The sequence below is a fragment of the Salvia hispanica genome, chromosome 4 (assembly GCF_029641045.1).
Source record: "Salvia hispanica isolate PSC_SH4W2 chromosome 4, Shi_PSC_v1, whole genome shotgun sequence".
Taxonomy (NCBI): Eukaryota; Viridiplantae; Streptophyta; class Magnoliopsida; order Lamiales; family Lamiaceae; genus Salvia; species Salvia hispanica.
Window position 1 is genome coordinate 44,275,627 of NC_142695.1, and position 288,358 is coordinate 44,563,984.

The window sequence follows — 288,358 nt, forward strand, 5'->3', positions numbered from 1 at the left end:
GGACATACGAGTGCAATCATCTATAAAGGGAAGAAAGTATTTGAACCCTTGTTCTCCCACAGTTGGAGAGGGACCCCACACATCAGAATGAACCAGTGAAAAAAGTGAATCAACACGGGTATTTTTTTGTTTTATAGGAATGTCTATGGCTCTTGGCCAACACACAGGTTTCACAATACATATCTTGACTAAATTTAGGAAAGAGAATTTTTAGGTAACCCGTGGAAGGATGTCCCAAACATCAATGCCAGAGCCAGGCCTCTCTATCAGTAGTTCCATGAGACAGTAATGCGGTTCCTTCTTGTGCTATTTCGTCCACATAATACAACCCGTCCCGCTCAGTGCCACGTCCAATAATTTCCCCTGTCCTGATATCCTGTAATAGACAGAAATTTGGTTGCATCAACGGAGTACAATTTAATTCTTTTGTCACATGACTGATCGACAACAGTTTATGCGACATAGAAGGAACATATAAACAATTAGATGATGTCAGAGCGGATGAAATTCTGACAGTTCCTGCTCCTTCAACAGATGTAAATTCTCCACTGGCAGTTTGGATATGACTTTTTGGTGCTCTATGCATATTGGATATATCAGACATATCATAAGTAATAGTGTCGGTGGCTTCGTAGTAAAAAATCCATTTATCATTTTTCTTTTCAGAGGACACGGACAAGGCATATGACGCTGGCAAATTTTCAGGTATCTTAAATTGGTTTTCACAAAGTAATGGGGCTGTTTCTGAATTTGCACTAACTTTAGGGGCATTTTTAGTGAATATCTGTTGTTTGAGGCTCTTTTTGGAATTTTTGGAAGTGAAGGGTTTAGTTAGCAATTTTTGGGGGCGGATTTGCAATATTTTCAGGGTCTGGGGGTTCTTTATCAGGGAGTGAGAAAGTGTGAGGGTTTGAGAATAAATTCTCAAACCCTAAATTACCTCCTAAATTCGGCGCCTCCAATCTACCTCCTTCGTCATTCACGACGATGTCTTTTCCTTTGGCGACCGTTGCTACGCCGGTTGCCGTAGCCTCTCCTCCCGGGCTGTCGCCTTGGTTGTTAGCGGCTCCAAGGTTGCTCCCGATGGCGGCGACCGGTGTATGATCCCCTCCGCCTACCGCCGCGTCTGCTCGGCCACTGCCTTTAGATGATGCCGACGGTGGTTTGGCCTTTCTCTCTTGCCACCACTTCGGGTAGCCGTGTATTTCGAAGCAGGTTTCACGGGTGTGCTTTTTCTTTCCGCAATGGGAGCAGACGAGTCTCGATTTGTCCTCTTCGATCCGTCTATTCCACCCACCTCCATTTCCGCCGCCGTTCCGTTGAGGATGGATTCGATGCACCGCCTGGTTCTGCCATTGGTGAGTCATGACCAGACCTGCCCCAATTCCCAGTGCGCCGGACTCCTCCGTCTGGAGGATGCTTGATCTAACATCTTCTCGCCGGAGAATGGCGTATGCAGCTTCAGCCGAGGGAAGTGGTTCTGTCCTTAGAATCTCCTTCTTGATGTTTTCATACCTGCTACTTAGGGCTACCAGTAATTGAAATAGCCTATGTTCTTGCTTCTCGGTATTGTATATCTCGATATCCTCTGTGTACTTCATTGGGTTCGGGTGTCTTCGATCTATGGATATCCACACATCGTTCAATTTGGTCCATAGTTCCTCCAGTGGCTCCTCCTTCTGTTTTAATGTGATTGCCTTTGCATACAGGTCGTATACTTGGATCTTGTCACTCCCGCTGGCATAAGTGACTTCGAGACTGACCCATATGTCTCTGGCCATTGGATATTGAGTCAATCGACTCACTAGTCTTTGTTCTACATTCTGGGTCAGCCATGTGAATACACAATGGTCAGCCTGTTTCCATTTTCCAAAAGCTTGGTCGGTGTTTGCCGGGGGAGATGGAACTCCAGTGATGTGAGAGATCACCCCCCTTCCACTGATTGCCGCTTTCATGAGGATAAACCATTGGGGGTAATTGTCGCCATTTAGTTTCTCTGCAATAACTAATGGTGAAGAATCGACTCTGTAGGTTTCTGGTGTTGGATCTAGAGGTTTGGTGCGTATTATTTGGCTCTGATTTTGTGCAATACTTGCACGCATAAATTCGACAAACATTCAAGCAAATTGGTCTGTTTCCGTTGGTTTTGTTGGTTCATCGTTATCTGACATTTATTATTTTTTTTTGAGATTGGTCCGAGACAGTGATGAGACTTCTTTGAGTCTCACCCCTGCTCTGATACCATCTTGAATGGTGTATCAGGCATGATTTAGGAGTAGGGAAGAAATGAGAGGAATAGATAGATCGATAATTTGATGATGTATTATTTCTGTAGAGAATGGCCCTCTATATAGGGTTGATACTTGTCTAAATATGGTACAATATCAATCAAATATCAATCATCCTATTCTATTCTTGGAGTATAATTGTGGAGCATAATTGAGATTATTCTCTAGTATCTTTTCTTTTCTTAACACTAGCCAATCATTTGTACACGTGGACGAATAATCAGCTGCCATGTGGAAATCATAAAAAATGCTCAAGAGTAAATTTTCTCGGCCAGCAATATCCAATACACTGTACAACAATTTTTTCGGCCAGCAATATCCAATACGCTAGACAACAATCTATAGATTGATGTCTAGCGTTTATACCATTGCTGTGTAGCGTTTATAATATTGCTGGATACGTGGTGTCACAGTGTCAAGAGGTGTCATTTTAATACAAACTGGATATACAAATATCTTTATGGCGTTGTGCTACCAGATGAAGTTTTTGTTGTTATATTTGTTGATTTCAATATTTATGTTTCTGTAGGTTTAGCATGACTGAGTGATAAATTTATTGTAACTTAGAGATTTATGGTAGTAATTATTTATGTCCATGTTTTGTGTGGCATTTCCATGTTAAGAGTTGGAATGCTCAATATTATGTCCTTTGATAGCTACTTGATCATTAGCTATTGCCTTCTATTATGATTTCATGTCTAGAGAAGATAATCCAAGGGATGATCATGATCATATTCAAGGGGAGCGAGTCACAAATGGTAAAGCTGTCCATATTTTTTTTTCTTGAGATCTTATAGCTTTTCCAGTATTTGAATATGTTTTCAAATGTAAAACAAAGTCAGCCACATCCGAACCCAATGTTTAATTTCATCCGAAATTTGATGTTGAATGTAGTCGCTTGCACTAAATGTCACACAAAAAAATATTTGAAACATTTTATTAGTATGTTTTATAATGTCAATTATCAATATGCACATTAAATCTAATCTTTGAACATTACTGCAAATTTGAATCAAACTTTTAAATTACCTCAGTTAAATTTGAAACTCTATTTGCAAAACAGTTGCACTAATTTGTTTAGAAAATTGTAGTGTATATAGAAAATGAGGATAGTGTGCATCTCGAAATCCTCTTTCAACCCCGCTCGTCCAGTAGAAGAATGTTGATTAAGCCTCTAGGAGAGTCCAAAATATGCACTTCTAGCAAGAAAATCGACATAAGTACCAGTGTCTCTTTATGACATGCTTCACACTCACCTCTCATTGTCGATCCATGAATGCACATGTGTCTCACTAAGATGTAGTTACTGTCCTCCAATCTGTCATCGTACCTGAGTTATCACTTTCAACTTCTAATGCACTGAGACGGATCTAGTGCAGACCAAGTCGCCGCTCCAACAGGGTCTTATCGTGCCAGACCAGAGATCGCGTGGGGGCTTGGTCGATGGTGTCGGACTTGAAATCACACGAGCGTTGCGCTGCCTTCTCATACAGAGGTTGGAGCCATTTTAATTTCAGAAAAATATGGTGAGAGGTTAATGATGACAAAGTATCTGCACTTTATTTTAATAGTGGAGTACTAGTTATTTGGGCTTTTTGTTATTAGTTGAACCCTTATAACATTTATATGATTTGGCTATTTTAAGTTTTCAACTAACTCTTCATGAAATATGTGAGAGTAGCTCAATTCACTAGTTCCATTCTTTTAAGACAAATGACTCAATTTTTTTTTGTTATGATGTTGTTAGTATCTAAAATAAAAGACAATGACCAAAACAAAAAGATACATTGACCCTAATGGGATATTGTCCTTGTTGGTGGGTTAACCTATGCATAAAGCTCGAACTTGTAACATATTGCATTACATGTAAAATAAGTGACTTTAGAGTACTAAAGTGATATGTCAAAGGACTTAGGAGTTATTTTCAAGTTAGTATGATTATTTTTGAATGAGTCTTAAGTTGTTAATGATGTGAGACTCTCACGAGACAATTCTAGCCTAGCCTATATAAGGCTTGTAAGCATATTATTTTTAAAACATATTTGACGATAATCGAAAATTGACATTGTCATCGTGAATTAAGTTCTCTTTAAAGATTTTTTTACTTGTTTATTAATTTACCAATATACTTTGAGTAAGGTCTTATGGCGTTCAATTATACAGACGCTGATCATATAGTAGGTCGAGGTTTTCATGCTCTTGGAGTAATGAAACTAGATATTCGATTTTAGGGAAGCCACTGCAAATTCTTGTGCGTTGGTCTTGGATCAATATATCCAACGAGTCTTTTGTCATATTGAATCCATATCAATTGGTAACAGAGTTATCTAGTGTTGATCTTGATACGATCATGGAAGCCGTTCGTCAAGGATTTCAACTACAACTGGATTCAACCAGAAACTGTCCTATCGAGATGATATCTGAAAGCTATGAAACTACGACCATAGTCTTCGTCTTGGAAACAGCTTCGCGTGGGTATCTTGCACATCTCAATCTGAGTCCGAATGAGGGAGTTATGACGATTTTACAGAAGTCGCGCAGAACTGGCGAGCTAGTCTAGAGAGAACACCCGGGCGGGTGTTTTGCACCTTGCAATTCACCCGACCGGGTGAATCACCCGAAACTTAGATTTTGTGGGCCTTTTTCCACATTTTGTACCCTTAGTATAAATATCTTTTGATGTCATTTTTCATTCTAGATTAAGATTGTGATTAAGATATCTCCTTTGTGAGTTTTTCCTCTTTGAGGAATGTATCCAATTCATTCCTTGAAAGTTGCTTGTTTTAATTTCATAGATTGGTCCTTGTATTTTATGATCCATTTCCCAAGGATTACCCATTTATGATGCTTGATCTAACTATTTTTGTGATGCTATTTTCAATTTATCAACACAAGACAAAAGATAATAGATGATCCAACCAATAAAAATTGAATATAAACGAGAAAGGATGGTAGATTAGAATTGAAAAGCACGTGTATAAAGATGAGATAAGAGAGCTACAACCATAGGACCTTAACCAAAAAGATGGAGACAACCCTATGCAACTTTCATTAGCTCTATCACCCCTTGGTTCCACTACTCAATGGATACACTCCATTGATGCATACCTCTACTTGAATCAATCAAAGATGGAAACAAGCAACCTTTAAGGAAGGAATTGGATACAATCCTCAAAGAGAAAACTCTCTAGGGTAGAAACTTTAATTCAGCAAAATCTAGGAAAAGAAATGACATCAAAAGGTATTTATACTAAGGGTCCAAAAATAACAAATTTGGCCCACAAAATCTTAAGTATCGGACAATTCACCCGGTCGGGTGAATTTCGGGCTGCAAAAAACCCGCCCGGGTGTTCTTTCTGGACTCCTCCTTGCCATTCGCTATTTCACCCGGTCGGGTGATTTTCAGGGTGCAAAAAACCTGCCCGGGTGTTCCTTCTGGAGCTCCCCGCCTTTCTCTGCGAGGATTTAGTAAATCGTCCATAACTCTCTCCACCGGACTCCGATCGAGGCGTGCAAGGTACCCACGTGAAACTCTTTCGTGGGGGAAGACATTGGTGCCACTTTCGGAGCATTTGGACGCTAGACAGAATACTTAATGAATCCAGCTGCATGTGCAAATTTTGACTTACGACTTCCTCCTTCCCTGGTTGGCCTTCATTTTTCAGCACGATCTTCACCGGCGGCTCCTCCATCTTCATAGGCCCTCCCTCGTGGCTTTTTGAATGAACGTGGCAAGTCCTTCTCGAAGCCGCCTCATCATGGCCCTCGTTGTGGGTCCGCCACGTGAGTTCGTATCATTCTCCCCTTCTTGGAAATGATTTGTCCTCAAATCCGGGTTTCCTACAAAATCAAACGGACTCAAATCAGTTACATTGAACGTGCAACTCACATTATACTCACCGGGCAAGTCGATCACATAGGCATTGTTATTGACGCGCTCCAACACGAGAAAAGACCCATCTCCTCTCAGGGCAAGCTTGCCCTTAGTCTTGTCGGGAAATCGAATCTTCCTCAAATGTTCCCACACCCAATCTCCAGGTGGGAAGACCATCTTCTTGCGGCCCTTGTTCACTTGCCGGGCCACTTCTTCACCCTTCCGGCGGATCCGCTCTTGTACTTGCAAGTGCAAGTCCTTCACAAACTTAGCCTTTTCCTCGCCACCTACATCCAACAGATAAGGCAAAGGCAAATCCACCGTTGACAAGTCCAATGGGGTGAGAGGATTGAAACCATATACAACTTCAAAAGGCGATAAAGAAGTAGTAGAATGCATGGTCCTATTATACGCAAACTCGGCAATGGGTAAGAACTCTTCCCAAGATTTTTTATTCTCAAAAATAAGAGCACCAAGGAGAACACCTAAGGACCGGTTAACCACTTCCGTTTGTCCATCCGTTTGGGGGTGGGCGGTAGTCAAAAAGAGAAGTTTAGTACCCAACCTTCCCCAAAGAGTCTTCCAAAAGAAGCTCAAAAACTTGATATCTTGATCACTCACAATGGTTTTTGGGATACCATGAAGCTTGACTACTTCCCTAAAGAACAAATTGGCAATGAATTTAGCATCATTTGTCTTCCTACATGGAATAAAATGAGACATCTTGGAAATCCTATTCACCACTACAAAAACACTATCATTCTTCCTAGGAGACAAGGGTAGGCCTAGCACAAAGTCCATGGAGATATCTACCCAAGGGTGAGTAGGTAGAGGCAAAGGCGTGTAAAGCCCAAAGTTACTAGACTTAGACTTAGCTTGCTCTCACTCTATGCAATGTCCACAAAATCTTTCAACATTTTTTTTCATGCAAGGCCAAAAGAAATGTTCACTCAAAATGTCAAAAGTTTTCAACACTCCAAAATGCCCCATCAAACCACCCAAATGAGATTCATTAATCAATAAGTCACGAAGAGAGCAAATAAGGATGCAAAACTTGTTTTCCCTATACAAATAACCATCCATCCTATAATATTTATCAAAAGAACTCTTTTCACATGCTTCAAAAATAGTGGCAAAATAATGATCATGTTCATACAAGTCTTTAATGAACTCAAAACCAACATACTTTGAAGCACACACAACAAGCACTTGTTTTCTCACATGCATCACATGATTATCAATCAAAACATCATCATCTAAAGGCACTTGAGGTTTTCTAGAAAATGCCACTTATCAAGATTATGTTGACCCCCTAGGAACTTAATGGACTCATGATCGGTGTGAATCACAAACTCCCTATGCATGAGGTAATGTTGCCAATTCTCCAAGCACCTCACTATGGCATACTACTCTTTGTCATATGTAGGGTAGTTTAGTTGGGCTTGGCCAAGCTTTTCGGAGAAGTAGGCTATGGGCTTTGACTCTTGCATGAGCACTCCACCTATTCCTACACCACTAGCATCACACTCTAGCTCAAAGGTCTTGTCAAAATTAGGAAGGGCTAACAAAGGAGCATGGGTAAGGTCATTTTTCAAAGTGTTAAAGGCCCTTTCTTGTTCCTCTCCCGACTTAAACTCTACATTCTTCTTCACAAGGTGATTTAGGGGGGAGGCCTTAGTAGAAAAGTCCCTCACAAACCTCCTATAGAAGCTTGCTAGACCGTGGAAAGATCGAATCTCACTCACATTCTTGGGTGTAGGCCACTCCCTAATCAACTTCACTTTCTCCTCATCTACTTTCACACCATCCCTCCCCACAACAAATCCAAGAAACACCACCTCATCAACACAAAAAGTGCATTTAGATAACTTGGCATACAAAGCATGCATTCTCAACACTTCAAGAACATTTTTAAGATGACTAGCATGCTCTTCCACACTTTTACTATAAATCAAGATATCGTCAAAGTATACCACCACAAATTTTCCAATGAAAGGGCGAAGCACATGATTCATCAAACTCATGAAGGTGGAAGGAGCATTAGTCAACCCAAAAGGCATAACAAGCCATTCATACAAGCCAAATTTGGTTTTAAAGGCGGTTTTCCATTCATCCCCTTCTTTCATGCGAATTTGGTGATATCCACTTGCTAAATCAATTTTAGAGAAACAATTAGAGCCACATAGATCCTCTAGCATGTCATCAATCCTAGGTATAGGATGCCTATACTTAATGGTGATCTTATTGATAGCCCTACAATCCACACACGTTCTCCAAGTTCCATCCTTCTTAGGCACCAAAATAATGGGTACGGCACAAGGTGAAAGAGATTCTCGAATCAAACCTTTGGCAAGGAGTCCCTCGACTTGCCTTTGAAGCTCTTGAGTCTCCGTTGGGTTGGCCTTGTACGCCGCCCGATTGGGAAGAGATAAACCCGACACAAAGTCAATTTGGTGCTCAATGCCCCTCAATGGTGGAAGCTCATCGGGTAGCTCATCCGAGAAGACATCCTTAAAACCTTGCAAAACACCTTCAATCACCAAAGGACGAGGGTTAGTGTTAGCATTTAAAAATAAATCGTTCCGGACCATGAGGAGAATGGTTGAACGGCTTTTTAGTGCCCACCCAAGGTCGGAAGTCCTAGCTAACAAGCAACCTTTTCCCTCCCTTGCTTGTGGCTTTTCTTGTTTAGGTACTTTATTTTTACTCTCACCACCCCCACTCTCACTTGACTTTTTTACCTCACCCTCACTCACAAGCCTTTTCTCTATGTCCCTTTCCCTTTCCCTTTGTAGATATTGGTATGCCTCAAACACATCCTTAGGTAAGAGGGGCTTCAATCTAACCTTCAAACCATTCACCATGTAGAAATATTCATTGGTGAAACCATTCTTATACACCCTCCTATCAAACTCCCAAGGCCTTCCCAACAACACATGACAAGCCGTCATTGGAATGATATCACACATCACCTCATCCTCAAAGACACCATTCTTCAAGAGAACTAAGCATTGAGTCTTCACCTTTAGCTCTCTGGACTCCCCTAGCCATTGAAGCTTGTGAGGATTGGGATGTTTGTCAACTTTCAACCCCAACTTGGCCACCAATTGTTCACTTACCACATTAGCACAACTACCTCCATCAATAATCACCAAACAAGTTTTAGTTCGTACCTTGCAATTCATATGGAAGATGTTGCACCTTTGCTCCTTATGCTCTTCAAGGTCGGGTTGTACATTGAGCATCCTTAGCATCACTAGTGTCTTCAACCCCTCATCCTCTTCTTCCCCACTAGAATATGACATACGCGGCTCCACACTTGCCTCCTTGCCTTCTACCACTCCATCCTCCTCATCCTCACTATGCACGCTACTATCTTGCCAAATAACCATCACCCTTTGGTTAGGGCACTCACGTGCATAGTGACCATAACCCTTACACTTGAAACATTGCAACTTGCTACTTTCCGTTGAAGAAGGATTTTTGGTAGCTTGTGGGCTCGGGTTTGGCGATGCCTTGTATGGTGCCTTGCCTTGAGTAATAAGTGAACTCTCCATCTTCTTGGAAGGGGTACTCCACTTGTTTCCTCCCATCCCGGTTTGGTTAGAGGCCACCCTCGCCTTGCTAAGAGTCACTTCTTTTCCTTGCCTCTCAAAGGTTTCGGCAAAACTTAGTACTTCCCCCAATGTGATTCACCTTAAAGCCTCAATTTGGACTTTATGCTTCAACGAAGTGTTGAGACCATGGATGAATCGGTCTTGAGAGGATTCCTCCGATTCATTCACTCCAATCTTGTTCATCAAGGCAAGAAGTTCATAGTAGTAATCCATCACACTCATGGATCCTTTCCTTAGGTCTTGAAGTTCCCCACAAAGCTTGTGATAATATGACCTAGGCACAAAGGACTCCTTCATGATTCGGCACAACTCATCCCATGAACGCACATCCCCCACCCTAGCTATCCTCCTTTTCCTCAACACATCATTCCACCAAGTAATAGCATTACCCCTAAATTCGGCCAATTCAATCTTTACCTTGTCACCCTCGGAATAGTTGTGGAGGGAGAAAATTTTCTCCACTTGAGATTCCCACTTCAAGTAGGCCTCGGGGTCAAACTTGCCATGGAATTCGGGTAGGTTGTGTTTCAAGGTCTTGGACGGATCATCAAACCTCGGTCGGGGCTCCTCCTCATAGTACCTATCCTTGCTAAATCTATCCCCATAAGGCTCCATCCCTCCATGTTAGTTTCCTACCCCAAAACGACCATACCCCCCATTTCCTGCTCCAAACCGCCTATTGACTCCATTACCCCCCATTTCCTGCTCCAAACGACCATACCCCCCATTTCCTGCTCCAACTATTGACTCCATTATCCCCCCCCCCCAAACCTTCCATTCTCCAAATTGTTAATCCTATCCCGTACGTTCCCTCCTTTCCACCCCTCATAATCCTCCTCTTCCACATTTTCCTCCGGAACCTCATTGGGCACAACGTTTCCTATAGGAGTGGGAGGCCTCGTCCCCCGTTCTTCCTTCCAAGTGTTGAACTCTTCAAATAGAGTGTTTTGTGCGGCAAGAATGCGAGCTTCAGATTCTTTTGACCGAGCAATGGATTCTCTTGCCCGAACATCCATTTGGGTCATCACCTCTAGCTTGAATTCCTACATCATTTGTGCCATCATGCTCACAAGATCACCTTCGGGTTTGGAACTACTTGAGCCCGCCCCCTTCCTTACTTCCTCCTCATGGACGTCCCCCATCTTGTTAGATCGAGTAATAGGAGGCATCCAAGTTACCTACAAACAAAAAGACAAAGACTAGAAACTAGCCTTAGAGATTCGCAAAATAAGAAAGAGAGATTTAAGAAGCTAACTCACCCTAATGTAGTATCCCCTCAACCCCCCCCCCCCCAAGTCACTCACCAATGTCACTCGGTAGGTTTAGAATATAGTGGGGCTAGTATCACACACTCTCGATCCAATTCCCACTCGTTGGCGCCCGGACAACTCAATCAAGGTATACACCTCAAGAACATATGGACACCAAGTAGTAAATACCAAAGTAATAATGATTAAACATATGAAAGCAAGGAAAACTAGGCCTAGAGCAAACACACACACTAACGAACACAAGACATGGGATGAAACTTTTAGCTGAAATCTAGCTGATCTTTATAAATTTTTTTGGTATTGATCCCCGCACCCAATTTGGATGAATTTTGGTGGATAGATTCCCAAACAAGTCTAGATCAAGGGAAAAATAGTCATATATAGTCAGATTTGATAATTTGACAGGTTTTGTATGGTTTTCCCCAACTATGCCAAAACAGGGCAATGATGTTAATCTCCACAGTTAACTAGGCAAACAAAGGAATTTTTTGATGAACTTTTGCAGGTAGCTATGTCACATAACATAGATCATACACACCGAATTTCAGCTTAATCTAAGCACAATTGATCAATCCGATCATCCCAACAAAAACAGAGCCAAAACAAAGAACAAAAGAAAAAAAAAAACCCAACCCAAAACAACAATAGATCAAACACCTAGTGGGTACTAGGCTTTGATACCAAATGATAAGGATCCATGTATTTTATGATCCATTTCTCAAGGATTACCCATTTATGACGCTTGATCTAACTATTTTTGTGATGCTATTTTCAATTTATCAACACAAGACAAAAGATAATAGATGATCCAACCAACAAAAATTGAATCTAAACAAGAAAGGATGGTAGATTAGGAATGAAAAGCATGTGCATAAAGATAAGATAAAAGAGTTATGACCATAGGACCTTAACCAAAAGGATGGAAACAACCCTAGGCAACTTTCAATAGCTCTATCACCCCTTGGCTCCACTACTCAATGGATACACCCCATTGATGCATACCTCTACTTGAATCAATCAAAGATGGAAACAAGCAACTTTCAAGGAAGGAATTGGATACAATCCTCAAAGAGAAAAATCTCTAGGGTAGAAACTTTAATTCAGCAAAATCTAGGAAAAGAAATGACACTAAAAGGTATTTATACTAAGGGTCCAAAAATAGCAAATTTGACCCACAAAATCTTAAGTATCGGATAATTCACCCGGTCGGGTAAATTTCGGGCTGCAAAAAACCCGCCCGGGTGTTCTTTCTGGATTCCTCCTTGCCATTCGCCATTTCATCCGGTCGGGTGATTTTCAGGGTGCAAAAAACCCGCCCGGGTGTTCCTTCTGGAGCTCCCCGCCTTTCTCTGCGCGGCTTTAGTAAATCGTCCATAACTCTCTCCACCAGACTCCGATCGAGGCGTGCAAGGTACCCACGCGAATCTCTTTCGTGGGGGAAGACATTGGTGCCACTTTCGGAGCATTTGGACGCTATCTCAATAGGCAGAATACTTAATGAATCCAGCTGCATGTGCAAATTTTGACATACCGTTTCCTCCTTCCCCGGTTGGCCTCCTTCATTTTTCAGCACGATCTTCACCGGCGGCTCCTCCGTCTTCATAGGCCCCTCCCGCGTGGCTTTTTGAATGAACGTGGCAAGTCCTTCTCGAAGCCGCCTCGTCATGGCCCTCGTTGTGGGTCCGCCACGTGAGTTCGTAAAATTTCTTGGGAGATGGATCATAAAATACATGGATCCTTATCATTTGGTATCTAGATCCTAGTACCCATTAGGTGTTTGATCTATTGCTTCCTTGAGTTTTATTTTTTCCTTGTTTTGCTCTGTTTTTGATGGGATGATCGGATTGATCAAATGTGATTGGATTAAGCTGAAAATTGGTGTTTATGATCTATGTTAAGTGTACTAGTTACTTGCAAAATTTCATCACAAAATGCCTTCGTTTTCCTAGTTAACTGTGGAGATTAACATCATTGCCTTGTTTTGGCATAGTTGGGGAAAACCATACAAAACCTATCCAATTATCAAATCTGACTATATATGACTATTTTTCCCTTGATCTATACTTGATTGTGAATCTATCCACCAAAATCCATCCATATTGGGCATGGGGGACAATACCAAAAAAATCCATAAAGATCAGCCAAATTTCAGCAAAAAGCTTCATCCCATGTCTTGTGTTCTTTAGTGTGTGTGTTTGCTCTAGGCCTAGTTTTCCTTGCTTTCATATGTTTAATCATTATTAATTTGGTATTTACTACTTGGTGTCCATATGTTCTTGAGGTGTATACCTTGATTGAGTTGTCCAGGTGCCAACGAGTGGGAATTGGATCGAGAGTGTGTGATACTAGCCACACTATATTCTAAACCTACCGAGTGACATTGGTGAGTGACTTGGGGGGGGAGGGGGGATTGGGATACTACATTGGGGTGAGTTAGGTTCTTAAATATCTCTTTCTTAATTTTACTAATCTCTAAGACTAGTCCTTAGTCTTTGTTTTTGTGTTTGTAGGAAACTTTGATGCCTCCTATGACTCGATCCAACAAAATGGGGGACATCCACGAGGAGGAAGTCGAGAAGGGCGCGAGCTCAGGTAGTTCCAAACCCGAAGGGGATCTAGTGAGCATGATGTCCCAAATGATGGAAGATTTTAGTCGTGATCTCAAATAAGAGATGAGAGAATGGGATGCCCGGAGGAAGGAGTTCGAGACCCGATGGAAATCCAATCAAAACACATTGCTTGGAGCCTTAAAGGAGGTTCGTGCATCAAGATCCGTCACTCCTAAAAGTGACCATGTACATCTCAAAGCTTCCGACATAGAACATGTGGTGTCGAGGGGTAATGGAGCCAATAGGCGGTTTGGAGGAGGAAATGAGGAGTATGGTCGTTTTGGGGTAGGAAACCAACATGGAGGGGTGGAGTCTTGTGGGGAAATTGAAGGAGGGAATATGGTAAATCGGGATGAGAATGGAGGCTATGGTAGATTAGGGATGGGCAATCAACAAGGGAGAGCTGCGCTCTATGGTGATGATAGAGGTGACTATGAATCAAGGTACCATGAAGATGGACTTGATAGGGGAAGTCGTGGGGAACGAGTTCCAAAGTCTCATGGAGAGTGGCATTCTAGGAGGGTGAGAGATCATGTTAGCCATAAGGGGTTTGAGAGGCCAATTGAAGAAGAAGTCTCATATAGAGCTCGATTGAGGCCTACCTACTATATGGTGGTGTTGATACGAACCAAAGAGGTAACTCATCAAGTCGTTTGACTACATCTTCTTCTTTCCATATAAATAAAGAGGCTTATGTGAGAATATGGAAATGTCTCCTCTTCGATGAGCTTAAATCAATTTAGTAGGGAAAAAGAACGAGAGAGAGAAAAGGCTTGAGAGTGAAAGTGAGTCTAAAAAGCCAAGAAAGCGTGATAAAAGACAAGAGTGTGAGGTGCAAAAGTCAAGAGAGAGTGGTGGGGGTAAGAGAAAAGAAAAATATCAAATGAGAGAAAAACCACAAGCACAATTGAGTAAAGGGTGCTTGTTAGATTCTAAGGCCTACCTTGGGTGGGCACCAAATGATCCTTTGCCTCTTGCCCTTGGTGAGGAAAATAAGCCCTTACTCACTAACATTTCTTCTATGTCTTTTTGTGTTGATGAATGTGTAGGAAATTTAATTGAAGACATGGAAGTGAAGCACCAAATTGCACATGGCTTGGAGACTATGCCCCCGGAGAAGGACCAAGAGGAACAAGAGCAAGTGGATGAACTCCTTGCCCAAGGTTCAAGTGCACTATCCTTGTCTCCTTGTGATGCTCCCTTGCATATGATTACACTAGAGAAGTCCCTTTGTATTGATAGATTTGTTATTGATGACTTGTGTAAAACGTGGTCTCATGAGCTTGAATCTTTGAATGCTAAATCTATCTTGGCATCATATGTTGATCCTTTCTTGATAAATCCAAGCATTGATAGATATGAATTTTCTCTTGTGAATTCTACCTTAAATGTTGGAATGACTTCTTCCCATGCTAAGATGCCTAATCTTTCTTTTGCTAGTAATTTTGAGCTTCATGAGTATGTGGATGAGAATAGTAGGACCAAGAGGAGTAAAATGGACAATGACTTTAGAACTTGGTGTTTGCTATGTTTTCATTTCAAGGTGGTTAAACCCTTCAATGGGATAGGAGTGTTCTACGGCTGATTTGTGAAGGATTTTTCCACTCATATGTCTCTTGAGGATGATGTTGTGAATATGGGCATAAAATTGCATTGTTCCCATAATTGTGGTCTTGTTTTTATATTGTTGGAGGAATTGTGTAAGGCCTATTTTGATAAAAATCTTATGATGCGTACTATGACTTTACACAAGTTACATATGCATGATGTTGTGCTTATTATACATTTGGAGCATAAAGATTTATGGATACATTGTGCATTTGCTTTTGACCACTTTTTGAAATTGTTGAAGCAAGTGAGTGCAATCCACTATGATGAACTTTGTTTATTGAATGATAATCCTTCTTGCAAACTTGATGTGTGTTGTGATGAACCTCCTCTATATTTTGACCAAGAGTTTGTCAATTTGTGGAAGAGTGGTGTGTTAATGATTGAAAATGATTGTTCGTTGCATGAGCGTGAGAATAAAATTTTTGTGCTTAGACCTCTCTTGATAACTTTCCATTTTGCACCATATAAGGACCCTTTCTTGTATATGCCTAGTCTTGATGAGAATGCCAAATCTTATGTCAAGATGTTCAATAATTTGGGCATCATTTGCAGGGGAATGATCGAGCCAAACAGAAACAAGGTGCTTGGGGCATGTGTGTTTTGGCATGTTGATTGCTTTTATTGCATGTCCATCAAACCATTCAATGGAGTTGGGATGTTTTATGGTCTATTTGTGAAGAACTTTATATCTAATGGCTTTGTTTGAGACTACATTGTGAAGGAATGCCTATGTTTATTTGCACTCACATCTTGTACCTATATTGTGAGATTGTTTGAGTTTTGGTATGAAGGGTATCTTGACGAGTTTGTCTTGATTCCTTATGGGTGTCCTTCGGACATGAAAGGATTCATTAATTTTTGTTCTCATATTTATTGTGACTTGGCCTTGAGCTTGAGGGAACATGAATTTGGAGGTCCATACAATGTTTTTGGTGTAGTATTGTCTCTAAGAGCCGTTAGTGGTCTTAATCCTTTTCATCATATTTTGATATTTGATTTGCTCTTTTTCCATTTCATAGGTGTGCGGAATCCGGATTTGAGGGCAAATCCTTTCCAAGAAGGGGAGAATGATATGACCATGAGTGCTAGACATCAAGTGTCGTCACCTCGACGTGAGCCATGGACTGATTGGGGTCCAAGGAAGAGAGTGAAGACGTGCCAAGGATTCAATAAATCTAGAGGGTCTCCCGAGGACGTGAGGGATAGAGAAGGCTTGGATTTGAGGACAAAAATCCTTTCCAAGAAGGGGAGGATGATATTATCATGGAAGCCGTGCGTCAAGGATTTCAACTACAGCTGGATTCAACCAGAAACTGTCCTATCGAGATGATATCCGAAAGCTATGAAACTACCACCATAGTCTTCGTCTTGGAAACAGCTTCACGTGGGTATCTTGCACATTGATAAGGCTCGTTTCATGCATCGGTTTAGGGTTAAAATTCTGTGCATTTGGGGCGCTAATGTGCGTTATTAAGTTCAGGTGCGTAGTAAATCTGTCGGACCCAGGAGTTGTTGTTACCTGACCTGGCAGATGCAAAAGAGATGAAATTGAAGCAAAAGTCAGAAGTCGTCGTTCAGACCTGGGAGAATCAAAAGTTGGCGACAGGAGCAGAATGGAGCGAGAGCAAATTATCTTAAAGAGTCTTACTCAAGGGCAAGGGCGTAAAATCACCGCAGGGATACCCTAGGGATCAGAGCCTCACATATATAAAGAGCTCAACCTTGAAGAACGAAAAGAGTCCGTCAACAGCCACTTCTGCACTTTCTTAGCTCTAGCTTTCGTTCCATGCTTTAGTTCCACACTTCAAGTTTCTCATTTCGACTGCTGCGCACTTGGACATGGAGGATTCTGGCCACCGTGGTTCTCATCATCATCGTTGCTATTTTGCTGTGTAACACCGCCTCGTGGAGGCGAAGAAACAATTTTATTTGCTTTCGTTTAGTACCTTGTTGGTTTTAAGTTTCGCAACTCTAGTTTCTTGCTTTGATCTACTGGATTCAGACCTATTTCAAGTTATTATGGCAGTTTATGTTTGCTTTTGGTTGAATATCTCTGAGTTTATGTTCATCTCTAGTTTTTAGCTCTCGTTTTTGTTTGTTGTTGGATGTTTGGAGCTGAGATCTGTGTTTGTTGTTGGAGGTTGGGAATTTGCATATGAAGGTGTTTGGATTTGTTGAATCTTGGTGTTTCGGAGTTGGAGTTTCGCATATTTGATGCTTGATGTTTACGTTATGCATGATTATGGCTATTTACTTTCTGTTTCTGCATCCTTTAGGTCCAGTAGCGTAGATCTGTTAGTTTAGGCTTTAATTTCTCGTTTTAAGTCTCGTTTTAAGTTTAGATTTAAGGTTGCTCTGTTTTCATGGTGTTTAATACCCTGTTTTCTCTGCTATTCTCGTTTGGTTCCCGAAGAAGATGAAGTTGGTGGTAGTTAGAACCAGATCTGCTTTATGTCAGTACTTTTCTGCATGTACTTTACTTTTTCTGCAAATCTGCTAGACCTGTCAGTACGATCTACTTTGTCTCTTTTACTTTTCTACATGCTTTTCCAGACCCTGTTAGTTTAAGGAACTTGTCTTGCTTTTTCACTTTATGCTTGCCTGTCCAAATTAGGAAAGTCTGTCTAGTTAAGTTCACCCCAGCTGTCTTAGAACTTTAAAATATCTCACTTTCTCTGAGTCATGTATGTTCCGTACGCTTTCGTTTCTTAGGTCCAGTAGGTAGAGTAAAGTTCTCCTGATCTATTAGACCCAATAGGTAGAGTAAAGTTTCGCTTATCTCTCAGCCCCAGTAGTTTAAGTTCTCGACCCACAAAAATTGCGTGGCAGCAGCCAACCCTTTCCCAAAACATCCTCAATTACAGTTCCGTGACACCTGCTTCCTCGTGGGATCGATCCTTTACTTCCCTGTGCTAGTTGTAGTATAGTGGGTTGAGGTTTTTGAAGGGACAGAGTGCACCCAACGACCCATTTCTGATAAGTCTCATGGTTTTCTAGCTTCTGAAGTCTAGTCGAATCCTCTGGACCTATTAGATCGAGTGATATCACACACAGCACAAACCTGCACTGCACTCTTTGGACCTGTCACACATCTCAATCAGAGTCCGAATGAGTGAGTTAAAGCGGTTTTACAGAAGTCGCGCAGAACTGGCGAGCGAGTCCAGAGAGAACACCCGGGCGGGTGTTTTGCACCCTGCAATTCACCCGACCGGGTGAATCACCCGAAACTTAGATTTTGTGGGCCTTTTCCACATTTTGGACCCTTAGTATAAATATCTTTTGATGTCATTTTTCATTCTAGATTAAGATTGTGATTAAGATATCTCCTTTGTGAGTTTTTCTTCTTTGAGGAATGTATCCAAGTCCTTCCTTGAAGGTTGCTTGTTTCAATTTCATAGATTGATTCAAGTAGAGGTATGCATCAATGGGGTGTATCCATTGAGTAGTGGATCCAAGGGGTGATAGAGCTATTGAAAGTTGCCTAGGGTTGTTTTCATCCGTTTGGTCAAGGTCCTATGGTCATAACTCTTTTATCTCATCTTTATACACATGCTTTTCATTCCTAATCTACCATCATTTTTTGTTTAGATTCAATTTTTGTTGGTCGGATCATCTATTATCTTTTGTCTTGTGTTGATAAATTGAAAATAGCATCACAAAAATAGTTAGATCAAGCATCATAAATGGGTAATCCTTGGAAAATGGATCATAAAATACATGGATCTTTATCAGATCTATTACTAATTTTATATTTAATTTTTTATTAAACTTTATTATCCGTTGTATCTGGAAAAATAATTAGAGAAAAGTATTAAATAGAAAGAGGAAAAAGACCCGGATGAATGGAGAAAAAAAGTGTGTCCACATTGTTGTCAAAACGTTGAAACCTATTCGAATATAAGATTAAAATCCCGATTTACTGGGGAAATGATCTCTCTTCATGGATTATCGCCAATACGAAATAAACTCACCTTTTTTCCCTTTTGTAATTTTGATTGAGTTGTTGCTTTCATCAAGATTTAACTTTACTCTTCATTGTCTTGCATGTTTGTTTAACATAATCGATATCAATTAAAGGAAAACGAAAATGTTGAATATCACATTATTACTCGAGTACCAAAATCAGCCCAGAGAGTTTGGTATTATCCATTTTATTAATTCATTCTTTTGTATATAACAATTTGTATTTTAGCTTATGTTTTCTGCTTTTTGTGTTGTGTTGTTATTTAGTTTGGTTGCAATTAGTTCAGTTATGTTTAATTCATTATTGCTATTTCATTGTTTGTTTTTTTTGAAGATTCTTGTAAAATATGTTCCAGAAAATGTATTGGGTGGTAAAAGCATAAATGGCTGATTATTTAATTCTTGATTTTCTGCTGACCTTTTATGTTAATATCCAACTCCTTGAATTCATATGCAACCTTAGATATGATCCAACTTCCATATGTGTATTCATTTAGGTAACAGTGAGGACACAAAGAGGTCTTCGTTGTGTGTGGATGTAAGAGCTACATGTGTAAATATAGTTTACTGGAGAAATGGTGATTATGGGGTTATGTGTACAGGTTCACATCATCACATACATGATGCATCAACCTTGGGATATAGATAGATAGATGTCAAGGATATTAGGAAAGTCCAATTCTAATCAGATTGCACAAGTATGCTTGGGCAAAAAAACCATAGGTTGAATGAGGTTGATACTACATATCATGTACTACAAGGTTGCTAATTTCAAAATTAAAGAGAAAGTCACAATAAATTCTATGAAAAAATGTGACTCTAGTTGCACAGAATATAAGGGGAATGGTGTTAGCCCAGTGTCGTTGGAAGAGATTGTCTTACAAAATGCCGTTGAAAATGTCTCCACCAACTTCTAGAGGAACCTAGAAAGACAAGATGTTAGGCAACATAATTATTAGAGGAATAGATATTTTGCAATGCTCCATTAAAATAATTAGAGCTCGAATATGTATAACTAGAAGTATCTAGCTCAACCGACTAAGCATAGATAAATCTAGAATAGGTTGAAATCTAGTTACCAAAATATTTCGGTTGTTTTGTGTGCTCACTGATGTTGAAACCCTATAAATAGGCCTTATGCTTCTTTATAGCAATGCAAGAGAGAGTGAAGAATTGAAGATAAGTGAGAGTGTCTGAATGTTCTATTGGGAAGTGTGTCCTCGGGTATTTAGTGAGGTGTGTCCTCCAAGAGTGTGTTTTGGGATGTGTCCTCCAAATTATTGTAGTGTGGTTTTGTGTTGGTGTTGTACACCGTCGTCGTCATGTCGTGTATTTGGTGATATGTACACCATTGTTGAGAGTATAAAAAAATTCCTTTTGTGTAATCAGTTTTGGAGTACCATTGATACCCAACAAATGCATGTTATCTTTGGTAGTTATTGTGTATTCTAAGTGGAAATCTAACTATTACGGAGAATAGTCACATTTTTTATGTTGAATTTCATGGTAGAAGATGCAATCTCTTTTAGAAGTCTTCCTTTTTTATCCCATATCGTGTTTTTAGTTGATAGTCATTATCTCAAATCGAACGCTTACCCGAGATACTTATTTTTTCTCACCTATAGTCTTTATCCCACATCGAACTCTGATCCGAAATACATCTCTTTTCTCACCTATAAAAGGGTTATAAGTTTCCTTTGTTTTCCATCTTCCAACTAAAATAGTCCTTATTTAAGGCTGTTTTTGGCTTTGCTATAATTTGGTGAAGTGGTCCGTCGGAGATGGCGACACGTAGGGCTACACACATCATTCAGAGATGTTCAGTACCAAATGTAATGTTCTCATTCCTTCTGTTTTACCTTTTGTTTTATTCAATATTACTGAATTGCATAATTTTTTTGTTAGTTTGCATTGTTAGATTTTTTTTCTATCAAATGATCTTGATTTTGTAAATTGGATGGTTGTGTGTGAACCAATTGTTGTTAGATTTTACTTCAGTACTATACTTGAGATGGTGTAATCCATTTTATTGGGGACCTAGATATTTGGTTTAGAGGAAGGGGGGAATTTACTATAATGTAACACTATATATATTGCGTATTCCAACAATTACTATAATGTTAAGACCACGAAATGGCTGGTCGTAAAAGTGGAAGTAAAGACAGGGGATGTTGAGGCTGGTGATGACATTGATGAGAAGCCTCCTAAACAACGGGACGTGGAGAAGGTGGTGGATGGTGAGTTCTACTTTGTATTTCCTTACAGTTTCCTACAATGATGAGATTTAGTTATGTGACTCGTTGTGCATATGTTGTTTGTGATTGCACTATTAGGGGAGGCCGGTACTAGCAAGTGTGGAAAGAGGAGGAAGAAGCACGATTTCTACGCTGAGGAGATTTTCAAACCTGGGGGTATGCAACCGCCCTTGAACCCTTACTTCTTGGTGGATGTGGGGGAAAGGAAAGTGAATGAGATGGTAAGTAGATCTAATCAATGCGATACGACAATTTATATATCGCCTTATACATTTTTTCTTTATTTTTATGTTTTTGGCTGTTGTGACAGTACTTCTTGACATATGTGATCAACCCACAAGATCAAACTTCTCGAGACGAAGCGCACATCGTGGAAGGATGGTAGAGTGAACTATTGTGGATGGTGGAAAGCCAACTACCGAGCGGATATTCTGAAAATAGGTGACAAACTCATCTTATTAATTTTAAATTATTTGAATTTTGGTGGCATAAATTAAAATCGGTGTTTAAAAAGCTTTGGGAATAGGAATAAAAGATAAAGAACTAATTTGGGAAAATAGCATTTAATATAATTTGCCAAGTTGAATTTAGTGGAAAACTCACATAAATTTTGGAAAATAGCATTTAATGTAATTTGCCACTATTTCAACGGCAATGCAACATAGTAACACTATAAAACTAGCTGGGATTTCAGTTGTGAGTACAAGCAATAGCTTATTTCTTCTTAGTTCTGTTGATTTCAACTGATTTCTTCTCGTTTCTCTTGATTTTAGCAGTTTTTAGTTTTTAATTTTATCAAATTTGACTGTACTCGTCTTTGTGGAGCACTAAAGTTCAATTTCTCGGTGCGAAAAATGATGAATCGGCCAGCATTCTTCAAGTTTTACGTGCCTTGGCTTGGTGAAGAAAATCAGGTACTTTTTTTTCTATTAATTTAGTTCTCTAGTCTCGATTTACCTTTTTCACTTTAAAAAATTAATGTATATATACGTATAGAGTATATGTTTACTGCGTTTTGCTATTAGATGGTGTTTTTGTTGTTATATTTGTTGTTTTCATTTTGTCTGTTTCTGTATTGTGTGGCCTTTCCGTGTTGAGAGTTTATTAAAACTCATAGAGGTTTAGCATGGCGTTTTTGGTTGACACAATGGAAATAGTTTACTTTGTATGTATTTTCCTTTCTGTACGGATTTTGATGTATCAAGTGTTTGTATGGAATAATATTAATCAACTTGTCTGGTGATTTTTATGCATACAGAAAATCCCTCCAAGGTTTATTCAATCTCTTCCAGGAAACTGGCCAAAGAATTGGTGACTTCGAGACCGTTACAACAATTTGTGGGAAGTGAAAGTGGAAATGAATGGCGGTGATTGGTACTTTAAAGATGGTTGGGCAAAACTTGCTGAAGATAATAAGATAAAAGGAGGGGATATGTTTATCTATGAGTATTTCTCTCATGGTTTACTTGACTTCAAAATTCATGGAGGCAATGGTTGCATGACAGAAGGTGCTGGGGTCAGATTAATATGAATATTGAAGAGCAGCCGAGTGTAAAGATAGAACCAAATGATGGCGTTGTAAATCATACTGATAAATCTGATTATGTTCCTATCGGTGAAGGACACACAAATGAGAATTATGGTAAAGTTTCTTAGTTGATTTATTTTCTTCAGATTTTCTGTCTTTCCATATCAATCTAAACCTTCTATTCGAATCAGACGATAATGGCGATCATGGATCCCCGCCTATGCCGCTGCCTGTGCCACCTGTGCAGGTACAGGTACCCCCTGTACCCCCGCCCGAAGAAGAGAATGCAAAGGATGATCAGATTCAAGGGGAGCGAGTCACGGATGGTAAAGCTGTCCATATTTTTTATTTTCTTGAGATCTTATAGTATTTCCAATATTTTTTACGCAAAAGTATATACCGTGCCAACTGCCATAAATGTGTTCAAATGTGAAACAAAGTCAGCCATATCTGAACCCGTGTTTAATTTCATTCAAAATGTGATGTTAAGTTTGTGAAGTTTAAAAACTGTGTCAAATTTTCACTTTGGAATACATATTTGTAATCCCTCTGCCCAATCAGGTGCGGCCAGTTCTTGCAAATGTAAAACCAAAACAACTCGTCGCCGCGACTGGTACGGTGCAGAGCTCATGAAAACAGGGTTCATTCCACCATCCCCAAATGCTTATTTCGTGACCAAAAAACGAAGAGGAAGAGTTTATGAACTAGTAAGCATACACGACACATTTGTATAGTATTTTGATAGAATCTGCCGTTTATTGACCAATATGTTGCTACTTCAATGATAGTATATACCTGTGGAAGTGATCAAAAGCTTCAACCTGAAACTCCCTGAGAATGTGACGCTCATCGACCCAAAAGGAAGGCAGTTTCCTGCCAAACGCAAGATGTGGGCGGACCAGAGGATGTTCTACATCGGAGGCTGGAAAAGCCTTTGTGTAGTGAACAAGGTGGAAGACGAAGACTTGTGCATTTGCGAGTTCTTGTATAACGCTGATGATCTATGCATCAGTGTAAGCTTCTTTCCCCCAAAATAGCAGCAATGCTTGAATGGAGTGGATTAGATTTGTATTGAGGAGTTCACATTTGTATATGATTTTAGGGATATGATTTGTTGTTTCAATCAATAGTTTTCCCAAACAATAAAATGGTAGTACGATTTTAGCACCAAGTCTAATGGTTTGGTTTCCAGTCGCTTGCACTAAATGAGACACAAAAAAATATTTGAAATATTTTATTTTGTTTTATAATTTCAATTATCAATATTGGATAGACTAATTACTGAATTGGTGATTTTATCATTATATAGTAAATGCATCTTAATAGATAATAACCATTAGTATTAATAAGAGATAACTGCACATTAAATCCCGATTTTTGAACATTACTGCAAATTCAAATCAAACTTTTAAATTGCCTCAGTTGAATTTGAAATTCTATTTGTGCAACAGTTAAACTAATTTGAAAATTGTGGTGTATATTGAAAATGAGGGTAGTGTGCATCTTGAAATCCTCTTTCAATCCCGCTCTTCTAGTAGAAGAACGTTCATTAAGTCTCTAAGTCTCTAGGATAGTCCAACATATGCACTTCTAGCGGCATCCCAATCGACCAATTTGCTAGAAAATCGACATAAGTACCAATGTCTCTTTATGATATGCTTCACACTCACCTTTCATTGTCTATCACCAACTTCCTCGGTTTCGTGTTGGTGCCGGTTCCTTCGTTTACTGGCTCGTTGGACGTCGGGTGGATGTGTTGCTCGTCGTGTTGGCCTTGTTGGTTGAGCTCCTATCATATCATGAGTATTTTTAATGAGTTTTACATTGTGTTAATGAAGTAAGACTCTCAATAGATCATTCTAGCCTATAAATAGGCTTGTAAGCATGTCATTTTGAAAACATACTCCCTCCGTCCCAAGGAAGATGACCTCTTCCTTGGACGGCACGAGAATTTATGCAACTTTATTTTGTGTGTGGAGTATAAAGAGTAAAGTAAAAGAGAAGGAATAAAGTAGAGAGAAATGTGTTTTCATTTTTAGTAATGAGTCATCTTGGTTGGGACAAACCAAAAAAGAAAGTGGGTCATCTTCAATGGGACGGAGGGAGTATTTGATTATAATCAAAATTGAAATTGACTTTGTGGATTGAATTCTCTTTGTGCCCGTTCGGTTGGCCGGATAAACCCTAAACTCAAGTTTTATCAGCCGTTAGGTTTCCAAGATGTAAATCAGATTTAGCCCGAGTTCAAGCCTGCCTGCCCTTGTACTATATTTTTACCTTTTAATCCGAGACAATGAATCGCATCCATACCCCAATGACTATTTTAGTCTCACTGATCGAGGTGACCACGGTTCTGGAATCGGTGGTTATGGTTTCAACCGCCGGTTCTGGTTTAGGAAAATGTTGAACCGGAACCGAAACGCGAGGGTGTTCAGGGTTTAGGGTTTAGGAATGGTTTCAGTTCAAAATTCTTGAACCTGAACCTAACCAAATCGACGGTTTCAGTTCGGATAAAATCTCACAATTACGGTTTCGCGTTAACTGTTCGAACCATAAACCTTGGGCACCTCTAGTCTCACAGGGCCTGCTCTCTCTGCACCCCTCTCTCCATCTTCTATATTTCTCTTGTCGTTGGAAAAATGATCAAGATTTAATTTTTTCTATTTTTTTTTGGGGAAGAAATGATGATAATGATGAGGAGGAGGTAATTTTGGGGTCTTGATTTATTATTTATAGATTGTAGAATTAATAGTTTCCAAGTGTTGATTGCCTATTTATTTTGAGAATTTGAGAATTGTTTATGTTTATTAATAGATGATGGTTGCAAAAGATTTAATAATATACTAGTATGATTTATGATTTATCTAGATAATTAATTTTTCCGTTTTATTTCTTTAATTAGTTAATTAATTAGCACTGATTCATAATTTATAAAAGTTTTATTACGATTTGATTTGATTTGATTATATAATTAACCATTATATATTTAATTATTCAATTAGTTAATTATTGATTTAAATCAATTCATAATTTATTATATCAAATTAATCTAAATTAATATTCCTAATGTCCATTATTCTATTGTTGCCTAAAAAAATCCAAATTGATTCAATATTCGAATTGTTGATTTAAAAAATAATGAAATTAATCATTGTACCGTCTTCCTAATGTCCATTATTCTATTGTTGCCTAAAAACATTATATCCAGTGTCTTCCGAATTTCACAACAATACGTCGAAACCTCTTTGAATCTAAGATGAAAATAAATTCCCCTTTTTCCCTTTTGTAATTTTGATTGAGCTTTTCTTTTATCTGTTTCATCAAGATTTAACTTTTCTCTTCACTATCTTGCGAGTTTGTTTGACATAATCAACTTTGAAAACGAAAATGTGGAATATCACATTATTATCCATTTTATTGATTCAATCTTTTGATTATAACAATTTGTATTTTATCTTCTGTTGACGTTTGTGTTGTGTTGCCATTAGTTTGTTGCAATTAGTTTCAGTCATGTATAATTCATTATTGCTATTTGATTCTTTGTTTTTTTTTGGAGATTCTAGTGAAATTTGTTCTGGAAAATGCCAGTAAATGGTTGGTAAAAGCATAAATGGAAGATTATTTTATTCTTGATTTTCTATGATCGTTTTATGTTAATATCCAAATCTTGAATCCATATGCAACCTTAGATATGTTCCCACTGCCTCGTGGTTTAATTATTTGATGTAGGTTATGAAAATTAAATGGATAATGCCATTTATGCGAATAGGTATGAGCTTCGAGGGAGTGAGCATCAACTCATGTAGCATCTGCCCCAAAGTGAAACAATGATGAAGCATAGAAGTTGTTGAAAAGCATACAACTCTCATTCATTTTCACAAAATATAACTACGTAATAAATAGTAGTATTACATTTTAACTATGTGTCCATATGCTTATTCACTCAGGTAACAGCTACATGTCTAAATGTAGTTAAGTGGAGATATGGTGATTATGGGGTTATGTGTAGAGGTTCACATACATGATGCATCAACATTGGGACATAGATAGATGGATGTCAAGGATATTAGGAAATTCCCACTCTAATCAGATTGCACGAGTATGCTACATAAACCATAGGTCGAATGAGGTTGATACTACATAACATGTACAAGCTCTCTAATTTTAAAAGTAAAGAGAGTCATAGTAGATTCTATGAAAAAGGAGATTCTAGTTGCACAGAATACAAGTGGAACGGTCAGTGTCATCGGAGGAGATCGTCTTACAAAATGCTTATCAAAGATGTCTCCACTGACTCTAGAGGAGCCGGGAAAGACAAGATATTAGGCAACATAATTGTTAGAGAAATAAATATTTTGCAATATTAAAATAATTAGAATGGGCTAGAATATGTATAACTCGAACTATCTAGCTCATGTTAACCGACTTAGCATAGATTAATCTAGAATAGGTAATTGGGTACCAATACTACCAAACGTCCGTTTTTTTGTGTGCTCGCTAACATTGAATTCCTATAAATAAGCATTAGGCCTCTTTGTAACAATGCAAGAGAGAGTGATGAACTGAAAATAAGTGAGTGCGAGAGTGTTCTATTTTGAGGTGTGTCCTCGTCGAGCTATTGGTGTGTCCTCGGGTATCTAGTTAGGTGTGTCATCTAAGAGTGTGTTTTGGGTTGTTTCCTCAAAAGTTTTGTAATGTGGTCTTTTGTAAACCGTTGTATTTGGTGTTTCGTACACCATTGTGGAGTATAATAAATTTCCTTTTGCGTAATCGATTTTGTAGTACCATCGATACCCAACAAATGCATGTTATCTTTGGTAGTTATTGCGTATTCTAAGTGGAAATCTAACTATTATCAAAAATAGTCACATCTTTAATGTCGAATTTCATAGTGGAAAATACAATATTTTTTAAAAGTCTTCCTTTATTTTTTCCCACGCCGAGTATTTAGTTGATAGTCTTTATCCCACATCAAACTCTTACCCGAAATACTTCTTTTTTTTCACCTATAAAAGGGTTTTAAGTTTCCTTTTATTTTTTCCATCGTACAACTAAAATAGTCCTTATTTTAAGGGTGTTTTTGACTTTGCTATAATTTGGTGAACTGGTCAATCATTGAGGGCGACGCGTGGGGCTACACACATCGTTCATTACCAAAGGTATGTGCTAATTCCTTCTGTTTTTCTTTTGCTTTATGTCATTTATATTAATTTCGGTGTTTTGTGCGCTCTTTTTTTGTTGCTTCATTTTTTCGTAATTTACACTAATCTATTCGTTTCGTTTGTTTTATTCAATATTGATGAATTGTATAATTTTTTTGAACTCCAATGTATTGCATTGTGTCGCATATTTCTTTTAGTTGTGAGTTCGGTCAACACCTAATTTCATATCAGTTCTGTTCATTTGACTGATTTCTTCTCATTTCTATTGATTTCAACAGTTTTCATTTCTAATTTCATCAAATTTGACTGTATTCGTCTTTGTGGAGCACTAAAGTTCAATTTCTCGGTGCGAAAAATGGTGAATCGTCCAGCATTCTTCAAGTTTTACGTGCCCGGAAAATTATATCAATAGTTAGATATAATTTGGAATAATATTAATCAACTTGGTTGCTGATTTTTATGCATACAGAAAATCCCTCCAAGGTTTATTCAATCTCTTCCAGGAAACTGGCCAAAGAATTGGTCACTTCAAGACCGTTACAACAATTTGTGGGAAGTGAAAGTGGAAATCAATGGCGGTGATTGGTACTTTAAAGATGGTTGGGAAAAATTAGCTGCTGATAATAAGATAAAAGGAGGGGATATGTTTATCTATGAGTGTTTCTCTCATGGTTTACTTGACTTCAAAATCCATGGAGGCAATGGTTGCATGACAGAAGGCGTTGGGGGTCGGATTACCAAGAATATTGAAGAGCAGCCGAGTATAAAGATAGAATCAGATGATGGCGTTGTAAATCATACTGATAATGCTCCTATCGGTGAAGGACACACACATGATAATTATGGTAAAGTTTCTTAATTGGTTTCTTTTCTTCAGATTCTCTGTCTGTCCATCAATCTGAACCTTCTAGTCGAACAAGACGATAATGACGATCGTTGCACATGAATCTGTTCAAATGTCATGAATGTGTTCAAATGTAAAACAAAGTCAGCCACATCCGAAACCTGTGTTTAACTTCGTCCGAAATGTGATTTTAAATTTGTGAAGTTTAAAACCGTGTCAAATTAGCAATTTGGAGTACATATTTGTGATATTTGGTGCATTTAACTCTGTTATCTGCAGATTTTGTAGTATTATTGCTCTTGGTTTATTGACCCTTCTTTAGTCAGCCTTCCAGTCTGAACCTGCTACCAATGAGTTTTAGATGCACTGATGATGACAATTGTCTCTCTACAGTTAAAGAAGCGAATCACCGAGATGCTCACACCGTAGATGAGGATACAAGAGACGATGCTCCATTGGAGCTAGCGAGGGATGGTAAGTTCAATAAATTGTTTTGTTCAGTTTACGTGGCTAGTTGCTTTATTGATCCTTCTGCCCAACTCAGGTACGGCCAGTTCTAGCAAACGTATCAGAAGAACCTACGATTGGTACGGTTTAGAGCTCGTCAATGCCGGGTTCATTACACCATCCCCGAATCCTTATTTCGTGACCGAAAAAGGAAGAAACAGAGGATTTACTCAATTAGTAAGCATACACAACACATTTGTTTAGTATTTTGATAGAATCTACAATTTTTGACCAACATATTGCTACTACAATGATAGTATATACCAAAGGATGTGATCAAAAGCTTCAATCTGAAACTCCCTGAGAATGTGACGCTCCTCGACCCAAAAGGAAGGCAGTTTTCTGCCAAGCGCATGATGTGGAAGGACGGGAGGACGTTCTACACCAAAGGCTGGAAAAGCCTTTGTGAAGTGAACGAGGTGGAAGAGAAAGACTCGTGCATTTGTGAATTCTTGTATAACGCTGATGATTTATGCATCAGAGTAAGCTTCTTTCCCCCAAAATAGGAGCAATGCTTGAATGGGGTGGATTAGATTAGTATTGGGGAGTTCACATTCCTATAGTTTCAGAGGTTTTTTTTATGTATTTGAGATTATTGTTGGGATATGGTTTTAGGATGTATGATTTGTTGATTTGTTGTTTCAGTCGATAGTTATTCCAATTAATAAATTTCAAACTAAAATATAATGGTTCCTTCTTTCAACGTTCTATTCTTTGTTCTATTCTTTCTTTCAGCTACACCATTTTGTTGTGGTGTATATGGAGCAGTCGTCTGATGTATTATATCAGTAGATTCAAAATATGCTGGATCATAATACTCACCTCCCCTATCAGTGCGAAGAACTTTAATCTTCACGCCATGATGAAGCTCTACACTTTCTTTAAAGATTTTAAATTTATCAAGAGCTTCATCTTTTGAATGGCATAAATAGACACAACAAAATCTAGTAGCATCATCAATAGAAGTAACTACATACTTTTTATTACCAAGTGATGAAGTTGAATGAAAATCACATAAATCACTATGTATAAGTTCTAATACCTTAGTAACTTTATTGACATTGTTATTGAAAGATTGTCTAGTTATTTTAGTTAACATGAAAGTTTTACACTTTTCATTGTTAAACTCAAATGCTGGTATTAAACTTATTTTCAACATCTCTTTCAATCTCTTGTAATGTACATATCCAAGTCTAGCATGCCATAATTCTGATTTACTAGCATGATTACTAAAAAAATGAGAAGTCATGCAAACAGAATTATTAATAAAAGAAACATCTAGATTCAACCTAAACATACCACATAGATAACCAAATCCAATAAAAGTACCATGCCTTGAAAGAATGTATTTGTCACTTTCTAACACTTGTTTATAACCACAATTATTTAACACAATGCCAGAAACTAAATTCTTATGAATACCAGGTACATATACAACATTTTCTAATACTAAGGAATTTCCAGAAGTAAATACTAGGCTAACAGATCCTATTTCTTTGATTGGTTCAGTTGCAACATTGCCCATCTTCAAAGAAGATCCATCTTCAATTTGTTTAAAATCCTTGAACCATTGACGATCCTTGCATACATGACATGTTGCACCCGAATCAATCCACCATGAAAGATCATCATCCTGCATATAAAATGCTTCAGAGATTATTGATGCATAATAATTCTCAACAGAATGATCATTAGGTACAGAAAACGAACTTGATTGCTTTTCAGGATCCTTGGATCCACTTGAACCAGCCTCGTATTTCCCTTTTCCTCCACCCTTTCCAGATTTACAATCCTTCTTGAAGTGCCCGAATTTGCCACACTTCCAGCAAGTCAGTTTAGGCTTCTTATTCCCATCCTTACTGTTATTGCCTTTAAACTTCCGTTTCCCTTGAAACTTACGTTTCTCTTTACCAGCCTTTGAGGATTCACCCTCTTCCACCATGTTCACAGAAGAACCAACCATGTTTCTAGCATTACCAACATAACCATTTTTCGTATCACGTATGGACTGTTCAATTTGGAAATCACTTCCAAGTTCGACCAAGTTCAACTCCTCCTTATTGTGTTTCAGATTATTTTTAAAATCCTTCCAAGAAGGTGACAGTTTATCAATAATACTAGAGACAGAAATGGATTCATCCATTTTCATATCATATTGGGAAAACTGTCCCAATATCCTCAACAATTCGTTGTATTGTTCCATGACAGGCCTCGTATCAACTATGTCATAGTTAATAAAGTTACCAACAAGAAATTTCTTGCTAGATGCATCTTCTGCCATATATTTGGCTTCAAGGGAATCCCACAATTCCTTACAGACTCAAAATTTTGATACACATCAAATAGAGAATCAGACATACCGTTTAAGATGTGACCACGACATATGTAGTCATCGTTCTCCCACTTCATCCGCCTCCTCGTCTATTCCAGAGTTTCATTTTCAACAGCCTCGGGCATGAGAGTACTCAGAACGTACACGACCTTGAGATTCATCAGCATGAAATGCATCTTCTTTTGACAGCGTCTGAAATCCTGTCCAGCAAATTTATCCAACTACGCGAAACCTTTCGTTCCTTCATTCACCATTTCCTTGTTCGACATTTTCAGATTGATTTGATCTTTGTTAAGGAGATTTAGAATATTGAACGAAAAACGGATAATCTGAAAGTTGTGATAAATCACTTTCAGATCAAATCAATTTCGGTGGTTCTACCAAAATATTTGATCGGATACAATTCAGCGAATTTAGAACTTCTATATGTTGATGTTCAAGAAGTATATAGAACCAAAAGAATCGATCATATTTTGAAGAAGATGAACCAGTGCATCTGTTGGAGAGAAAAAACCGAAAATAACTAATTTTCAAAAGGTTTTCGAAATTGCAAATTAGTCCTTTGACTTTCAGAAATTACATTTTCGGATGAATTTCTTACACTGCAACTTCGTTGGAAATAAAAAATTTCCAAGCTGACCTGGGCTCTGCCCCTTGGACCCCGCAGCAACTTCGTCAGAAATTACATTTTTCGACCCCAGCCAGGGGCTGCCGCCCCTTGGACCCTGCTACCCAGGGGCGCTGCTCCCGGACCCCGTCCATCATAATGAATTCAAATAAGCGTGCACTCCGCACTTCCATACTTATATGATGTATCATTACGATAATACAGATCAACCAAGTTAACCCAATTACACCAAAAATATCCAACACTAATGATGGATATCAATATGATGCTCACATGCAATCCATCTTAGATTTCCTAATGCTCAGCTTGAATAACCGTAGTGATATATGCGGCCCATTATACACATGGTGTCAAACCTTATTCAAGGAACACCACAAAACGTGCTGCCTTTCCTATTAATTGTTGTCAACAATGTAAAATTATGTTCATTTTTAAATTTTCCCACAATATATAAGCCAATAAAGTTGTTTCATTTTATACTTTTCCTATAATATTTAAGCATGATAGCCTTCTTATGAATAATCAAATTACGTACACTTGGACCACTCCCATTCAGCATAACACAGTCAAGTTCACTAGATGTTGGGCTATCCACAAATCAACAAGGAATATTATATAAATTTCCATTTATAACGGTCATAGGCTTTCTAAAGTTCAACTTTTATCGTCATCGAGCCAGACTTGGTGTCACGACCACAACCCCCTAGTGCTAGTGAGCGTAGCTATTTCGCGACTAATATAAACTCATCACTCATGAATTAAGCATAAAAGAAACAATTCAACTCGAGGAAATAGTTTCGAAGGCAAATGGGTACATAGTCAAACGAAAGTCAGTGTCAAGACTGAATTCATACATTCCTAGAACATAGTTCTACTGCAGCGGAAGAGTCCAAGACAAAATAGTATGTATGAAGACATACTACTTTGGGCTACCTAACTAGTTATTAATGATCATTTCCCAACAACACCTTCGCCTCCTCGTACACGTTCAACCTGCACATTAGAAATGAAACATGCAGGGCTGGGTATTTGATATACTCAGTGGGCACATTGCCGAAACATAATTTTCGTAAAAAGTTTTGTCAGCCAGTTGAGTGAACACGGAGTTTTAACTTAAAGGGCCCGAGTCACTAAAATTTCTTTTGTTCGTAAAGTTGATTTCGCAATCACATAACATATATACCATATCTGAAACGTATGTGAATCGGGAATGTGGCCACATTCCATGACTGTCACTGGACCGGCCAACTTAAAAGCTAGCTCACGATCCCCATATGTGTACACTAGTCCGAGTAGGCTTTACTTCCCCACTGGGACCCGAATTCGATTAAACATAATTGGCATAGCCAAGCAGATAGGTAATCCATAAAACATAGAATGGCATGACAAAACATAAATAGCACAATTTTCACATAATCATGCTAAAAGGCAAGTTCACATTTTGAAAGAAATGCCCACCTCGATAGCTTAAGTCTTTTCGGGAAAATCTTTGACTTGGTCTTAAACGACGTGCGAAGACGCCCCTTTAGAAAATAGAGTAATACTTTAATTAGACTTTAAGAAGTCAATTAAGCTTAAACGTGAATGCATTCTAAGTGCGTGATCATTTTACTATTTTTCTAGGAAAATCCTAGGATCCTTTGAAACATTAATTAGATCGGGAGATATAATTTATTGTGGAGGCTTAAGACATTATTCGTTTAACCTTGAGAGTATAACTTCTATGTAATTTATCCAAGCGCTAAACTGAGGTTTATATTCATCACGCAAAAGTAATTATCGTACCATTACTTAACATCAAATTATTCAATCGAACAACATAGGAGAGCCTATGATTTAATTAGGCTAAGGCCCAACTCCTACTTTATTTTAATTATTAGCCCAACTTCTTAGATCATTAAAAGAATCAGCCCATTTCTCTATTTAAAACCTTACCCACTTTTATTTTTTTAAGAGGCCCAAAACAATTTAATAGTTGGCCCAAGTATTAAATTAAGAGAATGGCCCAAACATCTTCTTCCCCTCTCCATCGGTCTCTACTCTCTCCCTCATTTCTCAAAATCCCCAAATTTCTAAATCCCTAAATTGAGGATGGAACGGCGGCTTTATCTCTCACATTTCTCTCGGCGGCAACAAAGTGCAGCTGCCACCGTCGCACAGTCAACCGCCGGCTCCAGCTCCTCGGCGTCACGGGGTCGCCGGTACCCTCCGTCTCCGTCCATCTCTGCGACAGCACAGCGCCATCACAGTCATTTCGCCGGCGCTAGGCCAGCTACGGCGTCGCCGACGCCCACGCTGCCATTTGTCCCTGCTGCCGGAGCAGCATCTGCTTCGAGGACGGTTCACGACATCTGATCGATGCCATACGCTCCTCCGTCGTTTCGTTCTTCGCCAGCGAAGTCGCCGACAGGGGAAAGGAGTCGCCTTTCTATCTTCCTCCGGCGTCCTCTGGTGATTCGCGCCCGTCGGAGCTCCAGCCCTCTCCCGGCTCCTTCCGACGTGTTCTCCATCGCCGTCATCTGCAGCTCGCCGCTGCCTCCGCCTTCGCGAGGCAGTCACACCGACGCCGGCGAACCGCGTCGGCTGCCTCCGTCGTTGCTCGACCATCGCTGCCTTTCCTCTCCGGAGGAAAGGCATCGCCTTTCTCCCTCCATCTCTCGCGCCTACGCCGTCAGCCTCGGCGAGTGAAGCCGCTGACCGCCCCGCCTCTGCTTCGTCAGCCGCCCTTGAACCCTTACTTTGTGGTGGATGTGAGGGAAAACAGAGCAAATGAGATGGTAAGTTGATCTAATCGATGCGATATGTCAATTTATATGTCTCCTTATACATGTTTTCTTTATGTTGTCGTGACAGCACTTCCCAATAGATGTGATCAGAGACCACAAGATCCAACTCCCGGAGACTTTGTTGCTCGTGGATCCGAAAGGGAGGACGTTTGAGACAAAGCGCAGATCCTGGATGGATGGTAGAGTGAACTATAATGGAGGTTGGAAAGCCGTCTATCGAACGAATATGTTGAAAACAGGTGACAAGCTCATTTGCGAGTTCATCGGCAATGGCAGCGGCGTAGGGGATATGCACATCAAGATAAGTGTATTTTCATTGCAACATAGGTAAGGATGGTGAAAGAAAGGACAAAATTTTGTACAAATTTTTAGTGTTTTTTTTTATGGAAATATTAGGACATTGCAGTAAGATTGTGTGTTGACAGACATGGCCAAACCAAACCGGCCCACCGGTTAACCGCCGGTTTTGAACTAGCGGTTCGGAACCGGAACCAGAACCGGACGACGGTTCCGGTTTGAAATCCGGTTACGGTTCGACATACGGTTCGGTTACGGTTCAACAAAATTCGAAACCGTAACCGGCGGTTAACCGCCGGTTCGCCGGTTAACCGGAAATAAATGGTCATCGCTGGTAGGTTCGTAGGGTTGCAGGGGTAGGGTCGGAAAAGGACGGTTAACCGCCAGTTTTCGGTCAGAAACCGGCGGTTCGTGCCGGAAAACCGGCGGTTTCTGACACAAAACCGCCGGTTTCCGACGGTTCGGGGGTAGGATTGCAGGCGTAGGTCGTAGGGTTGCAGCGTAGACCTGAAAAGGTGTCGGAAACCGCCGGTTTTCGGTCAGAAACCGGCGGTTCCGTCAGAAAACCGCCGGTTTCTGACAAAAAATCGGCGGTTCCGACCATTTTCAAAATTTGAATTTCAAAATTTAAATTTAAGTTGAGCTCAAGTCCTTTTCCTTTTTTTTCTTTTTTTTTCTACTTGTTTCAACTTTACTTTTAATATATTTTTTTCAAATTGTAATTTTGTATCTATATTTTAAATTCAAGTGTATAGTTGTATACTTGTATTGTTGTATTTTGTAAGTTGTAACTTGTAACTTGTAATTGTATTGTTGTATTTTGTAACTTGTAAGTTGTAACTTGTAATTGTATTGTAGAAATTTACATTCAAAGTTTCAAATCAATAAAATTGCAATTCTTTATCAATTTCTCTTTGGATTGTACTATAGAATTTAGAAGTAATAACTATAAGATTTAAAAAAAAAAAAAAAAAAAGCAAACCGGACCCGAACCGGAACCAGCCCGGATGAACCGGAACCGGCGAAAAACCCGCGGTTATTAACCGGAACCGGAACCGCCGTGACCGCCGGTTAAACCGGAACCGGAACCGTCATAGCCGGGCCGGTTACGGTTCAAGCATGTCATGAACCGGAACCGGCGGTTCTGAACCGGAACCGGCGGTTTTACGAACCGTGGTCACGTCTATGTGTTGTAATAGAATTTAGGCTCAATAGTAATTTGTTGTGATACAGAAACTCCAATGCTTTATCAAATGCTGCACCGAAATGTTGTGCCAAGTGCACATATTGTGTGTGTATAGTGTGTGTTTGTGCATGTGCATAGTGTGTGAATAGTGTGTGTGTGTGTGTGCGCATGTGCATATTGTGTGTGTATATAATGGTCTAATAATTGTAGAATGAGAAATGGAGAAAACATGATCCGTTTGCGTCGCCCTTCACATGCATTATCCTTCTAAATTGCTTTCCATGCACAATAAGCTTAATATCATTGTTATACGAAAAAAAACTGTGTATAGTTGTTAATTATATTACTCCCTCTGTCCGCGAATAGGAGTCTCATTTCTATCCGGCATGGGTGTTAAGTAATGTTAAGAAAAATGGGTGGAAAAAGTTAGTGTCCTTTTTACCATTTATGGTAATTATGTACTAGGACTCCTATTCGAGGACGAACCAAAATGGAAAAACGAGACTCCTATTCACGGATAGAGGGAGTATATGTTATCATACAAATTTATGTTTTGATGTAAGCGTGTAAAGAAATAGAAAATTCTAGTTATTTACACATTTCTATCTATGAATACATAATTTTCTTTTATTATATGGAAAATATTAGAATGGCCAAATAACTCTAATGTGTATATTGACAGCTTGAGATTTGACTTCCGACGCCATTATTGTATTATTCCATTGGTAAATTTACAATTCATTTCATAGCACTTTCAATTTTATTCTTTGTTGACTTATGGTATCTTAGTTTAAGTTTGCCGACAGCGAAAGAAAAGGAAGAGGTCGGCGTCATACTATTTCTTTTTTGAAATTTATGAAACTATATATATACACACACAAGGCCCAAGCGAAATAAATCAAGATTACAGCCTTCAAATTGTGAGTGATTAGTGGTGGCTATTTATTCTCTTCTCAGCAAACAAGAACTTCACCAATATGACGGTAATCCATCTCTCTTCATACACTTTTATGTATGTCAAAATAAAACGTTATGTATATAGTGAAACTATACACTTTCGAGGGTGAATTTAATTTATGGACAATTGAAGTATTCCTTCGATTATTATTTGGTGTATAATTAAATTTAATCTTAATTTTTAGACAACCGAAATGCGTGTGCACATGTGTTGCGCCGGATGTGAGAGCAAGATCAAGAAAGCCCTCCATAAGGTCAAAGGTACTTCCATTCTTTTCTTCCTTTTTTTTTCTAATTTCCTTTTATCTTCAAACCTCTAAAATATCCAAATTTGAAAAAAAAAAGTAAACCATTGGTGATTAAAATATGGATAAAAAATCAGGAGTTGAGGAAGTAGACATAGACATGAGCCTACAGAAGGTGACAGCAAGCGGATGGGCTGATCAAAAGAAAGTCCTAAAAAGCGTTAGGAAGACCGGAAGAAGGGCCGAGTTGTGGCAATTTCCATACAATCCGGAGATGCGTAACCACAATTTCACGGGTCACCACGACCACAACGGAAGCAACTACGGTGGCCCTTCGAGCTTCTACGCGTCTCAAACATCAGGGTCTTCCTACAACTACTACAAGCACGGCTACAACAATCACGATCATACTCGGATGCACCATAGTGCAAGCTCCACTATATTTGGAGGTCGAACGGGTGATACATTTAGCGATGAAAATCCTCGTGGATGTTCTATAATGTAGTAACAACACAAATTTTTTATCAATTGCTGCTTTTTTTTTTTTTTTGAAATTCCTGCACGGGTTTCTTGGTTTTTATGTAGTAGTAATATTTTTGATGTACTTTGTTAGTTTTAGAACGAAGAAAATGTCCTTTATTCCTATCTCTAGTATCAAAAAATGGATACTAGAATATGTAGTAATTGAGAGCAATAATATATTTTTTTTTATCAAATTTACAAATTTCACATGGACTCTTAAATACGCATGTAAACTAGGGCTGACAATTTTTGGCACGACACGATAACACGACACGAACCCGCACGAAATTAATGGATATGTGTCAAAGCTTATTGGGTTCGTGTCGTGTTCGTGTCGTGTCGTGTCGTGTTTGTGTTACACGTTAAGAAATAATATTAATATCTTATAATATTATTATTATTTTATTTATTTTAAAATTTTAAAATTTCAAAATTAAAAATTAAAATTTAATATTAGAAATAATATTTATATATTATAATATTATTATTCTAGTGTCGTGTCGTGTCATATATGTTGTTATCGTGTCGTGTCATATATGTGTTGTTATCGTGTCGTGTTGACCCGAAGTGATTCGTGTCGTTAATGGGTTCGTGTCGTGTTCGTGTCTGAGGGTAGCGGGTCGTGTTCGTTTTCGTGTTTGTGTTTGGAGTTTTCTTAATGGGTCGTGTTCGTATTTGTTGTTATCGTGTCGTGTCGTTATCGTGTCGACACGATAACGACACAACACGCACGATTTGCCACCCCTAATGTAAACCAATTTCTCACACTGAAGAACAGACAACTCAATTGTTTCATGAATTAAATGCTTAAGCGATAATTAATTGAGTCACATATCTAATTTTTGAGGTAATTACTGTTAGAGTTTGTATACTAGAAATCACGTTTCGAGTGATTGAATACTGTAAAACTCTTATTTTATTTTCCAAGGAATAAAACAGATTATATTTGTCATAATGTTATTATGTTTTACATTTAATGGATGTTAATGCAGGGGTGCATTAGGGTGCCACCATGTTTAGAGTGACAACATACCACTAATCCTAGCCCTTAGATCAATAAGATGGACGCCTAGGATTGAATATATGAAATAGAGTTCGGATTGCAGTCTTATGTATTAGATATTGCAGTCGTGGGTATTTTAGTCATTTCATAATATTTTGAAATCAAAATTGGGGATATCCCCTCAAAAATAGCGGCACTCTCTCTCTCTCTCTCTCATCTCTCTCACTCTCCCTCCGCCGATTCACACATGAGAGAACCCCAAAATCACAAAATCCCACCGCCTCCGCCTCTACACCGTGAATTGGCGATTTTCGGCCACCACTACACTGTGAATCGGCGATTCGGCGATTTTCGGCCACCGCTACACCGTGAATCAGCGATTTCCTGCTAATTGCAGGAATTGCGAACTGCGCATTCAAAATCATCAAACCTACAACCACTAAACGGAAAATCAATCCATAACTACAAGATTTTAGGGATTTTTCGTCGACAAGGTATGTTGAATTGAACAGGTTTTAGGTTTCCGTTTCATGTTGATTAGAATAGGTTTCAAGATGTTACTGTGTTTGTGTATACAGATTAATGTAGGTGTTTATTGATTTTTGTTCATATTTTCTTGATGTTTCTACGAGATTTAAGTATTATTCATTCAATTCTTACCTTGTTTAATGTTGATTGGTGTTTGTTCGCTAGATTTATTGTTTGGATCTGAGACTTTTGTGAGATTTTGGTTAATGTTTTGGAAAAACTAAACGAATGAGCTGCGCTCGGTTAGGAAACCTAGATCAGCGAGCTACTGTAACCAAGCGATGTGCCATCGATTTTTAATCAATTAATCGCATTTAGTGGATGATTTGGTTGTCGACTAGTTGTTGTATTGTATACAACTGCACATAGTCTGTACAACACAGTATGAGAGAGAGTGAAGCTAGATGTTTAGTGTATTGGAACTTAATTTCATATGTAATTTTGCATTATATTGTGCTACATCTTGTTGTATTGTGTTCTATGAATTGCTTCTGTGCATCTTGGATTTTACGATTCATATATTTCACCTTTTACAGTATTGCAGTGCATTACAATATTGCTTGTTATGTATTGTTTATCACCAAACATTGCAGTTCATAATATACAGTATTGCAGTGCATCATTTGCAGTATTGCAAAGCATTTTTTGTAAAGTGCAGAGCACTTGTAGTATAATTGGTTTTATATTGCAATGCATCATTTACAATATTGCAGTATTGTTTATCAATTTTTTATTTTTAGAGTTGCAGGTTTTTATAATGGAAATACTCTTTTATTTTGTAGTGTTGGAGAACAAGAAAGGACCGATAGATGTTGAGAAGATGGTCGTGGACTACCATAAACCATGACCAATGAATGAAATCTTGGTGTTTTTGAACATGAATTCTGATTTGGTTGATGTTTTTTCTTAGTAACTTCTCGTATTAAAACACAGAGGTTATATTTTGGTTTAGACAATGTTGGTGACATAAGTTAAATTGACATTTTTTTTTGTAGTTGTTTTATTTTCTATTGCTTATAAAATGTTTACATGCTTAAGATTAAATCTAGTTAAGGAATGCGTCACTAAATTATACAACAATGTGTTATTGGGTGCACTGCAATTCATAAAGCTGTGTGTACTGCAATCTCGACACAAAATAAATTGTTCTCGTCAATAAACACTAATTACTGAAATAGAATGCAACTTGAGAAATTAGTAAAGTAGTAGATTGAAGCAAAATGTGTGGTGTGCAATCGTTTCATTAAACTACATCAGGAACAAAATTATGCAATATTGGCATAATAAGACTGCAATATTGTCGTAATAACACTGCAATATTTCAATGAATAACCCTACAATCATGTAATGTAAAAATTTGTACTTAAAAAGGTTTGAACTACAACAAAATGAACACCAATTCCTTCGGTCATGGTGACCCAATTCTCCACATTTTTTACACGATGTAATAATTTGTTATTTAACTTTACACCGACGTAATAGGTTGAACAAATAATGTGGTGTGCCATCATTTCATTAAACTACATCAGGAACAAAAATTATTAAAATAATATGTAAACTGCAATATTGTCGTAGTAACACTGCGATATTTCATGAATAACACTGTGATCTGGTAGTGTAAAAATTTGTGCTATAAAGGGATTGAAGTAAAACAAAATGAACTAGTTGTTCTGTTTTCCCTTTCGTTTGCTACAATTCCTAGATTCATGGTGAACCAATTCTCCACATTTTTTATACCGATGTAATGGTTTGTTGTTCAACTTTATAGCTTTCCTTGATGGACACGAAACGGCAAGCAAAATCACTCGTCGAACCTCTGGTCTTCACAATTGCTGGTGTCTGTACATCAACAACAACCGACTTTTCGATAAAATAGAAATCTCAGGGATTGTTGTCAAAACACTCTTCCCAAGCATGAGGATACATGAGCCGAACTGCAATATATAATTAGGTGAACAACAATATGTGATACATAAAACAACAGTTAATACATACAAAATGCATAATACAAAAACAGAGTATTTCCATAAAATCATAGATTAATGCTCTGTATTACGCCTCATGAAATCGAACATTATTCTTCTACCAATAATGAACAGAACTAGAAACATATTCTACTAAACAAGTACTCATCGAAAAAATCAAATCTAACAAAATCAAAAACTATTCTTCAACCAAAATCAAACAACACTCATCAGTATTGAATAAAAAACTAGCTACAATATGACAAATCAGCAAACATCAATCGAGAATTGATAATCTAAGCTCACCTTCTGTAAAAACATCCAGGTCAAAGTTGATAATCGATTCACCCATATTTGAACGATTTTGTGAATGAATTGCAGATAACACAAAACCGATTGCACAGAAAAATCGATGGCAATTCTGGAGAATCAAAGCGATGTGATTGCAGAGAAATTGCTGGACGAATCGAACTGAGATGAATCGAATCGGTCGCGTGATTGAATAGCTTGAACTAGGATGAATTCAAACAGAATTGAAGCAGTATTGCAGAAACGAGATTGGTTGTGTGATTTGAGCGTGAAATTGGGCTGAAATTGAGCGTGAATTGAATGTTTCCATCGCTGATTGAATTAGGAAAGGAGATTTCCTAATTTACCCTTCAACATTTTAATTTAATTAAACCCTAATAAAATTAGCTGCCACATGGCAGCTTAGCAACCATTCGATTTCAAGATCCTAGGGCTGATATTGGTGGTATGGTGTCATATTAGAAGGGGTTGTCATGTTAACACATCCCTGTTAATGCATGTTTAAATATATAAGTTAACTTAACAAAGTCTAAGTCTTTGTTTTAGTAGACCGGTTGTGGGCGGCGTCCACTTTAAAGTAATACGGTCAGTCCTAAACAAAGAAAGAAGAATTTCACAACCTAGATGGAATTAGACTATCCATCGTGAAAGGTTGCAATGTCAGTCCGCATATTTCTAAGCTTTACTGAAATAAGATGACATTGGTGTGGTAAAACACTGAACGGATCTAACAACAAGACTTGTCCTTGGGCTATCTACTGAAAGGTGAGGTCTTGATAAATATTTGTTTCTTAATCAATGTAGGTTAGCATTGAGCATACGGTATTGATTATGCATTACTTTTACTTATCAAATGGTGCGGAAGGTTTTATTATTCGGAACCTAGCTAGTTGGAGTTTGATCACTCTATGAATAATAAATAAGCGTTTCATTCTAAGTCCACTCTTGGAATTAATAAGAAATTAATTAATTAAGTCCATAGCAGACATTAATTAATTAATGGACATTTTTATCTTAAGTGCGGGAAATGAAAGTTAAAACGGAAACCCGGATTACTTATAATTTCGGATTTGGATGTGGAGAGTTCAATATTACTTCTGTAGTGGTTGCTCGTAATATTCCAATTAAAGCTTATATTAAATTGTGGGTTCAATTTAATTAGTAAAAAGTAAATTGGATGAGCCTAGGGACGGATCCAGAAAATTATAGTAGGAGGGTCAAAAATATTAATATATAAATAAACAAATATAAAAATATAACAAAATATAATATATTAATATATAAATAAACAAATATAAAGACAAATTAGGTCTTTCTCTATTTTATAAGACTTTGTGTATTTTAATTTGGGGAAAGGGAAAAGAAATATTTTATTATAGTGAAAAAGTGGCGTGAATATTTAGAAGAAGGGGCAAATAACTTTCTTTTTCTTATAATGAAGGGGGGCAAATTAGTGTTAGAATATACATTATAATAAATTATATCTATATGTATACATGTCAATGGAAAGTTGAGCTGGGCCAATTGCCCCTTCTCACTATACATTACATCCGTCCCTGGATGAACCCATATCCAAAACCTTCCATAGATCCATGATAAGGCTAATTTCATGCATTGGTTATGGGATAAATTCTGTGATTTCCTGGGTCTAACAAAGTTTTATAAACCAGGTGTGCAGTGAAAATGCCAGCCCCAGGAAGAAAGAAAGGATTACCTAGAGGAAGACGCTGGCGGGAAAAGTGAGCAGAAAAAGGGAAGAGTTTACTAGACGAAGGAGCATCCACGAGGAGAGCAAAATGGGAAATACTAGGAAGAGTCTAGAAGCTCCGCCCCTTATAAATAAGAGCACGCATTCAACATGAAGGGAGTCCTCCTTTTGCATCATCAACCCTTAGCTCAGTTTTTCTCATTCTCTACACACACTTTTAGGGGAATCATCTTAGGGGTTCACGCTTTAAAATCAGTCGTTGTGTAACACCGTCTCCAAGGGAGGCAAAGATACAATCCTTTTATTTGCTTTTGTTTATGTTTTGGATTTCCCGAGTCTTCGCAGTTCGAAGCTCGGTCGTGTTTTGTTACATTCTCGTTGGATATTGCGTTATTTTGCTATGGAATTTGCTACTTTGGTTTTGGTTATGTTATTGTTGCATTATCTGTTTGTTTTCCGTGGATATTGTTGATTGATCTGAGGTGGAGTTTAAATTGCATGGAGATTTGTAGTTGATCGGTTGAATCTGGTTGAATCTGTGAAGATCGGTGATGGAAATTGTGTTGGATTGTTGTGGATGGCTTGGATCCGGAGTGGATGAAGCATCCAGCGTTTAGATCTGTTCATGCTTGCATGGTTGTGATATTTAAATTCATTTTACTTGTTTACCTCATCAAGTAATCGTAGATCTGCTTTAGTTTCGGTAGTTAATTACGTTAATCGGTTCAATTTCATTTTCCCTGTTTCGATCCTTGCTTTGCTTTGTTTCTCTTCTGAAATTTCGTGATAAAAGTTAGAGAAGATAATGTCGCTGTTAGTTAGTCCTTTAGTTGGTTAATCTGCAGCTTTTCCGTCGTACTATGCCGCTTAGGGAAATGGTCCCCACATGCTGTTCGTTCCTGTGTCTAGGGTAATTTAGGAAGCCGTTTACCAGGTCTAGTAGTAATTTCAAGCGCATTCGGTCATCATTATGCATGTTCTGTTATCTCTGCCTAGATCTAGCTGTTAGGGTAGAACATTTCATTTCATTTCCCGAGTCTAAGAATTAAATCTCAACCCCGAGAAAATTGCGTGGCAGCAGCCAAAAAATAGTTTCCAAATCTTTAGCATGTTTACTTACGCATCTGTCTCTATGGATTCGATCCCTGCTTCCCTGTACTAATCTTTTTAGCATAGCGGGTTGAGGGTTTTGAAAGGAGAAGGAAGTGATTGTGTGCCCAACGACAGGTAACCCGAGGATGCTCTGAGTTCCTAGACCCACTGTCTAGTGGATTCTCTGGATCAGGGAAGTTCCATTTTACTCAGCAATACACACAAAGCTCCCCCTCTCTCTCTTCAATCCCTGTCTGGGCCCAAAATGAACTAAATACAAATAGGAGAATAATGGAGACAGAAAAATAACACTACCTTTTAGACATGGCATCCATCTATCTCAAGAGATGTGTCCAAAGACAGCATCTGAGATAGCAGAGATGTGAAGGATACCATATGGCTCGGCTGTTGGTAGTCTCATGTATGCTATGCTTTGTACTAGACCTGATATCTGCTTTGCTGTTGGCATGGTAGCTAGATATCAATCAAATCCAGGCCAAGGACATTGGACTACCGTAATGAACATACACAAGTACCTTAATCGGACTAAGGACTATGTTCTAGTTTACAATGCAGCCGAGCTCTGTCCTTTAGGATATACAGATTCAGACTTTCAAGCTGATGTAGATTCGAGAAAATCAACTTTCGGATATGTGTTTACCTTAGGAGGTGGAGCTGTAATTTGGAAGAGTTTAAAGCAGAAAAGCATTGCAGACTCTACCATGGAAGCCAATTATGTGGCCGCTTCGGAGGCTGCAAAAGAGGTTGTATGGCTTAAGAACTTCCTTCTGGACTTAGGTTTGGTTACGAACTTGCCCAAGAGCATCACCATTTATTGTGACAATTCTAGTGCTGTGGCAAATTCGAGGGAGCCACGGGCTCTAAAGCGAGCAAGCACATAGAGGGGAAGTATCATATTATTCGAGATATAGTGCAGAAAGGAGACATACAAGTGGTCAAGATTGAGTCAGAAAACAACCCGGCAGATCCTTTCACGAAGGCATTAGCGGTCAAGCCGTTTGAGAGCCATGTTGAAGGAATGAGAGTTCGACTAATACAAGACCTCAATCCACTTTCAGTATAAGTGGGAGAATTAGACGTTAGCACATTTTTTGTATACTCGAAAGTGTTTTGAGTATAAGTGGGAGATTGTTAGAATTTGTATACTAGAAATCACGTTTCGAGTGATTGAATACTGTAAAACTCTTATTTTATTTTCCAAGGAATAAAACATATTATTTTTGTCATTAATGCATGTATAAATGTATAAGTTAACTTAACAAAGTCTAAGTCTTTGTTTTAGTTGACCGGTTGTGGGCGGCGTCCACTTTAAGGTAACACGGTCACTCCTAAACAAAGAAAAAGAAGAATTTCACAACCTAGATGGAATTAGACTATCCATCGTGAAAGGTTGCAATGTCAGTCCGGATATTTCTAAGCCTTACTGAAATACGATGACATTGGTGTGGTAAAACACTGAACGGATCTAACAGCAAGACTTGTCCTTGGGCTATCTACTGAAAGGCGAGGTCTTGATAAATATTTGTTTCTTAATCAATGTAGGTTAGCATTGAGCATACAGTATTAATATATTTTTAAAATATTAATTTTTAATTTTAAATTAATTAAATAAAATTAGAATCAATATTAACAATGAACAATATGAGTATCAATTTTAGTTATATGAGAATAAAAAATCTATACAAATCAACATTGAAGCATAATTGTCACACCTCAACCTTTATGGCTTATGCGCTTACTATAAATAAATTCACAATTTAAAATAAATAATTCACGCATCAAGTAAATAAAACACACATATTATATAATTTCAAAAACCAACATTTATCAAGTACCTATTTCAAAATATTCTAAACCGTAGTGAGACCCTCTCATCACTCTATATACTACACATATATCGACATACAAAAATGACGAGGAGGAGAAGGTTTCCAAAACGCGTCAGCCGCCGACCCTGATAACATGTGGAGTTCCTATGACCCACGTCAATCAAAAACTTCCCTGATATCTTATTCCTGAAAAATATTAGTGGTTTATATGAGTCACAACTCAGTGTATATAAACCTTACCTTTAATTCCACAGCCCAATAATCAAACATATTCTTTAACCAATATATAAAATAATAATCAACAAATATTAAAATAATTCCATATACATATGCATATGTCACTCTGTTCAGTTTATTATTCTGTGACAAATCAAGCCTGGCGGATTCCATTGTATATGACCCGAAGGTCCCATTGCCTTTGTACATATATATATGACCCCAAGGTCCATTGTCATTGTATAATATGATCCGGAGGTCCCATTGCCATTGTATACATGACCCGTAGGTCCATTGCCATTGTATATATATGACCCGTAGGTCCATTGCCATTGTATATATATGACCCGTAGGTCCATTGCCATTGATATCAGACCCAGAGCAAGACTGTCACAGATCCTCTTTAATCCAATGATTCAAATAATTCCAAAACCATGTGCAAACATATCAATTGCACTAATCACATATTTTATCATATAATTCATTTCACATATCCATACCATATTCCACCATCTATATCAAATAACACATAATTATATCAGAGTTACATCATATAATCAAATTATTAACTTTATTTAACACCTAACAAAGAAACACATAAAACATGTAAAATTAAACGTGTGATTTATACACACCTGATTAAGATAGATAATTTGATTGAGTACTCGTTCGGGTGTCTCACTCATAACCTTGATCTCTAAGACTCACTAAATAATTGTACAAGAGCTCTCTTCATCTTTCTCGACTATTTTCTCTACGCTCTTCCTTCTCTTTCTTTTCTTTTCTTTCTCTCTCTAACTCTCCATTTTATTTCCTCCGCCCCTTTTTCCTATTAAAAACTAGGAGTATATATATCTCATCAAGTGGGATTGCCCTTTTATAAAATATAAGACCGACTTAGTAGGAATAGTTTAATATATTTTGTTTTATTTCTTTTCTTTAAGATTATCTATTAAATTATTAGTTTGTATTTGCACACTAATTAATAAATATGCATACGCAAACATCTACCAAATGTCATCAAATTTACAAAAGAAGTGTATTCAGCATACACGTGTATACACATATTTTCATGCACAAATCTTTTAACTAACCACTCATATATATATATATAATATTATAACTAATAACTTGGGTAATTAATTATACATATTTAAATTATGTTAACATCTTATAATGAAGTAATATTAAATTTAAAATTATTCAATTAATATATCTATATATAATACGAATGATAAGTGAAACAAATAATTATGCAAATGATAGAATTCTGAGTTAGGGATGTCACACTAATAAATTTGAAACAAATCACATAATATAATGTTTAAACATTAAATATAGAGTAGGAAGATAAAAATCTATCACAATAAAGAATTAAATACAATGGACATTTTTAAAACTTCTTTATACACTACATTAACTCTAAAATTAAAAAACAATCACATCATTATAAACTAAAACCTTCAAATTTTTACAATCGTCACTCTTCAACAGAACTTATAGGTAAATAACTCGTTTGTCATTTTTAAAGTCGTCCGCCTCACCTAAAACTACAATAAAATAAGGAACAAAATCAATTTGCAATGCACAAAATCAATAATCAATATTTATTAAAACGATCATCCGTAGAGCAAAGTATAAGATGAGACCCATGAAAGTACATAATCGAACAATTCACACCACATGCATTCGATGAAAGGATAAAAATTACCTAACACATGGCAAAATATGCGTGAAACTTATGAAGCAATTCTCCTTGAAGATCATGCTTTTTTCTGAACAACATGATATAGAATATGCTCTATGGCAAATGCATTATAGGAGAATTGAGGAGCTAAGGGCCCTCTTTGCTACAGCGGCTTCAGCAGGATCACCTGCACCCCAAAATAGTAAAGGCGCACTCCGTGTTATACCTGATCGACTTACAAAGATCCGAACTCAGTTTACGACCTTCATCTCTGAGGCTACTGGATTTTATCATGATTTGATGTTGAAGATAAGATCTAAGTATGGCCTCCCATTGGGATATTCTTCTGATGATCCAGAAAATCAGATCCCAATGTCATCAGAGGAACATTTCTCCTGCCTCAAGGAGGATCGGATCTTAAGGCTGGGATTGCAGCACAAGTTTCAAGAGCTGCAGATCAGCAATTTCATGTAAAAGCATAAAGAGCATCGCCGTCTGCAGTGTGCATGTAACTAAATTCCAATAAAGACCTAAACCTAAGCTATCTATACAGAATTAATTGGATTAAAGACACATACATCATTCAACTCATACATCATTCAACTCATACATCATAACCATTTTGTTCAACAGCCCAAACGAAATGCAAGAACAATCCACTGCTACAATCTTGCCATTCCAGCGTTATATATACTTCATTGCAGAGGTGAAAACTATTACACGATGAAAGAATGATTCCATGCTATGTTTTCCACTTTGTCCATAATCATGAGCTTCACTGAGCAGTTATAGGTGAGTAAAACCTCCCACACACTCCACTTAATCACATATAAAACCTCCCACTCACTCCATTTAATCATATATTTAATGGCCTTTAAATTATATATATTTAATTTAATATAATTTTCTAAATTATATTGTATAGATGGCCAAATACAAAATTAAATATGGCAAATGGCGAAAAGAATCATGAAATGCTGTAAATTCTAGTATAAATAGCTAATTACTATATCCAAACTATGATATTTTTCTCAATTATCCCATAACAAAAAATGTCATCATATACGTTCCTGAATTTATCAACTTAATGCGTACACATGTGAAAGTTAAAGGCATAATTGACTAAATGTATTAAATGGCGCTGTTTAAATAGTCGAATATTTCGTTCGTATGATATTTTTCATTTGCTAAAAGCATACATAATTTCCCTCAAATTGAGAAAAATTTCAGATATAATTACATATTTTTTAAAGTTGAGGGATAGACCAAAATTTGACCAAACTTCATTATTTTTTTTCTATTCACCCAATTAAATAACCAAACAAGTTGAAATCTTATTAATTCTTCAAAATAAAGATTGATAGTGTCCATCCATCCATTAAACATATTGAGTGGACATAAGCTATTAAGCTACCAAAATTTCGAACGTAGATTGAAATTGTGTGAATTGATCTACCACCCTCCTATTTTTGGCTTTTGATTTCCATACATGTAATTCTACCAGTTCCCGATTCCCATTATATAGTTTGAAGTGGATATTTAAAGACATGTTTGAAACATGATGCATTTGTAATTTCCTTCCCGAGTTAATTAAGGCACACATTTTTCACAATGAAATGATCCAACTTCCTGATGGTTTACAAAGATGTAATAGTAGTTGTTTGTGGATGTAAGAGCTATATGTCTAAAAGTAGTTTTGTGGAGAAATGGTGATTACGAGGTTGTATGAAGAGGTTCACATGTGTGATGCATCAACTTCGGGCTATAGGATAATAGGAAAGTCCAACTCTAGCTAGATAATCGGATTGCACGATTATGTTAATTAGGTAAAAAAATCATAGGTCTAATCAGATAGATTGTAACACCCCACTTTTTCGAACCCTAATTTTAGAGCCAAAAATTTAATTCCCTAATTTATGACTTAGGGGACGTGAATTAATTGAGGAACGAAATTAAGACCGAGTCGAGTTTAGGGTTGCATTGGAAGTTTGAAAAGTCAAACTTGTTGATTATATGACTTGGCATGTGAATATTTGAATTTAAGGAATTATGTGATGAATTATGTGTTTATGGGTGAGTGAGATTATTAGGATATTTTTTTCCATAACCTTATTTTCTTGAATTTTCGAAAACCCCTAGCCTTGTTGGAGAAAATCCTATTTTTCCGGGTTTAATTTAATTCTTGGGATATTTATCCAAATTAAATCCAAAACCCAATTATTCTCTATTTTTAATGAGAAAAATCGCCCCCCATAATTGTTTTAAGGTGATTTTCGAAAATCACCTATATTTGGGAATGAAGAATTATTTTATTTTTAATTGATCCCTTATTGATTTCCTTCCATACCAAAAATTAAATATTCTAGCAAATCTTACCATACCTCAAGGAGATCTTGTCATATCTTATTTTAGTTAATATTAAAAATCCATTCCTTATTTAAAAGGCCAAATACACGCCTATTCCTTATACCAATGGGGAGGATTTTTATTTTTTTATTTTGCTCCGTGATATTTTATTCTACTCCATAAAATATGCAAAACAAAATCTTGGCTAATTAAAAGCCATATATTTCGAAAATCTCCATGTTTGAACCCTATCTTTTTCTTCTTCTCTACTCCACAATATTCTATTTAATTACCTAAAGATTTTATCGAACCCTATAAATAAGAGCAAAACCTAACCCTAACCCTCCAAATTTTCGTCCCCCATCCCATTATACACGCCCCCTCCCATTTTCCTTCTCTCTCAATTTTCTTCTACTATTCTCCAATATTTCGTTATCTTTTGGAGAAGAATTGAAGTTTTATTCAAGAATCTTGAAGAACCAAGGCTAATACTTTGTTTCAACCGTTCGTCTTTCTCAAAAAGGTATTCTCATATTAATTCTTCCTCACCTAACTGATTAATCGGTATTCTTGAACCCTCATCCATCTTGATTGAGTGAAAGTGGGACAAAGGGGATATGGAATATATGTGTGCATGTGTGAAACCGTGCGTGCGTGTGTGGGTGTGTGTGCGTCGCGTGTGTGTGTCGTGTGTGTGTGTGCATGTTGGCAAAATACTCTTGTGTGACATATGTTGATGATAGATCTAGAGTTAAGATGCGAATGAAATTTATATGATGGACTTGATTTTGATTGGTGATATTAAGATGAATCGATGCGAAAAGGGAAACGTGAGGCATGCATGATTTAGGAATTTATGTTAGAACTAATACATGGTATGTACATATGTGGTAAAAAGGTGAAACCTCGGTTGCGAAGCAGGATAACAAAGGGAAAGAACATACTTGAAATCTAAGCAGTCGAGGTGGGCTTTATTCTTAAACTCTCTTATTTCTTGCAAAAATATTGATTGGTGTTATAAGGGTGGTTTGAAACGCTATGCCATGCCTGTGATTGTGATTGTTTTTTATGATATTGTGTGCCTGATGCCTAGTTTGTGAGTACGCTCCATTAGGCTACAGTGTCTATGGATATGTATAAACGAATTAGGGTCGCAAACCCTACCAGGCTGTGTACACGGTGGGATCGGGAGCCGTCCTTGCTAGTCGGCCGGTCTCGTGGGCCAAAAGTGTGGCCACACTTTCGTCGCACCATGGAAAGATTGTGATTGTGATTGTGATAATTGATGAGAAAAGTGGGGGAGTTGTTTGACTGGCCAGTCTAAGAAATAATTTTTGTGATACTCGTGATATTCTTTTATAACTGCTTAAAACTCAAGTTCACTATGGTAAGGGTGGCATAACTTATTAAATAAAATGTTTTGGCAACGAGTTCACTGGGTATTTCAAAATACTCAGCCCTGCATGTGTTTTCCTTATGTGCAGGTTGAATGGCGACGAGCGTTGGCGGGTGTTGAGCAAATTTAATTAATAAGATGGATATTTTGAACTTCGAGTGTAGTCGTGTCTCCATACGTGGCTTCACTTTCTCTTTGATGCTTCCGCTAAATTTTGAAACTCATTTTTATTACTTAGTCATTTCAAACTTATTTCTCTTAGGATTAGAAGATTGAGACATATCTTGTTTTGTTGAATTCGTGTCAACCCTTGACTTTGATCGTCATTTATGTTATCTACTCTTCATTGATTTTCTTGATTAAACTGTTGTCTTATTGCTTCAATAGCCCGTTAAATACCCAGGTCAAATCTCTTTAAATGAAACCCTAGCCTTGCTCTCGTTGTATTTATGTTGTCTAGGTAGCGACCACCGAATTTATTATACCCTAGGAGGGCGGGTCGTTACATAGATGGTACATAAAATGTAGTACAAGATTGCTAAATTTAAAATTCAAGAGATAGGCATAGTAAATTATGCCAAAAAAAAAGGTGACTCTAGTTGAAAAGAATACAAATGGAATGGTGTTGGCCCAGTGTCATCGGAAGAGATCGTCTTACAAAATGCAGTTGAAAATATATACACCAACTTTGAGAGGAATAGATATTCTGCAATATCAAAATAATTAGAATGGACCAGAATGTGTATAACTAGAAGTATCTAACTCATGTTAACCGACTTAGCATAGATTAATCTATAATTGGTAATTAGGTACCAAAATATGTTTGGTTGTTTTGTGTGCTCACCGATGTTGAATTCCTATAAGTAGACATTAGGCTTCTTTGTAGCAATGCAAGAGAAAGTGAAGAACTGAAGATGAGTGAGAGTTAGAGTGTTCTGTTGTCAGATGTGTCCTAGCGATGTGTCCTCGGATATCTAATGAGGTGTGTCCTATAAGAGTGTGTTTTGGGTTGTGTTCTCAAAAGTATTGTTGTGTGGTCTTGTGTTGGTGTTGTGTACACCGCAATGCCGTGTATTTGTTGTTTCGTACGCCATTGTTTGGTACAATAAAATTCCTTTTATGTAATTGATTCCGCAGTACCATTGATATCCAACAAATGCATGCTATCTTTGGTTGTTATTGTGTATTCTAAGTGGAAATCTAAATATTATCGGAGAATAGTCATATTTATAATGTCGAATTTCATTGTATAAGATACAATCTATTTTAAAAGTCTTCCTTTTTTATCCCGTATCGAGTTTTTAGTTGATGGTCATTATCCCACATCGAACTCTTACTCTAAACATTTCTTTTTTCTCACCTATAAAACGGTTCTAAGTTTCCTTTTATTTTTTCCATCGGCCAACTAAAATAGTCCTTATTTAAGGGTGTTTTTGACTTTGCTACTATTTGGTGAAGTGGTCAATCATAGATGGCGACGCGTGGGGCTACACACATCGTTCAGAGACGTTCTTTACCAAAGGTAATGTGCTCATTCCTTCTGTTTTTATTTCGATTTCTACCATTTATATCCGTTTTTTCTATCGCTTTCTATCATTTATATCAATTTTCAGTGTTCATTACGCTATTTTTTGTTGCTTTATTTTTTCATAATTTACACTAATCTCTTCGTTTCGTTTGTTTATAATTTTTTGTTAGTTTGCATTGTAAGATTTTGTTCTATCAAAGATCTTGATTTTCTAAGTTGGATAGTTGTTTGTATGTGACCCAACTGTTGGTAGGATTATACTTAAGAATTTAAGGGGTTTGGATCACTAGCTGGGACTCCAAGCACAACAATTATTTTACTAATAAATTATAATATTACAATATTATATAAAATATTTTTTTTATTTATTTAAAATAATTATTTTGTGTAACAGCAGCCCCTTGGAGCCACAACACGGGATTTAAACCCATACTTTGAGATGGTGTAAATTCAATTTATTGGGGGACCTAGATATGTGGTTTGGGGAAGGGGGAAATAATGTAACATTATATAATACATTGTGCATTCCAACAATTCACTCTACAATTAAATAAAATTAAGAAACAAAATAAAATGAGGAGTCTATAAAACCTGAACGTATTTAATGTGATGAATAATTATGAGTGATAACAACCTTCTTCTAGAAATAATTTATTGTGTTTTGCAATATTAATTATCGATATGGACACTATACGCTAGTTATTGAAATGATGTAATGGTAATAAGCAATTCTTGTAATGTATCATTATTAGAATAACTTGGTTTGCACTATTTTAGTGATATATAGCGAATGAAAACTTGGTTTGCACAACTAATTGTAATGTACGAGATGGAGATGAGGCACGCATCGTGGAAGGATGGTAGAGTGAACTATTATGGAGGGTGGAAAGCCATCTACCGAGCGGATATGTTGAAAATAGGTAATTTTTAATTATTTGAATTTTGGTGGCATAAAATCTGTGTGTAAAAATCTTTGGGGTTATGTATGCAAAAAAGAGGAATTAATAAAAGATAATGAAAATAATTTTGGAAAATACTAGTAGCATTTAATATAATTTGCCTAAGTTCCATTTTGTGGCAAACTCGCATAAATATTGGGAAAATAGCATTTAATGTAATTTGCCACCATTTCAATGGCAATGTAGCAAATTAACACTATAAAACTAGCTGGGTTTTCAGTTGTGAGTTCAAGCAAACCCTGATTTCTTCTCAGTTCTGTTGATTTCAGCAGTTTTCGGTTTAAATTTTATCAAATTTAACTGTACTCGTTTTTGTGGAGCACTAAAGTTCAATTTCTCTATGCGAAAAATGGCAAATCGTCCAGGATTCTTCAAGTTTTACGTGCCTTGGCTTGGTGAAGAAAATCAGGTACTCTTTTTTCTATTAATTTAGTTCTCTAGTCTGAATTGTACCTTTTTCAACTTAAAAATTAATGTATATATACATATATGGTTACCGCGTGTTGCTATTAGATGGCGTTCTTGTTGTTATATTTGTTGACTTCAATTTTTCTGTTGACATGCTTCCTTTGTGCTCGTTAATATGCCCTTTGTGCCATATGTTTTCAATCGCGAACTACTTTTTCGTAGGTCATGTTAACATATCCATTTTACGTGTTTGAAGGGCTTCATAAATAGTATATCGCTATTGTTAAACATATTAAATTTTAATCTATATTATGATGATCATAATAAAGAAAACAATGTTAAATACCTAAGAAATGTTTAGTTGACAATGGAAATAGTTTACTTTGAAATAGTATCTTCCCATCTGTACGGATTCTGATGTATCAAGTGTTTATATGGAATAATATTAATCGACTTGGCTGGTGAATTTTATGCAAACAGAAAATCCCTCCAAGGTTTATTCAATCTCTTCCAGGGAACTGGCCAAAGAATTGGTCACTTCGAGACCGTTACAACAATTTGTGGAATGTGAAAGTAGAAATGATTGGCGGTGATTGGTACTTTAAAGATGGTTGGGAAAAATTAGCTGCTGATAATAAGATAAAAGGAGGGGATATGTTTATCTATGAGTATTTCTCTCAGGGTTTACTTGACTTCAAAATCCATGGAGGCAATGGTTGCATGACAGAAGGTGCTGGAGGTCGGATTATTGAAGAGCAACCGAGTGTAAAGATAGAACCAGATGAGAATTATGGTAAAGTTTCTTAGTTGGTTTCCTTTCTTCAGATATTCTGTATGTCCATCAATCTTAACCTTCTATTCGAATCAGACGATAATGACGATCATGATTCCCCACCTATGCCGGTGCCTGTGCCGCCTGTGCAGGTACAGGTACCCCATGTACCCCCGCCCGAAGAAGAGAATTCAAGGGATCATCATATTCAATGGGAGCGAGTTGCGGATGGTAAAGCTGTCCATACCTTTTATTTTCTTATGGCATTTCCATTGTTTTTTACGCAAAAGTATACCGTTCCCACTGTCATGAATATGTGTTCAAATATGAAATGTGATGTTTAATCCAAAATGTGATGTTTAAGTTTGTCAAGTTTAAAAACTGTGTCAAATTTGCAATCAGGTGCGGCCAGTTCTACAATAACAACCAGTCGCCGCGACTGGTATGGTGTAGAGCTCATGAAAAAGGGATTCATTCCACCGCGCCAGAATCCTTATTTCGTGACCAAAAAACGAAAAGGCAGAGCTTACGAACTAGTAAGTATACACAACACATTTGTATAGTATTTTGATAGAATATACCATTTATTGACCAACATGTTGCTACTACAATGATAGTTTATACCTCTGGATGTGATCAAACGCTTCAACCTGAGACTCCCTAAGAACGTGACGCTCAGAGACCCAAATGGAAGGCAGTTTTATGCCAAACGCAAGATGTGGACGGACGGGAGGATGTTATACTCCGGAGGCTGGAGAATCCTTTGTATTCAGAACATGGTGGAAGACGAAGACTCGTGCATATGCGAGTTCTTGTATAATGTCGACGATCTATGCATTAGCGTAAGCTTCTTTCCCCCAAAATAGCAGCAATAATGCTTGAATGGAGCGGTTTAGATTCGTATTGAGGAGTTCACATTTGTATATGATTTTAGGGAGTATGGTTTGTTGTTTCAAATCAAGAGTTATTCCAATTAATAAAATGGTGTGATTTTAGCACCAACAATGTTTCCAAGTCTTATGGTGTTGCAGTCCCTTCACTAAGTGTCACACAAAAAAAATATTTGAAACATTTTATTCTGTTTTATAATTTCAATTATCAATATGCACATTGGATAGATTTACTGAATTGGTGATCAGTATATAGTAAATGCATCTTAATAAAAACTGAACAATATTTATAAGAGATTACTGCACATTAACTTCCAATCTTTGAACATTATTGCAAATTCAAATCAAACTTTTAAATTGCCTCAGTTGAATTGAAATTCTATTTGCCCAACAGTTGCACTAATTTGTTTAGAAAATTGTGGTGTATGTAGAAAATGAGGGTAGTGTGCATCTAGAAATCCTCTTTCAACCCTGATCGTCCAGTAGAAGAATGTTCGTTAAGCCTCTAGGAAAGTCCAAAATATGCATTTATAGCTGCATTCCAGTCGACCAATTTGCAAGAAAATCGTCATGGTGAAAAAGGAACTCTACTAAATATACTAAAATACAAATTTTCTCCTATTAAAAAAATTCCAGATATTAAGAGGGAATTTAAAAAAAAAAGCAATTTTGAGAACTTAAAAGGGAAAACATCATTGACAATTTATTTTTTTGGGTCTTAAATAAATCATTGTCATTTACACAGTGACAACCAAAAGCACAAAGCTTGAAGTCAAATCCACAAACATTAACTTAGGAAGTGAGATGATCAAAAAGAGGAATTCAATTTCTATCTTAAATTGAAGGAAATTGAGTTTGGGGAAACAAAGCTTCAACTTTGAAATCTATTAATGGAGGTTAGTGAAGATGGAGAGGGAGAAGCTATGAGTAAGAAGGTGAGGGCCGCTGGAGGAGCAGTAGATGGGGATCCATCTTCTTGGTTTGATGCTGTATGTTGGTGTGTAGATGTGTGCGTGAGTTGTGCAATAGAGTATATATGTTGAGTGTGTGTTTCATGTGAAAGGAGAAGTGTGTAGTTCACTCTTAATATAAAAACTACAATAGCAAATTCTCATTTGGACATTTAAATTATTTGAAAAATATCTTTGAAAAGTAAAAAAAATTATACTTCCTCCGTCCCAAGGAAGATGACCTCTTCTTGGGATTGCACGAGATTTTATGCATGCTAATTTTAAAGTGTTAAAAAAAGGGAGAGCGAAAGTTATTGGGTGTTTAAAAGTATGAAAGACGAATAAAATAAGAGGGATAAAAGGTTGTTGATGTTTAAAAGTAGGAGATATGCAAAAAGTAAGAGAGAGAAAAGGTTGTTGGGTGTTTAAAAGTAGGAGAGATGAATAAAGTAAGAAAGGAAAATGATAATTGAATATTTTAAATATGTCCTAAATAAGAAAGGGGTCATCTTGGTTGGGACACGCGAAAAAAGAAAGTGGATCATTTTCGGTGGGTCGGAGGGAGTATCATTAAACTTCTATCATATTTATTATTATTATTATTATTATTATTATTATTATTATTATTTTGTAAGATACGAGATATCATATTACACATGCTTCACACTCACCTCTCATTGTCAATCACAAACTCCATCGGTTTCGTGTTTGCGCCGGTTCCTTCATTCAGTGGCTCTTCGAACGTCGAATAGATGTGTTGCTCGTCATGTTGGTCTTGGTTTGTTGAGCCCCCTATCATATTATGAGTATTTTTAATGAGTTTTAAATTGTGTTAATGATGTGAAACTCTCGATAGACCATTCTAGCCTATAAATAAGCTTGTAAGCATGTCATTTTTAAAACATATTTAATGATAATAAAAAATTGACATTGACTTTGTGGATTGAATTCTCTTCGTAAAGTGTTTCATCTTTTTATAACTTATCAAAATACATTGAGCAAGGTTTGATTATAATAGTTGGTCAAGGTTTTCATGCTATTGGAGTGATTTGATTCTAGGGAGGATGTTGCAAACACTTATACGTGAGGTTTTTGGATCAATATAATTAACAGAATCCCTTGTCGTATCTAATTCATATCTTTTGGTATTAGAGTCATCTAGTATTGATCTATCATTAACCTATATCTTTCATTCATTTTTATCTTTTTATCCTTTATACCTTAAAAAATTATTGAAGAAAAAAAATACAATAACTTTATCTTCATTCATATTTGTTGCTTAAAATAAAAGCCAAAAAAGGAGAAAAAAAAATTAAAGAAAGATATCCATTATTCTATTAGTGCCTTAAAAAATTATATCCATTGTCTTCTGAATTTCACAATAATACGTCGAAACCTCTTCGAATCTATGATGAAAATCCTGATTTACGAGGAAAATGAACCCTCTTCGAGGATTATCGCCAGATACGAAATAAATTCCCCTTTTTCCATTTTGTAATTTTGATTGAGCTTTTCTTTTATCTGTTTCATCAAGTTTGTTTGACATAATCAATATCAGTTAAAGGAAAACGAAAATGTGGAATATCACATTATTATCCATTTTATTGATTCATTCTTTTGATTATAACAATTTGTATTTTATCTTCTGTTGACGTTTGTGTTGTGTTGCCATTAGTTCGTTGCAATTAGTTTCAGTCATGTTTAATTCATTATTGCTATTTGATTCTTTGCTTTTTTTTGGAGATTCTAGTGAAATTTGTTCTGGAAAATGCCAGTAAATGGTTGGTAAAAGCATAAATGGCAGATTATTTTATTCTTGATTTTCTATGATCGTTTTATGTTAATATCCAAATCTTGAATCCATATGCAACCTTAGATATGTTCCCACTGCCTCGTGGTTTAATTGTTTGATGTAGGTTATGAAAATTAAATGGATAATGCCATTTAGTTATATTTTATTAGTTGCAGCAAGTTTGAATCGAATAAGAAAGTTTGTGCGAATAGGTATGAGCTTCGAGGGAGTGAGCATCAACTCATGTAGCATCTGCCCCAAAGTGAAACAATGATGAAGCATAGAAGTTGTTGAAAAGCATACAACTCTCATTCATTTTCACAAAATATAACTACATAATAAATAGTAGTATTACATATTAACTATGTGTCCATATGCTTATCCACTCAGGTAACAACTACATGTCTAAATGTAGTTAAGTGGAGATATGGTGATTATGGGGTTATGTGTAGAGGTTCACATGCATGATGCATCAACATTGGGATATAGATAGATGGATGTCAAGGATATTAGGAAATTCCCACTCTAATCAGATTGCACGAGTATGCTACATAAACCATAGGTCGAATGAGGTTGATACTACATAACATGTACAAGCTCTCTAATTTTAAAAGTAAAGAGAGTCATAGTAGATTCTATGAAAAAGGAGATTCTAGTTGCACAGAATACAAGTGGAATGGTCAGTGTCATCGGAGGAGATCGTCTTACAAAATGCTATCAAAGATGTCTCCACTGACTCTAGAGGAGCCGGGAAAGACAAGATATTAGGCAACATAACTGTTGGAGAAATAAATATTTTGCAATATTAAAATAATTAGAATGGGCTAGAATATGTATAACTAGAACTATCTAGCTCATGTCAACCGACTTAGCATAGATTAATCTAGAATAGGTAATTGGGTACCAATACTACCGAACGTCCGTTTTTTTGTGTGCTCGCTAACATTGAATTCCTATAAATAAGCATTGGGCCTCTTTGTAACATAAGTTAAAGGAAAACGAAAATGTTGAATATCACATTATTACTTAGTACCAAAATTAGCCTAGAGAGTTTGGTATTATCCATTTTATTGATTCATTCTTTTGATTATAACAATTTGTATTTTATCTTCTGTTTTCTGACGTTTGTGTTGTGCTGTTATTTAGTTTGTTGCAATTAGTTTCAGTATCCATTTTATTGATTCATTATTGCTCTTTGATTCTTTGTTTTTTTGAGATTCTAGTGAAATTTGTTCCACAAAATGACAGTAAATGGTTGGTAAAAGCATAAATGGCAGATTGTTTAATTCTTGATTTTCTATGGTCGTTTTATGTAAGTATCCAAATCCTTGAATCCATATGCAACCTTAGATATGTTCCCACTGCCTCGTGGTTTAATTATTTGATGTAGGTTATGAAAATTAAATGGATAATACCATTTAGTTATATTTTATTAGTCGCAGCGAGTTTGAATCGAATAAGGAAAAAAGTTTGTGCAAATTTGGTATGAGCTTGGAGGGAGTGAGCATCAACTCATGTAACATCTGTCCCAAAGTGAAACAATGATGAAGCATACAACTCTCATTCATTTTCACAAAATATAACTACATAAATAATACTTAGTATTACATTTTAACTGTGTCCATATGTTTATTCACTCACGTAACAACGAGGACACAAAGAACTCTTAGTTGTTTGTGGATGTAAGAGCTACATGTCTAAATATAGTTTAGTGTAGAAATGGTGATTATGGGGTTATGTTTAGAGGTTCACATGCATTATGAATCAACCTTGGGATATAATATATTGATGTCAAGTATATTAGGAAATTCCAACTCTAATAAGATAGCATGAGTATGCTACCGAAGAAAACCATAGGTCAAATGAGGTTGATACTAAATAACATGTACAAGGTTGCTATTTTAAAAGTAAAGATAATCATAGTAGATTCTATGAAAAAGGAGATTCTATTTGCACTCTGAGGAGATCGTCTTACAAAATGCTATAGTTGTCTCCACTGACTTCTAGAGGAGCCGAGAAACACAAGATGTTAGGCAACATAACTATTAGAGAAATAAATATTTTACAATATTAAAATAATTAGAATGGGCTAGAATATTTATAACTAGAACTATGTATCTCATGTTAACTGACTTAGCACAAATTAATCTAGAATAGGTAATTAGGTACCAAAATATTTCGGTGTTTTTGTGTGGTCTCCGATGTTGAATTCCTATAAATAGACATTAGAATTTTTTTTGTAGCAATGCTAGAGAGAGAAAAGAACTGAAAATAAGTGAGTGTGAGAGTGTTCTATTGTGAGGTGTGTCCTCATCGAGCTAGTGGTGTGTCCTCAGGTATCTAATTAGGTGTGTCATCCAAGAGTGTGTTTTAAGTTGTTTCCTCAAGTATTGTTATCATGTGGTCTTGTGTTGGTGCTGTGTACATGGTCGGTTCGTGTATTTGGTGGATTGTACACCATTGTTGAGTATAATAAATGTCCTTTTGTGTAATCGATTCTGTAGTACGGTGGATAACCAACAAATGTATGTTATCTTTGGTAGTTATTGTGTGTTCTAAGTGGAAATCTAACTATCATCGGAGATAGTCACATTTTTAATGTCGAATTTCATAGTGGAAGATACAATCTTTTTAGTTTATAGTCATTGTCCCACTACCCAAGATACTTATTATTTCTCACCTATAATCTTTATCCCACATCGAACTCTTACCCGTAATACTTCTTTTTTTCACCTATAAAATGGTTCTAAGTTTCCTTTTATTTTTTCTATTGTGGTCATCATAGAGGGCGTGTGGGGCTACTAACATCGTTCAAAGACATTCATTACCAAAGGTAATGTCCTATTTCCTTCTGTTTTTTTCTTTTGCTTTTTACCATTAACATCAATTTCGGTGTTCAGTGCGCTCTTTTTTTGTTGCTTCATTTTTTCATAATTTACACTAATCTATTCGAGTCGTTTGTTTTATTCAATATTAATGAATATCTTAACTACCTTGGGACGGATGGAGTATAAGTTGAGTCGTATTCCTTTTTTTTCCCTAAGGTAGCTGAGTTTTTTTTTGGGCGAAAGCTCTATCTTCTCTCATATTTTACTCTCTCTCCCTCTCTCCTTTTAAACCTTCAACACCTCAGTTACCTCAATTTTCTTAATTCCTGAACCCAAAAGAAATATCTTAACTACCTTGGGACGGATGGAGTATAAGGTTTTGTTAGTTTGCATTGTTAGATTTTGTTCCACCAAAGGATCTTTGTTTTGTAAGTTGGATAGTCGTGTGTGTCCCAACTGTTGGTAGGATTTTACTTAAGTACTATACCTGAGATGGTGTAAGTCAATTCGGGGAATTATATGGAGTATATTGTGTATTCCAACAATTCACTCAATGATAAAATAAAATTAAGAAACAAAATTAAATGGGCAGTCTATAAAACCTTTACGTATTTAATGTGATGAATAAATTATGAGTGATTAAAAGCTTTTAATAGAAGTAGTTTATTGTGTTTTGCAATGTTGATTATCGATATGCACACTATATGGTAGTTTTTGAAATGTTGTAATAGTAAAAGGAGTGCTTGTAACATATAATTATACTAAGTTGGTTTGCACTATTTTTGTGAAAGGGGAGTGATCAATTGCTAACTCCTGATTTAATTGCTAACTACAATTAATTTAAGGCCATAGGATTTTAGAAAACGTATGGTCTACAATTTACCACGTGTAATTTTCGTTTTTATTAATAAAATAAAAAAAGATAAAAAGTAAACTCCAAATTAGGGTTTTGGATGAAAATGTCAATATAGTGTTTCGAAAATATCAACACAATGCTTTGAGAATGTTAACACAATGCTTTAAGAATGTTAACCAATTGCTTATATTGACATTCTACATGTATTTTATTGACATATTTTATATAGTATGTTAACATTTCTGCTTGTACGAAAAAATTAAAAAATTTCGAATTTTTTTTCAATTTTTGACGTCGAAACATATGCATGCAGAATATCGTTGGAATCCTTATAAAATTATCTTTAATTTGATATATGTTATATGAATTTAAAGTTTTGAGATTTCTTTTAAAAGTTAGTTATAACTAAACATGTACTCCCTCTGTCCCGCTTAAGATGACACGTTTTCCTTTTTAGTTTGACCCAACCAAGATGACACATTTCCTCTTTTGGAAACTTTCTCTCTCCAATTAATACACTCAACCACTTTTTCCCACCCCCATTAAAATATTCACCTTTCTTTCTCTATCAATTTTAATACTTCCACCCACTTTTTCTCTCTCCAATTAAACACATTAACCAATTACTCCTAAAACCCCGTGCCGACTAAGGAATGTGTCATCTTAGTCGGGACGGAGGGAGTAGTTAATTGACATTAATACCCCTATTGATATTTTTTGGAATTAATCCTATGACCATATTGACGTTTTTCGTTGATCGTATTGACATTTAGGGATTAGTGATCTAAGCCCTTAATTTGAATATCTAATAATTATTATTTAGTTGTAGTTAGCAATTAAGTTATAAGTTAGCAATATAACACTCCCTTTAGTGAAATATATAGTGCATTGAATGTCGCATATTTTTTTTAGTTATGAGTTCGGTCAAATCCTAATTTCATCTCAGTTGTGTCGATTTAACTGATTTTTTCTCATTTCTATTGATTTCAACAGTTTTCGCTTTTAATTTCATCAAATTTGACCGTACTCGTCTCTGTGGAGCACTAAAGTTCAACTTCTCAGTGCGAAAAATGGTGAATCCTCCGGCATTCTTCAAATTTTACGTGCCTTGGCTTGGTGAAGAAAATCGGGTAATTTTTTTCTATTAATCAGTTCTAGTCTCGTTTTTGTTGTTCTATTAGTTGATTTCAATCTCACTATTTCTGGAGGTTTAGCATGACAAGTGATAAATTATTGAAACTCATAGAGATTTACGGTAATTATTTCATGTTTTGTGTGGGCCTGGCATTTCCATGTTAAGAGTTGAAATGCTTTTTTTAGCTGTTGAGATAAAGAGAGCTACTTAAGTAATTAATTGATAGCTTAGTGATTAGTTTGTCAAAGGGAATAATCAGGTTTGCTTAGTTAGTGTGCACCTGAACTTCACTTTAAATAGTGCCTCTTTTGTACGCACAACACAGTTTTTGGGAATTTAAAATATTATCTCATTTTCCCAAATACTCTCTCTATCTGTTCTATCTTCAATTAGGTATTTTGGTATTCTAGATCTCAAATTATGTATGATCTTCATATTTGATACTCCCTCCATCCCATTGAAGATGACTCACTTTCCTTTTTGGTTTGTCCAAATCAAGATGACTCATTACTTAAAATGGAAACACATTTATCTGTACTTTATCCCCTCTCTTTTACTTCACTCTCTCCTCTTACCACACAAAATATAACTGCATAAATTCTCGTGCCGCCCAAGGAAGGGGTCATCTTCCTTGGGACAGAGGGAATATTAGCTATTGCTTTCTGTTTTGAATGGAGGGCAGCTCGTCCAACCCGGAAATTATATCAATGGCTATGTTATAGCTCTGTTCACTACCTTTTAGTTTGTTTACAGCTCCGCGTTCCAATTCAACTTCAAGCTCCTTAAATGCTCATCTCAACAATAGGCGATTGCTAAACTTTTTTTTTTGTTTATTTTTCTCACACAATTGGTAGAGAGAAATGTGCCATATGTTTCCAATCACGAGCTACTTTTTGTAGGCCATGTTAACATGTCCAGCATGCTTTGTTGCCACATAGTGATATTGCACCTTAACTTTGCAATATCATTTTATGTGGTTGAAGGGCCTGATAAATATATTGCTATAGTTAAACATATTAAATTTTAATCTGGATTATGATGATAATAAAGAAAACAATGTTAAATACCGAAGAAATGTTTGGTTGACGATGGAAATAGTTTACATTGCCTTTCTGTATGGATTCGGATGTATCAAGTGTTTATATGGAATAATATTAATCGATTTGGCTGGTGATTTTTATGCAAACAGAGAATCCCTCCAAGGTTTATTCAATCTCTTCCAGAAAACTGGCCAAAGAATTGGTCACTTCGAGACCGTTACAACAATTTGTGGAATGTGAAAGTGGAAATGATTGGCGGTGATTGGTACTTTAAAGATGGTTGGGAAAAATTAGCTGCTGATAATAAGATAAAAGGAGGGGATATGTTTATCTATGAGTATTTCTCTCATGGTTTACTTGACTTCAAAATCCATGGAGGCAATGGTTGCATGACAGAAGGCGTTGGGGGTCGGATTACTAGGAATATTGAAGAGCAGCCGAGTATAAAGATAGAATCAGATGATGGCGTTGTAAATCATACTGATAATGCTCCTATCGGTGAAGGACACACACATGATAATTATGGTAAAGTTTCTTAATTGGTTTCTTTTCTTCAGATTCTCTGTCTGTCCATCAATCTGAACCTTCTAGTCGAACAAGACGATAATGACGATCGTTGCACATGAATCTGTTCAAATGTCATGAATGTGTTCAAATGTAAAACAAAGTCAGCCACATCCGAAACCTGTGTTTAACTTCTTCCGAAATGTGATTTTAAATTTGTGAAGTTTAAAACCGGTGTCAAATTAGCAATTTGGAGTACATATTTGTGATATTTGGTGCATTTAACTCTGTTATCTGCAGATTTTGTAGTATTATTGCTCTTGGTTTATTGACCCTTCTTTAGTCAGCCTTCCAGTCTGAACCTGCTACCAATGAGTTTTAGATGCACTGATGATGACAGTTGTCTCTCTACAGTTAAAGAAGCGAATCACCGAGATGCTCACACCGTAGATGAGGAATCAAGAGACGATGCTCCAATGGAGCTAGCGAGGGATGGTAAGTTCAATAAATTGTTTTGTTAAGTTTACGTGGCTAGTTGCTTTATGTGATCCTTCTGCCCAACTCAGGTACGGCCAGTTCTAGCAAACATATCAGAAGAACCTACGATTGGTACGGTTTAGAGCTCGTCAATACCGGGTTCATTCCACCATCCCCGAATCCTTATTTCGTGACGGAAAAAGAAAGAAACAGGGGATTTACTCAATTAGTAAGCATACACAACACATTTGTTTAGTATTTTGATTGAATCTACCATTTTTTTGACAAACATATTGCTACTGCAATGATAGTATATACCCATGGAAGTGATCAAAAGCTTCAATCTGAAACTCCCTGAGAATGTGACGCTCCTCGACCCAAAAGGAAGGCAGTTTTCTGCCAAACGCATGATGTGGAAGGACGGGAGGACGTTCTACACCGAAGGCTGGAGAAGCCTTTGTGAAGTGAACGAGGTGGAAGAGAAAGACTCGTGCATTTGTGAATTCTTGTATAACGCTGATGATTTATGCATCAGTGTAAGCTTCTTTCCCCCAAAATAGGAGCAATGCTTGAATGGAGTGGATTAGATTCTTATTGAAGGGTTCACATTTGTTTAGTCTCAAAGGTATTTTTATGCATTTGAGATTCCTGAGTTATTGTTCGGATATGATTTTAGGATATGATTTGTTATTTCAGTCAATAGTGTATGGTTTCTTTTTGCACTAAAATGGTGCCATTTTAGCAACAACAGTGTCACAGGAAAAAGTATTTGAAATATTTTATTTTGTTTTATATTTTCAATTATCAATATGCACATTGGACTGACTTATTGAAGTGGTGATGTTATCAATACATAGTAAATACATCTTAATAGATATAAACATAGTGCTTTTTTTTTCCACTATAAGTGAGGCGTTTATTTTTTGCCGTTGTTTTGCAAAGATGATAATAAATAGTTTCAGTTATGTTTAATTCATTATTGCATTTTGATTCTTTGTTTTTATTGAGATTAATAGCAGTAAAATTTGTATCAGAAAGTGCCCGCAATTGGTTGGTAAAATCATAACCGGCAGATTATATCATTCTTGATTCTTGATTTTCTGTGGTCGTTTTAAGGTAATACCCAAATCCTTGAATCCAAAATCTATGAGCTTTATGGAAAATAAAAGCATATCACATTTCTATAAGAAGAATAGTTATATTGGGGGATCGTGATCTAAAGAAATCCAAAATGAGAAGTTGTACTAATTTTTTTATCACTCCATCAATATCCCAAGTGACCATTTACTTACTTTTAATAGTCATTCACAAAATTAAATAACCAAACAAGTTGAAATCTAATTAATTCTTCAAGATAAACAATAGATTGATAGTATCCATCCATCCATTAAACATATTGAGTGGACATAAACTATTAAGCTACCAAAGTTTCGAACTTTGATTGAAATTGTGTGAAATAATCTTCTACCACCCTCCTATTTTTGCTTATAATTTCCATACATGTAATGATGCTTCAACTTTGGGTTATAGATACATGGGGTGTCAAGGAAATTAGGAATGTTCCAACTCTAATTGGATTGCACGATTATGTTAGGGAAGAAAACCATAGGTCGAATGAGGTATATATTAGTAGGTGGTGTTCAGTTTCCCAGATAAAATAATACCAAGATATAATCTAGGATTGAGTTGTGAAATTATTTTAGTCATGGGGGGTTAGCTATGACTAATTATCTCATGATTATCCATCTAGGATTGAGTTGTGGGATTGAATCTCATGAACCAAACACACAACATATTTAATCTCGGGATACAATTTTGCACATCAAACACCCCGTAGTATGTAACTTGTACAAGATTGCTGATTTCAAAAGTAAATAGAGAGGCAGAGTAAATTCTATGAAAAAAGGAGACTCTGGTTGCACAGAATACAAGTGGAATGGTGTGAGCCCTGTGTCATCGCAGGGGATTATTTTATTAAATGCGTGTTATCTTTGGTAGTTAGTGTGTATTCTAAGTGAAATCTAACTATTATCGGAGAATAGTCACATTTGATTTGTTGATTTTCAAGGTAGAAGATACAATCTTTTTTTAAAGTATTCCTTTTTAATCAAACAACGAGTTATTATTTATCCCACATCGAACTCGTACCCGAAATACTTATTTTTTCTCACCTATATATAGCCATTATCCCACATCGAACTCTTACCCGAAATACTTAATTTTTCTCACCTATATAATGGTTCTAAGTTTCTTTCTATTTTTTACATCTATCATCTAAAATATTTTTTATTTAAGGGTGTTTTTGGTGCAGTGGTCAATCGTAGATGGCATCGCATGGGGCTTCACAAATCGTTCAGAGACGGTCATTACCTAATGTAAGTGTGTTCATTCCTTCTATTTTATCTTTAGCTTTCTTTCATTTTTATCAATTTCGGTGTGCAGTTCTTTGTTTTCTATTAGTATTTTTTTTTTTGCTTCATTTCTTTTATAATTTACACTAATCTTTGTTTTTCTTTCGTTTTATTCAATATTATTGAATTGTATATTTTTTTTGTTAGTTTCCATACTTGGATTTCGTTCTATCAAAGGATCTTGATTTTGTAAATTGGATATTCGTGTGTGACTCAACTTTAGTTAGGATTTTATTTAAGTACTCCTTATACAGTGCTTGAGATGGTGTGAGTCCATTTTATCGGGGGTACCTAGATATTTGGTTTATAGGAAGAGGGCAATACATACCAATATATTGTGTGTTCCAACAATTCACTCAACAATAAAATAAAATTAAGAAACAAAATAAAATGAGCATTTTATAAAATTATGATGAGTGATTAGTGATTACAACCTTTTTCTAGAAGTAATTTATTGTGTTTTGCAATGTTAATTATCGGTATGTAATAGTAGAAATAAACAATGCTTGTATTGTATCATTAGACAAACATGGTTTGCACTATTTTGGTGAAATAGTGCACTGCACTACACTGCACTGCACGGAACTAGTGCAAAATAATAATGATATAATTAATAGCAAATTTTTGTTCTTTGTTGCCTTATATGATAGTGTTTGAAGACATTACAATCGGTGTTAATCTGATTTCACGTGTTTCCAGATTTTTCCCACGGTCTTTGCCGACATGATTCATGGAACTGAGCCGCAAGATATGGCCCTGCGTGACTCTAATAACAATCTGTGGCACCTCAAAATAGAAAAATTTGTTGATGGTTGGTATTTCACAGACGGTTGGGTGAAATTTGTAAAAGATAACAAGATTCGAAGGGGTGATGTTTTATTCTATCAACCCTCTTCTAAAGATGTGCTCAATTTCAAAGTTATGAGTTCCTCTGGCAGTGAACATGTCAGAACTGAACGTCGCAATGTTAAGACCACGAAATTGCGGCCTGTAAAAGTGGAAGTAAAGACTGAGGATGTTGAGGCTGGTAATGATATAAATGAGAAGCCTCCTGAACAACGAGGCACGGAGATGGTGGTGAATGGTGAGTTCTACTTCGTATTTCCTTATAGTTTCCTACCATGGTGATATTTTAGTTAAGTGACTCGTTGTGCATATGTTGTTTGTGATTGCAGTAGCTGCGGAGGCCGGTACTAGCACGTGCGTAGTGAGGAAGAAGAAGAAGAAGAAGCAGGATTTCTATGGTGAGGAGATTTTCAAACGTGGGGGTATGCGGCCGCCCTTGAACCCTTTCTTCGTGGTGGATGTGAGGGAAAACAGAGTGAATGAGATGGTAACTTGATCTAATAGATGCGATAACAATTTATATATTTTTCTTTATGTTTATGTTTTTGGCTGTTGGTACAGTACTTCCCCAAAGATGTGATCAGAGACAACAATATCAGACTCCCAAACACTTTGTTGGTGGTGGATCCGAAAGGGAGGAAGTTCGAGACGACGCGCAGACCATGGAAGGATGGTAGAGTGAACTATTGTGGAGGGTGGAAAGCCATCTACCGAGCGAATATGTTGAAAGTAGGTGACAAGCTCATCTGCGAGTTCATCGGAAATGACCATGGCCGAGGCGTAGGGGATATACACCTCAAGGTAAGTTTATACCTTGCAGTATAGGTAGCAAAGGGTAGGGATGGTGAAACGAAGGACAAAAACTGTACAAATTTTTAGTTTTTTTTTTTTGTGTGTGAAAAGATTAGGACAATGCAATAAGATTGTGTTGTAATTTAGGTTCAATAGTAATTTGTTGTGATACAGAAACTCCAATGATATGATGGATCAAAATGCTGCACCAAAATGTTGTGCAAGTGCGCATCTTATTAATTTTAAATTATTTAAATTTTGTTGGCAAACTCGCACAAAATCGGTGGTTTATTGTGTGTGTGTATAGTGTTTGTTTGTGCATGTATAGTGTGTGTTTGTGCATGTGCATATGTGTATGTATATAAAGGTCTAATAATTGTAGCAGAGGAATGGAGAAAACATGATCCGTTTGCGTCGCCGAGCAATTAACTCTAATGTGTGTATTCACAACTTTGGATTTCACTTTCAACGCCATTGTATACCTTTAGTAAATTCACAATTCTTTCATTAGACATTACTCCCTCCGTCTACCATTAGGAGTCCCATTTCTCAATGGCACGGGTTTTAAGAAATGTTAAGAAAAGTAGATGGAAAATAGTTAGTGGAATAGGGGTCCCACTTGTATATATTAGTTTTAAATGAAATGTGAGTGGAGTGAGTTAGTGGAAGGTGGGACCTTATTACCATTTATGGTAAAAGTGAACCGGGACTCTTATTTGCGGACGGACTAAAATAGAAAAACGGGACTCCTATTCACGGACAGAGGGAGTATATTTTATTCAATGTTGACTTAGGGTATCTTAGTTTAATTTTGCCGGCAGCATAAGAAAAGGAAGAGGTCGGTGTCATAGTATTTTTTATGATTGTTGTGAAACTATATATACACATACACACTCATAGAGGATAATAATTCAAGAACAACCTTCAAAATTGTGAGTGATTACTTGTTGCTATTTATTCTCTGACAACAACCAAGGAGCTTCATCAATATCTTACCAAGATGACGGTAATCCATCTTTCTTCGTACACATTTATGTGTGTCAAAAATAAAACGTTTATGTATATACTTTAAATTAATCTTAATTTTTAGACAACCGAAATGCGTGTGCATATGTGTTGCGCCGGATGTGAGAACAAGATCAAGAAAGCCCTCCATAAGGTCAAAGGTACTAACATTTTTTTTTCTAGTTTCCTTTTATCTTCAAACCTCTAAAAAATCCAAATTAAAAAAAAAATAGTAAATTAAAATATGGATGAAAAATCAGGAGTTGAGGAAGTAGACATAGACATGAGCCTACAAAAGGTGACGGCAAGCGGATGGGCTGATCAAAAGAAAGTCCTAAAAAGCGTTAGGAAGACCGGAAGAAGGGCCGAGCTGTGGCAATTTCCATACAATCCGGAGATGCGTAACCACAATTTCACGGGTCACCACGACCACAATGGAAGCAACTACGGTGACCCTTCGAGCTTCTACGCGTCTCAAACATCAGGCTCTTCCTACAACTACTACAAGCACGGCTACAACAATCACGATCATACTCGGATGCACCATAGTGCAAGCTCCACTATATTTGGAGGTCGAACGGGCGATACCTTTAGCGATGAAAATCCTCGTGGATGTTCGATAATGTAGTAACAACACAAATTGAGGGAAATAATACAATTTACTGTGTTTTGCAATGTTAATTATTGATATGGACTATATGGTAGTTATTGAAATGATGTAATAGTAATAAGCAATGACTCTTGTGAGGGTGGAAAGTGATCATCTACCGTGTGGATAAGTTGAAAATAGACAAGCTCATCTTATTAATTTTAAATTATTTTAATTTTGGTGGCATAAAATCAGTGTTTAAAAATATTTGCGGTTAGGTAAGATGAAAAAAAAATTAGAAAGAAATAAAAGATAATATGAACGAATTTTGGGAAATAGCATTTAATATAATTCGCCTAGATGAATTTGGTGGCAAACTTGCATAAATTTTTTATTTACAAAAAAAGTAATTAAAGTTAATAAAAGAATTTAAGAAAATAGCCTTTAATATAATTTGCGAAGTTGAATTTAGAGGCAAACTCGCATAAATTTTTTATTTGCAAAAAAGAAATAAAAGTTAATATTATCGAATTTGGGAATATAGCATTTAATATAATTTGCCAAGTTGAATTTGGTGGAAAACTCGCATAAATTTTTTATTTGCAAAAAAGGAATAAAAGTTAATATAATCGAATCAGGGAAAATAGCATTTAATATAATTTGCCAAGTTGAATTTGGTGGAAAACTCGCATAAATTTTTCATTTGCAAAAAAGGAATTAAAGTTAATATAATCGAATTTGGGAAAATAGCATTTAATATAATTTGCCAAGTTGAATTTGGTGGAAAACTCGCATAAATTTTTTATTTGCAAAAAAGAAATTATAGTTAGTATAATCGAATTTAGAAAAATAGCATTTAATATATTTGCCAAGTTGAATTTGGTGGCAAACTCGCCTAAATTTTTTATTTGCAAATTGGAGGTATGGAATTAGAATTGGAATTGGAATTGGAGCCTTCAATTACAAATCTGGTGTTTGGTATCATAAAAATTCTCAGATTTGGAATTGTAATCCTCCAATTCCACAATTTGAATTCCATATCAAAAGTAGTGAAATTCCAAATATTTATTAATTTACACACGCATAGCACACATTCACCCACACCCACATTGCACACAGAGCACACATTCTTACTCACACACACACACACTGCACACACAAACGCACACATTCACACACACACACACTGCACACACAACACACATTCACACACACACTGCATGCACAAACACACACACACACACACTGCATGCACAAACGCGCACACACAGCACACATTCACACACACAGCACACACACAACGCACACACAGTGCTCACATTCACACACACACATACAGTGCACACATTAGAAATTTTTAATTCAATTCCATATCAATTATTTCATTTTACCAAACAAAGGATTTGGAATTTAATTAATTCAATTCCTTCCAATTCCATTTCAATTCCAATTCCTTGTACCAAACGGACGAATTTGAGAAAATATCATTTAATATAATTTGCCAAGCTAAATTTGGTGGCAAACTCGCATAAATATTTTATTTGCAAAAAAGGAATTAAAGTTAATAAACGAATTTGGGAATATAGCATTTAATATAATTTGCCAAGTTGAATTTGGTGGAAACTCGCATAAATTTTTTATTTGCAAAAAAGGAATAAAAGTTAATTTAATCGAATTAGGGAAAATAGCATTTAATATAATTTGCCAAGTTGAATTTGGTGGAAAACTCGCATAAATTTTTTATTCGTAAAAAAGGAATTAAAGGTAATATAATTGAATTTGGGAAAATAGCATTTAATATTTTGCCAAATTGAATTTGGTGGAAAACTCGCATAAATTTTTTATTTGCAAAAAAGGAGTTAAAGTTAATATAATCGAATTTGGGAAAATATCATTTAATATATTAGCCAAGTTGAATTTGGTGGCAAACTCGCATAAATCTTTTACTTGTGAATTGGAGGTATGGAATTGAAATTGAAATTGAAATTGAAATTGGAGCCTTCAATTACAAATCCGGTGTTTGGTAACATAAAAATTCTTGGATTTGGAATTGAATTACTATTCCAAATCCCCCAATTCCACAATTTGAATTACATATCAAAAGTAGTGAAATTCCAAATATTTATTAATTTGCACACACAAAGCACACATTCACACACACCCACATTGCACACAAAGCACACATTCTTACTCACACACACAAACGCACACAGACACTGCACACATAACACACATTCACACACACACACTGCATGCACAAACACACACACACAGCACACACAGCACACTCATTCACACACACACATCACACATTCACATGCACACTGCACACATTCTCTCACACACACACACACATACCGTGCACACATTCAAAATTTTAAATTCAATTCCATATTAATTATTTCATTTTACCAAACAAAGGATTTGGAATTGAATTTTAATTCAATTCCTTCCAATTCAATTTCATAGAATTCCAATTCCATTTCAATTCCAATTCCTTGTACCAAATGAACGAATTTGAGAAAATATCATCTAATATATAATTTGTCAAGCTGAATTTGGTGGCAAACTCGCATAAATTTTTTATTTGCAAAAAAGGAATTAAAGTTGATAAACGAATTTGGGAATATAGCATTTAATATAATTTGCCAAGTTGAATTTGGTGGAAACTCGCATAAATATTTTATTTGCAAAAAAGGAATAAAAGTTAATTTAATCGAATTAGGGAAAATATCATTTTATATAATTTGCCAAGTTGAATTTGGTGGAAAACTCGAATAAATTTTTTATTATTAAAAAAGGAATTAAAGGTAATATAATCGAATTTGGGAAAATAGCATTTAATATTATGCCAAGTTGAATTTGGTGGAAAACTCGCATAAATTTTTTATTTGCAAAAAAGGAGTTTAAGTTAATATAATCGAATTTGGGAAAATAGCATTTAATATATTAGCCAAGTTGAATTTGGTGGCAAACTCGCATAAATTTTTTATTTGCGAATTGGAGGTATGGAATTGAAATTGAAATTGGAGCCTTCAATTACAAATCCGGTGTTTGGTATCATAAAATTTCTTGGATGTGGAATTGAATTACTATTTCAAATCCTCCAATTCCACAATTTGAATTACATATCAAAGTAGTGAAAATTCCAAATATTTATTAATTTACACACACATTCACACACATTCACACACACCCACATTGCACACAGAGCACACATTCTTACTCACACACACAAACGCACACATTCACATTCACACACACACTGCACACATTCACACACATTGCATGCACAAACACACACACACACACACACACACACACACACACACACACACACACTGCATGCACAAACGCGCACACAGCGCACACATTCACACACACAGGGCACACATTCACATGCACACTGAACACATTCTCACACACTGCACACATTCACACACACACACACATACAATGCACACATTCAAAAATTTTAATTCAATTCCATATTAATTACTTCATTTTACCAAACAAAGGATTTGGAATTGAATTCTAATTCAATTCCTTCCAATTCAATTTCATAGAATTCCAATTCCATTTTAATTCCAATTTCGTGTACCAAACGGACGAATTTGAGATAATATCATTTAATATAATTTGCCAAGTTGAATTTGGTGGCAAACTCGCATAAATTTTATATTTGCAAAAAAAGAATTAAAGTTAATAAACGAATTTGAGAAAATAGCATTTAATATAATTTGCCAAGTTGAATTTGGTGGCAAACTCGCATAAATTTTTTATTTGCAAAAAAGGAATTAAAGTTAATAAACGAATTTGAGAAAATAGCATTTAATATAATTTGCCAAGTTGAATTTGGTGGCAAACTCGAATAAATTTTTATTTGCGAAAAATAATTAAAGATACTAATAAACGAATTTGGGAAAATAGCATTTAATATAATTTGCCACCTTTTCAATGGCAATGCAGCAAATTAACACTATAAAACTAGATGGGATTTCAGTTGTGAGTTCAAGCAAACCCAGATTTCTTCTCAGTTTGCGGTTTTACTCTGATTTCTTTTCATTTCTCTTGATTTCAACAGTTTTCGTTTTTAATTTCATCAAATTTGATTGTACTCGTCTCTTTGGAGCACTAAAGTTCAATTTCTCAGTGCGAAAAATGTTGAATCGTCCGGCATTCTTCAAGTTTTACGTGCCTTGGCTTGGTGAAGAAAATCAGGTACTATTTTTTCTATTAGTTTAGTTCTCTAGTCTCGATTATACCTTTCTTCACTTAAAAAAATTAAAGTATATATAGACATATATGTTTCTGGAGGTTTAGCATGATGAGTAATAAATTTATTGAAACTCGGAGTTTATTAAAACTTATAGAGGTTTAGCATGAAGGTTTTGTTGTTATATTCATTGACATGCTTCCTTTGTGCTCGTTAATATTCCCTTTGTGTCATATGTTTTCTATCGCGAACTACTTTTTCGTAGGTCATGTTAACATATCCATTTTCGTGTTTGAAGGGCTTGATAAATAGTATATTGCTATTGTTAAACATATTAAATTTTAATCTGGATTATGATGATAATAAAGAAAACAATGTTAAATACCTAAGAAATGTTTGGTTGACAATGGAAATAGTTTACTTTGTAATAGTATCTTCCCTTCTGTATGGATTCTGATGTATCAAGTGTTTATATGGAATAATATTAATTGAATTGGCTGGTGATTTTTATGTATACAGAAAATCCCTCCAAGGTTTATTCAATCTCTTCCAGGAAACTGGCCAAAGAATTTGTCACTTCGAGACCGTTATAACAATTTGTGGAATGTGAAAGTGGAAATGATTGGCGGAGATTGGTACTTTAAAGATGGTTGGGCAAAATTTGTTGAAGATAATAAGATAAAAGGAGGGGATATGTTTATCTATGAGTATTTCTCTCATGGTTTACTTGACTTCAAAATTCATGGAGGCAATGGTTGCATGACAGAAGGTGCTGGGGGTCAGATTAATAGGAATATTGAAGAGCAGCCGATTATAAAGATAGAACCAGATGATGGCGTTGTAAATCATACTGATAAACCTGATAATGTTCCTATCGGTGAAGAACACACACATGAGAATTATGGTAAAGTTTCTTAGTTGGTTTCTTTTATTCAGTTTTTCTGTCCGTCCATCAATCTAAACCTTCTATTCGAATCAGATGATAACGGCGATTATGATTCCACGTCTGAAGAAGAGAATCCAAGGGATGACGATAATATTCAAGGGGATGGTAAGGCTGTCCATATTTTTTATTTTCTTGAGATCTTATAGCATCCGAACCCCGTGTTTAGTTTCATCCAAAACTGTGTCAAATTTGCAATTTGTTGTACACATTTGTAATCCTTCTGCCCAATCAGGTACGACCAGTTCTAGCAAATCCAAAGCCAAAACAACCCGCGACTGGTACGGTGCAGAGCTCATCAAATCCGGGTTCATTCCACCACCCCGGAATCCTTATTTCGTGACCAAGAAACTAAGAACCAGAGCTAGTGAATTGGTAAGCATACACCACACATTTGTTTAGTATATTAATAGAATCAACCCTTTTTTGACCAACATGTTTCTACTACAATGATAGCATATACCCATGGATGTGATCAAAAGCTACAATCTGAAACTCCCTGAGAATGTGACGCTCCTCGACCCAAAAGGAAGGCAGTTTCCTGCCACACGCAAGATGTGGACGGACCGGAGGATCTTCTACATCGGAGGCTGGAAAAGCCTTTGCAATGTGAACATGGTGGACATCAAAGACTCGTGCATCTGCGAGTTTTTGTATAACGCCGATGATCTATGCATCAGCGTAAGCTTCTTTCCCCCAAAATAGCAGCAATGCTTGTATGGAGTGGATTAGAGTAGTATTGAGGAGTTCACATTCCTATAGTTTCAGATGTATTTTTATGCGTTTGAGATTCCTGAGTAATTGTTGGGATATGATTTTAGGATGTATGATTTGTTGTTTCAATAAACGGTTATTCCAATCAATAAAATGTTGCGATTTTAGCAGCAACAGTGTTTTCAAGTGTAATGGTTTGCAATCGCTTGCACTAAATGTCACACAGAAAAAAATATTTGAAACATTTTATTATGTTTTATAATTTCAATTATCATTGGACAAAACATACTGAATTGGTGATTTGACAATATATAGTAAAAACATTTTAATAGATAATAACCATAATGTGTACTCACTTAGGCAATAGTGAGGACACAAAGATGATGTGCATATTGTGTGTGTGTGAACAGTGTGCGTTTGTGCATGAGCATACTGTGTGTGTATGTAATGGCAACTTGAGATTTGACTTTCGAATTTAACAATATCTCACGTTTTCTTGTATCTCTCCTCTAATTTAACAATTTAGCATTAAGATTCATTCAAGTCCCTATTTTTATGGTATGCTTTTAACAAAAATTACTTGCACCAATCAAAAGCCCATTGCCAAAGTCTATATTATTGTTTTTGACGAAAGAAAACATTATTTCTTGAACTTATAGTCGAGAGTCTAGAGAGTAGCCCATAAACTAAAAATGGGCCTAGAAATTAATTCTATATCAGCCCATAAATTTTAATGTGAATAATCCTAACAATTTTCACAAATCAGTTTCTAAAAAGTTTCTACTTCTCCCTCAAATTCGCCCTCTGCTTATTTATGCTTATATATCTCAACTATTTGAATTGTTAGAATTCTAACTCAAAGCAGATTTGTGGAGAATTTGAAAACACACGACTCACCGAATTATAAATTTCAGCAAAAACCGGAATAATTTGGTTTTACTTGGTGAATTTGCATCCAATTAATCCTTATTTTTATACTGTACAATAGTTTTTCTAAGCAACTACTCATGGACAGTGTGGTTCGATCTAAAATGTTTTTGCCTGGTTAATTTATGCACACATTAATGCAATATAGTAAAATTATTGTCTTGAAAGTATTTAATTTCTTGTTTTGTAACACTTGTACCATAGAAACACATAACCTAAAAATCTATAACCAATAATGAAACTCATCATCATGAACAAGTTGATCCATTTTTGAGACTCCTTCAACCCTTGTCGGATCAAGAATCCATGGCCATAGATCAAGCATTCACCTTCAATTCTCTCCATGCATTTGGCCCTTCCCTCCTCCCCTCCGAACTCGTTTATGACGAAGCTCTCGTAAGGGTACTTGAAAACGCTCAAATACTGCATAAAATTCCAGCATTTGGGTATGGAATCGGTGGTGAGAAAGTAGCCGGAGAAGAGGAAGAAGGCCCCCATCACTCCAGCGGTGAGCGACATTCCTGTGATGAAATCCGGCACCAGAACACTGCAGCATGCGACGAAGGAGTTGGCCATTAGTATCACCATCCACACTACCATAGTGAAGTAGAGGTACTGTGAGATATTTCGAGTCAGCCCCACAATCCAATACACTGGTGTCGCGTATAATAGCGCCACTATCAAGAGGAAAGGGAGGAAGACGAGAGTGTTGGCCACCATGTAGGAAGAGATCCGGTATGCTCCCCGGGACGTCTCCCTCTCTAGAATCCTCCTCTCTTGCAGGAAAACCGGCAGAGCTTCCGTTGTTGTAGAGATCAGAAATGTCAGAGTGAAGGCGAAAAACCCTACTTGGTTTTGCACCTTCTTTCCCTCGTTCTCACCAAATGCATCAATGAAGATTGTGCCTAGCACAATTCCTACTAATAATGACTGGATTGTTTTCGCCGCGAATAGCTGTTTTGTTCGCAAAATGTTTCTAGCAAATCTGTGGCTGAGGATGAAAACCTCATCCAGATGAGAATTGCAGTACAGGTCATGCTTTTCTCTTTCATGATTATTAACCAAGAAATCATCCTCATCAACATCAATCTGTTTCTGTGCCTCAACATCTTCAACTTGAACACCTTGTTCTTGCTGCAAAGCTTCATTAGCTGCATCAATTGCGAACTCAAGCACGTTGACGCGGCAAGGAATGACGTGGCCGGCCGCCTTGATCCGCTCCTCAAGAAACTCCAGAGAGCCGTTGTGCATGACTGATCCGTTGCTGAGCAATATAACATGATCGATCAAGTCGAGAATCCGGAACCCGGGTTGATGAATGGTTACCACAATCGTCTTGTGCTGATTCTTCGCCATAGATTTGAGCAGCGATATGACGTGGAGGGCCGAAGCGGAGTCCAGCCCCGACGTCGGCTCATCCAGGAGAAGAACGGATGGATCATGCACTAAATCCACTCCGATCGACACCCGCCGCTTCTCGCCTCCGGAGATTCCCCGGCTCGATTCGTCGCCAACTCGGACGCCGCTGATGTGCTCCAGCCCGAGCTCCTTGAGCAGCTTCTGCACTCTGGCGGCCGCCTTGTCGCGGCCGGCCTTGAGCCGGAGGCAGGCGCTGTAGGTGAGCGTCTCCTCGACGGTTAAGAGGGGAAAGAGCGCGTCGTCTTGGGTGACGTAGCCTGCAACCCTTCGGAAATGGTCTGGGTCCATGACCCGGTTGTTGACCAGAACACTGCCGGAGAGTCTGGCTGGGATGATCATCCCTGCTAGAATATCCAGCAGTGTTGTCTTGCCAGCCCCACTGGGGCCGGCAATCGCGGTCAGTTGCCCAGGGTTGGCGTCACAAGTGACGTCCCTGAGGACAAACTTGGAAAATTGGCTGTCCTCGACGAACAAGGTCGAGGGCAGCCAGTTGTGTGTTGGGGACAATTTGTAGGAGACATTTTCGGTGTTGAGCTTGTAGTGAGTAATTTGTTGGTGGGAAATAATGGGTGGCTCCATTGGTAAGGGAATGATTGGAGAGAGAGAGAGAGGTAGACAAGGAAGATGAGCTAATTCTTGAAAATGTAGCCCCTTTTTATAGGTAGTGAGAGAGGTGTATGAATGCATGCAAGTGTATTTATTTCGTGACGCAGTGCCTTATTGCGCCTCAAACGGTTGAGATAATGTTTTTTTGGACAGCTAAAACCTTAGTCAATCAGATGAATCAGAAGCAGTAATAATCATGTGGGCTAGCTCAAGTTGAATTGTCCCACTTCACAACGTGAATTTTGTGCTAGGTAGGTAGAGAGGGGGGAGCACATGAAATGTTGTATGGTAGTTATTGAGTAATTAGCATAACTATTGTGATTGATTTTTTGTATTTAATGATTTTTGCTCTAAGTATGTGGGTTGGATTATCAACAGTATTTCTATAAATGAACTGTGACCAGAAAATTCTAAATAACTGAAGAGCAAATTATTCATGTTAACATAATAAATGGAATTAAATTCACGCATATTTTCTTTAGGATTCTCTATCAATAAAATGTTACACACTTACACTGATCACATGTTTCTTTTGGGTTCTCTCTCGATGAGGAAGGATGTCTCGACAAATATTAGTGGCACGATAATTTATAAACAATGAAAGCATCCACAATATGACTGCCCATAAAATGGTTATTTTGATAATTGAAGATATAAGTGCATGGATCACAAGTGCTATGTTGTGTATTCTAACTATGAGAAGTGAATTAATGACTGAATTGTCGTTACAGTTCTGTTTGTAAAAATTCAATAAAATAATCCTTATGAATTACTATTTCTAAAAGCTAAAATCACTTTGCCTATGTTTATGAAATCACACCATCTTTATCTACTCTTCCGAAGCCCTAGCATTAAAAATTGATATTACCAATGTCAAAAGATATACTCCTAATACTTTTAATATATTAATTTACATAATATCATTTAATATGCAGGGACCAGCATTACTACTTTTAAGTTCGTATGTTGATTCACTATAACCTAGGCAACTGCAATTATAATTGAAAATGTTTGTTCAATTTTTGCCAAGAAAATTATTTTGCAATTAGACACGTGTACAATCATTTCGCTTTTCATTTTATATAATAATAATAATAATAATAATAATAATAATAATAAAAGAGTTAAATATTCATACTTTATGGCCAATGTTTGGGGTATGTTTTTTGAAAATGATTTTTTGAAAATGATGGAAATTGGCGTTTTAATTTATTTTTTTTACCTTTAAGGATAAAATTAACGAGGTTAAGAGTTTATTGTTGCGAATTACAGGGATTTGAGGAATTTTTGTTAAGGGGCTCCATCTAATAGAGTTTATTGTTGTCCAATTAAGAACTTTAAAAAGAAACACATTAACTGAAAATTTGAAACACAACTAGCTAGCATTGAGAACTAAATTTGGAACTGAGAATATATCGATTATAATGCAGGGGGGCTCTATTTTTCTACCACTAGACTTATTTATTATACTAAAATAATAAAATAAAGAAAGTTCTACTAACTAAATTGGAAGGGGTCCAGTGCCCCCACTGCCGCCAGCTCTGTCTATGCAGTAATCCAAAATAACTTTTTTTTGCATAAGGTTGAAAAAATCTATTTTTTGCATAAAAAATTATATTTGACCCCCATAATTAAATAAAAAATAAAAATAATCCTAATTTCTAAAATCTAAAATTCAGTTTTTGTTGTCAAACAGAAGCTGCACTTGCATGCTTGCAAAAACACTTCACCTGACCAAAATCTATACTTTTTTAACTATAAATATTTAGAAAAAGTCAGAGAGATATAAATTTTCAACTGCAGCTCGGTTGTATGATACGTCGCTGTTGTAATTCAGTAGGATTATTTAAATATTTATAATATTAAACCTATATATTTTTGCAACATAGTAATAATAAAGAATATCCAGTTGAAGATGGTATTTGTGAATCGGTCAATCCTTTTACGACAATACAAAATTCGGAGTAATAAAATTTCAAGTTGATCATTATTTTCTTTCTAGGTCAGCGCTTCATATTTGAAAATACTACAAATTAAAATTTAAAAAAAATAATATCGCAGCATTTATGGAATCTGAGGTCAAAGCCAATAATTGTAGATTATATAAAATGATCAATTAATTAGATATTTTATTATATTAATCACTACAAATTAAAATAAGAAACAAATTTCCACGTAATTAATAAATAATTAAGTTGGGATCGTCGTCAACGCACTATAACTACTTTACATATTCTATAAATATATAAGAGCATCCACAATGGCGGCTAGCGCACCGGCTAGCCGATTCGCGTCGCTAGCCGGTCGGCTAGCCGAACCATTGGGACCGGCCAGCGGCAAATCGGCGTAGAAATCGGCGAGCGCACGCCGATTTCCAGGCGCTCGCCGATGCGCTGGCCGCCATTGTGGCGTGCCGATCGGCGAGCGATCGGCTAGCGCCGTTTTTTATTTTTATTTTTTAAATTTTTTTGAAACACTATATATACGCGATTTTAGTTTCATTTTCATTTGCGCCACTTGTTTTAACGAGTTTTCTCTCTCTCTAAATTTCTGTACAAGAGAAACATCGAACGATGAGTAACGCGGGTGGTAGCAGTGGTGGTAGTGGTGGTAGTGGTGGGGATGCTGAGGAGTACGAACGGCAGATGAACGAGGCTATGGAGGCCTACATGAACCGCGAGATAGAGCGGTACATGCAAAGGGTCAAACAGCAGACGGTACCTCGCCCTCGACCCGTTGTCATGTAACACCCCGACTTTTTGCTATCTTTTAATTCTCGAAAGGACGACGAGTTCTCAAGCCGAAAATTTTATTTAGAGCTTGCTAAAGGATTTAATTGGAATCTATTTATTTTGGATCTATAGAATAAATATAAAACCCAGTTAATTTATTTACAAGTAACATGGGCTTAAGGAATTAATTTACAATCTTCAAATCAACTTGTTGAGCCCAAGAGTGGCGCCTTTTCTACTCCAGCGCCGTGACTTCTGATCTCCCTCACTCTAAAACCAAAAGACACCAAATTTAACACCTCAATTACTCATCATTCTTTTTCTTCATCTCCCAAAAGTGAAACTCACGCTGCTACGCACCTACACAAAATCTATCCATAGTTCACTTTGTAGCAAAGAAAGAAAGAGGTTGTTTCAAACAAATTCACATCCACCTCAATCCCAGTTTTCAGGGGGGTTCGGGAGGTGGATTTTATAGAACGTTCACTGCATTAAGAAAAAATTCAATAAAAAAAGTTTGATTTATAGTAAAGTGAATGTATGTATACCAAACAAAAAGAAATATTTATGAAAAAAGATGAATTCTAACCATACACGAAAAGTAGAGAAATATATTGTTAAAATATCTAGAAACTAAAAATTGGTCCTGAACATATGGTCATTTTATGTTTTCAGGAGATGGAGATTGGGGCGTAGGCGGAGCTGTTGAAGTCGGGGTAGGTGTTGTTGGCGATGATGATGGAGTTGGATTGACGGAGATGGAGATTGGGGTGTAGGAGAAGAGGAATTACAATTTTTCATTTTATTTTTCATATTATTTAAATCTGATTTTAAATAAATAATTACTAAAATAATTACTAAAATAATTAGGGAGTAAAAAATTAGAATTAAAAGTCTAATTTGGTCAAAATCGGGATAAAACCTGATGACCGTTAGTTTTTAACGAAAATATTGACCGAGGACCAAAATGATCAAATTTTCATATGTTCAGGACCAAAAAATCCAAAAGATAATGTTTATGACCAAAAACGTAAATGACCATATGTTCAGGACCAATTTTGGCATTTACTCTTAAAGAAAAATAAATCTCATTGGCTATGGATCTACATTTTTGTCTATCATTATGCGTCAATAAGAAAAAAAATTGTGAATAGAATAAATCGTTTTTGTATGCCATATACATATTACTCACAAATTGTGATATTTTTTTTTATATTTTAAAATTTATCTACGTATTTATATTTTCAAAAAGGAACTAATTTCTAACTCATTGCAATTAGTAATTTCAGTTAAATCATTTAAACAAAATATATTGCTCATAAATTCATTTTCAGTTTAGATAAATTACAACTGGTCAACATATATAAAAGGAAAACAATATTCTATAAATTAGTACTACGTATTAAACAATTATTTCAAGCACGTGCCACACCAAATATGACTTCTATTGTGGGACGGAGGGAGTACTAGGTACTCCATCCATTCTAATTAACACATTTGCTAAAATGAAAATATCAAATATCATTACTTCCATTTTATCTTCTCCCTTTATTATTTTTTCTCAGCTCATAAATAAAATATAGTACGTAGTTCTTTTTTTTGTTGAATATTTAGAATTCATAGTATTTATATTAAGTGAAAAACATATGGCCCGTGCATAGCACGGGTGATGATACTAGTAGTAATAAAAAGAGTAACTAGAGGATCTCCAAATGAAAGAGGTACTAAAAAAAACTTACAAAGTATATAAAAATCGAGACAAATTAAAGACAAATTAACTTAATCTTTACTATTTAGGACACTAATAATAAGAATTTTTTTTAAATGTTGGTAGTATATTTAGTAACACAAATTAGTGTACTTAATTGTATTAAAAATTACTTTAACGACTTTTTTTGTTGTAGTAAGGTAAAATGAAAAGTCATATTTCTCATTTACTTATTCAAAAAGGTAAATATATCATCTTGGAAAAATAACGAACTCTAAAAGAAAATGATAAATTCAAAAAAGTAAACAAAAATAGCTAATATTTTACATTTTATCTGAAGAATAGATAAAGATGAATTTCCATAATTAAAAAATGTATAATACCTTCTTAAATACGCCCTCCGTCCACAAACAATAGATCTATTGTTGTTCGGCACGGGTTTTAATGTAGAATTGGTAAAATAAGAGAGATGAGGAGAAAAAATAGGTAAAGTAAGAGAGATAGGGAGAAAAGGTGAGTAAAGTATGAGAGAGGGAAGAAAAAGTGAGAAAAGTATGAGAGATAAACTTTCCATTTTTAGAAAGTAATCTATTTTTTATGGACGTCCTAAAATGGCAAAAGCTATTTTTTTGGACGGAAGGAGTATACTTTGCACTAAAGAATGAATTTTATTTTTTAAAAAGATAAATTTAAAAGTTAATTTTCTTTACTTCACCATTTACCTATCGCTCTTAGTCTCTTAGACATGCAGCACTACACTAGTAATCTAGAATCATTCATAAATATTCTTTTAAATATGAATGCTCAATATTGAATCAAATTTTTTGCCTAATCGAAATTTTTAGGAGATTAAAATATAATCACCTAAACAAAACAGAGCCCTTTAAACAAAATCCAAACTATGAAAATTGAAGATCTTCGATTGTCAAAGGTTTATATTAATTTCGAAAAATTACTTGTTAATGCACAAAATGTTAATCTGAATAAAACTCAAGAAATATACATCAAATTTGAAATAAAAAAAATTCTCAGACATGATCTTATGAATAAGAAAATGCTACTCTTTAACACATGTTATTTTTATAGATGATGGTTTGCAATTCTCATCACTCCATCGATGAATCCGAAAGTCATAACTTCAAAACCTCGTATGACGTATATTGAGGGGTGATTATAATACTCATTATTCAAATACTTCCTCCATTCAAGTAAGAGAAACCATTCAAGTAAGAGAGAGTAAAATAAGAAAGAGAAAAAAATTATTATACTGTATTTTATTTATTCGTTTACCATCTGTATCCACCTTGCCAACAGGGGGCCTATAAAAATGACATGATCGGGATGGAGTTCGAGGGTCCAGTTGAGGGGCAGCCGAAGCTAGAGGAATATGTTCTAAGCTCATTGCTAGGGATATCTCTACGCCACTCGAAATGGTGAGATTTGGGTGCCGTTGCAGTCATTTTGGTAGCCTACGTATTTTTGTTCTTTATAATACTTAAGTTGAAGGAGAGAGCGATGTCGGTGTTTCATACTTGCTATACAAAGAGGACTCTTCACCATCTCAGGCGCCGGCCTTCCTTTCGGACGCCGCTTCCTTTTCCTTCTTCTTCCAGGAGGCATTCATTGTCTTCCCAAGAGGGCCTCAACTCCCCACTTCAAACAACCTAGCTCACACTTTCTTATTAACATTATTTAGTTTTTAATACATTTAACACTTCCCCTCTTTTTTATATAGTACAAGATATATATCAATATGCAGATTATAATGTTCTTAATTAGTTGTCAAACCTCTGTGCAGATTCAACATCTGATCGAATTTGAAATCGTTACTTTACTTCTATAGCTCATATATTGTGTTGATTAATGCATATGGGAACAATTTGTGCAAATTTATTTGCTTTTTTTTTTGTAATGTCGCATTTCCAACTATAAAGATTTGGTATAATTTAGTACAAAATCCAAACTTTGGAATTAAAATAACAATGATCCGAGTAAGACATTAGTGAAAAGTTTTCCAATTTTGCATATAAAAGCACCTAACCTCATCAACAAGGTTAACACAAACAGCCACAATTCCACCAGAATATGTGGGGTTAATCAGCATAATTCCAAACATGAAATTCCTTTAATAGAAGTACTTTTTAATTTAGTTACGAAGTTTTCCATTAGTCCATACATAATTAATTAATCTACATTATCTACGAGCTTAGAAAAGAAACTCAGAGTAAAAGAAGAAAATGAAGTGTTGGTTGTCTCCTTCATTTAGATACATATATAAACACGCCTATATGTATGCGCGTACATGTCTCTAGCCGAGCAAAGAGCGGTATATAAAGTGAAGCAACTGAGGTGCAAATAACAAGTAGCAAGAGAGTCATTACCACATGCATACAAATATGACAATGATATGCAACATTACCACTAAATGAAAAGTAAACGATCATCGGCGCCTACATATAAGAAATTTGAAGGTCGTACACAACCTGACATTATTGTAATTTTTCAACAAATTTATTGTCAGTCAAAACTAAATCTAACATGACACCACTTCATCAAAACCACGTCGTTATATACATGTCCAATTTATTTAAACAAGAGCTTGAATATTGTTGTAACTTTTCCAAATTAACTACCAATAATAATAATGAACAATTCAAACTTTTTATAATAATAATTAGCTATATTAGGTCAATGGGAATGATCATACACATTCCCACCCCAATAGGAATGGGGATCCCATTGGGAGTGATGATTCCAGATACAAAGTCATAACAATAACAGAAATGTGAACATAGCAGTGACCATTCCATTTGTTATCACATTCCCACCTTAACTGATTAGAGTGTCAATTGTTAAATGATTCAACCACATTACATTTGTTTTCATAGGAATAAAAGGTATATCTACAAACAGGATTGGACTCAAACCATATTTAAGATTCTCTTCTAATTTTTTATGTTTTATTCCTTTCCTTCCCCATTCATATGGTCGACCATTCTAAGATGAGATAATCAAGATCTAGGCCATGAATTTATCTAATTTAAGAGCAAAAAAGATCTTTGATTGTGCAACTACCTAGAGCAAAAAAGAGATATTCTAAAAGGATGAGATCTTAGGACTTCGAAAAAAATAAAATAATACGCCACTTTGATGCAGAAAAGGATAATTGAATGACACGTGAGAGAGCGGAAGCTTTGAATTTATGAAAAAATGGTAATGATCTAACTTAGCATTTTCCTTAGTGCCCACAAAGCCTCACCGATTCCTCACCTAATGAATACCAGAATAAGTGCAAACAAAAAATGTTCGAGCAACAACTACAGTATTGTATAGATTTGAAGCACAAAAGCCAATGAATTAGAGAGATGAAGATTATTATTCTACTGTCGTCCACCCCAACCTCGTGTGCCAAATGCACTAGTTGCTTCTGCTTTTTGGATTTAGGGAATTTGGCGTCTAGGGCTTGCGGCGTTCCGTACATGAAATATCTTCGGAGGCGGCGGCGACTTGATTCCATTTAAAATTTAAGCTACTCCCTCCGTCCCATAAAAATATGTGCACTTTCCATTTTCGTCCATCCCATAAAAATATGTGCACTTTCCATTTTCGTCCGTCCCACGACAATATGTGCATTCCATTTCTGTAAAGTTATATATCAATTTAATAATGTAGGTCCCACTATCCACTAACACTACTTTAACTATCATTCTCCTAATCTCTCTTACTTTACCATAACTTTCTCCTCTTCTCTCTTACTTTATTAATTTTGTTTTAATTCTCGTGTCATACTCATTGCTCATATTTTTATGGGACGGAGAGAGTATTTAAAAACATTAAAAAGGAAAAACAATAAAAAGATTTACCACAGTATATACCGGTATAACGAATATTACCGATATATGCAAATATTACCAAAAAATTTTAACAATTACAACGAATTTACCGGTGTATTTTAACAAATATAACGAATATTACTTAAAATATTACCGATAAAATGAATATTACTTGTACAGATAGTCTAAAATATGTATCGAATTAAAGTATGTATCGTACATACCAATTACATAATAATACAATTTAATATTTTGGATTAAAACGATAAATATATCCATTAATAATTTATATGGTAAAACGGTATAGTGTACCAAAGTTCGGTATACCGTCTCAGTAAGATATACAGAAGTTTAGTACGATATACCGAAATATTGAGAAGTTAGAAAGAAAAAGAAAATTGACTACTAATTCATTTAATGCACAAGTTTGCACGTTTTGTGATACAACAAACTGTGCTATGGTTTTAGGCACAGTAGGCCAACCATCCTAAAATCTCATTTTCAAAACTTGAGTTTCACGATAGAGGTTCAAGCTAGAGCTTCAATTTTTATTCCTCGTAATATTATTCATTTTTATGTATTTTTATTCATCTATAAGTTTTAGATTAGTTTTTGACGTGTGAATCTATGTGTATTCTTGATTTTTGAAAAACAATATTTTTCAATATTGTCATGATTTTCATTAACACTCAGATAGCGAATGGGTGTGGAGGTGGAGATGTGGCCGCAGCGGAGGCCATGGCGAGGGTGGTGAAGGTATAATGTTGAGGCCATGGCAAGGCATATGGAGCACATGACGGCACAATGTTACCTCTATCATGGGCTTTTGCTCCGACATGCGTTACCTCATGGTAAGTATTAGTAATAAGTTTTTTTATTTATTTTTAATTGCAATTTATGTTATTATTATTATTTAATTATTCTAAATATTTTTAATTCAATTTCAACATTCCAACGGGATGTAAGGATTTGGGGAATTATACACGTTCTACATTGACTAATTTGAATATGTTCGGGAACAATGTTCAAATGAGTAACAATTTCAAATATGGAATATATTTGCAAACCCGAGATAAATGTCGTGTATAACCAAAATCTCGGGTTCAATATTTTACGAGAAATAAGGCCTCAAGTCTTAAAACAAATCAATTTTGAAGTGGCGTTAACTAATCATACCCTTATATTTTCGGGGGTGACGAAAGACCTTACTAAACCCATACTTCTGTCATCCGTACATCATGTATATACTACTTTAATACATGCGAAGATGAATAAGGTAGATAGTTTAATTTTTTATATAGATGGAGGAACGAAACTTATAGAGAAGGTTGGCTGTGGTCAAAGGAGAAAGAAGAATTGAGTGTGTGTTTTGGAAGCTAAATACCGAAAAAACGGTATATTGATTGTATCGTACCGGAAAATACAAAAAATTATCGAATTTTTGTTATACCATAATTTCCAGTATGGTACGATATGATACCAAGAGTTTTTGATAAGGTAACGGTATGAATTTTTTTATACCGTGGCATACCAAAAATATTTCCGGTATATACCACCGAAAAATTACGAATATATACGAATATGATACGCCCGGATTTTGCACTGTTTTAAGGCCATTATTTGGTCCGTTTTTGTTATCAAAATCACTCTACATGTCCATTATTTGCATATTCTATACATTTTGGTATTTTGACGTGTTTTGTGAGAAATGTGCATATTTGAGCCGAAAAGGGGAGTAAAAACGCATAGTCTGGAAATCTGGAGTCAGACGGCGACCAGCGACCGCCGCGAAGTTGTACGGCGACCGCCGGCGCCCGGCGGTCAGAGCTATGTGGCGGCCCGCCTCGGAAATTTACGCTAGGAGAAGAGTCTCGCCCGGCGACCGCCGGAGGACATGTGGCGGTCCGCCACCGAAGGGTCAGAGTCTCTGGACTCCAACGCGGCGACCGCCGGCCAAGGTGCGGCGGCCCGCCGGAGAAAGGCGGCGAATCCGACCAGCCCTAGATTTGCTCCAAGATTTACCAAACTTTGAAGATCTTTTCCTTCTATGATGAGGAATAATCTTCCCCTATAAATAGGACCTCAAGCTTCATCAAAAGGAGTTTCACACAACAAGAACACATTCATAGAGAAAGAGAGTGACTACTTGCAACATTCATAGAGATCAAAAGCTAGAGTACTTCAATTGTGCAAGGAGTTGGAGAAGGATTTCAAGAACATCAAGAACGACAAGGATTCAACCTACGGGTTTTATTTGCTTTAGTTTTATGTTCAAATTGTTTTCCCTTCAATCTATGTTTTTAGTTTATTCAGTCATGTTTAACTAAACTCATAGGATTCTAGGGATGTGTTAGTAGCAACTTTGGTTATACAATTCCGTTTTCTATTTAATATCCGTTTTGTTTTTACTTTGTTTCTTCCCTAAGTTAATCATGATGCTTCATAATTGAGTGACACAATTATGTATGATTCAATACAACTTGCTTCATAACTGTGACAGAGTTCTAGCGAGTTAGATCCACTTAGTAGACATTACAGTTAGCTTCCTTTAAAACGGCACTGTTAATTGAGAGTGAGGACTTTTCAAGGGTCTTAGGAGCTTTTTGGAGTTACGTGTTAGGATTGACAACCCTAATGTTAGTAATCAACGTTTGTATCGCATGAGCATAAGCTAGGTGACTCGTCCTTTCAAAGTATTAACTGTGCTAGGGTATTGTAGTTTGGAATTTGTATAACCATAAAAGTGAAAGCACATCCGTGGAATTCCCCTTATCTCTATACTTTTCTCTCCGTGATTTGCTTGCATTTAGTTGTTTACTGTTTTTAATATTTACTGTTTTCAAAAGTTTCCAAAAATTCTTGTTTCTCCAGATAGTAATTGAGTTCTAGTAGAAGATAGACACTTTGTGTACATCTTCCCCGTGTTCGATACCCGGTACTAACATTTTGCTATACTATACCTACTCTGTATACTTGCAGGTATTTATAGTGCAAATAAAAAGTGCATCAGAATATTACTGATATATTACTTATATATACGAATATTTCCGGTATATACCACCGAAAAATTACTTATTAAAAGAAAAAATAAGGTAAACAAAGCATAAAAGCATATGCAGTTCACAGTTCACACACGCAATTATTAAAATTGTAAAAATAAGAATTAAAAATTCCATCTTCGAAATCATCCCGCCATTGCAAAGTCAGAACACAGATTTGTGTATAAACACAAACGCTCAAAAATCAATAAAACAAAAGGAATATAATGAAAGCTCATAGAAAAACGATTGAAATAGAATAATTGAAGAGATAAAAAGGGGGAGGAACATCACAAAAATCACCATCTTGTAGGTAATTTTCTTGTACAAAATTAGGCCAACCCATTTCCAAAAACCAACAATCATTCACTTTCTTCACATCAACTTCCCAACTCATCTCTCTTTCCCCTCGCATTATCCTGCATCTTATCGGAATATTCTCACCAAATTTGTCGACAAAATCTGGAGGAATTCTCTATTGTATATGCAAACGAATTAATGAGAAATAGAATTATTAAAGCATTATTATTATGAAAGTTAGTGGATAAGTGTCAATGAATGTCATTAGTGGGTAGTTAATTATGGAAAAAATAAGAGTCATAGTATTAATATTTCATTTAAGTTACATAACACAATATTTAAATTTAATACTATCAATGACATTCATGTAATTATTCCCAAAACTCCCCTTTTATATATTTATAGATAAATTAATACATTTGAAATTCAATAAAAAAAACCTCAAATTCTAATCCTGAAATCACAAACTCTAACCATAACATCTTAAACTTAAATTATATAAAAATTAATTATTTTTCAATCAATCATAATATCCTATAAGAATTAAACTCACATCTTATACATGACATTTTTATTCATAATTTCATTATTTATTTTTATGTATTAATAAAGTAAATATTAAAAGCTGTTATATAAAATAAATATTTGCTTAATTAATTTGAAAGGAAAATACTAGTAAAAAGATAATTAATCACTCACTTACAAAATCGAAGTAACCAATTTTACAATATGTGACACGCATAGCACTATATTCAGAAAATAAAACAGCTCTATTTAAAAATAGAGTAACTTAATAAATTATAAATACTCATTATTTACTTTGGGAGTTGGGTCATCTTCCTCCCAAAGGCCAAAACCATGGCAGCCTATCATTATTATTTGCGTAAATCTTCCATCCGTAAATTTATGTCATCCCCTTCTAATATTAAATCTCCAACTATTTAATCTTTATGAGCATCGATTTGGCATGGGCTAAAGATTGTTTTCCTGAAAATTTCAAAAAATTAGCAACAGAAAATAGAAAGAAAAAAAAGTTGGAAGGGGCTAAAGCCCCTCATCGGCTCTTACTGTGTCCGCCACTGACTGTATGGTATAACGGTATAGTGTACCGAAGTTTGGTATACCGTCCCACTAAGGTATATCGAAGTTCGGTATGATATACCGAAATATTAATACGATAACAGTAGTGATATCACCCACACCAAAAGTTCGGTATACCAAAACTTTCGATACAGTAATAGTATGCAATTCTTTCATACCGATATTTTGGTACGGTATACAGTATAGCATTTTCGATATGATATACCGTACCTATCTACCCGTACTCTTAACTGCTTGTTTTGTTGTGGGGATATCAATGTCCCATAATAGTAGTATTTCTTTATGTACTTATTTGACTTGTAGGCTCATGATTCCGTTTAACCATCTTACCAAGTAAATATGCTCCTACGCTTTTGATGTGAATCCAGGTATTCAACATCATGGGTCATAGGTTGATTGGGGTCTGAGAAGAAGGTGGAGACATGACAAGGAGCCAAGTCAGATTTGGAGGTCTGATTCAAACTGAAATTTTCCTATGAAGACAATGTTCAAATGCTCTCTTGTGACCACCATTGTCTTCATCGTCGAATGATCTTCGCGTGAGTACCTTGCACGCCTCAATCGGAGCTCGGATGAGGAAGTTATAGTCGTTTTACAAAAGTCGCACAATGCAGAAAGAAATGCGCGATCGGGTGTTTTGCCAACTAGAAAACACACGGCCGGGCGTTTTAGTTACAAATCCGATTTTTGTCCAGAAACTTTACGCGGGCGGGCGAAATGAGCCGCAGGAAACACCCGTTCGGGTGTTTTGTCCGAGACGTGACTTTTTGACCATGACTTATTTTATTTTGCTCATTTTTTCATTTCTAGTATAAATACTACACTAGGGTTTGTTCTTGGCGGCTTTGAATGATATTGTAAGAACAAAGTCTTAAATTTGAGCACCCCCTTCATCTTTGAAGGTTTATCCGAAATTCCATGTGGTTGCATTTCAATCTATTGTCAGGCTTAGATTAAATGTTAAGGTATGCAATTCTAGTTCTTGTGTTGCTAGTTTTGTGGAGTCATTAGATTTTTGTTTTGGTGAAAGTTGTCTTGGGTTGTCTTCATTCTTTTGTAGAAGGCCCATAGGTTTCAAGCATCTATCTAAATCATAACACCTTAACCTTCTTCATTTTCCAACTCATTTTCCAACTTTTTAATTGTTTCATTTCTGGTTTGGTTTGTTGGGTTGTTGAAATATTTGTAAGAGCAAATCCGGGGCAAACTTATGTGTCTTGAATTCTTAAGATTCACATTAGCTTTTTCTTGGATAAATGGTTATTTTATAGCTGAAAAGTAGATATAATTAATACCACTCCTATAATTTAATTCATCATTTATATTGTAACAAACGGCCCATTTCGTGAAAAGGGTCTGGCCATCTAGTTTTGAAAGCCCGAGAAATTTTGAATAATATTGGACTGGATCGAAACAAAGATTAATTCAGTGTATTTCTACGGGACAAGATGGTGAGGGTCTGGGTTCAGCAATAATTTATATCGAGTCATAGTGATTTTTCTCTATAAATAGCTAGAGGATTAATTTTCTATTGCTTACACTCAATAGTAGAGTAGAATTATTACCATGTTTATGCTCTGGATTTGTTTGCTTTTGTGAATTAGTAGAGTAGAATTATTACTGTATTATCTTATTTACACCCCATCAAATATAAGAAGAATTGGTAGATATTGGCAATGTGTGGATCACAATTATTTTTCTGAAGGCAGTTGAATTTGTATATCATTTTGGATTTTCTCAATGTAGTTAAGTTATTATTTTTTTTAGCAATTTTTTTTTCTTTTCTTACTTTATTCTATCTCTTACTTTATTCTCTTCACATTAACTTTTAATACATCAATTTTTTAATTTATGTGCTCAAAAAAAATGTTTCAACTATCTTGAGACGGAAAATTAGTAAATAGGAATAAAGAAGGGAAAGAATAGGTTGCAACTTTTTAGTAGAAAAGAAATGTGCTCAAAATTAGTAAATAGGAATAAAGAAGGGAAAGAAATGTGCTTAAAAAGAAATGTTTCACCCACAATTAGTGCATTGGAAGTGGAAAAGTAGTATAGTATCTAAATTAATTAGACTATCTTCCAATTAACCTAAAGTAGATTTGACTCATACATCACTAAATCATGCTAACTTGTTCCAAGATGAAGACACCTCTCTGTTTTAATTGGTCAATTCTAATCAACTGTAATTATTTTACTAATTATTTTATTTTTTAATGAAATTGATGCAAATCACTTCAACGTTGATTGAATATTTAATAAGGCCAAGAGACTTGAACAGTTTTCTGTATGGGATCCAGTGTTATACATACTGCTCCTCCGTTCCAAGATAAGTAAGTATAAACTTTTCGACACGAGATTTAAGAAAATGAGGTTTTATTAAAGTAAATAAAGTAAGAGAGTTAATAAAGTAGAGAAAAAAAAGTAAGAGAGATGATATCAAAAAAAGAAATGACTCACTTATGTTGGGACGTCCCAAACATAATTGTGAGTCGCTTATCTTGGGACGGGAAGAGTATTATATATGGAAATGTGTTAACAGGGGGATTCCCTTTAACGTGAGAATCACACACAAGAAACACAACTGGGGATATCGAACGCCCAAGAGGTTTGGGTCGGCGAGTATTTCTGGTGAGAGGGTTGCTGATCGCGAGAGATTCTCGTCGACAGCGTTAGATGAGAGTTTCTTGTTGCACAATTAAGTGGGCCAAATAAATGATTTCATAGATAGGTCAAAATGACGATGAAGTGGCCCTATTTATACTAAGACCCTAGTGTTGGTTCGACTTAACCTATACGTCCGGTAAAGAACCAATTAAGAAAATCCGAACGGGGTTTATAAAACACCTGACTCAATTACAATAAATAAATAAGAGTTCCATAACTAAATAAAGCAAATAATCGAGGAAATAAAGAAACAGAGCTATCACGCGAATTAGCGCTATTTGGCGGCGTAATTCGCGTATTTCTGCGGCGGCTTGATTCGATCCCTTGGCCTCAACGATCTTGTTGCCGTGCTCTTCTCCTGCTGTTGCGGTGTCTCTGTTTCTGGTGTTGCTGTAGCCGCCTCTTCTTCATCGGTTGGGTCCTCGTCGGATCTGCTCGGGTTACCCTTATCAAAATGACTCAATTAAAATGGAACTTCCCGAAATGAAATAATGTGGATCCGGTGTCATATGTACTACTCCCTCAGTCCATGAATAGGAGTCCCGGTTCACTTTTATCATAAATAGTAATAGGGTCCCACTTTCCACTAACTCATTCCACTCACATTTCATTTAAAATTAATATATACAAGTAAGACTCTTATTCCATTAATTTTTTTTCATCCACTTTTTTTAACATTTCTTAAAATTTGTGTCGCACATAAATAAGACTCCTAATAGCGGACGGATGGAATATTATATATGGAAATAACTCAATTATAATGGAACTTCCCCGAATGTAACGCCAAATTAGAGATTTAATCATTTTTCTAGCCACGTGTCGCTAAATCATTGGCTAACTAGATTTGCAAGCAGATGACAAGACACCCTTCTCTATCTTCAAAGGCGACTTTCCCATTCCCAACCGCCGTAACGCCCATGAGCCTCTCCGCCGCCAACCAACTCCAATACCACCACTCCGCCGCAAGAATGTCATTCAGCACCATCTCAAAGCTCAACAATGGTACTACTTGGGCCGCCAGATCCATCCATCAGGATTCTTGCACTCACAGAGGAAGTGCGCCGCCAAGAATCCGACTTGCCGTGGCGGCCAAGTCGAGTGGCGGCGGAGTGACGGCAGATATCGAGGAGGGGCAGCTGGACAGACCCAAATGGACCGGAGAGACGCCGCTTTCTCGGCTGGTCAGAGCTCTGATTTCCTTCAAACCCCTCCATTCTGTTATGAAACTTGGCGCTAGACAAGTTTTGATAAGGTAAATGTTAATCCAACTAAACAAACTAGGGAGTAGAAATTAGTATTCATTAATTCCTGCTCATGTCTATATTTGGTACGGATTTGGACAGTACAGCTGAGAAAGCAAGCATTCCATGGAGGGATATGACTAAGGAGATTTTGGAATCTGATGTTTACAAGGAAAAAGATTCCATTGAAGATACCTCTATTGTTTATCCAGATTGTAATCTCCTCAACTTCTATCTTCACTTGTGTTTTCCATGATAACCATTTACAAAAACAATTTCTTTTGTGCAGATTATCTCAATCCTTTCCATGCGTATGATGAGGGGAACCTTTCTTGGCTGGTACTACTAATTGATTTTCGATTTTGTTTTTGATGATAAGATTTTGGTGAAACTAAGGCTCTCTCTGTCTTGAACAGGCTGCAGCAGAAGCAGAGGCTGCCACCATGTCAATGGCGAGAAGGAGTGTACCTTCTGCCCCATCTCTCCAAGAAGCAAACCAAATTGTTCGTGGAAATTGGCTCCAAGCTATAGAAGACCACCATTTGAAGCACTCTGGAGGCTTGCAAATTGGTCAAGTTCTTGATATTGGATGCTCAGTTGGCGTCAGCACGCGTTTTCTTGCTGAAAAGTTCCCCTCCGCCAAAATCACTGTACGTTAATTTGTAGTCCATGTAGGTCTATTTTCTTGAATGATTGTGAGTAGTTTTAGTGTGGATGTATATGTGTAGGGACTCGATTTATCTCCTTACTTCCTTGCTGTTGCTCAACGCAACGACAAGAGGAGAAATGGGGGGGAGAATAAAGTGAGATGGTTCCATGGAAATGGTGAAAACACGGGGTTGCCCTCAAACTCCTTCGACCTTGTTTCAATTGCTTATGTGGTATGCCTCATTTCCTTTCCATTCTTCTGATTCTGTTTCATATCTTACTTGATGATGATGAGTTTCTTGCTTCAAATATTGCTTGATGCAGTTTCATGAATGCCCTCAAAGAGCAGTCAAGAATATGGTGGAGGAAGCTCTCCGGCTGCTTAGACCGGGTGGCACGTTTGCTGTAACAGATAACTCGGTATGATACATCATGTTATTATGAGATAAATCCATATATATTTAGTAGCTCTAAATATTTTGTTTCTTGCATATTTGCAGCCAAAATCCAAGATTCTTCAGGTAAAACACTTTGGAGTGATTGTTTTGATGTATCATGTGGAGCAAGCAAGCAAAATGGTGATAAAAATTTGATGGCAAATTTTAGGAAATATCACCGGTGCTGTTCACATTGATGAAGAGCACGGAGCCTTTTCTGGATGAGTACTATCTGACGGATCTTGAAGGAGTGATGAAGCAAGCTGGCTTCGCCAACGTGCAGACGGCCATGACAGATCCTAGGCACAGAACTGTCACTGCTACGGCGCCATTTTGATGCTTCTCTTTTGTTTATGAGTATCATTCATGTATTTGTTTCCAACTTTGGAATCTTGAACTTCCTTCCTAAAGTAATCCACTTTCTTAGCCTTAGATATGTGTAAATGGGTCGGGCCGTCTTAAATAGCCCAATTTCGGATCTGATTGGGCTGTGCTTATTTAGACCCAACAAATTCCAGCTTCAACCAACACAGATTTCTTCATCAGCAAAACTTAGGATCGATTAGCTTAGAAGTTTGACTAGCAACTGATTTACGGAAACCTTGCAATGAATCAAAACTAAATGCCATTTCTCCAAAATTATTAGAGCACAAGCACTTGCATCCCAAACCCGGATTTGACCCATTTATCTTATGACCTAAATTCATAATACATTTTAAAAAAGCAACACTAGTTTGTTACGAATATAGTTTCGAATTATAGTAGGAGTAGCAATTTTATTATGTTAAAGCAATTATAATATTAAGTGATTCTTATAACTAGTATCACCCACGCTGCGATGCACTACCCATTTTCTTTTATTTAAATTTATTTTATGCTGTAAAATGATTTTATAAATTCATTAAAATATCATGAAATCTGAAATCATAAATATATAAAATAAAAAATAATTATTAAAAAATATAAAATTAAACAAAGAAAAAAAAACACATATACCGAATGAGAAACAATATTTTTATTTCAAGTTCTAAAATCACAAATTTATACAATAGTAATTTATTGTACCAATAAAACTCATATAATCAAATAAGTTTATAAACCTAAAATTGCACACAAATCACGTATCATTTAAATCACTTTTAGATCCATACTACAAAGATCAATCACAAACACATGTCAATAAAAACAATATATAAATATATATTAGAAGATAGTCAAATCGATCAAAATTATCAACAAAAATACAGCAAAATAGCATGGAATATACAACCGATATCAATATGCATGCTTTAGCCAAAAAACAAAAAAAACTGGTTGCATACCCTAATAACATACCCCGCATCTACCACCCATACCATGTCCAAAAAAAACAAATGAATAAGAGTTGCCACCAACCTAATATTCATGTAGAGTACTACATGAAAAATTTATATATTTGACACTTTATAATAGTACATGAAGAAAAGGATAAAAACAATCACATAATTAAGCTCGACACTTCAAAACATATATCACTTCCACCATAAAGACCTGCAAGAAGAACAACATAAACAACACAATTGATGATCAACCATGATCAACCATTAAGAGTAGTAGTATTAAAAGAAAAAAATAAAGTAAACAGAGCATAAAAGCAGTTCACAGTTCACACACGCAATTATTAAAGTTGTAGAAATAAGAATTAAAAATTCCATCTTCGAAATCATCCCGCCATTGCAAAGTCAGAATACAAATGTGTGTATAAATACAAACGCTCAAAAATCAATAAAACAAAAGGAATATAATGAAAGCACATAGAAAAACGATTGAAATGGAATAATTGAAGAGATAAAAAGGGGGAGGAACATCACAAAAATCACCATCTTGTAGGGAATTTTCTTGTACAAAATTAGGCCAACTCATTTCCAAAAACCAACAATCATTCACTTTCTTCACATCAACTTCTCAACTCATCTCTCTTTCCCCTCGCATTATCCTACATCTTATTGGAATATTCTCACCAAATTTGTCGATAAAATCTGGAGGAATTCTCTATTGTATATGCAAACGAATTAAGGAGAAATAGAATTATTAAAGCATTATTATTATGAAAGTTAGTGGGTAAGTGTCAATGAATGTCATTAGTGGGTAGTTAATCATGGAAAAAATAAGAGTCATAGTATTAGGGCATTCACAGTGGGACGCCCTAAGCGACGCCCTATGCACCGCCACGTAAGCATTTTATCCTCCTCCCATTCCACCTGCAGTTGGGCGGACTATAGCCCACCCTAAGCGACGCCCTAAGCATATTACTTCTATTTTGTATTTATATATTTTATGCAAATTTATCAAGCAAAATAAAAAAATAAAAACAACACAATTAAGGCAAATCCTACATTTACTTAATTAAAAAAAAAGTTACAAAATAAGAAATTAAAAAAAAAGTTACAAACTACGAAATAAAAAAAAATTACAAACTAAGAAATTAAAAAAAAATGCCCCATCAGCTCGTCTAGAGTAGTCCCAACCTCCGGCTAAGGCCATCGATCATCCGCTGGATGCCTTCTCTTTGAGCCAGGTTGGTCGCCCGCATCAGAGCGTTGTGCGCGTCCAACAACGTCCTGTAGTCGGAGGAGGCCACCAAATCCGTATAGGCATGCGACGCAGCCGAAGTCTCACTCGGGGTCGCGCTCGGGGTCGGGCTCGAGGGCTGGTCAGACGGCGCCGTGGCGGATGTGGTCACCTTGCCCTTGCCCTAGGCACCTTGATGCCAGGGGGATGCCGGGAGGACATCGGTGTGCCGGAACTCTCATCGTCGAACACCGGATTGTTGAGGTCCATTGGAGACGCGCCGCTCTCGCTACTTGTATAATCAGCGAAGGTGCGCTTCAACGCCCGCTTCCTCGCCGCCGTCGATGGGGGAATCACGCCACCAACGAACATCTGCTTGTCCCTCAAGAGCGCCCAGGACTGGTAGTGCTTGAAATTTCCGTACAATGACATGTACGACTGCATCGCTTTGTCCCGGACATCCGCGAGACTCTCGCCACTGCCCTGCTCGCTCTCGCATTTCTCGTACTCCCCCGCGAACTAATTTACCTGCTTCTTTATTTGATCCCAGTGCTTGCGGAGCTGCTCCCTGTGGCGCTTGTAGGCGTACGCCGGCTTGGCCGCGTTGTATTTCTCGGCGATGCGCTCCCAATACGCAGTCACCTTCTGGTTGTTGGCGAACACCGGATCCTCCGAAACATCAATCCAACATCTCGTCAAGACAATGGATTTGGGGTCGGAGTAGTTCGTCCCTCCCGGGGCGAATTCTTCACTCACCTCCGTAGAAGGCAACTTCTGGGCTCGTGCCTTGGTCCGCTTCTTCTTGGTGGCGGAGCCAGACGCGGCGGCAGAGAGCGCGGCGGCGGCGGTGGGGCGGTGGGGAGAAGGCTCCATATCGGACAGCCCATACGAGTCGGTGCTGAAGTCGGGATCGTACTCGGTGTTGGTGTCGAATGGCCGATATTCGTCGGGTTCTGTACCCGGCCATCGTGCACCACCGAACATCGGACTATTCGGATTTGGGTAATATCCGGAATCCATTTTGCTTGAAATGTAGAAAAATGTAGTGTGAATTTGAGAGTGAAGAGAGTGAAAAATGAAGCGAAAATGAGAGGTATATATAGGTTTTGAAAATTGAATAAAATTAAAAAAAAAACGGAAACGCGTCGCATCGTCCGCGTCGTCCACAGTGGCGGACGATGCACCGGACGATGCGTCGGACGATGGGGTATCCTCCGCGCATCGTCCGCGGATGATGTATCGGGCGTGGACGATAGTTAACTCATCGTCCGCGATGCTGCAGTGGCGGACGATGCGACGGACGATGCATCGTCCGTCGCATCATCCGCACCATTGCGGATGCCCTTAATATTTCATTTAAGTTACATAACACAATATTTAAATTTAATACTATCAATGACAGGGGAGTGATCAATTGCTAACTCATCATTTAATTGCTAACTACAACTAATTTAAGGCCATAGGATTTAGAAAACGTGTGGTCTACAATTTGCCACGTGTAATTTTCGTTTTTATTAATAAAATCAAAAAAGATAAAAAAAACGCCAAATTAGGGTTTTAGATGAAAATGTCAATATAGTGTTTCGGAAATATCAACACAATGCTTTGAGAATGTCAACACGATGGTTTAAGAATGTTAACCCATTGCTTATATTGACATTCTACATGTATTATATTGACATATTTTATATAGTATGTTGACATTTCTGCTTTACGAAAAAATTGAAAAATTTTCGATTTTTTTTTCAAATTTTGACGTCGGAACATATGCATATATGATATCGTTGGAATCCTTATAAAATTATCTTTAATTTGATATATGTTATATGAATTTAAAGTTTTGGGATTTCTTTTAAAATTTAGTTATAACTAAACATGTAGTTAATTGACATTAATACCCCTATTGATATTTTATAGAATTAATCATATGGCTTTATTGACGTTTTTTGTTGATCGTATTGATATTTCTTGGTTAATGATCTAGGCCCTTAATTTGAATATTTAATGGCTATTATTTAGTTGTAGTTAGCAATTAGGTATTGAGTTAGCAATATAACACTCCCCATCAATGACATTCATGTAATTATTCCCAAAACTCCCCTTTTATATATTTATGGATGAATAAAACCAATTATTGTTAATAATAAAAGAACAGTTTACCGATGGAAAAGGTAAATACAGAAAGAAAATAAATGTTAAATAAATAAAAATACTAAAAGATTAAACAAAAATGCATAATATTTGATATGATAATTAGAATTGATTTATATGAGTAATGAGTTGAGGATAACGTTCTATAAATGGGAATGCTCATTTTGTGGGACATACGAAAATAGAAAGTGCACATATTTTTATGGGATGGGTGGAGTATTATTTTTTAGCATAAAAATATTACTCAACAAATTTTTATTTCATATGGACTTAATTCCTCGGAGAAAAGGTTCGAAAATTCTAACCAGTCACACGAATACTTCAATGGTCATATATAACAAATGAGTTCGCGTTAGTCTCACTTCTAAGTATAAATAATAGCAAGAGGGAACATCTTTTTTAGTCCACGAACTTAACCAAAGTATCATTTTAGGTCCGTGAACTTTGAAAATATCATTTCAGATCCATCAACTATGGGTTAATATCATTTGAAGTACTTTTTTACTATTTCCAAGTTTTTCTGGACGAAAATACCCTCGATACCTTAAAGGGTATATATTTTTAATAAACTTATCATATACTCATATTTTTTATAAATATCTTTACATATATTTTTGACGAATTTTCTAAATATAATTTAACCTTCAATATTATCACTTAATTATGTGACATGCAAGTAAAATTGCTTCTTCAATTTTTATATTAAAGAATTTTAAAATTGAATAAAGAACTTTTCTTTAATAATAAAAAATTTGATAAGGATCTTTTCTTGCATGTCACTTAATTACAAAATTAAGTGATAATATTGAAGGTCAAATTATATTTTGAAAATTCATCAAAAATATATAGTAAAGATATTTATAAAAAATATGAGTATAGGATAAGTTTATTAAAAATATATGCCCTTTAAGGTATCAAGGGTATTTTTGTCCAAAATTTTTTGGAAATAGTTAAAAAGTACTCCAAATGATATTAACCCATAGTTGATGGGCCTGAAATGATATTTTCAAAGTTCACGGACCTAAAATGATACTTTGGCAAAGTTCGTGGACTAAAAAAGATGTTCCCTCTAATAGCAAATACTCCCTCCGTCCCAGATAATTTGTCCCATTTTTATTTTTGGTCCGTCCCACATAATTTGTTCAATTTCACTTTTTACCATTTTTGGCAGTGGACCTTATATTCCACTAACTCATTCCTACTCATATTTTATTATAAAATTAATATATAAAAGTAGGATTTACATTCCACTAATTTTTTCAATTTACTTTTCATTACATTTTTTAAAATTCTTGTCCAGTTAAAGTGAAAAGAATTAACTGGGACAGAGGGAGTACACGAGGTTATCAAATGTAAATTCCAAATTCGAGGATAAAGCCAAATCACGAGAATCCACAGCGTCGGCCAATTATAAGCTTGTGGACAAATATATGTATGCCTATTTGAATTGTGAAACTTAGGACTTAGAGAATCATCTAATAATTGATTTGATAATGATTGTCAAATAAAAAATTAAAATCGAAGTTCATTTAATTCTCAAATCTCACTCGAATTTGATTTTTTAATCAAACTAAATAGCCAAAGATATGTTGCTTATGTTCAGTGGCGGACGCAGAAATTTTTTTTAGCAGGGACTGTACTGTAGGCCTCGTTTGGTAGCTATGTCATGTTTTAACTAGACATATATAATTTGTGATAGTTATCATAGTTTCAATTAATTTATTTATCTTAATTGGGTGTTTGATAGCTTAAGATAATTATGAATTATTCTATTTAAGTGTTTGGTACAACAAGTTACAACAAACAAAGGATAAAATTATAATGGTCAAAATTAACCTCACTAATTTAAGCTAATAATTAAAGTACCTCGAAGAATAATTGCTACTCCATCTCTCTTCTACGATCTCTCTCTCTACTGTACATAACCAAATTCCCAATATTCCATGGCCACCATCTTCCTCAACTCTCTCTACTATAATTCTCCAAATTTCAAATATAATAAAATCAATATCTTCCTCAATCTCCTTCTACTGTACTTCTCCAATTTCCATATATCCCAAAATCACCATCTACCTCAATCTCCTCTTCACGGACCGGCGATTCTCCATGGCGCCACCACCGCCGCCTTCCCTCTCCCTTCTCCCTCGTCTCCTTCTCTCTGAATCTCTCTCTCTCTCTCTCTCTCTCTCTCTCTCTCTCTCTTCACCGTAACACCTTAATTCGCGCCACCTACCATCTCGCTCAGAAACCATCGCCTATGGCCGTCGTCTCCGTCGCCGCACGCGTTGGAAGTCCGTCTCTCTCTATTTCGGCATCGATCTACTTCTCCCCCAATTTCAAAGTTTAGATTTTTACTCCTGCTCAGATAAATCTTGAAGAATAATTGCAAAACGTTTAACCTTTGATTCAGAAATAGAGTCACCGGAAAAGATGCATAAACGGAATCGTTCAATTTCGTTTTCCGGAGATTGGCGGATTGAGAGAATGAAAGAAGAGAGACAATAGCGATTTTGAGAAGAGGAAAAATATGGAGGCACATTTTTATTTTGCTTAAGGTTAGAAAAATTGATGGGGCAAAAATGTATTTTGCTAAAATTAAATAGGTATCCTGATATGTAACATAGCAAAATTGAGGTTTACATATATGGTTGAAACATGACGGCTTTGTGCGGGCCGGATATAAGATACGGGCTATTTAGATAGGTAACATAACTACCAAACGCACAAATAAACCCAGATTACTCCCTTATCTAGTCGTAACATAGCTACCAAACGGCCCCTTAAGGACTCCTTCCAGGATAGACAACCCTTAGGACGATATAGAATTTTATGCAATTTCATTTTAAAGAGTTTAAACAGAAAGTAAAGGTTATTGAATATTTTAAAGTATGTAAAAATGAATAAATTAACGTAGAAAAAATATTTTGAGTATTTTAAAATAGAATATATGAATATAATAAAAGAGGACAAATATTAATGGGTGTTTTAAAATAGGAGAGAAATATAATTATACATTTTAATTATTTCCTGAAGAGGTGGGGATCATTTTTAATAGGATATGAAAAAATAAAGTGAATCGTAAAATCATAATCATATAAGTATAAAAAATATATAAATTTTTTATACACATAAAAACCAGCCCAACATGTATTTAACAAAAATATATCTACGCATATTTATATCTTAGTTTCCTGGAAAATTAGTAAAAAATGTAAAAAGAAATAAGTTAGTGAAATTTTCAACATAGATTAACCGGTTAGAGTGTTCAGTATAATTTAAAGGAGGCTATGCTTAGTAACTAATTTTAAAAAATTCCTTAATGGAATGATTAATCACTCTTTAAAGGTCATTAAATCTTTTAAAAGCAATATTCTCGGGATATGAGAATTACAAGCTATAAGTGAAACAAATCTCAAACACGTCATTTTATGTAAAAAAAATATTATTATAATACGCTTACTCTTCTTCTAATTAAATACGTCTTCTTCTCCAAATAAAAAGGCAGCCATTGTTACTGTTCTACAAAGTTTAAATAATCAAATTCAGCCCCTTTTAACATCCAATTTTTATTTATTTAGTCTGAAGTATCATTAGTTTGGGAAGGGCTAAGCATGCATTTCGAAAATTTTGAGAAAACTTTCAATAGAAAATATATAAAAAAATATGAATTGGGAAGGGCTTAAGCCCTCCCCCACCCCTTACTGTGTCCGCCACCGCTTATGTTGGTTAAACTGTTACTACCGATAATATATGCTCCATATACTTGCAGCTTATTTAGATCGTAAACTTTTAAAAAACCAATAATCATTTCAATTTGACTAATAGAATACAATTCAATCTTGAATTACTATATCATGCAGTTGTACGCATTGGGCCTGTAATCTTGTAACTTCTATTTCTTGATATATTAACCCAAAAAAAAGGAGGTGGATAACTTAAACGCGATTGATAAAGTATGTCATTTTAAAAAGGACAAGTCCCTCCGAAAAAATAGGATTTGCTATATCTAATTACTATTATTACTACAAAAAATAGTTAAATTTTTCCACTTTAATCCGTTTATTAAAGTATTGTACTAGTTTTTTCTCAATGAGGTGGACTCTGTTTTTTTCTAATATTACTACTACTTTAACTATTTTTTACTCTCGATCATACTCTTCTATTAAAATTCATAATATCAATCACTAATATAATTTTTTTAGAGGTTATAAATAAAATTAAACCATTACACTATAACAGATTATTTTTCATTAACTATAGTATTTTATTTAACTAAATTAATTATAACTAAAACTTGTGATATTCATTTTGTTCAAAAGATTATATCTTATGATTGAATCTTAAATGAATAATCAAGTACTCTAGTCTATCTAAAAGAATCTAAAAACTTAATCTTAAATAAATAATATCTTTTTCTTTATAATTAAGGTGAAATTTTTTGTTGTGAAATTTAAGAAATAAATGTTTAATGTATTAAGTAGATTAGATTAAAAAACAAGAGAAAAAAAATAACAAAAATAGAATATAAAGTGAATAAAATAAAGATAACTTGATTATAAGAAAACTTTTTAAAATAAAAAACTGCTCAAGTAGGGAGTCCGTAATAACGGAACGCTGTAATATAGCAAATGGATTACTACCTCTGTCCCTGAAAATTTGATACATATTACCATTTCGGTCCGTCCCTGAAAATTTGATACACTTCACTTTTACCATTTTTGGTAGTGGACCCCATATTCCACTAACTCATTCCTACTCACATTTTATTATAAAACTAATACTTTAAAAGTAGGACTCACATCCCACCAACTTTTTCAACTCACTTTCCATTATCTTTTTTAAAATCCATGTCGGGTCAAAGTGTAGCAAATTTTGGGGGACGGAGGTAGTATTAAATTTGTGGCACTTAAAAATTGATAAATGAGACAGAGGGCTGTACTCATCTCTTTATCTGTCGTAATTAAACATATTTCTAGGGTCAATCAGCAACCATTTTGTACACGTGTCAAGATCCCATGTCGATGGAAACCCGATGAACTCTGCCTTTACGTTTATCATTCTTTTACTCAACCCTCTCTCTCTGTCTCGCTCGCGTATGTTCTTGTATTCTACTCGTTTTTTTCACTTGTATGTATCTCAAAAGATTTCGATATATGAAAGTTTCTGCTTCTGGGATTTTCTCCTCTTTACTCTGTAAGCACATCTTCTTCCATCTTTTTGTGGTTATGTTTTTCACTACTCTTATTTATTTATTTTCTATAAGAGCTTGTTCTTGGCTTTTATGCTTTTGATCACGTCTAGGATAAAATCTCTGCTGCTTATTTTAAATTTCTTACTTTTTATAAGAGCTTGATGCTGACTCCTTGATCGTATGTTCTATCTACGGATAAATTATTACTTAAAAAAAGAAAAACTGAAGGGGATATATTTAGCACAATAAATTGGCTTTCTTGGAATTTGTGGAATAAAGTTTTGAGCTTTTGTGATAAAGATGATTGACTTAAAATAGAAATTGTTTTGAGAAAAATTGTTCTTGTTTAGCTGAGATTGGAAAACTGCCTGCTTATGTGATTGAAGTTGTGAAAAGAATTCTGAGGAATTATTCCAAATACATACAGGGGGCTTAAAAAGTTTTCATTTTGGGGCAAAATTTGTGGAGAAGTATATGTAGCTCCATCGTTTATAGGAATCTTGGAGTTTATTCTCTGAAGTTAAGGTAAGGGCTTTCTTGTCCAAGGATGTTTGTAACTGTTGATGTCCTTTGGTTTAGGTTTGCTGAACACAACAAGCTAAAGCAATTTAGTTTTTTAGGCCTTTCCACAATTCTTGTCTTCTATATCATGAGGAATTGGTAGAGTACCTGTTAATCCGTTATTGCTCTGTGCTGATATTGCAGTGGGTTGTTTGTTTCGGTGTTTGCATAATTATATCACCTTAATATATGCAGTTACTGTGAAATATTGGTCCTCGTCTGCATTGAATTGCAGTTTCTTTGCATCTTTAACTTCTATTTTTCTGGGAAATGAATGATGATGAATAATCAACCGATTTCTTATTTGAAGAACCTGGTTTACCCTCTTTCTGGGTAAATAATGACTTAATCTTTCTTGTCTGAGAAATCATGAATTTGAGGAAGTTACTATTTTCCTAAAAATGATTGGCTTAATGCTTGTATGTTTATTGCTTTGAGCTGGCACAAAATTTGCCAGTCTGTTTATAAAGGAGAAATGAATGAAACTTACTAATTCAATGACTCAATTGTGTTTGAATTCTTGCAGCTGTTTAGGCACTTGTCTAGGCTGCGGACATAGAAAGCGGCATGATGTCAAATTCATTCCCTACTTTGTCTTTCAAAGGTATAACATGGGCTGGAAATGTATACCAAAAGTTCGAGGCTATGTGTTTGGAGGTGGAAGAAGCTATGTACCAGGTAAATAAATTCTCTCCTGGTCTTGTGTTGCAACTCTTGAGCGTTAATAACAGAGAGCCTTGAAATCTCCCTACCTCTTCTTCTCTCTCCCACTTTTCTCTTTCTCTCTCTATAGAACTTATTTCATATCTTGTACTACAACTCATGTATGCTACAATTGTTTTATTTGGTCTCTCTGCACTTTCGATCTTTATTCTTCTTCTTATGTGTATATAGATGAAAAATGGGAAAATTTTAACTGCCGATGCTGCCAATGTATCCGCTGATCATTATTTTTTTTTTGTCTTATACCAACTTGAAATAGGAAAAGACATCTAGTCGAGAGAAACATAATCTCTTTAGCTCATATCCTCCCACTTTCTCTGTTTAATCTAATCGGTGATCACTTGATGGAATAAATGAGCTTAGTAGCAAAAAAATGTTATTTTTATTAATTGGTGTAGTTTGCAATGGTGTTAGCTGTATGTTTGTAGTGTTTGCTCAGTAAGTTGTGTTATCATATTGGTGCCTAAAACACATATTTTTGTTTGGCTTGACAGGATACAGTTAAGTACGTTGAAAATCAGGCGCAGAAAGTTGGTGTTAGCGTAAAGAAGTTCTGTTCAGAAGTCATGGAGGACATGCATCGATCCAGTGACCATCCTCTGTCATGCATAGATTCCACAAGCGTAGCTTCTGATGACATGTCTCTCATCTCTTATGGTTATGCTGATGTCAACAAAAGGCCGACACCAGGAATATTGGGTGATAATTGGGATATAAAGAAGAAAGAGAATCAAGATCAAGTTCTCTCGACTACAACTGCAGAAAAAGAATCATTGCCAAGTGATGGAGATTTAGGCCTTTTCTTGCCTCAGTCCCCTGGAATCTTTATTGAGAATAAATCCCCGGAGAAATTTAAGAAAATCGGGATACAGAGGCGTGGAATTGGCATTAAAAGAATCTCCAAAAGCAATAATCCTTCAAAAGACTTGTGTCTGAATACTTCTGTATCAGAAGATAAGAGGAGCAAGCTTGCGAATTGCGAAACGAGAACTAGGTCCAGGGCCACCTTTGACAACACTAGGTCCAGGGTCACCTCTAACAATGCAGACCTTACGTCATCCTTGGTCTCCATTGGGAGGTGTGAACCTGGGAAAGCAGCAGTGAAAGGAAATGCACGATGTCTTGATCATCCAATTGAGTCTCCTGCTTCTGACAAAATTTTGTCCTCTGAATCTGTAAGGCCTGATAGTTCAAGGATGGCCCCTGATGACCCTACTGTGACATCTTCATTGAACACGGTGAGGGAGCAACCTGGTGAAGCAGTGAATGGAAACACGGCTCCCCAAGATAATCTAATCGAGCGTCCTGCTTCCGAAAAGGTTCGAGAGACTGAATCCACGAGGAAAGTTGAACATGTTTCTGGTTGCATTCCTCCTGCTTCTGCAAATAATTTAATAGATGAATCGGTGAGGTTGGAAGGAGATCCTGAGTCTACTGCATCCTGTTCATACTCGCCTGCAGATTCGACAGGTATTTTTATATCAATGAGTTTTGCTTAGTTTATTACTAGTGGTTTTGCGTGAATAAATATTTTGTACTTCACATAGGTGCATCCGTGAGTGATATTGTTGGGGGCTCGGGTTCTAGAAGTAGTAAGGCTTGCAATCCTGAATATGAGGAAAATAGAGTTACTGTGTTTAATGAAGGTATGTATAATCTTGTTTTTTGAGGCACACTCTTATTAAATCCTATTTTTTATTAATAAACCCTAACTAGACACAAAATAAATCTTAAATTGGATTGGTTTACCCTGCATCCATGGATCTACACAAGCTTATGCACCGTGCATCTGTGAACAATAGCCCTTATTATCTGGTTACAGCAAATCAGCAACTTTCTTGTTTTCCTGTTGCAGGTACATCCATTACAGATTGCTTGTCAACTGCTATTTCTCCATCATGCAATGCTGAGTCTAGCAGCAAGGATTTCATCACAACTACTAAAGGTACTCTAAGTTAAACGTGTATAACTTCGAAACTATCTGTTTGATCGTGATTTTCGTTTGAGAAGTTCTATTGAGTTAAAAAAGATTGTGGATAGTTTGCATTGCTAGGTGCAGAAAAATATGAGTAAAATGCTGGGAACTTTGATATGATCAATTGATCATGGACAATGATAGTACTATACAGTATTCTTTTAAAGAACTTAATGAAAAAAATACATGAAATGATTTTGGTCGTATTTCTTAGCAACCTTTGCTGACGTCTCATTTTGGCTTTCAGATAGCTTTGATATGGAGTTTGTAGAAAACAACAAGGTTTCTGAGCTGAGACAAGAACCGATTGAGACCGATAAATGTAGGGATGATTTGGAGGAAAGCTGTATCTTCGTGAATGGAGACGAGCTCCATTTTGACCTTCAACGGACTAGGAAACACAAGTCATACAAGGTCTCTCTCTCTCCCCTCTCTCTCTTTTGCATTACATCCATTTTATTGAGTGGAGAAATGTATTTCAGAAAAGGATCCGCGAAGCACTTTCATCCAAGTTGAGATCAAGGAAAGATGAACAGCATGTCTCGTCCCAAGACGAGCAAGTGAGGTGGGGTCGTGCTTTTGCTGACGATTCCAAGGAACAGAAAGTGTCAGCTTGTGAATCTGTTGAATCAGATTGGGAGCTTCTTTAGAAGGCTCTTATAAATGAATATGAAGATGCTATAAAATTGTGAATAATTGGAGAAGATGATGTGCTCTGCATCTAAATTAGCATGCAACAAAAAGAAGTGAAAATGCATTGTTTGCTTCTATATGTCAATATCATAAAATCATATTATACTCTCTCTATAATGAAGTCCCCGAGTATTGCCGGTTTCTCTCCGGTTGGAATGGTATTAAGTTCTCAATATTTGAATAAGATGATAGTTTAGGCACTGTTTGTATGTTTCTATTTCCATTTTAGTCACTACTGGTATCATTAACACTATGTTTTTGCATAATAAAAGTTTGAATGGAAAAAGAGATGCGAAGGATAAAGGATGTGCTTGGGAATTCTCGAATATGTACACTTCATCATAAGAGCATTTTTCTAACACAAGCAATACGAATTGGATAATATGGCATAAAAATAAATATAACGGAAGTGCACTGGACATAAAATGATTAATAAATAAAAATAATGGAGGTGCACTGGAAATAAATTGTACGTACATAATACATCAATGATCAATGTAATAGCTTTATACTCCCTCCGTCCCGGATAATTCGTCTCAGTTTTCCATTTCAGTCCGTTCTACATAATTTGTTCAATTTCACTTTTACCATTTTTGGTAGCGGACCTCATATTCCACTAACTCATTCCTATTCACATATTATTTTAAAACTAATATATAAAGGTATAACTCACATTCCACTAATTTTTTCAACCCACTTTTCATTACAATTCTTAAAATCCGTGCCCACCAAATTATCCCGGAAGGAGGGAGTATATAGCAATAAAATCTTTTATCCAATGTGTGATAGCTTTATCAAATTTTCCAGTTCTCTCATATACAAAACAGTTGGCATATCTTAGGTATTAATTAATTTATCATCATTGCTTATCGGAAATTGACCAATACAGAAGTTAAATTAATGTAATCGAAACGTAGGTTATGCATTATTCCCTCCAACCACTTCAGTAATGGAGACTTTATTTTTCCGCGTGAAAAATAAAAAATGAGTGTTTGAATTGAAGAGTATAAAAAGTTAAAAAGGAACAATGAAAGAGTTAGAAAAAGAAAATAACATTTTTGCCAAGAAAACAATAATTAAACTATTTTTGGATTACCAAAAAGAATATGACTTAAATACCGTTGGATAGAAGGAGTACAATTTACTCTCAATAAATTAGTAATGAATTATCACACAAATTTAATTGCTCTACATTAGTAATATTTCAAAGATTGTGACATTTAAGGAAGTGGTAATTAAAATATATTGAAAACACTGGCAATTACATTGTATACCGGCAGTGGATAAAAAAAGGAGTAGATAACAACGTTAAGAGAGGTGGGAGGATCCAATCCAATAGAGGATATAAACCAATTTCACGATTGGTAGACTTAAAAAAGAGAAAACACAATAAAAAAACATTTGAGATGAGTATAACCCATGCACAGCGACACGTAAGATTCAACACACATTGGAGGTGCTTACTCAAATACATTCGTCGCTGCACTTTCCGACACGTGGCGTTAAAGAGGTGACGAATCTTCAAATTTGAACCGCCAAAATGCAACGAAGCTGCTCTTTTTATACCAAATCCGGTGCGTGATTTTTAGCACAGAATCAAACACCAAAAAACAATCATATCATCATACAAATATATTTCCTCCTGCTAGTGTGTGTGTGTATTGAAAAAAAGTTTGTAACAATGGCGTCGGAACAGGCGAGGAGGGAGCATGTGAAGGATGAACGAAAAGTTGAGGTGGAGAGAGATCGAGTTCCGAAAATGGCAACTCATTTCGAATCCCTGGTTGATAAGGCTAAAGACGAGCATCAGCCCCATCACGCTGGGGAGGCGACGATTCATATCGAGGCGGTTCCGGTGAGAGTTGCCGGGATCACGGTGGAGAGCGGCGGAGGGAAGCAGCAGCCCTCGTTGGAGGAAGTTTCTAGGATGAGGGGGCAAGCGCAGCAGAACTCGATGGAGGCGATCCGGTCGGCCGAGAAGGCGAAGATAGGCGGCGGCGGTGCAGCTCAACATACTGCGGCGGCGGAGAAAGGGCGACAGGCGGCTGACAGGGCGACGGCGGTGCAGAAAGGCCAACAGGCTCAAGGCTACATTGCGGAGAAGGCCACTCAAGCCGAGGATACTGCCGCGCAGAGAGGCGGACAGGCTCGGGATTACACCGCGGAGGAGAAGGCGGCTGGGGCGAAGAATACAGTGGTGGAGAAAGGCCAACAGGCTAAGAATACGGTGATGGAGAAAGGCCAACAGGCTAAGGATTACGCGGTGGAGGCTAAGGATGTGGTTTCTAGTAAAGGCCAATCCGCTTCTCAAATCGCCGCGGAGAAGGCTAAGGCGGCCAAGGATACCACGTTGACCGCGGCCCAATACGCCGGCCAGAAAGCAGCGGCGGCGAAGGATACAACAGTTGACACAGCGAAGAGCGCTGCACAATATGCCGCTGAGAAGGCTGCGGCAGCCAAGGACACAACGGCACAATACACTGCTGAGAAGGCCGGGGCCGCCAGGGATACAGCAAAAACTGCTGCACAATACGCGGCTGAGAAGGCTGCGGCAGCCAAGGATACAACGGTCGACACAGCGAAGAGCGCTGCACAATACGCTGCTGAAAAAGCAGCGGCAGCCAAGGATACAACAGTCGATACAGCGAAGAGCACTGCGCAATACGCCGCTGAAAAGGCAGCGGCAGCAAAGGATACAACAGTGGATACAACCAAGACTGCTGCACAGTACGCCGCTGAAAAAGCAGCGGCAGCCAAGGATACAACGGTCGATACAACCAAGACTGCTGCACAGTACGTAGGAGAAAAGGCGGTTGCTGCTAAGGATGTAACAGTTGAGAGCGGCAAAGGAGCTGTGGGATATGCGGGGAAGGCTGCTGCAGGGGTGAAGGATCAGGCAGTGGTGGCGGGCTGGGAGGCGGCGCGTTTCACCCTTGAGAAGACGGCAGTGGCTACTGAGACGGTGGCGAATGTGACTTCGAAGGTGGCGGGGTACACGGGAGATGTGGTGGTGGCGGCGAAGGATAAGGTTGCTGGAGCAGGGCAGGCGGTAGTGGGGTATGCAGGGGAGAAGCTGGCAGCTGTGAAGGATACGGTGGTGGCAACTGAGGAGAGCGCGGCGGAGTATGCTGCCAGGAAGAAGGAGGAGGCTAAGAGGGATCTTGAATTGAAGAGATCGTCACCGCAAAAGGTAACCAAAATAGAACTGTTTTGATTGAGCATAAGCAAATGTGGTTGGTGTCCAACTTTTGGTTTTGTGCAGGAAGAAGGGGGAGAAACATTCAGCAAAGAGGGATTCTACCGCCCATCTGAAAAGATCAAGGAGCAGTGGGGAGGAGAAGAAGGCAAACAGTGGGGAGGTGAGCATCAAGCAAGGCGAGGAGGGCGGGGCGAACAGTGGGAGCAATGGGGAGGAGGGAAAGGTGAGCAGCAAGCCAGGGGAGGAGGGCAGGGCCAACAATGGGAGCAATGGGGAGGGGAGAAAGGCGAGCAGCCAACTGGGGAGTACGGGCAGGGCGAGCGCTGGGAGTCGTGGGGAGACTGGCAGCAGCAAAGGGGAGGCGAGCAGGAAGAGCGTGGAGAAGGCGGACAAAAGCAAGGAGCAATCGGAGGGGGCATCATGCGGGCGATTGGCGAGACTCTAGTCGAGATAGGCCAGACAACGAAGGATCTTGTGTCAGGGCAGCATCCTCTGCTTGGGAAAGAGGAAGACGAGAAAGAGACGTACAAAGGCACTGGCAAAGACATATAGTGAGTGTGTTTCTAGCTAAATAAGATATGAGATGCTATGGCATGTCATCGTCAATCTTGTGTTTCTGTTGATTGTGTTGTATGTGTGGTACTGTAGTTTTTGAAGAACAGATGCTCCTGTGTAGTGATCAAAGTAATGTAGTTCTTGCAGAACAGATTTTCATACTATGTTCAATATAATAAAATTTCATGCTTCCTATATATCATTCCACCAAGATTTAAAGGAAGGAAGGAATCAACCTAACTAATAGATTTACATAGTAAAAAAAAAAAAGATAGATTGCGTCTCATTTGGGTGGCTTTCCCAAACTTGAATTTTCTTGCTCCATGGAGATAATGCAAGCAAGCCTTTCATATACCTACAATTATGACAGTTTTGAAATAATAATAGTATCCTGAAAAAAAAGAGCACAAACTTTCAACATTAAACATAGAATGGGCTGTGGCATGATACCTCAGAAAGCTTGTTTTCGTTGTTGGCTGCAGGAGAAGGATCATACCTGAAAACATCACAACACATTTAATCACAGTCCAAGAAACATCAAGTGAAAAACATAACTTTGATCTTACCATTCACGAGGAATACCAGCTACTTCTCGAGCTGAATGATTGAATGGACCTTTTATCTCTACATTATACTCTTTCAGAATATCTGTTCAACAACAAGGGGCACTCCGATTACTATACTATACATTTCTCTCTCTCAAATTGAATATGATACAACAAGTTGAACAAGGGGCACTCCGATTACTATACTATACATTTCTCTTTCTCTCAAATTGAATATGATACAACAAGTAACAGAGAACATTGCTCACCTGCGAAAGCAGAGCCAGGGGTGCGGCCCAGTTTCTGGCAAATGGAGACGAACCAGTACACACCAACTGCAACGTGAGCAACTTCTTCATCGGCTATCCTTGCAACAATGCTCGAGGTTCGTTGATCCCCGAAGCCGGTCAGTTTATTGACAAGTCGTGGTCCAGCATCTAGCCCTCGGGCTTCCTAATTCAGCATCAATGAATCAGGGGTTTTTTTTACTCATTTTAAAAACATTGGGATATCCAAATGTTACCTGAACCAATGGGATGCATGCAAGCCTAGCTGCAACATTATCCGATGATTTCTCACATTCAGCCCACAAAACACCATGAGCTGGCATGTCGCCATAGCTACGTGGAGACAAATTCGAAGGTCATTGCAGAAAGAAAATGAATGCAATACCAAGGCCTCAAGCTTGACTTATCAAATTACCTAAATCCAAGCTCTGCGAGCCTTTGTGAACACCAAGTGAAATGCCGGCTCTCGTCATCAGCTACATGAGCAAAGTCGGCGAAGAAACCTTCACCAAGAAGCTCAACGTATGGTGAGAACCTAACAACAGTATCCCATGCAAGATCAATAGCATTTAGCTCAACATGAGCGAGGTTATGAAGCATGTAGGCATTGAGAGGTAGACCCGAACTCTTTGGCGAGGGAATGTCTTTTGGGGAAACCTGGACTAAAGACATGCCATGAGTCGATGAGAGAAATAAACATACCTAGATGTACATCTACAAAAAACTAAGAGCATCAAGTAACATTTCACTTCAATTTGTCTTCCTGCTACATAAAAGAAAACCGATCGAGATTTATCATATGATTTTAGTGACAATTGAGAGCAGATCTCATAGTCAAAACATCATCATTTTCACTTCAGTTTGTCTTTCTGCTTGATAAACTAAACAGATCAAGATTCTTCATACTATTTATTTTTGGGGAGAAGTGAGATCAAGAGTTAAAAAAAATAAGTCAAGCCAATCGCCCTATAGTTTGGTGAATATACGCGAAAATAGTCTATGCAATCCATACAAAATCTGAGCTTGAATCAAAGGAAAAGAGAGAAAAGCAAGATACGAATCATAAACTTGCATAAATGATGCATGAGCAAGAACAATTGTGGAAAATGCTAACAATTTCAACCAATCTACAGATTACGTTACTCCAATAACAACTGAGGAAGAATCAAAAGGTAAATATTGGGAATTCGTCATAAGCTTGAATCATTGTGATTTGGGGCACAGCGCATAAGCTCGATCGTGGTCATTTATACATAAACAGAAATTCATCAATAACAAACCCTCCACGGAAATGGATAAATCTACGAAATTGCAGTCGATAATCAACACCACCAATTTCTAACAAAGTACAGCTTCCTTTAAAATTAAGAAAAAACAATTCATAAATTTCAACAACATTGCAGAAATCAGACGCCTTGATCAGTCGAAGAAACATACCAATTGGGGTTTAGCAGGGCGAGCAGGCTTAGAAGGGGCATCTGAGACTCCAATTGGCAAACCCTCGCGTCGCCATTTGGAGTAGGCAGCGTGAGAAAGCTTAGCTTTTGCGAGGGGGTCTGGGGTGGAGAGAACGAGGGCGGCCATTTCCGCCAGAGAAGAGCAAGAGGTGAAGTCAGGAGATGATGACGCATGTTCAATTTCATTATCGTGGAGAATAGGTCCGTTCGGGCCCCAATGGCGGTCGCGGTTGAGCGGGCTTCGCCGCCAGTTGTGAAGGCCGTACCACTGCGGCTGGTAGTCGATGGTCGCGAGGGAGCAGAAGCATTGGTGGTATCTCGGCGGTTTGCGGCGGAAGATGGCTGCGGAGAGCATCGCCGTCGATTTCACCGGCTGCAGCATTACAAACTTCATTCAATTTAAAATTTTTAATTTCATAATTTTCACTTTATTTATTTTAGTACAACTCCGAAGTCCGAATTTGTTATTAATGGGCTACCCATTAATGTGGTAGGATTTGTTAATGGGTAGCCCACTCGATTGCTCGGTTTCTAACACTTCATTTTGAATATGTGAAACAGAAGCGGCCCAGCTCAATGCAGGTATTTTATAATCACTTCTTGCCTTGGCGTCTCTGTGTATAAAAGTAATTTGAATTTTGAAAGAAAAAAGATTCCAGGATTTTGAGTTCTCTATTTTTATTAGGTATTCTATTCTATTTACCAATTTTAATTTTATTAAAGTATTTAGATATATTATATACGAGTATTTTTTATGCTACAATTATACTTATTATTAATTTTAATAATGCTAATACTGATAATTTTATTATTGTTGTGTTAGAAATCATATGTGATTATGATAGTAAATAATACTTCATCAGTTCCATAATAAATTAGTTTTTGTCATTTTAGTTCCGTCTTACAATAAAAGTTTTTTTTTTCACTTTTACTATAAATGGTAAGTAGATTCAAATTCCACTAACTGATTTTACTCACATTTTATTATAAAACAATAGTAAAGTGTGACTCATATTCCACTAATTTAATCAACTTACTTTTCTTTACAATTATTAAAACACGTGTTGGGTGAAAAAGGGACTCACATTCCGAGACGGAGAATGTATAATTATTAATTATATTTATAACTATAATAACTTGTTAAGAATTAAAATAATATTATTCAAATTATGAATCATAATATAAAAAAATAAAGTTTACTGTTAGTATTATTGTTGTTGTTATTTTCATTCTAAATTATACTAATTAATTAAGAAAAAATTAATTTAATTTTTAAACATTTATCATACCTAATTTTTATAATAATACTCCTAATAAATAACTATAATTATAATAATAATCATGCCTTTTATCATATTATTATATACTATTGTTACTATTACATTAGTATATAATAACAGGGGTGCATTAAGGTCCTTACACCCCCTTAGTCTTAGACATAACACTAATATCAGCCCTTGAATCTATTAATCTAATGGTTATGATTAAAAGCATCGCCGTACATTATTATATCATTTTCGTACATTAAAGTGCAATTTGGGTATATTACTGTTACATTATTTATATGGATAAGTACATTAACTTAATGTATACATTAATTTGATCATTAATATAACATTAATGTGTTTTAATGTATATGTCCCTTCTACGTAATGTAAATAATAATTTATTGAATGAATGGCGAAAGTTATATCCATTCCCTAAGGGTTTAGCAATCCATGAGGCTAGGGTGTAGTACCGACTAAGTAACACAACGTTCACTAGGGTAATCGTGTGGATATTATACCCTAGCCCTATGGATAAGTTAACCCTAGGGAACTGGATCTAACTTCCTCCGGTTGTTAATTTTATGTTAATACGATGGTACTACAACCAGTGGCGGAGCCAGACTTTTAGCGATGGGGGCCCAAACAACTATTCATTCCGTCCATAAAAAATAGTCTTATTTATAAACTGCACGAGTTTTAATGAAAAAATGATAAAGTAAGAGAGAGAATGTATAAAAATGTGGGTAAAGTAATATGAGAGGAAAATTTTCCATGCTTATAAAAGGAACTATATTTTGTGGACATTCTAAAATCATAAAATGAGATATTTTTCGTGACCAAAGGGAGTATTAAAATTTATTGAGTATGTTCAGTGTTTGGAAACAACTCGAACATAAGCTATAGAAAAAGTTGTGCGTGGGAAATAAATAATAAGAAAAATATGAATATGTGTTTTTGGGCAAAGCATTGATATTAATTTTACTAGTATTATACATTATTATATATTTATATGTCTATAGAATTGTTTTGATTCTTAAATTACAAATATCATTCTTTATGAATACAAATTTAAACCGTTTATGCAAAATAGTAATGTGAGAAAATCAATAAAATAGTAACTCAGAATTACTAATTTAATAAATATAAAAATAAAGCCATAAATAAACTAAACATACCTTTAAAATAAGTTTTACTAATCTAATTATATATTTATACAGTTGTAGAATTATATAATTATCTACTAATATTAGAGAATCTGGGACACATGCGAATCCAAAAACTTTAGAGAATCAGTAAGCAGAATAATAAATAAATGCACCAACAGGACTCGGACTTCGAGTCTCACGAATGAGTGGCTCGTTCCCACACCAACTGGGCTAACTACTAATATTAAGAATGGTGCATACATATATTATACATAGTAAATGTTCAAACGGCTAGGGGGCCCTTGGGCCCCCCCGGCCCCACCGTGGCTCCGCCGCCGACTACAACCTAGCCCCATGGACTACTAAACCCTAGGTGAATGATGTTATCTTTCGGCCCTAAGAGAATTAATACGATGCTACATTACTGGATAAATGATGTACGATATACCCATGATAATGTACAGTATCGTACATTATCATGGGTATATCGTACATTACTGTCCGACAACTCATGCTTTTGTGAATTTGTAGATGCTATATAGTATAGCTTCCATTCACAAAAGCATGTGTTGTTGGACAGTAATGTATGATATACCCATGATAATGTACGATACTGTACATTATTCATTCACCTACGCACATTAATGTGTGAGACTCATACATTAAAATATCATTTTCATACATTAATCATGTACTAATAGGATCGCGTTAAAATAAAACCAACCTACTAATTCAGAACCCAGAACTATCTCAATATTATGTATTAAAATTATCAACACAAAGACAAAACTTTCTGAATAGATTTGTGTTGATAAAATTATATCTTTGTATTGAGATTTAAATTTACATGTTATGTTGATAAAGTTATATCTATATGTTGAGAAATTTCCAACATAATGTTGAAGTTCTGGGTTCTGGATTGGGAATTAGTTAGCATTTGATTACCCCCCTAGAACATGATGTACAAATATAACTACGTCATGTCCCCTAGAACATGATGTACAAATATAACTACGTCATGTAGCGAAGTCATATACAATTGTGTTTTACCATTTTTACCCTTCAATGTACGAAAATGATAAAATAATGTACGTTATTAGTTTTAATTATAACCATCAGATTAATAGATCCAAGGGTAGAGATTTGTTTTCTGTGTTACAAATATTTAGTGTAATGATATGAATATATCCCTATAATAATATACCTAGCTATAATAACAAGTGCTAATGCAATTATTAGTATTATGTTTCTATAAGGAGTATTAATCAAATCTTAATGTAAATTTTAAAATTATAAATGATTATCTTTTTTATTTTAATTTTAGTCAGTTAAAAATTTAATTAAAATATATTTAATCCGATTATTACGATAATTAATTAATCCAGTTATTATGTCAATAAAATAATTGAATTTAATCAATTAATATAAGTTATGCTAACAACTTTTCTTGATATTTCTAACAATAGGATAATAATGTATCAGGAATTATAATCTTCAACAACATTATTTTCCCACAAAAAAGCTCTAGGTAACACAACACTCGTCTTCATTTCCATGTAAGCTGTCAGGATTATTGTAACGCCCCAGAATTTCGTTCTTTTCTTTCGAGATAAATCGGATTTATTAGCCTATCTAATTTCGTTTAGAAGTGGTGTAATCGTACTTCCCTCGATGTATTTTCGACTTTGGAGTAATTTAAGTATTTTCGTTGGAGGAAATAAAATGCAAGGAAAATTTAAGTTTCAAGAATAAAAGTGGAGAAAATACTTTTATTAGAAAAATGTGGATACACCGTGAAGAAATAGAAATACATGGATGATGGAAATAGTACATGCCTGCAAGTGTGATAAAATCAACATGCACCTATTCTACACTATCTATCCTACTTCTTAATTCTCAAGTTTGGAAGCAAACTAAATTGGGGATAGAACCAAATGAGCTCAAGAGGAGCATCTTCTTTCTTTCCCTCTCATTCTTATTCTCGATTTTGCTCCCATCCACAAGCTCCAAGAATGCCTCCATGTATCTACAAAGTTTACACCAAATTGAGGGTTAGAAAGTTACACACAAGTAAAGAGGGAGGGAAGCACAAGCTAAATAAGAGATGGAGCAAGTAGGTGAATAGTGCAGCTAGAAGAGCTACAAGATAGAGCATGAGGTAAGCCAAATTTTGTCACCACTTCATCTAACATCAAAAGAGATTCAAGACAAAGAAGGCATAGGAGAAAGAGCTCCTACACAAGCCCAAAGTAGAAGATGAGTCAAACTCTCATCTCCCCGTCGATCAAGGCCGAGAAATCAGCCAAGAAGATCAGCCACAATCACCAAAACGGCAAGAATCTCACAATCATCAAGCTCGAAAGAGAAAGAGCTAGCAACCCCAAAATAGGAGCCTTTGCTTCCAAGTCTCAAACATAGATTCCAATAGCTTAGCACTATATAGGAGCCATCTCCCTTCACCTCCGCCACCCCACTACTCGACACCAAGCGCGGGGCGGCGAAGAGGAGAGGAAGGAGTGGCGAGCGGCGAGGGCGAAAACCGCCACCACCGATACAAGTTCAGCAAGTGAGGTAAACAACCTCAACACCAACAATCTTCGCATCATGTAGAACAACAAGTAGATAGCACAAGAACTTAGAATTTCCATAAGATTCTCACAACCAAGTATGGAACAATAGCAGAAACCTCAAGATCTCCCACAGTAAGCATGTGTAAGAATAGAGACTCAATACAGTAAGCTAAGTGCCCCAATTGAAAAAAAAATCAGAACTTTAATACCATAGCCAAAGACCAATTCCAGTGAGCACTCAAAAAGGATGGATCATGGAATTTAAATACTCCAACAAGAACATAGAAATACCATCAATCTCCAATCTACTAGAATTTAAGGAAATTGAGTAAAGGAGAAAATGGGAGGTGACTTAGCTTAGGCGGAGGGGCTGCCGGGCGACGAGCGAGCGTCGACGGAGTCCGAAAATTTCCGCGGAGCGACAGAGGCGGCTGAGAGAGAGGAAAAAGGAGACGAGGCTCTCCTCTCCGCCGCTGGACTCGCCGAGAAGGCGACAAGGCAGCGGCCCTGCTCGCAGCTGGAGGCGTGAGTGCGACGGCGAACTTCGGAGCTTCCCCACGTGAGCCGGAGAAAGAGTGCGTGCAGCACTAGGAGCCCGACGAGTGCTCGGCGGCGGCGCTGCCACCACTGGCGCGAAGAGGCGACGGGGAGAGCTCGACAGAAAGGTCAGCGAAGAGGGAGAACTCGATGGAGGAAGGAGTACGCGCCGACGGGACTCCGGAATTCCGTTGGGGCAGGGCGCGGTTTTGCCGGAGAGGAAAGGCGCCGCCTCTGAATTCGATTAGGGATTTCAGTTTGAGAGGTAAATGATTTTGGGGTAAATGTACAAAATTGGGAGAAGAGGCGGAGCCGGCGACGCAGAGAGGCCTCGATTCGCCGGAGATGGCGATTCGCCGGAGATGGAAGAGTGGCTGTCGCTGCTGCTTCTTCTTCTTTAGAAAGAGTTCATTTGGGAATAAGGTGAATTTGGAGAAAAAGGGTTGATCGATGGAGTATAAGGGGAGTATTTTGGGCCAAATTATTTTAAATAGTTGTTGGGCCTTAGTAATTAATTAAGAATTAGGCCAAGGAATTTCTATTGATTTGGGCCACTTGAGTTGTTATAATTAAGTGAGTGCAGTGGGCTTTGGGCCAAGATTTAAATTATGAGAAGTTGGATGGAATTAATTGAAGGACTTGAGTTGGAGCTCAGTTAATTAATTTCCGAACAATTTGCTAAGTTTTCAAAGATAGAAAATATCGAATTGGGGCCCGAAAGTTGATAAGTTAAATTCCGAATAATTTATGTAGATTCCGGGAAAATAAAGTAGTAGAGTGGGAGACGCGAAAGCCGACCGGCGTCGCCCCGCGACGCCATGGGCGGCCTTAAGAAAAATTCAAACAAAAGATTTAAGAAGGGATTTTCCAAGAATCCATATTTTATTAATTGCTCAAGTATTTGTTTTTAAGAAAATAGAACTTCTCCGAACTTAGTGAAGTGAATGAATAAATCCTACAACTTAGTGAAGCCCGAGAAAGGATTTGAGATCCTATGAGACCAGACTAAGGATATAGGTGTTATGTCATAGGGTGCATGCATTCTTTCTAAAGAGAAATAGTTCAAGTACTAATTAGCGTGCTACGCTATTTATTTTCAAAGGATAAACTGCTCAAGCGCAAGTGAGGCCAACGCAAATAATTGAATTAAGGAATAAGCATACCAGGTGGGCTTTCTTTTAATATCCAGCACACTAGTGTGGATATAAAGCAAATACATTTGAAGTTATGAAAAATCATCTTTTCTCAAAATGGAGCTATGTTTCATTTCAAAATTATTGTCATGCCATAAATGTTTTTTTTTATAAATGAGATTGAATGTCATGGAATTGAATGTCACGGAATGGAATGGATTTATGAACGGAATGGATTCACGAATGGAATGGATTCACGAATGGAATGGATTTATTGATGGAATGGATTCACGAATGGAATGGATTTATAGATGGAATGGATTCACGAATGGAATGGATTTATGAATGAATGGAATGGATTTATGAATGAATGATGAAAGAACCTAGTCTATAGTCGAACTTTTAGCTCACAAAAGAACTTAGTAAGCTCGGGCCTTTTAAGAAAACCCCCGTGTATTACTGTGATGGTTTGACAACTATATAATGTATGTTTTGTTTTCGGCACGTGTCCACTGAGTACTCCTGTACTCAGCCCTGCATGTATTTATAAATGTGCAGGTTGAACGTCAAGAGGATGGAGTGATGATCAGAGTCGATGTTATCAAGTTGATCTCCCAACGATTCGTGTCTTCATACACGAAGTCGTTTAGCAAGGACTTATTCCGCTGTGCTCTTAGAATTATAGAACCTCACCATCAACTCTGATTTATTTGAGGAAATGTCTATTCTGTTTTCAAGACCGTGTAATGAAATACTTGGCTTCTATGTTATCAATTGACTTGGCCTTGTGAAATTCTCAAGTTCTAGCCATTTTCTTTTCCCCGCTTCTTTAATCCCTCTTATTAGTCGCGGTTTACCCGCTTTCGCTATCCTTAGCAAAAATGCGGTCGTGACAGAGTGGTATCAGAGCCACAGTTTCTTTCCTGCTCTGAGATCCAAGCTTTCCTTCAGTCAAGATCTAGACTTGTTCACTAGATCCTTCCAAGTAATCGACTCGATCAACACTTCAAGACGTTCAACCAATCAAGATGAAGGTTGAAGAAGTGGAAATTTTAAGATAGCTGAGACAAAGTGTGACAAAAAAAAAAAACATTTAGTCAAGGAAACGAAAGAATCTAGAGGAAATAGGAACGTCCCTAAAGAATGTAGTTTAAGATGGGACTATGTAGGATGAACCATAAATCCTGTAATTGCTTTCCTGAGCAACAAATTTTGAGACGATGATAGACGAAGTTAAGCACAAAAACATGATTCGCAGCGATACGACTTTTCATACAAGAAGAGCCGACGCCCAGTGTATAAGGGCTCAAGAGGTTCAAAAGTTGAAAAGGAAGACGAGGAACGATGCTCTAAGAGAAGAGAACAAGATAGATCTTCATTGTGGCTAAGCCACTCGAATAGATCCAAAAGAGACTGTTGATCACATCACGTTTCACGAGACCCTATAGAATGATAAATTTGAGATGTAAACTTAGCCTGATGACGTTAGATCACACAGTGTAGTGGCTATAGTTGATGACTTCCCTAACATGGATTTTCTTGCATCGATTCGTTTCCTTTCAAGTACCTTCGACGAACCCTAGATGTTCCCACCACGTGAATGAAATAAAAGATTTTAATCAGCAGTACTTACTTGGATTCCCAGAAAATCTCTTCCTTTGAACGTCCTTAATGGAAGTGTCATCCTGTCTGTTTAAAGATCATGGTTAGACCCAAAACTCCCCTCTTTCTATGAAAATTGTAACTCATTTTTAGTTCAAAGATCATGGTTAGGCATTTACTTTCAGATACCCTGAGCTACTTATATCGCAAATCAATGTGCCACTTCTTATCTTGGGTACATCAGATCGCTCTTCACTTTCAGTTTGAATGAGCACGAGCTTTGCCCTTATATTTTCAGACATGCCGATTGGCGACAACTTTTGTTACTCATCATTTGTACGAGTGATATTTCGACTTCACAAGCCCAATCGCATTGTCATTCTAAAGTTGTATGTCTTCGAAACCTTCAAACTAAGCTCGTTTTCCCAGACTTTGTCCTCAACGAGTGACGCATTCTTCTTGGAACTTCCGTCAACTCTGGTTGTTTTGCAAACACGGGTGTGGCAAGTTCCTTCTTGCAAGAATGAAATTTTCTCATATTCAATTCCACAACATGATTGTTCCGTCTGGGAAATTTCTTTTGGAAAACTTGAGAATTCTCCAATAGGATTCCAATTTCACTAGCTTTAACATTATTGGAGAAAAGTCAGCACGATTTCATGGCAGTTGCCTACATTTCTATGCCTGATTCTTCTAGACCTTAACGTGGCTTAGCCACAATCCATTGTTATCAAGATCTTTTCGAATCAGAATGGCAGAATTGACCATTTCATTTGACGCCTATTGTGAGAATTTAAAGTTAAATCCGTTCCAAGACATGTTTCATTTCTTTCAAGAAATTTTCAGCTCTATGGTTTCCCTAAGACCTTTTAACCCATGTAATTCTGAGGGACGTGATAAGTTCAATTGAACTTAGTCCCAGTTTCCTTGTAAACCGATCATTGCGAGTTGGCAATTTCAAATTCACAGAGATGTTATTCTTTCCACCTTGAGTAATTTGAGTACTCTCCCAAGACAGTGATTTATTTTCAGTATTTCATCGATCTAAAATCTGTATCATCCAAGTTAAGGCTGTTTGACTAAATTCCTAATGCAAGACTCTCATCGAAGGCAAAGCCTTGATCCTTAAGTATATAGCTATGAGAAATAAGTCATGATGGACAGACTTGAGTAATGATGATACACCCTGGTCGAGGACAAGTAATGATGTATTGATCTGACAGTTCTTATAGAAATTCGCTGGCTTGGAAAAGTTGTGTTCGTTTCTATGATTCAGTTGTTATGATTCGCCCTCAAAATTTTGATAGTACTTAATTAGTAATTACGCAAAATATCAGGATGCCTCCAAGGAAAGCTGGCAGGCAGCGAGGCCAAGGACGTAGGAGAGGCCAAGGACAAGGCCGAGGGGAACTCCCTATCTTTGAGGAGGGAGTGCAAGGAGATTGGCATGGGGTAACACCACCCCCATCACCTATTCTACCGCCTTCACCACCCCCATCACCTGTTCTACCGCCTTCGCCACCCCCATCACCTGTTATACCGCCTTCACCACCCCCACCACCACCCCAGCCACAGGACCGTAGGGTCGAAGAGATGTTTCTAAGACAGAACCCACCAGTGTTTAATGGGTTAGGAGACCCAACCGTTGCTGAAACTTGGATACGCGCACTGGAACACATATTCAACTTCCTGCACTGCACAGACCAAGAACGCCTATCTTGCGTAACTTTTCAACTAATTGGACCTGCTGACTTCTGGTGGGAAGCAAGAAAAAAGACCATGACTCCAGAGCAACTCGGGGAGATGACTTGGGGGGAATTTAGAACTGAAGTCTATGACAAATACATCCCTAAGAGCTACCGGAAGAGGAGGGAGGTAGAGTTCTACCATCTGGAACAAGGACAAATGTCAGTGACGGACTATGATCGGATGTTCTGTGAGATGGCTCGGTATGCACCAGACCAGGTGGACACCGACCAAAAGATGGCTGAGAAATTCTGTACCGGTCTGAGGTGCGAGATAAGGATGACTCTGGCTAGTCATGGAGGACTGTCTTACACTGAAGCTCTGGGACGGGCACTAGACATTGAGGCAGCTATGCTGGGAGATAAAACCACGCCAGTTGTGAACCCTACTCCACCCCCAACTCAGTCCCAAGCATCCAGGGACAAGAGGAAGTGGGAAGAACCACGAGCCCAACCTGAGCCTAAGAGGGGAGGGTATGGACCAATCAAGCCACAAAGAGGTGGATATCAAGCTACCCATGGATCATTCGAAGGAAACACACCGAAGCCCGCTCCATGCCCCAATTGCAACAAACCACATCGCGGCACCTGCAAGTTAGGGACGAATGTCTGTTTCAGCTGCGGAACTACTGGCACTTTGTTAAAGGTTGCCCATACAAAGCACCAGAGACGGGAGTAAAATCTTATCCGTCAGCTCAACCCCCTCAACTACGCGCAATGAATGTCCGACCTGGAGCAAATTCCCGACAACCACCTAAGAATCAGCAGCAAGTGAAGGAACGTTACCCGGAGCCTTTCGAGTAGAGCTGAGCAAATTTCGAGACGAAATTTATTTTAAGGAGGGTGGAATGTAACGCCCCAGAATTTTGTTCCTTTCTTTCGAGATAAATCGGATTTATTAGCCTATCTAATTTCGTTTAGAAGTGGTGTAATCGTACTTCCCTCGATGTATTTTCGACTTTGGAGTAATTTAAGTATCTTCGTTGGAGGAAATAAAATGCAAGGAAAATTTAAGTTTCAAGAATAAAAGTGGAGAAAATACTTTTATTAGAGAAATGTGGATACACCGTGAAGAAATAGAAATACATGGATGATGGAAATAGTACATGCCTGCAAGTGTGATAAAATCAACATGCACCTATTCTACACTATCTATCCTACTTCTTAATTCTCAAGTTTGGAAGCAAACTAAATTGGGGATAGAACCAAATGAGCTCAAGAGGAGCATCTTCTTTCTTTCCCTCTCATTCTTATTCTCGATTTTGCTCCCCTCCACAAGCTCCAAGAATGCCTCCATGTACCTACAAAGTTTACACCAAATTGGGGGTTAGAAAGTTACACACAAGTAAAGAGGGAGGGAAGCACAAGCTAAATAAGAGATGGAGCAAGTAGGTGAATAGTACAGCTAGAAGAGCTACAAGATAGAGCATGAGGTAAGCAATATTTTGTCACCACTTCATCTAACATCAAAAGAGATTCAAGACAAAGAAGGCATAGGAGAAAGAGCTCCTACACAAGCCCAAAGTAGAAGATGAGTCAAACTCTCATCTCCCCGTCGATCAAGGCCGAGAAATTAGCCTAGAAGATCAGCCACAATCACCAAAACGGCAAGAATCTCACAATCATCAAGCTCGAAAGAGAAAGAGCTAGCAACCCCAAAATAGGAGCCTTTGCTTCCAAGTCTCAAACATAGATTCCAATAGCTTAGCACTATATAGGAGCCATCTCCCTTCACCTCCGCCACCCCACTACTCGACACCGCCAACTACACTCGACACCAAGCGCGGGGCGGCGAAGAGGAGAGGAAGGAGTGGCGACCGGCAAGGGCGAAAACCGCCACCACCGATACAAGTTCAGCAAGTGAGGTAAACAACCTCAACACCAACACTCTTCGCATCATGTAGAACAACAAGTAGATAGCACAAGAACTTAGAATTTCCATAAGATTCTCACAACCAAGTATGGAACAATAGTAGAAACCTCAAGATCTCCCACAGTAAGCATGTGTAAGAATAGAGACTCAATACAGTAAGCTAAGTGCCCCAATTGAAAAAAAAATCAGAACTTTAATACCATAGCCAAAGACCAATTCCAGTGAGCACTCAAAAAGGATGGATCATGGAATTTAAATACTCCAACAAGAACATAGAAATACCATCAATCTCCAATCTACTAGAATTTAAGGAAATTGAGTAAAGGAGAAAATGGGAGGTGACTTAGCTTAGGCGGAGGGGCTGCCGGGCGACGAGCGAGCGTCGACGGAGTCCGAAAATTTCCGCGGAGCGGCAGAGGCGGCTGAGAGAGAGGAAAGAGGAGACGAGGCTCTCCTCTCCGCCGCTGGACTCTTCAAGAAGGCGACAAGGCAGCGGCCCTGCTCGCAGCTGGAGGCGTGAGTGCGACGGCGAACTTCGGAGCTTCCCCACGTGAGCCGGAGAAAGAGTGCGTGCAGCACTAGGAGCCCGACGAGTGCTCGGCGGCGGCGCTGCCACCACTGGCGCGAAGAGGCGACGGGGAGAGCTCGACAGAAAGGGCATCGAAGAGGGAGAACTCGATGGAGGAAGGAGTACGCGCCGACGGGACTCCGGAATTCCGTTGGGGCGGGGCGCGGTTTTGCCGGAGAGAAAAGGCGCCGCCTCTGAATTCGATTAGGGATTTCAGTTTGAGAGGTAAATGATTTTGGGGTAAATGTACAAAATTGGGAGAAGAGGCTGAGCCGGCGACGCAGAGAGGCCTCGATTCGCCGGAGATGGAAGAGTGGCTGTCGCTGCTGCTTCTTCTTCTTTAGAAAGAGTTCATTTGGGAATAAGGTGAATTTGGAGAAGAAGGGTTGATCGATGGAGTATAAGGAGAGTATTTTGGGCCAAATTATTTTAAATATTTGTTGGGCCTTAGTAATTACTTAAGAATTGGGCCAAGGAATTTCTATTGATTTGGGCCACTTGAGTTGTTATAATTAAGTGAGTGCAGCGGGCTTTGGGCCAAGATATAAATTATGAGAAGTTGGATGGAATTAATTTAAGGACTTGAGTTGGAGCTCAATTAATTAATTTCCGAACAATTTGCTAAGTTTTCAAAGATAGAAAATATCGAGTTGGAGCCCGAAAGTTGATAAGTTAAATTCCGAATAATTTATGTAGATTCCGGGAAAATAAAGTAGTATAGTGGGAGACGCGAAAGCCGACCGGCGTCGCCCCGCGACGCCATGGGCGACCTTAAGAAAATTTCAAACAAAAGATTTAAGAAGGGATTTTCCAAGAATCCATATTTTATTAATTGCTCAAGTATTTGTTTTTAAGAAAATAGAACTTCTCCGAACTTAGTGAAGTGAATGAATAAATCCTACAACTTAGTGAAGCCCGAGAAAGGATTTGAGATCCTATGAGACCAGACTAAGGATATAGGTGTTATGTCATAGGGTGCATGCATTCTATCTAAAGAGAAATAGTTCAAGTACTAATTAGCGTGCTACGCTATTTATTTTCAAAGGATAAACTGCTCAAGGGCAAGTGAGGCCAACGCAAATAATTGAATTAAGGAATAAGCATACCAGGTGGGCTTTCTTTTAATATCCAGCACACTAGTGTGGATATAAAGCAAATACATTTGAAGTTATGAAAAATCATCTTTTCTCAAAATGGAGCTATGTTTCTTTTCAAAATTATTGTCATGCCATAAATGTTTTTTTTTTATAAATGAGATTGAATATCATGGAATTGAATGTCATGGAATGGAATGGATTTATGAACGGAATGGATTCACGAATGGAATGGATTCACGAATGGAATGGATTTATAGATGGAATGGATTCACGAATGGAATGGATTCACGAATGGAATGGATTTATAGATGGAATGGATTCACGAATGGAATGGATTTATGAATGAATGGAATGGATTTATGAATGAATGATGAATGATGAAAGAACCTAGTCTGTAGTCGAACTTTTAGCTCACAAAAGAACTTAGTAAGCTCGGGCCTTTTAAGAAAACCCCTGTGTGTTACTGTGATGGTTTGACAACTATATAATGTATGTTTTGTTTTCGGCACGTGTCCACTGAGTACTTCTGTACTCAGCCCTGCATGTATTTATAAATGTGCAGGTTGAACGTCAAGAGGATGGAGTGATGATCGGAGTCGATGTTATCAAGTTGATCTCCCAACGATTCGTGTCTTCATACACGAAGTCGTTTAGCAAGGACTTATTCCGCTGTGCTCTTAGAATTATAGAACCTCACCATCAACTCTGATTTATTTGAGGAAATGTCTATTCTGTTTTCAAGATCGTGTAATGAAATACTTGGCTTTTATGTTATCAATTGACTTGGCCTTGTGAAATTCTCAAGTTCTAGCCCTTTTCTTTTCCCCGCTTCTTTAATCCCTCTTATTAGTCGCGGTTTACCCGCTTTCGCTATCCTTAGCAAAAATGCGGTCGTGACAATTATCATCGTCCGCAGTATTAGTTTGATACTATCCGCTTTCGGTCAAGCCCGCACGGATTCGTTTTTGGATCACTCCCAAAAGGCTCTAACTAGTTGGGGTTAGACAAGAATTATATACACCTTCCAACTTTCCTCGGATTTTCGATGTGGGATAGATTTGTACTCAAAAAACCTCCCCCTCAAAACGGAGACCACATTGAGACACGTTACGGATCCGACTGAGACTTGTCAAGATCGTCGGCCCCACTCGAACATGGGTCTCTCAGACCAGACCCGACGTCAACCTGGCTATGATACCACTTGTCAGGATTGTCGGCGTCAGCAGTATTAGTTTGATATTGTCTGTTTTGGGTCAAGCCTGCACGGATTTGTTTTTGGGTCACTTCCAATAGGCCTCAAACTAATTAGAGTTGGACAGAAATTATATACACGATGTGGAAATAGATTTGTACTCAATATATGTACCATGTATATTATTTTTTGTTTCTCTCATAAAATTAGTTCATACTATTAAAATAGTCCATGACCTTAGTATTACTATTTGTAAAAGGATAAACTACCTCTCATTACCATCATAAAATTAGTCGATGTTACTTGTTAGAATAGTCCATGGCTTTAGTATAGTATATTACTATTTGTAAAACGATAAACTACTTCTCAGTATCACATAAAGTTGCCCATACGTAAAGCGAAAGGTTTATCTGAAAATAGTTAATGCTATGCCTAGTTGTTGAACTTATATTAGAATTTGACTTTAATAAATTAATCCAAGGGCTTTTTTATTTAATTTTATATTTCCTATGTGGATCCAAATCACAGAGACATGGTCTTATCTGTGTGTTTCATACTTGTCACATTGCCCTTTAAAGTGAACCAATGAATATTCTGGAAAAGAGATTCCAAGAATAAGATATAATGTATTTATTTATATTCAAATTTGTTTGAAGTGTAATTTAGGTCTAATGGTTAAGAGATTTTGACCAAGTCGATTAACATATAGCAAGAGACTTGATTTATTTTAATAACGAGTTCTTATCAGCGTTTTCTTTTTCTAATTGTACATGAAACGATCAAAAGAATATGTTCAATTGTTTTACTGGAAAAAGTTTTAAGTCCTTTTTATTTATGGGGTGGAAAACTGATCATGTGGATTAACGCTTTTTTAATTATGCGCTATAGTAACTTTAGTTGATCTTTTCCTTCGTAAAATTCAATGATCTCGTGGATAAATATTTACTCCGTTTAAGACAACGTATAGTGAAAAACTAAATAAAAGGATAGTTGTAATTAAGACTAATACTAATGGAATCAATGTAGCAATAGAAACTGTATTAGTTCGATACTATATCTGGCAATTGAAACTAAGTGTCATACATCATGTACTCGTGTTTTGTCGTCGCACTATTTCAAATCAATTTTAGTTTGACTACTTTAATTTGGCAAATAATACGAGATGGAAAAAATAAGATCTTGTAGCATTTATGTCTATAGTTTGAATTAATGATTGGGGGGGGGGGGGGGGGGGGGGAGGAATTCACTAACCAGCCTGCTTTGCATGAAATATAAAAGGAAGAAGAAACTCAAAGATTGAAATATAAATATTGCCGGAGCAACATTACATTTTTCAAGGGAGACGGGGATACATATATAATTATAGCAAAATATAAACTTACATTTAGCCAAGGGTAATATTTAATAAAGCCAAAAAAAACATCAAACAAACACACAGCCCGTTTTAACAAACCCCTCAACATTCAAAATGACGCATTTAATTAAATGTTGATGATAATCATGGAGATATTGGTGCAATATGGTGATGTTGAGGGTCCGGGCCACCCGGTGCGACTCTATCGGAGCTCATCTTCATAGATCGTCTCATAAACAATTCGAACTCAACTCGATTAAACCCCAGTTTTCTCTGAAAAAGTTGCATGTGTGCCTCGTTGGCCGTGGCTAAGGGTACACGGGCTGCAGATGTGGAGAGGAGGAGAAAGACGAGTAAGAGAGAGGAGACAACTCTGGAGGAAGCCATTGGGATTAATTAGGGGGTGGGGAACGAAAGCAAGTGAAATTGGAGAAATAGAGAAATGAAACCCTAGTTTTTGCATGGATAATGATAGGTTTGCATGGCTATTTATAGGATAAAATGTATAAAGATTGAAGGGGACAAGTAATAGTGGAGAAAATGTGGGTTCCGTTTTCTTTAATAAATGTACAAAAGTTCTTGCGTGGATGATTGTTTATTCCATATAGTATCACCAATGTGACAAGGATAAATTGGTTCGAGAATATTTAATAGAAAAGGAATAATCTGCTGAGAATCCTTAATTGTTGCTTTTAGTTGGTTTGGTTATTTATTTGATGAAGGTTATCTATATGGAGTATTTATTATACAAACGCATGGGGATCTATTAGATCAACTTTATAAGTTACTCCACTAAATTAAACTAAATGGTGGTGTTATGGTAAAAGTAACGTTTAAAAGTGCTTTTTCTACAAGTGTTTTTAAGATGTGCATATTTTTTATTTTTTTTAGTAAAGAAAGCTAGGCACAGCCTAGAGTATATCCTTTTTTTTTAGTTTCGGTTAGTTCGACAAAGTAATAGTGAAATGCAATATCAAATAAGTTTAAAAAAAGGTTTGAGTAAGATTGAATTAGTCATTGGGTGAGGTGAGATAGTTAAGAGATGGCTTCTTGTGCCCTTTCTCGTTAATAAATTCAATGATTTGAAAATAAGGATGTTTATAATAACCATTTTTTTCTTGTTCCTTTGCAAAAATGTCTAGAGCAGTAAAAATACTACCACAGTTACAAAGTATAATAAAGTAGCTAGATCTTAGTCCTAATCATCGATTCCATCACTAGACCATCCAAGATGTTGTATATATTACTACTTCCGTTTACCAAAATTTGTCTCAATTTTTCATTTTTATTTGTCCCTCAAAATTTGTCTCATTTCATTTTTACCATTTTTGGTAGTGGAACTCATATTCCACTAACTCATTCGTACTCACATTTTATTATAAAACTAATATATAAAAGTAGGACCCACAATCCACTAACTTTTTCAACTCACTTTCCACTACATTTTTTAAAACTCGTGTCGGGTCAAAGTGGGACAAAATTTTGGTGGACGGAGGTAGTAAAAGACAATTTTGCAATAAACTATTTGAAATGGATATTTCCAAAAGTAGGAAGTGGGAAAGTGTCACATCTGATGAGATACTAAACCTAGGATTTTCGATGCAGCTATAGCTTGGCAATCCTATTACAATTGATCACATTGGTTTGACGGTGTCATCATCTATTGTTCGATTATAGATATTGTCGTCTTTTCTTTACATTTCGACAAATTCTTTGTAATCTATCCCATTCATCTTTGGTTTATCTATTTGGTCAAATATTTTTCACTACACTTCGCTTTCTCTCATTGATAATGCTATATCTTTTATTAGTTGTTGGCTACGCATATCTATCATGGCTTGGCGGCGCAAATTATTTAACATGAGATAGGACAAATTTGATAAATCACGATATTCGCTCACAATCTATGTGATATATGCTTGAATTAACATTTAAAGTTCTTTATATAAAAAATTTATTTAATATTTCCAAAAATAGTTAAGTGTTGTTATTGAATATAAATTCATTGTTTTGTGAAGAGTAGAGGAATGCTTTGGAAATTTCGAACTTAAATGCAGTTTAAGAAATTAAACATAACATATAAGGCTAATATTTCTTTAATTTTTTGGTCAAATTCTGGTCAATTTCACAAGTCGATGGTGATGTGTAATCGAAAAATGTTCGATGATCAAAGCAATGTTCTGAAGATTAGAACGACATTGTTTTCATTTTCTTTTTCCTTCTATTTTAAAGACCCTCTCCCGACGTTCACACCTCCCCTATAACCCTAATTTCAGGCTTTTTTTTATTATTATATAAATCTAACCTAATTTCGAAAAGCTTCTAAGCGTAAGGGCATCCACATATCAATTTTCCCAATCACTTGCACTATACTGTGAAGTATTCGCATTATCTAAGTCATCCCATAAACATCCGCAATCTATCATTAACTCATCGCTTATCATGTAACATGCCGACTAACTTAGTGAGAGATGGGACATAAACATCCTCAATCTATCATTAACTCATCACTTATCATGTAACATGCCGACTAACTTAGTGAGAGATGGGACATTGCGGACTTTTTATATGTTCAATGACTTCTCTGTTTCTAGCAGTGGCGTATCCAGAATATATGGTTTGGGGGTACAAATTTTACAACAAATAATTACGAGATACTATAATATAACAAGAATTTTTATTTGATGTACGAGTTGTATTAAATTATATAAAATAATAAAAATAATAGAGTAAAATATAAAAAAATAAAGCTATTAAAAAAAGTAAGAATTTTTTTTAGAATTATGAGTGTTACTATAAGTAATATTACATATGATCAAATATAGTAATAGGGTATTATATAGAAAATCAAAGCAATTAAAAAAATAGGCATAATATGAAAAATAAAATAATTAGAACATACTATTATAGGGGAGTGTTAGGGTGTCACCACCTCTTAAAATAACACCATACCACCATTCCTAGCCAATCATTTGTATACGTGGACGAATAATAAGCTGCCACGTGACAAAAAAAGTTAATTTTTTTTTAAAAAAAGACGGCTAGTAATATGGTATACACTATTGTTGTGTAGCGCTTATAATATTGTTGTATATGTGGTGTCACGGTGTCACTTTAAGAGGTGTTATCATTTTAACACAAATCTACTATTATAATCTGATATCTAGAAAAGAAAATAGAAGTGCAAATAATTACCTAACTCAAAAAAGAAAGAAAACGTGAGTTTAGAAAGAAAACAATAGAAGCGCAGTAGTACTCATAACTTAAAATACAATAAAAAAACATTAAAAAGGAGAAATAATATTAAAAATAATTACTTTCTCGGCCTCCCAGAGTCGAACACGGGACAACAGGTAGAAATGAGCAGCTAATTACCACCGGAGCAAACATGACTTTTATAAATGCGTACTAAAAATAGTATTACTATTATGAATTTTGGGGGTACAGTTGACTTTTTCCCACATAGATACGCCACTGGTTTCTAGTCGAGGTTCAAGGGATAAAGCATGAGGGACTAGGGCAGGGGAAAAATACCGAAATACCAAAATATTGGTCTTATCGTACCGAAAAAATATCGAAAATACCGAATTTTCGGTACTGTATGATACCTTACCAAAATCTCGGTAAAATAACGGTATAAATTTTCATATACCGCAGTGTACCGTTGCACATCGAAATTCGGTATATACCGTAAAATATAAATATAATTATATATAAAATATAAGGGGAGTGATCAATTGCTAACTAGTTAGTCGGAGAGGATCTCCTAATCCACTCCACCTACTCCATCCTATTCCACATCTCACAATGCAATAGAATAATATTATGATTATGACCAACTTTAACAAGTGATGGTGGGTTATTTTATTGCATTTTGAGAGGTGGAGTAGGAGTGGAGTAGGAGGAGTGGAGTACGAGATCCTCTCCGCTAATTAGCAATCACAAATTAAGACCAAATCTTGGTCATTAGATTAGGAGATCTAGTGGTTGAAATAATGTCTCATTGAGTATTAATGTCAATTATCTCTCATCAAAATCATCTCAAAACTTTAAATTAATGTAACTCTCCCGATTTAAACACTTTTTTTGCAAAAAATATATCAAATTAAAGATAATTTTATAAGAGTTCCAACGAGATCTCAATTGCATATGTTCCAGCGATGTTCGAGTGATGAAATTTGATAAATTATATTTCAATTTTTGTACATGTTGATAAGCAGATTTTATCAATAAATGCAAAAAAAATCTCAATATAGTGTAGGTAAAATATCAATAAAAATGTGTTGATATTTTATTGTCCTTGTGTTGATATTCCCATGTCATATTGTTGATATTTGTAATACACAATGTATATATAAAAAAACACCCACAAAAATTATCATATGATAACATAATGACGATATTACCCTTTTGTTGATATTTTGTCTACTATTTATTGAAATTTGTGAGTTTTAATCTCATCCACTCATTTCAAAATCCAATGGTGTAGATTTAGTCTTAGTTTTGGATTATGGTGTTATAAACATTAGAAGAGGACCCTAAAGTATTTTATATATAATCATGTAACATACCGACTAACTAAGCGGGAGATGGGACATTGCGGACTTTTTATATGTTCAATGACTTCTCTGTTTCTAGTCAAGGTTCAAGGAATAAGGCATGAGGGACTAGGGCGGGGAAAAAAGACCGAAATACCAAAATACTGGTCTTATTGTATCGAAAAAATATCGGGAATACCAAATTTTCGGTAGAGTATGATACTTTACTTAAATTTCGGTAAGTTAACGGTATAAATTTTCATATACAGCGGTATACCACTGCATACCGAAATTCGGTATATACCGTAAATTAAAGTATATACCGTAAAATATAAATATAATTATATATAAAATATATTTTATACTGTATATTTTTAAATTATAAAATGTATTGTAAAATATAAATATAATTATGAATAAAGTATAGTATTTAATATATTTTTTTTATTTTATAAAATATATAAAATAATGTTCTAAAAACTCAAATTATCTATTTTCATTGATATTGAAAGTCAGGTATACCGTAAAAGTACTGTATACCAAACTTCGGTATGGTACACCGAAAATGAGGTAGGGTATCCCTATGGAAATTTCAAATTTGTCATACCGAAAACAAGGTATACCGAAGTTCGATATACCAAAAATTTTGGTAAGATAAATGTATGATTTTTTTCGCATACCGAATTTACAGTAAGGTATTTGGTTTGGTAATTTCAGTAAGGTATACCGTACCTACCCACATGAGCGACATTAGACAAGGCGGATAACTCTTGAAAGGGATTTTTTAAGTTGGGAATTCAGGTATGAAGACGGTTCAGGAGGTATATTAATGTAGCAACTGCTTTGGACCTGAAAATTTGGAAATTTGAAATCAAGAAGGAGAGCCCTAGTAATCTGAAGTACTCATATGATACGATTATAATGCTCTGATACCATATTTACTTGTACGGAATTGTATTTCATTTATAGAGTTATACACCCTTTATATGAAAATAGAATATGTTTCTAAGAAAAATAATCTCCTAATTATTTCCGTGAATATTCTATTCTTTTAATCTTGATTTACTTCCTTGAATGATAGTATTTAAATTGTGGATCCAAACAACGGTTTTAAAAAATCTTTTTTAATTTTTTCTTTTGATATATTGCAAAAACCTCATGATGTGTCACTCCCAGCTTTTGACCACATTTGAATATAATAAACATATCTAAAAGTATTGAACTTTTGAACTATCGATATAACGATCTCGTGTCGATATGAAATGTACACTGATAAAGTGGAAGAGGATAAGTTAGTAATACTATTGCTTTGCTAAAATAAGATTTAAGTTATAAGATAACATGGAGGTCCAAAAATAGATTAGGGCCCATACTCAAAATGATGCTGCCTTTTAAATTGTTTAGTATCAAGTAAACGTGTAGCTTTGTCATCAATTGAAATTTGGTGAGTGAGTTACATGTGAGATTTATCACATCTTCCTCAAAAGCAAAGAGTGTCGTTTCACCTATTCCTCCTTTGCTTAATTTATACATTAAAAATTATATTCTATGGTTAGTTAATAGTAGTTTATTTATTTGGTACACACTAAAAATACTAAATTTCATTAATATATAACTCAATGCAAAAATATAAATCAAACAAAAATAAATAAATTATATCCAGTGGCTAGCATAATGTAGTTTGACCTACAAACTGATTTAAACTAGGAATATTTCAATCAATATACATACATATAGATATTTGAGGGAATTCAATCAAAAAATGATAGAAAAATGTTACTCCATAATCATTCCATAAGAAAATCCATGCTTTAACTGAGAGTATCATTGAGAAATAAACTATTACGAACAACGGAACAATCCATTATTTAGTAAAAGTTACAAATTCAAATAAAATAATGCATGTCTAAATGCAACGAATTTCACATAAAAAAAACTGGAACAATAATATACTTTTTATGTGCCCAATTCAATAAAAATGTAAATTCGAATTTCGTGTATGCATGTCTAAATGCAACGAATTTCACATAAAAAAAACTCGAACAATAATACTTTTTATGTGCCCAATTCAATAAAAACTTAAATTCGAATTTCGTGTAATGCATGTCTAAATGCAACGAATTTCATATAAAAAAACACTCGAACAATAATACTTATGTACCCAATTCAATAAAAACATATTCAAATTTTGTGTAACCGTTGCAATGAATTCATTCAAATTTACCTCTTTGATTAAGAAAAACAAGAAACAACAGTGTTGATCTAGTCAATGGCTGAGAACAAAGATACAGGGCTAGGGTAAACAATTTCTATTTATCCATCACAAAAACTACATCATAAAATATTGAGAAAATTTTCTTGTCGAAATATTAAAAGAAGTAATTTTATAAAAAAAAATGCTAAATAAAAAACCACTCAAAATACGGAGTACTAATATTCAAAATATTCTATGGTCTTCTTAATGCACCCACCTCATAAAAATTGATGGACAAAAACATATTCAATGTGATTATCTTTGTTAAGCGAATATTGTGGTATAGATATTATATACCATTAATATAAGATAATCCAAGAAGCTTAATAATTAATTTCAACAAAATTAAGGATCCCACGTCAGTCCATATGCAAGCATTTTCGAAATATTAGTAACATAAAAAGAGATTCCACCAACACTTTATTTTCCGCCCGAACCGCCCCATACACAATTTTGTCTCTGTGACTAGCATTAGCAGTTTAGAAGAGTCAAAATTAGAATTAGTTGCTAACTATAATATCAGAAAATAAACTTTTTACGTGTAATAGTACAATAGTGCCAACATAAATTAACAAGAACCTTATCACATTATAGTGCACAACTACCTCTAGCTTTAATTTGTCTTCGCAAAGGAAAAAAAAAAAAAAGAAGTAAAGAGAAAATAATATGTTTTGTGGGTTGTTGTGTGTGTATAAAATAAGTTCATGTCTGCACATTTATAGGATTAGTGACTATTGTTTTACGATTTTTGAAAAGGATGATTTGTCATTGAGCCAAGGTGGCTGGCTTCTACGGTATATATGGTCAGAATGTCAAAAAGGGTAATATTGAATAGATCATGGATCAACTTGTAATAAAATAGCAAACAGAAAAAGAAAATGAATAGGATTTTGTCAATTTCATGTGTTTAATATGCAATTAGCTGCGTTTTAACCACAGCACCTTGTGCTATGGTTTTTAAAACTGCAGAGGATATGTGGCCCAAATAAACACACCGCACTTAATATGAGGTACCTCACCATTTAACTAAATCGAGTATTTTCAAATTTCAAGACAAATTTATATATATCTTGATGTATTATTAGGGATGTCAAATTAATTTGAAATCGTGGCTTGGTCCAAATAATAGGGTTATCCAGAAATTAACTCGAGCCCCCTAGAGTTAGCCAAAATATGATAATTTTCATTATTTAATATTTGTTCCTTTTTTCAAAATTAGAAAAGTTAGTCAAATGTATATGAAATATTATAATTCATTATTAGAAATATATTCGTACTATTTATTTTTTTTCTATTTAATACACTTAATTATCATAAACAATGTAGATATAAATTAAAAACTGATAATTATTTAGAAAAAAAATACTATATACGTATCTTTGTGACCTACAAATGATTTCATACAGAAATAACATTCATGTGTATACAGTATGTATTTATTTATTATAGATAGGAGTATATGATTATCAATAGAAATAAATTAGATAGAAAATTATGTGCACTTTTTTTGGTCCGGCGGTGTTAGTCTGAAATCGTTATGGTTGAAAGTTGAAACAATAATGATACGAAAAAGTGGTAAAGGAGTATTTTTTTTACTCCATCCGTCCAGAAAAAATAGTTTTATTTGTCATTTTGAAATATACAATAAAAATAGTTTTATTTCAATAAAGAAAATTTTTACTCATACTTTACCCACTTTTTATCTCACTCTATCTTACTTTATTAATCTATCATTTAAATCCTTGACATCCTTAAATGAGATTATTTTTTGTGGATTGATGAATATAAATAAATCAAAATGAAAAAAAAAATATTGATTGTGGATGCGATGTATGTATGAGTTCTGTAGTTTTCAACGGCGAGGATGATGAATATGTTTATTAATTTTGAAAACAGGCTGTACCATATTTAATACTTTAGGCCCAAAATGCCGATTTAGCCCGATTAAACCTTAACTTTAAGACGGGCTGGGCTGTACCATAATACTTGAAGCCCAGAATGCTGATTTAGACCGGTTTCGCCCAAAATTAAGAATGATAAATTTGTTTAGAGATCCACTTGCTAGATTATTTCATAACAAAATGTTTGTGATTATTATTGCATTTTCTTGTCATTGAATTAAATACTCATGAGGATTTTAATGTATAATTAATAAAATAGGAGATATAAAAAAAAAAGTATTATTAATAAAAAATTGAATTGATCACTTCATCAAAAAAAATTACTGAGAATAAAATGGACTAGTTTTAGAGCATGGCCTAAAATGATAAAAATGGACTGTTAATTAAAACAAGGCAGTAGTATCAAATTTTAACCATGGCCAGAATATTATGGAATCATAGTTGAACACTTGAACTCATTCTCACCTTATGCAAAATATTACCCTATAGTAAGTACGACTTTAATTGATTAGTAACACAAGCAGAGTGAAAAAAAAATGCAGTACGGCATTTCCAACTATTTATACTAAATCCAACCTTATTTTAGTGTAAATCTCAATTTAAATAGTGATTTTACTCCACTTATTTATACTCTTCGTCCCTCTGTAGCTGAGTCGTATTCCTTTTTGGATTATCCCGTTGTAGCATAGTCATTTCCTTTTTTACTAAAAGTATTTTACTCTCTCTTCATCTATGTACCATTTTTACTTTCTACTTTATTTTCCTTTTACTTAACTCATTTAAAATAATTTTTTTAAACCTCGTGCCGAAAAGATATGACTCTACTATAGAGGGACAAAGGGAGTACTAAACTGAAACTTAAAAGAATGTTCTATGTCCACTATTTATTTTTATTCACAAAATTTGAAAACATGATTTGAGTTTATTTTAGTACTTCATCCGTTCTTAATAATTTGTCACCATTTGACCCGGCATGAATTTGAGAAATGTAATAGAAAATGCGTTGAAAAAGTTAGTGGCATGTGAGTACAATTTTTATATTAACAACGTGAGTGAACATGAGTTAGTAGAATATGGTTGGACATGAGCATGAGCTAGAGCATCCACAATAGAAATAGGTCAGTCATAGGCCAACCACTCTTTCTCCCTGCCACGTCAGCAGCACTAAAAATCCACCTGTCATATCAGATTTAGTCCAGCCATAGGCCTGCCGCAATAAAAATAATTCAAAAACAACTACTCCACATTTACGGAATTAAATTTACAAGACATATACGGAAAAATTCATTAATTGCATTAAAAAAAATTATATTCATTTAAAAAAATAAATTACATAATAAAGAAAAAAAAACTATCGCTGTGCAGTCTTCCGTGCCCACAACTTTTCAATTATATCCTTTTGGAGTTGAATATGAGCATCCACTTGGCGCATGTCGGCATGTTCCTGGAGGCGGCCGACTTCATCGAGAGGTACCCCATGTCGTACGCTAGGGGTGGCCGTTCCGTGGCTTGGACCGGCTTCATCGTCATTGGCCCAAATAGTCAGTTGTACGCCTTCGTCTTCGACGATCATGTTGTGCATGATAATGCAAGCGTACATTATTTGGGAAACGCATTTGACATCCCACAAACGCGTTGGACCCTTAATTGCCGCCCATCGAGACTGGAGAACACCAAATGCGCGCTCCACGTCCTTGCGCACCGACTCCTGTCGTTCCGCAAAGTAGGCCTTCTTGTCATCCATCACGTGCCTGATCATCTTCACAAAGACGGGCCACCTAGGGTATATCCCATCCGCCAAGTAGTAGCCCATATCATGCCGGTTGCCGTTGGCCACAAATGAGACGGTTGGACCGATGCCCTGACACTTCTCGTTGAAGAGGGACGACGAGTTGAGGACGTTGAGGTCGTTGTTCGACCCGGCTACCCCAAAATACGCATGCCAGATCCACAGCTGGTAATCAGCTACGGCCTCGAGGATCATCGTGGGATTCTTTGACTTGTAGCCGGTCGTGTAGGCCCCCTTCCAGGCAGTCGGACAGTTCTTCCACTCCCAATGCATACAATCTATGCTGCCTAACATCCCGGGGAACCCATGCTGCTCCCCGTGCATCTACATCAGATTCTGACAATCTTGGGGGTAGGGCTTCGAAGGTACTCCTCACCGAAAATTTGAATCACGCCCTGACAGAAAAACTTCAGACATTGCAGAGAAGTCGTCTCACCGATGTGGAGGTACTCATCCCACATGTCTGCCGCGCCTCCGTAGGCCAACTGTCTGATTGCTGCTGTGCACTTTTGGATAGGGGTGTGGCCGGGTCTGCCAGCCGCATCGTGCCTGAAGCGGAAATAAAGATATCGACGCTCCAAAGCGTCAACGATACGCATAAACAACTCCCTGTGCATTCTAAAACGCCGTCTGAACATGGTTGCTGGAGACAACGGGTCCGGAGCGAAGTAGTCGTCATATAGCCGCTGATGTGCAGCTACGTGATCCCGATCAATCACTGCTCGGCGGTGGACAACCGGTGGAGGGCGAGGTACCGCTTGCTGTTCCACCCTTCGCATGTACCGCTCCATCTCGCGGTTCATGTAGGCCTCCATAGCCTCGTTCATCTGCCGTTCGTACTCCTCAGCATCCCCACCACTACCACCACCGCTACCACCCGCGTTACTCATCCCTCGATGTTGCTCTTGTATAGAAATTTAGAGAGAGAGAAAACTCGTTAAAACAAGTGGTGCAAATGAAAATGAAACTAAAATCGCGTATATATAGGTTTCCAAAAAAAAATTTAAAAAAAAAACGAAAATTGGCGCTGGCCGATCGGCACGCCACAATGGCGGCCAACGCATCGGCCAGCGCCCTCTAATCGGCTAGCCCACGCCGATTTTTACGCCGATTCGCCGCTGGCCGACTACAATGGTTCGACTAGCAACGCGAATCGACTAGCCGATCGGCTAGCCGGCACTATGGATGCTCAGTCTACTATGTTTTAGATTTTAGGCCATGTTTGTTTGTCAGGATTCTGTCTGGGAAAGTAATATGATTCCTTAAATTTCAAATTCCTCCGTTTGTTTCAGTTTTTAATCAAACTGGGAAAGTAATCAGAATCCGGGAATAAGGAAAGTTAGTACAACTTTCCAGGATTGTGAATCCTAACGTTTCTTAAGTATTCTTTTTCCCAGTTTTAGGATTCTTACATATTTAAGCAATATAGTATAGTTTTAATAAAAAAAAATAAAAATAATAATAATAATAATAACAATAATAATAACAATTACAATGTTTAAAAAATAATTTAAAATTATAAATCATACTTAATTTCACTATAATATATACTATAACTAAAATTATCATAATTATACTTATATTTTATAATACTTCATTATAGTAATAATAATTTATTAAATATTTAATATAATTATATAATATAAATCTTATAATAAATAATAACTATTAGTATATTTTACAAAATTAATAATTAATCAATAAAGTCATAGTGCAATTTTAATGTTTAAAATTTATTCAATTATAATATTCATAAATATTATAATATAATAATTATTATATTTATTATTATAATAAATGCGTATTATAATACTCCATATAACTATAATTATAATGATATTATTATATATTACGATGGATAATGCATATTTAAACTATCCATCGTAATAATAAATATAATTATATAATTATTATTATTTGTAATTAATAATTTATTTAAAATTTTAAAATATTATTATTTTATAAATAAAATAATAATAAGTATATTTTTAGTTTGGTAAATTAAATATAAATTTAAAATCCTAATATTTTTCAAACACATGAAAGTAAAGTTACTAGGAATCATATTCCTGGGATTTATTTTGCTTGCCAATTTGACTTTTTTGTCAATCAAACATGACCTTAGAGTATTGTTGTACATGATTTTACTAATAATCCAGAAGCTAAATGAAGACTTAAAGTCTTCATCGAATTCTCGGGAAAAAAATAGTTAATATGCTTAATTAAGCTACTTGAATAAAAAACTAAAACTTAAATTTAATGAAATTTCCACTATTCTGTGAGGGAAGTTCAAATAATTGCAATAACGTAAGAGTAAGGCAACCAATTGCTTACCGCAAACACAGTTTTCGTTTGACTTGGAAATTAGAAATAAGAATATTTAAGTAGGGTTGAAAATTGCAGCGTTACAATTGGGCAACTCAGTCAGTCCGCATGACTTTTTTATCCAACCTACACGATACATACACATTATATTACTCTATCTTATTTTTGTGACTAAACAAAATAAAAATCCGCATTTACAATATTATTGAGATTAAGTATATAAATATGATCTCTACACACAACAAAATATTTTAACCATGTAAATACTTTAAAAATTTTAATGTAAATAATATTCTCCCTCATAATTGGCGGTGGATTCGTGATATTTAATGTCCAAAATATTGAAGGAATAAAGTTGTAAATCTGCTTATAATAAAATCAGATTTTAGTGTTCAAATCTAACGTAAACAACTCTTTCTTGGTTAATTGAATGTTCAATTCCTAGAAATTACTACAGGAAAATATGCATTTGAAATTTTGTCACTCACGGATCATTCGAAGAGGAAATTACGTAAATCTAATCAATTTTCTTCGTTTCAAGTCAACCTCTTCCCCCTTGAAACATGCCTTTCTTATATGGATTTCAGACTAAAAATTTGATCCTTTATTTTTAAACCTCAACTAATCAATAGTACTAATAGAGTAGTATTTTTAAATCAACTAATCTATTTTAATATGGATTTGAGTACAAGCTTCTGGCCAATTTTGATTTAACTAGTGAATTAAATACATCAAAATCCCAATAACATTATATCTTAGATTATGCATATCGAAATTCGTAGTATATATATGCACAACACACAAGTATATAAATATTGTTAAAAGGCTTATTTCAAACTTTTCTTTTTGTTTAAAAACGGGTCATCCACTTACTGTTTTGTAGGTATATTACTCCCCCCGTTCCTTCATAATTGAGTCATTTTTCCATTTCAGAAAGTTCCCTCATAATTGAGTCATTTCGATATATAGTAACATTTTCCCCTCTCTTACTTTATTCTCTCTATTTTATTCACTTTTTACTTTATTCTCTCTACATTTCTCTCTTTCTAACTTTTTTATCTATTTATTTAACACACTCAACATTCATTTCTTAAACTCCGTGCCGAAAAGTTCCGCCTCAACTATGAGGGAATGGAGGGAGTATTTGTTTCAATATTTTATATAGTTTATACCATCAGTCGAATTTTAGGTGGAATCTTTGTTGACGTAGATTGAGATTTCAAGTTGGATTGAGATTTAAATTACGAAAAATATGTGTGTGTGATCCAAAGTGTAATCATAAAGAGGTTGATCTTAAAGTTGGATTGAGATTTTAAGATGAATTTCAATATAGAGATGCAAATATTCCACCTAAAATTCGACCCATGAAATAAACTAGAAAAGTTAAAATTTCATGATTTAATTAGTAGATTTAAACTTTATGGGATAGACCAGCTTTTGACCAAACTTGATAATTCAAATGACTAATACCCTTATTTTTAAGTGTAAAATAATTTAGTTAAAAATTAGATAAGTTTTACTAGACTATAAATTTGACTAAGAGAAGCTTTGAAACAGTATTTGTATTTTAAAAACGACGCTATTTATTTCCTTTTGTCACACAAACTTTCCCTCATTTCTTACTCTAAATTAAGTGATCAAACAAACTCCAATTCTAAATTCCAATTTCCAAACTCAGTCATGTCAATGAACGACGACGACGATGACTTCTTCAATCGCCAAAACAACAGCGATCTCAACAGCAAGATCATGCTCACCGCCATCGTCTCCCTCTCCGTCGTCGTCCTCCTCGTCACAGTCCTCCACATCTACGCCCGCTGCGTCCTCCGCCGCCAAGCCCGCCATCAGGCCTCCCTCCGCCGCCTCGGCTTCATCGCCTCCTCCGCCGCCACCTTCCGACCCCCCGACCCCCAAATCACCGGCGTCGACCCCTCCGTCATCGCCTCCCTCCCCAAATTCCTCTTCAAATCCGCCTCCTCCGCCGCCCTCGAGTGCCCCGTCTGCATCAGCGCGCTCGAGGACGGCGAGATCGCTCGGATTCTGCCCAATTGCAAGCACACCTTTCATGCAGATTGCATCGATCGCTGGCTCGGATCCAATTCCACGTGCCCGGTGTGCCGGACGGAGGCGGAGCCGCGCCTTGTGGCGGAGCCGAGGGAGGGATTGGCCGCGGCGCCGACTGCTCCGCCGGTGGAGGGGACGTCGGAAGCGAAGATCGGCGGCGGATCGAGCTCGAGATTGAGCTCGTTCCGGCGGATTCTAAGTAGAGAGAGATCTTCTAGAAGAATCCAGAGTCAGTCGTGCGGGCAGGAAGACGGGCTGCCCGATCTCGAGAGGCAGTGAATGTGAATGGACGTACAACTGTTCTGGCCTAACTGCCATGTGCTTCTCCGGTTTGTACCTTTTGTTGAATACTATGCATATACACAATTAATTAAAGATATATTTGTTCAAACCAAGATGGATAGAGTTTTGCAGTTTAATTTGTAGGCGCACGGAGATTTTCTATTTCATGTCATTTTTAATAATTTATAATGTTGTGTATAATAATATTCATTTTATTGCCTGGGTGAAAAATAATTTTAGATGCTTAGCTTGAGCTAAACTGATAATCAGCTATTCATTTTTATTTTCTTGTTTAAGTTTTGAGTACTTGTTTAAACTCATTATACAGTTTTCACATGATCGTTGCAATAATATCACTGTATTTAATTTTATTATAAAATTAACAAAATTTTGAAAGTGGTTGAAGTATTAACGTGGCATTACCAAAACAGGTGTGGCCACATTTCCGTTGCACGATATTGGTACTTTTGAATTCGATAAATATTGCGTTCAATATACTACCAAATTTCTAATGTTAGGAATAAATGGTGGGTGTTGATAAGTTGCAATATTTCAAAAACTGTGTTAAAATTGAAAAATAGGTAAAAGAATTGTTCATCAATAACTGACAAGTAATAGTATAAACTTGGCATTCTTTCATCCATATGCATAAATGAGTTAAGTAAGAAATTTAAAAGGCGTCCGCATGATCAGAGGAAAAGAAATTTCTGCGCATTTGGTAACCTAATATTGCGGTCATTATATAATTGATTATCAAAATTGATTAGCGTGCTAAAGATTATCGACTAATTAACTTATTAGGTAGGGCGGCAGCATGTGAAACTGAAATCTTGGGGTATTTTCTAATTGTCAAACCGTTGACTTTAATATTTAGAGCATCCATAATGCTATATCTCTTATTAATATTTTACACAAATCTTAGTACCATTTTTTTACTTCATTCTTTATTTAAAATACGAAAAAATATTGAAATTTAAAATTTAAGTATATAGTTAAAATTCTAAAATTGCACATTATTAAAAGTAAAAAAATACATGATTAAAATTTTAAAACTGCACCTTATTGAAATTCAAAAATATATTATGAAAATTTCAAATGTGAAATTCATTGAAAATTAAATTCAATTTACATAATGGAGATAAAATTTAAAATAACATTTTCGTCTTCAATGTATTCATCAAATAAAATTTCAAACTCAAATCAATATTAAACTAACCAAACTTAAGAAACACCAGTGTCAGACTAGACTCAAATCAATATTAGATCAGTTATACCGCTACTTTTATCCCTAAGAAATGAATTTGCTTTTTGGTGATAGAAGTGCAATTTAGTTGGTAGGACGATTCACCTCTATTTAATAGATCTGAAGTTTGAATAATACTTTCTTTGTCCCATATAATTTTACTCAGTTTTCCATTTTAGTCCATCCTATATAATTTTACTCATTTCACTTTTACCATTTTTGGTAGTGGACCTCATATCCACTAACTCATTTCTACTCACATTTTATTATAAAACCAATACTTTAAAAGTAGGACTCACATCCCACCAACTTTTTCAACCCACTTTCTATTACATTTCTTAAAATCCATGCCAAGTCAAATTGTGTAAAATTATATGGGACGGAGGGAGTAATATTTAATAAATTGGGAATTCGATTTCAATAAAAATGAGTTTTAAAATTATTACTCTTAAAATAAGTTTGATATTAAAAAATTACTCTTAAAATTATTCCCTATGAAAAATGAATTAGCTCTCTTGGAATAAGTTTAATCCTGAAAATTATTCTGCCTCGTGACACGTAGTTTTAGGGTGTATCAGTGAAGTCACTGTGATAATGTTTCATTTTAATGAAATAAAAGTGTTGAGATATATTTCATGTTCCATCTATTATTTGTAGCAGTTCTTGAAATCAGTTACCAAAATTAGATAAACATACAAAATGGAAGAAATTGTCTAATAAACAAACCACACGCAAACGTGTTTTGACCATATCAAATCAAAATATTATACGATTTCGGCCTCTTTCGCTTTCAGAATAAATATTTTACTATATATGGCGATAAAAGAAACTTGTGATTTAAAATCTGAATTTATAGTGTTTGATGAAAATATCTCAAACTATACAAACCTTCTTGAGTGGTAAACTGTAACTTTTGGGCTACTAGCCAAAAATATGTTAGTTATAAGTCATTTCAGATCTTCACTGCCTTGAGTAGTAAATTGTAAACTATTGGACTACAAGATAAAAATATGTCCAGATCGTCTTTGATTGTGCTAAGAAAAAAACTACTATATGGTTTCTAAGAGTGTCCACTATAGTTGGCCGGGCCAAGCCACAAAATCGTGGCCGGGCCACCAACGCTCATGTTTCCCACTATGGTGGACATGCCCAAGCCACACAATAATTTATTTTTTTCATTTTGTTTATATTTTAACTAAGAAAATGGGAAAAAATGGATATGTTTATAGAATTTGTGTAGGAATGGGATAAAAAATGGGTATATTTATAGAATTAAGAAAAAAAAATGAAAATGGGGAGAGCTGCGGCTCGGGGCCGCTGCAATAGGGGAGCCGCGGCCGGGCCACGCGAGTGGCGCTCTCGTGGGCACTCCCCCCCACCACAAACGCCCATGAATTCTACTATAGGGAGCTGCGACTGGGCCACGGGAGAGCCACGAGCCGCGGCTCTCCTATAGTAGACGCTCTAATGTGTAGCTAATTATGTGGTGTATACACATTCAGTGGCAAAGCCAGAATTTTCATGATGGGGGGGCCAAGTCACGGTTAATAGATATTGGGTTTGTTCGATGCAGGTGATGTCTGAAGCTTGAAATAAACAATATTTTCGATTTTTACATAAGTATAATGGATGGAAAAATGAATTTTTTATGAATCGGACAAATTTGATTTTATGGAAAATTGGTGATAAACATATAATGTTCATGATTTTAGGGATTCGGTAAGTTGTTTTGACAACATTCCATTCCATGTGAATTACGTACATTTTTCTCTAGCACAAAAGATACGAAGACCAGAGATAAACTAACACACTGCCACAAGTTAGAGGTCAGTCAAGTTTGATATGAGTGGACTCAGCGGTCTGCCGACGAGATTCAACAACCGTTTAAGTCCTGCCGAGCGGTCCGCTAAGTCGCTCTATGTCTTCTTAATAAGGCTAGAATTTGAAGCTATCTTATCCCCTAACACTAAGGGTCTTCTTGGTATGATGGAATGGAATGACATTCCTATCTTCATTCAATTCCTTTGGTTGGCATTTTTCTACCTTAGGAATCACCATTCCCAGAGTTGTCAACTGGGCCGGGCTGGCCAGGCCCACCAGTGAAGCGAAGCGGGCCTAGGTTGGGCTCATCAGTTGAGATGGGCTCCAATTAGGCCATTTTGTAAACCCAAGCCCGGCCCAGGCCTAGGACCATTCGAAGCCCACCCCAGGCCCAGGACCGGCCCATGCCCAGGACCAACCTAGGCCCGGGCCCATCAGAGGCCCACCTTCTATAATAAGTACTCCCTTCGTCCTAGATTTATAGTCACATTTTGCCATAAAAGTCCCTCCCATATTTATAGTCACATTTAGAATTTTCCATATTTGGACATAAAATTTTACCTCATTATTCACTAAAATTACACCCAAATGTCATTATCTACATTAAAATAAATCAAAACAAAAATAAAAAACCAAAAAATCAAAAAGGGACCCACCTTCAACCAACTCACTTTATTTATTAGGCCATCCGCATCCCTGTCTCTTAGCCGTCTCATCTCTTAACTATTCATGAGCCCCACTATACTTTTCAGCTCATCTCTTAACTAAGAGACAACACATGCATCCCTCCATCTCTTAACCATCTCTTAACTATTCATTCAATTTCATTTTTTATTTTTAATTCCAACAAATTCATTTAATAAAAACACACTTCATTAAATAAAATAAAAATTACAATTTAAATACCTAAAAAAATAAAAAAAAATACATAATTTAAAATCCCAAAAAATAAAAAAAATACATAATTAAAATACTCTAAATTAAACTATAAAAACTACTCCGCCAACGAATCATCCCCTGAAGTCGCCGGTGCACCCAAGTTAGATCGATCCTGAATACCAAGTTGAGCTCTCAGATGCTCAATTTCGTCCATATGGGCTTCAAATTGGCGAGGATTCATATTTTAAGTGTCAGCCATCGTGGCGACCAGGTACATGGACATTAGGCTGTTGTAGCCCGTGCCCGTGCCGGAGCCCGAGCCCGAGCCCGCCTGGCTTGATTCGCCGCGGCCCCTCCCCCTCGCTCTCGCCGCCTTCGCCGCCTTGGTCCCTTGCGGCCGACGTCGTGCACCGGAAGAAGACCCCCTGCATCATCGGTTGTGAGGTGTTGCCTTCACCGCCATCACTAGACGAGTAGTGGCCACGTGTCGTGTGCTTCGTGCGTTTCGAGCCCGACTCGACACTGCCAGCCCACCTTTCAAGGTGGTGGACTTGCGACCAAACATTGACAAACTTGAAATCTTTACCGACGTCGTTTTTGAAGACCCACAACGCCGCTCTCAGAATGTCGGCTCCACTGGCTCCGCTTTGATAATTCGCCTCTTCTGCCCTGAATATCGTGCAAAAATTTTTGGCATCTTTGTCGCATCGGTCCCAATGACTGCGGAGCATCTTCACGTTGCAGGCAAAGGTGTTCTTCGGCCTTCGTGCGTTGTAAACTTCGGTGATTTTTTTCCAAAAACACTTGTTGGTTTGTTAATTCCCGACGACAGGATCGTACGAGACGTTGATCCAAGCGTCGTACAGAGCCAACGTCTCTTTTTGGCTGTATGGATGATGGGTGCTGTCCCCCACAACCTCGTGGTCGCCCTCTTCCTCCTCGGCATTGATGCCGATCCTGAGGCCGATCCTGCCGGAGCCTCCACCTATTGGCCAGTCGGGCAAAGTGCGTTCAGGCGCTAAAAATTTCTCCGGAATTTGGGATTACCCCGGCGATTGCCCATACCTTTTGGGAGGAGGGACGATAGTATGCATCCACATCAAAATGTGGTGTTTGGTACGCCGGCGGAGTGGTCGAGGCTTGGGTGCCCGGCGACGAATCGGGAGTACCCAAAAAGTTGTACATGCTCGCCCAATCGTCGAACGAGTTCAAGTTGAACCCGCCAGAGCGCCACCTGCCGGAACCGCCGCCGCCGCCGGAGCCACCGCCGTTGGAGTTTCCATCGCCGAACATTTTTTCAACAATTTGAGAAAAAGGAATAGATGAGTGTTTGTGTGTAAAATGGTGAATGGAGTATGAAGTATATTTATAGAATAAATACTCCCTCCGTCCACGAAAATTTGTCCCAGTTTTCCATTTCCGTCCGTCCCCCAAAATTTATCCCATTTCACTTTTACCATTTTTGGTAGTGAACCCCATATTCCACTAACTCATTCCTACTCACATTTTATTATAAAACTAATATATAAAAGTAGGACCCACAATCCACTAACCTTTTCAACTTACTTTCCATTACATTTCTTAAAACTCGTGCCCTGTCAAACCGGGACGAATTTTCGTGGACGGAGGGAGTAAAAGAAAAGAAAAAAAAATTTAAAAAAATCGACCGTCTGATACAACGGTCATTTGACCGTTCAAATTTTTTTTTTATTAAATTCGAATTTTTCGAATTAAAAAAAAATTTATTACGTCATAATTCCGACGCCCACTCGCGGCCCGGCGAGTGGGCGTCACGCCATACTCCAGCGCGCGCCACGTGGGACGCGCGCGTCGTCTCGCCAGCTCGAGGCCGGCCTCGCTGGCACGCGTCGCGTGACGAGATGCCTCGTCTCATCGAGACGAGCGTCATAACGCTGTCTCGATGTTGTCGCGTCTGCGATGCGGATGCTCTTAAACACTTCATCATCTCACTCCACCAATTCATTTCATTTATTACACACTCCACCTCTCATTTCATTAATTACACACTCCACCAATTCCTTAAAACCCGTGCCATAACTAAATGTGACTATAAATCTGGGATGGAGGGAGTATTTTTTTAAAATGTAATTAGGTGATTAATCACTAATAATAGTGTATTTCTCTATTTATGCATTTCATCTTGTGCACAAAATGTTAATTTTGTCTATATCATTCCAATATTTTGGATGTCTCCGAATGGCTCAAACAGTAATAGTTTAAGATCAACATAAGTTTCAAACTAAATCATGATTACATCTATTTTTTTATATATAATTTTTTTTATAAAGACGTATAAAGGATGATTCTAAAGTTTAACTTTAAGAATATTACGTATTAAAACCTTAATATATGATGATAATTATAGAATTCTTTAAATTTGTTAGTTAGTTTATATACTTGTAGCTTTAAAAATACAACATCAACCCCTATGTCATCATCTACTAATAAAATAAAACTAACAATATTGGTTATTCCTTTAGTTATACACTTACTTTTAAATAGAATAAAGAACATGAAAAATATTATTCACATAAAATCAATAAATGAACTTAAACACATTATTAAATTTAGATTTAATTCATGTGATATAAAAATACAAGTTATATGTTTTATTTTTGCATATAATATCTTTAGGGGCCGTTTGGTAGCTATGTTTCGCCTAGATAAGAGATTAATCTGGGTTTATTTGTTTGTTTGGTAGTTATGTTACCAAACATAGTAGCCCGTGTTTTATTTCCGGCCCGCACAAAGTCCACTGAAAATCTTATGTTTTAGTCATATTTGTAACTACCCAAAATCCTATGTTATTTATCATGGAAGCCTAGTTAAGTTAGCAAAATACAATTTTACCCATCAAAATTTCTAACCCATCAATTTTACTTAGTTGTTGTATTGAAGGACGTCATTTTCCTATTAAATCATATTAAGAATTTTGTTGATGTCAATTTGTTGTTCTAATTATATTACTTTGTTATTTCATTTACATTATATTATATTATAATATTCTCATTATATTACTTTATGTTCTCATTATATTACATTAGATTAAATCGTATTATATTCTCATTATATTACTTTATTTATATTATATTATATTATACTTATAATTACGTAATACTTGAAGGCAATTACTTTTGTTTTGAACATAAATATACGATGTTGTTCAATCCACAAACGCTTTAAACTTCAAAAAAATTGAACATATAAAATTTGGTACTTGATAAAATATTTTCATATAGAATTTGTCCAAAATAATAATTGATTATTCATAAAATTTGTCCAAAATTATTAATGCTCACAAAAATAGAATACCAAAATAAATATAAGTTTTTTGATATAAAGATGCTAATTTTTGTAAGGAGTTTAGCTTGAAAAGATGTTAATTTTAAACAAAATGATTTTATAGGAATAATTAGGGTAAAATGATGATAGTTTAGTAATTAACTTAAACTAATGAGGATAATTTTGACAATCATAATTTTAATCCTTACTTGTGACTTATTGTACCAAACACTACAATAAGATAACTCACAATTATCTTAATCTACCAAACACCCAATATATGTAAATTAACTAATCGAAACTATGATTACTATCATAATGGTATCATGTCTAGTCGAAACATGACATAGCTACCAAACGAGCCCTTAAAATACTTAAACAAAAAATTTAAACAAAGCCCAGCCCAGCCCGGGCCCACGTGGCAAGTGGGCCTGGGCTGGGCCTGGCTAAGCAAAATTAGAAAAAGCCAGGCCCAGCCCATGTCTAAGGCCAGTCCGCCTTAGACATGGGCCTAGGCCGAGCTGGGCCTAAATATAGGCGGGCCTCGACGGGCTCGGACCGGGCTGGGCCAGCCCGACCCACTTGGCATCTCTAGCCATTCCATTCCACATGGGAATAATTATTCCTTCCATTTAGCTAAGGAATGACCATTATATTCCATCCCATTTTTCTCTTTTCTTTTTATTTTATATTTTAATTATAAAATATAGTAGTATTATATTATATTTAAATTTAATATCACTCAATTTTATAATAAAACTAAAATTTTAGAATTTTTAATTATTAATAAAAATCCACACTACACACATTGCACACACACTACACAACTATGCACAAACTATACATTGCACACACTATGCACACACTATACATTGCACACACATTGCACACACTACACATAATTTACACACACCACTAATTCCATTCCAGTTATATTCCTTATATTAACCAAGCATAAGAATGGAATGAAATCTCCATTCCATTCCCATCCTCGTTCCATTCTACCATACCAAGAAGGCCCTAAGTCTATCCCAATTCAGATAGGACAAATTAGCCCTATATAAATCACATTTCAAAACCATAACTATACGTCAGTACAATTTTAATTTAGTACTGGTTAGATCAGAAAATTTTGAAGATCAAGAGAAAAAAACATAACACAAGAAAATCATTTAAATTAATCTAAAGATTAAAGAGAAACAAACAATTGAAAGAACCTACTAAATATCAGATAAGCTCTTCTCGGCTTATGGGCCAATCAAGCTGAAATTTTATAGAACTGTAAATTTCGAATATAATCCCAGATGTAGTATGTAAGTATCACTCTAGAGATTAAAAACAAACAGACAATTGTAATACAAATTCGTTGTAATTTTTCTTACAAGTTCATTTAATTTTTCATTTCAGCCAACAATCTCTCCTGCTTCCTTATGATATCCAAAACAGACTTTGCAGATTCAACAAAAGAATCATCAGCATTAAACATAATCCGATGATTTAAAAATCAGTATGGATCTCAGTTATTGAGTTTTTTTATATATCGCTATTAGTTTAACTATGTCAATCATTATTAGTGTATGTAGTGTGTGCAATGTGTGTGCAATGTTTGTGCAATGTATAGTTCACACACCTGATATATGTGGCGCCTTCGCCTTCTCGTTGGCCCGCGCCTTCGCCTCAGCCTTGTCAATTAGCTCAACATCGGCCAACGCAGAATCGTTGCAATCTTTGAGCCATATAAGTTTGTCACTTTGGAGGTGTGTAGTCACAACATGCTGCAAATATTCAAGTACTATATATGATGAAAAATGTATGCATCCACTTGAAACTGTACACAAACAACTTTTCTTTGAAATCAGCAATCCAAGAAAGTAATACTCAATTATACCTTGTTATCACTCTTCTCCACATTTGCTAGATGTTCTGCCAGTCTCTCCACTCTGCTGCTCTGCGTGCCTTTGCCAGTTGCAGCATGTCGAGCCTGGCTTCTGAAGCCGGCTCCACCCCAGCCGGGCAAGTTTGTTTTTGCTGGAGACGAGGCGCCCTCTGCACCTACTTGATCAGCAACTATGCAAGGAGATGGGATTGCAGAGACAGGAGGCTGATGATGATCATCTTTGTAGATCATCCCACTCGTCCCTCCATTGCTCGGACCACCAAACTTTAATTTCGAACCACTCTGCCTAGAACATTCTCGATCCACTCTTGCTGCTGCTACCTTACCCTTACGCGGCTTTCTACCTTCTGCTTGTCGTTGGTGGCATCCGTTAATTGATGCTTGAAGCTGCCAAGAAACGCGCCTCAGTTAACATTTAGATGAAACACCTCAAAGCAAAACATTTCACATCATCTAACCTTCACATTAACTTCCTTCTCCTTTTCATACAGAACCAATTCCTAAACAAGTAATCCGATGAATCTAATCAAATGAACTAAACAGATGAAATAAGGCATTCAAGAGAGAAAGAGAGAGAGGTACCTCTTTCTCATACTTTTCCAAATCTGGAAACAGAGAGCCAATTATTTTATCGAAGACTAAATCATCTCTCAAAGAGCAACGGCTTGCACAGTGCTTACGGCAAGCAGGGCATTCCTTGTTCCTAACAGCAAATAATTTAGTAAAAATGACACTCATATTTATGTGTGTGTGAGAGTGTTAGTGTGAGAGAGAAAGAGTGAAGTACCCCAGCCTCATAGATTTGTTTATGCATTCTTTGCAAAAGCGGTGTTAGCATCCCATTACAGCCCTTGTGCTCTTCGATACGCCTGTGTTTATATATGTAATGTTTAATTCACCAATTCGATTCTAAATAGTCTTTTCATTTCGTGTCATTTCATTTCTAACATATGTAAGTAGTGAAACGCACACAAAAAGGTACCTAAACAAATGGCGCATTGCACATTGCTGCGAACTTCAGAAAGTGACACAGTAATGACTCTGCAGAAAAAATGAAAATACAAAGTTAATAGGTATCACAAAATATGTGTACTTTAATCAAAACGAAATTTAACACACAATATGATGGAAGTAGTAATGGATCATTGAAAAAGAAATGTCAATTGAGCCTATCTGCAAATAAGCAATAGATATCAGCTAACTTTGATTACCCAAATTGACGGATGTACATATAAACGATAGATATGTCTATCCTCAGTTCATCAAATTAAGCGCATGTGCATATAAACAATAGATACCGCAACCAATATTTCCCCAATTGAGCGCATGTACATAAAAACCATAGATACTGATTTTCTTGATTACTCCAATTGAGCGCATGTGCAAATACGCAATAGATACCACTACCATTGATTACCCTAATTGAACGCATGTATATATAAACAATAGTTACCGCTATCCTTAATTCCCCAATTGAGCGCATGTGCAAATAAACTATAGATATCGATACCACAGATTAACCTAATTGAACGCATGTACATATAAATGAAACAATAGCAATTATTACCATTGATTACCCAATTGAACGCATGTACATACAAACGATAGATACCGCCATCCCCAATTACCCCAATTGAGTGCATGTTCAGATAAACAATAGATCCCGCCGCCATTGATTAACCTAATTGAGCGCATGTGCAAATAAACAATAGATCCCGCCGCCATTGATTAACCTAATTGAACGCATGTACATAGAAACGAAGCAATAGACACCGCTACCATTGATTAACCTAATCGAGCATATAAAACATAAATACCGCTATCCTCGATTGCATCTAGGGCGCACCAAAATTGAATTGAACAAGAAAGGAAGTTGAATCATTACTCATCGTATTCATCGGGGTTAGTGCCGCTATAGTCGGAATCCAAGACTTAAGTGAAAATAATAATAAAAAATTAATAAAAAAATTAGAAAAAGCCCGGCCCAGCCCAGTCCGCCTTAGACATGGGCCTGGTCCGAGCTGGGCCTTAATATAGGCGGGCCTCAGTGGGCCTGGGCCGGGCTAGGCCGGCCCGACCCACTTGGCATCGTTAGCCATTCCATTCCACATGGGAATAGTTATTCCTTCCATTTAGCTAAGGAATGACCATTATATTCCATCCCATTTTTCTCTTTCTTTTTATTTTATATTTTAATTCTAAAATATAGTAGTATTATATTATATTTAAATTTAATATCACTCAATTTTATAATAAAATTAAAATTTTAGAATTTTTAATTATTAATTAAAAACCACACTACACACATTGAGCACACACACTACACATTATGCACAAACTATACATTGCACACATAATGCACACACACTACACACACTATGCACAAACATTGCATTTACACACACCACTAATTCCATTCCAGTTATATTCCTTATATTAACCAAACACAAGAATGGAATGAAATCTCCATCCTCGTTCCATTCTACCATACTAAGAAGGCCCTAAGTCTATCCCAATTCAGATAGGACAAATTAGCCCTATATAAATCACATTTCAAACCATAACTCTACTTCAGTACAATATCAATTTACAACGGGTTATATCAGAAAATTTTGAAGATCGAGAGAAAAAAACCTAACACAAGAAAATTATTTAAATTAATCTAAAGATTAAAGAGAAACAAACGATTGAACGAGCCTACTAAATATCAGATAAGCTCTTCTCGGCTTATGGGCCAATCAAGCTGAAATTTTATAGAACTGTAAATTTCGAATAATAATCCCAAATGTTTGAGTATGTAAGTATCATTCTAGAGATTAAAAACAAACAGACAATTGTAATACAAATTCGTTGTAATTTTTCTTACGAGTTCATTTAATTTTTCATTTCAGCCAACAATCTCTCCCGCTTCCTTACGATATCCAAAACAGACTCTGCAGATTCAACAAAAAGAATCATTAACATTAAACATAATCAGATGAATTGAAAATCAGTATGGATCTCTGTTATTGAGTTTTTTATATATCGCTATTAGTTTAACTATGTCAATCATTATTAGTGTGTGTAGTGTGTGCAGTGCAATGTATAGTTCACACACTTGATATATGTGGCGCCTTCGCCTCAGCCTTGTCAATTAGCTCAACATCGGCCAACGCATAATCGTTGCAATCTTTGAGCCATATAAGTTTGTCACTTTGGAGGTGTGTAGTCACAACATGCTGCAAATATTCAAGTACTATATATGATGAAAAATGTGTGGATCCACTAGAAACTGTACACAAACAACTTTTCTTTGAAATCAGCAATCCAAGAAAGTAATACTCAATTATACCTTGTTATCACTCTTCTCCACATTTGCTAGATGTTCTGCCAGTCTCTCCACTCTGCTGCTCTGCGTGCCTTTGCCAGTTGCAGAACGTCGAGCCTGGCTTCTGAAGCTGGCTCCACCCCAGCCGGGCAAGTTTGTTTTTGCTGGAGACGAGGCGCCCTCTGCACCTACTTGATCAGCAACTATGCAAGGAGATGGGATTGCAGAGACAGGAGGCTGATGATGATCATCTTTGTAGATCATCCCACTCGTCCCTCCATTGCTCGGACCACCAAACTTTAATTTCGAACCACTCTGCCTAGAACATTCTCGATCCACTCTTGCTGCTGCTACCTTACCCTTACGCGGCTTTCTACCTTCTGCTTGTCGTTGGTGGCATCCGTTAATTGATGCTTGAAGCTGCCAAGAAACGCGCCTCAGTTAACATTTAGATGAAACACCTCAAAGCAAAACATTTCACATCATCTAACCTTCACATTAACTTCCTTCTCCTTTTCATACAGAACCAATTCCTAAACAAGTAATCCGATGAATCTAATCAAATGAACTAAACAGATGAAATAAGGCATTCAAGAGAGAAAGAGAGAGAGGTACCTCTTTCTCATACTTTTCCAAATCTGGAAACAGAGAGCCAATTATTTTATCGAAGACTAGATCATCTCTCAAAGAGCGACGGCTTGCACAGTGCTTACGGCAAGCAGGGCATTCCTTGTTCCTAACAGCAAATAATTTAGTAAAAATGACACTCATATTTATGTGTGTGTGAGAGTGTTAGAGTGTGAGAGAGAAAGAGTGAAGTACCCCAGCCTCATAGATTTGTCTATGCATTCTTTGCAAAAGCGGTGTAAGCATCCCATTACAGCCCTTGTGCTCTTCAATACGCCTGTGTTTATATATGTAATGTTTAATTCACCAATTCGATTCTAAATAGTCTTTTCATTTCGTGTCATTTCATTTCTAACATATGTAAGTAGTGAAACGCACACAAAAAGGTACCTAAACAAATGGCGCATTGCACATTGCTGCGAACTTCAGAAAGTGACACAGTAATGACTCTGCATAAAAATAAAAATACAAAGTTAATAAGGTGTCACAAAATGTGTGTACTTAAATCAAAACGAAATTTAACAAATATGATGGAAGTAGTAATGGATCATTGAAAAAGAAATGTCAATTGAGCCTATGTGCAAATAAGCAATAGATAACAGCTAACTTTGATTACCCCAATTGACGGATGTACATATAAACGATAGATATGTCTATCCTCAGTTCATCAAATTAAGCGCATGTGCATATAAACAATAGATACCGCAACCAATATTTCCCCAATTGAGCGCATGTACATAAAAACCATAGATACTGATTTCCTTGATTACTCCATTTGAGCGCATGTGCAAATACCCAATAGATACCACTACCATTGATTACCCTAATTGAACGCATGTACATATAAACAATAGTTACCGCTATCCTTAATTCCCCAATTGAGCGCATGTGCAAATAAACTATAGATATCGATACCACAGATTAACCTAATTGAACGCATGTACATATAAATGAAACAATAGCAATTGTTACCATTGATTACCCAATTGAACGCATGTACATACAAACGATAGATACCGCTATCCCCAATTACCCCAATTGAGTGCATGTTCAGATAAACAATAGATCCCGCCGCCATTGATTAACCTAATTGAGCGCATGTGCAAATAAACAATAGATCCCGCCGCCATTGATTAACCTAATTGAACGCATGTACATAGAAACGAAGCAATAGACACCGCTACCATTGATTAACCTAATCGAGCATATAAAACATAAATACCGCTATCCTCGATTGCATCTAGGGCGCACCAAAATTGAATTGAACAAGAAAGGAAGTTGAATCATTACTCATCGTATTCATCCGGGTCAGTGCCGCTATCGTCGGAATCCAAGACTGAATTGCCCAAAAAAAAGTTTATTCGAAAACGAAAATAAAATAAAAAAATAAAACATAAATTCTTTGAAAATCGAGAAATATCGGCGTGCACGTAAAATAAAAAAGGAAACCTGCTGGTGGGGTTTCTTGAATTTGTGGTTGCTCTGGTGGAGCTTGTTGAACTTCTTGATGAGGCGGAGACGGAGGCGGTGGAGCAGCACTACTGATAAACCGAGTAGGCGTGCGCTTGCGGCGGTGGCGGCGGCGGTGGTTCTGCGGCGGCATCGATTTGTTTTTGTGGGTTTAGGGATATGGTTTTCACACGATAAAATGCTGCTCCGTTTCAACTTTTATATACGAGCAAGAGAATCTGAAACAGTACATCGTCTACACAACTTTTTTTTCACTATTTTTAGTTTCGAATTTTTTTTTTTCTCTGCGAGTTTCAGTTACGACTCTTGTTTCGCTGTCATCGAAATAGATTCACTTCAACTGTGTGTAAAATATCATATTTATGTTTTTTATGACGATTTTAATCTGCGGCAATATCCGGGCTGTGACTGTGAAAAGTGCATCCATCATAATTAAATATGGTGTGTATATATGACTATATGAGATAAAATAGGAACATAAAATCTTTTTATTTTTCAAAAATATACTTGTATTGGTACTTTTTGGGGAGTGATAAATGAGGTTTTGAGATTTGTACCCTTATAATGGTAGATTTTATTCAACTATTCATACATTGTCAATAATTAAATACACAATTAAATTAAATTTGGAAATTTGTTAAAAAATGAAGGTTTTTTGTTTTTATAATACACCCTCCGTCCACGATTAAGAGTCTCATTTCTAAATGGCACGGGTTTTAAGAAAATACTCTCTCAGTCCATGATTAAGAGTCTCATTTCTAAATGGCGCGGGTTTTAAGAAATGTTAAGAAAAGTGGGTGGAAGAAAGTTAGTGGAATAGATGCCCCACTTGTATATATTAGTTTTAAATGATATGTGAGTGGAATGAGTTAGTGGAATGTGAGGTCTCTTTATCATTTATGGTAATTATGAACCAGGACTCTTATTCGTGGACGTAGGGAGTAGTGTTTATTTTTTCACAACAATATGTCTCAATTATATCGAAATTCTATTTCATTTGCTATAGAGGGGACTATAAAGTTTAAGAAAATATGAAGAAATAATAGACAATAGCTGTACCTAGGTCCAATTCAACGGGTCAGTCGATCGTGTTTTGGGTCTAGCCTACTCGTCAGTGAAGACATTGATAAACATGGAATCATACATATTTTAAGATCATCGATCCGGAACAGTGCCCTTTGTGGCGGAACAGTGCCCTTTGTGACGGGATGGTTAAGGGATGTCGTTGGAGGTGTCCCGTTCCATGGGGGGCTTCCCGGTCTGGAGGGCTGTCCCGTCCCTTAGCTTATTTTGTTGTTTTTTTCTTTCAATTTATTCCAATATTATATATATATGCACCATTCATCATATAATTTTTTTATTATTATTTTTTCTCTCTAATTTTGTTAATTTTTAACTATGATTTTAAATAATGTACTATAAGTGTATTTATAAATTTTTAGAGTTTAAATTATACTCCATAATTTTTTATTTTTAGGAATTTGTTATGTAATTTTTGAATTTTTAATGAAGTTTTATTAATAAAATGTTATTTTATTAATTATATTTTAAATTGAAGAATTAAAATAAAGAGATCAATGAATAGTGAAGGGATTGGATAAATGGTTGTAACTTGTAGATGTTGTCTTTTGGTAAGGGCAGGATAAGGGCAGGATGAAGCTCATATTTTTTTTTTTTTACTCACAAAATTTGAAACTTTTTTAGGTTTGGGTTAGTGTAACTCTAAGAATAGGTATTTTTCTCCCAAAAACTAAAAATAAGATTGTTTTTGTAATTTTATTAGAGCTAGCTATCTATCACATTTTAAATTTTAGTGTATCTTGGAGATGGGGTAAGGGTTAGAGTTAGACTTAGATTGTTTTGATAAAAATCATGTGAACTACATATGCTTTAATCTATATTCCTATCATTCACTAGTACTTTATCGCGTTTGATGAGTTTTATGGTAAAAAAAAATTAAAAAGAGATCAAATATAGAAGACACAGAAACAAACCAATGCACTAATGCTGGTCAGCAGTCGCTGATCAGTTCAATTAGAGGGAACTTAGCGGTCTGCCGAAGGAAGTCAACGACCAACCAGAACTTTCCCAATAGTCCACCACCGAGCATAAATAATTGAGGGATGGAGTCATGGAGGTTGTTTTTTAAATACTAGTAAGAAATTGAGATTAAAAAACTGAGGAATAAAGGTATGATTGAGACTCATAGAGTTGAACAATAATTAAAACGAAATTCTGGTATAAACCAGATATGTTAGACCAATTATTTGAATCAAAAGGTTAGATTTGATTGATGAAAACCAAAAATAATTAAACTACTACACCATTTAAAAAAAACTAGTGTAATTTCAAGCTGCCAAAGGCGGCGCAAGATTGAGATCAAGATTCAATTCTGTGGCCTCCTCAACCTCCTCTACTTGATGCTCCTCCTCCTGCTGCATGTAGCGGTGCATATAGCTTTGCAGCACCGGATGTTGTCGGAGGAACTGAATCTCCCCGGCGGCCGCTTGGTTAGCGCCAAGTGAGTCGTCGTTGAAGTTGGTCTTGGCCTTGGAGCCGCGGAAGCTGCGGGCGGCGGCGTCGTAGGCACGCGCGGCCTCCTCGGCGGTGTCGAAGGTGCCCAGCCAGACACGTGTCTTCTTGTTGGGGTCGCGGATCTCGGCGGCGTGGCGGCCCCACGGCCGCTTCCTCACCCCCCTGTAGTGTACGGCAGCGGCGCTTGCAGGCTTCTCCTTCATCGCCATTGTCGTTTAGAAAAATTGAAGTGCAGCGGATGAGGATGTTTATAGAGAGAGGGGTGGGGGGCGGTTAAGGGATTGGTGGTGGGGCCCCTTGTTAGGCGCGTTGAGCGAGGTATTTGACGTGGATAGGGGGAGGCGCCGCCCGAGTGGTTGAGTATACTGTGTGGTGTGCTTTAGCCTTTAGGTTTTAATTCTTCGTGTACAATTCCACGCCTACATTTTCTTTGCACCTTAGGTGATAAAAATAAAAAAAAGAATTAATAGAGAGATGTGCAATTGATAAAAAGAATTACTACCATTTTATCTTTGTATTTATATCGTTAAGTTGTTTAATTTAAAAAAATAAAGTAGGGACAAAATAAAATTAAACACAAATTTTGTCAACTGCGACTAGTTAATGTATTATTATTATGACTCTTGCATCTTATATCAGACATAGTACTATTTAGATTTGAAAGAATTTGCAAAATATTCCTCAGTTCCACGATGATAGAGGCATTTCATTTTTTACACTCGTTTTGAAAAAATGATATATTTCCTCTGTTCTAGTTTTGGAGTCACATTTTGCCATAAAAGTCCGTCCCAGTTTTAGAGTCACATTTAGAATTTTCCATATTTGGTCATACAATTTTACCCCATTATTCATCAAAATTACATCAAAATGGCATTATCTACATTAAAATAAACCAAAACAAAAATAAACATCCAAAAAGTAAGAAAGGGACTCACCTTCAACCAACTCACTTCATTTATTACACACTCTATCATCTCACTTCATTAATTACACACTCCATCAATTTCTTAAAACTCGTGTAATAACTAATTGTGACTCCAAATGTGGATCGGATGGAGTATAAATTAAATAGTTAATGTGGAGAGAGAGTAAAGTAAAAGAGAATAATGTAAAGAAGAGTTTTATGTATATTATTTCCTCTCTTAATTTACTTTTTTTCCTCTTTAAATATTTATAATTAATTTTTTAAAATTAGTTAGCAAAATGAAATCCCTCTATTTACATATTAGTACTACTAGAAACCTTTACTATTTCACAAAGTTAATTGAGAAAGTGAAGCGTTGAAATTGAAATAAAATTGAATGGAGATATGAGGTAGCAGAACATAAACGATGCGGGAATTTAGGGTAGAGATTAATTAGTGAAAGAGTTGTAGAAGCAATAAGAAAATAAATAGAGTCAAAGATGCGGAGGGAGTAGGCCGCCCATGTTGTAATGTAATAATAAGCCGCCGCCGCCGCAGCAGCCTTCCGTCAGCCGCCTCGGATAATTTATCCGTACTCAGATGCTCCAATATTTCTTGTGCTGCCCACTTTCTGTACGACGCGTGTCTATCTCTCTCCACCTGCCCCATTGTGAATTCAATACGTTCTTATCTAAGTTATACCGTCTCCGTCCCTCAAAATTTGTTACACTTTGACTCGACACGAATTTTAAGAAATGTAATGGAAAGTGAGTTGAAAAATTTAGTGGCATGTGGATCCTACTTTTAAAGGATTAGTTTTATAATAAAATATGAGTAGGAATGAGTTAATGGAATATGAGGTCCACTACCAAAAATGATAAAAGTGAAGTGTATCAAATTTTCAGGTACGGACTGAAATGATAAACTGTATCAAATTTTCAGGGACAGAGGTAGTATCTCACATGGTCTCCTGCTCTTTCTCACTCCTTTGTTACCTAGGAATTTTTTAACCATTAAATATTTAATTCAACATTTTTATTTAATGATATAATCATTCCAGAGTTTACTCGTTAAATTTGTCTACTGGCCCATCTATTCAATCAGTCCAAAAGGTGACCAGCCCAAAACTTCATTAATCGCTACGAAAACCTAAATAATCTAATGATTTCTATTAGGCCCCGCTTATAAAAATTAATTTATAATAAATTTATTGAAATGTGGTTGGAGAGGTTTGTATACATCGTTGGTCCAACTCCTTTGAAGGAATTTAGTCCATATATGTCCTCCTTTGATAGGGCCAAAATTACATTGATTTATATGGCCACTGGCCAGAATTGCAAAATGAATAAAAGTTCCTGAATGTTTTCGCAATAATCAATTTCTGGATCTTCTTAATCCTACTTCACTCGGAGAGACAGAAATGTGTCGTCATCGACTTTATATTGATGTGATGATAATATATTAACATTGATGTTTTCACAAGCATCACCTCTTACCATCATTCTTGGGACCTTTTTTTTCTTTTTTTTTGGGTCCAGTGTTCAACTTTTTCAAAAACACCTTTAGATTTAATTTTGTACTAGCCACGTCCACAATCAATAGTTATATCTTTCCATTTTGTACTAGTTTCAACCTCTATTCTCTAATGAAATGAAGAGAAACTTATTTTTCATTAAGAAGTACGTTATTTACTTAACCAATTTTATTTTAAAATTCATAAGTCCACTGTTAAGACTATTGATAGTGGTCATAAGTCGCTCTTAATACTATTGGTAGTGGATGAAGGTAGTACTTGTATGACATAATTAAAATTTTATTACACAGAGTTATTGTATAAAATTCGATACATAGTACTCCCTCCGTTCCATAGTAATGTAGGCGTTTCTTTTCGGCACGGAGATTATGAAAAATCGTGTTAGGTGAGTTAAGTAAAAGGAAAATAAAGTGGAAAATGAAAAAGATAGAGAGATGAAGAGAGAAAAAAAAAAGTAATAGAGAGTAATAGGTGTGGAAAAATATGTTGACTTTTACTAAAAAAGGAAATGACTCTATTAGTATGGAACGATCAAAATGGCAAAATGACTCTATTACTATAGAACGGAGGGAGTACTTCTTTAGAATTTATTGTCACTTTACTACAAAGTTATTAGAATTGAACTCAAAAGTATTAAATACTATCTTATGTATTGAATTATTATAAAAATTATTTTTACAAAATAAATATAAGGGTGAAACACTATATTCATGCGGCAATTTCCCTTGCTCCATTTGGAAGTGAAAAAATAAATCAATTTGATTGATATTTTAGACACTAGTCCTTTAGTTTTTCAGAAAGAAGTCGGAACTAACTTCTAATTAAGTGCTTCTATTTCAGTGGATGAATGTTAATTTGAAATGATTAGTGCCTACCTTGCAGTTGAAGTTATGTTTACTTGATTGCTCGCATGACAGCATGAGTAACGAATCATATACTAGTATAACTTTTCCTTGTAAACTGATATAGTAATATAATTGAAATTTAGTACTCCCTCCGTCCCACATAATTTTATCCAGTATTCCATTTTAGTCCGTCCCATATAATTTTACCCATTTTACTTTTATCATTTTTGGTAGTGGATCCTATATTCCACTAACTCATTCTCATTCACATTTTATTATAAAACCAATACTTTAAAAGTAGGACCCACATCTTATCAACTTTTCCAACTCACTTTCTATTACATTTCTTAAAACCTGTGCTAAGTCAAACTGTGTAAAATTATGTGGGACGGTGGGAGTAGAAAATATGGACTAATACGGACTAATTGCAAGAAGTTCCATTCATCAACTTGGCAATTGCCCAATGCAAAGGGAAAAACAGAGCAAAAAAGGCAAAGAAGTTGGAAGTATTTAGTCTACAACAGAACCCCGTTGCAAGTAAATTCAAACCCTGTCTCATCACCAAAAAAGGACACCCTTAAATCGTTCAAGGATTGATGAACTCCTGTTGAACATCTGCATACCCTTGCTGATTCTCATACTCTTCCATCGAATCGAACTCATATTTGGACTTGTTGTAGCTCCCATTGTAGTAGTATCCCTCCTCATTGCTGCTCTCGCCTCCCACCGGACTGTAGTTGTAGTACTTGTTGTTGTTTTCTATTCTCGTGTCACTCATCCCCTGTGGTTCGTTGTCATAGTAGTACTTGTTGTTCCTTGTGTCACTCATCCCCTGTGGTTGGCTTTCGTGGCCACCAGGGCTGTAGTTGTTGTGCTCGGCATTGTAGTAGTACTCACTGCTGCCTTGTATTCTCGTATCGCTCATCCCCTCGTTGTCATAGTAGTACTTGTTGCCTTCTATTCTCGCATCACTCATGCCTTGTGCCCCGCTCTTGGTATAGGTGTAGGCTTCTCTGTTGTTGTTGTCGTTGTTCAGTTCCTCTGGATTTTCAGAGGAAAACTCATCCTCATCTTCTTCCTCATCCTCAAATGGGGCCGGGGCAGGGCTATCTCCGGCGCTTGTCATACTAGGGGTTGGTGCCAGGTTGTACTCTGGAGTCGGGGCAAGGCTCTCTCCGGCCCCTGTAGGAGTAGGTGCCGGGCTGTATTCGATGCCTTCAATTGTGGGGGCCGGGGATGGGCTCTCTTCATCCCCGAGAGTTGTGGGGGACGGGGACGGGCTGGAGTAGGGGGACGTCGCTGGGACGCCGCTGATTTGGCTTGTGGATGGGGTGGGAGCTGAGGATGGAGTTGGAGATGAAGGGACATCTATTTTGAGATTAGAACTACTAGGTACTGAGACAAAATTGTTTGTGGCTAGGTGAGCATATTTGGAGAAGAATTTGCTCTCTCTAGCTTGAGTTTGGCAACATGTCGTTAAAATTATCAGAATGAAACAAGTAATTGGTTTGACAAGTGTTGCCATTGGTGGCAAGAGAGAGGAAGAGCAAGAAACTGAAGTGGAGTTTGGATTAGGCTGATGTGAAGATTGATAGTATATGTATATATAAAGTGAGATATGTAAGAATGAAACTTGAATTTTGGGTTTGCAAGGCGAAATGTGATGCGGAGATTGAGGAAGTAAAATGAAATGTGGGGTCTATATTACGACATTTTGTACAGCATGTGATCAGAGTAATGAGTCTAGAGCACCAACCTCTCACTATACCATGATTATCGCCATTTTTTATTTATTTTAATACTCTTTTCTTTTTGGATGAAGTTCATTATTTAAAATTTATGGTTTTGGGATAGTGTGTATACACCAATTTGTTATTACCACGCGGATAAATAAAAAGTACCTCCTCCGTCCCAGATAATTTAGGACACTTTGATCCAACACGAGTTTTAAAAAATTTAATAAAAGTGAGTTGAAAAAGTTGGTGGGATATGGGTCCTACTTTTAAAGTATTAGTTTTATAATAAAATGTGAGTATGAATGAGTTAGTGGAATATGAGGTCCACTACCAAAAATAGTAAAAGTGAAATGAGACAAATTATGTGGGGCGATCCGAAATGGAATATTGGGTCGAATTATCTGGGACGGAGGGAGTAATTTTTTTACGACTAAAGAAGTGACAGATAGTAACCATATTCATATGTGTTTCACCTCGTCATTTGGTTTTTAAATGATACTAACATATTTATGAATATGGTTTTGTAAATAGTAAGCAACTGAGATCCTGAGGACAATGTATGTAGTATTACTCTTAAACAAGACCTAAAGGTGAAAAAATTATGCCAAATCTCGTCCAAAGTACTTTGAAAAAGAAATAGGAACGTCCATCGATTAGGAAAATGGGGGGTGGGGGGTAATTAGGATTAGAAAGTAGTAGAAAGTATAGCAATTATGTTGAACAAGATCTAGTCAAAAAAGTTTAAAACAGTGAGATGTCGAAAGAGTAATTATCGAATGGGACAGCACGAAATTAAAGCAATAGAGGTCAATCATAGCGTCGGCAGTTGAGTTAGTTATGTTATGGTTCTAATTTCTAACCATCAAATTTAATTTCATGTTTCACACCTAAATGCGAGCGTTGATTGCGTTTGCACCGTTCCTTTAATTACTTTAGTAGTAGTAGTAGTATTTTCGTTTGACAAATATACAGAACCAAAATACTACTCCCTTACAATAAGATCTACATTAGGTCATTTCAATTAATTTATTTTGCAATAAGATATATTTTGGTTCATTTCAATTAGTCGATTTATTTTGCTTTTATCATAAATATTTATCATAAATATTAAGTAGGGAGTAGTATTAAATAGTAGGATTTATATTATGTTTATTAATTTCATTTAGGCCATGTTTGGTTGTCAGAATTCTGTCTGGGAAAGTAATCTGATTCCTTAAATTTTAAATTCATGTGTTTGTTTCGGTTTATAATCAAACTGGGAAAGTAATCAGAATCTGAGAATAAAGAAAGTTAATACAAACTTTCTAGGATTCTGAATCATAACTTTTCTTAGGTATTCTTTTTTCCAGTTTTAGGATTCTTACATATTTAAGCAATATAGTATAATTTTAATAATAATAATAATAATAATAATAATAACCTAATAATAGTAATAATATAATAATAATAACAATAATAATAATTCCAATGTTTTAAAAATAATTTAAAATTATAAATCATACTTAATTTCACTATAATAAATAACTATAATTAAAATTATCATAATTATAATTATATTTTATAACAATTCATTTTAGTAATAATAATTTATTAAATAATTCAAATATAATTCTATAATATAAATCTTTAATAAATAATAACTATTATATTTTATAAATTGATAATTAATCGATAAAGTCATAGTGCAATTTTAATTTATAAAATTTATTCAATTATAATATCCTTAAATATTATAATTATAATATAAATATTTATTATTATAATAAATGAGTACTATAATACCTCAGGTAACTATAATTATATTATTATATAGTATTATGATGGATAATCCATATTTAAACTATCCATCGTATATAAATATAATAATATAATAATTATTATTTGTTAATAATAATTTATTAAAAAATTTACAATATTATTCTTTTTTATAAATAAAAAATAATAAGTATATTTTTAGTTTGGTGTTTAAATTAAATAAAAATTTAAAATTTTTATATTGTCCAAACACATGAAAGTAAAGTTATTAGGAATCATATTCCCGGTATTCATTTTCCTATGAATCATTTTCCTTGCCAACTTTACTTTCCTGCCAACCAAACATGACTCATTTAATACTTTCTCATTCTTTTCGTCTCAAAGTAATTGTCGTACTTAATAATTATACAAGATTTAAGACAAAGATAAAATATATATATTTGAATATATTGGTGTGAGAGAGGAAATGATAACTAGAATACTACTCTCTTTGTCCACCATTAATCATCTCAATTTGTAATGTTCATCCTTGCATGAAAAATTATCACATTTATTTTTTAAACTTTTCATAATGGATCTTATATTCCACTAACTTTATCTCACATATTTTATTTTAAACTTAATAATGTACTATTAAAAGTAGGATCCAACATTTTTTTTCACTTTTTCCATTATCTTTCTTAAAACCCGATACAAGTCAAAATGTGTCTTTTATTGACGGAGGAAGAGTGATAAAGACAGAAAAATGTGATTGGATGTATTGATAATGATTACTTTAATAAAATCTATTACCTACGAGGGAGTGATCGAAATGTCACGACCACACTTAGAGGTGCTCTGACGCCATATCCAATCGTCGTGCACTGCTAACGCCATGAACCGGATCCCCATCTCCAAGTACATCCAAGCGTCGAGCTCCGAGTTCACCCCTAAATACAACTTACCTTGCATATACATACCTAAGTGACAAAGTCCATTTAGGTGGTGTCCTAGATTAAATAGTACTAAGTTAGTTATGACTAATTATCTCATGATTATCCATCTAGGATTGAGTTGTGAGATTGAATCTCATGAACCAAACACACAACATATTTAATCTCGGAATTCAATCTTGTAAACCGAACACCCCTTTACTGTGATATTAATTCAGAGGGGAGTGATCAATTGCTAACTCATCATTTAATTGCTAACTACAACTAATTTAAGGCCATAGGATTTTAGAAAACGTGTGGTCTACAATTTGCCACGTGTAATTTTAATTTTTATTAATAAAATAAAAAAAGATAAAAAAAAACTCCAAACTAGGGTTTTGGATGAAAATGTCAATATAGTGTTTCGAAAATGTCAACACAATGGTTTGAGAATGTCAACACAATGGTTTGAGAATGTCAACACAATGCTTTAAGAATGTTAACTCATTGCTTATATTGACATTCTACGTGTATTATATTGACATATTTTATATAGTATGTTGACATTTCTGCTGTACGAAAAAATTAAGAAATTTCAAAAAAAATTTCAAATTTTGACGTCGTAACATATGCATGTAGGATATCGTTGGAATCCTTATAAAATTATCTTTAATTTGATATATGTTATATGAATTTAAAGTTTTGGGATTTCTTTTAAAAGTTAGTTATAACTAAACATGTAGTTAATTGACATTTATACCCCTATTGATGTTTTTTGGAATTAATCCTATGGTCTTATTGACGTTTTTCATTGATCGTATTGACATTTAGGGATTGATGATCTAAGCCCTTAATTTGAATATCTAATGACTATTATTTAATTGTAGTTAGCAATTAAGTTATGAGTTAGCAATATAACACTCGAGTAGTGATATGGGGCAAGTGCCCATAAAGTGTATAACTAGAGAATAAATCTCAGCCACAAGATTAAGAAATCAAGGGCTGGTATTTACCCATGTGGTTTTCGAAATTGAAGCAGAATTAGTTCACTATGTGAATGATTCGGTTCATTATTAGAATGCGGGGGCATAATAGACTTTTCAATGGTTTAAATGATATAGGGTTCAATTTGCTTCCCCATTTCCAGATTTCGTTCTCGCTCTATTTCTGGCCAAAGTGATGGGATTTCCACTTCGATTCTGCAATTTCTTCCTCATTCTATAGTTAGGGTTTAATCAATTTTTCATATTTTCCCTCGGTAAGGAAGATAGTTGAAGAAGAGGGGAAAACTAAAGGTAATTTGTAATTTTTTTTATTTGTTGAATTTGTTTTCGATTTGGTTTCAAATTTTGTTATGTTTTGTTATTTGCTATTGATTTGCTGGATCGGGTCCTTGATTTGTTGAATCTGGTTAAAAAATTCATTTATTTTCTATTTGTTGAATCTGTTGCTGTAGAAACTAATGAAAAATAGGAGAGAATTATTAGTTCACTCTGTAGAAACTAATGAGAAAAAAGGACAAAACTGAAGGTATGTTGTAATTTTCACTTCAACTGTTTCTCTATTTGGTTCATTCTACGTGAATGAATTGGTGTTGTGTACGAGTGAACTATATTGTTTTTTTCATCTGAGTAAAGTAAAAACGTGCTTAGAGTGAAGTATTTCATGGTTAGAGTGAAGTGTTTGTGATCCATGTTATTAGTGATCTGTTTTTTCATCTCAGTGAAGTAAAACGTGCTTAAAGTGAAGTAATTCATGGTTAGAGTGAAGTGTTTGTGATGCATGTTATTAATAATCTGTTTTTTCATCTTAGTGAAGTAAAATGTGCTTAGAGTGAAATATTCTATGGTTAGAGTGAAGTGTTCGTGATCCATGTTATTAGTGATCTGTTTTTCATCCCAGTGAAGTAAAATGTGGTTAAAGTGAAGTATTTCATGGTTAAAGTGAAGTGTTTGTGATCCATGCTTATAGTGCAATGTTTTTTCATCTCAGTGAAGTAAAATGTGCTTATAATGTAGTATTTCATGGTTAGAGTGAAGTGTTTGTGATGCATGTTATTAGTGAACTGTTTTTTCAATTCAGTGAAGTAAAATGTGCTTAAAGTGAAGTATTTCATGGTTAGAGTGAAGTGTTTGTGATCCATACCTATAGTGCACTGTTTTTTCATATTAGTGAAGTAAAATGTGCTTAGAGTGAAGTATTCTTTGGTTAGAGTGAAGTGTTTGTGATGCATGTTAGTGATCTGTTTTTCATCTCAGTGAAGTAAAATGTGCTTAGAGTGAAGTATTTCATGGTTAGAGTGAAGTGTTTGTGATGCATGCTATTAGTGATATTTTTGTGTTTGAATGTTGTTATGTTCAAGTATATTGTGTTTGAATGTTGTTATTAACCATTTTTTACTTTCTTTATATGATAGATAACCAGTGAATCTTTCGGAAGCTGTTGATATATGTAAAGAAAGACGAAAGACGAAGAGAAAAATAAAGAGTAGGGGAAATTTATGCATGTATGGAGAATGAAACAATTGTAGAAACTGATATAGTTCATAACATGATTCAGTTCAGTGTAATACCTATTAGGTTCATTTACATTCAATAGTTTCATAACTTACATTAATATTTTGTTCAAAATTTTTATTTATGTAGTTCATAGATATATAGATTCGGTTGATTTTTAATAGCTCTTTTGTTCACAAATGATATTTAACAAAATATAGTTCACAAATAAACTAATTAATTGTTGATATGAAGTAAACAACTAAAGAAGTGAATCAATTCACAATCATAGTTAACTAAAATAAGTACACAATGAACTAAAAACATGTTATCAGTGAACTAATTCACACTTATACTAAACTAAAAAATAGGTACGCAACGAAATAAGTATGGTGAACCAAGAAGTTTTCAACGAAACAAAACTCACTTATAGTGAAGTAAATATTGTTTATCGTGAAGTAAATATGATGTTTGATATTTCATTGAAGAGTATTAGTGTACTAATTTTCATTTCAGTTAAGTATAATGAGCATATAGTGATGTATATTGTGAGTATAGTGAAGTATATTCAACATTCCTTATAGCGTACTATTTTTTTCATTTTAGTGAAGTATATTGAGCATATAGTGATGCATATGACGTTTATAGTGAAGTAAATGTTGTTTTCATTTCGGTGAAGTATAATGAACGTATAGTGATGTATATAGTGCATATAGTGAAGTAAAAACATGCTTAGAGTGATGTATTCCATAGTTAGAGTGAAGTGTTTATAGTGAAGTATATTCAACATTCCTTATAGCGTACTATTTTTTTCATTTTAGTGAAGTATATTGAGCATATAGTGATGCATATGACGTTTATAGTGAAGTAAATGTTGTTTTCATTTCGGTGAAGTATAATGAACGTATAGTGATGTATATAGTGCATATAGTGAAGTAAAAACATGCTTAGAGTGATGTATTCCATAGTTAGAGTGAAGTGTTTGTGATGCATGCTTATAGTGCTCTGTTTTTTCATCTCTGAAGTAAAAACATGCTTAGAGTAAAGTATTCTATGATTAGAGTGAAGTGTTTGTGATGCATGCTTATAGTGCTCTGTTTTTCCATCTCAGTGAAGTAAAAACATGCTTAGAGTGAAGTATTCCATGGTTAAAGTGAAGTGTTTGTGATGCATGCTTATAGTGATCTGTTTTTTTATTTCAGTGAAGTAAAACATGCTTAGAGTGAAGTATTCCATGGTTAGAGTGAAGTGTTTGTGATCCTTACTTATAGTGCACTGTTAATTATAGTTCACAAAATGAACTAATAAATTGTTCATATTGAACTGTATTGGCTTTATAGTGAAGTATATTTTGTGTATAATGATTTGTATTGGCTTTATAGTGAAGTATATTTTGTTCACATATAAACACGTATTTGACAAAATATAGCTCACTACATTAAAAATGAGTTCAAAGTGATCTGATTATGTTTTAAAGTGCTCAATCTTCTATCAACAACACCACAATATATAGATCTGCATCTCCGTTACAACAATTCATCCCATGGAAAATCCTAAAAATCCAAACGATTTCAAATCCAAACGAAACTACAAAATATAAATTTTTTCATTCTCTAACTACATCACACGCATAGAACTACAAAGATAGAGATAGATTATTGAGTGAGAGAGATTATTGAGCGAGAGAGATTGAAGAAGTTTGTTAGAAGCAAAAAGCTTCTCCATAAAAAGCGTGATCTGAGCCCTAGATTCCATGGCGTGATCGACAGCCTCCGCCCCCAGCTCGTCAAGCTCGCTGCAGAGCTGCTCCTCCACCAACCGTATGTGCTGCCACGTCATCCGCAACTCCTCCTCCACCCTCTCCATCCAGGCTGCTCCGGAGCTCCCTTTCTAGATCCACGTTCCTCCGCCGAAGCGCCTCCGACGCATCACGGTGGCGGCTAGGGGTGGCAAAATGGGTAGCGGGTAATGGGTAATTCCCATTTCGACCCGCTACCCGCCGGGTATCGGGTACCCGATACCCGACGATAACGGAAAATGGGGCGGGATCGGGTAGTGTGCTTTAGAGTTTTGCGGGTAGCGGGTATACCCACTACCCGTACGGGTATACCCGTTAGTCCCGTTAATACCCGTTATTATTAGTATTAGAGCCATATATCATTTTTAATACTCCTTCCATTCCATATTAATAGAGGCGTTCCAAATAGTTAAATTAGAGAAAAAAATAAATAGTTAAATAATAATAGCCATATACACATTCATTTTGAAAAATTAAATATAAATAGTTAGAATGGAGAAAAAATAAAGTAAGAGAGATAATAATGTAGAGAAGAGTATTTATATTATTATTTTTCCAAAATGAGTGAAGAAAATGAAATGTTTCTAAGAGTTCTTTTGAAACATTTTTATATTCCGCCGAACATACAATTGAAAACTCATCGGAACTAGCTATAGAGTCCCCTCACTTTTATTCTTAATCTATTCAAAGTTTACCATCAATATTAATTAAGTAAATTAGGGAACATTGACGATTATCATGGTTTCAAAATTTTTATTCGAATTTTGGGTCGGGTACGGGTACCCGCAATGCCGGGTACGGGATACCCGACACGGGTATCGGGTAATCCCGGTATATCACGGGGCGGGTATTGGGACAACCAATTTAGCTAAAATCGGGTACGGGTACCCGACTTGTCGGGTGCGGGTACCCGCGGGTAACCCGTTTCGCCACCCCTAGTGGCGGCATAGATCGGCACAAAGAGAGAGAGATAATGATAATAGAAATAGAGAGAAATAATGCATGAATGAAATGTGTATGTCAGAATATGGAATAGGGTTGATTTCCCAAATTACCCCATGCAATTTTTATTAATAGAAAATGAATACTTCATTTAGTCATTAGATTAAGATAATGAGTGGTTGAGATTTATTCTCTAGTTATACACTTAAAATTAGTTAGACCTTGATACTCCTATACACTCCCCTTAATTCTAAAATATTAATCATACACTTATAAATACACTTATAATTGTGCGCCCATCTCACTCCTTTTATTTAAACTCGGATAAATATCAATAAAAATCGTTTCTTTTTTATGATTTGTATTACCACCCATAAAAATGTTTATTTCGTTTCATATATTCCACTCACATAATTGTTCCATCCCCAAATCTCATTTCATTGCCACCTAAATTTGTTATTGTAGAGTTGTATACCGACAATCGCCAAACGTCTTTGGAACCGGAGCGCAACTTTAAATTAACCAGCAATTTATCAGTAAGTATTTTAGTTTTGGTATAATTGTGGGCTATCAATAAACTCAACTAAAAATGCATTCCAAGAAATTTAGGGCTTTCGTTCGTTTTACTACGCAAACCAAATTAGTCTCATCCCTACTTAATAAAATTGGGCTTTTAGATATAATACCGCCTATATTTGGGCTCCATAGTATTAAATTTTATAAGTGGGTCTAGATTAGTTAAATAGCGTAAATATTTATAGTAGCAGTAGGGCCGGAATTCTAAATAATTTGTGGTTGCACTTATTTCTTATAGCCAAAGTATAAAAATATTTTGAATTTTAAAAAAATAATTATTTTATCCAAATGAATTATTTTGCAAATTAATTAGCAAAAAGCTAGCGTATATATAAACTTAATTATGCAATAAATCCTTTTGTTCATCTTTTTCCAAAAGAAAAAATGCAGTGAAAATGGAGCAAGTCCGCAAAATTGAAGATACATGTGGAGTTAGGTCGTATTCATTATGTTGTGAGTTCCCAATTTTGTAATACAATTCTTCTAGTGGTAGTGACCAAATACGCACACTTGCTTGTAGTACTATTGAAGCAAGCCCACTTTGTACTAACAACCAATAGAAGAATCTTAATATACTTATAAAACTAGCATAATCTCCCTATATGATGAACTTGAACATATCCGCTACCACTCCAGAGGCCTAATCTTAGTCCTAGTAGCCTGCAAACACATAATCATAAAATCAAACACACTACAAGAAATTTGGTAAATAAACAATAATATCCCATTTACATGCATATAATTTCAAATAAAAACTTACATATTTATTGGGAAGAGAAGTTAGAATCATTTTAATAATCAAGGGCTAATTGGGAGGTATTTTTGATACCCCTTTGCGTCGTAGTTCAACCATCACACTATCCATGGACGGGGGCTTTAATCCAAGTGGCAGCGGCAGCCATGGTTTCTTTAGAACATCTCCGATGGCTGCATCTATGCTCTCTTTTGACTGTAAGTTGAGGAATCCGCTTAGATTTTTTAGAATCCTTGAATGAAATATAAATAGTACTCCTACTATAATTTTCAACTATCTCAAATTGGATTTTATTCTAAATTAATATTGTTACTAGTAGTCTAGTACAGTATACTTAGTTTCACGGTAGACTTAAAAAGGTTGTTATGTGACTTGAGTTTCCTCTTGCATTTTATCTCTAAAAGACAACTCAAAAATCATCAAGGAAGAAAAGTGAAAGCTCACCGGATGAACATCGGAAGGCGGCTGCACGGCCGGTACTCCGGTGGGCGGCCGTGGAAATCTCTGCAAGGAAACAAATTAAAAAACTAAAAAGTTAAAAAAAAAAAAAAATCAAGAATGGAAGTAGAGCGAGTTATGTAATCACCGTAGGTTGAAATTGCGGCTGCGGAAAATATATTGTGCTCGGCGGCGGAACCTATAATTACATAATTACACAAATGTATTAGTTGGGAGATTAATTAGATTGAGAGAATATTGTGGTGGTGGTGTTATTAAAAGGCATACATATTGGTGATGTGGATGCCAAAGGGATGATGGGTCAGCCAGTGGCGAAGGCCAAGCGTGCGGCTGAGGCAAGTGTGTAGGCCACGTGTACATCAATGATTGGTCGACGGATGGATGACCCCATACATGTAAGGGTCTAAAATTCGGTGTTGCCGGAGGAAAGCCAATAGTACGTGCAACCCAAGGATTCACATCTGCCGTGGTTCCGTACATCTGCCGCCTCCGGCCCCAGCTAGCTGCCTCAGCTTCCCGCGCTTGCACATGTTTCCAGTGAGATCGATATTTCTGCAAAATTATTTATATCACTTAATCATTTGCACCAAAATAATAAACTTGGTTTTTCTCAAATACTGGAATATAAATTTTAAATTACATTTTGTAATATTTGTACCAAATCAATCCAATTAGGTATCTTAATCTTTCAAATCTAAACTGTTTACTAAATAATTAATTATCAGTATATATTATTTCATCATTAAAACTGTTTCTTGTATTTTTTGTTTCAATCATCAATTACTAATATTTAAATGTTAATTACAGTATACTCCTTATTTTTTAAGTTCATATTTTAATAATAAACAATACTCCTTTTTTAAAAAAGTATAATAAAACACTCAAACGAACAAGGTGGTGAGCATGACCAAAATATGACTTATATGAGGCTTGTCAGACTAAAAAACAAGATTCCTACAACAAAACCAAAAAAAAATAATAAGAACAACAAACAAGATTTTAGATCAAACTAATTTCAACAACTAATAGTACGAGACATCAAGCAAAAGATAAAAATTAAAAACCAAAAGAAAATATACTCCAAAGTAAGAGAATAAAAAAGGAGCCAAGAGCAAGTCACACAGTCACGAAGAAAAGGGTAAACCAAAGCAATATTGAGACAAAACAAACCAGCATACATGTTTACGCAATAAATTTATTCAGTAAACAATACTCCTAAATAAATGGAGTAATAAGTTCAATGACTTACTAGTACAAATAATAGCTTCGTCCCCTAATAATTGTCCACTTTGGTTTTGGCATGAGTTTTAAGAAATGTAAAGAAAAGTGAGTTGAAAAAGTTTGTATAATATGAATCTCACTTTTATATATTAGTTTTATAACAAAATATGAGTTGAAATAAGTAATTGGAGTGCAAGGCCCATTTATTATTTATGATAAAAAAATGAAAGTGGACAATTAACGATGGACCGAGGAGTATTTCAAAATGGCATGGGTCAGAGAATTTCAACCTCTATTATTTACTTTAGTGAAAAACTCCATCTCAAAAATTACATTCTGAGTGTAGATGAACAGAATATCTCACTAATATGTACATTTTGGAATTCGTCCTAACTCATTTCATTACGATTAAAAGAATCTAAGATGATAAATTCTATTTAAATTTAAAGTAAGATTGATGTACTCCGGCATATAACTTTTTCCTTCAATATTTGATCTATTGAATAAATAAATTAAGAAACAAATTACAACTTCCGCAGTACAGTAATAAAGATTTTAAAATTTTTGTAGTCATCTCCAGAAGTCCTCGACATTATCAAATAAACTTATCGGATCTAAGTGGTATCACATCTCAACAATAATTAGTACTAGCATTTTAAAAAGGTGTTATCATACAGCAAATCGGTTTTCCACGTTGAGACAAATCGACCAAGAAAATGAAACGATGGGCTACCAGACACTTTTAAGTGCCTTGTTTTCAACTTCACAATAATTTCAATAAAGACTCTAATCAAATTCGGTATATTAAACATTTGATAAGGTGACATTACTATTTTGTCGGTAATATATCTTGATAAAGTAAAATACGATCGAGATGAAACAGACGCGCCCACCGAAATCGAATAGGGATAGATGGACAGGGTGCCCCCAGCTTTTAGACTACTCATGCAGTTTACCAAAAAATTGTGACTTTCTTTATTTACCGAAACATTTTGATATGAAATGATAAAATATAAAGACAAAAGGAGTAATACTTTTAATTTGGACCCAAGGAGATGAGATTTGATATACACTAGAAAGCAGAAACTCTCATTCATAGTTGGTGCTTTTTGTTTTAACCAGGGTTTAAAAATCCGATCTAGCCGGTTGGCCGGTCTGATTCGAACATAAAATAGAGTCATCTTGACCTAAATACAATTAGTCGACCGGTTCAACCACGAACCGGTCTATGGTTGATCAATTTTAGCCCTCCTAGAAACAATTTTGAATTGTACTACTCCTACGTAATAGAATTTGATCCATTCACCAATAGACAAGGTGGCTATGAAAATGAAACAAATTTTAGCTAGTGCACTAAAAACACTTTGGTGGCTTATTCTGGACTTTTGATTCCTATCTATATACGTCAATTTTTTTGTCTTCATAGCCATACATACGGGTTCGATATTAAAGAGTAGTAGTGTTTCATAATTTTAAATTGACATATGATATTTTTTATCAACTTCATTCTTAATATTTTTAACTATTGACAATTGGTGCAGTGCATTACAATGATATGCAAGAGTTATTAAATTCAAATGCAGATGAAGGGGACGACGTGTCTAATTGCAAACAATTACTATAGTATATGAGTAAAAAATAATAAAGCAAAACTCAAAATCAAATTGATAACATAATCTACGTTGGTGTGTAAATTAAGATGTTATGTGATTATGATTAATTATTTTAATAGGAGTATATTTTATTCGATATATCTATTTGAGAGAGAGAATGAGAGAATTGAAGCATACTTGAAGATGGCTGGCAATGTTATGGCGTGTAAGGCAGTCATTCCCCATGATTTCCAGAATTCTCGACGGCACCGCCTTGTCAATCCCTAGCTGCTCCACCGCCTGCACGAACCGCCGGTGCAATTCCGGCGTCCAATCCACCTATAGCGACAGAGACAATTCTAACTGAATAAATCAACATTGATCAATTGCAACATCGGAAACATGTCATTAAGTACCTTGGTTTTCTTCTTCCCCGGTGGGTTTTTACAGCGAAACGACGACGATATCTTGCTCCTGTCGTCAGCTTCTTTCAAATCCGGATCCTTCACTTCCGGTTCGGGTTTCTGAACCAAATCGACATCGGAAACTGAATCTGCTCGCGAATTATTTTCAGTCTCTAATTTCGTGTCAGATTCGGAGCCTGAGAATTCGGCGAAGAATTCGTTATCGATTTCCAAATCAGGCAACACGTCGCCGTCTCCGATTCCGATGAGAATGTCGTCGAAATTAATGGTGTCGACCAAATCCTCTTCAAATTCTGCGTCTTCCATGGAGAATGCCTCGATTCCTCTCTCATGCTTCACTGCGAGCATTAATCCCCACTGAATTTTCAATATCAACTTTTTTTTTTTTAAACGATAGAATGAAATTGAAAAATAATGGAGACAGGTCAGTGCATTATGTACTGGCCTTGCTCTTAGTTGGTGCCGCTGTATTCCTTTTTCGGTTTACGCTTGAGAGAGAGAGAAAGAGAGAGAAACGGTTTCGATCACAATTTGTGTTGGAGAGGGAACGGCCTCTGCAAATTTGTTTCTATACCTTTTGTTTTGGCTTGTCACACTTCATATATATATATATATATATGGAATGGAACACTATGTGTGATTTGTGAACGTGTGGATGCAATTTTATTTCAAGTATTTAAAAAAAACAAATTGTGAAGTTGTTTTATCGTGATTTTTTACTCCAACTCAAGACATTTTATTTCGAAATTAACCATAACAACAATACGCCTACTCACACACAACAATTTTAATTACTAAAAGAAAGTGTGTTACTTATATGACCAAATTATTCAAAGATTCACGTGTGAGTATTATCCTGTCACCACCAACTAGGGCACTATGAGGCCCCTCCCAGTACACTTCATCTATATCTGTTTCAAATTTTGTGAAACAAAATCAACTGTTTTCCACTGTGTATCCAACTAAGGCCTAATAATTTTGAAAATAGGAGTAAAGATGTTTATACGGCACATGGCTTGGTATTTAAATGTGTTAATTACTTACATAAATACGAACGTATTTCATTATTGATATTACTAAATAGAGGTGTGATCAATGTCGAACCCTTCTTAAAGACTGAACTAGAGACTAAATTTGGGCCACTCATTTTTCTTTATCTTATGATTATGATTAATTTAGAATTAATTTAATATTTATGATTATGATTAATTTTTTAAAATGTTTTAAAAAAATTTTAATTTTTTTAATTTTTAATTTTTTAAATTTAATTTTTTAAAATTTTTTTTAAAAAAAATTTGTTTTAAATTTTCTTTTATTCGATAAAAACTTGCTGGAGTAAATAATGAACTATATTCACTACATAATGAACTAAATGAATGTATGTTATGAAGTAATTTTTCGCATTCATTATATACTGAATTTACTTCAACTGAAAGATAATTACTCCCTCCGTCCCACATTTGGAGTCACTTATTGGTATGGCTCGAGTTTTAAGAAAGAGTTGAAGTGTGTAATAAATGAAGTGAGATTGTGGAGTGTGTAATAAATGAAGTGAGATAGTAGAGTGTGTAATAAATAAAGTGAGATGGTAGAATAGGTTGAAGGTGAGTCCCTTTTGACTTTTGATTTTTGTTTTGATTTATTTTAATGTAGATAATGACATTTTTATATAATTTTGATGAAGAATGGGGTAAAATTGTATGACCAAATATGAAAAATTCTAAAAGTGACTCTTAAACTGGGATGAACTTTTATGGCAAAAAGTGACTCTTAATCTAGGACGGAGGGAGTGTGTCATAACACATTATGAAGTAATAAAATAATGAAATGAAGTAGTAAACTAACGGAATGAAGTAATAACATAACTGAATGAAGTAATAAACTAACAGAATGAAGTACTAAACTAATAGAATGAAGTAATAACATGATTGAATGAAGTGATAAACTAATGGAATGAAGTAATAACCCTAAATCCAACTATAAGATAATTATGTCATAACACATTATGAAGTAATAAACTAATGGAATGAAGTAATAACATGACTGAATGAAGTAATAAACTAACAGAATGAAGTAATAGCATGAATAAATGAAGTAATAAACTAACGGAATGAAGTAATAGCACGATTGAATGAAGTAATAAGCCCATAACAATAACATGATTGAATGAAGTAATAAACTAACAGAATGAAGTAATAACATGACTGAATGAAGTAATAAACTAACGGAATGAAGTAAATAACCCTAAACCCAACTGAAAGATAATTATGTCATAACACATTATGAAGTAATAAACTAATGGAATGAAGTAATAGCATGACTGAATGAAGTAATAAACTAACGGAATTAAGTACTCCCTCCGTCCCAGAAAGATTGTACCATTTCCTTTTTCACACTCGCTTTGCAAAAATAATAATATATAGTTAAAGTAGAGAGAGAGTAAAGTAAAAGATAATAATGTAGAGAATAGTCTTGCCTACATTATTCTTTCTCTTATTTTACTCTAGTTCAACTTTACCTATTTATTATAATTTTTGCAAAACGAGTACAAAAAATGAACTGGGACAATCTTTCTGGGACGGAGGGAGTAATAAACTAATAGAATGAAGTAATAGCATGAATAAATGCAGTAATAAACTAACGGAATGAAGTAATAGCACGACTGAATGAAGTAATAAGTTCATAACATACATTCATTAAGTACATTATGTAGTGAATATAGTTCATTATTTACTCCAGCAAGTTTTTATCGAATAAAAAAAAATTTAAAAAAATTATAAAATATTAAAATAAATTAAAAAAATCTAAAAAAAAACATTTTTATTTAATAAAATATTAAATTAATTGCAAATTAATCATAACCATAAGATTAAGAAAAATGAGGGGCCCTAATTGGGTCTCTAGTTTGGTTTTTAAGGATGGATTTGTGGTTAATAGGACTCTTACTAAGTAATCTCTTCATTGTTCGATGATTGTCTCGCATTACATGTTCGCAGAAAAAGTAGTACTCCTATTTATTAAAATCATTTTATTTATAAAACTATAATAATTAATTTATTTAATTTTATATTTAAACTTTACTTATTTAATTAAATATACGTCCGTCCATCCATTCCCCCAACTCCAAATATATTATTCATGAACACAATTTCCCCAAAATTGATCACTAATATTTCAAATTCCTTAATAAAATTTTATTAAATCACACTTTAAACTTTTTTATGTTAATATTAGGGGTGGGTCGATACGATATATCGCATCGAAGACGTTGTATCGTGTATCGTATCGAAAATATCGATATGAAAGAATTTCATATCGTTATCGTATCGAAAGTTTCGATATATCGAACTTTCGATATAAAAAATTTCATATCGTTATCGTATCGATATTTTGATATATCGTACCGAAATTCGATATATCGTTAAATATCGATATATATCGAAAATTTTGATATATATCGAAAATAAAATATCGATATTATTTTCGATATATATCGAAAATAAAATATCGATATGTATCGAAAATATCGATATATCGAAATTTTTTGATATATATCGTATTTTCGATATAAAACGATATATCGCGATATAAGGAAATTCATATCGTTATCGTATCGAAAACTTACGATACGATATCGTATCGTATCGAAAAATACGATACATCAAAAATTCGATAATTTTTCGATATTTTTCAATACGATACGAGCGATATATCATTTTTTCGGTATTTTTCCCCATCCCTGGTTAATATATAGTACTATAATCTTAATTGTATTATATATAACAATTATGTTCCATCTGAAAATAATGCGCAGTGTAAAAAATAAGTAAACATCATAAATCCTGCGACGAAGGCGAATTTACACTATACAAATAAATTTATTTTTTCTATTCTTAAAATCATTCATATAAATAGTAGTGGTATAAAAATATTAAACGATTATTTGCAAACAGTTTTGAATCATTCAACAAATTTAGATAAATCTAATGAAGTACTGAAAATATAATTCAACATATATATATATATATATTACTACTAATATAATACTAGTATGAATCTGTTATTGTTTCTTATCAACAATACTTTATTCCAATATGTAAATATGATAATTTTGTATGCTCATCTACGAAAAAAAAATAGATTTTAATGAAAAAAGGTAAACTATAATCATGAAATAAGACCCTGTCTTATTGGAGAGTCTTACCTAATAAAAAAAGACTATTTCCTCCCGTCCTAGTCTAAGTTAAACTTCTTTGTATGTTCCAATCAAAATGATCAGATGTTTCTTCTTTTGATAATAATAACTCATCTCTCTCTCATACTTTATTAAATAGTCTCTCTTATTTTATAATTTCTCATACTTTATTTTTTTTTTCTTTCTTATTTTATTCTCACTCATATTTTATTCTTCTTTCTTTTTCTTAATATATTCTCTCTCTTATTTTACCATTAATAATATAATCAACTAAACACTATTATCTAAAATTTTGTGCTAAAATAAAAACGTCTCAATTAAGTCGGACGGAATGTGCAGGAGAACCTAAAAGGTTCGCCACTGGAAGTATAAAATATAATTCACCCTATATTAAAATGAGAAATAAAACTATTAATTAATTAAGAACATAGGAATATAGATTATGCAACGTTTCTAGCCCCATGACCATAGAATTGATAGACTAATAATTGTTCAATCACATCAAATATTCTCAATATAAAGTGTTTTTAATTGACCCTAACATATCTTTAATATATGATGTCATTTTGAATAGCACGTGTCATTATTTCCAGTGAATTAAGTGCAAAATTTTTTGGGTTAAAAAGTGAACCAAAACACTTATACTTACTCATGTACCTTTCACTAAATATGAAATGGAGTATTAAATTTCTATAATATTATTTTATAAATTAATAAAAAAATAAAAATGTTAAAAAGAGAAAAAAAATAGGAATAATATTTTTTTCCAAAAATATATTTAATTTTTAGTGAAATAATTAAAAAAAATAATTCCATTTTTAATAGAACAGATGCATGTAGTAGTATATTTTACTATTAGCTTAAAAGTGAGTAAAAAGTGCATGCGTAATTTATTAAAAAATTAATTACAGTATAATTTAGGACATCCATAACTCCATTACAAATCTAGGCTCCAAGTCCCCTCCACGTCATCATTGCCCTAAATTTGAGTCCTCTTGTATTCTAACATTTCCGGCTTCTATGGATTGGTTTAACAGCGACCAACGCCAGATGGACGATTTCGTCAACTCCCAGAACTGGCAATTGCCGCCGACACCCGATCCAAATGCAACGCCTAGTCCTGGGTTGCCTACCAATATGGATATGGAATCGCCAGTTAGCACGGATGAGTACGAGATCAGCGATATGGAGCCCGCTCAAGGGAGGGGCAAGAGCATGGGCAAGGTTGCCGATGAGGATGGGCCGAAGAAGTATAGTCCGCAGGAGACAATGTGGCTGGCCAAGAACTTTGTCGACGTCTCCGAGTACGCTGTGATCAGCAACCAGCAAACCGGCAAAGCGTTCTGGCAGCGGATTACAGAGAAGTACAACGCTGGTCGACCTGACGCCTCGTTCGAGCGTACCTACTTGAAGCTATGCAAGCATTGGGGTCGGGTCCAGGCGGAGATGAACAAGTGGAATGGCAAGAGGACTAACGTAGTCCGGATGTGGCCGAGCGGGCACAGCGAGATGGACCTTGTGGACAAGGCCAAGGCAGATTACTTCGCTGACGGGAAGAAGCACTTCAAGTACTTCGACGTTTGGAAGCTTGTCGAAAAGAGCCCGAAGTACACCGGTGGGGCAGAAGCGACGGCGAAGAGAACCAAAGTTACCGCCGTCGGACACTACACTTCGAGCGAAGGAGGTCCGCCAATCGACCTCAACGTGTGACAGACGACGACTTCTTCCTCTCATCTCCTGGTACTCAAAGCCGTCCGATGGGCACAAAGGTGGCAAAGAGGAAAGCAAAGGGGAAGGCAACTGCGAGCTACTCCTTTATGCCGCCGCCGCCGCCCAATCCTTCCCTGGACAAGATATCAGACTCTATGTCGGATATGAGTATTATGTTGCGGATGGGCCAGCTGACGGAGTTGACATTGAGGAATACCTCGACAATGTCGGAGTTCGAGCTCGATTTGCACCGTGAGATGATCGAATACCTTCGCGCACAAATGAAGAAAAAGTAGTTTTTTTTTTCTAAGATTTGTAATTTTCTATTTCTAGGATTTGTAATTTTCTTTTTCTAGGATTTGTAATTTTCTATTTTCTGATTGAACAATGAATTTTCCTGGTTTTAATTGTTCAACGTATTCTATTTTACGAGTAAAATATGTTGTAGTTGTGAATAGTGCAAATGAATAGTTGTGGCCCGAGTTGTGGCCTACGGGGTTAATAGAGTTGTGGCATGGAACCCCAAATTTGGGGGAATGATGACGTGGAGAGGACTTGCGACCCAAATCCGGGTTGGGGTTAAGGATGCCCTTATGGTCTGAATTTTGTGTGAGGTTTATTTAACCTTATTAACCATTGGAAATACTCCCTTTGTCCCACAATAGGAGTCACTCTTATTAGATCCACTTATTTATATTGGTTTTATAATAAAATGTGAGTGAAGTGAGTTAGTGGAATGTGAGACCTACTTATTATTTATGGTAAAAATTAAGTGTGATTTTCATTGTGGGACGGAAGTACTAAAATGGCAAAATGTGACTCTTATTATGGAACGAATAAAATATTTAAATAGCCATAACAATGTAAAGTACAATAATCAAAAATATTTTAACAGTCAAAAAGCTTTCCTTCGTAGTTTAATTTATGGCCCAAGATAGTTTTTCAGGCTAGATATGTGACTATGACAATCGACCTACAGTATGAGATTTCTTGGTCATAAACAAAACAATACTTCGATCATATTGTATAACTGTAAACAATGTTGTTAACCGTGATGCATGTATATAGAAAGATTCATGTCAATACACGACAGAGAAAAAGCGTATACTTTAGAGCGGAAACGTATTTTGATACATTTAGAATTAAAAGGTAGAAATGCTTTGCAGCGGTTACGGATCTTTCAAACGATCAGAGACGTTTTACACAATAGTGTGCCAAGAGAATACACAAATATCGAATTGTTCTTCTGACGTCTTAGAACCATAACCCGATATTATATATAAATATAAGATCCTTTATTTTCTATTCGGTCCTTCAACAAATAGAAAATCTCATTATTTCCATAACAAATAAATACATTTTACTCCAAACTTTAATCTGTATTGGATCATTTTAATTGGACAACTGAAACATAATCATACGCATTAAATTAGTCAAGCCCAAATTTCCAACATCTATATGATGTTATTCTATTTAGATATTTTAGAGATTTATCATTTTTATATACAAGGACATGATTTAATCTATATCTACACATATTATAAATATATATAGAATCTTTTATAATGAATTACTTAATCAAGAAATACAAATATCTTTTATTTAATTTCATTCCTTTCTTCTACACATGAGAAACCTCTACTTTTGCTCCAACTCCGCTCAACGGGAAGATCCCCGCGACGAACAATTGATCGCTGAGCCTCGGGCCGATCACACACGATAGGAATATCAGTGATGGGATGACTGTTTACATATACGTCTATATACGACACAAGAAAATAATTTTGAGACAAATTAAATCAAACTACGTAGCAATGTTCAAGGCCTTTTAAATTACTTTTAATAGTTGAAGCTATAATTTATTACTACTATATTAGTTTCACAACAAAATCGAAGCTAAATATTTTTTTAGTTTAAATCATAAATAAACTTAACACAAAAAACTAATAGTACTATTAATTTTAATGGATTTCAATAAATCCTGCATGTGAACAATTTTGTACAAGTAGAGATTTTTCTTCCCATCGTTTGGCATAAAAGGAATATATGTGGCCACAAGTATTTTGTAATACAGTACTTTTTAGACTTTATGTGATGAAAGTGACAAATGCAATTTTTTTTTCTTCCAAATAATAGTTTGCAGAACTAGATGTTGTCTACATTCTACAAATAATATCGGTTTTCCACGTATTTCATTTTTATTAAAAATAAATTTACATAATTGTCTCGACGCATAATTGTAAAGTCCCGGCCCATTTTCAAACAATCTGTTGATTACAATATTTTATACTCCTTCCGTTCCATTCCGTTCCATAGTAATAGAAACATTTCGTTTTGAGCTCTCGTTTTGAAAAAATGATAATAAATAGTTAAAATGGAGAGAGAGTAAAATAAGAGAGAAAATAATGTAGTGAAGAGTCCTATCTACAATATTATGTTTCTTACTTTATTATTTCTCCATTTTAACTATTTATTATTATTTTTTCAAAATAAGTGCTCAAAACGAAACGCCTCTATTACTGTGTAACGGAGGGAGTACTGTTTAACCATTATACCACACCACGTGGAAATCCTGATGAATGAAATGTTCTACTGTATTACTATCCTGAAAGAATTTGGCGCGATCTGAAATCAAACCATTTAATCAGATGAGTGAAAAATGATTGTAAATTAATCCATTACAAATCATAAAAAATAATTAAGGAGTGAAATGTGTTGGTATATATAGAGTTTTATAATTACAAAAACTAAAATTCACATAATTATTCAGTGTATGTTCTAAAAGACTAATGAGGCTCAAACAATTGTTTTAAAGACCGGCAAATTTAAAACTCAACACTACTAAGGTCTATATGTAATTTGGGCTATTCATCATTCATGTATTCATTTATATGACTTAAATAGTAGGGGTAACTGCTTTTAAAGTCACCAACTTTCTATGAATTCTGATTTTTCTCACGAACTTTAAAAGGTTCGTGTAATGTCACGAACTTTATTGTCGGTTGCCATTTTCCCATGTCAGTTTTCCGGTCTAATTCAAAATGTCCGTTTCCTATTAAGACAATGTCCAAATTCTTTTATCTTACTATCGTTATCTTCGTCTTTGAAAGTCACGTGCGTACCTTGTACGCCTCAACCGGAACTCGGATGAAGAAGTTATGGTCATTTGATGAAGGCTACGACCTTTGTGCGACCTTGTACTATCATAATGACCATAACTTCTTCATCCGAGTTCCGATTGAAGCGTACAAGGTACCCACGCGAAGCTATTTCAAAGACGAATATAACGATAGTAAGATAAAAGAATTTGGACATTATCTTAATAGGAAACGAACAGTTTGAATCAGATTGGAAAACCTGACATGGGAAAATGGCAACCGACAATAAAGTTCGTGACATTACACGAACTTTTTAAAGTTCGTGGGAAAAACCAGAATTCATGGAAAGTTGGTGACTTTAAAAGCAATTGCCCCTAAATAGTACTCCCTCCGTCCAGATAATTCGGGTCACTTTGACCGGGCCTAGGTTTTAAGAATTGTAATGAAAAGTGGGTTGAAAAAGTTAGTGGAACGTGAGTCCTACCTTTATATATTAGTTTTATACTAATAAAATGTGAGCAGGAATGAGTTAGTGGAATATGAGGTCCACTATCAAAAATGGTAAAAGTGAAATGAGACAAATTATGTGGGACCGACCGAAATGGAAAACTGAGACGAATTATCCGGGACGGAGGGAGTAATAATTATACATTATCTAATTCTACAGAAATATTGGGCCACCAATAGGACTCTATATCAGCCCAATAAACATTGGATACAACCTTTTATTCCAGGATTTTGTTGAGTTATGAAAATATCGCAAATTTTTGTTCAATTAAAAAGTACTATAGTAATCAATATCGTATATTCATTCATTATAAAACTATAGAAATATTAAAATTAATAATAATTGAGATATCATCTTTCATTTTTAAGCAAGGAATACTTAAATGTGCATTCATTCAATGCTATTCACACAAGTATCGTAATCAAGCAAACTTCGGACTCGCATTGTCATAAATATAATTAACCATGCACAGACCGTCCAACTTCTATTAAGGTTATGAAACTCAGTTTACCTTTGCAATGAGCACTAACTATGAGTAACTTGGTGTTGACTCGTGACAAAGTGTCTAAATGTCTTGTTTGATTTAACTATATTTGGCATGTGTACTCAACACTCCACATTTCTGTATTTCACCAACTCATTTAACTGAGAGCATCACCAACGGCGGATGTCTCGGTGGACGTCGGAGCGGTGTGCCCAACGTCCGTCGCGGACATCCGCCATTACGTGGGAGAGAGGCGGACACGGACGTCCGGTGCGGACATGGGAGATCCGAGGTGTTGCCGGGAAGTCCGTCGCGACGGCGGGCGGACGTCCGCCATTGTGTCATTGATGCATTATTTTTTAGCACTAAATAAACCTGCAAGTATACTGTGACACCCCTAACTCAAAATATGCCTCTATATTATAAATTAGTTTTAAATGTTATATGTATAATTTAAATATGTGTGCTTGAAGAGAAAATGTGCATGAAATATACTATTTATAAAGGCATGTATTTAAATATGAAAATTTTATCTAAAGAAATAAGCTAGTATAATATATATATTCCTCATTTATTATCATACGTGTATATATATAGGAAAAGGAATCAAAAGTTGTTTTGGAAATAAGTCAAACATTTATGTATATTTTCTATAGAAATAAATATATTACTAATGGAGAGGAAATTACAGTAGAAACATATGAAAGGATAATTTTAAACTATATATTATTTTTCCATGCAATGTCATCATAGTAAATATTGGTGCTACAAACACGTATCATAATCGAGCAACTAAGCGTCAATCATACAAATATTTGAGATAAAGATAATAAAACCTTTTCACACGTCGGTTGGCTTCTTATTGAAATGGATAGCCATACTTTGTGGAAAAAAGGGGGAGACGGAAAAGGAGTGTATAAGAAGATAGATTAGTTAGAAGTATAAAAAAAAAGAGGAGAACAAAATAAAATCAAGGAGAGATTGTTTTACTCGAAGAAACATTTTAATTGGATTGAGTATTGTAGATCACAATCAGAGCTCGATTAGATTATCCGACATAATCAGGTGGGTATAAATCACACTTTTGATTTTATATGAGTTATATGATCGATTTCAATATTGGTTTTGAGAGTGAATTTTGGATTACATAATTTATATCGGATACATTTATACGTTATTTGATATTGATGATGAAATATGATATGGATATATGATAGCTGTAATGGATATGTTTTTCATATGACATCAGAGTTTTTCAAAGCATATGATTAAAGAGGATCTGTAACAGTCTTGCCCTAGATCTGAAAAAAAAAATATAGAGGGACTTTCGGGTCATAGAGGGACTTATGAGTCCAATTACAGAGGGACCTTCGAGTTATAGAGGGACCTATGAGCCCAATTACAGAGGGACCTTCAGGTCAAATATAGAGGGACCAATTGGTCCAATTACAGAGGGACATTCGGGTCATAGAGGAATCCCGGGCAGATTTCAGGCCTGATTTGTCACAGAATAATAAATTCAATAGAGAGGCATATGCATCGAGATATGGAATTGATTGAGATATGGAATTGTTGGTGATATTTAATGTTTATGGTTCTATGGATTGAATTAGAAATTTTTGTAATTATAGTATGTGGATGGTGATGTAATTAATATATGCATATGGATATGAAATTGTTTATGATATTTTTTATATATTGTGTATGATTATATTTGTTGTTTTGCAAGAAAATTAAGAAAGAGTAAAGTAAGAGAGATGAAAAAGTAGAGATAATGTTGTTTCTATTTTGGGAAACGTTTCTTTTTAATTGAGACAGAGAGAATATTTATAAATTATAAATGTGTACGTTGGAGGGGTTGAGGTGTTACATATACTTGTCGAGGAAGGCAGCTACGATGTTCTTCCATGTGGAAACCTTCTCTAGGGGCATACACTCAAACCACCCTTATGGCATTGTCGTCGACACCATTTAACTTGAGTGTGTTTGCGATTTCCACAAATTTGGAGAGATGACGGTTGGCGTCCTCTGCGGCCCTACCTGCAAAAGGAGTTTGCTCGACCATTTGTATAAGGGTCATGTGTAACTCGAAATTGTTAGCATCAATTCGAGGACCTTCGGAAAAAGTAATCGTATTCCCATGGTTGAACATATTCATCACGGGTAATATTTCTTTGTTCTTTTTTTTCCAGGGCCTCTCGGGCTGCCCTTTCCGCATCTCTCTCGTCTATCAACATCTGGACCATCTCCTGCAATTTTTCGATGTCCGTTTTGTCACCCATCGATCTTGATCCCTTTTCACTCCTTATTCTCCTACGAGTTCTTTCAAGCTCTAAATCGAGCGGTTCTAGGCTGTCCTTCCCAGAGCGCGTTCGCATACAAAACCTGCAAGAATCAAAAAGAAAAACAAATTAAAACTAAAAATAAAAACAGAAAGCAATTAAAAAAGTAGTAAAATTATCCGTTTGAAGATATCACTCCAAAGTGAATTGTATTCCCCGGCAACGGCGCCAAAAACTTGATGCTCTATTTTTTAGCACTAAATAAACCTGCAAGTATACAAAGTATATATAGTATAACTAAAAGTCAGTACCGGATATCGAACACGGGGAAGGCAAACACGGACTGTCTATCTTCTACTAAGACTCAATTACTATTTGGAAAAACAAGAGAATTTTGAAAACTTTTTGAAAACAGAAAATAATGGAAGGCAAATAACAACTAGATGCAAATAAATCACGAGATAAAGTATAGAGATAAGGGAATTCCAGGGATGTGCGTTCACAATTATGGTTATACAAATTCCAAACTACAATACCCTAGCACAGTTATTACTTTGATAGGACGAGTCGGCTAGCTTATGCTCATGCGATACAAACGTTGATTACAAGATTAGGGTTGTCAATCCTAACACGTAACTCCAAAAAGCTCATAAGACCCTTGAAAAGTCCTCACTCTCAATTAACAGTGCCGTTTTAAGGGAAGCTAACTGTAACGTCTACTAAGTGAACCTAACTCGCTAGAACTCTCTCACAGTTATGAAGCAAGTTATATTAAATCATACAAGATTGTGTCACTCAATCATGCATCTGTTGGGGTTTGTATACTAAAAGATGCTTCGAGCGTACATGCCTTTGTACAGTCAGCTTGTGCATGTATACGAGAAACGCCACGTCCACTTGTTTACCTAATTATGAGAATAAATAATATAATATAATGGTTTATTATTGAAATATGATAAACAAGTCTAAGGCTTTTTACTAAGAAGGTCAAGTAGGGAAATTCGATGAATCTCCTCATGAGTTTTCCAATAGGGGACTTGGCCAGATCTAGTAAGAAGAAAAACGTATTCACAACCTAGATAGGCTTTGGCTACCTATTGGAACGGTTGCGGTGTTTGTAATAATTCTCTCTTACCTAAGATGAGATTAGTAACACCGGTGTGGTAAAACACTGAAAGGATCTAATCCGAAATGTATTCTTTATTGCTATCTACTGAAAGAATATATTTCAAGAAAGTTTAGTATTTTCTAGTCTATGATATTAATATCAATATTGTTTATTCAATCAAACGCCACTTTGACTAATCAATATGTGAGAGTTTGTACGTAACTCAAGTTCATGATATCTTGGGTGGTAGTAATTGAATAATATGAAGGTATTGGAATATTATTTCATAGAATTCGCGTGCCCAGTGTGGTATGATTAAATCCCTAAGGGGTGATCCCCAAGAGGTGTTTGAAAAAGGAATTTATTATTCAGAAAACTGCACAGTTGGAATTTATTCCATGAATAATAAATAAAGTTTCAAACTAGAAAAACTCTTTGGAGAATTAATTTAATTCTAGTCAAATAGCAGACAAAAGAATTAAATTGATGGATCAAGATAATCTTAAACGCGGGAAATATTATAAAATAAAATGGACCCAAGTTATTTGTAATTTGGTGATTTAAGTGGGAGTGCAATATTATTCTTTAGTGGAATAAAATAATATTCCATTGATAATATATTAAATCATGGGTCATTTGATTTAATTAGTAATTTATCTAATGGGTGAGCCCAACACTTAAGTCATTCCATGGATCCCCAACCTAGCCCAACAAAGTCCATTATAAATAGTGATGAGATGTGGAAACCCTAGAACACCACAAGTTACACCCTAAACCCTAACCCTAGCCGCCGATCACTCGGCCTCTCTCTCTCCTTCTTGCCTCGATTTTCGAGCCATAGAACAAGGAGATCTAGGGTTTTTGTTTTGATCTTGTCTTGTTCATTCTAATCCATAGAATTGAATCGAGATAGATAGATTGGTGTAGTGTTCCTCCTAGATCTCATCAAGACTATTTTGGTTGTTCAAGATCCGCCCACACGAATGAATATCCAAGGACTAGGGAATAGGTTGGAAGATTCACGGTTGATAAACCAAGGATCTCCGGGTGGTGCAGCTAGCAACTTCGATCCTATGATGGATCAAAATGAGGTAACAATCGAATCTACATCAAATTACATGATTATGTGTTTATTTGATGTTATATCTATAGATCTATGTAAATTGCATGAAATTGGAGTCGAATGCATAATCACCTAAATAGATCCGTTCTAGGACCTATTTGGTTTCCGTATCTTCCGCTGCGGTAGTCCCAACAACTGGTACCAGAGCCAATTTTTAGGCTCTGATTATGTATTTGATTAATTGAATTTTTCGAAAATTATAGTGTTAAAACTTGGGATTTTCGAAAATAATGCAATATGTGTTGGATCTATGTTTTTCTTGATTTTAATTTTGGATCTATGATATGATGTTCTAGATCGATGAAAGAATATTATGTATCTTGAATTTTATTCAAGTTTTTCACAAAAATATTTTAGATCTATGATGAACATCATTAGATCTATATATTCTAAGTAATATGTACTAGATTATATGTTTGTTGATTACATATATGTATGTGTTTAAGTGAATATATGTTTTTGAATCAAGAAATAAAGTGGTCCATGATTGAATACTTGGATCGATGAAAGAATATTATGAATCTCGAATTTTATTTGAGTTTTTCACAAGAATATTCTAGATCTAAACAAGTTTTCATTAGATCTATAGTTTTATGTTCTTAATATGCTAGATCTATTTAAATTGCTAAATGCTAGATATTTAAATATGTATATTTGATATGAACATAAAAGATTGTTACAAATTAATAAACGATTAATTAAGATTTAAGATCGCAGTCAAGCGAAGCGACCGCGATGAATCAAGTTAATTAAATTGAAAAACGAATAAATGAATGCAAGGGCTTAAACCCTAGATGTGTTCAAGAACCGGGCTGCCTTCATCGGGGATCGCCGATCCAGATCTGGTGAGAAAAGGCGGCGGTGGCTACGGCTGGTCGGAGGAGTCAGCGACGGCGGCGGGCAGCAGCTCCGGCAGCCGCTGCATCGTCTTCGGACAGCAGCGCCGGGCAGCGGCTGCGCAGCCGTGTGTCGGCAGCGGCGATCAGCTCCAGAAACGCAGCAGCAGCTGCGTCGTCGTCTTCGGGCGGCGGCGGGAGGCAGTCAGCGGGCAGCAGAAACGCTGCAGTGACAGCAGCCCTTGCTCCGGGCAGTGGCGACGCTCGCAGCAGCAAAAGCAGCTGTGTCGTCGTCGAACAGCAGCTCCGAAGGACAGTGGCGGCCCTGACTTCAGTTAGGGCAGCAGCCGCGGTGTTCTAGACAACGGAGCAGCAGAGACGGCGGCGGTCAGCGGGCGGCGGCTGCTCCAGTGGGAGCGGCAGAGGCAGCGCCGCTGCAGTGGGAGCAGCGGCGGTGGTCGCGGGAGGCGGCAGAGATCGGGCGCGGCAGCAGCGGCTGCCGCGAGGCCCGTGGCGGCCCAAACCCTAATTAGGGTTTTGGGTTGCGTCGTCTCGTTCTTCGTTTTTCATGTTTTCGTTTCTTAAGACGCAAGCTATTTACAATTGTGGTTTAAAAATCCTAAACCTAGAATAATTAAAATATCTTGTGTAAATTAGAATGATTTTGTCATTAAGTCAAGATTCTAATTTAAAGAGAATAATTGTCTTCTTTAATTTTTTCAATTGGAATAATTAGTCAAATAATTGATTAAATTTGTTAATTAGTTGATTTTGGTGGATTATTTCCATCTAGATAATATCATGATAATTAACATAAGGAAATTCAATATTTATTTGATCTAATTTTTGGTTTTTCCTTAAAAGGATGGAATTTTAAAGAATATTCTCTTAATATGCTTTCATGTTTTAATTTTAAGGTTTAATTGAAAAATTGTCTATATTTTATATTTGGTGTGTTATGGAATTATTTCCTAGAAATATACCTAAGGAAAAGACATGAGTTTTTCAATTGTTTTAAACCTTGAAAATTTCGAAAATTACATAATTAATAATTGGATGGATTTTAATTGGAATCCTATTCCTAGTTTGAATTTTGTCTTTAAGATGATGTAGGTGGATTTTATTTCATCTAGATAACATCATTTTAATTAAAGAAGTGAAAAATTCATTTGGCATTAACATGCTACTTAAATCCTAAATTATTAAAGTGTTAAATGATTAATTGGATTTTAATTGGAATTCAATTCCTTGTTTAATTTGAATTTTATCTTTAATTTTGATGAAGGTGAATTTGTTTCATCTAGATAACATCAAATGTGATTTAAAGGTATGAAAATTCATAGAGCATTAATTTTGCTATTAAAATCCTTAATTATTTATTAAGTTGAATTTTGTCTTTAATTTTGATGAAGGTGAATTTTATTTCATCTAGAAAACATCATTTTGAATTAAAGATGTAATAAGATTCTTCTTGTCATGTGATTTTATTTGAAAGCTATGAGAATTTTGATTCTCGAATTTAATTGGTGTGTTTTAAATGGATTTAGTCTTAATTGGATAAATGCGGATTTATATATCCAAGTGGGCATTTTAAATTGAGACTTAGCTAATCTTTTATGATATACACCTAGACATTAATTTTAGGATAATGATGGATTAATTCTATCTAAGTAAATCCTAATAGTATTAAAAGGTGATTCTAATAATCAAGATACGTTATTTTAACTAATAATGTATGATTGTTTAAGATTGGACTTAATGTCTAGATAATCTTGTTTATGTGAAGATGGAATTTTAATTCTATCTATTTATTTTAGATGCTTAATTAAATGATCAAGTTTCGTCATTATGTTTATGTGAACCTTATGTAAATGTGTTTACATGTTTTATTGATGAATGATGGATATTTAATTTGAGTTATGATTTTATTTGTTAAAATCTAGTTTAACTCGTGCATCGCCTATGTACTTATTGCCTTGCATGCATAGCTAGTACATGTTTAATTATTCTTTGAATGTGGATACCTGCCTTATCTGCTTAAGTGATAATTAAACTATTAAAACCACCAACAAGAAAATATGAAGCGATAATTACAACACGTTTGTATATGGCCTCCATAAAATTGGTCTTAGTGCGAAGTAGTGACCGGCCTGTCTTTACGGGAGGAACATTACCAGTTCGTAAGTTTTGACTTCTCTAGATAAAGGTTATTAAAATCGTAAAATTAGTTTTTCAGTAATATCGCGACTGGTCTTTACCGGAGCAATATTGCTGCGAAATTATAAGGATTGTATTTTAATAATGCTTAGAGGGAGCTATAGGAGGAGGTGCTTGTCCGGTTCGACCTTTCTTTAGAGGAGTTCACGCACAAGTAAAGAATCCTTAGTGCTTAATTTTATGGTTATACGCTTTAGCATTGTTAGTTAGCCATGCCATTCTTATGGTCTCTGGACTATCTGTCGACATTGTGGCCAGTAAAAATAATGAATTTCTTGCATGAATAAGACTCGGCTTCCTAGTAGAAGAACGTTTGTGCTTGATTTTTGTGGATGTAAAATTGATGAATTGTTTTGTGGTTATTTGCAATTCCTTAAAATTTTACATGTTTATATTATTGGTATTTATTCTCAGCTTGAACGAAAGATGATTGATACTTGAGATATTTACTATGCCATACTTAGTTCGAGGAAGCATGACTCTGAATTGTTTAAGGAATGGAAAAGTAAACTTGATGTTGATCGTTTGATCAATGACTTGAAATTGATTCTCAGCAAGGATCGTCCGCCCACATACCATCTACAAGGAGAGGACAAGGAGTTTCGTGATCAGTGGCATACCGCGGAATGTCATCTCAAGGGATTCCTTTTAGCCGGTGTTGGCAATGCCCTTGAGAGGTTTGACAAACCCAATAGGCCGTTGGTCAACAAGCCCAAGTGGTTTGAAGAAAAGTCCTCTAAGATAAGAGCTGGTATCGCTGTGAAGCATTTAAGGCATGATGTGTTTGAAGAGGGCCAAGACGTGGGGGTATATGCCCTAGTCATGCTTGGCTACTTCAATAAACTCCACTTGTCGGGGGGGAAAGTTGACCCAGAAACCCAACAGATAATGATCCTTGATGGGCTTCCAGATAGCTTTAATGAAGTCAGAAATGAAATTTTGTTTAGCGACAAATTTTTTTCGTTTTTGGAGCTTTATAACAAGCTTGTGATTGCTCAAACAAAGATGAAAAGAAGGGGTGGACTTTCGAGATGATCATGTTCAAGTCAGAAGAGTTTATTTTTGCTTTATTTACATTGTTGAATTTTAAGAGTTTTTGATATTGTTTGGTTTTGATATCATATGGATTATTGATATGGAAATTTATTCCTAGTTTATCAATTGTGTTTTTGGATTATCGATGTCATTTTATAATGCTTGCATTATTAGATAAATGATATTTTGATTATCCAATTATTTATGACATCAAATGTAACATGGTTAATATCAAAATGTTTACTTGTGATTAAATTTGTTGATTCAATTATTATGAAGTTTTCTTCTAGAAATATTGATTATTAAGTTTCTTTAATCCTTAAGCCTTTTGAACCATTATTTTGTTGATGAGTCAATAGAACATTAATGTTCGACATGAATTCAATACAAAATAAAATGATCTTATGATCGCGTTTGTTCAAATAAAGGTGTGAGAAAAATAATCACAATAATTGATTACAAGACAAGTAAAATAAATTCAACTAGAAACAAGATAAGTATTTATTATAAATACTAGAAATTCTTGTGTAGTAAATATAGTTTGCACATTAAATTTATTTTAATGTTCCAAGCCAAGAGTTGACTATTTGATTAGTTATTGTTTTATTTAATTTGTTGTGAAAGTGATAATTAAAATAGTGGGAGCTTTTCTTAAATGAATGATTAAATTCTAAGTGTTTAATAAGAGCTTCATAGCTCATTTTATTAAACTAGGATGAATTTAACTCCAAGCACTATTTAAATTGTTTTAATAGCCTTAGAGAATATGGAGACTGGTATTTTTCTACTTTTAAAAGTGGGAGCTAAATTTGTCTCATAGAATATTCATAAATGGAATTAAGGTAATGTTTGATAGAGCCTAAGGGTTCACACCCTAGAATGAAAGAAGTGATGAATTGCACACTTTCTAAGACTCTAATAACACTAAAAGACATTTCCAAGTTAGCTATTAAAATTAGAATTACTTTTGGATTTCCAAAGAAAGTATTTCTAAAGATCACAACAAATGGTTAAATAAATGAACTCTTGGAATTTATGACTATAAAACAAATAATGCAATCATTCGGTTTTATTTTGTCATAAGGACTAATTTCCAATTAGTCATTGTGATGAGGTAATTATGTTCATGCATAAATTTACACCACAAGTTATATAGCAAGGATAATACCAAGTTAGGTTGGTATTATATAATTAAAGTTTTGGGAATCATATTCGACATGATTAAAAACTTTATATTTGCTATAAGTATTCTACTTTAATTAGTAGAAATTCAGACGGATCAAAATAGTGGATTTTGATAGAGGAATGTGTATAAGTGCACTTGAGAAAGGCACATAAAATTATTCCACTGGATCAAATGGCCTAGAAATATTTTGATCAAATAATCGTGCTCCTTAGCAAGAATTAAGGTTATAAATTACAAGTATATTTTCGTTTTATGTACTCTAGAAAACTATGTTGGTAGATTCTTTTAAAGAATTATAGTTTTGAGTACATAGTGGCCAAAGCCTGCTTTGAGTATAAGTGGGAGAAAATGTGTGTGAATGTGTAGCACAAGGCCAATAAAGCGGTTGGTATACTCGAAAGCATTCTTTGAGTATAAGTGGGAGATTGTTGGGGTTTGTATACTAAAAGATGCTTCGAGCGTACATGCCTTTGTACAGTCAGCTTGTGCATGTATACGAGAAACGCCACGTCCACTTGTTTACCTAATTATGAGAATAAATAATATAATATAATGGTTTATTATTGAAATATGATAAACAAGTCTAAGGCTTTTTACTAAGAAGGTCAAGTAGGGAAATTCGATGAATCCGCTCATGAGTTTTCCAGTAGGGGACTTGGCCAGATCTAGTAAGAAGAAAAACGTATTCACAACCTAGATAGGCTTTGGCTACCTATTGGAACGGTTGCGGTGTTTGTGATAATTCTCTCTTACCTAAGATGAGAATAGTAACACCGGTGTGGTAAAGCACTGAAAGGATCTAATCCGAAATGTATTCTTTATTGCTATCTACTGAAAGAATATATTTAAAGAAAGTTTAGTATTTTCTAGTCTATGATATTAATATCAATATTGTTTATTCAATCAAACGCCACTTTGACTTATCAATATGTGAGAGTTTGTACGTAACTCAAGTTCATGATATCTTGGGTGGTAGTAATTGAATAACATGAAGGTATTGGAATATTATTTCATAGAATTCGCGTGCCCAGTGTGGTATGATTAAATCCCTAAGGGGTGATCCCCAAGAGGTGTTTGAAAAAGGAATTTATTATTCAGAAAACTGCGCAGTTGGAATTTATTCCACGAATAATAAATAAAGTTTCAAACTAGAAAAACTCTTTGGAGAATTAATTTAATCCTAGTCACATAGCAGACAAAAGAATTAAATTGATGGATCAAGATAATCTTAAACGCGGGAAATATTATAAAATAAAATGGACCCAAGTTATTTGTAATTTGGTGATTTAAGTGGGAGTGCAATATTATTCTTTAGTGGAATAAAATAATATTCCATTGATAATATATTAAATCATGGGTCATTTGATTTAATTAGTAATTTATCTAATGGGTGAGCCCAACACTTAAGTCATTCCATGGATCCCCAACCTAGCCCAACAAAGTCCATTATAAATAGTGATGAGATGTGGAAACCCTAGAATACCACAAGTTACACCCTAAACCCTAACCCTAGCCGCCGATCACTCGGCCTCTCTCTCTCCTTCTTGCCTCGATTTTCGAGCCATAGAACAAGGAGATCTAGGGTTTTTGTTTTGATCTTGTCTTGTTCATTCTAATCCATAGAATTGAAACGAGATAGATAGATTGGTCTAGTGTTCCTCCTAGATCTCATCAAGACTATTTTGGTTGTTCAAGATCCGCCCACACGGATGAATATCCAAGGACTAGGGAATAGGTTGGAAGATTCACGGTCGATAAACCAAGGATCTCCGGGTGGTGCAGCTAGCAACTTCGATCCTATGATGGATCAAAATGAGGTAACAATCGAATCTACATCAAATTACATGATTATGTGTTTATTTGATGTTATATCTATAGATCTATGTAAATTGCATGAAATTGGAGTCGAATGCATAATCACCTAAATAGATCCGTTCTAGGACCTGTTTGGTTTCCGTGTCTTCCGCTGCGGTAGTCCCAACAGCATCATCAGAACTACTTAGGGAAGAAACAAAGTAAAAACAAAACGGATATTAAATAGAAAATTGAATTGTATAACCAAAGTCGTTACTAACACATCCCTAGAATCCTATAAGTTTAGTTACACACAATGAAATAAGCTAAACACATAGATTGAATGGAACACAATTTGAACATAAAACTAAAGCAAATAGAACCCGCTGGTTGAATCCTTGTCGTTCTTGATGTTCTTGAAATCCTTCTCCAACTCCTTGCACAATTGAAGTGTTAGGTTTGGTATACTGAAAAGCATGTTTCGAGCAGTTTCGAGCGAATAGAATCTTTCTTGTATACAAAAAACTCTACAATCCTATTTTAACCAGATTCAGTATTATTCGAGCAGTTTTGCACGAATAGAATCAATATATTATTACATTGTGTTTGCTTGTGCATTTATAAGATGTTTTATAAACATTTAAATGTATAAGAAGCAAACAAACTCTAAGTCTTTTGCTTAGTAGACCAGTTCTGGGCGTTGTTCACTTTAACGTAACATGGTCAGATCTATGCAATGCTTTGCAAAAGAAAAAGAAGAATTTCATAACCTAGATAGGATTAGACTACCTATCGTGAAAGGTTGCATTGTCAGTCCGCATATTTCTAAGCCATACTGAAATAAGATGACATTGGTGTGGTATAGCACTGAACGGATCTAACAGCAAGACGTGTCTTTATGTTATCTACTGAAAGGCTAGGTCTTGATAAAATACTATTTCTTAATCTACATGTGTTAGCATTGAGCATACGGTATTGATTATGCACTACTTTGACTTATCAAATTGTGTGGGTTTTTCGCAACCTAATAATCCTGATATATTGGGTAGTGGTGATTAATATCTAGCGGTGCTAGGATTGCTATTATGTTAAATCGTGCACGAGGTGAGTCTCGTTTGATAATGTCCTCAAGAGGAGCTCGAACAAAAGTTTTATTATTCGAAAAACTGGCCAGTTGGAGTTTTATTACTCTATGAATAATAAATAAGTGTTTCTTGCTCAGTCCACTCTTGGAATTAATAAGATATTAATTAATTAAGTCCATAGCAGAATTAATTAATTAATGGACATTTATATCTTAAGTGCGGGAAATAATTAATAAACAAAGTGGAAACCCGGATTACTTGTAATTTCGGATTTGGATGGGGAGAGTTCAATATTACTTCTGTAGTGGCTGCTCGTAATATTCCAATATATGCTTGTATTAAATTGTGGGTTCAATTTAATTAGTAAAAAGCTAATTAGAGGAGCCCATATCCAAAACCTTCCATAGATCCCTGTCTGGACCCAACATGTGTCTAAGTGGATAGAAGCTAAGGCCACCACAACATGTGAATCGAAGGAGGTGGCAAAATTTCTGAAGGCCAATATTTTCAACAGATATGGAGTTCCACGAGCCATCATCTCAGATCAAGGAACACATTTCTGTAATCTCACCATCGAGGCTCTGATGAAGAAATATGGTGTTCACCATAGAGTGTCGACTCCATACCACCCTCAGTCTAATGGCCAAGAAGAGATTTCTAATCGCGAGATCAAGGCGATATTGGAAAAGACATTTAATCCGTCAAGGAAGGACTGGAGCAAGAGGCTCGGTGACGCATTGTGGGCCTACAGAACTGCTTTTAAGACGCCTATTGGAATGTCGCCGTACAGGCATGTGTTTGGAACATTTACCTGTGGGTATTGAGCACAAGGCGTACTGGGCAGTGAAAGAGTTGAACATGAAACCTATAGCTTGCGAAGAAGAAAGGAAGTTACAGTTATAAGAACTGGAGGAACTTAGGCTGGAGTCATATGAGTCTGCCATGTGGTACAATGAAAGGACGAAGTTATGGCATGAAAAGAATCTCCGAGTCAAGGAACTTCATGTGGGACAGAAGGTGCTCCTTTTCCAATCTCGGCTCAAGCTGATGCCAGGGAAATTGAAGTCTAAATGGATCGGTCCATATACCATCGTCGGCCTCCGCGCAAATGGAGCAGTGGAGATCCAGGGAAGTGTCTCTAACTCTGTCCCTTTTCTTGTTAATGGTCATAGAGTGAAAGTCTATAGGGATAATTCTGAGCTGTGTGTAGTGGATGAAGTTCCACTACACGCACTCTCTACTATCGCCTAGACGGACGAGGAGGTATTCTCGATGAATTCCTGGGTCAGGTAAATGGTTGAAATTTTTGAAAATATGTGCTGAACCAGGGAATCTCGAGGATACTCAAAGGGAATGTGTAAATAGTTTAACTGCTTTGGAAACTAAAGAAAATTCAAAAAAAAAAAAATGGAGTATATACAATTTAAAATCTTCCAAAAATATTTTCGAAGCACCAGACTCCGAAGGGAACCGATGCTTATATTCTAACCTTGACCTAGGAGTCTGGCGTCTTCAAATTTTTTTTAGGGTCATGGTCAGGGAAATCAGCTAGAGGAAGGAAACCTGGAGGAAGAAGTCAAGGAGAGCTTGGAGGAAGAAGTCAAGGAGGGATGGAGATAATTTGAATTTCAAAATCTGGCCGATATTTATGGGAGTTGTACGGTTGCTTACATCACGCCTGCAACCGCACCATCTTTTCATCAGAAAAGGCAACCGTCGCCTCTCTCTCTCCAATAATCCCAATCGACGAAAAAAACCCGAAATTACTCTCCCTTCTCTCTACCTTCGTTCTCTCTCTAGAACACAAACCCTAACCAAATTCGACCCAGTTTTTTGTCTAATTTCAGATCTGCAGTAATGATGGATTCAACCCAACTCACTGGAAGTTCGTAGCAAACGGTGTACGACGCAGCCCTGTTGGCAAAGTTGACGCAGAAATTGGGGAGCGTCGAGAAAGCAAAGGAAGTATACGCCCTGTTCTCCGCTAGCCTAATGACATCCGTGGCGGTCATACCATCACTGACGATTCCGGCAGATTCGGCGGCACAACTGGCAGTTCTCCATGAAGAAGGGCCTCGAGACTCTGGATCTCAACATGCAGAAACCGCTTCACGGGAGGCGGAAAAAGAAGAGGCGGTGCACGAACGGCCGGAGGATGGTGGACAGACGAACAGCGGAGCAGAGGAGGCGACCGAACAGCAAGGTGACGAAAACCCTAGTTCTGAGGGTATGGAAGATGGTGAGGGGGAAACCCCTGTTATAGATGACATTGTGGAGGGGGAAACCCCTATTGTGGAAAGTACTGTTGAGGGGGAAACCCCTGTTGTGGAAGAAGTAACTGAGGGGGAAACCCCTATGGAAACTGGGGATGAGACCCCAACTGATTTCAGGGGTGCGACCCCTGAACCCATGGAAGAGGGGGCAACCCCAAGTGATATCAGGGGGGAAAACCCCATTTATATTGAGGGGGCAACCCCGATGGTGGATGATGAAGGGGAAACCTCAGAAAAATTGATGGAAGAAACAGATCTACATGTGACTGGAGTACCGGAGCCCGCTGAGGGAGGGCTGAACTTGATTGTGGACCTGGTGGATGACCAGGAAGAAGACGAACCCCAGATAGACAAGAGGGCAGAGAGGAGACGAACCAGGAGGAGTCTGCTCGACGAAGTTGATGACTTAGTTCCAGATGCTGCGGAAGCAGAGGAACGTCGCCTGGCCAAGGAGAGGGCGAGAAAAGGAAAGGCAGCGGCGACCTTATTTACCCGGTCAAGGAAAGCTCCCTCCGTCAAGGAGGTTGAGGAGACCCTTTCTCCAGTGACTGAAGATCCCTCTGCCGAGGAACAAGACAAGCCTACCCATGAACCCGACTCTGAATCTGAGGAAGCTGAAGAAGAGTTTATCCTAGGACGCCCGGAAGTTTGGCTGACTAAGGAGCTGCTAGAGGCGATGAGGTAGTTCGACGATCAGAAAAGGACCACGGTGTACAAGGAAAGATGCAGCGCCGGGAAGATGGCTAAGTCTGGGAAGCAGTACAACCCCAAAGAGCTTAAAATGATTGCATGTGACGAGGACTTCCGCGCTTGTATCTATTCGATCGGATTCGAGTGGTTACTGAAGCACAGCCAGGAGAGGGTGCCGGTGGACCTAGCACGGGAGTTTTTCTCCACTTTCCGATTGAAAAACACCACTGATCTTGACGCGGACTCCATAACTTTCAGGCTTTTTAATGAAGAACATGAGATGAGCATCCGGGAGTGGTCCTTGAAAATGGGGTTGTTCACCCAAGCCGAGGATGATGAGGGGATATGGAATGAGAGGATGATCGGTGTGCCGAAGAATACGCCGGGTTTCAAAGTGCAAATAGCATGGGAACTGATCACCCACTCCAAGGCGGGAACGTTTAAGTCCAGCTACTCCAAAGCCTCTCACATCAAAGACCGAATCCTCCGCTTTGCTCAGACGTTTATCAGCTACAACTTGATGGGAACCGCTAATTCAGCTCTTACAACAACCGACCTTTACTTCACTTGGTGCATGGCGAAGGGCGTGAAGGTGCACCTAGGTTATTGGCTGGCTCAAGCATGCCACCAAATGGCGAGCAACCCTGCTCGTCATATGTATACCTGCCACCTCCTCGGCGCCAACATCCAACGGAACATCGAAATGAAGATTGCCAAAACCGCTCCTTTGGTAGTCATGTGCGAACCCCCAGAGACTGGAGAAGCTGAGGAGGCCATGCCAAGTGAAGATGTTGAAGAGCTGCGTAAGGATGTCCAGGATATGAGAAAGGAGATGCAATTGATGAGGAAAAAAATGGTGAAGGAACTTGGGGGGATTAGGAAGGAATTGAACGGAAGTTGGGAGGAAGTGAAGACCCTGAGGGGCAATATTGCAGATTTGGCGGTGAAGTCTGCCAAACAAAATGAGCGGATGACGGAGGCGGTGGAGCTTTCAATGAAGATGTTGAAGTGGTTGCAGCAGACACTCCCCTTGACCCAGTCGAAGGTAACTCCTGGGTCCTGCAGCGAGGTCAAGCAGCCCGTCCAGAGCAGTCCCTCCGTCAAGCGACCACAGCAATTGCTCAAGCAGATGGTCTCTCCACTCGTTCCCAAGCAAGTGTCAGTTCCAACAAAATCAAAGTCTCTGATGAAGAAGCCAGTACCCGACCAGCCAGAACAGGAAGAAGAAGAGCCGGAGCAGCCGACGAAGAAGAAGGTGAAAATGACCCGACCCGGAATCCCACCCCAGTTTGGCTCTCGAGGGAGCCAGCCCCAGAAGTGAATCACCCCCATGACCAAGTAACTTTTATTTTTTTGCTTTCAATTATCTGTTTTTGTTTTTTGTTTCCTATTTGTGATATGTATTTGTCTGTGTTTTCTCCCACTTAGCCCACTGTTTGGTCTAAGTGTGAGAAGTTTGTATTTTCTATTTTGTTGTGTTTTCTCCCACTTAGCCCAATGCTTGGTCTAAGTGTGAGAAGTTTTTTTATATATGAACTGTTGTTGTTTGTTGCATTGATCTCTATGTTTCCCCCCTTCACGACACGGCTTTGGGACAAGCTTGAGTGAAGTGGGAGGGTGAGAGGAGTCAATGCATGTATTTGTCCGCATGATAAGAGTCTTTAGGTCTAGTTTTGTTGTGTCGCATGAGCCAGTGAATATAATACGGCATGATCCTCTTAGTGAAAGTAATTGAAAATAGGAGGTATTTCAACTTAGAAACCTTTTCCTTTAATAATCCAAGTCAATCTGAGTGAAGCGAGAACGATAGAAGATGCCTTTACTTACTCAGTTGTGAAGCCCTACTATAATAGCGAGTTATAAGCCTTAAATAACTTCGAGCTAACACATGTTAAAGGGCCTCCACTGAATGCTTAGGGAGAAGAGTTGTGAAGGAAAAAAATAGGGGGATTGGGTTATGAAGGTATAAGCTGGACGAAGTCCAGGCTAAGGTGTTATAAGCTGGACGAAGTCCAGAAGAGAGAAGAGGAAAATGGAGAAAATAAAAAAATAGATATGAAAAGAAGGAGGTATAAGCTGGACGAAGTCCAGGGGGAAGTTGTTTAAAGGGCAGGAACGATAATAACCTGACCCAGGAAAAAAGGAGAAAACTCTCATAACCCGACGCTTCAGTGGTGTGGCAATAACTTAAGAGAGAATCGATCCTAACATCCCTGGTGAGGAATGAGTGTTCGAGTGAATCCAATAATTGGATAAGTAAAAGGCTGTCTTGACGAACTGACAGATTGACTAGGTAGAAGAAGGGAAATGGCCTATTTGGAGGAGTGCAGCCTGTTGGATTGACCTTAATCTTGTGGGGACGGTTGCCTAAAAGTTGAAGCTAGCTCATGCATATGTGTTTATGTGTTTGTATGTTTTTCTTTAAGTGTTTTAGTTTCAAAGTCTGTCTAGAGTCTAAAGAGTCGGTCAGGGGATAACCTTGCTTGAAATTCACCTTATTCTTTTCCTTGTCTTTATACTTGAGGACAAGTATGGTTTAAGTGTGAGCAGTTTGATAAGACTAATTTCATGCATCGGTTATATAGTGAAAAGCACTACATTTTGCTGGGTCTAACACAGTTTCTAAGCCAGGTGTGTGACAGAATCGCTAGATCCAGGAGATGCTGGAGGAAACGGTCTAGCGAAGGAATGAAGGAGAAGTGAGCAGAACTTAAGGAAAAGAAGGCTAGAAAAAGGGAGTCAATAGCTGAGGGCAACAAAGTCTATCTATACCTCGCTGGGCCCCACTTCAACGCCTATAAATAGACGAGCATGCAACACACAAGATATACCACTTTTTTCACTCTTAGCTCACACACAACACACACACTTGGGAAATGGGAGTTCTGGGATAGTTTAGGTTTCAAGAGGTCAAAATCTTCAGAGAAATTCCGTCGTAACACCATCCGCGTGAGGGCGAAGATACAATCTATTTACTTTCGGTTCTTTTGCACTCTATTTCATTCGAACTTCACTTTTGGAAGTCGATTTGACTGTTGATGTTACTGATTATCTATGCATTTCTTAGTTTTCGTTATATTTGTGTTATTTCGTGTTGATCTACGTTGATTCTGCTGTTAAGAGTTTTTATTTCGGCTAGTTGCATGTTGATCTCTGTTTCTGTCACTTTGGTGCTCGATCTGGGGAATTTGGCTGTAGATCTGCGGTGTTGTTGTTGATCGGAGGTTGTTGGTTGAATCTGAAGTTATGGAATGTTTTTTTTCTTTGCTGGAGTTTGTGTCGGATGCTTGGATCAGGAGTGGATTTAGCGTCCTAGGTTGGATTTGAACAGGGGAAGTCGAGTTATGCATGAATTTTGAGTTTTCTGTTTACTTTCTGTTTTGCTTCGTCTAGCATCCGTAGATCTGTTTTGTAACACCCCGTTTTTCGAACCCTAATTTTTGTGACGTGGAAAATTTTGCATTAAATGATTTTAATGCTATAATATATGTGTATTAGATGTCAAGTGATAAATTGCAATATTCTTTGTGACCTAATTGCGATATGGAATTGAGTTTGAGTTGAATAGTCAAACTTGTTGAATATATGACGTGGCTATTGAATAGTCAACATGGTGGAAAATATGACGTGACCGTGGAATGGTCAAAGTCGTTGGAATATGTGAAGTGGAGGTAAAATTCGAAAATGTGGATATTTTAAAGTGGGGTGAAAATAATTGTGGTGAATTATTTTCCTAAGGGATGTGTGAGAATTTAATAGAAGCACTATTTAATCATGTGGAATTTTCGACCCCTCCTACTTATTGGAAAGAAATCCTATTTTTCTTGGATTTAATTATTGCTTCGGATAATTATCCAAATTAAATCCAAAGTCCGAATATTCCTTATTTTGTTGATGAAATTTTTGAAACCTTGTCATATAATGGGATTTTCGAAAATCCCTTGAGAAGGGATTATTTTTATTATATTATTTGATCCCTTATTTATTCTCTTCCATAAATAAATTCAAATATCCTAGCATATCTTGCCAAATCCAAGGAAATCTTACCATATCCTAATTAAATTAGGATTTTAATAAATTCCTTTTAAGGAATTGAAAATCACGCCACTTTCCTTATATTTTGGGAGATTTATTATTATTTTCTTGCTCCGTGATATTTTATTCTACTCCGTGAAATATTCAAATTAAATCATAGGCTAATTAAATAGCCTAAGAAATTCGAAATCCCATTTTTTTTCCTCAACCATTTTAACGCCACTTCTTCCACCAAATCCTCTCCAAATCTTGATATATTTAATTAGTGGAGTATATCTTGCACTCAATAAATATAAGAGGGAGAATCAAAACCCTAGCATCACAAAAACCGCCCCCTCTCTCCCTCTCTCTCGCCGATCTCTCTCCCCTCTCTCTCTCAAATTTTTCACCTACTTTCTCCATTAATTCTTTATCTTTTGGAGAAGAATTGAAGCTGCAATTCAAGATTTTGTTGAAGAATCAAGATCCTACTTGTTTCCTACCGATTGTTCTATTGAAAAGGTATTTTTATTTTGATCTCCTCTTCTTCTACCGATCAATCGGTGTTCTTGAGTCCACATGCATTTAGATCGAGTGAAGGGGGAAATTAATCGGTGAATTTTGATGCATGTGTGGGTGTGTGACCGTGTGTGTGTGTGTGTGCACGCCTCGGTATACGTGCACACATGTGTTGTGTGTGTGTGTGCGTGTGTTGTGTGTGGGAAACACTCATGCGTGACACGATTTGATGATAAATCTGGAATTGTTGTGTGAATAAAAACGATATGATAATCGTACTTTAATTTTGATTGGAATATTGAAAATAATCGATGGGAAAGGGAAACGTGAGAACATGCATGATTTTGATCCATGATTGAGGCTTATTTGAAATATATGAACTAAAGGTGATAGTTCGCGTTCCCGGTGTGATAACAAGAAGAAGTGCATTTTTGAACTCGAAGGAAATCGAGGTGGGCTTTATTCTATGCCATGCAAATATATGAAAGTGGAGAGCAATAAGGGTGGATTAAACTGTTATGTCATGCCTATGAATTATTTTGGATATTGTGTGTGCCTGATGCCTAGATTGTGAGTACGCTCCATTAGGCTAAAGGGCTATAAAAACGAAGTCGGGTCTGAGTAGGGCCGCAAACCCTATCAGGCTAGTGTACACTGGAGATCGGGAGCCGTCCTTGCTAGTCGGCCGATCTCGTGGGCGAAAGTGTGGCCACACTTCGTCGCACCATATGAAATGATGATTGATGAGAAAATGGGAGGTATTGTTTGACTGGCCAGTCCATGAAATATTTTGTGATACTCGATGCTTATCTTTAAATAAATGCAAAACCTCGAGTTCACTATGGTAAGGGTGGCATAACTATAAAATGATTTGGCATGAGTCCACTGAGTATGTTTAAAATACTCAGCCCTGCATGTGTTTTCCCTATGTGCAGGTTGAGCGGCGACGGGCGGTCGGTGGTGTTGAGACAATTGAATCGAATAATATGGATGGTTGGGATTTTGAGTGTAGTCGTGTCCTCATACATGGCTTCGCTTTCTCTTGGAATGCTTCCGCTGAATATTTTGAAACTCATTATCTTTGGTTGTTGTGAACTTATTTCTTTGATTTGGAATCATGGGAATTATTGCGTTTTGTTGGAATTATGCTAAAACTTTGACTTTTGAGCCTAGTCTATTAAATCTTGATTCTCGTAAGTTAGCCGTTGACTTCTTGCCTTGACAGTTCATTAAACACTTGGTCAAATCTCTTTAAATGAAACCCTAGTCTACATTTTCATCGCCTTAAGTTCGCCTAGTTAACAGTCGCCGTATTTATTATACCCTAGAAATGTTGGGCTGTTACAGTTGGTATCAGAGCCTCAGTTCTTTTCGCTCTGGACCCAAGTGTCTTGTTGTCTTAAAATCTGAAATTTGGGGAAATTGATTAAATAATAATCGTCGAAGACTCAACACCACGACTCGTCTCCGCTCAACCACGATGAATGAGGTAACCCGTATCTTTGAATATTGATTTGAATTATGAAATGTTGGAAGTTGAAGCGAATGGGATTTGTTGTGATTTTTGAAAATTTGTGTTGGAGTATAAAATGATGATTATGCATGCATGCGAAATTGCAAAGTGTGATTATGCAAAAAGAATGATGAATGATGTTGTGCAAGTGAACTTGTATTTTACTCGATAAAGAAAATCGGCGAATATGTGTTAGACTTCTATGTGCTTGGATGAATGAAATCCTATATGAGTGTGATTTCTTGATTGTATGTGAAACAACACCTATGGGAAATGTGAAGTAAATACTATGGCTTTTGGAAAATGTTGTGAAGATATGAAATGGGAGACATTATGAGAATATACAAATTGTTTATAGCAATGAGGCATGAAGGCGTTGAATGTGATGGATATTGAAGTATGATTGTGAACTTGTATTGGTTGATGTTGAGATTTGTTATCACTTCTGCGAAACTAAAGAATTAACTTGAAGGAAATACATGTTGCTTCCATGAATGACAAAACTTTGTGCCTATGTGGTTGAAATTTCATGACTATGAAACTGTGAAAGGCAAAGCATGATACGCGTGTGGTTGCGAGTTGTGATTGTGATGTAGATGCGCATGAACTGCATGATTTATGAAATGCGATTCCATGAATGAATGATTGACTGAGTGTTGCTATTCGCATATATCGATTTACGATGCTTGCTATGAAACACCAAATGGGTTATATGATAAACATGTTTGATTGTGCAATATATGGATGATGTTTGATGTGGTGAAAATTCATGACCGATGAAGTACGAAGTATCATTAGGACCACTAAGAAAGTGAACTGTGGAACTTTTCAAATTTGTTGCGAACGTAGAAGCCATATGGAGCTTGAGTTGTTGAAGTACGAGAAGCTATGCTTGAAATTAAAGAGTGCCTAAGAAGTAGGCCAAACTGAACGTGCTAGAACTTAGTTGTAAGTTGACAACTGCAATATCACTTTCCTGAGTGATAAAACCAACGAAAATATCTATAATTCGAACTTTGGTGTATCCTTACAAATGACGAGATCATTACCTAATATCTTAAAAAACTATGCAATCTTGCATACCATGCGAAAGTGGCGATGCGACACACATACGACGACGTTTATGACACATTAAGACCATGTGTATAATGGCAATGTTTTTCAAAAATGACCATGTGACATGGCCAGGAAACTTTGAAGATGCGACCATCAAATATAGTTATTAATTTCGACGACAAGATGAATCTCAATTTGGAATCCATGGTTTCATAGAGCGATGTTACCATGTTCATGCTCGCGAAAAATGTGCGAGAGAGTGCGACCTTCGTAGCTGGAATGACCGATTTTTTTTAAAATCAACAGTACTTACTTGGATCCTAAGTTCTTTTCAGGACATTTCGAATAACCGTGAGCCCTTGTCTATTTAAACGCCTTGATTGATTCACAATTTGCAAGTGATATCCATTATTTCTTTTCCTATAACGAGTCATGACTCACTTGGCTTGAAAATTGGTGTTTGCCCTTGTAACTTTGGACATCTTGATTGAGTAGTCTTCTTCCATTCGTCATTCATAAGGACGATATTTGATTTTAAGAGCCTCCGTCATTGAACTTTGATCCTAAAGTTGTTTCCAGTTATGACATTTAGTATGATCACATCTCCAGACCTGTTTTATTCAAATAATGGAATATTCTTCTTGGAATTTTGTTCACCTCTTCATTTCGCCAGTTCGTTCTTGCAGAAGTAAAATTCTTTGTAGCTCAGTGATTTTTTCTTTCGCCAACACCAAGTTGAGGCTATGATGTTCTCTTCTTCGTTAACGGGTTTGATCGTGTTAATTTTCTGAAAAGTTCCAATCACTTTGAGTTGCCCTCAACAAACCCGTGAGTCCATTGATGTGATTTCATTTTTCAATAACATGATGTCGTTGAACCATTGATAGTGCTACTTCATGACATTTGTTTATGTTTCTAAATTCTGCCGCGACTAATTGTTTTAGGCTTTGACATGTTTGAACGATATCATTCATTGCTGTCCGGAATTTTTGCAAATTGTTGATCGGGCAGTCTGCTATGGAATTTGAGATTTATTGCAGTTTCATCCTGTTTCCATGACCTACCTCATGTTCTTTCGAACTCTCGCCAGAAGTAAATTCTCAAGCTCTATGGGTTTTACTTGATCCTTCTAAAACCAGTTAAATTCTCAGAATGGACGAGTTAAGTTCAATGGAACTTAGTCCTTGCTTTGTTTCAAAACAATTGTCAATGATGAGATTTGAAAGTGTCGAGCTAGAAATATTATTCTTGTTTCCTCGATTAAGTTTGGAGCCTTCCAATGAAAGACATTTTGTGGTGCTTATTTTTTCGAGTTGAAATCAGTTTCTATCCAAGTAAGACTGTTTGATCAATTTTTTTTCAAATTATTGATACTAGACTCAAGGAAAGGTTAGAGTTGTGCTTTTGGATACACACGAGGAATAAGTTCCTATGGCCAATCACGCGCGGAATTTTCTTTACACCAACTAAAAGCGTCGACATAACCAATAAACGAGACGTTAGATCATCTGCAACAACAAACTGCCTTTCACAAGCTGCTAGAAGATCAAACTTAAACAATAATCTCTTAAGAAAGGAAATATGTGTCCGAATAGCTGATGATCAATGCATGACTATTAATGTGATAATTGTTTATCGATAAGATGATGGTGTCTTCACCAGTGGGTGGGACGATAGAAATCTCTCGAACATGCTCGAACGTAGAAATTGTTATGGGAGAACTTAAGTTAGTCGCTCACGATTTGCAAATTATGGCGATGAGAGATACCGACGTAATCCTAGGAATGGACTGGTTGGCCGCGAATTTCGCGACGATTCGATGTAAGGAGAGGCAAATATCCCTACAAGCTCCGGGAAAAGAACCTACCGTGTATCATGGCATCTCGAGGAACCGACGAACCGCGATAATCTCTGCACTGCAAGCTACCGCGATGATGAGAAAGGGGCGACCTGCCTATCTCGTCTATCTTCACGGCGATGAGAATGATGAAAGAAGAGTGGAAGACGTCGCTGTTGTGTGGGAATTTCCAGACGTTTTTCCCGAAGTGTTACCTGGACCGCCGCCGGATCGACAATTGGAGTTTACAAGCGATCTCGAGCCGGGAGCTGCACCCGTATCCAAAGCACCATATCGGATGGAACCTAAAGAGTTGGAGGAACTCAAGATACAACTCCAAGAGCTGATGGACCTAGGTTTTGTTAGGCCTAGTGTTTCGCCATGGGGAGCACCAGTACTTTTCGTGGCAGCAGCCAACCCAAAAAAAATGCGTGGCAGCAGCCAACCCAAAAATAATTCCCAAGTCCTTGAGCATGATTATTACGCATCCATCTCTGTGGGATCGATCCCTATTTCCCTGTGCTAGGTTTTAGTAAAGTGGTGGAGGGTTTTTGAAGAAGTGCTATGTGTGTCCGACGACCAGGATTTCCCGACGACCAGTGAGTTCCTAGACCGTGTGATCTAGCGGATTTGCTGGACCTAGGAAACCTGTTATTTCTTTCTGTGCACACAGTGACACACCACACACCTGTTGTGTCGACTTCAGGGATGTAAAAGATGTCGGCGATGCCTGCCGCGACACCGGGGTCGATGCCCCAAATGCAACAAATGTCGAGGATGATTCCCCAAATGCAACCGGGGATGATGATGCCCCAGATGCAACAGGGATCCACCACTGCAGCGGGAGGGAGCAGGCAGGGTGTCCTCCAATAACCTGTAGACAATGTCTATCGTCCGTATATGGATTTATTATGTAGTGATTCTCCCCAGCGTAGTTCGCTAGAGACTCGTACTGCCTTGGAGACTCAGTTCCCTGGCGCCGAGTTGTTCTCTTTTGAGGAGTTGGGGATAACTCCGCGGACGTCCCCAGCCACGCAGCCAGCAGAGCCACCGGCGAGGACGCGGATGACGGGGAGGAGCAAGGCTACTAACTCGCGTGCGGCGACTAATAGTGGGGCAAGGGAGGAGGAAGGCAGCGGGAGAAAGAAGACCGTCTGGAGCGTTCAGGAATGTGTCGCCCTGGCAAAGGCATGGATTAGTGTAGTCGAGGATCCATACGTCTCAGCCAACCAGCACATCGAGAGAATTTGGTGGCGCATTAACCAAAGCTACCTCGAATGGAAACCGACCGGCGGGAAGCCTCACGATGCACAACAATGCCGGAAACAGTGGGAGCGACTGAGGAGACAACTCAGCCGATTTGCCGGCCTCCACCAAAAAAAATCTGCTCGGCAACCAGCGGCATGACCTCCGAGGATGTGAAGCTTCTGTCTCACCAGCAGTTCCCCGACAGTGAAAAGAGGTTTGGGGAGTTCAAATATTGGGAGGTTTATCTTGAGGTGGAGAATTCCCCCAAGTTTATGGCGGGTGTTGAAGCTGGGTGGCCGAAGCGGACGAAGATCAACGCATCCGACGACTACAGCAGCAATGTCGGTTCCCACGAACTACCCGAAGCCGAGACAGAGATCGCGACACCTAAATCGTCTTCTCGCCGTCGTTACCCAATTGGGCAAAAGGCCTCGATGCGGCAGGCTAGGGGAAGTGCCAGCAGGTCCCAGGAGGTCCAATCGGAAGCTCCTTCACTGATCACTCCCGAGCTCAGCAATCTCGCCGAACTGCAGATGACGCAGTTCATGATCGAAACAACGAAAAAGTGGCATGCAGCGACGGATCCCATGTACAAGCGGATGTTGAAGGAAGGGATAGACGGTCTGAGGAGACAGTTGAGGCTGCCACCCCTGCCCGATGTTGACACCGCCACCGGCGACGAGGACGAGGACTTTGGCGACGGGGAATGAGACGGGGGTGGGGGGGGCCAATTGTCGAAGCTTCCACTTGTTTTTTTTTTGTTGGTTTAAGTTTTATATTAAAAAAATAATTATGTACTTTTTTTAAAAATAAGTGGTTGCATTTTCTCCGTATTCGTGTCGAAATTTTAATTCCGTATATTGTTTAATTCCGTAAATTGTTTAATTTGGTGAATTTGTAAATTTTTTTATTGCGGGAAGTCCGCGCGGGAAGGGCGAGGGACATCCGCCCCACTGTGCAGTGGGAAGTCCTTATGACGTTGCAGGAGGTGTTTTTGGGAAGTCCGTCGGGAAGGCTATGAGACATCCGTCCCCATTGGAGATTATACTCCCTCCGTCCACAAAAAATAGTGCACATTTACTATTTTTGGCCGCCCACAAAAAATAGAGCACATTCATTTAAGGAAAGTTTTCAATAAATAATAACCCTACACATCATTCCACTAACACTATTTCTCACTTACTTTTTCTCATTCTCACTAACTTTTTTCCCTTCTCTCTTACTTTACCAATTCTACATTAAAACCTGTATCATACACCAATTGCTCTATCTTTTGTGGACGGAGGGAGTAGTATTTTATTATAAAATCAATATATAAAAGTAGAACAACATTTACTAACTTTTTCTACCAACCTTCTTTTATAAAGTCAAACAATTTCTTAAAATCCGAGTAGATTACAAATGAGACAATTAATTGACGGACGCAATTTTGAAATTTGATAATTTTGCAATTTCTTTTTTCTTTTTTCTACATACAGACTTCGACATTGTACTTATAACGAGTTGTATGGAACTTGAACTAATTCAGTTTGCATTTTATAAATTACTATACAAAGTGAATTAAATCACGTTTAGATTCGAGTACCGGTAGTGGTACTAAGCGCATGTTGTTAAACAGAAGTGTCGGGAATGTCAGCCATTTTTAGAGCATCTCCAATGCCGGCTAGCCAACCGGCTAGCCGATTCGCGTCGCTAGCCGGTCGACTAGCCGAACCATTGGAGTAGGCGAGCAGGAAATCGGCCAAATTTTCAGCGTGGGCTAGCCGGTGGCGTGGCGATGGCCGCCATTGTGGCGGCCCGATCGGCCAGCGCCGAATTTCGATTTTTTTTTAAAACCTATATAAACGCGATTTTAGTTTCATTTTCATTTGCACCACTTGTTTTAACGAGTTTTCTCTCTCTCTAACTTTCTGTACAAGAGCATCATCGAGCGATGGATCACAACAACGAGTCCAGTCCAGCGACGAGTGGATCTCAGACTCCCACGGTACCTGTGGGATCTGGATGGGGCCAGATGGGCGGGCAGATGGGCCCAGGGTTTAACGTCCCTTGGAATCAGCTGATGGGGATGATGGCCGGAGCGCCGGGGGGTGGGAACCAGGGAGGGATGCCGTGGGGTATGCCGGGCGGCGGACAGGCCAGCGGCGGGCAGGGGTGGGGAGGTATGCCCCAGATGCAGCAGATGATGATGCAGCAGATGATGCAGCAGCAGATGATGGGTATGCATCCCGGGTTGCAGGGGTCACCGGGGGGGGGGGGGACATGGTCTATCGTCCCTCTCTGGATTTTTTGACGGCTTCATCTCACACGTCGACCCAGGTGGAGACGCAGTTCACTGGCGATGACCTTTTGTCATTACATGACATGGGGATCGATCTCGGGGATCCGGACACTCCCGTTCCAGCGGGGCGGGCCGCGGCGAAGAAGAAAAAGACAAAGGGGAAGGCCAAGGCGGTCGGCGAGTCATCGCAGCCCGCTGTTGACGACACCCCTCCCGGAGGATATGGACGGAGGATGAGTACGCCGGGGTGGCCAGGGGGTGGTTGGAGGTGTGCGATGATCCGCTGGTTGCGAACAACCAGCGGGTCGTCAACATGTGGGCGAAGATTAGAGCTGCCTACAGGAGGCACTGCCCGCACGGGAAGGACTTCAGCGGGGAGGAGGTCTGGAAGGGGTGGGAGCGCATCAGGGCCGCGTTCGGCCGTTTTTCGGCGTTGTACGCCAACGCCCTCCGTCAGCTCACTAGTGGGCAGAATGAGGAGGACGCCCGGAGGATAGCCGAGAGTCAGTTCCCCTTGGCGGGGAAGTACAAGGATTTCCACTTCTGGGAATGCTTTGAGTTGCTGAAGGACTCCGAGAAGTTCCGGGCGGGGTGCGACGCTAGGTGGCCGAAGAAGCAGAGGCTCAACTATTCCGGCGACTACAGCGGCAGAAGCGGCGGATCCCACGACCTCCCCCGGATGCTGAGGAGTTTCCGACCCCACCATCATATGCTCGTCGCCCTCGCCCGGTTGGACAAAAGCGGACGCAACGGGCAGCGAGGGAGGATCCCCCCTATCGCCCCAGGAGGTCGTCTCGCCCCCCCCCCCCCTCCCCCCCACGCGAGTACACCTTCTTCTCGCGTCAAAAAACGCGGGAGCAAATGTACATGGTCTTCCAAGATTGGAGGACCGCCACTGACCCCACGGAGAAGATGTTTCTTCACTCGATGCTCGAGAGCATGCGAGTTGATTTGGATGCCGCGAGGGCACAGATGGGGGGTTCCGACGTGGGCTCAGATACCCCGGGTGGCGGCGGCGCGGACGGTGGCGGCGACGGCGACGACGAGTAGAGAGAGCTCGTGTGTGGAAGCCCTTTTTTTAAAAAAAAAATCATGTATTTTTTTTTTAATCTTTGTACTTTTTTTTAATGAAATGAATTAATTTTCCCGTATCTGTGTCGTAAATTTAATTCTGTAATTTAGTCGTTATTTTAATTCCGTAAATGTAGTATTTTTTGAATTATTTTTATTGCGGATGGCCTAAATCTGATGTGGCGGGTGGATTTTTAGTGCTGCTGACGTGGCAGGGAGAGAGAGTAACTGGCCTATGGCTGGCCTATTTGCATTGGAGATGCTCTTAGTTATCTTTTTGTATAGCAGGCTGCTTTTTGGACTGTGACACAAATTAAGAATCTTTCCACATTATATCCACATTTAATTACCAGTTAGGTTTTACAACACCAAATTTTCCATTCTTAATTTCGAAAAGCAACGAAATAAATTCGAGAAGTAGAGATGAAAATCGTTACAACTTACACAATCGCTTGCTAGATGTAGCCTTTTGTAACACATTTTTTATTTCCATAATTAAGCAACAACAATTAATTAATAAACGTAATTAATCAAGATAGCAATAATGGAGTTAAAAAGGTGCCCTACTTCTCTTTCCCTCCACTATATATCGTTCTTCCTTTTGTAAACTCCACAAAATTATTTCCAATCGACACAATTCAAATCCATCCATTGATAGAAGAGGGGTGGCAAATAGGATTGATCCCAACTCCAAGAAAATCCCTCGTCTCCCCTCCCTCCTCCTCATAGCTCTGCACCCGACGTCGTTTCGAACAAGTGTACATCTGCAACTGCCCATTCATCGCCGAATTCTCATTCACAGAGCTCTCTACATCGCTCCCAAAGCCGCTCGTAACCGAGCTTGTACTGTACAACCCGCAAAGCCTGTTCCCGTCCAAGCCATTGTCGTTGCACTTGACCCCAAAACTCCCTAGTATCATCGCTGGATCGGTCGTGGTCGCCCCGATTTGTGCAGCTTTCTGTAGCAAAGCTGTTGCAGACATCCTTGCGGAAGCTTCGGCTTCGTGGTTGCTACTAATTTGGTTTTGATGAGTGCTGAACAATGATGAGACGGTTGCTTCTTTGTGATTGGGGATATTTGGGGAGGTGTGGGTGGTATCCCAATTTAGGTTGTAGAATGTGGATGGTGGGAGGCTGGAGAAGGATGGGTTGGCGAATGGTGGATGGTGGTCTTGGGTTGAGTGAGTGAGTTCGTGGATCGGATCGAGGGTTTGGTCGTTGATGGGCTTGAAGATGGAGGGGAAGTGTTGGGGCATGCCTAGGAAATGATAGTTAATGTGGTTTGGCGCATGTGTTGCAGCTGTGACTCTTGCGGTTTCTTGGGCTAGTGCATCGCAAAATGCACGGTGGGTGATGAAGCTGTCTCTCCTGAGAGATAGAGAGAGATTAATTAGTTCAATTGTGACGATGAATGTAGATGCACTTTCACGGATTCCTCTATCTTGGAGTTATCTGATCTAAAATAGCCTAAATTTAGTGTTTATCATATTTTTCTTTATGTATATTCCCTACAAGACTACCCCATATATCATTGTAACATGTAATGGTATTTGTGATAATTAGAAAACTAGAAATGAAACCATCACCCTAAGACCTTAAACTCAATTACCTCCTTGCAGAAGACCGGCAGAGCTACCTGTGCAGGCAGACCAAGATGTATCCATTTTAATGAACTCATAAAAATTATAACTAAAAAAAATTCTCAATTGGGGTTTGATGAAACCTAATCGAATTTAATTAGGAGAGATGCACTTTACATCTAGATGCCATATTGTTTTGGCCGAACTAGACTACCCTATCCAGTTTTGGAGATGTACAACTCTCTCTCACACCCTTGTAGTCTAGCAAGCTCTAATCAAAGGTCAAACCAAAAAATATCGTTATTGAGATTTGAGAGCTTACTATACCACATGAATTATAATCTCAAACACACACATACATGTATAGGGGAAAGAAAGAAACCTTGAGAAAATGGTGCCGCAGTCACACTTATATTCCCTGGTTCCACAAGTCTTAGCGTGAGCCTTCCAATCAGACTGCACCGCGTAGCGCTTGGCACACTTGTCGCACTTCCACTTCTTCTCCCCGTGCTTCCGGCAGAAGTGCTTCTTGATCCCAGTAAGGTCTCCAAGAGCCCGGGACGGGTGGTGGTGGACGCAGGCCTTCTCGGGGCACACATACACCCGCTTCCTCACCTCCTTGCTCGACCTCTGCTTCAGCTTCCACGGCAGATTATGCCCTCTTCTGTGCAGCTGCAGATTCTGATCCCTTTGGAAACCCTTCCCGCATACCTCGCACACGAATCTGTTGGTCGCCATCAGCGTCTTCGGCGACAGCGCTATCACCTCCGCCTCAGGATCTGCACACATACATATATTATTCCCATTCAAGAATTAATATTCCCATAAAGAAATTGATTTTTGTTAATTACTTACCTGGGGTGCCTGGCAGATTTCTCTTCTTCTTTGGTGGGGGACTGGATCCACTTGTTAATGGGTTTTGACTGGAAATGGTGGATTCGTTATCTGTCATCTTCTCTTACAAGGACCTTTTTTTAGAGAGAGAGAGAGGGAGAAAATATCTAATACTATGTGTTTTCAGTGAAGATGATGAGTAATGGAAGGTTTTGTGTTAAGCAAAGCATTAAAAGGAGGTTATGAGTGCTAAATTATGAAGTTTTTCAATCCCATTAAGTAGCTAAAGGGGAGCCATATGGCCAATCTCTCTCATACCTCGGATATACAAATATTTTAACAGCTTGCTGTCGGAATAGAATAAAATACTTGTATACTTGAAATGAAAGTGGGAGGTGGGTTGTGGGACTACAAAGGTTTATGATGACACATATGATGAGGGAAAAGTTGAACTATACACCTTTCTGATTGGAATCATTATCCTATAATTGTTTTCCATTTTTTGCACTATACTAACCTTTAACAAACATGAATTCGAGTAATTCTTGTCTCAGTATTTAGTTTGTGTTCATTTTTCTAATGAACATTAAAGAGGCCTAACTAGTAAGAACATTTTAGTAGACCTAGCTAAATGTTTAATTTTACATTTTCTTCAACTCAACCAGCAAAGAATTATAAGAAAAAACATACGAAAAAAGCTATACTTCAACTAAAAGTAATATGCATTGACTAGCAGCTTAAATTCACCAAGAAAAAGTTGGCCCAGTTAAAGACACATCATGGAAAAGAAAAAGAAAAAACACGTGAGATGCAAATTAATTTCAAGAATTTTCGAAAACAAAATTGAAATTATAACCTTGACCTACCAACTGTGACTTCCAAAGTAAATGACAAGAAAATAATCATATATGAAAGGGTATAATAATCGACCTAATTTTTGTGTGATAGTCTCAGACCCCATTTTTCCATCACTGATTTTCAAATTATTTATCTTGCATAATCATCTCTATCTCTCACGATTGTAAACAATATTTTGGACTCAACATAAAATTTTTGGCTCTGTCACTGGTGATAGGTAACGGTGGAAAGATCTGAATAGGCCGTTAAACAAAATTTGAGGGAAAAAGGTTTATACACTTGACCATTTGTTGATACCAAGGCTCTATGTTGAAGGAGTAGAATCAAGAATGACTTGGTGTTGGATGAAATGATTCTTCCTATTTCTTTCCTTTTGTGCTTTTCCTAAAGTTGATAAAGCAATCTTTTTTGAAAAGAGATCTGTTAGGATTCAAGTTATAACTTTCTCATCTCCACATACATTGATTTCATTTAATTTCTTGAATTGCAATTTTACCTAATTCATAAATTTGTATAGCATGCGATGTATCTCAACAACATACTTAAATCTGAGTATTGCTTTATAGTGTACGGCCTAATTCTAAATCTTTAAGAACTTTTACATTAAAAGCGTATAAAGGATATTCATTGATACAATATTGTTGTTCAGACAAACGAATGCACGACGAGATCGATCATAATTCTTGCACTCTCGCAGCAAATTTAGCGCATCAAGGGAAAGGGGTGGTGTACAATATTTTTTTTTTACTAAATCAAAGTGGATGTTCGACTATTAACTATGGAGAATGAAATATAGTGTTGTACTAGAGTAATTAATGTGATCAAGAGCACTAGCATAATCTTGCATGCACTCTTTTTCTAATTTTGCTCTTGAAAGACTTTGTCATTGTTGTAGATTGTAAATTAAAACTCAAGGCATCTTTTTATAAATTACTCCCTCCGTCCGCCATTAGGAGTCCCATTTATGAGCGGCACGGGTTTTAAGAAATGTTAAAAAAAGTGCGTGAAAAAAAGTTAGTGGAATATGGGTCCCACTTGTATATATTAGTTTTAAATAAACTATGAGTGGAATGAGTTAGTGGAAGGTGGGACCCTATTACCATTTATGGTAAAAGTGAACCGGGACTCTTATTCGCGGACGGAGGGAGTATATAATATTTCAAACCATTTATAGTTAAAAGAGAAAAGTATGCATTGACTGGAGATAAAAGGTGGCCCAGAATCAGATTTTACTAAAGGTGATTAATTTATTTAAAGTAGAAACAGTACTAAAAATATGTTTAATTAAGCGAGGGGCAACTGACAAAGGCAGTGAATTTTTTGGAGTGTGAGTGGTCGTCTCCTTGTGGGCTGACTTTTCCTGCCAACACTTAATCATAATGTAATGATGTCTTTCTTTACAATTTAATCTTTGGAGTTTAGCTATTGAACTTTGGCGACTACAGAATATTCTTGCCCCTCCCCATAGGCTTCAACTTACTATGTCCACTTTTTCTCTAATTAAACCTAATTTTATTTCATAAAGGTAAATATTGGTATGATTTTCAAGATGAACTATAATTTCCTTTTTTATGGAAAATTATTGAAATCTATTACCGGACATTTTTTTTTGTATTTCAAAGTTTACAACGATATATTGTCAAGAATATCATGACGTGCTTGCCGTAAATAGAGTTTTGATAATGTTACCATATCAAATTCACAACGGTAATTTAACTTTAAAGGTAGTGAAATTGTGTGGTGGTCTGTCTATAAAGACTATATATACTTGTAGGAACTCAAAAAGGTGCAAAAATAGTTTGTATGCTTTTGTGTGTATCGTAGTTGGTTTGAGTAAAAGTGAATTGTTATCATCAAGGGTATGTTTGTTTCTTTATTTGTCTTTTACCTAAACTCTAATATTGATATTACATGGATATTTTGAATCCTGGGAAATATTTTATACGTACTAATTAAGGATCTTGGACTTTGAGAGTATTTTCTAGTTTCAAGGATTGAATTTTGTCTCCAACTCTGTATTCATCACCTGCTGCATGCCTTGAATACTTCATTTCAAATTTCAAAGTGGGATTCACTCTCTTCTCTTTATTTCTCTCTTAATAATTGTATGTTTGTAGTTATTAGAAATGCCAAGAATTTTTGGAATGGAATATTTGTCTTATAAAAGTTTTCAAACTCAAACGGAATGTGCTGTTTATGCCCAATTCATTTAATTTATAAACTTATGGAGCTATTCATAGGGGCTACCAAGTATAGCTTAATCAAATTGCTATCAAATTTCTATATAAAGTGATTATAATTGGTGGTATTGTGAGTTATTAAAAGAATATCATTTTAGAGATATTTTTACATAAAGTAATTGTACATAATTGTGATAATAAGGATATTAATGTAGCAATTGTAGTATGGTAGCTAGTATGCAGAAAAGTAATTAAGTGTACGTTTTAATAGTGACGAAAAAAGAAAAGAAAAATGTGCATACATTTATGGGATGAAAGATAGTAAGTAGTATATGACATTTTATTTCAAATTTTAATTATATCACTAACTATTTTTTTTCTAACTTTGAAGAAATTCAGTGTTTGATACTAGTAGAATACAAATCTATACCTACAAATGTACTGAAAATTTAGATTTATATAGTAACTTTTTAATCACGATGTAGCCAATTCGACCTCCCATTTACATATACTCCTACTAATTATTTTTAATAAAACGGACTTTGAAAATAGAACGAAATTTTTGTATACATAACAGTTTCCCATTTGTCATTTGATATGGAATCTAATATAAAAATCCGTATGCTTCATTATCAAAAGAGTAAGGAATCGTCGCCTTTGGAGAAATCGTATCTCATGCTATTGCTTGTCTCGCATCTCTAGTTGCATATGTTATGTGGATCATAAATTAAGTACACCGATTGTCAAATGTGAAACGATTTTTATGAAGCTTACTTTGTTTACTAATTCTGTCAATTAAGAGGATGTTCGGTTTAAAAAGTATAACTCATGAATATATGTATTATGTATGTTTGGTTCATAAGATTAAATCTCACAACTTAATCCTGAATAAATAATTTTAACATAATTAGTCATAGTAACCGAACGATACCTAATTCAATCAACACTCCATTAGTCTATGTAATATTTTACTGGAGTACTAATAACATTGTACTATAAATTAGTACTCTATCGTCCACACAAAAAGTCTTATATTTATGCATGGTATTAATTTTAATGCACAATTTGTAAAATATGAGAAGAAGAAAAAAAAATAGATAAAATAGGACATAGAACAAAAAAATATGATGAAAAAGTTTTTAAAATAAGAAATTGGACTAAATTTGGTAGACATACGAAAATGGAAAAAATAAGACTCCCTCTGTCCCACGTTACTTGAAGCGTTTCTTTTCGGCACGAGATTTAAGAAAGTTGTGTTTAGTGAGTTAAATAAAGTAGAGAAAAGAATAAAGTAAGAGAAAGAAGAGAGAGTAAAGTAAAAAAATAAAATAAAAAGATATGATTAAATATTTTATTTTTCGTTAAAAAATGACTTAAGTAACTTGGGATAACCCAACATGGAATACATATTCAAGTAACTTGTCACGATTGTTTTTTGTTAATCCCGGTCTGTATAGTTGGCCGTAAACCGTAATTCATAATCATTTTACTGTGATGGATTATCATTTAGGAAATAGAGAATGCGAAGGAAAGTGTAAGAAAAAGGCTATATTGTTCATGGACTAAAATGTGTTGAAACATTCAAAGAAAAGGGTCCACCTCCCACCAAAATTGACACTAATTTAATCAAGAAACCCAATTCATAATTTTGATGTTGATATATTTGTTAAATATAAATAAAAGGCAATATCGACGCATAGCACATTATCTGATAATATTCCATCTGTCCCGTACTTATATATTTAACTTTAGAACATGTTTCAATTTTATTTTATATATTTCAGTTGCTTGACTAAAAAGAGCAAAACTAAAGGCATCGCTAAGAATATTAGTACATAGAACAATTTAAGGGTATGCATAGCTATGCATAGAATTTCCTAAAAAGAATATGATTGTAAAAAACTAATGTTAATGGTATCAATAATTACACTACTATCTGTTTGAAAATCAATATTTTACTCAAAATGCTAAATCAGACTCTGGTTAGTGGTGTTTGGGCTCTCTGAATTTCAAGTAAAAATGCATCGAGGTTTAAAGATATAAATAAGTTTTTTAAAATAAAACAATCCATAGTTTCTACTTAAACTAGTATTATTGTTTCATGAGTTGGTTTACAGTTTACACCACCGAATTAGTTCAGTTGTTAAAAATTCGCATATCAAGAAAGTCAAAAAAAAAATTATGATAAAGAGCGTCCACCGTGGCTCTTGGACTAAAAATTGGACACCTCATGCCACGTCATCATGACTAGAAACTATCTATCACATCACTAGGACACTCAATTACTCAATAGTGGACTAGAAACTAGACTAGCACTAGGACTAGCCACAATAAACAAAATAACAAATTCATATTATAAATTACAATCACGCAAATACGGAATTAAATTTACGATACAGATACGGAAAAATGCAATCATTTTATTTAAATTAAAAAAAAGTACATCCTAAAAAAAGTACATAATTAAAAAAAATACATAAAAAAATCCTCCTACTTCCACACACTCGGACCCAGTCGCCGCACGCCATTCACATATGAGTTTCGAAAATTTAAAAAAAAATAAAAATAAAAATTAATTCTAGTCGGTCGCTCGCCGATTTCGAGCCTGCAATGGCGGCTAGCGCATCGGCCAGCTGATCGCTAGCGCCCGCGAATCGGCTAGCCTAATTTTTCTCGCCGGCCGCAATGGAGGCTAGCGAATAGGCTAGCCTCCATTGCAGATGCTCTAATGAAAAAGTATTAGACTACTTCTTCCGTTATTGAATAACTGTCCACTTTGATTCTTGAACGAGTTTAAGAAATGTAAACAAAAGTGGATTGAAAAAATTAGTGGAATATTAGTCTTATTTTAATACTTTATTTATATATTAATATAACTTGAGTGGAATGAGTCAGTGGAATGTGAAACTTATTTATCAAAATAGTAACAAAATTGGGGTGACTAGCTAGTATTATTGCTAAAATTTTGAATACAAATCTAAGTTGGCAACATAAAAGCATTAGTTCCTTTTTTGACAATTATTGTGGTCAAATATAGCCCCAATTTCTTAAAGGATTCCACTATAAAATTATTTCAAGTGGCCCTTCATCTAGGCTATAATGGCACGCTCGGCATTAGATATCACTAAAATTTTCAACATTTTAATTTTGTTTTTAATTCATGGAACCTGCGTTAAATAATGGGGCGGTCGATAATAATAATATGGATTTCATACTAACTAATCAATATTTTTCAAACAAAAAATATCCATCTCCATATAAAAGAACTGATTAATTACTCTTCGCTTCATCTTAAAGATTAAGAAACTTATTCGTGAAAATTAGATTCAGATACCAATTAAAAATCTAAAAAAAATTACTGCAAGTCCAACACATATAATTCTGATTGAATAGTTAAAATTTCAATGAATCATGAATATATGTCGCTCCCAACTCCCAAACTATGATCTTCATGTGTAAAGGGTACCACAATCTAAAATAAAATTTCTCAAACATTCATTTCGATTGCATTTATCTATATTTATGTATTCAATAAGCCATAATGACACAAGGTGTGCAATGACTAACAATTCAAACTCCTTAATATAGCAAAAAAAAAATAAAAATAAAAAATAAAAAAAAACACCCTTAATATAGCTCTTTTTTTTATCTATAGGAAGTTAGAAACTAAATTATTAATTTGAATTTGAACTTCTGGACCAATAGTTTGGGCTATAATATTTATATGGGTCTTAACTTCAGAGTTACATTATTTTAGAGTTACATTATTTTAGCCTGTATATAATTTGTGTGCTCTAACAAAATTTATACAGTACTACTACTTACTGGAAAAGACTTGGTACTCCCTCCGTCCCAAGGAAGATGACTCTTCCTCAGACGCCATGAGAATTTATGCAATTTTATTTTGTGTTTAAAGATGAGAGATTAAAGTAAAAGAGAGAGAATAAAGTAGAAAAAAAAGTGTTTTCATTTTTAGTTATGAGTCATCTTAATTGAGACAAATCCAAAAAAAAAAGAGGGTCATTTTTAATGGGACGGAGGGAGTAATAAATACAACCCTTTGCGGCCGAATTCAAGAATTCATAATTTACTAATGCTATGTTTCACAATTCACAATTGAAGATTAAATTTAGCTAAAGGCATCCTCGTTTTCCTTGCTATTGCGAAAACAAAATATTTTCTCATTTTATACTGCAATTATTATTAAAATCCTACAGTGCCTAACTTTAAAACATATATTGCTCTCTCTTTATTTTCCTTTTTCAAATATTCCAAATATATTGACTTGTTTCCAATAAAAAAATTTAAGACATCTGCCAATGTAGCCAGGTTATAGATAGGAGGGACAAATGCCCTCACTCGAATTTTGCATGCATGTAAAATTTTTCACTGAATGTCCCTTTTCAAAAATTATAAAATATAATCATATATTTTTCTACCCCAAAACGATTTCCTGTCCCGAATCTAATTATAGCTTCCTAATTTTCTGATTATTTTTCTGTATACATTACGAGTTTATTTTAAAAAATTTCATGTTCAATTATTTTTCAGAGACAAATAGATTGAAATAAAAAAACCCACAAATCACAGTGGACTCAAATTTGAGATATTTGGGCTAGAGCATTAATCATGGTACCATAATTGCCAGCTCATATTTTTCAAAGTAATTTTGTATGATTATATCTGTACGAAAAAATCATAACTAGTTTGTTATTGCAGTACACTACACAGTGTGAGACGATCCCACCGTTATAGTACATGTCAAAATCTAAATTCCTGTGTTGAATACGAAATGAATAGTAATTTCTAGTATTTGGGGATGAGTATGGATTAAATTAGTCACATTCAAATATTCAATATTGTCCCATCACACGAGATAAACATTACGTGGAATACTATTTTTCCACGAGAAATTAATTAGGTTAGGCCCACTGCAAATCGAATATTTTGAAATCTCAGCATCATGTTAATAACGTTCTCGATGAGTAAAACTAAAATTCTCACGAACAGCATACCAAAAATAAATCAACTGAAATAAAAATCAAAGTGAGGAAATACTACTATATTAGTAGTAAATTCCAATTAAACAAAAAATGAAACGATATGACAATCACAACCACAAGGCCCCAGCCTGCTTGAGCAACGGAGTCAACTCGCCCGTGATGTGACTCGCCATGATCCGATCCAACCCACCGAGCCACCGCCCTCCCACGAACACCACCGGCAGCTCCGCAGCCCTGAGCTCGGCGAGCACGTCGTCCTCGCACTTGTCGTCCACCTCGAAGGCAGCCGGGTTGGCCCCGAGGCCCTGGAGCAGGCGCTTCGCCACGTGGCTCATGCAGCAGCCCCTCCTCCCCACCACCACCACCGCGCTCTCCGCCACCATTCTCCTCACCTCGTCCCTCCGGAGGAATCTGACGCTGTTCTCCGCGTTTAAGGATGTCGGAATCTTGATCGCCTCTTGCATACTCAGACTGAGTAGTACTATCCTTTTATTTTATAAGTTTGGCTTATTGGTGAGTATATTGTTATATATATATTGAGTGAGACTGAGAGGGTGATGGGGTTTAATTTGAGTTTGTTAGAGACTTAGAGAGGAGTGGAACGTGAAAAGGGCGGTTGCACGTTTGTTAAGCGTCATAAATGTTGAGGGTTATGTAAAGAGTGACGTCACATCCCTTGTTTTGATGAAAGGTTGCAAAATTGTGTTACGACACCACCACATCTTTTTCTTCACTAAATGGCGTCACTCCCTACATAATTATGCGTAGTCGGTGCCCGCATTTTACTTTGGGGGTCAAACCAAATAGCCGACTTCAGCGAGAATAAAGGTGGCTTACTTACTCCTTTCATTACACCACTCACAAGTGGGAATTTTAGGGCCACTTTTTACATTCAACAATACAAATTCAATCTATAAACTACTTTTTTTAAACTATATTCGTCATTTAAAATGACAATTTACAAGATGAACTTTACATGAAAAAATTTCTTATGCGTACTTTCTTGCATAAAAAAATAACTTTACATTTGGCGTGATGAACGCTTACGTGTTATTCTGATAATATATGGATGTCTACGTGTGTTTTTTATATTCTAGCTGTCACATTTCCAAAAATGGTAATTTTTGGTGATGGATGTATTAAGATTGGAAATAAACCTAGTAAAATGTTTATAAGTCAGAAAAAGTTAAGAGAAAAACAGTGATATATTTAACACAAATAATATAAATAGATAATTTTTTAATCACCACGTAAGAAAGACCTTCCTGCCAAAATTAAGGTATTCAATTACTCCCTCCGTCCACAAAAAATAGATCATATTTGCCACTTTTGGTTGTTCACGAAAAATAGACCAAGTCTAAAAAAGGACCTCACATTTGCTACCTAAAACAATTAAACACTACTAATAACATGGACTCCACATTCTACTACTTCTCTCTTACTTTTTTCTCTTCTCTCTTATTTTATCAATTCCACACTAAAACTATCACAGTGTGGTCTATTTTTCGTGGACAGAATCAGTGTTATTTTGCTAATTTAAAGTGCGGGATAAAAATCATTTATATAATTATTCCTTATAAAAAAAAATGGCGGAAAACATTTCTATATTTTTTGTTATTAATAGTACCTACTGTGAAAGCACGGGAATGGTTCATACAAAATTACAAAATAAACAAGTGTAAGTATTTTCGAGGCTAATAAATAATAATCGGGCGTAGTAATTCAGGAAAACGCAGTAGGTTTACATTCACTGCTAAAACTGAATGTGGGATTAATGAATAGAAGATCAATTTATAAGAATTACAACGTCACCTACTCTTATTTAATTAAAATAAAGGCATAGTACGTTTAATCTGACAAGAGTAAGTGACTTCAGAATTGGTGATGCAATTAATAACGACAATTCATGCATGTAATACTACATAATTTTAAATAAGATTACCCCCATCACTTCTATATTTGGGGGTGGTCCAAAATTAAAATGACGCACAATTTGCGCATTAAAAACCATGCCCATGCCCACACTCCATATCGACTAGTGAAAGTTTATAACAACAAATTCTTAAATTGGGGTTTATTAACAGTTTGATGTGAATTTTTTTAATCTGAAATTGTTGTACTATTGAATGTTTTCTTCGTTAAGAAACTCAAAAGCAAAAGAATGAGATAAACATAAAGATTAACTTTCACTTCTCATTCTTTACCTAATTCTCTACAGACTCCAGTTACTAAGATATTAACTCACAATTAATTACTTTCCGATATGTTAGGTAATATACGTGTCTATTTATTAAGTGGTATGTGACAACACAAGATTGAATGCTCCCTCAAATATGCCATTTCATCTATAACGTTCCTATCATTCTTAAATATTCTAAGTATTTTATATATTTATAATAGGGGTTGTTCGGTTTGCAAGATTGTATATCAAGATTAAATATGTAATGTATTTGGTTCATGAGATTGAATCTCATACTTCAATAATCTTAGATGGATAATCATGTGATAATAACTTATAGCCAACCCCTTCCAACTAAAATAATCTCACAACTTTATCCTATATTGTACCTTGGTAGGAGTACTATTTTATCTAGGAAATCGAACACCACCGATAAGTACAAACTTTAGTACTATAACTTATTTATATCAAATTTGATGTCACAGTTGCTCTGATACTACTATAACTATTTATTTCTATTCAAATTTAACATGTTGTCACGAACGCACGTTGTTAAGGATGACAAAGTTTTAAAAAACAAGACTTAGCAAGGGATATAAGAAGAGGGAAATGGGAAGGGGAGTTGTCAATGAACGAATATTCACTTTAAAACCAATGATGAAAAATTCGTAGTAGCCGGCACTTGATCAAAAAAATCGAATGAGATTAGTTGATATCATGAAATATTGATCAGAGTTATGAAATAACGATAAAACGTAGACTAGAATCATACGGTTGCTTGTACGGAGGCTTGCATCTCCGAGAATCTTCACTTAAAACAAAGGGGAAAATTACTAAAACTCTATTCAATTAATAAATTTTAGCATACTTAAATAGATAGACATTACATAAAACAAAAATATTTATGGAAAGACAATAACTTGAAAAGAAATTTGAGTTCAAGTTTTATAAAGTTAAGGAATTTCAGTCATTTAAATGAGCATCCATATTTATCGTGTTGGATTTAAAATGTGGTTACTTGGAAGTTGTCATTCTCAAAGTGGATGTTGTTGGAATAAAGAGCTTGATATGTATTTTAGGTCCAACAAGTTTCCTATCCCGGCTGGGTTTTGTTTCATATTTTGACTAGGATTATAACTCTCATATTGTTTATATACTCTATATAGCTTCAAAAAAGTATGTAATGAAATCATTTACTTGGCATTAACGCTATAAACATTGTATCACATTAGGTAAATATTTCTTGTTTTTTATTCTATATATGTTTGTGATTATCTGTATTTTATTCTAACAAACTTTTTAATAAAAAATCATTTTTTTTAATCTATATATACAATTTTCAATTAAATATAATTTCTATTACTATCATCGACCCCAACATAAACTAATAAAAATTTAATTAAAAACTAATGAAAATTGACTCATTTCGGGCCAAGCTTATAGTACTTGGTTTAAATTTGGGTCAACTTTATCGGATTATGGGCTATTTGGTTTAGGTTAATTAAAATTGTGATATTCTCTAAGCCATAAATTTTTAATCGTAATTATATAAAAAATGTCGGACTATTTGGGTCAACCTGCAGATTCAAGTGGAATTGATATCTCTCATGACCACCGTATTTGTTTAATCTGATAATGTTATATTATTGTGTCGTATACATCATCTACATTAGTATTAATGATGAATATGAAATGGAAAATAATCCATTTAGAAAAGGGAAAAATCAAATTCTATAAGGGTTTGGTGATTAATTTTCACACAAACTTGTAGTATCAACATTATGATTTTAACATGGGTTTAACATAATTACCATGAATATTAATTAATCTCTTCATTTTTTTTTCTTACTGATCAGTTGACACACGAAACGAAATACTAACATGAATCACAAATAGTGAGACTAATTACATCAATTAAAATTTGGCGACAGCAGCTCATTCCAAATAATTAGTAAAGTACAAAATATTACACTCAAACTATAACTAGAAGATTTTTTTTTGGAATTATTAATTGATTGTGGTCCTAGAAAAATTAAATGGCAGTTTCAATTCCACCACGCATCCATGTGCAATGCAACTCCTAGTTGTGACACTGACAACTGATCATCAAAATGCACCCTACAATTGGTTTTTCTTGCGCACCATAAGTAAAGTTTGTTCAATTGGAATTGACTTCTTTCAAGATAAGTTAGTAGATATGTTTATAAGTTGAACAAAGAATAAAATTTAAAAAAATGAACTCCATATATGATATATGTATGGAGTTTTAAGAATTGAACAATCATTTCATACATCAAAATTTGAACTTAATTTGTTACAATTATATCTTAATAAATGAGATATTAGAGATTTGAATATATACTGCTATTAATGTTGTTGATAATTCTAGCTTATGATTTTGATTTTCGGTGGATGACGTTTTAGTCAGCACTCCAAACCAAAACTAAGATGTTTCTGGGGCTGGACACATTTTATTCACTTTTACATTCAGCATTTTCAAATACTACACGTATAAATGAAAATATACTGTATGAGTTTATTATTGCTTTGTAAACTATTATTAAAAAATATAATATTAAGATAGTAAATAATTACCTCTATATGCTATTATTGATAGAAATCAATACTAGTATTCCTTATTTAAACCAACTAATGATAGGATTAGAGACGCGATATTTAAAGTGGATTCAGTTATTTCTTTGCACTAAGAGGGAAGACCATCATGTATCATAAATATGCAGCTTATGCAAGGAAGATAAAATGGTGCGGACGATGCGGATTTACTGAACGCCGACGTTCAAACTGTTCTAACAACTTTGCCTAACCATAATGACGAGTTCGGTAAAATGCATATAAAATTGAAAAATAAAGTACTTACAAGTAGGGATGTCAATATAGCCCGAAACCCGCGGGTTGACCTGAATAACCCGATAAAATCATGAGTTAGGGCTGGAAAATCGCAACCCAAATGCAGAATTGGGCTACACGGGCTGACCCGTTCGGGTCAGCGGGTTATGCGGGCTGGCCCGGGTGGATTGCGGGTTAGCCCATGGGTTGAGCATTTAAAATAAAAATAAATTAAAATTTTGGGTCATGTACTTGTATAAAGTATATATGGTAATTACAATGTTAAAAGCAACATTGATATGAAGTATATATATATATATATATAGGTTTGTGTTAAAATGACAACCACCCTTAAAATGACAACGTGACAACGCTTATACAGCAATATTATAAAAGCTACACAGCAATATCCAACACGTTAGACAGCAATCTAACGTGTTGGATATTGTTGTTCAAGAAAAATTGCTGTTTAAAGACCACAAAATTGCTGCCCGTCTTTTTTGGTTTTTTTTTTTTTTTTTTGCCACGTGGCAGCTTATTATTCGTCCATGTGTACAAATGATTGGCTAGAAATGGTGGTATTGTGTTATTTTAAGGGGTGGTGGCACCCTAACATGCCCCTATATATATATGGGGATGTATTCATATCCTTTTTCTAATTATTGTTCTTTTTTCTTCTAAATCCTAGCCCACGATTTTGATGATCTAATGGCTGATTTTTATGCCACATGGATTTAATAAATTAATCAAAAAAATTCGAAAAGGGCACTTAGGGGAGTAGGTAAAAATCGGCAGTTATATCATTTCCATGATTCACGCCTTCTGTTCCATATTTACGTAGCTTTTATTTCTTTTCCTTTATTAAATCACAATATGCTTATTTCTTTATATAATTCATCGATTTTACTCAAATTCTAACTATTATTTCGCTAAAAAATATTGGAGAAAGAGCTTAGTAAAGGCAAGAGGAAAGCTTGATGTGTTTTGTACCTAAAAAATTAGTTTTCGTCTTGTATTCAGTTTTATTATTTGTTTCGTTGTCTTAGTTTTATTATTTCTAGCGCTGTGAACATTTTATGCATAATAAATTTGGATTTTTCGGGAGTTAATGTGCATTATCGAATAATAGCCTTGCATTAATAATGATTTTATGTGCATTACTCCCTTTTTTTATACCATTATTCCACTACTTTGTTAGCGTGCTAATCGAATAATAGTCTTGCATTAATAATGAATTTTTGTGCATCACTCCCTGTTTTTATACCATTATTCCACTACTTTGTTTACGTGCATTATCGAATAATACCTTTGCATTAATAATGATTTTCTGTGCATTACTCCCTTTATTTATACCATTATTCCATTAATTTGTTAACGTGCATTATCGAATAATAGCATTGCATTAATAATGATATTCTGTGTATTACTCCCTTTATTTATACCATTATTCCATTAATTTGTTAATGTGCATTATCGTATAATAGCCTTGCATTAATAATGATATTCTATGCATTACTCACTTTATTTATTCCATGGCGGGCCAAGCAGAAGTTCCTCAAAATCCAGGGAATAATTTATCCATTATCACTTTACTACATCACACACTAGTAGCAAAATATGCTTTAGTTATCAGGTGATATCTACGGTTCAAAACAAGTCGTCCTTTGACCAAATCAAAATAAGTTATCAAAAAACAACAGTCTTAAAGTTAACGTCAATAGCGTTTCTAATGATTACTCTTGCAATCAATCCAACCGCTCTTGAGCAAACTCAACCCGACGCTGCTTAGATGCTGTCCAGAATATGAAAAAGATATGAATTAGAACAAATAATGTATACGTTACAGCAAATAATGCACCACATCTATTAACCGATGTACAGAACAAAATATTTAATGTATAAACCAAATTATACTAAACAATTACTTCCTATACTGCAACCTATACCAAAAAGTGCAAAAAATAGCAATTTCTCAATGAACACAGAGTTCGAATCTAATGAAATGGACAATAATGTACAAGAATGATAAAATAATGCATCACCTTCACTGGGTTCCGGTTGGCTTTTGTACGGCCGGCCTCTTTTAGTCATTCTATATCTGCGCAACAATATTGACGAAATCAGTGATGTTTCAACCATAAATCAGTGAGGTTTCAACCATTTAATGACGAACAATGTAAATATTGGTCAGAAATCCACTATACACTTCCATATAGCTTACAACCCTAAATCAAATGCCCACAATTTCATCTTCTCCACAAAAAAAAAAGACATCTTTTGTGCATTGTTCCAAATCGAAAGCTAATGGATGAAAACCAAGCTATAACTCACAACATAACTTAATATACCCAGAATGAACATAACCCTTACTATTATGGTCGCAATTTCATCTTTTTCAAGAAAAACGAGCAAAAATAATTTTGTGCATTATTTCCAATCGAAACTCAAAGGAGAACAAAAACTGTGAATCGGCTACTGATTGTGTTTGTAAACGTCGCCAATCGAGGTTTAGTAGTGTTTCTACCTAAAAAATATACTGCAAACACACACCTTTTTTATGTCCAGGAGATGATTCGACTATCAACCCACACCACGAACCAAAACAGCAGCTTTTGTGAGATAGAATCGGCGGTCGACGGCGATTTGACGGCGGAAATCGTTGCTGAATTTGAATTCGAGTGGAAGAGAGCGGCGGCTAGGGTTTCTCTTGTTTTTGAATTAGGGGAGAAATTGGGTTGAGAGAATGTTGATGGGATGGAGTGAGAGAGAGACAGAGGAGATGAAAGGTCAATGAAAATGCTGCGTAAATATCGCACCTTCCGTTTTGAAACGTCTGGGTTAGTATGTTATTTTACTGCTTTACCCTTATAATGCACGAAAATGAACGAATAATGCAATACGGAATAAGATTTGTCCTTTTAATCTAGTCCATCCATTCCATCAATCTAATGGTTTATATTAAGAAGAGAAAAGACACTAAGGATGTAATAGGACCCTAATGCTCCCCTATATATATATATATATATATATATATAGGGTTTTGATCTATGAAGACCAGATTTAAATACAGAAACGCAGAACAAAGTCATACGTAGGGCATTTTTAAGTCATAGTTAGCGTATTTTTAGGTCATGCTAACAAAGCATGACCCAAAATGATCTTAACATGACATAAACCTAAATCTTATAATATGACTTAAAACTGCTTAATTATGACCTTCCGTATTTTTGGTTAATTATTGACCATTAGATCATCTAATCCAAGGGCTAAGATTTGGGCTGCATTTCTGGATTTAAACACATACTTATTTTGATCATCTATATATATATATAGGGATGTATTCATATCTCAACACTAAATAGTTGTAAAACACAAAACTCTTCCCACTCCATTGGATTTCGAAATCTAACGTTCATTTTATGTGCCATGTGGATTAATTAAATTAATATTTAAATTAAAAAAGGGCACAGTCGACCCTTCAAATTTTATGCGGTTATATACTTCCTTGATTTTCTCCTCCATGATTGGTACATATATTATATAACTGATTTTCCTTAATTAAATCTTTAATCTTTTCCACTTTTACGGCTCAGTGCAGATTCAAATTTTACTACAAATTATTGTTAACAATTATTTTTAGTTGGAAATATCAATCACGCTAGAAGGACCCATTTATATTTTCAGTGTTATTATATAATGGAGACACATATACATACGGTGGATATAATATAAACAATATTTTATAGATTAGAGTTGTATGATAAATTTTTGCAAAGTACGTACAGGACGTATATCGTATATAATATATATAATGTACATTTTCGGTACGTGTAATGTAAATAAAATGAGTCACGGACAACTAAAATTTTGCAGTAACTAATGTACGTACAAATTTCCAGTAATCAATGTACGAATAAAGTGATTTAATGTATATGCCACTTAGCTAGTAATGTAATTTTATTTGTTTGATAAGGGCCAGAAGTTAAATCCCTTCCCCAAGGGTTTAGTAGTCCATGGGCTAGGGTGTAGTACCGACTCATTTATATAACGTTCGCTAAGGGCATAAAGTTAGATTCATTCCCCTAGGATTAACTTATCCAATGAGCTAGGGTATAGTACCCACAACTTCCCGTATAGAATCCCAATGGCTGAAACTTAGGTCCCATTAATGTCCGTTACAAATGTTAGATTAGTTGAATATTGTTCGTTCCATACATTATTCAACACTGTAACTGTACATTATTTAGTAAATTTTGTGCATTAAACATGTTGCGCATTTAAAAATGTGTTATTGTATTTCCACATTATTTAGAAGTAATTGTACATTACTTGAAATTAAAAGTTTACATTATTTATAAGTAAAGTGTACATCACCATCAGTTTGACATCCCAAAAAAATATCCTTTCATAATTAACACAAGTATAAGCATTCAATTCATGTTTCCTTGCAACCATGCTATTTCCCCAATTTCATGGATAGCTTGGATTAATCTCGGGTTCAGTTTCTTAATCATATTCACATATTCCTCCTCCGTCCTCCTGAATCCTTCTTATTCCTCTTAGGTGGTTGTGTCTGGATGTCCACTCGCGTGTTGTTGTCAAAGTCGTCATAGTCATGCCCTCTTTGAACCTATTCACAAATATATAGATTGATGTAGCAAATCAGTGAAATAATGTAGTCAGAAACCAGATACACATTCAAGATGTAATCAGATAATGTAGCAAATTGGTAGACTAATGTACTACTTCAGCAGACAAAATGCACTAATATAGACTTCAGCACACAAAATGTACTGCTGCAAAATTTTAAAAGACAAGGTAAACATGTTCAACTTGAAATATTTTCAGTTTAGCAACTTTGTGAAATAATGTACAAATACAAATAATATAGCTCATCCATTTAACAATGTACAAAGACAACTAATTGTAGGTTTCATGTCCATACAGTTTACTTCGTGTCCATATAAGTGAGCCAACAATTTGTAGCTCTTAGGAAAGGCTTTGACAAGAAAATGTAGCTCATCGGCTAAACAATGTACATGGATATCAAATAATAGAGTTGACATAATAATGTAGCTCATCCACTAAACAATGTACATGGACATCAGAAAATGGCTTTGACCAGAAAATGTAGCTCATTAACTACACAATGTACATGGCCATCAGAGAATGGAGTTGACATGATAATGTAGCTCATCCACTAAACAATATACATGGACATCAGAGAATAAAATTGACCATATAATGTAGCTCATCAACTAAACCATGTAATAAGGCATGATATTCAAATTCCAGGTTTAAACATATAATGTAGCAAATTATTCGAATAATGTAAAAGCAATAAAATATAAAATGAAGATAACAAGGTCAAGTAGACAACATGAAAAATGTACCAAAGCATAAGGAATAAAAATGATGATCTCTTTTCCTGATGTAACAAATTGTTCACTCATTTGCATCTTGGATTGCTTGGCTCTTCGAATCCCTCCCCTGCTTCACCGTTTTCTCAAATTCCTTGTTCTACCGTATTCAACATCAACGATGAAAAAAACAACAGTTAAATGATGTAGTAGATATTGAGACTTGAAAGGAGACAAATTGAGATCAAATGAGGATCTTTACAGCATGACGAATACAATTTACAGACTGGAATTGCGTTAATCACACCTAATCGAAAACCAAAATATATAACACAAACAAAATCAGGTTTACGAAAAAAACCCTACTGCAAGGAAAGAGCCAATCATGCTTAAAATCAACACAATAAACAGAACTACATGCTTCAATCAAACCGAACAAAAACGTCCAAATAATGACGTAAATCACTGAAATTCTGACCTTAATGTAAACCCAACTGAACCAGACCACCAAAACATTCTCAACACAACCAAAATCCAAAGTATGTGTTAGATTGAGAAAACTGATACCAAACTACTCTCGATTACTGTTACCTTGTTGTTTGTCGGTCGTCAAATCGACTCAGAACCACACGTTAGATGATTCAATCAACACAAAAACTCGAAATAATGTAGCGGATGAGTTCGCTATCTAACAGATTTGTCAGCGGCGTCTTCAATTGAGCATCAATCGGTGAAGACTAGGGTTTTTTCTTCTCAAATTGCGGAGAGGGGGCGTTGGAAATGGGAGAGAATATGGGAAGACAGATTTGAGAAGTGATGGAGAGAGAGTGTATCGTCCATTTAATTAAAATCCCTAATATCATGGACATGCAGTTTCTAAAACCGACTCTTCAGTTCCAAGATTCCAATATTACCCTTGTGATGTATCCGAAAATGGTATTAATGTAGCACGCTGATTTTAAATCCCCACCATCCAAACTATAATCCAATGGATGATATTAGTGTTGTGTTTAAGAGTAAGGGGGTGTACGGACCTTAATGCACCCCTATATATATATATATATATATATAAAATAGAACCCCTGCCGTGTACAAAATAAATTTTGTAGCCGAATACAGACGTTTTTTTCCTCCCCACATGGATACAAGTAGATAAACGGGAATTAATTCTAACTCCCACATGAGAAAAAAAAGTAAAAGATCTCGAGAAGAAAATAATCCTATTTGTCCAATGTACATTGCTAACATCAGGAAATGAAATAATCGAGAATCTCGAGTAACCGGCCAAGCCGCTAAAGTAGCTAAAGTAGTGATGAACCCCGTTAGTAAAATGGGTCCTATAGAGAGTCCATCTATTCCTAATCTCCAATGAAAATCCAAAAAAATGATCCATTTATAATCCTCCGTTAGTTGGATTAATGGGTCGTCTGATTGAAAATGATAGCAAAATGCATAGGTCGTTAGAAGAAGCTCTAAGATGCATATACATATAGTATACCATCGGATTACTCTATTTCCCCTATGTGGAAGAAAAAAAATTAAGCAACCTGCAAATATTGGCAAAACCGCAATTATTGTTAAACAAGGAAAATGGTTCGTGGTAAAGACAAGATACACTTGGGCCAGAAAAATCCGTGCTCAATTGAATTTTATTTTGAGCACGGATTTTGTCGGTAAAAAAAAAAAAGAAAAATGGATTCAAGTAGAGTTTTATGGAATGTGTCAATAAGCTAGACCCATACTCCGAGTTGTTTCATGCCATAAATAAACACGAACACTCAAAAAATCCGTTGGACACGCGGATTCACACCTCTTACAACCAACGCAGTCTTCGGTCCTTGGGGCAGAAGCAATTTGTTTAGTGTATCATAAATCCCAAGGTATCATTTCTAATACATCCATCCCAAGGTATCATTTCTAATACATCGGTAGGGCACACCCGGACACATTGGGTACATCCTATACATGTATCATAAATCTTTACTGAATGTGACATTGGATCTATACATTTTGAACGTCATAAATTTTCGATCTAGAAAACTAACTTATAAATGAATCCTATAAGTTAGATACCGGACGAATCAATGAGTGATCATAATCAATTTACTTCCTAATTTCTTTATGAAAAAGGACCAAAATACTTTGATTTCTTGTGTTTTTGCAACCACGATCATACCTTACCCGTCTCAAACCTATTAATTTGAACTTTTTTCTAAATATTCAAATTTCCACTGATATAATGAATACTATTTATTCAACAAGTTTGATTGGTTAATACGAGTTGATTTTTTGTTACGATAAATTGATGAAACAATAGCCGGTCCAATAGCTGCTTCAGCGGCTGCAATAGTTATAACAAAAATGGAAAAAATGTCTCCTCTTAATTGACGATTATAAAAAATATCAGAAAATGTTACAAAATTTATATTAACTGAATTTAATAGAAGTTCAAGGCACATAAGGGCTCTAACCATATTTCGACTTGTGATCAATCCATAGATACCAACAGAAAATAAATAGGCACTCAAAACAAGTATATGCTCGAGCATCATTAATCAACTCCTTATCAATTTGGATTTGTTTTAATCTGAACAATAATTGAATAGATTCGATTCTAACAAATATGAAACAGGGAAATAGATTAGTAATAGATCGATATAAAACGAAAGCCTTTCTATTCGATTTAAAAAAAAAGTAATTCAAATTAAATTAACGAATTCTAACTTTTGTGTTAGTTAATTCTATTTGAATTACTTGTTGATTTCTTATTGACGAACTATCGAAATAGCACCTATTAAAGCTACTAAAAGGATTATTGAAATGAGTTCAAATGGAAGAAAAAAAATCAGTTGCTAAATGAATTCCAATTTGTTGGCTATTACTTATCAAATCTTGTTCTAAAATATGATTTGATATTGTAGTCCAGCTGATGCCATACCAGGCCGTATTTGGAATAGTAGTAATTAGTGAAATAAAAAGACTTGTACAAATCATTGAAGTAACCCCATCTCCAACGGTCCAAAGATGAAAATCTTTGTAATATTCTGAACCATTCATAAACATCACAGCAAAAATTATTAAAACATTTATAGCTCCTACATAAATAAGGAGCTGCGCAGCAGCTACAAAATATGAGTTCGATAGAATATAGAATAAGGATATACAAAACAGAACCAATCCCAAGGAAAAGGCCGAATAAATTGGATTCGGAAGTAATACTACTGCCAGACTTCCTAATATAAGACCCGATCCTAGAAAGACTAAAAGAAAATCATGTATTGGTCCGGGTAAATCCATTTGATTTTATAAAAAAAATCGAAATATTTCATGTTTTTGTTGACCTGACCAGGAAAAAAGAAGTTATCCTTTTTTTTTTTAACATACTTCTTAATTGAATTAAATTTCAATGAATGGGGATGATTTGGATTGATGTAAATACAGGACTCCTTTTTTTGAGTTTCGAAAGCAAAGGTTAAAACTTTATCTTTATATTTTATATTATTCGAATAGAAACTCGTTTTAAATGAAAATCAAGCCGCGACCCTCACCGACGAATCTTTCTTTTGTATTGACCAAGTAAAAACCTCATTCCTTTAACTCCAAAAAATGGCAAAAACTTTTTTTTTTGAATTTGTAAATGTTTTGTGAATTGAGAGTTTTATACATTGTTAAGTTGAGGTAAAGTCGAAGAAATTGTGCGAATTGTGTAATCTTCAATTATTGATACCGGTAACCGACCTAAAGCAATTTGATTATAATTCAATTCATGACGATTATAAGCAGAAAGCTCATATTCTTCGGACATTGATAAACAATTTATTGGACAATACTCAACACAATTACCACAAAATATACAAATTCCAAAATCAATACTGTAATTAAGTAATCGTTTCTTTCGAATATCTGTTTGCAATTTCCAATCTACAACAGGTAAATCTATAGGACATACACGAACACATACTTCACAAGCAATGCATTTATCAAATTCAAAGTGGATTCGGCCTCGGAAACGTTCTGATGTAATCAATTTTTCGTAGGGGTATTGAATAGTTACAGGTAAACGATTCGCATGGGACAAGGTAATCACGAAACCTTGACCAATGTATCTGGCAGCTCGTATTGTTTGTTGACCAGAGTTCAAGAACCGAGTTAGCATAGGGAACATGTCAGAATATCTCTAAATAAATTTACTCGTTTCTTTCTCTTGTTTGAGACAAGTTATTAAGAATAGAATATTCTATTCCTTTACAGTGAAAGAAGTTGGAACGAAGTCGTTAATAATAGATTACCCAAAGAAATAGGTAAAAGAAATTTCCATCCAAGATTTAATAGTTGGTCCATTCTCAGTCTTGGTAAAGTCCATCTTGTTGCAATAGAAAGGAATAAGAACAAATAAGTTTTAGCCAGTGTAATAAAAATACTGATTATTGTTCCAAAAACTTTCCCTCTTTGATTTATGTTAAATAACTCAGGACAAAATAGGTTTGGAATAGAAAGATTCCACCCCCCCCCCCCCCCCAAGTAAATAACTGTTACAAATAATGAAGAAATTAGTAGATTTAGATACGAAGCTACATAAAATAAGCCAAATTTTATACCTGAATATTCGGTTTGATAACCAGCTACTAATTCTTCTTCTGCTTCTGGTAAATCAAAAGGTAATCTCTCACACTCGGCTAGAGAAGAAATTAGAAAAATGATAAACCCTATAGGTTGACGCCACAAATTCCATCCCCAAAAACCGTATTTAGATTGTGTTTCAACTATATCAACTGTACTTAAACTGTTAGATAATCATAGTCGACAATAACATCACTGCTTTCATCGCTATTACAGAACCGTACATGAGATTTTCACCTCATACGGCTCCTCATAGGTCACAAATAAATCTAAGAGCCTTTCAACATTATTTATCTTGATGTGTTTGTAGGATAGATAGAAAATAAAACTCTTAGCCTAAGGCCTAGAATTAGACTAATGGAATTCTGTCTGCTATATTTCTAATTATAATAAAAAAATGCTTCGGAATTTATCTCATATTTTAAGAATTTTCATTTTTCTTTTTTTATTAAAAACTTATCCTTGAATGAAAAAAAAAGACTTTTTAGAGGAATATACCATAGATATTTCAACTTCTCGTTTTCGATTATGAAAAAGAATTTAGGCATTACATAACAAGAATTGGATTTCGTTCCTATTCTCCTTTCTCAGAAAAGAGGTATTATTCGCATTATAAAAAGTAAAAGATTTCTTCGTTTTGATAGTTATTTACTTAATTGGTGGACAGGAACATACTCTGGGTCGAAATCATGGGGAGGTACTTCTTAATAATTTCTACCAACTTAAAGCCCCAATTCGAATTATTTTTCTATAACAAAAATATCCTGTATGGATAATTTTCAGAATCTCCATTACTAATCCTTTGTGTATCTTGGTCTTCCTAACCATCCACTCGTTTTTTTTAATCTTTCATTAAGATAATATATCTATGCTATGGTAACAGTATAGAAAAAACCCATACAATTGATCTTTTAAACCCGCTTCAAGCCATGATGACTAATCAGCAAATCTCGGGGTAAACAGCCTTGACTGCTTATGTTTACTTTCACTTAATTCTTGTACGTAGGAAATGAGATTTCATTCTTTTAACAGCAAATTTTTAAGCCGTTTTATTTCACTCATATAACTATCTGGTTTAATTCATCAATCCAATGATGAATAAAAAATCGATATTCAAACCGTTTGACTTTCTTGTTAGAAAGAAAAGAAATGGGGGAATTTTTATGTCTCACCGAATCACACGTAGAGATATTAATAATACACATAGAGTTAATGGTATTTCATAACTAATTGATTGAGCAACAGCCCTTAATCCACCTAAAAAGGAATATTTATTATTTGATCCATATCCTGACATAAGCAATCCAACGGGAGCAAGACTTGAAATGGCGATCCATAAAAAAACACCAATACTAAGATCAGCTAGAATAAAGTGATAGCTAAAAGGAATTATTGAATAACTTAGTAAAATGGATATGACTGCTATGGATGGACCAATACTGAATAAACGAGTATCTCCTCTAGATGGAAGAATATTTTCTTTGAAAAGTAGTTTTGTACCATCGGCTAAAGCTTGAAGAATTCCCAAAGGCCCCGCATATTCGGGTCCAATACATTGCTGTATCCCTGCGGATATTTCTCTTTCTAACCAAACAATTACTAAAACACCCAGTGTGATTCCTAATACAAGAATGAAAATAGGGATAAGCATCCATATGATCCCATAAACTTCTTTTAAGGCTTCCAATCTGGAAAAAGAATGGATAGCTTCTATTTCTATTATATCAATTATCATTTCAACGATCAACTTCTCCCATAATGATATCTATACTACCTAGTATCGTCATAATATCAGCCAGTTTCATTCTTTTAACTAACTGCGGAAGAATTTGCAAGTTGATAAACCCCGGTGGTCGGATTTTCCATCTCCAAGGAAAAACACTCTGATCTCCGATCAGAAAAATTCCCAATTCTCCTTTTGGTGCTTCGACTCATACATAAAGTTCTTGCTTGGATAATTCAAAAGTGGGAGAAGGCTTTTTACTAATAAATCGATATTCAAAATCATTCCATTCAGGGTCTTTTATTCTATCAAAGCGTCGGCTTTCTAAATTCTCATAGGGCCCCCCTGATATTCCTTCCAAGGCTTGTTGGATTATTTTTATGGATTCTCTCATTTCACCGATTCGTACTAAATAACGAGCTAATGAATCACCTTCGTTTTGCCATTGAATCTCCCAATCAAATTCGTCATAACACTCATAACGATCAACTTTACGAAGATCCCATTGTATTCCCGAAGCTCGTAGCATTGGCACCGATAAACCCCAATTTAGTGCTTCTTCTCCACCAATAATACCTACGCCTTCAACTCGTTCTAAAAAAATAGGATTCCGTGTAATAAGCTTTTGATATTCAGCAACCCCAGTTAAAAAATAATCGCAAAAATCCAAACATTTATCTACCCAGCCATAAGGTAGTTCAGCAGCAACTCCTCCGATACGAAAATAATTATGCATCATGCGCATACCGGTAGCAGCTTCAAATAGGTCATATATTAATTCTCGTTCTCGAAAAATATAGAAAAAGGGGGTCTGTGCCCCAATATCTGCCATAAAAGGACCAAGCCATAACAAATGGGAAGCGATACGACTCAACTCCAGCATAATAGCTCTAATATAGCTAGCCCTTTTAGGTACTTGAATATTGCCTAACTGTTCGGGTCCATTTACGGTTATTGCTTCTGTAAACATGGTAGCTAAATAATCCCAACGTGTTACATAAGGCAAATATTGTATAATTGTTCGATTTTCCGCAATTTTCTCCATTCCTCTATGTAAATAACCTAATATAGGTTCACAGTCAATAACATCTTCACCGTCGAGAGTAACGATCAGTCGAAGAACACCATGCATTGATGGGTGGTGAGGCCCCATATTCACTATCATAAGGTCGTTTCTTGGAATTGGTGTAATCATAAGTTTTTACCGAGTCAGTCTTCCATGCATTTCTGAAAGTAAAAAGAAGTTCATTCCCATTTAAATGACTAAGCTCATCAAAAAGTATCATGCTTCAAATTAACGTGTTTTTATTTCTCGAATATCCAACTCATCAATTAATTCTTTATAGCGTCCTCTACTTCTTTTTGACAAATAGGCTAGTAGTCGTTGACGTTTTCCCAAAATTTTGCGCAAACCTCTCTGAGATGAAAAGTCTTTTTTGTGCAATTCCAAATGTGAAGTAAGTCTCCTTATCTTAGTGGTGAAATTGAATACTTGAAATTCAACAGACCCTCTATTTTCTTCGTTTTCTTTTTGAGAAATAATCGAAATTACGGAATTTTTTACCATAAAAAAATGCTCCTTTTTCCTTGTACAGATATGGATTTTACCGATCAGTAATAATAATGCTATTAATTTGTATGTGGTATATACAATAATTTAATGTAAGAAACTCCTAATTTTCTGAATTCAAACCAATCAATCGAATTTGAAATTCTATTTAGATAGGAATAGAAAACAATTGGTACATTTTCACATGGAAGAATTTAGACCTAAAATTCATAAGTTTCTATTAATTCATTTCGAGATCTAATTGAGATATTATTCAAAGTAATTTCATATTGGATACTAGAACGAGATGTGAGACAATAAAAGCGGATGGTCTGTATATGTGTTTACTTTGATATACCCTAGAAATTCTATTTTCTATTCTAGGGTATATAGAAATAGGATCTAGGATATATAGAAAAATGTATTATTCACAAAATTTCAATCGCGGATACAGATGTATCCTTAACATACTGAAACGACTGCCATTATTGGTATCAAACCAATAACGATTCATACAAGCTAAATCTTCTAATCGATAATTAGGCCAAAGAAAGAGCTTTAATTTCATTAATTTATTTTTATCTCTATCAAGATGGTTATTTTCATGTGAAACTTGGCTGTTGTTTGTTACGTTCGTTTCATTCCAAAATACTATATTTCTATCTATATAATTTATATTCTTTGAATTGAAACAAATTAGAATTCTCACTTTTCTACGACGTTTAAACGATAAAACATTTTCCGGAACAAGTAAATTAAAATGCTTTTTGTCTCTATTTTTGGTTATTGTTTGATGTGGTAAAATAGTTTCATCCAAATTTTTCTTAGAAACATATCTTTGTTTTGATATTTTTGATTAATTTGATGCTTACTCTTATGAAGCAGCGAAATACCTATGGTTTGGTACATAATGAATTGTCCGTCCAGACAGACGAAGTGGTTCTACAATCAATACTCCTTTCTTCACCAATTCTGAGAGAGTCAAATTCTTTTGAATCAACATTATATCCAAACTCATTGCTCTCTTTTGAATCGAGGATATAGTAATTTTTCTTGGATCTATCAGTCTAAGCAGGAGACAATAGATCTTGATATTATTGATCATTCTTTGATTCAAAGTTGCGTCCCATCTTAATTGAAAAAGCAAATAATGTTTCAGGAAGAAATCTAGTTCTGCTTCTGTATTGCTTTTGTATTGTTTTTTCTTTTTCGCTTTTTTCATGTCCGAGCTTGCATAATTTTCTTCAATATCTTTTTGTTGTGAGAAAACGGATTCGCGATCTCCTTGGCTTATGGGTTCTTTTTGTTCTTCATTTCGATGCTTTTTATTCGATGCTATCAACAAATTTATCCTTTTATTTTCATTAATATTTTTACTACTATTTAAATTTAAAAGAAGTAATTTGCTTGGTGTAAACCAAGGTTTCATTTTATATGCCTTATAAAGTAACACAAATTCTGGGAAGAGCCAAAATTCCAGATTCGATATAGAACGCTTTAGCCTTTTTTCATTCATTCCCATCCAATCAAAAAATCTTTTGTGTAGATTTTGTGAATTGGTTTCTGGAATCATAAGATAAAAAATATTTTTTTTAGAAATTATTGGAGTTGTTAGTACGAATGTTCGCATTTTGATGCCTATTGGTATCAATTAGGATCCAGGCCTCAATATCAATATCGACTTTTTGTCTAAGATAAAAATTGAAAATTTTCCAATCAAAATATTTTGTATCAGCTGGTTTTTCCATATATGGAATATCAACCTGCCCTAGATCATTTGGAATAGGGATGTTCCTCCGTATATCAAAAAAGTATTTTTTCGACCTGTTAGAAGTATAAGAAATTTCTTGCTTCTTATTTCCTTGAAAGGGAGGTCTATAAAAAAAGCATTCCGTTTTATTTTTATAATTAATAAACTTATATGATAAAAGATTATATCTATAGTATTTTCAAAAATTATCTTTTTCAGTATATAATAAATATACTTCAGATTGCTTTTTGGAACCAAGTAATAGGTCTTTTTCATATGAATGCTGCTTGCTTAAATTTGTCTTTTTGTCTATACAACGCTGGCGAACTCTATTTCGCCATTTTTCTGGTATTAATTTAAACCATCTGATCTGAGATAAATGGTACTGAAAATGCCCTTTTAACCAGTTTTTCCATTGATCTGTTTCATAGCCCGGAAGTTTCTTATTTGCTAATTTCGAATGAACCATTCCTTGTCTTTCAAAAGAATCCTTTATTTTAGATTTAAGAAAAGGGTTTATTCTTTGATATTGAGCAACAGATCTTACCGAGTTACTAATTTGGATTTGTGATAATTTGTAAAATACATATGTTTGTGACATGTAGGATAAGTCATAAAAAAATACGTGAATTTTCTTTAATATTACTGATTTTATCAAGTGACTTTTTTATAGCCGAAATAAGCGAAATTGAAGTTTTCTTTTTTGTATTAATTTTTCCTTGTTTTCTTTGATTATTCTTATCAATAAATTTTTTTGTTAATTTAAGAAAAAGTTCTGTATTTATTCTGGGAATATTAACGATAGATACAAATATATCTGTATAGATTTTTTCAATGAAATTTTTTAAAAGGGAGGGTAATTTACGGATTAATCGAGGATTTCTTCTTTTTAATATTTTCCATTTTGCAAATCTTTTAGCATTATAACTTGTTTTGTTAGGACTAAGGTTTTTTATTCTTGTAGTTACTTTTTTTTTCTCTTTTGAGATTCTTTCTATTTGATTTCGGATTGTACTTGTTCTATCGGTGAGATCTTTCATTTTTTTTTTCTGGCAATCGAGAATTTGTCCAACTCGGAGATGCAATTTGACTAAATGATTTGTGAATCATCTCATTGCTTCTCATGGAATCTTTTTCTTCTTTAAGTTCTTTCAATTTATATACTTCTACTTATCTTAATCTAAACAATAGAATTGGATTTACTTTTGAAAGTTCTTTTATTATTTTTTTTAGAAAAAAAATACTTCCGATAAACCATTTTTTGATTTCTTTTGAAACCTTTTGAAGTAATTTTGTTTTTTCTTTGAAAACTGTTAGAACTAGAAAATACTTCTTTTTAAATTTTGCAATTTTTTTTTTGAATTCCTTAAAAATTGGTTTAAAAAAAGGACGTTTTCGGGGCGGACCAAAAGGAAGTTCCGCTTCCATTCCCCAAATTGTTAAAAAACAAAAATCATCTTTTTCTTTTTTATTTTCTATTAGATCTTTCTGAGAGGGTTGTAGTTTGGATTTGTGTCAAGGTTTCAGACAGAATGGAAACAATATTTTTATCTGAATACCATCTGTCAACCAATTTTTGGGAAATTCAGTTTCGGATAATGGAACACCATTATAGGTTCATTTAAGATGTATCTCTCTATTCCATTCCTGGAAATCCTCAGCCCATTCAGGAAGTTCGAATAGGAGTATACGGCCAATATTTTTTGTAATTATTAATAAAGGTAATAGAATACTTTTTCTAAAAATAGATTGAGTTAGTAACATACAACCTCTTACTACTTGCGCAAGTGGAATGCTATCCCAGGCCTCTGCTATCTCTATTCGCACTTTTTCTTTTCTTTTGTTCTTTTCTTTTTTTTCTTCTCTTTTTGTTTGTTCTTTTGCATACTCTACTATGTTGAAGGCTTTTCTCTTACCCACCCAATTTTGAAAAAAAAGTTTAATCAATGCGGAGATATCAAAAGAAAAAACAGGGAATTTTTGTAGTCTTTCAAAAAAAAGGAAGGAGTGCGCATTTGCTTGAAACAACTCTGAAATAACTATTTTACGCCTTTGAGCTCGCATAGAACCTTTGATTATACCCCGCCGAAAGTCTGATTGTTGTGAATAACGTATCAAAGCCACTTCGTCTATTTCATCGGGCATATTAGTATGGGTAATATTAGAATCACTATTCTCCCTGTTAGCAGTAAAAATCACTACACGTTTGCCCTTTCTCGAACGAATTTGATGATCTGTTGGTACATTTTCTTGATATTCTCCTGACTATTGTTCTAAATTGGTAATTAATCTGTATGAACGTTGGGGTGTTTTTTTACTGATTTTTTTTATCGATTTTCTGCTAATTTTTCGACCATCAAAATTGGTTTGAGTTAAAAAAATTTTAAAAATTTTTGTTCATTTTTCGGAATCTATTCTTCCTTTTGAAAATAAAAAAGGATCTTTCAGGGTTAGATTGGGAGATCCTGATTCTCTAACAAATTTACTGATGAAAGTTAAAAAATGAAAAATTTCTGTTGATAATGGTTTTTTTTCAAATCTATTTTTTGTCAGTTCAAATTTTCGATAATCGGCATCTGGAAGAAGTATACCATGAATTCGATTTATCTCAAATTTCTCTATGAGATTTTCTATTAAAGTATTGTTTAATATTGAAAGAGAAAGGTTTTTGTAGATTGTTTTACGATATGATCCGTTCAAGAAGGGATCATATACTTTTGATAAGTATTCGTTTGTAGAATCCTCATTACATAATCGAGTTCTTGTTTCCATTACCCTCAAAGAAAAAGCTTCTTTGTCTAGAGCTTTAATTCGATTTTTAAATTCGTTGTTGAAACTTTTCCCTTTTTCTTTGTTGGTATAAGCCAGGAGGATAAACCAGGAGGATATGTAAAAGAAATTCTTTCTTTTCCATCACTTTGACATATGTCAAAAAAATATTGCGACATTTCATTTCTCACAACCCTGTCAAAGTTATTATTTTTTATGTATCGAAATGGTCGATTCCATCGCTTCGAATCGAAAAGAACAGTTATAAAAGGTTTGTCAAAAAAGAAAGGCTTTTTATTTTCCGTTTTTGAATCATTTATTTTGAATCTTGCATTTTCCTGATTCTCGTTGATATTCATTAGATAAGACTCTTCAGAAACGCGTCTATTTTTAGAGTCTGTCTCTGTAAATCTAAAGTGGAATTCATTTTCCTTTCCATTCACTCGGATTTCTTCCGTTTTATCGATTTTGTTCGGATCCGCCTTTTCTTCCGAAAAAAAGGAAAGAGAAGGATCTTCTTCGGTGGATCCCTCTTGTTCCTGTTTAGTCCCCTTCATTTCGGAAGTTGTTTTTATTTCTACATCTCTTTCTTCCGTTTTTGAGGTTTCAAATATATATATATATATATATGTGATTGTGATCAATTGAGATTTTTTATGCTAATTGAGAAATGAGATGCAATATCAGCCACTCATTTTTATTAAATGAGTGGTCCAGATTTTTCCACATAGAAAATATCTTTAGATTAATTAATTATGAAAGGGCAGAATGGTAATATCATGGTAAATTTTATTCAATAAATATTTTTTTAAATTTTTAATTTTAATTTTTTATTAATTTTTTTTATATTTTTTTTATATTTTTTTTTCGTTTTATTTATTTTTTTAAAAAAAAATTTAAATTTTTTTATTTTTATTTTTCAACTACATATACAATTCATGTCAACTACACACATATAATGTCAACTATGTGTACAATCCATGTCAACCACACACACAATTCATGTCAACTACACACATATAATGTCAACTATGTGTACAATCCATGTCAACTACATATACAATTCATGTTAACTACACAATATAATGTCAACTACATGTACAATTCATGTCAAATAGTATTTATTGAATAAAGTTGTTGACATTTGATGTGTAGTTGACATGAATTGTATATGTAGTTGAAAAAAAAATAAAAAATAAAAAATAATAAAAAAACGAAAAAAATTTTAAAAAAATTTTAAAAATTTAAAAAATTTAAAAAAAATTAAAAAATAAATAAATAAATAAATAAAATTAATAAAAAAATTAATAAAATTACAATTATGCCCCTCTGTTGACATAAACTACATGCTGTTGACATTTCACAAATATTCTGGATAAGTGGCTGAGATTGCATCTCAATTCTCAATTAGGTTGATAAATCTCAACCTAGCAAGACCCTATATATATATATATATATATTAGTGATATAGGGCAAGTGCCCATTAAGTAAATAACTAGAGAACAAATCACAGCCACAAGATCAAAAAAATCAAGGGGTAGTATTAACACATGTGATTTTTGAATTTGAAGGAGAAATCACTTCACTCTATCACAGATTTACTTCACTATAAGAAGGCGGGGGTATAATGGACATTTCACAAATAAAAATAGGGTTAACATTTGAATTAATTTCTCATTTGCAGAATTCATCTCCCGCCATCACTCCTCTTCCCGTCTTCTCCTCCATTCTCGAAATTTTGTCGCTGCAATCGCTGCCGTCTTCTCGTCGCTGCAATCTGTCATCAGACAGGTGGATTCAAATCAAAATATTTTTTCAAAATGTGAGTTGTTTAACTGGTTTCTTCAACTGATTTATAGTTCTCATTCCAATTTCAATCCATTTCTTTAATACAGTAAAACTCTGATTAACAAGCATTCACTGATATTTTTGAGTTTAGAAGCTTTTCGTTAAATTGAATGACTATTGTTTCATTGATTCTATTTCTACTTTTTTTTTCCTCTGGTTTTTCTGTCCGCGTCAATCGAACTACATCTTCTGATTCTTAAGTTGAATTATTTACTGGCAAATCGGATGAGGAATCATTGAATCTAGGGTTTCTGATCGAAACATGCTTAGAGTGAAGTATTCTAATGTTAGAGTGAAGTATTCTAATGTTGGAGTGAAATGTTTGTCATCCATGCTTATAGTGCTTTGTTTTTCCATTTCAGTGAAGTGAAACATGCTTAGAGTGAAGTATTCTAGTGTTAGAATGGAGTGTTTGTCATCCATGCTTATAGTGCTTTATTTTTCCATTTCAGTGAAGTAAAACATGATTAAAGTGAAGTATTCTAGTGTTAGAGTGAAGTGTTTGTGATCCATGCTTATAGTGTTTTGTTTTTCCATTTCAGTGAAGTTAAACTTGCTCAGAGTGAAGTATTCTAGTGTTAGAGTGAAATGTTTGTCATCCATGCTTATAGTGTTTTGTTTTTCCATTTCAGTGAAGTAAAACATGATTAAAGTGAAGAATTCTAGTGTTAGAGTGAAGTGTTTGTGATCCATGCTTATAGTGCTTTGCAATGTTTTAAAAATCGGACTGGCCGGCGAACCGGCGTCGTTACTGGTTCACTGGTTCAACCGGTTCACTGGTTGAACCGGAATATATAATAAACACATATATTAAATATTATTAACAAATTTAATATTTTTATGTATTAAAATAGATGATGTTTATTAATTTAAGAAAATTTATTTCGTAAAATAATATTATAATTAAATACGAATTAGGTATTAAGTTTAGATAAAAATATTCATTGATGTCAATAGCTAGGGTATATAAATTAAGTATGTAATATAAAAAATTTATTTATAGTAAATAATGAATCTTATATGGTACTAATAATAATATAGATGGTAAGTAGAGCATCATTAAAATATAGAGGATGATAATTATTTATATTATAATTAACAATTATATTAAATAATATAAAATTAAAATGAATTATTAGTTTTTGTAGATAAAAATTTAATGGTTAATGTATAAAAATATTTGATGTTCAAATTGTTCAATGAGCTCATGTGGTGGAGTGGTAGAGGTCTTCTTATGTAGAAGAGAGGTCATGAGTTCAACTCCTACCAACAACAAATTTTAAACCTTTTTAAACAAAACAATATGGAACCGGTTTCCGGTTCACGGTCCAACCGGTCCGCCCGGCCGGTTCTGCCGGTTAACAGCGGTTCAATGCATTGGTGGTTTAAAGGAGTGAATCGGACCGGACTACCTACCGGTTCGCGGTCCGACCGGTCGAACCGGCCGGTCCGGTCCGGTTTTTAAAATATTAAATTAATTCTAAATTAATCATAATCTTAAGATAAAGAAAAATGAGTGGCCCAAATTTGGTCTCTAGTTCGGTTTTTAAGAAGGGTTCGACAGTGATCAATGTCGAACCAATTTTAAAGACCGAACTAGAGACCAAATCTGGGCCATTAGATCTAGTGTATTTGATGAGATGTGCTGTTGTGTAAATTTTTTCTGCTTCATTACAAGCCTATTTTACTTCATTGTATAGGTATATTACTTCATTCCGTACGTAATATCTTGAAACTACAACATGTTTTTACTTGCTTCCAGTAGGTTTTGAAATGATTCACCATATGCTTCATTCAAATTCATTGACTTGAGTTTTTACTTGATTAACATTTTAAAATGCAATTTATTCAAGTGGGTTTATTACTTCATTCAGAAACATTATTACTTCATTGGATAAGATTTTTACTTCATTCCAGTAGGATTTCAAATTCTCCACACATACTTCATTCCAATAATTTATTACATTATTCCATGTGTTTATTAAACCATATCAGCGCCGTGGAGGTGGTGATAGATATTGTAGAGAGAAGAATGGCACGCGACGGCGAAACCGCATTTACGTACTGGAATGAAGTAATAATCCTATTGGAATGAAGTAAAAACCTTCTGGAATGAAGTAATATATTCTGGAATGAAGTTAAATCTTCGTAACATGTTAGTATGACTTATTTACCTTCGGATGAATTAAAATAGGCTCGTGGTGAAGGCGAAAATAATTTATAAATTTGTGTATCTCATCCATAAAAAATTAGATCTAAAAACCCTAATTTGGTATGGTTCGATGGTTCGGTCTTTAAGAGTGGATTTGTGGATAATGCAACTCTATATAGATATATTTATATATATGGTAATTATATCCTCTCTCTCAAATTGAAAGATTAATATGTACTCATATTAAACGCCGCATTACGTCTTTCCTCGAAGACAATGATCCGGTTCAAGCTTCAAAAGTTATTGATCTAGAAGAATGTCGTTCAACTCCGTAGAGTTTAATTTTTTTGACATACTACTATCTCTACTATTTTTTTTTAACTATTTAGAATTGAATGAACTGCATAAAAGGGCCCTAACTTTTTGGCTTGTAACACCGGTGACCCTAACAAAAAAAAATCTCACAATAGGGGTCTAACAAAATATAAAATCACAAACCTTGCATATTTTGCAATTTTTCGGACGAAATTGCCCAAATGGCTTGAAGGGAAATTTAGTCTCGTTATCCCTCAAACGTGTAGAACTCCACACACCCACTCTGTGACTACTACCTTATGTGTAAGAGATGCCTAAAATCATACATGCTATTATTTCCAATTTTCTATTTTTTTTCTCTCTCACTCCACATTCTTCTTCAAAGTTTCTCTCCTAAAATTCTGTTGAACATCTTTCTTCGTAAAATAAAAAAATTCTCTTCCACTCAGATTTCTCCACTCCTACCCACTCTCTGTTAGAGTTTGTATACTAGAAATCACGTTTCGAGTGATTGAATACTGTAAAACTCTTATTTTATTTTCCAAGGAATAAAACAGATTATTTTTGTCATAATGTTGTTATGTTTTACATTTAATGGATGTTAATGCATGTTTAAATGTATAAGTTAACTTAACAAAGCCTAAGTCTTTGTTTTAGTAGACCAGTTGTGGGCGTCGTCCACTTTAAGGTAACACGGTCAGTTCTAAACAAAGAAAAAGATGAATTTCACACCCTAGATGGAATTTGACTATCCATCGAGAAAGGTTGCAATGTCAGTCCGCATATTTCTAAGCCTTACTGAAATAAGATGACATTGGTGTGGTATAGCACTTAACGGATCTAACAGCAAGACTTGTCATTGGGCTATCTACTGAAAGGCGAGGTCTTGATAATATTTGTTTCTTAATCAATGTAGGTTAGCATTGAGCATACGGTATTGATTATGCACTACTTTGACTTATCAAATGGTGCGGGTTTTTCGTAATCCAATTATCCTGATATATTGGGTAGTGGTGATCAATATCTAGCGGTGCTAGGATTGCTATTATATTGAATTGTGCGAGGAGAGTCTCGTTTGATAATGTCCTCAAGAGGAGTGCGAAACAAGGTTTTATTATTTGGAATCTAGCTAGTTGGAGTTTGATTACTCTATGAATAATAAATAAGCATTTCATGCTAAGTCCACTCTTGGAATTAATAAGAAGTTAATTAATTAAGTCAATAGCAGACATTAATTAATTAATGGACATTTTAATCTTAAGCACGGGAAATGAAAGTTAAACGGAAACCCGGATTACTTGTAATTTCGAATTTGGATGGGGAGAGTTCAATATTACTTCTGTAGTGGCTGCTCGTGATATTCCAATTATAACTTATATTAAATTGTGGGTTCAATTTAATTAGTAAAAAGTGAATTGGATGAGCCTATATCCAAAACCTTTCATAGATCCCTGTCTGGGCCCAAAAGGAACTTAACATAAATAGGAAAATAAAGGAGACAGAAACAACATATTTTTCATTATTGAAATTTTCGAAAATATCAGCCCCTTCAGCTGTAGGAATTTTCGAATTCTACTCCTATTCCTAAAATGATTTCTTCTGTCTTCTTTATTTAAGTCCTAGTATTCTAGTAAGATCAATCCACACTGATATTGGGATACAGTTCGGGAACCAGAGAGAAGATTTGTGGTCTAGTACTCAAAGCATCACGTGGAGAAGAAGCTAGCCATTTTCAATTCTTTGGAGAATTAATTAGATATTTTTCTGCTCCGTAGAAAAGCATGTTTTAGGTTTCAATCTTCTTAAAGCATGATTAATTCAAGTTATGAGCATGATACATGTGATAATTACGCAAATAGATTTTGTCTAGATAATCTGCTAAATAGATCTGATTATTATGTAATTGATTTATGTGAGCGCTTCCGCTGCCAGTTCCTTCACTCTCTACGTAAAATGGAAATACTCTCTTTCCACTCCTACCCACTCTCTTTTCCACTCATATTTCTCGAGCATTCCCTTGGAATGTCCCCCCTCCCCTCTCACTTCCGGTTCTCTCCCGGTGAAGCATTTCGGTCGCCGGGGTGAATATGGCTGCTGGTTTACTCAGATTCCAACAGCCGCCGGTGTACTCGATCCAGTGGTAGTGTCGGTGCTCGACGAAAATGGATCCGGCTGCACACAGCTTTCCTCCTGCTGCAGGTTTCGGAAGTGGTGACGTTCCAGATCTGGATGTCGATTTAAGAGCAAATTTGAGGCAGTGATGAATCTGAATTTATAAGCCTCTGTTTAATTTTTTTGTGGATTTCTTTTGGGAATTTGAACATATCTTCCTTATTTGTTGAGTCCTTTCTCTTATTTGAATTCTGATTCTTGGATCAACGATTTCTAGAGCTTGAATTTTAGAACATGTTAAATTTATCTTTTTGTGATCCCTCTCTCTTTTGGTTATTTCCAGCAACTTAATTTCGAACACCGATTTTTTATTATGAATTCTCTGATTTTGCATTGTTTGGGATGAAAAAAAATTGAGCATAATTCTCCATAAAAAAGAACACAAACCGCTGAATATTTTTTGTTGCAGATTGAGAATTTACCCATTTTTTTCAATCGACCATTGTGGCATTGTTCTTCTCTATCACAAATTAACCATTATGAACAAAAAAAAAGAGTATATTTGCATTAAGGGTAATATTATCATTTTATAGCATATAAATATAGTAGTTAGAAAAATTATCTAATTTACAAAACAATATCATAAAATTCTTGTCCATACACTATCCTATCTTCAGCCAGAAAATTTTATCCCAAATTAATCATCATGCTATATCCCGTCCACACTACAAAATAGGCACTTAAGGGAGAGGGAAAAAATATGCAAAAGAAATTGAAAGCTGTCAGTCACACTGTACATGTCGCAGGTTGCATGGCAGGGCGATGTCAGCATGGAGTGTTAATTTGACGAGAATGCCCTTTCAGGGCTTTAGGGCGTTATCGTCCGAAAATACCAAGTTTGTGATTGTATATTATGTTAGATCCCTGTGGTAGGATTTTTTTTGTTAGGGCACACTGATGTTACAAGCCGAAAAGTTAGGGCCCTTTTATGCAGTTCACTATTTAGAATTTATGTTTTGGGTATACAATTAAGAATATCATTCAACTCCTTTGAAATGCATGATTTTACATTTAATTGTAGTAAGATTGACGTGTGCTACTAAATTAGCGATATGTTTATGTATTTTGTTTCAATTTTCAATTGCTATTTTTTTTTCTCTTGATCACTTTGATAATACATTACTACGGACTACAATCTATTTTTTTATAAGTTAGAATATTGGATTGGATAGAAAGTAACACACAAGATCACTTATGACCCGAATAGCCCGTGGATAAGCTCGAAATCCGAAGATTTAGGGTTAGGGCCTAAAATTTAAATCCGAAAAATTCACAACCCGAATAACCCGCACCCAAATAGCTCGTCAACCCGAGTGGATTGGCCCGAACCTGAGTGGGTTAGCCCAATTGACATCCCTACTTACAAGTTTGAAGTTTCTACTACCCCTGTTAGTAAACTACGTACTTAACGACTACAGTATTAATAATTTGTAAATATATAATTCTAAAAAATAATAGTGCTGCACAAGCAATTTTGCAAATGTTTGATCTAATGAGGTATAATAAAATTAATTAAGTTTTGTAACTTGATGATATAAAGTTTTCTGTTAGAATGAAATGAATATCTATCATCCATTCTTAATTCTAAAGAAAGAGATATAAAGGCATTATTTAATTCATAGTAGTAGTAGTGTATAGAAGCGATTAAACTAGACGTCATATTTATTTATTAAAATAAAAACAAAGAACTATTTTCGGCCCATTTAATTATGAAGATCTACGGTGAATACATCTCTTAGAAGGATGAATGCAGATTCTGAACCCAGAGCCAGAGAAGTTTTCGTATTTTTGGCAGTGATGTTAAATTGTTAATTCTGTGAAAAATTTAAGAATTAGATTTGCTGAGATCAAAGAAGGAATGTTTTAGAATAAAAAATTTCTAGACTAAATAGTCCTCACTAAAGCTTGACAAACTGATAGGATTGGCCCAAGAAAGAAAACTGCGTTTAAAATTATAGAAATGATTGCGCAATTGAATTGGCCTACCGAATTACAGCTCAAAGAAATGGGCCATTTTGTTGTTGGGCCTACCTTTAGATTAGGTTCTATTATCATTGAAAGAGAAAAACTTTTGTACGGGAGTGTACACTACAAATAGACAACTCTTGTTGAAATATTTCATATGGCATTACTACCCATTGCATGAAAGATTAATAAACTATCCCAGTGATTAAACACATTTTACTTACTATAGCCCATTTATAAAAATAATAATCAAATAAATATGATTATATGAATTTATAATTTTACCCTCTAGCTGTAGCCTATAAGTCCCAAATTAAATACTCCCTCCGTCCAAAAAAAAAATAGAGCACAATCATTTTGTGGAAAGTTTTCAACAAATAATAATCCTACACATCATTCTACTAACACGACTTCTCAATTACTTTTTCTCCTCCGCTCTTATTTTTTTCATTATCTCTTATTTTACCAATTCTACATTAAAACATGTCATACACAAATTGCTCTATTTTTTATGGACGGGTGGAGTATATGAATATATGATTAATCGGCCATGTCATGCGAAGTTCATTTATCTGATATAGATATAGTCATTCGTTTTACAAATTTGTTAAGAATACTTAAATTTGTATATTACCATTTCATTTGCAGACTCGGGCTCCTCCCATTTTCCCTTCATTTTCTGTCATCTTCAAACTGGTGATTACCTAGAGAAATAAGATTCGTCTAATTTTGTAAATATAGTTGGTTTTGGGGTTGATGGCAGCATCTTCAACCATACGCCAAAAATGAGTTTTGGTGTAGAAATCTTCTCTAACCGTATACCAAACTCAAACTCATTTTTGGTGTTTTTTTGAAACACTACCATATTTGGTGTCACTGCAAAAGTTTTGTGAGACAAAATCTCAAAAATGATGTAAATCTTAAATTTGGCGCAAATGGTTGAAGTAAAATTATTTTTTGGTATAACATATATACTCAAAAATGGGTTTGAGTTTGGTGTAAATGATTGGAGATGACCTAAGACCACCTCCATCCATACGCCAAATCTTATTTTTGGTGTAAAAGAGTTCTCCAACCATATATCATACCCAAACTCATTTTTGGTGCTTTTAATAAAATAACACCAAATTTAGAGTAAACACCAAAAATGAGTATCTAAGACCATCTCCAATAGTACTGCAAAACCTAAAATGCAGTAGAATATTACCTCCAACAGTACTGCAAACCAATCCCATTATAGGTTTTTGAAAAAAAAATACATATCTTTAGGTTTGCACTAAAAGTATACCAAAAACACTTTTCATAGTTTGAGTTATTGCATTTAAGTCCAAATCAATTCATATTTATCGAAATAAAAGATGAGAAGGAAGAGAAATTAAAATACAGAAAGTCAAAAACTGAAAAACTTACGGAGAACTTACAGAGACAATGCAACAACGTGAAGAAGAAGAAGATGTGAAATAATAACCTAATCTTATCTCATTAATATTTGATTAGTTATTAAATAGTGGGCTGGCCCATATTAGTATTATATTATTCGACAATATTAATTTTTTTTTAATTATTTTACTAACATGAGCCGTTATTTATTTCAATAGAAAATCAAATATTATTAGATACTTATTAGATAGATTAAATGACTGATGTTATATATAAATCTATAGAATCAATTATTTTATTAGGTAGTTAAATATTATACGTACATTACTAGTTAAATATATAAAATCAAATTATTTATTTATTAATTAATATTATTCAAACCAAATATGCTATTAAATATAACAAAAAAATTATTAGTAATTAAAACGATACTATGGATTTGATATCTAGTTATATTAATCAATAAATCTTATATTAATTAATAAATCTTATCTTTTATTATTTAATTTAATTTAAGATATTGATAAAGTGTCAGGGGAATATGTAATTTAGAAAAATATATATGCATGATTGAAAAGTATAAAAAGTTAGAGGGTGAAGAATATTCTTTTAGATTTAAGTTTAGTGTAAATGGTTGGAGCATAATCAATATTCAGTGTAACATTTACACTAAAATAGGTCTGAGTTTAGTGAAATGGTTGGATATGCTCTAAGGGCAACTCCAATCATACTGGAAAACCCATTTTTCCAGTTAAAAACAGCCCCAACCATACACCAAAACGCATCTGAAATCCCCCATTTTTGTGTTTTTTGAACAGTAAGACCACCTCCAATCATACACCAAATCCCATTTTTGGTGTAAAAATGTGCTCCAACCATACTCTATACCCATACCCATTTTTGGGTTTTTTAATCAAACAACACCAAATTTGAAGTGAACACCAAAATTGAGTATCTATTGCAAAAAAAATTTAAATATTGCATAATAGTCCTTATTATTAATTTGATAGTTGAATCAGCCGGCGGCCAATTTGTATACTGTCAATTTGTGTACTAGTACTAGTACTTGATAGTTGATTCAAACTATCAGCAGCATAATTTAGACACAATTTGTTCATGGAATTTACATATATTTTTCTAATAAAAATAATTAAATAGAAATGATCAAGCTGGCCATATTATAATAAATTATATTTTTTTACAAATAATAACTAATAAATTTACTAAATAGGAACGAATATTGCTAAAAAAATCTTGTTATTATTTCAAGAGTATATGACCCGATATGACACAATAAGAAATAAAAGTGTTCATCTGCAACTTCAAAATGCGCTAGTTGATCATTTGTGGTAACAATACACAAAATTCGAGTCTTGAATTTTAGCTATTTTTTGTGTTTATCGTGATATGTTTTATGTAATTGCGATATATTTAAATGAGTTTCAATTTATATTTGAATTTTATTATTGCAAGTTTAGTGTATTTAATTTTAAAAGTAGTGTAATTTTTTTTTAATATAAAGTATATTTAATATATAAATATATTAATAAAAAAATTTGTGTAATTATTTAAGTTACATAAATTATTGATAAAATATTGTGGGACTAATATGTAATTTAAGTAAACATGTAGGTATAATTAAAAAGGTATAAAAAGAATATAAATATGGAATATTCTTTTGGGTTTGAGTTTAGAGTAAATGATTGAAGTAAAACTATTTTTTGGTGTGACTCAAACTCAAAAATGGGATTGAGTTTGGTGTAAATGGTTGGAGATGACCTAAGTGCCCAAATATGGGGTAACACTGTAGCTACTGCATAATTTGTGAAAAATTGCAAAACGCCCCTTCTTATTTACGTATTTATTGGGGGAAGAAACATACCTGTGACCTGATGAAGAGGAAATGGCGGAAACAAGAAGCATGGAGGAGTCATACGAAGAAGACGATGGAAGCTATTAAATTATTTTATTAAGGTTTATCTCTATGGCATGACAGTTGTGGGCCTCAACTATATACAGTATTTCATACATATAATTAGTAAAAATATTAAAATATTTAATTGCAATTGTATTGATATTTGGTTATGTTTAGTAGTACTACTTAAATATTTTAGCACTACGACTTTAGAGTTTTGAGTTTATGTCATCAGGATTTGTTTAAATATATTTCAATTTTAGATTTATATTTGAGTATTTATTTAAGATTAAGTATTTGTAGTATTTAGTTTAAGTATAATTATTCTTTAATCTATTATTTATTTTAAAAGTCAAACAACATTCATTTTATTTTATATAAATTATTAGTATTAATTATTTCTTTTGTATAATTTGTGATATTATATACTATAAGAAAATAAATTAAAGAATGTGATATTTAATTTATATAAATTATTAACAAATTATTATGGAGTTAATGTGTAATTTAAATAAATATGTAGGTTAGATTGAAAAAATAAAAAAAAGTAGGTGAATATGGAATATTCTTTTGGGTTTGAGTTTGGTGTAAATGGTTGGAATAGAATTACTGTTTGATGTGATAGAACTGAAAAAATGGGTTTGGATTTAGTGTAAATTGTTGGAGATGGCCTAATTCAAAAATTTTTGAGATATGGCATATTAATCCTTATTACTACTCCTTCCGTCCCCTATTAAGAGTCACACTTTTCCATTTCGGTCCGTTCCCAATTAAGAGTCACACTTTATTTTTACTATAAATGGTAAGTAGGTCTCACATTCCACTAACTCAATTCACTCACATTTTATTATAAAATCAATATAAAAAAATGGGTCCCACATTCCACTAACTTTTTCAACCAACTTTTCTTTACATTTCTTAAAACTCGTGCCCGGTCAAAGTATGACTCCTAATGGGGGACGGAGGGAGTATTATTTTGAGATATTGAATCCACCGGCCATATTTTGATCATACTGAGTAGTATTAATGTGAATTAGCCGGCCGTGTTTTACACATAACTTATTTTGAAATTTGCAAATATTTTTTCTGAATAATAATTAAATAGGAACTAGCAAGCTATTGTTGGACTATCATATTACAATAAGTTATGTTCTTTTGCAAGTAATAATTAATAAATTTACTAATATATGAATGAATGTTGTCTAAAAAAATCTTAGCTATTTTGTGGCAACAGTAACTAAATTTTGAGTCTTGAATTTTAACAATTTTATTTTATGTTTATCGTGATATATTTTATATAATTGTAATATCTTTAAATGTGTTTCAGTTTATATTTAAATTTTTATGTTTAGTGTATTTTAATTTTAAAACTAGGGTAATTTTTTTGAATATAAAGTATATTTAATACAAAATATATTAATAAGAAAATTTTGTTTGGTTATTCAATTTATATAAATTATTCTTAAATATAATGGGATTAATATGTAAATTAAATAAGTATATAGGTATAACTGAAATAGTATAAATATGGAATTATTTTTTGAATTTGGTGTAAATGATTGAAGTATAATTACTTTTTTTGGTATGACGTAAACTCAAAAATGAGTTTAAATTTAGTGTAAATGACCGGAGATGATCTAAAATAGTATTCCCTCTGTCTCTATCATAATTTTCTTTTTAATTTATTCTAAAAAAATAGCACATATACTCTTTATCAAAAAAGCATGTCTATCTCTCATTTTTAATTTATTCTAAAAAAATATCACATATACTTTTTATGAAAAAAGCATGTCTATCTCTCATTTTTAATTTATTCTAAAAAAATATCACATATACCTTTTATGAAAAAAGCATGTCTATCTCTCATATTAATATAAATAAATATTCATAATCACCCTGAGACCTAAACTTGCTTTTAAATCTCGACAGATAGACATGTTCAATCATTTTATTTACGTCTCATAAAATATTCGTCACTACAAAATGGATAATGATAACCCAAAGACAAACTTGTCAAACATTTTATAATATTAGTAGTTTAGTCAACATTTCATAAAACTGAGTTTAGCCAAACATTTGTACAATTAAGTATAGCGAGACACGGAAGCTTAATTGATGGAGTAACTAATTGGACGAGGATAAGTGCGTAATTGCATTCTTACCCTTGCCCCAACGAAAAAAAGAAATACAAATAATTTCACATCCTCCAAAAATCAGACCTCAAATCCGCAATTACAGCTCTCATCGCACCGCAACTCCTCCTCCTTTCCTTTACAACGGTGGCTAACGGCGGCGGTTGTGGCGGCGGCGGTGGTGGTTGTGCAGGTGGATGGCAAGAAGCAACAAGTACACCTCCCTCAATTTCAATGGAATTTTCGAGAAAAAGCTGAGCAACAACAATCATCAATCCACCACCAACACCCCTTCCTCCGCTAAATCATTCTCCAATCAGAGCAAAACCGTCTTATCCAATTCTCGGATCCATGGACATATGCTCGTTTTGACCAAACCCACGCCCAAGCCCATCTCCATCCCTCACAAATCCCAAATTAAGGAGCAGATCTCCTCTCCGCCTCCAGATCCAATTAAACCCGATTCGATCTCCTTACGCCCGCAGGGCCGGATCGGATCCGCTCCGCTGCTGAGCTCGTCAGCCTTGCCTTCTCCTGTGTCGCCGCTGCCGTCAAAGTTCGTGCCGCCGCATCTCAGGCCGGGTTTCGTCGGGAAAGAGGAGAAGCCGGGGCCGGACCTCGTCAAGGGCGGTTTTAAGGCTAAGCCGGATTTCAGAGGACAGAGACCGGGTCAGGGTCAGGATCCGGGGAATTACCGGTCCGCAGCGATCGAGGGTAGACCGAAATCGGGAGGTGGATATGACCCGATAAGGAGAGGCCGTGAGTTTTCGGATCCGAACCGCCCTAGTTCGAGTGGGAACCGGCCCAATTCTAGTGGATGATGGTATACAATTTTGTTCTTTGATTGATTACTGTTTATGTTTGTTTCCAACTGATGTTTGGGCGTTTTTTCAAATAGTGTTTTTTTGTGCATTTCTGTATGTTATTGGTAAATTAGATTTAATTGATACTTGAGCATTAATATAGCGGATATTTGATTGATTTCATGGCTACATTAGGTTTTGAAAATGATGAATTTTGACCTCGTTTATATGGCTGTTGTTCTTTTTTACATTTAAAATGCGAAGTTTGGATTCTTTGCTCGATGATTTTTTGATATTATGTTGATCGCTTCGATTGTATCCTCTTTGGTGTATCGTGCAAAGCATCTGAATGGTCATACTTTTGATAATTTGATGCCTACTTTTGCCTTGATATCGCCTTTGATTTCGATATATGGCTATAAGATGACTTTGCAAAAGTTTGACTTTGATGTGGTGTTTCATATGCTTGTTGGCCTTTGTTGATTATAGCTAGGTGCAAAGTATTAGTCTTTGGTCGATCAATTGTTGAAATCTGCATGCTGAGTCTACTCGTGTTGTTTGGTCGATTAATTGTTGAAATCTGCATGCTCATGCTTATGCATATAATTTGTTTTTAATTACTCATGCTTGTGTTTATAATCAATACAATCACCTAATAACATGCTTTAAAACATTTGAAGTTGAGACCTCTAGTAAGATACTATGAGATATGTGTTGATTCATCCATCACAGAGAATTTGACTAGACAGAGCAGTGATGGATGTGATTTATCCAGCCTTGTTTTGGTTAAGGGATCTCGGTAACATTTTTTGTGTCATATGTCTTGCAAAGTTGCAAAATAATTTGAATATTGTTTTTCTAAGCTGTTAATTAATTTTATGCGAACAGTTTACAAATTTCATTATTTCTTTGAGGTGTGTTGCAAATCTATCTGCTTTTACCAGATCATTTACTGATGCTTTAATCTAAGTTGCATCTGAGTGTACATAAATTTACTATGCTGAACTCTGTAACTCTGTTATCGGATCCTTTATTGATGTTTAATAAATTTGCATCTCACTATATAGCATGTTGCTATGCTGAATTCTTGTATCAATAGTTAAAATGCACTGTTCTTACTGAAGTAAAGCGCTGTATGATAATCAGGTGGGGATTCAGTCTGTGGAGTTGTGGGTGTGGTAGAATGCTTCAACTCTTTTCGGAATGGAACATGGATGGATTCTAACACAGCCGTCAGCTTTATCGCCAGAGTGTTTCTTGCTTTGAGCTTTGATAAGTATCTTCTATCTTAGGTCCTTTTCAAACAATGTCAATAATAAAGGAGACAACTTTGAACTGTAATATTTTCTTTTGTAATGCTGTGTGTTACACTGATTATTGTGAAAATATTTTGGAGGAATCGTATTTCCTTCCTATCTGTACTGAAATTGCCTCATTTTATTTGACTATTGGATGTAAGTCTGAAATTCCTGTCTTAGCTTCTTCATTTTTAAATATCAACATAATTGTCATAATATCTCAACATAATGTGTATAGAATGAAAATATTAAATTGTGTTAACATACTCAAAGTCAAAACAGTGTTGATATGTTTAAAACTCCATACTATATTGACATCTGATTAAAAACTCTATCTTTGCATTGAAAAATAAAAAATGAAATTATACATGAAAATTTTTAGAACATTAATCTTTAAAATAATATGGTCTTAAATTAGTTATAGTTAACAATTAAGGGATGACTTATCAATTGATTACCTCCCTTAGTGTTAATATGTGGTAAAAAAGTTTTCGAAAATAGAAATTGAACTAATTTTGTGGGACGGAACTATATTTTAGGGTTGAGCCGGAATTTCTTTGTAGAACGGAACTAAATGGCAATAGGTGACTACTCCCTCCGTCCCCTATTAGGAGTAGCACTTTGACCGGGCACGGGTTTTAAGAAATGTAAAGAAAAGTTGGTTGAAAAAGTTAGTGGAATGTGGGACTCACTTTTTTATATTGGTTTTATAATAAAATGTGAGTGAATGAGTTAATGGAATGTGAGACCTACTAGCCATTTATGGTAAAAATGAAGTGTTACTCTTATTTGGGGACGGACCAAAATGGAAAAAGTATAGTACTATTTTGGTTCAGAACATTCACTTTTCAAAAAGTAAGTCCGAAACAAATGAAAAACGATATCGTTTGCATCCTTTTTTGACGGCACCGTCAATTCTCGACGGTCAACCGTCAATTAGCGAAAATTTGACCGGATTAGACTTAATCTGAGATTATGAGTTGGTTAATATTTTGTTAATTATTTTGCTAATAATTCAATTTTTTAAATATTTTTGAATATGAATAATCAATTATCATTTTCACTAAAGAACTTTGATTCCGACCAAACTTCAATCTCTCTCTTTTCTTTCTTCTCTCTCGTTACTCTCTAAGAAGAACCCTAGTTCCGATTCCGACCAAGAAGCCCGATTCCGACCGATTCCAACCGATTATTGTTGGTTGCCATGAGTTGGAAGTCGCCGTACCCAAACCACCGTTACACCGAAGGTCTCTCCGACGTGAAAAAATCTTATGCGAGGAAGAGGAAGAAGGCTGAAACGAGCGATTCACGTCCGCCGAACACCAAACAAGGACCGTCGGCTGCGTCGGGATTTGTGGGTTCTAACCTAGCTCTGACGCGAATGTCCATTCTTCTCTGAAAATGAACCCTACTTCTTCCCCAGAAAGCGACCCCGATTTTGAGAGGACGAAGAAACCCCGATATCCCCGTCATTGTGGGTTTTGATGGTTTTTGGGTGTTGATGGTGTTAAGGTTGATACATTGCCTTACGACAATATTTTTTTGTAGATGTAACATGTAACTGCGGTTGTTTTTTTAGCATGTATCAGGTGTAAATGGCTTATGACATTACCTTATGACATTATCAGGTGTAAATGGCTTAATTTGTGATCTGTTGTTTGATGCAGTATCTTATGCCTATGTCTTTTTGATCGATTAAATGTTCAGGACCAATACGAAGTAAAAAATGAATATGAAGGACCACTTTGTATTGTATTTTGTTGTCCATTTATTGGTTCAATTTGATGTCAATGTATTGGCATAGTCAATGAAGAAACAATCACAAGAGGAAGCAATCCCATAACGTATGAAACCAAGATCACTCACAAAATTTTGTAACTGTAACTCTGCAATTGGTGTGCGTAAATGTTCAGGACCAAATGGAACTAAAAAATTTATAGGAAAGACTACTTTGACTTATACTTTAGGATTGTCCAATTAGGGTTTTTCTGACGATTTTTCTAAGAACATCATGAACGATTCACTGCAAAATTCAAATACGAACAACACTACAACAAATTCAAATTACTTATCTACTTCATAATTCAAATAGGATTCACAAATACTACATCAAATTACCTGAATATACACATAAGTGTTGCAACAACAACAAAACCAGGAACAACAAAGCTCAAAACATTCATTAATTTCTGGATTTTTTTCGTAATTTCGGTCAAATTCAAAGCCAACTCCTCAAAATCGGCACCACCGACCGAGGATGACGAAGAAGAGGCCCGATTTGGCTCGTAATTTCGACATCACGATTTGGCTCGCACCACTTGAAGAAACCGCATTCCTTCGTCTCACATGTGAAGTAAAGCTTCCCCCTTGACGGTTTGCCTTGTCCGATGACAATACGGAGCGCTGCCATCTTCTTACAATAGCAGAAAGCGTAGCTAAATTGGAAGTCTCCAAAGTCGCGGTCGACGGAGATGGAGTTCCGACTACACGTCGAACGACCCATGTTCGAAGGTGTTTGTGGAGGAAGAAGAAGAATGAGATGGAGAAAAAGAATCAGGGTTCTTGGGGAGGAAGAAGAAGAATGGGCGGGAGAAAAGGGGGGAGGGAGGGAGAAATTTGAATGAAATGAGAGTTAGGATTTTGTGTTTAATATTAGACTATTTAAAAATCTAAAGCCAAAAATAAATAAATAAAAAATTGAATTAGCTACAGTAATTAAATTCTGCTAATCGGGTCAAATTTTCGCTAATTGACGGTTGACCGTCGAGAATTGACGGTGCCGTCAAAAAGGATGCAAACGATATCATTTTTCATTTGTTTCAGACTTACTTTTTGAAAAATGAATGTTCTGGACCAAAATCATAAATCGGTCATATGTAAAGGACCAAAAGAGGATTATACTCAAATGGAAATTAGTAACTCTTATTCGGGGATGGAGGGAATATTTTTTAGGGTTTGAGCCGGAATTTCAGATGACGTAGAATCAAGTTTTGTAGTACTATTATTTTCCAACTGTGTAAAAATATAATACTAACATCTTTAATATTTTCACGTTTTGTCTTTCAAAATCAATTCCATCCTTATATCCCTTTCATGTGAATTGCCTTTGATATTGACCGGACACCAAACAGTTTACGTCCTTTTGCAACAAATACTTCGAACCTCACCATTCCCTACCGCCAAATTATAAACAAATTAAAGTAGGCGATATTTTAATAAATCACTCGATTCTTGCTATTTTTTAATGAATCACTTGATTTATGAAGCCCAATAGTACTACTATTATCATGAATCATGCAATTCCTGTAGACCAATCAATAATATTTCCAAGTAATCATGCACTCTTTCTTCCCAAAGATATATCTTACTTAAACTTCGATAATATTTGATTATAATTTATATGAAACTTCCAACTCAAGTATATACTATAAATCAATCTACCCCCATCAAATCCAATAATGTTTCTCCTTCTATAAATAGATTGCAAAAAACAATTATTTCACATTATCACATCACATGAAAAAAGTATTATCAACTCCTTCCACAAAAATGACATTCCTTAATGGCTTAGAGTCTACACAAGATCTCCTCGACGCCCAAGCTCATGTCTGGAACCACACTTTCAACTACATAAACTCGATGTCCCTAAAATGCGCGGTTCAATTAGGCATACCTGACGCCATCAACAAACATGGCGCCCCTATGACTCTTTCCCAACTAGCCAACGCCCTCTCCATCAACAAGACCAAATCCAACGGCCTCTTTCGTCTAATGCGCATTCTAGTCCATTCCAATTTCTTTGACAAGGTCAAGAACACCTTGTCTGAGGATGAGAAAGAGGATGAGGATGAGGAGGAGGCTTATTGTCTCACACGTGCTTCTCGTCTCCTTGTGAGAGACGAGCCCTTGAACATGGCGACTTTTGTAGTCGCCATGATCGACCCCACCCTCGCCGATCCATTCCATCACATGGGTGAATGGTTTGGCGACGATAACCCCTCTCCATTTATCACTAAAAATGGGAGAACTATGTGGGAGTACGCTGGGGTCGACCAAAGCTTCAATCAACTATTTAACGAGGCGATGGCGACTGATGCAAGACTTGTGACTAACATACTTGTTCAGGAATGCAAGCAAGTTTTCGAGGGGCTGGAAACGATGGTGGATGTCGGAGGTGGCACGGGTATCGTGGCGAGAGGCGTAGCAGCCTCCTTCCCGGGCTTGAAATGTGTTGTGCTGGATCTACCACATGTTGTTGCTGGCTTGGAAGGGTCTGACAAGTTGAGCTTTGTTGGTGGGGACATGTTTCACTTCATTCCCAATGCAGATGCAGTTTTTCTCAAGGTATGGGATCGGATCTCATTTTATTTGGGATTAATAGTAACTTTTTGTTTTTCAACTTCACAAATGCAACAATACTTTTTGATTTAAAAGTTGATAAGTATTAGTACTAGTGTTAATTAATTACATTTTCCTTTTTCCAAACTTGTAACCTAGATTTTAGTACTATCAAATTGTACTCCATGAGCTATATATTGAGTAATTGGTGGTTTATTGGCATGCAGTGGATTTTGCATGACTGGAATGACGAAGATTGTGTTAGAATATTAAAGAAATGTAAAGAAGCTATAGCAGGGAGTAACAAGAATGGAAAGAAGGTGATTATTGTGGATATAGTTGTGGGTGATAAAGGGGAAGAAGATAAAACAACAGAAACAAAGCTCCTTTTTGATGGTATGATGTTGGCAGCGTTGACAGGAAAAGAAAGAAGTGAGAAAGAGTGGGCCAACCTCTTCTATACTTCTGGATTCCAAAAATATAATATCACTCCTTATCCCTTTGGAGTGAGATCTCTTATCGAGGTTTTTCCTTAATTAATGTGTTTCTGTGATATACAGCATGTCCTATTTTTCTTACTGTTGTGAATCAAATAATCAAATGTATTGTCAGTCACTCACGTTTTTTATTTTTTGAATTCAGTATATATGATGTGTAAATCGTTTATTGCGTATATATAATATATGTAATGATCACTTTGTTTCGTTGGTTGATCGGCAGCTATTGCTACAAATATATCACGACAAAAAATACACGTGCGTATCACCATAAATCTAAATTGTCATACTCCCTCCATCATGAATTGTCCCTTGGTTAAATTTTTTAAATATTATAATAGTTAATTGAATTATAATCTCTTCATTTCCTAAAATAGAATTTTGTTCCCTTTATAGTATCACTACAATAATATTCCAATATGCATAAGCATCACCACAAAGTTATTTCAGTAGGACACATCACCAGTCACCACAATAGTGATCAAGAGGCACATTAACAAGTCCAAACGGCATCCCCACAATTTAAAATTAAAACTTAAAAGGCACATTAACATGTATCCAGACACAATACTAGCAACATGGACCAGTACAATGGAATAGTACAGAAATGATATAATTAACACTAATAATTAATCATGAAAGAAATACCTCGATTACAGACCTCAACCCTAAGATAGGAGTGATCTTGTAATTTGGGAAGCCAGCTGCAGCAAAGAGCTTAGCCCACTCTTTCTCACTTCTCTCTTTTCCAGTTGTCACAGTCATCATCAACATATCCATACACAGCTGAGTTTCAATGCCCTCATCTTCTTGTTTCTCACAATCCACTACCATTTCCACTATAATCACTTTTCCACCTTTCTCTTTGCTTGGAAATATTGCTTCTTTGCATCTCTCCAAAATCTTAATACAATCTTCATCGCTCCAGTCATGGAATATCCACTGTTAATTAGTACTACAAGGGTTAATTTTAAAAATTGCAATTAAGATTTAAAAGATACACATATAGTACTATATTGAAATGACATACTTTGAAGAAAACTGCATCAGCTGGTGGAATGAACTCAAGCATGTCTCCACTAACAAATCTCAGATTCTCAGATCCCTCAAGCCCGGCAACAACGTAGGGGAGCTCGAGCACCGCGCATTTCAAGCCAGGAAAGGCGTCTGCAACGATCTTCGCCACCGTGCCAGTGCCGCCTCCCACATCCACCAAAGTTGTCAAACCCTCAAAAACATGCTTGCATTTTTCCACGAGTATGCTTCCCACAAACCTCGCATCACTAGCCATTCCTTCATTGAACACTTGATTAAAAACCCTATCGTTTCCTATAAATTCAAATAAACCACTCCCATTTCTGGTAGAGAATGGAGATGTGCATTCATCTTTAAACCATTCGGTCACATTATGGAACGGATCCGCTATGATCGGATCAATCATGGCTAGCGCGAAAGGGGCGAAGCTCAAGGGCTCGTCTCTCAGCAAGAGACGCGAAGCCCTTGTGAGCGAGTAGGCCTCTTCCTCATGTTCGATCTTAACCTTGTCGAAGATCTTGGAGTGGACTAGAATTCGCATAAGGCGAAAGAGGGCGGGGGATTTGGCTTTGTTGATGGAGAGGGCATCGGCTAGTTGAGAAAGTGTAATAGGTTTATTGTGTTTGTGGATGGCATCGGGTATACCTAATTGAATTGCGGATTTAAGGGACATTGAACTTATGTAGCTGAATATGAGATTCCAAACATGAGATTGAGCATTCAGAAGCTCTTGGGTGGAATCTACTGCATTAGGCAAGGCCATTTTGGGGTGCTAGTGTTCTTGGTGTGTAAACTGTCCCTTTACTTATAGCAATAATTTCCAGTATATAGTTGCACTTCATATAATTTAATTAAGGAAATTCTATGTTTTTTGTAATTATTGACTTTGAAAGGTAAATTGGATATTCGAAGAAGTAAGGCCGAGATTTAATAATTCCAATGGGGAAACAACGTAGAAGCTAAGTTATTAAGTAATCATAATATTTCCATTAGCTCTGATTTGGTCAAAGATCTACAACGACATCTCATGATCTCATCTACCCAATCAATTATGCTTATATACTGATCATATACTATTATTTATTACTATTATATTAATAATTTTTACATAGTTGACGTCAGACGAGCGGCCTTGAATGCAAGTGAAATTTAATTTGTGCAACGAAACTCAGACAATTATCCGCTAATATCCACTCCCTTACAGTATGAGTATTTTTTAAAGTATGAAATATAGGTAAATTAAATGGAGAAAAAAAAAGAAAAAAATATAAAAAGAGATGAGATATGTTTGTTGGCAAAGAACTAACGACTCAAATATAATAGAGCTTCCAAAAAGAAATACAAACTCAACCATAATAGAACAAAGGAGGTACTATAAAGTTTTGGAATGCATCCAAGAAGTTTAATAATTGTGGTGCTATCTAAACTTACATTACAAAATAATCATTATTTACCAGTACAAAAAAATACTCGAAGATTCAAGAAAAATAAGTAGTGAGTTAAATTAAATGAGAATAAAGTAGACAAATAATCAGATGAAAATGAAAAATTAATAAAATATGAGAGTGTAAAGCAAAAAAGAGAAGAAAGTAAGAAATATTAAATGTATTGAATTTCATCAGAAAATAAAATAATTCAACTATAATGAAACGGTCTAAAAAGAAATACTCCCTCCATTTCGCCATAGTTGAAGCGAAACTTTTTGGCACGGAGTTTTAGAAATGATTATTGAGTGTGTTAAATAAATTGATAAAAAAATAAGAGAGAGGAGAAGATAGAGAATAAAGTATAAAGTGAATAAAGTAGAGAGGGTAAAGTAAGAGAGAGTAAAGTAAGAAAGAGAATAAAGTTACCATATAAGGAAATGATTCAACTATGAAGAAACTTTCCAAAATGGTAAAATGACTCAACTATAGTGAAACGGTGGGAGTAGTATAATTCAACACTAATGGGATGAAGAAAGTAGAATTTACTGAGTACTTTTGTGCTTGGTATTACTATTATGCAACGGTGCTTAATCATACCCACGTAAAATATTGTAGTGAAGATATTACATGACGACTTGAATACAAATGACAATATATATATAAGCTGCACACATAACATCAACTAGCTAATTACCTAGTAATTACTACTACAAGGTGGGCTTCAATGTTTTCTTATTCGAACAACTGAAATAGTTTGAAATCGGCGTGCAGGTGGATGCTTTTGCGGGAAGACCTCAATCACAGACCTCACAACCTTCAAACTGAATGAATCTTGTAAGATTTGAAGCCAGCAGCAAGAAGATCTCAGCCCACTCTTTCTCACTTCTCTCTTTTCCAGTTAGACATGTCATCATCTTACCATCCAAAATCATATCAATTACAATCAATTTCCCACCCTTCTTGTCCTTGCTCCCAGTTATAGCTTTCTTGCACTTCTCCAGTATTTTCATGCATTCTTCATCGCTCCAATTATGCAATATCCACTATTAACAAATTACTACTAATTAGCGACGTACGGATCAATTAATTTTATTAGTCGAGTATTAGTTATTAGTCGTGTACGTACCTTGAGTAGCACTGCATCAGCATGATGGACGGAGTCAAACATGTCCCCACTAACATACCTCAAATTTTGTGACGGTTCCAAGTGAGCTGTACATGCGGAAGATCCAACACCGTAGCTTTCAAGCCGGGAAAGGCGTCTGTGACCCCTTTCGCCAGTGTCCCGTCGCCTCCACCAACGTCCACCACAGTTTTCAACCCCTAGAAAACTTGCCTACACTCTTTCACTAGTACGCTCGCCACCAATCTCGAATCATTACACATAGCTGCGTTAAACAACTGATTCCACCTTTGCTCGACCCCGGCATACTCCCATAGTGTATTCCCATGTTTGAATACAAATGGAGAGCTGCATTCATTCCCGAACCATTCACTCAAGTGATGCAATGGATCCATGAAGCTGCCTTCAAGCATCGTGAGAGCGTAGGGAGCCACGCTCGAGGGCTCGTCTCTCAACAGGAGGCGGGAAGCCAATGTGATGCAATAAGCCTCTTCCTCATCCTCGTCCCCGTCGTCCTCAGACCTAACTTTGACTTTGTCAAAGAACTTGGAGTGGACTAGAATCCTCATAAGGCGGTAGAGGGCGTCGTGTTTGGCCTCGTTGATAAAGAGGGCAACGGCTTGTTGAGGAAGTGTTATAGGCTTGCCGTGCTTGTGGATGACATCGGTTATGCCTAATTGAACCGTGCATTTTAACGACGTGGAGTTTATGTATTGGTAGATGTGGTTCCATACATGAGCTTCAGCATCTAGGAGCTCTTCTATGGAACACTCATCTACATTTGGAAATGCCATTTTTGAGAGACTCTAAATTAAAGAATGTGTTACTCTATGGTAATTTTATGGGTGATAATTGTTCTTATGATCTAGGCATCTAGGTAACGGGTTATTATATAATCAAATTTTCTACATGAAATGTTGTCGTTTGTTACCATAATGTTATGGTCCATTCCTTTGTTCTTTAGTGATAACGTTAATTCAGTGGAAAAGAGACACATTTGTTAGATAGGTCGAGACTCGTGAGGAGCACAAACTTGTTTATAAATATGTTACTGAAGACAAATTGTTTACGGTATCAATACTCTTTGTTAAAATGATAAATTGTTTAGGTATCAATACTCCCTCCGTTCCCGATTAGAAGTCACACTTTGACCGGATACGAGTTTTAAGAAATGTAAAGAAAAGTTGGTTGAAAAAGTTAGTGGAATGTGAGATCCATTTTTTATATTGATTTTATAATAAAATGGGAGTGACTTGAATTAGTGAAAAGTGAGACCTACTTACTATTTATGGTAAAAATGAAGTGTGACTCTTAATTGGAGACGGACCAAAATGGAAAAGTGTAACTCTTAATCGGGGACGTATGGAGTATTTAAATTCGAATTTTGACTTTTCTATAACATCGATTTCGTCGATTCGCTGGCTTCACGAAGTGATTTATATTCTATAGCACACTTGATACATGTTAATTAAAGTGAAGAAAAATTTAAAGGTCACAAGTTTGAGCAAGTAAGATTAGGGCTTAATTTAATTACTCAGTTGAACCTCTGGTGGACTGAGTTTGAGTTGGATTGGACGATTGGTCTTGTGCTAAAAGTCTAATTGGAGCCCACTATAAATGATGACCCTTGAACAAGCCCATTTCATTTCTCTTATGGATCAGTATCTTATTTCAACCGATTGCCTGTTGATATTGACCGGTCACCAAAAAATGTTCCGTTAATATAGTTTTTAATGTGCATATGATATTTTTACCGATATGACGTCGTACACATTTAAATTAATATTAAAATATATATTGCTCTCTTCGTTCCTGAAAAATATGAATATTTAGTTCAACATGAGCTTTAATACACAATTGATAAAGTAAGAGAGATAGAGAGAAAAAATAATTAAATAATTATTAATGGATAATGAGTCTTGCATCATTTAAATGAAAAAGGCTTTTTAAAATTAGAATGTTCATATTTTTTAGGAACGGATTAAAAAAAAAAATTTATATTTTTCAAGGAAAGAGGGGTAATAGATAGACCGTACTAACTTTAACTTATAATTAAATGCTTAGTATATTGGTTCAATTTTGTAACCATAATTTGTTATTTTTTGTTGATTAGCAAGATGATGTGAATTTTTTTTTAAGATATATACTTCAATACCTTGCTACCGTTTTATATAATTAAAAGCATTTAATTATAAGAAAAGTCTTATAAAGTTGATTGATTTTCTTATATATACTAATTGAGTTCCATTATATATATAGATAGACTGATTTTCTACTATTTACTTCTGATTGCATTTTGTTACATACTAATTCAGTTTCTTTCTTGCATATTTTGCCTTTATTGTATTTTATACAAAAACTTTTCTGCATGAATCTGGTGCAAATACTTATTTTGCAATGCTTTTAATCTAAATCATATGCAAGTTAAATCTGACACTCACGACCGGTCTAGTCCAACTCAAACTCAAAGGGGCTGGTTTTCATTTTAGAGTGGACTATATAAATGTTAACTGATCTTTCACTTTTGCACGCAAATAATACCTCATCTTTATTTTATATCGTTTTTTGTATTCAGTGATAAAAATAACCCTAGGTACAAAACATGTGATTTTTTTGTTATAGAGGATATTTTTGGAAATTTCCATTAAATAGTACTACCAAACATGTGATTATTTTTTTCTTCTTTAGTTTCTTATTAGTATTTATTTTTTCTTCATTTTCTTCTTTCTTTTTAGTACTCCCTCCGTCCCCCAAATTTTATCACCATTTGACCCGGCACGGGTTTTAAGAAATGTAATAGAAAGTGAGTTGAAAAAGTAAGTTGTATGTGGGTCTACTTTTATATAGTTTTAAAATAAAATGTGAGTGAGAATGAGTTAGTGAAATGTATGGTCCACTACCAAAAATGGTAAAGTGAAAGGTGACAAATTTTTAGGGACGGACGAAAAAGGAAATAGGTTCTAATCCCTCCTCTACTCTATGTGATTAAAATAAAAAATCCGAAAGGTCTTTATTTTAGGTTATAATGTAGGCTCTTTGGTAAGGTGAGGAAATATGGCTAAAAAATGACTAAACCCAAACATAGCAAAAGTGATCAAGTTCTACTACATCAAACTTAGCACCCCACCAACAATTCGAATCTCAGTAAATTCTAGACTTTGTCTAAATTTCTTCTCACTTCTCAAACTCCTCTGATTTTTTTCTTTTCTTTTCATTTTTTTTTTGTACATCCTTTCTTCTTCCTTTTTTTTTCTTTTATGCACAACCAAATTTCTTTTTCATGTCACAGATGTCTATGCACTTTTCACAAGTAAGCACACTACTTTTCTCTCTACCTTATCTCTCCAACTCTTTTCACAAGATATAAACTAAAATTCACCAAGAGTGCATGGATATTCCCCTTTATTTAGCTTCCAAAGAAAAAGGCTTTGACGGCTCAAAGTGGCTAGCTAGGGAAAAAATGTTTAGAGTAAGGTCAATAATTTGGATATAGAAAGTAGCTAAGAAGGATGGCCTAACGTCCTCTTTTATCATTTAAACACTATGCAGACTTAGGTAGACTAGGAGCAAGTTCTAGAAACAAATACATGAATGCAGATAAATCACACAAGAAGAAAATTATAGCTCAAGTCTCACAAGGTATAAGCATGATTCAAAGCAAACAAGCAATTCATTAATTGTGCACATTTTCACTAAACCTTCAAATCAATGCATCAAGTCAACTCAACCAACACATAAAAGAAACTTTTTAACATAGGAAACTCGGTCTGATGTCCCTAAACATGAGTATTTCTAAGTTTTCTATGTTATGCTCATGACAAGATTCACCTCGGGTTTACTAAAAAAAAAAAAAACTAACAAAAACAAACTAATCTGAAACTAACAAAAATAAGCAAAAACAACTAAACTCACGGTCCACCACTTCATCCCCCCAAACTTATTCAAAACTACGTTAAGAATAAGTCTGAAAAGTCGGTAGGGACGTGAGTAAACTAAAAATAAAAAAAAGTAAGGAAAAAAAAATGATATCAATGTTGGGTTGCCTCCCAACAAGCGCTTGGTTAACGTCTTTAGCTTGACGTTCTTTGAAGCTCAAGTTATCCCCCATTCTCCGGACTTCCTTTGGGATGCCTTTGTACCTACAATTTCACAATGTGAGTATAGAATGAATAAAATTGTAGTACAATGCATAATATGTGGCAATCCTCCAAACTTTAATCATATCAAGGCATAAAATATGCAAATCAAATTATCTACCTTAACATGATCATTTTTCATCCTCCGTAATATTCTCTATCCCCCAATTAATTGCAAAAATTTTCAACAATAGACCAAGATCAAGCAAAACACTTAAGCTCTAAATGCACACAATTCATGCAAGATAAAATATCTTCACAATACTATGAACATGAACTATGTGTATCAATAATCAAGCCAAAGTGATATTCGATTTTCATCCACAAAGATCAAATATACTCAATCACACCAACAATAATTAATTCCAACAATACAAAACATACAAATTCATCATTGCTCATCAAACTCCAACTCAAACTACCAATACATATCAACAACAAAAAGTCATTCAATGAAAGAATTCAAGTTCAAAGCTCATAAATTAAAAGAGAACGTACCTTGTGTTAGTTAACAATTGAGCTCAAGAAAATTGGTAGCATCCAAAGACTTTGATTACGTGTTGTGAACTTGTAGTGTGGATGTATGCATTATGTGGAGAAAATAAAATATAATGGAGGATGTGGGTTTTTTTTTTTTAACTTTTTTTTTATGAAAACAACGAAAATAGAAAGTAAAAAGGCAAACAGAAAAGGAAAAAAAAAATCGAACGAGAAAAAAAAAGTTTAAAGAAAAGATTTTTTTTAATTTTTTTAATGATTTAAAAAGAAAAGAAAAGGAAAAAGAAAGAACTTTTTTTTAAAAAGAAGTTTCTGTTGAGAAAACGAAGAAAAAAAAACAAAGAGAAAAAAAAAAATTAAGCTTCAGCTCTACGGAGGAGGAAAAAAACTAAACTAGAAACTTAAAAAAAATAAACAAAAACTAAAGAGCTATTATCATTGAAATTTATATTTCACCCACGCTCTACGGAGCATATCAAATATTGTAGCAGATGAATGTATCTTGCACCGGAGCATAGAGTAATCCATTATTGTGATTCGTGCTCTCCTCAAATAGAAACTCTGCAAAACAGATAAACAAAAAAGAAATCAAAATAAAACTATACAAAATATTACACTCTAAATTAGTATTATCAACCGCTCTACAATATCAGCTTAAAGCAATAATATTCCCCGGCAACGGCGCCAAAAACTTGATGCACTATTTATTAGCACTAAAAATACCTGCAAGTATACAGGGTAGATCTAGTATAGCTAAAGGTCAGTACCGGGATATTGAACACAGAGAATAAGATTGCAACTGACTACCATATACTAAGCGTCATATACTATCTAGAGACACGGAGATTTTTGGGTTTGGTTTATTAAACTAGACAGAAAATAAATAAACAAATAAAAGAAAGCATAAAAACATATGATACAAAACAAACGTAAGAAAGTAGAATTTTTAGGATTCAAAACACAATTGGCTTCCTTGAATTACGGTCTCTAGAGTTATTAAGTCGGTCACTGAAGCTCGCTTTTTATTTTGCTAAGTGTTGTGTGCACAGAAAGGAATAACAAGTCTCCTAGGTCCAGCGAATCCACTAGATCACAAGGTCTAGGAACTCACGGATCGTTGGAAGATCTCGGTCGTCGGACACACAGAATATTTCTTCAAAAACCCTCAACCACTTATACTAAAATTAGTACAGGGAAGTAGGGATCGATCCCACAAAGATGAATGCGTAATAAAGCATGCTCAAGGAGGACTATTTTTGGGTTGGCTGCTGCCACGCATTTTTTGGGTTGAGGAAATTAAACTAACTTGAGTGAAATCTGCTACGCTAACAGCTAGATCTAGGCAGAACAGAAATCATGCATGTAATCTGGAAAACGAGACAATCACTAGATCTAAGAAACTGTTTCTAAATTACCTAGACCTGGGAAATAAACTGACGGTGGGGACCATTCGCTGAAAAGGTAAAGTACGGATGAAAAGCTGGAAAACAACTAACTAAAGTACTAACTAACAGCGACATCATCTTCTCCAATCAATTTACATAAAAATTCAGTAAAAACAGAGATGGAACGTGAATCGGAAACGAAGCAGACTGGATTTAAAGAAATTTAACGAAGAACATTTAAAAACTAAGCAGATCTACGGCTACTAGACGGAGTAAATTGAGAAGAGAGCAAAAGAGTTCGAAATCCATGCACAACTTGATTCCCCTGTTCAGATCCAACCACGGATGCTAAATCCACTCTGGATCCAAGCATCCAACACAAACTCCGACCAAAAGTATATCCATAGCTTCAGATTCAACAAACAACCACCGATTAACAACAACAATTCAGATCCACAACCTCTTCCCCAAATCAAGCACA

The 288,358-nt window shown here is 35.7% G+C and overlaps 24 protein-coding genes, 2 long non-coding RNA genes and 4 pseudogenes across 42 annotated transcripts; 16 read left to right on the plus strand and 14 right to left on the minus strand.

The window, feature by feature from the left end:
* Positions 1 to 338: 338 nt before the first annotated feature.
* Positions 339 to 1,601, minus strand: LOC148929252 (uncharacterized). The gene is made up of 2 exons (XM_089055993.1): positions 941 to 1,601; positions 339 to 376 (listed from the first exon to the last, which is right to left on the minus strand). The coding sequence occupies exons 1-2, from the start codon at positions 1,599 to 1,601 to the stop codon at positions 339 to 341; spliced, it is 699 nt and encodes a 232-aa protein (XP_088912119.1).
* Positions 1,602 to 9,854: 8,253 nt separating this feature from the next.
* Positions 9,855 to 10,394, minus strand: LOC148929253 (uncharacterized). The gene has a single exon (XM_089056769.1). The coding sequence runs from the start codon at positions 10,392 to 10,394 to the stop codon at positions 9,855 to 9,857; it is 540 nt and encodes a 179-aa protein (XP_088912895.1).
* A 10,289-nt stretch (positions 10,395 to 20,683) lies between these two features.
* On the plus strand, positions 20,684 to 22,848 carry LOC125196584 (uncharacterized). 9 transcript variants are annotated; one of them, XM_089057546.1, is made up of 6 exons: positions 20,684 to 21,065; positions 21,359 to 21,470; positions 21,567 to 21,709; positions 21,799 to 21,929; positions 22,262 to 22,402; positions 22,747 to 22,848. In XM_089057546.1, exons 1-4 carry the CDS (start codon positions 21,015 to 21,017, stop codon positions 21,871 to 21,873), a joined length of 381 nt encoding a protein of 126 aa, XP_088913672.1. In that variant the 5' UTR covers positions 20,684 to 21,014; the 3' UTR covers positions 21,874 to 21,929; positions 22,262 to 22,402; positions 22,747 to 22,848. The 9 variants fall into 9 exon arrangements, with proteins under 9 accessions (XP_088913672.1, XP_047951121.2, XP_088913675.1 ...); XM_048095164.2 differs by having other exon boundaries at positions 22,265 to 22,402; XM_089057549.1 differs by having other exon boundaries at positions 22,359 to 22,402.
* Positions 22,849 to 22,878: 30 nt separating this feature from the next.
* LOC148929254 (B3 domain-containing protein REM21-like) lies at positions 22,879 to 24,187 on the plus strand. The gene is made up of 4 exons (XM_089057544.1): positions 22,879 to 23,130; positions 23,208 to 23,342; positions 23,578 to 23,723; positions 23,805 to 24,187. The coding sequence occupies exons 1-4, from the start codon at positions 23,016 to 23,018 to the stop codon at positions 24,051 to 24,053; spliced, it is 645 nt and encodes a 214-aa protein (XP_088913670.1). The 5' UTR covers positions 22,879 to 23,015; the 3' UTR covers positions 24,054 to 24,187.
* Positions 24,188 to 28,404: 4,217 nt separating this feature from the next.
* Positions 28,405 to 36,241, plus strand: LOC148929255 (uncharacterized; annotated as a pseudogene). Its single transcript, XR_016128898.1, has 6 exons — positions 28,405 to 29,023; positions 29,416 to 29,496; positions 29,567 to 29,706; positions 29,787 to 30,032; positions 34,757 to 35,266; positions 35,343 to 36,241. The product of XR_016128898.1 is annotated as an uncharacterized LOC148929255 (transcript).
* Positions 36,242 to 37,666: 1,425 nt separating this feature from the next.
* On the plus strand, positions 37,667 to 38,624 carry LOC125194069 (heavy metal-associated isoprenylated plant protein 28-like). Its single transcript, XM_048092075.2, has 3 exons — positions 37,667 to 37,741; positions 37,901 to 37,976; positions 38,098 to 38,624. The coding sequence occupies exons 1-3, from the start codon at positions 37,736 to 37,738 to the stop codon at positions 38,463 to 38,465; spliced, it is 450 nt and encodes a 149-aa protein (XP_047948032.2). The 5' UTR covers positions 37,667 to 37,735; the 3' UTR covers positions 38,466 to 38,624.
* Positions 38,625 to 46,890: 8,266 nt separating this feature from the next.
* On the minus strand, positions 46,891 to 47,985 carry LOC125209102 (uncharacterized). Its single transcript, XR_007174302.2, has 2 exons — positions 47,788 to 47,985; positions 46,891 to 47,122 (listed from the first exon to the last, which is right to left on the minus strand). It is a non-coding gene; the product is annotated as an uncharacterized LOC125209102 (long non-coding RNA).
* Positions 47,986 to 53,988: 6,003 nt separating this feature from the next.
* LOC148929256 (B3 domain-containing protein At5g60142-like) lies at positions 53,989 to 57,245 on the plus strand. 3 transcript variants are annotated; one of them, XM_089057541.1, is made up of 7 exons: positions 53,989 to 54,103; positions 54,887 to 55,029; positions 55,434 to 55,477; positions 55,957 to 56,269; positions 56,345 to 56,479; positions 56,651 to 56,784; positions 56,866 to 57,244. In XM_089057541.1, the coding sequence occupies exons 2-7, from the start codon at positions 54,900 to 54,902 to the stop codon at positions 57,112 to 57,114; spliced, it is 1,005 nt and encodes a 334-aa protein (XP_088913667.1). In that variant the 5' UTR covers positions 53,989 to 54,103; positions 54,887 to 54,899; the 3' UTR covers positions 57,115 to 57,244. The 3 variants fall into 3 exon arrangements, with proteins under 3 accessions (XP_088913667.1, XP_088913669.1, XP_088913668.1); XM_089057543.1 differs by having other exon boundaries at positions 56,158 to 56,269; XM_089057542.1 differs by lacking the exons at positions 53,989 to 54,103; positions 54,887 to 55,029 and having other exon boundaries at positions 55,418 to 55,477; positions 56,866 to 57,245.
* A 5,395-nt stretch (positions 57,246 to 62,640) lies between these two features.
* Positions 62,641 to 67,570, plus strand: LOC125192050 (putative B3 domain-containing protein At5g66980). The gene is made up of 6 exons (XM_089069509.1): positions 62,641 to 62,713; positions 64,558 to 64,694; positions 65,889 to 66,264; positions 66,658 to 66,738; positions 66,810 to 66,949; positions 67,032 to 67,570. Exons 2-6 carry the CDS (start codon positions 64,635 to 64,637, stop codon positions 67,278 to 67,280), a joined length of 906 nt encoding a protein of 301 aa, XP_088925635.1. The 5' UTR covers positions 62,641 to 62,713; positions 64,558 to 64,634; the 3' UTR covers positions 67,281 to 67,570.
* A 1,474-nt stretch (positions 67,571 to 69,044) lies between these two features.
* On the plus strand, positions 69,045 to 70,880 carry LOC125192439 (B3 domain-containing protein REM20-like). The gene is made up of 4 exons (XM_089057785.1): positions 69,045 to 69,095; positions 69,831 to 70,229; positions 70,348 to 70,464; positions 70,539 to 70,880. The coding sequence occupies exons 1-4, from the start codon at positions 69,045 to 69,047 to the stop codon at positions 70,800 to 70,802; spliced, it is 831 nt and encodes a 276-aa protein (XP_088913911.1). The 3' UTR covers positions 70,803 to 70,880.
* A 985-nt stretch (positions 70,881 to 71,865) lies between these two features.
* LOC125191975 (heavy metal-associated isoprenylated plant protein 28) lies at positions 71,866 to 72,402 on the plus strand. The gene is made up of 2 exons (XM_048089421.2): positions 71,866 to 71,935; positions 72,035 to 72,402. The coding sequence occupies exons 1-2, from the start codon at positions 71,869 to 71,871 to the stop codon at positions 72,400 to 72,402; spliced, it is 435 nt and encodes a 144-aa protein (XP_047945378.2). The 5' UTR covers positions 71,866 to 71,868.
* Positions 72,403 to 76,518: 4,116 nt separating this feature from the next.
* On the plus strand, positions 76,519 to 78,349 carry LOC125195198 (B3 domain-containing protein REM21-like). The gene is made up of 5 exons (XM_089057784.1): positions 76,519 to 76,584; positions 77,099 to 77,483; positions 77,559 to 77,630; positions 77,692 to 77,897; positions 77,979 to 78,349. The coding sequence occupies exons 1-5, from the start codon at positions 76,525 to 76,527 to the stop codon at positions 78,225 to 78,227; spliced, it is 972 nt and encodes a 323-aa protein (XP_088913910.1). The 5' UTR covers positions 76,519 to 76,524; the 3' UTR covers positions 78,228 to 78,349.
* Positions 78,350 to 79,325: 976 nt separating this feature from the next.
* Positions 79,326 to 81,175, minus strand: LOC125197038 (ABC transporter G family member 10 pseudogene; annotated as a pseudogene).
* A 16,275-nt stretch (positions 81,176 to 97,450) lies between these two features.
* On the plus strand, positions 97,451 to 99,322 carry LOC125192521 (uncharacterized). Its single transcript, XM_048090120.2, has 8 exons — positions 97,451 to 97,816; positions 97,908 to 98,020; positions 98,095 to 98,144; positions 98,222 to 98,455; positions 98,534 to 98,686; positions 98,778 to 98,873; positions 98,954 to 98,974; positions 99,060 to 99,322. The coding sequence occupies exons 1-8, from the start codon at positions 97,482 to 97,484 to the stop codon at positions 99,225 to 99,227; spliced, it is 1,170 nt and encodes a 389-aa protein (XP_047946077.1). The 5' UTR covers positions 97,451 to 97,481; the 3' UTR covers positions 99,228 to 99,322.
* A 9,300-nt stretch (positions 99,323 to 108,622) lies between these two features.
* On the plus strand, positions 108,623 to 112,934 carry LOC125196029 (uncharacterized). 3 transcript variants are annotated; one of them, XM_048094374.2, is made up of 8 exons: positions 108,627 to 108,784; positions 109,210 to 109,307; positions 109,870 to 110,021; positions 110,561 to 111,536; positions 111,614 to 111,712; positions 111,922 to 112,011; positions 112,289 to 112,455; positions 112,524 to 112,934. In XM_048094374.2, the coding sequence occupies exons 3-8, from the start codon at positions 109,911 to 109,913 to the stop codon at positions 112,689 to 112,691; spliced, it is 1,611 nt and encodes a 536-aa protein (XP_047950331.1). In that variant the 5' UTR covers positions 108,627 to 108,784; positions 109,210 to 109,307; positions 109,870 to 109,910; the 3' UTR covers positions 112,692 to 112,934. The 3 variants fall into 3 exon arrangements, with proteins under 3 accessions (XP_047950333.1, XP_047950331.1, XP_047950332.1); XM_048094376.2 differs by lacking the exon at positions 111,614 to 111,712 and having other exon boundaries at positions 108,623 to 108,784; XM_048094375.2 differs by lacking the exon at positions 109,210 to 109,307.
* Positions 112,935 to 114,306: 1,372 nt separating this feature from the next.
* LOC125194348 (late embryogenesis abundant domain-containing protein / LEA domain-containing protein) lies at positions 114,307 to 116,685 on the plus strand. 2 transcript variants are annotated; one of them, XM_048092519.2, is made up of 2 exons: positions 114,307 to 115,924; positions 116,001 to 116,539. In XM_048092519.2, the coding sequence occupies exons 1-2, from the start codon at positions 114,416 to 114,418 to the stop codon at positions 116,376 to 116,378; spliced, it is 1,887 nt and encodes a 628-aa protein (XP_047948476.2). In that variant the 5' UTR covers positions 114,307 to 114,415; the 3' UTR covers positions 116,379 to 116,539. The 2 variants fall into 2 exon arrangements, with proteins under 2 accessions (XP_047948476.2, XP_047948475.1); XM_048092518.2 differs by having other exon boundaries at positions 114,309 to 115,924; positions 115,997 to 116,685.
* On the minus strand, positions 116,607 to 119,178 carry LOC125194349 (diiron containing four-helix bundle family ferritin protein, putative (Protein of unknown function DUF455)). Its single transcript, XM_048092520.2, has 7 exons — positions 118,758 to 119,178; positions 117,736 to 117,977; positions 117,557 to 117,653; positions 117,303 to 117,486; positions 117,055 to 117,136; positions 116,939 to 116,984; positions 116,607 to 116,843 (listed from the first exon to the last, which is right to left on the minus strand). Exons 1-7 carry the CDS (start codon positions 119,169 to 119,171, stop codon positions 116,772 to 116,774), a joined length of 1,137 nt encoding a protein of 378 aa, XP_047948477.2. The 5' UTR covers positions 119,172 to 119,178; the 3' UTR covers positions 116,607 to 116,771.
* Positions 119,179 to 125,410: 6,232 nt separating this feature from the next.
* Positions 125,411 to 126,236, plus strand: LOC125200903 (uncharacterized). The gene is made up of 2 exons (XR_007172805.2): positions 125,411 to 125,463; positions 125,989 to 126,236. It is a non-coding gene; the product is annotated as an uncharacterized LOC125200903 (long non-coding RNA).
* Positions 126,237 to 149,246: 23,010 nt separating this feature from the next.
* On the plus strand, positions 149,247 to 150,310 carry LOC125196648 (E3 ubiquitin-protein ligase ATL41-like). The gene has a single exon (XM_048095244.2). The coding sequence runs from the start codon at positions 149,349 to 149,351 to the stop codon at positions 150,009 to 150,011; it is 663 nt and encodes a 220-aa protein (XP_047951201.2). The 5' UTR covers positions 149,247 to 149,348; the 3' UTR covers positions 150,012 to 150,310.
* Positions 150,311 to 158,592: 8,282 nt separating this feature from the next.
* Positions 158,593 to 159,955, minus strand: LOC125194363 (uncharacterized). The gene is made up of 5 exons (XM_089056770.1): positions 159,945 to 159,955; positions 159,740 to 159,860; positions 159,616 to 159,657; positions 159,149 to 159,544; positions 158,593 to 159,035 (listed from the first exon to the last, which is right to left on the minus strand). Exons 1-5 carry the CDS (start codon positions 159,953 to 159,955, stop codon positions 158,883 to 158,885), a joined length of 723 nt encoding a protein of 240 aa, XP_088912896.1. The 3' UTR covers positions 158,593 to 158,882.
* A 1,953-nt stretch (positions 159,956 to 161,908) lies between these two features.
* On the minus strand, positions 161,909 to 164,701 carry LOC125194361 (uncharacterized). Of its 2 annotated transcripts, XM_048092539.2 has the most exons (9): positions 164,541 to 164,701; positions 164,382 to 164,427; positions 163,482 to 163,540; positions 163,287 to 163,368; positions 163,080 to 163,200; positions 162,956 to 162,997; positions 162,489 to 162,884; positions 162,255 to 162,375; positions 161,909 to 162,090 (listed from the first exon to the last, which is right to left on the minus strand). In XM_048092539.2, the coding sequence occupies exons 1-9, from the start codon at positions 164,692 to 164,694 to the stop codon at positions 162,032 to 162,034; spliced, it is 1,080 nt and encodes a 359-aa protein (XP_047948496.2). In that variant the 5' UTR covers positions 164,695 to 164,701; the 3' UTR covers positions 161,909 to 162,031. The 2 variants fall into 2 exon arrangements, with proteins under 2 accessions (XP_047948496.2, XP_047948497.2); XM_048092540.2 differs by lacking the exon at positions 162,956 to 162,997.
* A 2,082-nt stretch (positions 164,702 to 166,783) lies between these two features.
* On the minus strand, positions 166,784 to 167,370 carry LOC125194365 (ethylene-responsive transcription factor 11 pseudogene; annotated as a pseudogene).
* A 3,431-nt stretch (positions 167,371 to 170,801) lies between these two features.
* Positions 170,802 to 172,024, minus strand: LOC125194362 (uncharacterized). Its single transcript, XM_048092541.2, has one exon. The coding sequence runs from the start codon at positions 171,902 to 171,904 to the stop codon at positions 170,966 to 170,968; it is 939 nt and encodes a 312-aa protein (XP_047948498.1). The 5' UTR covers positions 171,905 to 172,024; the 3' UTR covers positions 170,802 to 170,965.
* Positions 172,025 to 181,006: 8,982 nt separating this feature from the next.
* LOC125193339 (transcription activator GLK1-like) lies at positions 181,007 to 185,623 on the minus strand. Of its 2 annotated transcripts, none has more exons than XM_048091109.2 (7): positions 185,035 to 185,623; positions 184,817 to 184,957; positions 182,073 to 182,357; positions 181,933 to 181,983; positions 181,791 to 181,850; positions 181,353 to 181,541; positions 181,007 to 181,252 (listed from the first exon to the last, which is right to left on the minus strand). In XM_048091109.2, exons 1-6 carry the CDS (start codon positions 185,389 to 185,391, stop codon positions 181,398 to 181,400), a joined length of 1,038 nt encoding a protein of 345 aa, XP_047947066.1. In that variant the 5' UTR covers positions 185,392 to 185,623; the 3' UTR covers positions 181,007 to 181,252; positions 181,353 to 181,397. The 2 variants fall into 2 exon arrangements, with proteins under 2 accessions (XP_047947066.1, XP_047947064.1); XM_048091107.2 differs by having other exon boundaries at positions 181,791 to 181,865.
* A 39,050-nt stretch (positions 185,624 to 224,673) lies between these two features.
* LOC125191709 (zinc finger protein MAGPIE-like) lies at positions 224,674 to 226,957 on the minus strand. Its single transcript, XM_048089116.2, has 3 exons — positions 226,642 to 226,957; positions 226,169 to 226,565; positions 224,674 to 225,574 (listed from the first exon to the last, which is right to left on the minus strand). The coding sequence occupies exons 1-3, from the start codon at positions 226,736 to 226,738 to the stop codon at positions 224,845 to 224,847; spliced, it is 1,224 nt and encodes a 407-aa protein (XP_047945073.1). The 5' UTR covers positions 226,739 to 226,957; the 3' UTR covers positions 224,674 to 224,844.
* A 7,713-nt stretch (positions 226,958 to 234,670) lies between these two features.
* LOC125191710 (glutaredoxin-C9-like) lies at positions 234,671 to 235,266 on the minus strand. The gene has a single exon (XM_048089117.2). It carries the CDS (start codon positions 235,123 to 235,125, stop codon positions 234,769 to 234,771), a length of 357 nt encoding a protein of 118 aa, XP_047945074.1. The 5' UTR covers positions 235,126 to 235,266; the 3' UTR covers positions 234,671 to 234,768.
* A 36,144-nt stretch (positions 235,267 to 271,410) lies between these two features.
* On the plus strand, positions 271,411 to 273,606 carry LOC125195830 (proteophosphoglycan-like protein). Its single transcript, XM_048094083.2, has 2 exons — positions 271,411 to 272,160; positions 273,287 to 273,606. Exon 1 carries the CDS (start codon positions 271,535 to 271,537, stop codon positions 272,156 to 272,158), a length of 624 nt encoding a protein of 207 aa, XP_047950040.1. The 5' UTR covers positions 271,411 to 271,534; the 3' UTR covers positions 272,159 to 272,160; positions 273,287 to 273,606.
* A 3,326-nt stretch (positions 273,607 to 276,932) lies between these two features.
* Positions 276,933 to 278,435, plus strand: LOC125193626 (8-hydroxyquercetin 8-O-methyltransferase-like). Its single transcript, XM_048091460.2, has 2 exons — positions 276,933 to 277,782; positions 278,004 to 278,435. Exons 1-2 carry the CDS (start codon positions 276,955 to 276,957, stop codon positions 278,310 to 278,312), a joined length of 1,137 nt encoding a protein of 378 aa, XP_047947417.1. The 5' UTR covers positions 276,933 to 276,954; the 3' UTR covers positions 278,313 to 278,435.
* Positions 278,436 to 278,772: 337 nt separating this feature from the next.
* Positions 278,773 to 280,087, minus strand: LOC125196852 (flavonoid 8-O-methyltransferase 1-like). The gene is made up of 2 exons (XM_048095512.2): positions 279,304 to 280,087; positions 278,773 to 279,215 (listed from the first exon to the last, which is right to left on the minus strand). The coding sequence occupies exons 1-2, from the start codon at positions 280,069 to 280,071 to the stop codon at positions 278,907 to 278,909; spliced, it is 1,077 nt and encodes a 358-aa protein (XP_047951469.1). The 5' UTR covers positions 280,072 to 280,087; the 3' UTR covers positions 278,773 to 278,906.
* Positions 280,088 to 281,548: 1,461 nt separating this feature from the next.
* LOC125195200 (flavonoid 8-O-methyltransferase 1-like) lies at positions 281,549 to 282,652 on the minus strand (annotated as a pseudogene).
* Positions 282,653 to 288,358: the final 5,706 nt, after the last annotated feature.

Excerpts from the sequence above, each read along its gene's own strand:
- LOC148929252 (XM_089055993.1), bottom strand. The coding sequence starts at position 1,601 with ATGAAGTACACAGAGGATATCGAGATATACAATACCGAGAAGCAAGAA. Across the intron at positions 377-940 it reads GGAGGCGCCGAATTTAGGAG|GATATCAGGACAGGGGAAAT; the intron begins GTAATTTAGGGT and ends TGTCTATTACAG.
- LOC148929253 (XM_089056769.1), bottom strand. The coding sequence starts at position 10,394 with ATGGAGCCTTATGGGGATAGATTTAGCAAGGATAGGTACTATGAGGAG.
- LOC125196584 (XM_089057545.1), top strand. The coding sequence starts at position 21,015 with ATGGCGACACGTAGGGCTACACACATCATTCAGAGATGTTCAGTACCA. Across the intron at positions 21,066-21,358 it reads AGAGATGTTCAGTACCAAAT|ACCACGAAATGGCTGGTCGT; the intron begins GTAATGTTCTCA and ends TATAATGTTAAG. Across the intron at positions 21,471-21,566 it reads CGTGGAGAAGGTGGTGGATG|GGGAGGCCGGTACTAGCAAG; the intron begins GTGAGTTCTACT and ends TTGCACTATTAG.
- LOC148929254 (XM_089057544.1), top strand. The coding sequence starts at position 23,016 with ATGAATATTGAAGAGCAGCCGAGTGTAAAGATAGAACCAAATGATGGC. Across the intron at positions 23,131-23,207 it reads ACACACAAATGAGAATTATG|ACGATAATGGCGATCATGGA; the intron begins GTAAAGTTTCTT and ends TATTCGAATCAG. Across the intron at positions 23,724-23,804 it reads GAGGAAGAGTTTATGAACTA|TATATACCTGTGGAAGTGAT; the intron begins GTAAGCATACAC and ends CTTCAATGATAG.
- LOC125194069 (XM_048092075.2), top strand. Across the intron at positions 37,977-38,097 it reads AGCCCTCCATAAGGTCAAAG|GAGTTGAGGAAGTAGACATA; the intron begins GTACTTCCATTC and ends ATAAAAAATCAG.
- LOC148929256 (XM_089057541.1), top strand. The coding sequence starts at position 54,900 with ATGAAAACTTGGTTTGCACAACTAATTGTAATGTACGAGATGGAGATG. Across the intron at positions 55,030-55,433 it reads AGCGGATATGTTGAAAATAG|GATTCTTCAAGTTTTACGTG; the intron begins GTAATTTTTAAT and ends CAAATCGTCCAG. Across the intron at positions 56,270-56,344 it reads AGAACCAGATGAGAATTATG|ACGATAATGACGATCATGAT; the intron begins GTAAAGTTTCTT and ends TATTCGAATCAG.
- LOC125192050 (XM_089069509.1), top strand. The coding sequence starts at position 64,635 with ATGGTGAATCCTCCGGCATTCTTCAAATTTTACGTGCCTTGGCTTGGT. Across the intron at positions 64,695-65,888 it reads GGCTTGGTGAAGAAAATCGG|AGAATCCCTCCAAGGTTTAT; the intron begins GTAATTTTTTTC and ends TTATGCAAACAG. Across the intron at positions 66,739-66,809 it reads AATGGAGCTAGCGAGGGATG|GTACGGCCAGTTCTAGCAAA; the intron begins GTAAGTTCAATA and ends TGCCCAACTCAG.
- LOC125192439 (XM_089057785.1), top strand. The coding sequence starts at position 69,045 with ATGGCATCGCATGGGGCTTCACAAATCGTTCAGAGACGGTCATTACCT. Across the intron at positions 69,096-69,830 it reads AGAGACGGTCATTACCTAAT|ATTTTTCCCACGGTCTTTGC; the intron begins GTAAGTGTGTTC and ends ACGTGTTTCCAG. Across the intron at positions 70,465-70,538 it reads AAAACAGAGTGAATGAGATG|TACTTCCCCAAAGATGTGAT; the intron begins GTAACTTGATCT and ends CTGTTGGTACAG.
- LOC125191975 (XM_048089421.2), top strand. The coding sequence starts at position 71,869 with ATGCGTGTGCATATGTGTTGCGCCGGATGTGAGAACAAGATCAAGAAA. Across the intron at positions 71,936-72,034 it reads AGCCCTCCATAAGGTCAAAG|GAGTTGAGGAAGTAGACATA; the intron begins GTACTAACATTT and ends ATGAAAAATCAG.
- LOC125195198 (XM_089057784.1), top strand. The coding sequence starts at position 76,525 with ATGTTGAATCGTCCGGCATTCTTCAAGTTTTACGTGCCTTGGCTTGGT. Across the intron at positions 77,631-77,691 it reads CGATAATATTCAAGGGGATG|TTTCATCCAAAACTGTGTCA; the intron begins GTAAGGCTGTCC and ends CCCCGTGTTTAG. Across the intron at positions 77,898-77,978 it reads GAACCAGAGCTAGTGAATTG|CATATACCCATGGATGTGAT; the intron begins GTAAGCATACAC and ends CTACAATGATAG.
- LOC125192521 (XM_048090120.2), top strand. The coding sequence starts at position 97,482 with ATGAGCCTCTCCGCCGCCAACCAACTCCAATACCACCACTCCGCCGCA. Across the intron at positions 98,687-98,777 it reads TTGTTTCAATTGCTTATGTG|TTTCATGAATGCCCTCAAAG; the intron begins GTATGCCTCATT and ends TGCTTGATGCAG. Across the intron at positions 98,975-99,059 it reads CAAAATCCAAGATTCTTCAG|GAAATATCACCGGTGCTGTT; the intron begins GTAAAACACTTT and ends GGCAAATTTTAG.
- LOC125196029 (XM_048094374.2), top strand. The coding sequence starts at position 109,911 with ATGATGTCAAATTCATTCCCTACTTTGTCTTTCAAAGGTATAACATGG. Across the intron at positions 110,022-110,560 it reads TGGAAGAAGCTATGTACCAG|GATACAGTTAAGTACGTTGA; the intron begins GTAAATAAATTC and ends TTGGCTTGACAG. Across the intron at positions 111,537-111,613 it reads CTCGCCTGCAGATTCGACAG|GTGCATCCGTGAGTGATATT; the intron begins GTATTTTTATAT and ends TACTTCACATAG.
- LOC125194348 (XM_048092518.2), top strand. The coding sequence starts at position 114,416 with ATGGCGTCGGAACAGGCGAGGAGGGAGCATGTGAAGGATGAACGAAAA. Across the intron at positions 115,925-115,996 it reads AGAGATCGTCACCGCAAAAG|GAAGAAGGGGGAGAAACATT; the intron begins GTAACCAAAATA and ends GGTTTTGTGCAG.
- LOC125194349 (XM_048092520.2), bottom strand. The coding sequence starts at position 119,171 with ATGAAGTTTGTAATGCTGCAGCCGGTGAAATCGACGGCGATGCTCTCC. Across the intron at positions 117,137-117,302 it reads CCCTGGCTCTGCTTTCGCAG|ATATTCTGAAAGAGTATAAT; the intron begins GTGAGCAATGTT and ends GTTGTTGAACAG. Across the intron at positions 116,985-117,054 it reads GCTGGTATTCCTCGTGAATG|GTATGATCCTTCTCCTGCAG; the intron begins GTAAGATCAAAG and ends TGATGTTTTCAG.
- LOC125196648 (XM_048095244.2), top strand. The coding sequence starts at position 149,349 with ATGTCAATGAACGACGACGACGATGACTTCTTCAATCGCCAAAACAAC.
- LOC125194363 (XM_089056770.1), bottom strand. Across the intron at positions 159,658-159,739 it reads TGGAAAAGTATGAGAAAGAG|GAATTGGTTCTGTATGAAAA; the intron begins GTACCTCTCTCT and ends TTACTTGTTTAG. Across the intron at positions 159,036-159,148 it reads TGGAGAAGAGTGATAACAAG|CATGTTGTGACTACACACCT; the intron begins GTATAATTGAGT and ends GAATATTTGCAG.
- LOC125194361 (XM_048092539.2), bottom strand. The coding sequence starts at position 164,694 with ATGCCGCCGCAGAACCACCGCCGCCGCCACCGCCGCAAGCGCACGCCT. Across the intron at positions 164,428-164,540 it reads TCAAGAAACCCCACCAGCAG|TCTTGGATTCCGACGATAGC; the intron begins GTTTCCTTTTTT and ends TGGGCAATTCAG. Across the intron at positions 163,369-163,481 it reads GCAATGCGCCATTTGTTTAG|GCGTATTGAAGAGCACAAGG; the intron begins GTACCTTTTTGT and ends ATATAAACACAG.
- LOC125194362 (XM_048092541.2), bottom strand. The coding sequence starts at position 171,904 with ATGGCAACACTTGTCAAACCAATTACTTGTTTCATTCTGATAATTTTA.
- LOC125193339 (XM_048091107.2), bottom strand. The coding sequence starts at position 185,391 with ATGCTCGCAGTGAAGCATGAGAGAGGAATCGAGGCATTCTCCATGGAA. Across the intron at positions 182,358-184,816 it reads ACATTGCCAGCCATCTTCAA|AAATATCGATCTCACTGGAA; the intron begins GTATGCTTCAAT and ends ATAATTTTGCAG. Across the intron at positions 181,542-181,790 it reads CGCCTTCCGATGTTCATCCG|TCAAAAGAGAGCATAGATGC; the intron begins GTGAGCTTTCAC and ends CTCAACTTACAG.
- LOC125191709 (XM_048089116.2), bottom strand. The coding sequence starts at position 226,738 with ATGACAGATAACGAATCCACCATTTCCAGTCAAAACCCATTAACAAGT. Across the intron at positions 226,566-226,641 it reads AAATCTGCCAGGCACCCCAG|ATCCTGAGGCGGAGGTGATA; the intron begins GTAAGTAATTAA and ends GTATGTGTGCAG. Across the intron at positions 225,575-226,168 it reads TGCGGCACCATTTTCTCAAG|GAGAGACAGCTTCATCACCC; the intron begins GTTTCTTTCTTT and ends TCTATCTCTCAG.
- LOC125191710 (XM_048089117.2), bottom strand. The coding sequence starts at position 235,125 with ATGCAAGAGGCGATCAAGATTCCGACATCCTTAAACGCGGAGAACAGC.
- LOC125195830 (XM_048094083.2), top strand. The coding sequence starts at position 271,535 with ATGGCAAGAAGCAACAAGTACACCTCCCTCAATTTCAATGGAATTTTC.
- LOC125193626 (XM_048091460.2), top strand. The coding sequence starts at position 276,955 with ATGAAAAAAGTATTATCAACTCCTTCCACAAAAATGACATTCCTTAAT. Across the intron at positions 277,783-278,003 it reads CAGATGCAGTTTTTCTCAAG|TGGATTTTGCATGACTGGAA; the intron begins GTATGGGATCGG and ends ATTGGCATGCAG.
- LOC125196852 (XM_048095512.2), bottom strand. The coding sequence starts at position 280,071 with ATGGCCTTGCCTAATGCAGTAGATTCCACCCAAGAGCTTCTGAATGCT. Across the intron at positions 279,216-279,303 it reads CTGATGCAGTTTTCTTCAAA|TGGATATTCCATGACTGGAG; the intron begins GTATGTCATTTC and ends ACTAATTAACAG.